This window comes from Labeo rohita, chromosome 1 (assembly GCF_022985175.1).
Source record: "Labeo rohita strain BAU-BD-2019 chromosome 1, IGBB_LRoh.1.0, whole genome shotgun sequence".
Classification (NCBI taxonomy): Eukaryota; Metazoa; Chordata; class Actinopteri; order Cypriniformes; family Cyprinidae; genus Labeo; species Labeo rohita.
In genome coordinates, this window is record NC_066869.1 from 39,629,525 (window position 1) to 39,917,882 (window position 288,358).

The 288,358-nt window shown below is 36.8% G+C and overlaps 8 protein-coding genes and 2 long non-coding RNA genes across 32 annotated transcripts; 4 read left to right on the forward strand and 6 right to left on the reverse strand.

Annotated features, from left to right (window-relative positions):
• Window positions 1-15,677: 15,677 nt before the first annotated feature.
• On the reverse strand, window positions 15,678-16,924 carry cxcl8a (chemokine (C-X-C motif) ligand 8a). Its single transcript, XM_051113498.1, has 4 exons — window positions 16,409-16,924; window positions 16,168-16,300; window positions 15,990-16,076; window positions 15,678-15,865 (listed from the first exon to the last, which is right to left on the reverse strand). Exons 1-4 carry the CDS (start codon window positions 16,470-16,472, stop codon window positions 15,853-15,855), a joined length of 297 nt encoding a protein of 98 aa, XP_050969455.1. The 5' UTR covers window positions 16,473-16,924; the 3' UTR covers window positions 15,678-15,852.
• Window positions 16,925-23,582: 6,658 nt separating this feature from the next.
• LOC127171417 (lecithin retinol acyltransferase) lies at window positions 23,583-24,480 on the reverse strand. Its single transcript, XM_051120070.1, has 2 exons — window positions 23,962-24,480; window positions 23,583-23,735 (listed from the first exon to the last, which is right to left on the reverse strand). Exons 1-2 carry the CDS (start codon window positions 24,478-24,480, stop codon window positions 23,583-23,585), a joined length of 672 nt encoding a protein of 223 aa, XP_050976027.1.
• An 18,825-nt stretch (window positions 24,481-43,305) lies between these two features.
• Window positions 43,306-86,168, forward strand: camk2d2 (calcium/calmodulin-dependent protein kinase (CaM kinase) II delta 2). Of its 12 annotated transcripts, none has more exons than XM_051117474.1 (23): window positions 43,307-43,673; window positions 45,771-45,865; window positions 60,022-60,081; window positions 60,183-60,237; window positions 63,118-63,183; window positions 63,677-63,749; window positions 64,180-64,282; window positions 66,303-66,386; window positions 67,083-67,177; window positions 67,376-67,498; window positions 67,598-67,681; window positions 68,118-68,160; window positions 69,566-69,606; window positions 72,077-72,136; window positions 77,362-77,406; window positions 77,515-77,563; window positions 77,867-77,965; window positions 79,741-79,761; window positions 81,974-82,049; window positions 82,370-82,464; window positions 82,560-82,788; window positions 83,469-83,505; window positions 84,679-86,168. In XM_051117474.1, exons 1-22 carry the CDS (start codon window positions 43,612-43,614, stop codon window positions 83,488-83,490), a joined length of 1,680 nt encoding a protein of 559 aa, XP_050973431.1. In that variant the 5' UTR covers window positions 43,307-43,611; the 3' UTR covers window positions 83,491-83,505; window positions 84,679-86,168. The 12 variants fall into 12 exon arrangements, with proteins under 12 accessions (XP_050973463.1, XP_050973471.1, XP_050973431.1 ...); XM_051117483.1 differs by having other exon boundaries at window positions 69,569-69,606; XM_051117506.1 differs by lacking the exon at window positions 72,077-72,136 and having other exon boundaries at window positions 43,306-43,673.
• A 3,072-nt stretch (window positions 86,169-89,240) lies between these two features.
• On the reverse strand, window positions 89,241-157,069 carry ank2a (ankyrin 2a, neuronal). 6 transcript variants are annotated; one of them, XM_051117420.1, is made up of 52 exons: window positions 156,588-157,069; window positions 131,100-131,201; window positions 127,401-127,499; window positions 126,683-126,781; window positions 126,465-126,563; window positions 125,114-125,299; window positions 123,958-123,981; window positions 122,873-122,971; window positions 121,353-121,451; window positions 121,002-121,100; window positions 120,645-120,842; window positions 120,462-120,560; window positions 119,275-119,373; window positions 118,331-118,429; window positions 118,027-118,224; window positions 117,844-117,942; window positions 117,654-117,752; window positions 117,365-117,562; window positions 116,831-116,929; window positions 116,622-116,720; window positions 116,215-116,313; window positions 116,036-116,134; window positions 115,854-115,926; window positions 115,717-115,770; window positions 113,570-113,693; window positions 113,426-113,477; window positions 112,994-113,097; window positions 112,686-112,721; window positions 110,602-110,826; window positions 109,954-110,052; window positions 109,421-109,575; window positions 109,014-109,225; window positions 108,323-108,515; window positions 108,140-108,236; window positions 107,834-108,062; window positions 107,631-107,756; window positions 107,408-107,530; window positions 106,900-106,932; window positions 106,755-106,776; window positions 101,889-105,457; window positions 97,850-101,786; window positions 97,094-97,171; window positions 96,753-96,884; window positions 96,496-96,636; window positions 96,190-96,391; window positions 96,028-96,100; window positions 93,504-95,750; window positions 92,708-92,797; window positions 92,114-92,197; window positions 90,861-91,025; window positions 90,550-90,723; window positions 89,241-89,734 (listed from the first exon to the last, which is right to left on the reverse strand). In XM_051117420.1, exons 1-52 carry the CDS (start codon window positions 156,708-156,710, stop codon window positions 89,606-89,608), a joined length of 15,492 nt encoding a protein of 5,163 aa, XP_050973377.1. In that variant the 5' UTR covers window positions 156,711-157,069; the 3' UTR covers window positions 89,241-89,605. The 6 variants fall into 6 exon arrangements, with proteins under 6 accessions (XP_050973377.1, XP_050973387.1, XP_050973395.1 ...); XM_051117430.1 differs by having other exon boundaries at window positions 89,242-89,734; window positions 102,093-105,457; XM_051117438.1 differs by having other exon boundaries at window positions 89,243-89,734; window positions 97,850-101,582; window positions 102,093-105,457.
• Window positions 157,070-158,869: 1,800 nt separating this feature from the next.
• Window positions 158,870-163,219, reverse strand: LOC127167382 (histone PARylation factor 1). Its single transcript, XM_051113772.1, is given in 9 exon segments — window positions 158,870-159,892; window positions 160,863-161,035; window positions 161,167-161,254; window positions 161,387-161,537; window positions 161,782-161,880; window positions 161,996-162,182; window positions 162,329-162,479; window positions 162,481-162,504; window positions 163,121-163,219. Coding segments are annotated over 9 exon segments (1,050 nt in total). The 5' UTR covers window positions 163,163-163,219; the 3' UTR covers window positions 158,870-159,757.
• An 875-nt stretch (window positions 163,220-164,094) lies between these two features.
• mgarpb (mitochondria localized glutamic acid rich protein b) lies at window positions 164,095-173,105 on the forward strand. The gene is made up of 6 exons (XM_051110867.1): window positions 164,095-164,249; window positions 167,475-167,578; window positions 167,703-167,775; window positions 168,632-168,865; window positions 171,912-172,598; window positions 172,719-173,105. Exons 1-6 carry the CDS (start codon window positions 164,177-164,179, stop codon window positions 172,760-172,762), a joined length of 1,215 nt encoding a protein of 404 aa, XP_050966824.1. The 5' UTR covers window positions 164,095-164,176; the 3' UTR covers window positions 172,763-173,105.
• Window positions 173,106-174,764: 1,659 nt separating this feature from the next.
• Window positions 174,765-196,154, forward strand: elf2b (E74-like factor 2b (ets domain transcription factor)). 7 transcript variants are annotated; one of them, XM_051105925.1, is made up of 10 exons: window positions 174,765-175,105; window positions 181,768-181,814; window positions 181,934-182,054; window positions 183,987-184,191; window positions 191,848-191,958; window positions 192,075-192,275; window positions 192,439-192,519; window positions 193,591-193,780; window positions 193,976-194,338; window positions 194,421-196,154. In XM_051105925.1, the coding sequence occupies exons 3-10, from the start codon at window positions 181,980-181,982 to the stop codon at window positions 195,082-195,084; spliced, it is 1,890 nt and encodes a 629-aa protein (XP_050961882.1). In that variant the 5' UTR covers window positions 174,765-175,105; window positions 181,768-181,814; window positions 181,934-181,979; the 3' UTR covers window positions 195,085-196,154. The 7 variants fall into 7 exon arrangements, with proteins under 7 accessions (XP_050961882.1, XP_050961891.1, XP_050961899.1 ...); XM_051105942.1 differs by lacking the exon at window positions 174,765-175,105 and adding an exon at window positions 175,121-179,082; XM_051105934.1 differs by lacking the exon at window positions 181,768-181,814.
• A 2,952-nt stretch (window positions 196,155-199,106) lies between these two features.
• On the reverse strand, window positions 199,107-211,546 carry noctb (nocturnin b). Its single transcript, XM_051111193.1, has 3 exons — window positions 211,386-211,546; window positions 202,429-202,701; window positions 199,107-201,106 (listed from the first exon to the last, which is right to left on the reverse strand). Exons 2-3 carry the CDS (start codon window positions 202,691-202,693, stop codon window positions 200,247-200,249), a joined length of 1,125 nt encoding a protein of 374 aa, XP_050967150.1. The 5' UTR covers window positions 202,694-202,701; window positions 211,386-211,546; the 3' UTR covers window positions 199,107-200,246.
• LOC127166128 (uncharacterized) lies at window positions 210,998-287,529 on the forward strand. The gene is made up of 3 exons (XR_007827859.1): window positions 210,998-211,348; window positions 285,155-285,443; window positions 285,979-287,529. It is a non-coding gene; the product is annotated as an uncharacterized LOC127166128 (long non-coding RNA).
• LOC127166133 (uncharacterized) lies at window positions 230,240-231,765 on the reverse strand. The gene is made up of 3 exons (XR_007827861.1): window positions 231,689-231,765; window positions 230,469-230,556; window positions 230,240-230,359 (listed from the first exon to the last, which is right to left on the reverse strand). It is a non-coding gene; the product is annotated as an uncharacterized LOC127166133 (long non-coding RNA).
• Window positions 287,530-288,358: the final 829 nt, after the last annotated feature.

Here is a 288,358-nt window from a genome sequence, read left to right on the forward strand (position 1 = left end):
TCCTCTGTTTACAACAGTTAAACCTTATTTGGTAAAAAGAAGTGAAGTGATAGCCAAGCCTTATATTATTTAGAAATGACTGGGGTTTTTTTGAGTCTGCAAAACAGTACTAACAATGATTCATAAGGTTCTGTGGAAATGGTTGATATATATAGAGCTGAAGTCAAAAGATTACATACACCTTGCAGAGTCTGCAAAATGTTCATTATTTTACCAAAATAAGAAGGATCATGCAAAATGCATGTTATTTTTTTTTATTTAGTACTCACTCAATAAGATATTTCACATGAAAGATGTTTACATATATTCCACAAGAGAAAATAATAGTTGATAGTTATTTATAAAAATAGCCCTGTTCAAAAGTTTACATACACTTGATTCTTAATACTGTGTTGTTACTTGAATCATCCACAGGTGTGTTTTGTTGTTTAGTGATAGTTGTTAATGAGCTCCTTGTTTGTCCTGAACAGTTAAACTGCCTGCTGTTCTTCAGAAAAATCCTTCAGGTCCCACAAATTCTTTGGTTTTTCAGCATTTTTGTGTATTGGAACCCTTTCCAACAATGACTGTATGATTTTGAGATTAATCTTTTCACACTGAGGACAACTGAGGGACTCATATGCAACTATTAAAGAAACACTCACTGATGATTCAGAAGGAAACACGATGCATTACGAGTTGGGGGGTGAAAACTTTTTGAATTTGAAGATCAGGGTAAATTTAACTTATTTTGTCTTCTGGGAAACATGTAACTATCTTCTGTATCCTCTGAAGTGCAATACTAAGTGAAAAAATATGATATTTAGGCAAAATAAGAATTCATTATGTTCAAAAGTTTACACCCCTGGCTCTTAATGCATCGTTTTTCTGTTTACTCTGTTTACAACAGTTAAACCTTATTTGATAAAAAGAAGTGAAGTGATAGCCAAGCCTTATATTATTTAGAAATGACTGGGGTTTTTTTTGAGCCAGCAAAACAGTACTAACAATGATTCATAAGGTTTTGTAGAAGTGGTTGATATATATAGAGTTGAAGTCAAAAGATTACATTCATCTTTTGCAAAATGTTCAATATTTTACCTTAAATAAGAGGGATCATGCAAAATGCATGTTATTTTTTTATTTAGTACTGACTGAATAAGATATTTTACATAATAGATGTTTACATATATTCCACAAAAAAAAAAAAATAGTAGTTGAATTTATAAAAATGAAACAGTTCAAAAGTTTACATCCTTTTAATTCTTAACCCCTTAGTGTTCCAATGTTCCACCTGTAGTGTTTGCATGTAGTCCTGTTCCAGGTTTTCTGTTCAGCATCCTAACTCTGACGTAAGCACGTAAGCAAAAATCCTGACAGTGTGCGCATATGCGTGGACATGCGACTCCCCAATTGCGCCATCCAAAGAGAACGTCATATCACCCCGGCAGTGGATGAACTGATACATGATTTAAACTGAGCTGTATGTTTCACAAAACTGGATCTGAATGCTGGATATCATCAGCTTGAACTACATCCAGACTCCAGGTACATAACGACATTTACAATTCATGCATTAGCTCAGCTGCAGAGGTTTTCCAAAACACAATTCAGCAAGTCCTTCATGGCATCCCAAATGTCAGGAACATAAGTGATGATATCATAGTCTATGGGAAAACACGAGAAGAATACAACGCCAGTCTGCAAGCTGTATTCAAAAGACTCAGCGAGAAAAACCTCACCCTCAACGAAGATGAGTGATGAGTCAGAAAAGTGTGAGCAAGAAGAAACTAGATTTCTTTGGATATGTGTTTTCAGACAAAGGAATTTCTGCAGATCTGAAAAAGATAATACCCATCAAGAAAATTTCAGCCCCACAGAATGTGTCCGAAGTACGCAGTCTGCTTGGAATGACAACATACTGTTCACATTTCATTCAGGCCTATGCAACAACCACACAGCCGCTGCGTGAACTTATTCGGAAAGATCATATTTCGAACTGAGGACCGGAACAACAAGCAGCACTGGACAAGCTGAAATCTCAACTCATCCAGAATGCTACAATGTCATACTTTGATCCAAGGAAGACATCAACACTTCTTGTTGATGTTGGTCTTGGTGTGATACTGAGTCAGCCAGGCACAGACAGTTCTGGTGACAAAGTAATTGCGTTTGCTAGTAGAGCGCTCACATCTGTAGAACAACGCTATTCACAAACAGAAAGGGAAGCTCTAGCAATAGTCTGGGCATGTGAACACTTCCACTTATACCCGTATGGCTCACACTTCACAGTCATTACGGACCACAAACCACTGGGGCTCATTTTCAACAACCCTTGAGCATCTCCACCAGCCAGGCTTGAACGCTGGAGGCTGAGATTCCAACAGTACACATTTACAGTCCAGTACAAAGCAGGGAAAGGCAATCCTGCTGATTACATGTCGAGGCATCCTGTGGACGGACACCACACAGACTGTTCAGAAAATGCAGAAAGTTACGTCAACTTCATAATTGACAACACAGTTCCAAAAGAAATGACCTTGGATGAAGTACGATGTGAAACTGGAAAAGACTCCGTCCTGCAGATAGTGATAAAAGAGCTGAGACATGAGCTCACAGTCAATGCATCGCAAGACATTGTCCTCAGGGGAAACAGACTCGTTTTACCTGGCTCTCTGTATCAAAAGGCCATCCAACTTGCACATGTGGGACACATGGGCATTGTGAAGACTAAACAGTTGATAAGAGAAAAGGTATGGTTCCCTGGTATCAATGCAGAAGTGGAGAAAGCTGTGCAAGAATGTATTCCATGTCAAGCAGCCACATTCCAACATCATACAGAATCCCTTAAGATATCTGATCTTCCCGCAGAGCCATGGGTGGAAGTCTCAGTGGATTTTACTGGTCCCTTTTCGTCTGGTGACTACTTGCTGGTAGTAGTTGATGATCATTCCAGGTATCCAGAAGTGGAGATAGTCACGTCTACAGCAGCCAATGCTGTGATTCCCAAACTGGATAAGATATTCTCAACCTTTGGCATGCCCGAAATAGTCAAAACCAACAATGGCCCACCATTCAATAGTTACTGCTTTGTGGATTTCAGTGCGTATCTTGGCTTCAAACACAGAAAAGTAACTCCATACTGGCCTAAAGCGAACGGAGAAGTTGAACGGTTCATGCGAACACTCAAAAAGACAATTGTGACCACGAACGCAGAAGGCAAACCATGGAAGCAGTGTCTGTATAGTTTCCTAAGAAATTACAGAGCAACACCACATGGAACAACCCAAAAGTCACTAGCAGAATTACTATGCGGAAGAAAGATCAGTACCACACTGCCCTTAAATCCACAGGGCAGGAAAAAAAATGACCTCAGCGATACGGACCAGATTGCAAAACAACGAATGAAAAGACCTTCGAAACAGAGCGAAAGAATCCAGGATCAAAGCAGGTGATGCTGTACTCTGCCGACAACCTGTGACTGGAAAGCTGACAACGCCGTATGAGATGAAACCGTACGAAGTGATTGTTAAAAAGGCCGCTATAACTGTAAGAATAACAGGTCTTTTTATCCTATCATTCTCTCTTTTGCTGAGACTGAGTGACATCCCGGCAGCCAATCTGTGTTCGCTGATCAACGTGCAGGCAAACCTCCCGCCGACAGCGCTTAGTGCGAAGTTGAGAGTGATACCGTCGGAGCGCTGATGCGGATGCTAGCTAAACTTTTGCCGTTGCCTGTCACATATATTTCTGCATATTCCACAAGTATTGTGTGTCTGTTCAAAGTAAGTTTATTATATCTGATTTGTAACGATAGCTTGTGTGATATGCTTGACCTAGCTGTTTTATATATTTTGCTGTCTGGTGTGCTTTAATTCGTTATGGCTAATGCTAAGATTCTATCATGTCTTCAGCACAATGTTGCGCTGTATATATATCACCTTTAATCGTAGTTGCATCTATTAATGTTATCTATGTAGAGTTCATTTGTGTATTAGTGCAATTTATTCACTAAGTGCTTGTTTCTACGGTATTCTAAAAGCTGTAAACAGTTTAATGTGCATACGCCACAGAACATGTCCAGACAGAGTACGCTGATGCGATATGCCACAGATAGAGCTGTTTACCATTTAATTCAGTGTATATAGCGTAGCGAGTTTGTTTTCTTCTGTTTATTTACCTGTTCAGTTGTGTATATGCTAAATAATTATCATGTATATTTGTATTTACTTTCATTTTCTGTTTTATAGAAAAACCACACATACGAGCCCTTGTTAATCACTGAGTTGTTGTGGTGACAAATAAACGGGTTACTCCCATATTTCAAACACCTTTGACCCAGTCTCTTACCGGACACCCTGCGGCGGGTTTCAAACCTAACCAGCAATTTACATAAATGAGACTCTGCTACTAAAGCAAACTCATTTTTTCATGGTCCTTCGAGCCGGAACGAGACTTGCTGCAGGTTTATAAGATGTCAGCACACGCAGATGATGAGCCAACTGGGCGTGTCAGAAGGAAGACTGCCCTTCTCGCCTGTTATGAAGACTATGATCTTACCGGCTACATCCTGCCAACGTGGCATCCCGAACCCGTGTCACCACACACTCAGTTACCCTCCATCCTGCCAGACGACGAAGAACGGGAGGAGGGCGCAACGGCATTCAGTCTTCCGCAGATTCCGGTTGATGAGCCTCAAAGTTCAGAAGGATGGTCTGACACCGATCCAGGCAGGTCTGAGAATGCCTTGCTTAAGCAACGAAATAGGAATCTATGTTATGCAAATGAGAACATGCTTCACACTGTACAGGTGATGGAAAGGGAAAGGGCTGTATTGCAGCAGACAAATCAACAGTATGCTCAAGAGCTCTTTCAACTTAAGCAGCAGATGCAGCAGCTTCAGATTCAGGTCAGTCAACAATGACCTGTGGCACAGCCCCAACAACAACCTAGCAAACCCATTCCTGCACCACGCCATGGTAAAAACATGCAGCCAGCGGAGAGAAGTCCTAAGCCTGTGCCTGCACCACGCATGAAACGAGACAGCTTCTCCGGTCAAGAACAATCTCCAGCTTTGGCAGCAGCTCTCAGAGACAAAATTTACTCTACCTATGATCCTCCAAGTGCCCAGCTCTTCGGTCAGGGGGTCCCAAAGGAGGAAGAAAGTTACTACCATGGATGTGATCATCCTCCGTATGACCAGGAACATGCAGCTTCTACTCCTTATGATTCTGTCTGGCGCCACCAAAGGCCCTATAGTTCACAAAGACAAGTGTCTCAATTTGAACCAGAGTCAGTGTATAGAGGACCTACTCCCACCATACCCGACTTTGTACATCCAAATCCGAGAGAGTTTTCACGGTTGAAGATCGCCTTAATAATAATAATAATAATACATTTTATTTATAATGCACTTTACATTTTAGGAAAAATCTCAAAGTGCTACAAAAGAGGCGTAATAAAAACAACAATATAAGAGCTGAATTAAGAACAGCAACCAGATAATGGGTAAAACTTTTTAAAAAGGTGTGTTTTTAGTCCATTTTTAAAAACATCGGATGCTTGTGGAGCTCTCAGATGATCAGGGAGGGCATTCCATAAGCGAGGGGCAGCTGTACAAAAGGCTCTATCCCCAAATGTGCGTGTCCTAGGGGGAAGGAGCCGGTGAGTATTTGTGGAGCGGAGAGATCGTACTGAGGTCTGGGAAATAAGGAGTTCTTTAAGGTACATAGGGGCATCGCCATGGATACACTGATGCGTAAGGAGGGAAACTTTATACTCAATCCGAGCCGAAATGGGAAGCCAATGAAGAGACTGAAGAATCGGAGTGATATGCTCATATTTACGCACTCTCATTAGGATCCTAGCTGCACAATTCTGTACATGCTGGAGTTTCTGAATGCTCTTATTGGGAATCCTGATGAGAAGCGCATTGCAGTAGTCAAGTCTGGATGAGACAAAGGCATGAACGAGTTTCTCAGCATCACGTAGGGTGAGTGTGGGACGAAGTCTAGCTATGTTCCTAAGATGATGAAAGGATGTTTTGCAGAGATGCTTGATATGAGCCTCAAAAGTTAAATGCGGGTCAAATCTAATACCAAGATTGGTGACTACTGGTGATAAAGGAATATCCTGGCCAGAAAATGTAATGCAGTTTATGGTAGATGTTCTAATCCGATGAGGAGAGCCAATGAGAATGGCTTCTGTTTTTGAGCTGTTCAGCTGGAGAAAGTTGTTGTTCATCCACGCCCGTATCTCCTCCAAACAAGCAGTGAGGGTGGATAATGAAGATGACATTGGCGATGGTTGAGTATCAGTTTTCATATATAATTGTGTATCATCAGCATAGCAGTGAAAAGACATTCCCAGATGACTAATGATTTCGCTAAGAGGTAGCATGTAGATAATAAATAAAATAGGTCCCAGAACTGATCCTTGTGGAACACCGGATCCAACAGCATGTGAGCACGACCTTGAGCTTCCCATGGCCACAAATGCTGACCTGCCTGTTAGGTATGACTCAAACCAGCACAGGACATCATTTTTAAGTCCAATGGAGTGATATAGCCGGTTCAAAAGTATACCGTCGACAGTATCAAATGCAGCAGAAAGGTCCAAGAGGACAAGGAGTGATGGTGATCCAGCATCAGCTGTCATCAGCAGGTCATTTGTAACTCTCACTAATGCTGTTTCCGTGCTATGTGTAGAACGGAAGCCAGACTGAAACTTTTCAAAAATGTTGTTATGTTTAAGATGATCACGGAGGTGTCTAGCAACTACTTTTTCCAAGACTTTAGAGAGAAAAGGCAAATTAGATATGGGCCTATAGTTAGCAAAGATCTTAGGATCAAGGGAAGGTTTCTTAAGTTGTGGCCTGATTATGGCCATTTTTAAAGCAGCTGGAACATGACCAGACTGTGGTGACTGGTTTACTATCCTAGTGATGAAAGGACCAATAACAGAAACATTTGCTTTCACAAGTGCTGTAGGGAAAGGGTCTAGGGCACAGGATGTGGATTTCATCCGCTTAATAATATCCTCAACCTCAGGAAGAGTGACTTCTGGGAAGGAGCAGAACAGCCTAGAAATACCAACCTGCAGGTCAGCAGGAGGAACAGCTGAGGTGGAAGGCCCGGAGAGGGAGGAGCGAATTTTAGCAATTTTGGTTCTAAAAAAAGTCATAAAATCATTACATTGTTCTTCTGTAGCTCCTATGAATGGTGCACTTTGAGGTTTAAGCAGGTGATTTATGGTGGAGAACAACTGTTTGGAGTTTCCAGGACTATTTTGAATAATATTCGAATAGTACTGTGACTGTGCCTCTTTGATGAACTTCAAATAAACTTTTTGGTGGTCCCGGTAAGCCAACTTGTGAACAATAAGTCCAGTCATTGTATACCTCCGCTCAAGGGCACGTCCAGCTGCCTTCATTTTCCGCAGGTCACTTGTGAACCAAGGAGCTGAGCAGGAGAATGTAACTTTTCTGACTTTGGTAGGTGCACGTAGATCCTGAATCTTGCTCAATGTCTTATTGTAGAACTCCACAGATTCAGTAGCTGATAAGGCATTTCCAGATTGGAGATTTTGGAGGCTTATGGTTAAGGCATCTATGTTAATGTTCTTTAGATTTCTGAAACGTATTTCACACTTAGGCTTAATGTGAGGAGACTGACAAAACAGCTCAATGGAGATGACCTTATGATCAGATACAGCCAGATCATAAACAGATGGAGTACTTAAAAGGGCAAAGTCAGTAATGACCAGGTCGAGAGTGTTCCCCTTATCGTGTGTAGGGACATCAACATATTGTTTAAGATTTAAACAGTCCAACAACTGTAAAAATTCTGTAGCAAAAGGACAGGAAAGGTTGTTAACATGGATATTAAAATCTCCAAGTATCAGTATATTGGAAGAGGCTGCACAGAGAGTTAAAATAAGATTGTACAGTTCAGAAATAAAACATGAGTTTGTTCTGGGAGGCCGGTAAATTAGCAATACTGTCATTGCGAATGGAGGCTTACAATTAAATGCCAAACATTCAAAAGAAGACAGCTCAGGGAGGGCTAGAGGGGACAGATCCAAATGGCTGCGGTAGATAACAGCCAAGCCACCACCGCGGCCAGTTTTACGGGCTTTTTGAAGATAGCAGTAGCCAGATGGACAAGTCTCATTTAAAACAGAAAAGACATCTGGTTGAAGCCAGGTTTCTGTGAGGCACATTATATCCAAGCCTTTGTCCTGAATATGATTATGTATAAAACCAGATTTATTTGTAAGAGATTGTGTATTAAACAGTTCAACTTTAATGTTATATGAAGCAGTAGATCTCTGTACTGGCCGAAGTAGGCTGAAATCCACTCCACGTTTTCTAGCGAACTCCATGTGTGGCGCTGTAGCAGTGTCTCCAATAGTACTAGTCCAGAGAGCGTCAGTGCTCTGATGACGTGGAAGAGATACGACCGAGCGCCCAGCTGTCCAGATGGAGGGAACAGAGAAGCCTTAGAGAATACACTTCCTGTTAATGCCACAGAGAAGTTCAAATTTCAGATTCTCACAGAGCATCTCAAGCTAGAAGAAGCGTTGCTCATCGCTGATTCATACAGCTATTCCCAATACCCCTTCACAAGAACAATGACTGCCCTGGACCAGCAATACGGTCAGCCACACCAGCTTGCATTACAGCGAATCGGAGAACTTATGGACGGCCCAAATATCTGCAGCGGAGACATAAAAGCTTTCAGACTGTTCGCGCTCAAGGTTCGATCGCTTGTTGGCATGCTGGGGCAACTCGGAAAAAAGGGCACTTTTGAACTGCAGTGTGGCTCCCATGTTTCCAGGTTGTTAGGGAAACTGCCGCACAATCTCAGATCAAGTTTTCGCCGGTTTGCCCATCCACACAGTGTTCCAATTCCAACACTTCTGGATCTCGCTGAATGGTTGGAGTATGAAATCCAGGTACAGGAGGACACGTCAAGATTTGTACCCAGCCAGCGTAGAGGGCCCACTGCACATACCAGAGAGGTAATCAAAGGACACAAGCCCTTTAACAAGAATGCAAACATTCTGCTGAACACTGAAAAAGTACCTCTCAACCTGCGTACATCATCTTCTGGCACAAAAGCTGTTCCAAAACCCTACTGCCCTTATCGCGATCACACTAAGCACTCCTTAAATAACTGTTCCAATTTCAAGCAACTCACAACAGAGCAGAAGCGTAAGTGGATGAAGGAGAACAATCGGTGTTGGTGCTGCGGTAGGAGCCATCAAGCAACAGAATACAGTCTGAAAATGCGCTGCAAGCAATGTAACAATCGACATCTGCTAGTACTGCATGAGAATACAGTGAAAAGTGCTGAGAGCTCACAGACTGTGCACATTAAAGGTGCATTTACCGCACAGCAACTTAGCCTGGCTGAACATACGCATCCAGTCAGGGCTCTGAAAGAGAAATATCAGCATTTGAGGGGCCTTCCACTGCGACATCTAGAGACTGTCCGCCCTGTGCTGCTCATCGGTTCTGACTACCCCCATCTCATTACTCCAGTGGAGCCAGTCCGTCTTGGACCACCAGGGGGACCTGCCGCCATTAAGACCCGGCTAGGCTGGACATTACAGGGGCCTGTGCAGCATCTCCAGCAAGAGACCAATGAACAACACTGTTTCTTTACTTCAACATTATCTCCTGCAGAAATCCACAAACTGGAACGGGCACGTTATGCAGTTAAGCTGGATCAGCATGCTGAAGAGGACTCTGCCCACTCATGGTACATCCCACACCATATGGTCCACCACAGTGGAAAAAACAGAGTAGTTTTTAATTGCTCCTTCCACTATCAGGGCCAAAATCTGAACGATCTGTTACTCCCTGGACCAGTTCTGGGCCCGTCTCTACTTGCTGTTCTGCTCCGATTCCGGCAACACTCCACTGCAGTCAGCAGCGACATATGTGGGATGTTTCACCAGGTCCGGTTGCTCCCAGAGGACAGACCATTGCTGCGTTTTCTCTGGCGAGATCTCAAGGTACAGGAACAACCCAGTGTTTTTGAGTGGCAAGTTCTTCCCTTTCGGGACCACCTGTAGTCCCTGTTGTGCAGTGTATGCTCTTCAAAAGCATGTCTTGGATCACAGTGAACCTGGAGAAGATGTCAGACATTCTGTCATGAAGTCCTTTTATGTCGACAACTGTCTGCAAAGCTTCACCACAACAGAAGAAGCCAAAAGCTTTGTCGACAAGATCCAGACCCTACTGACAGATGGTGGTTTTGAATTGAGACAGTGGTCTAGCAACCAACCACTAACCATAAGCCACCTACCCTCAGAGTTGAAATCAGCCAGTGTTGAGCTCTGGATTTCTCACGGCAAAACGGATACCCAAGAATCTGCCCTGGGACTGATTTGGAACCACCAAACAGACACCATCACCTACAGGTATCGTCCCACAGAGAGTGCTGAGACCACCATGCGTAACATCTACAGAACACTGGCCAGTCAGTATGATCCCCTGGGCTACCTGATTCCATACACCACTAGGGCTCAGCTCATAGTCCAGCGCTTGTGGGACAAAAAGAGGGATTGGGACGACCCAAACCTTCCCCCTGATCTATTGCAAACTTGGGCAGAGTGGGAGGCAGAGTTACCATTGCTACCACACATTGCCTTCCCAAGATCTTACACCAGTCCAGCCAAAGACAACAAGTCAACGAGACATACACATCTTTTGTGATGCCTCTGAACAAGCATATGGTTCAGTTGCTTATTTGAGGACAGAAGACCAGCAAGGGGATGTGGAGGTCTCTTTCCTTACAGCCAAAAAACCCAAAAAACAGCAATCAATACCCCGCTTAGAACTCTGTGCTGCGCTAACTGGCGCTCAACTGGCCAAAGTTGTAAGTACTGAGTTAACGTTGCCCATTCATCACATCACCTTATGGACTGACTCAACCACTGTACTTACCTGGCTCAAATCTGAGTCTTGTAGATTCAAGGTCTTTGTTGGCACCCGGGTGGCAGAGATCCAAGATCTCACGGATCAGCACACATGGAGATTTGTGCCATCCTCCAGTAACCCGGCTGATGACATCACACGGGGGCGGACATTGGACGAGCTTGGTCCAGACAGCCACTGGTATCAGGGTCCATCATTCTTGAAAGACTCCCCAAGTTCGTGGCCTGAAACACCACCTCCAGTAGAGGGAAATGGAGATGAACTACGCAAGACCGGGTTAAGCACACTTGCATACTTCACAGGCAGCACCTCAGTCTCTAACCTTGGTCATTATAAAACTTTTGAAGAGTTGATAAGAGTCCACAGTTTCTCACGGGGCGGCCACTGCCAGCCTGACGGCCCGTGCTTATAAAGATGCTGAAGCCACTCTTCTACAACAATCCCAAAAGGAGTCTTTCCCTTTAGACCTTGAACAGTTAAGGGCTGGTAAACCTCTCGCTCATAACAGTCGCTTAAAAGCATTGGCACCTGAACTTGACAGTGAGACCCAGCTAATTAGAGTTGGAGGTCGCCTACGCCACAGTACCCACCTTCAGCAAGATACTGTACACCCCATTGTTCTTGATGCAAAGCACCCAATCACGCAGCTCATCATACAAAGTTATGATGCAAAACTCCACCACCCAGGGTATGAGAGAGCATTTGCAGAACTTCGCCGCAAGTACTGGATTCTCAGAGGTAGAGAAGCGGTTAAGAGGTTTCAACGAAGCTGTGTAGAGTGCCAAAAATGGAGGAGAAACCCAAAGATCCCCAAAATGGCAGACCTACCTCCACCCAGACTACGCTTATTTCGGCCTGCATTCTATTCCACAGGTATGGACTGTTTCGGCCCTTATGCTGTCAAGGTCGGTAGGAGGACTGAAAAGAAATGGGGTATCATATTTAAGTGCTTAACCACTCGAGCAGCGTACATTGATGTCCTACATAACCTTGATGTCGACTCTTTCCTCATGGCCCTCAGACGCTTTACTGCCAGGCGTGGAACCCCCTTTGAACTTATATCAGATCAGGGTACCAATTTTAAGGGAGGAGAAAGGGAACTCAGAGAAGTGTTTGCAGCTCTTGCCCCTGAACTTCAGGTACAGCTAGCCAGACAACAGGTCGAATTCCGTTTCAACCCCCCAAATGCTCCTCACTGCGGAGGTTGCTGGGAACGAGAAATCTCTCAAGCAAGCACTGACCGCCACCATTGGAGCTCAGTCAGTAACCTTCGAAGTGCTACAAACGGTGTTAGTGGAGATTGAGGGAATTCTAAATTCGAAACCCTTGGGTTATACTTCCACTGACATTGCAGACCCAGACCCCATCACTCCAAACTCTCTCTTGATGGGGCGGCCAGATTCCTCTCTACCTCCTGTGGTATACCCAGAGTCTGAGCTTATAAGCAGGCGGAGATGGCGTCACAGCCAAGTTCTTGCAGACCACTTCTGGTGACACTTCCTGAGGTTTTATCTTCCTGGCCTTCAAACCCATCAGAATTGGCAAGGCGAGACCTCCAATATTCAAATTGGCACCACAGTGATGATCGTTGACCCACAGCTGCCTCGAGCACTTTGGCCGGTGGGACAAGTGTCAGAAATCTTCCCTGGGGCCAATGGCAGAGTGAGGACGGCTAATGTTAAGGTGGGCAAAAAGACATACACACGCCCAGTAGCACGCATTATACAGTTGCCTAGCATTCCTGAGTAATGTAACACTGTGTGCCAACCTGTAGTTTGGAGGCCTTTTCATAATTGCACAGATTCTGTCCCCAGCATCTTAAAAAGGCCGCTATAACTGTAAGAATAACAAGTCTTTTGATCCTATCATTCTCTCTTTTGCTGAGACTGAGTGACATCCCGGCAGCCAATCTGTGTTCGCTGATCAACGTGCAGGCAAACCTCCCGCCCACAGCGCTTAGTGCGAAGTTGAGAGTGATACCGTCGGAGCGCTGATGCGGATGCTAGCTAAACTTTTGCCGTTGCCTGTCACATATATTTCTGCATATTCCACAAGTGTTGTCCGTCTGTTCAAAGTAAGTTTATTATATCAGATTTGTAACGATTGCTTGTGTGATATGCTTGACCTAGCTGTTTGTTATATTTTGCTGTCTGCTGTGCTTTAATTCGTTATGGCTAATGCTAAGATACTATCATGTCTTTAGTACAATGTTGCGCTGTATATATATCACCTTTAATCATAGTTGCATCTATTAATGTTATCTATGTATTTGTGTATTAGTGCAATTTATTCACTAAGTGCTTGTTTCTACGGTATTCGAAAAGCTGTAAACAGTTTAATGTGCATACGCCACAGAACATGTCCAGACAGAGTACGCTGATGCGATATGCCACAGATAGAGCTGTTTACCATTTAATTCAGTGTATATAGCGTAGCGAGTTTATTTTTTTCTATTTATTTACCTGTTCAATTGTGTATATGCTAAATATTTATCATGTATATTTGTATTTACTTTCATTTTCTGTTTTATAGAAAAACCACACATACAAACCCTTATTAATCACTGAGTTGTTGTGGTGACAAATTAACGGGTTACTCCCATATTTCAAACACTTTTGACCCAGTCTCTTACCGGACACCCTGCGGCGGGTTTCAAACCTAACCAGCAATTTACATAAATGAGACTCTGCTACTAAACTCATCTGCAAACTCATTTTTTCAGTGATCAAAGTCAAAGGGTTGATGGTGACAGCAAGTCACCCAGGAAGATGCATTACGAGAAATTCTTCATTTTTCAAAAGGCTTCCATCTCATCTCTCAGTTGAGCAGAATGAAATCTCTGATGACGAAGATGACATCAGAGCACAAACACCAGATTCAGATGTGCTCCAGGACAATGTACCACAAGGCCCACGGCACACTACCACCAATCTGAGACACTCTGAATTTTCAAATACCCCTCGATATTCCTTTCAACCAAATCATAGGGCCCCAAGATATCTGATTGAAGAAATGTGAAATGTTGTTTTTTTCGACATGCTACTACCTGTAGTTCATAAGTATTGATTTGTTTCATTGAACATTCCTGTTCTCATGTTTTGACAGTGGTAGCTTGGTGGTAGTGGTAGCAATATAAGGACCTTCCTAATTTGATTATATAGAATCTAATCTGCAACTGAAGATTCTGTGTTGCAAGTACATTCTCGTTCTCGAATAAGGCAGGGATGTAGTGATTGCCAGTAGTCCTGTTCCAGGTGTTCTGTTCAGCAACCTAACTCTGACGTAAGCACGTCGAGAGTGACAAGGTAACTAAGGCTGTGTAATTGCCACAGAGCATGTGAATGGCATAGAAAGTAAACTGCATTTTTGATAACAACTCTTCCTGTCTGTGTGATCTTTCTTTCTCCTATACCCAAGAATGCTACACCACCCGCAGAACGTTTTGCATTGAGTTAAGTTTGACAGGAACACTAAGGGGTTAATACTATGTTCCTGAATGATCAACAGCTGTGTTTTTTGTTTAGCGATAGTTGTTCATGAGCCCCTTGTTTGTCCTGAACAGTTAAACTGCTCGCTGTTCTTCAGAAAAATCCTTCAGGTCCCACACATTCTTTGGATTTTTCTGTAGAACAGTGGGCAGTTTAACTGTTCAGCATAAACAAGGGAATCATGAAGAATTATGACTAAACAAAAAACAGCTGTGGATCATTCAGGTAACAACCTAGTATTAAAGGGGTCATCGGATGCCCATTTTTCAGAAGTTGATATGATTCTTTAGGGTCTTAATGAAAAGACTCTAATATACTTTGATTAAAAATTCTCAATGGTTTTGTAAAACAACACCCTTTTTACCTTGTCAAAATGAGCTCTGCAAAAATCATCTCATTCTAAGGGGTTGTTCCTTTAAATGCAAATGAGCTCTGCTCACCCCGCCCCTCTCTTCTCTCTGTGGAATGACCATCTTGTTTACTTTAACCGCATTTAGCCGCTAAACTTCCTAACTACCACGTTAAAAGGAAAGGCAATCACAAAGATTCACAAAAAACACTTATACACACTTCTGCTGTAAGTGAAGCTGGATCATGAATGATTCGCGCGAACATAGACGGATATATGTAGATCGGGAGGCGCATTCCCTTCACAAACAAATGTAATCCACTGCATCTTCAGTGCCTCAGATGACGAGAGTAAATGACGACCACTATGTTCATTATTACATCCAGGAACACAACACCTCAATCGCTCAATCTGAGATATTCTTGTCCAACTTACATGGGGTAAGAGCTCATGTCAATCAACTATCGTGGGAGTGGCCTCTGTGGGTGTGACGGCACACCAACAGGCATCTGAGAACGTCTCGATTTGAAAAAGGGGATATTATTTTTACAGATTATTTAAAAACCACTGGATGGATTTTTGTCATTATAATAAATCCAATGACCCCTTTAAGAATCAAATGTATGTAACCTTTTGAACAGGGTCATTTTTTAAATTCAACTTTTATTTTCTCGTGGACTATATGTGAACGTCTTATATGTGAAATATCTTATTCAAATCAGTACTAAATAAAAAATAACATGCATTTTGTTTGATCCCTCTTATTTTGGTCAAATAATGAACATTTTGCAGATTCTCCAAGGTGTATGTAAACTTTTGACTTCAACTGTACCTATATGATGTTGTGAGTTTTGAGAGCCTTTTTAGCAAAAAAACGTGAAATAAGTAAATATATAAAATATAAAAAGACAATTGCTGAAAATTAGTACAAAAGCTTTTTATTTAAAACATATAATAAATAAATACGTAAATATAAATACAATACTTATGTGAACAACACTCAACATTGTACAAACTGTTTTAAACACAGCCAATCAGCATAATACTGGCCATCAGCCTATCAGGCTCAGCTTCACAGATGACCTGGACATTCATGGTGCTTTGCTGCAAAAACAAAAAGGTATTTATTTAATAACATTGTTATTTCCTTGACAAATATAATGAGACCTGATACTTCTTGTACTTTTTAGACATCTCAGACTCAGTGTGAAGATTTAATGACACTTACTTGGCAATGATTTTCTCAATGACCTTCTTAACCCAGGGTGCAGTAGGGTCCAGACAGATCTCTTTCCCAGATCCCTTCAGAGTGGCACTGTGTTAGAAACAAGTAGAACAACCAGTAAGAACCCTTTTTAAGTTTGTAATCTGTCAAGTGTTACAGCATTATTAGCGTGAAAACTCACATGATCTCTGTGTCTTTACAGTGTGGGCTTGGAGGGAAGAGCTCCACACTCTCTATGAGTTTTCCAATGCGACGGCTCTCTGTTTCAATGCAGCGACAGCGTGGATCTACACCCAGACCTCTAAGACTCATTCCTGAAAGCAAAATAATAAGTTAATATTTAATCACATACATGCATGACTTAAAAAAGTGCAGGGTTAATGATTACCAAGAAATATTACAAAATATTGCAATTCACTTACCTTCACCAATGCTCAGGAATCCAAGGAAAACAATAACAGAGACTAAAATGATTTTGCAGTGCATTCTGCCAAAGTATACCTTAGATTTACAAATGGAAACTAATAAAAACTAAAAGCAAATCAAGAGTTTGGATGCTAATGTCTGAGGCGTTCAGATCTCTTGGTGAATTCTGTCCACACTGTGGAACTCGCAGCTCTTTTAAAGCGCCCTGGGTGAGTCAGAGGAATTGCACAATTCAGTAGCTCCTTGGGAAAGTTTTCTGATGTCACGTGTATGTCACTCTAACTGTGATATTCATATGGTAAAGTAAGTGTCAGTAGGCTTAAGGAATTTTAGAAGTTGTCCACTTTGGCATGTGCATATTACTTAACATTTCAGCAACGGAAAAAGTAAAACATGATCACACACTTACAAATCTGACTGCAAGAATTTTGCAAGACATTACAATTGTGACCTCACAAGGGGGTGTGAGTTTAGGGTTGGGGTAGATGCAGACGTTAATAAAACACAATCTATTAGGTAGAACAATTCATTTCATTGTTAGTTTCTGGTCTGAGCTGTATCCCCTGTAGCCACCTGACTGAACCTATTCACCATATTTTTCCATGAGAACGGTCACGGGTTTCGGTCTCATCCAGCTATTTTTAACTGTACAAACACCTCGTTTTACTGCCTGATAGCAGAAATTCGTGTCTCATACCATAGTATTTTAACCACCTGTTATCTTAATTATTAACACAGTGGTTTGTAGTGCAAACAGTTTTACCATTTACGGCACGTTGTTTTTATCTCCTTATTTCCTTATTGCGGCTGTTGAACCGGAAGTCTCGCCCATAGGCTTACTTCCGCATTGAAGGACTTTCCAGAGGAAGTAGACGTGCACGTTTGACTAGTTGCACAATCCTACTTTCTAAAAGTAAAAAAAAAAAAAAAAAAATGTGGCATTTTGTCACGTTATAGCCTAATGCTACTTACTGGGAATAGTAGCCTACTCCTGGAAAGCTACTGTTAGATAAAAAGCTGCACTTCTGAAATTTAAATCGATATGTTGCTACTTTCAGTTACTACCCTGCACTTTGAACTTCAAACAAGACTTAGAGGTAATGTTAGAGTTGGGCAATATGGGCAAAAAAATTATCACAATAATTTTTTTCATATCAGTCGATATCGATAATTATCACAATAAATGTCAAATCTTTATTTCTTTCCAGTTTAAAGTCAGATTTTTACTCCAAAGTGAAAGTTGTAGAAGCCAGACCATTAATTTTCCTTAACAAAATAAATATCTAAACAGAAAAATTAATTTCTGCATGCTCTAATGAGTTATATTATTTTAAATCAAGAAACACGTTTGGGTTGTCTGATAATGATAATTATAATAATAATAATAATAATAATAATAATAAATATAGCTGCAAGCAGCAATTGCGGGGCCAAGCACAACAGAGGCAGAATGAGGAGCTAAGCACGGCAAGGAGCAACAGACCGACTACAACAATGAGTAACTAAAGTCATTTTAGGATAATATCAGTTGAAATGGCTGAAAAATCATAAATACAACCAATAATATTATTTAATGGCTTATCACATTTGACCAACATGTGGTGCTGTTTTCAAATTGATTTGATTTGTTCAGTGTGAAGTGACAATGACACACAAAAGGTTTGGTGTCATTATCTTAAAGCTTTACAGAGATACAGCCTCAGAGTTCTGTAGTGGCACTGTACAAAAACGGTTTTGTCTATCGACACGAAATCCATAAATTTGAGTCAGGACAGTCCAAAGATGATCTGACTCAATTATAGTAAAAATCCGATTAACGGTCTAGGAGGAGTACGAACAAGTAGGTTTTGTACATTAATCAAAATGGCGGAAAGGAAGTTTGGCCAACTATGGTATAATTGGTATGTATGTTGTCGTCATGACCCAAGGAATATTTTGAGACCAGTTTTATTACATTAGGCTAATGCAATCACAAGTTATTTGCATTTTTGAAAATTTCATTATTTTTGTTTAATGAATGGATTATTACTCTTGACAAATAGGTGGCGCTGTAACCAAAATAGTGTGGCGTTGTCAGTGTGAGGTGACAATGGCACATACGAAGTTTGGTGTAAATATCTCCAACCTTTGCAGAGATACAGCCTCAGATGCAGTTTGGCATCTGTATGGCATATTCATTGATCCGCCAAACGAAAACCGTTTTGTGTATTGACGCAAAACTCATAACTTTTTGCCAGCTTGGTCGGAGGATGATCCGAGTCAAATTTGGTGCAAATCATACGAACAGTCTAGGAGGAGTTCGAAAAAGTAGGTTTTCAACATGAATCAAAATGGCGGACAGGAAGTTCGGCCAAAATTGGCAAAATTGGTATCGGTGTTCTCAGCATGACCGAAGGAATCTATCAAAATCAGTTTTATTTCAATGGGCTAATGTACGCAAAAGTTATTAGCATTTTTCGAAATTTCGTTATAACTTTTGACCACAAGGTGGCGCTGGCCCAAAAATTTTTATGTACATTCAGGGCATGGTGCCGAACATTTTTGTAATTAATGTCGAAACGATACGCTAATCTGTTCTCAAGATACAGCATTTTAAAGCTAAATTCAAAATGGCCGACACCCAAAATGGCTGACATGGGAAAATTGGATATGGTTCGACTCGGTATGACACACCGAATCTAAAGAGACCAGTTTTGTGATTTTTGGACAAATCATTCAGACGTTATAAAGAAAAATAGCCATTTTTCGTATCTCCTGACCACTAGGGGGCACTGCACCGAAACACTGCAGTTAGCCTCAGGTCATGCTTGTTATAACACACACCAGGTTTGGTGTCAATATGCCAAACTGTTACGGAGATATAGCCTCACATTGATTTTTGCTGGCTTTTCGTAGAATTCTTTCGCGTGTTATCCGTGAACGGCTGGACGAATCGACTTGAATTCCATAACTTTTTGCCAGCGTGGTCTGAAGATGATCTGGATCAATTTTTGTGACAATCGGTGCAACGGCCTAGGACGAGTTCGAAAAAGTAGGTTTTACGAACAATTGAGAATAGCGAAAAAAACTAAACCTTACGATTTTTGAATTTTGGTGTCCATTCGACTCGGCATAAGCCAAGGAATCAGAGGAAAAAAGAATTTTTGTTGTGTGGCTTACGGTTCAAACGTTATTAGCATAAATCATTTGAAAGTTTGGACAAGTGGTGGCGCTAGAGAGTTTGAGTTAGAGACTCCAAACTTGCTATGGTTAATGTTGGGACTGTCCTCTATCAGTATGCAAAATTATACAACTTTCCCGCAAGCGGTTCTATGGGCTGCCATAGACTTGCGGCGGAAGAGGAAGAATAATAACGCCAACGGATACGATAGGTGCCACCGCACCTTCAGTGCTTGGCCCCTAATAACGCCAACGGATACAATAGGTGCCACCGCACCTTCGGTGCTTGGCCCCTAATAATAATAATAGTAGTAATATCACTTTTTTGTCTCTTAGAAATGCACATTTTATAGTAGCTTGAGGATGCAGAGGTAAATTTTTGATCATTATCAATCAGTAACATCTGTAAAAATTGTAGCAACCTCAGTTTTATATGGTTAAATTTATTCTGACCGTTTTTTTTTTAATTAAGCATTGGTCCCCCACAGTAGCAAGCATACATTTTAAATCATGATAAACACAGTTAAAACCACACATAATGTTACCTCAATACCATGGTAAAAATAGAACTACATTGTTTTATAGGTAGCCTATTTGTATAAAAAAAAGGTAGTCTAAAAACATTCAGTATAAATGCACACATGCTATAGCTTAATCACAAATACATACATACTATAATTATTATAATATACTATATATTATTATAATACTATAATTATACCATTACTCCTGTAATAAAATTCAGTGTGAATATTACACATTGCTGCCACAATACCATGGTGCAGTGAGTGTGCAGAGAGTAAATCCATGGTAAATAATGGCGATGTGGCAGCTGCACTTTTGGCACATAAAAGTTATATTGAACATTTATCGAACTCCTCATATCGTTTTATCGAGGAAAATTACATCGAGTTATCGTTATCAAATTATCACCCAGCCCTAGGTAACGTCCTTACAAGTGACAGCCCCTTCCCTTTCCTGTTGATGCTTTTAGGGATTTCTATCATGCACCTTCCAAAGGTATTCCTTCTCTTTTCTCTCACCATTTTCTTAATATTTTGTTCATGAACGCTAGTGTTGCATGCCACCAGTGTGAGTTTTTATTGTTGTTACTGAGTTCACAACGTGATGCATGGTTGCATTTTCTAAACAGTCTTGATTGTTGACTTCAAAAAGTTGGGCTCACCACCAAACTATACTTAAAGGCATACAGACTGGTGCCAAACCACAAATATCTCTCCCTTGAGAAAGAGTTTGTCCAGTGTTGCAAAATGTTTAACTTAAAAATGAAACAAATCTCATTGCGGTCTCAAAACTATTCTTTTTAAAACACAACAGTAAAGTTGCAATGTAAAAGATTATCCCAGCGTAGTCACCAAAATTAACTAGAGCTTGGCTTTAGAATCATTTGCACATTTATCATAACAGAGCTGGAATGATGCAATGCAGGGAGGTCTCAGTGGCACTGTAAACAGGGCATTATCAGTCGCCTACTGTAACAAAATATGTGTGTGAACAGTGACAGTTTATTACTAGGGGGAGACTGGGGTAAGTTGTCACACTGAACATTTGAGAAGTCAGTTTCTGTAGAAACATGTTAAAAGCATATAGTCTTACCAAAAAAAAAAAAAAAAAAAAAAAAGGTTTTACCTGTATTTCCAGGAACAATGGGAAAAATGCGGTTTAATTTACATTTACCTTCTGGGTCCATGGAGATAAGCTGTCACTTAAAAAACTTTTTTTGACAGTGATTTATTAAAGAATGTCATTGAAGCATGCTTAAGAACATTCAATAATGCATAGCATTTTTCACAGGAAGGCTATGTAAAGTTGTTAGTTATTGCTTTTTTTTTTTTTCAAATACACAGTGATTGGATAATTTACTAAGAATGATTAATATTAAATAATAATTTAAAAGCTGTCACAATTCAGGCAGGAACAGACAAACAACGACATAGTGAAACGAACAGTCTTTAATAATCCACAAGGAAACACGGGAAACACAGGGGGAATTGATGGGAGAGACCAACTAAAACGTCCAGGGGTGTGACAAAAGCACCCTTTCCTGAAAATACAGATTAGGTTAAAAATCAAACTTACTATACAGTAGATTCTCATTGCCTTAATGTTTTCCAGTCTGTTGTCTTGCTTATAGCATTTGCAAAAATAATTTTATTTTATATGCAAATTTAAATGAGAAAAACCACTATGAAAACAACATGTTAAATTTATAACTTGTAAACTCAACAGCTGTTGAGAGGACATATTTAATTAATGTATATATTGTTTTGTTTTGTTCTGTTTTTTTTTTTTTTTTTTAATTTAGGAACAAAAAGGGTTATAAGAATAATAAAATGTTCTTCACATTAAAAAAAAAGTTCTTTGGGGAACCCAAAATGGTTCTTCTTTGGTGTTTGGAAACTTTTTTAAAGATCTACTCTGCATGAGAGAGGCTCTTTATGTGTAAATTCATATCTAAACCATCCAGGCGTAAAAACATTTGAAAAATTAAACTTTTTATTATTATTATTATTATTTTTATTTTATGGAATGGAATGGAGGACCAGTAAGGTTTTGAACCACCCAAACTTAAATTCTGCTTACATTCTTGCCATAGCGGGATTAATCATTGATTAATTAAATCGATCATTCAATCCCCCCCATATAAATTAATTTTTGGAAGAAGTATGTAGTTTCAGTCATTTATTCATTCATTCATTCAGTCAGTCAGACAGACATGCTTTATTTTGATGAAAATAGTGTGATAAATCCAATAAGCTGTTTACAGCAGTAACCAGAAATGATTATACTATTTACACATAATACAACATTCATCAAATAGCTCTGTCTACATATTCTTGTCCTGGTTCTTGTTCAGCAACTTGGTATTAAATATATTTTAAATTGTACAAATTCACAATCAAGCATCATCAGAGCTTAATAATAATAGTAAAAAAAAAAAAAAAAAAAAAAAAAAGTATCAATATGGTATGTCGTAAATTACAGTCCATAGTACAATAAAACTGACCATATCAGTGATCATAAACACTTCTGCTTAATATAAATATAAGGCACCTTTAACAATACATGCAATCTGTAACTTTAAGCTACAACTATATTGGCTCTGCCAATTTTAGTTATATAGTTTAAGATGAAAAATATACAGCCTGGCTGTAAAAGTAATAAGAGTTAACAACATGTTGTCATAAATTATTTAAAGGGTTCACTGGATGCTAAGTTTACTTTTACATGTTGTTTGAACATTAATGTGTGTTGGCAGTGTATGTACAAATCTACCCTATAATGATAAAAATCCATGCAGTGGTATTTAATTCATCTGTAAAAATAATATTCCTATTTTCAAATCGAGCCATTCTCAGATGCCTGTTGTTGTGGCATCACACCAACAGAGGCCGCTCCCACGATAGTTGATTGACATGAGCGTTTTACCTCAGATCAGCTGTAACAGTCCGCTCTCTTTGTTTCGATGCCGGAGCAGGGATGTAAGTTAGACAAGAATATCTCCGATTGAGCGATTGAGGTGTTGTGTTGCTGGATGTAATAATGAACATAGTGGTCATCATTCACCCCCGACATCTGAGCCGCTGAAGATGCAGTAGATTACGTTTGTTTGTGAAAGGAATGCGTCTCCCGATCTCCATATATCCGTCTATGTTCGCGCGAATCATTCGTGATCCAGCTTCACTTACAGCAGAAGTATAAGGGTTTTTTTTTTTTATGAATCTTTGCAATCGCCTTTCCTAATAATGTGCTAGTTAGCAAGTTTAGCGGCTAAATGCAGCTAAAGTAAACAGGCTCGTCTCTCCACAGAGAGAAGAGAGGGGCGGGGTGAGCAGAGCTCATTTGCATTTAAAGCAGCCTCGATCAGAATGAGATGATTTTTGCAGAGCTCATTTTGGCAAACATAATCAGACTTTGCCTGTTAACACGTGTACTTGTCCACTTTAAAACTGAGCTTTGTTGTTTTATGTGGTGTAGTGAAAGTGTCTCTCAGCCAGCCATCCACAGAATGAAGGGGAAAAGGATTGTGGGTAAAATAGTTGAAGGTGCCAGGCCAAAGCACAGGATGTAGATCACCCCTATCCCAACAGTTAAGGCCACACTTCTCTGGTCCCAAATTATGGTTTTCAGACAGTCACAGAACTGCAAAAGAAAAGAAAGATATCTTTAACAGACTTGCCAAAATCCAATTCAGTTGATTTTTTTTTCAATAATGGCTCTTAAAGAATACATAGGCTATTAATATATAAATTCTCTGATAATTTAATAAGTAGAACATAACATACATTTTGTAATATAATATTAATAGATCAGATTTTAAATAAAATAATATTTTTGTTGTATTTTCTCACAAAAAAGGAGCACTCACCTTCGCTGTCTGCTGGCTCACAGGTGTCCCATATCTGCAATACGTCGCAAAATGTTCGCAGTTACTCCATAATAAACTGTACGGAATGTCACCGACCAGTTTCTCTGCTCTCCTTGCGACTTCTTCGCTCGCCAGTGCTTGACACTTCATTTTCATGTCCATATCATTCACCATAATCTGAGCTCCATACCTGAAATCTTCAACCGAATCGACACGTATACTCGCCTTTCTGCACATGCAGCCTAAAAGGAGTCTTTTGTTAGTGACCACTGGTTTACTGTGCTGCTTGTTGTTGGTTAATACTAGCATGATGTCAGGCATCAGGTGTGCCACCCTGTTGTTGCCCAGATAGATGCCGTAATGAATGAAGATAGTGCGGTGCACCTCCAGTAGATCTCCTCTCCTGAGCACTGGACATTTCACTACACTGTCTGGCTCCTTCTCACTTAGACTTTTAAAAATATTGAAGTTTGAGAAAAGAAAGAATTTCTCAAATAGAAATGTCAGTGAGTCCAGCATTTTTATGACTTGTGGACTTCACATACGTTGGAGGATTTATATATGGCACGTGCTTTAGGACTGAGAAGGTCTGATTGGCTGGAAGTTACATTCCCACACTAAACTACTATAATTATCAACATTTGAATACTTAATTAATACCTATCAACACTCCGGGTTTTCCCGGTTGTCTACCGTTTTTCACACCCAACTCCCGCAGGCCCGGTTTTAGAGTTGCGTGACGATTGCGTGGCCATTGCGAAAACTTTTACTGTGGTTGGTCAAACTTTATTCACTTCCTAAATTATAGTTCAAATACAGTTTTGACAAATTTATAATAATTCACTTTAATTAGTAATTACATTTGATTAGTTTTAAATAAAATACATTAAAATAATATTTTAATGCTTTCTCTAATGTGTCTTGCAAGAAGATGATTTAGGATTGTTTATTGCACCAATAGTAATTTCAAAGGATCATAGTATATGGTTGAAATCACTATTAATGATTTAAAAAAAGGAGGGATTATTTTAAAAATGCATTTTGTTTTTATTTAGTAGCCTACAGCTATTTTAAAATAAGCTATAGCACATAATAGATGTTTCCATAGAGACCAAGAGATTAAATAGTAACTGAGTTTGCACAAAAAATTAGAGTTCAAAAGATTACATGCTTGATTCTTAATTCTCAGAACTGATTCCTAATGCTGTGTCACCTGGATGATTAAAAACGGCAAACATTCACTGATGCGCAAGGCAGCATATTAAGATTTTTCTGTGGGCAGAACAGCTGCACAGTGCTTATCATAAATACAAATCATAAAAACAATCATGGATCAGCAGGTAATGAAAATCAAGCGTATATAAACTTTATATATGTGTAATATGAACTGTATGTGCCTGTTATGTGAAAAAGCTCATTCAGGCCAGTAAAAAAAAAAAAAAAAAAAAACAACATAACTAAAAAAACAATTAAGATATCTTTAAGATATCTTTTTTTCTCTTTTCTTTTTTCTCTTTTTCCCTTTTTTTCTCTTCTTTTTTGAGCTTTTAATAGCTTGTAGATTCTGAAAGGTGTATGTTGACTTGAATAAAAATATGCGGAGCGTGTGTCGCAATTCGTACATATTTTACAAGATGGCTAATTCATACAAATTTATATGAACTGGCTCGTATGAATTTGTAAATTTTTTGAAAAATCTTACATATTTTGCGAGGAGTCAAATTCGAAGAAATTTATACAAATGACCACCCCTAACCCTGCCCCTAAACCTATCACTCACAGAAAACATACAAAATCATATGAGTGAGGTCGTACGAATTCATACGAATTAGCCACCTCGTAAAACCCGTATGAATTGGTCGTGAAAAGTGTCTCTTGTGGCATCAAATTTAAAGTTGCGGGTCAGCACGCCGACTTAATTGACTTTTTTAGGAGATTCGGTTCTACACAGCAACAAAAATGGATGCTGGCGATTGAAGGCAAAGTCTTTTTTTCAGTGATTGACCTACCCAATACGTCCCCTGCATTTGGTGTTCTTGTCATTTATGTGCTTAAGATCAAGTACCAAGTGGAAGCCACTACTGTTGTTTATTCAGAGGTAAGTACATCTTGCAGTATGCTGTAATATTAAGGCAAGGCAAGGCAAGTTTATTTATATAGCACATTTCATACACAGAGGTAATTCAAAGTGCTTTACATAAAAGGAAGTAAAATAATCATAAAAACAATAATAAAAACAATCACAAAAAAGGAAGTAGATAATGATTTAAAAATGATTTAAAAATTGATTTAAAATAAGTTTAAGACATTTAAAAACAGAAAATGATTATACATAATGCAGTCAGTTCGGATGAAGCACAGTGCTCATTCAGTAAATGCACAGCTAAACAGATGAGTTTTGAGTCTAGATTTAAATATAGCTAATGTTTTAGCACATTTGATCTCTTCTGGAAGCTGGTTCCAACTGCGGGCAGCATAATAGCTAAAAGCGGATTCCCCTTGTTTTGTGTGAACCCTTGGTATTTCTAACTGACTCGATCCTAATGATCTGAGTGGTCTGTTAGGTTTATATTCAGTGAGCATATCTGCAGTGTATTTAGGTCCTAGGCCATTGAGTGATTTATAAATGAGTAAAAGTACTTTAAAATCAATTCTAAATATAACTGGAAGCCAGTGTAGGGACCTGAGGACTGGTGTGATATGCTCAGATTTTCTGGTTCTAGTCAGAATCCAGAGCTGCAGCTGTCTAGTGGTTTTCTTGGGAAGGCCAGTGAAGAGACCATTACAATAATCCACCGCCTGTGATAAAGGCGTGAACAAGTTTCTCCAAGTCTTGACTGGAAACTAAACATCTGAGTCTTGCAATGTTATTGAGATGATAGAATGCTGATTTAGTTACTGCTTTGACATGACTACTGAAACTAAGGTCTGACTCCAGAATCACACCAAGATTCTTGACTTTCAAGTAAACTAAGTAAACATTAAAGGGAAAAAGAAAAATGAAATCCATGTACATCTGGGACGGCATGAGGGTAAGTTATGAGAGAATTTGCATTTTTGAGTAAACAGTCCTTTAAAGGAATAATCCACCCAAAAATGAAAATTGTCATCATTTACTCACACTGCCGTTCCAAACCTGTATGCACTTCTTTCTTGTTTAACACAAAAAGATATTTAGAAGAATTCTGGTGACCAAACAGTTTCAGTTCCCATTGACTTTCATTGTGTTTTTTGTCCATATAATTGAAGTCAAAAGGACCTGAAACAAACACCAAAACTATAAATGTGTGTGAGGAAAAATACTAATATTTTAAACATTTCATATTATAAACCATTGTTTCTAGCCAGCTGACAAACATGGGAGAAGTGATGATGACACACATAGGACCATCACTTCTTGCACAAGTTTCACAAAGTACTTATATCATACATCACAACATGCGGACATTTATGTCAAACAAACACGAGTAGGACACTTGCCTGGAAGCATTGATTTATAATAAAAATATCTAAACACTTCACACACAAACCTATCGTTCTGCTTCAGATGACTTTTTCTTTTTTTCTTCTTCTTTTTTTTTTCTAAAAATATCTAATTGTGTTCCACAGAAGGAAGTATATTTGGGATGGCATGAGGGTGAGTAAATGTTGAGAGAATTACAATTTTTAGGTGTTGTCTTCTTCGCATGCAGTAACGATAACTGACCATTTGAGTTGAACTGAACTGCTGTACTATTCTGTTTATTCTTTGTTAGAATTTAATATCTAACTTGATTAACTGCCGAGATTCGATTTTAGTTGAGCGATGGAGCACAGAGTCAGGATCCTGGACCATTGAGACAACCACACACAGAAAAGGTGTAATTCACTCAAAGGCATTTATTAAAGGAAGACTTCAACATTTATATGGTAAATATGAAGAAGTGAAATCAAACATCACACCCTTCAGGAAACAACAGTACATCATGTCCTGTGAGTCTCTAGACTAGACTTATGTCATGTCTGCTTTTCAGGTTAGTATGAGAAGGGCACAGGAGGTCAGGATTATTACAATCTCACATTCTTCTAATGAATTCATAACAGTATTTTTGTCTTTCCACTGAAAGTACACACAACCAAATTATTCAAGTTCAAAAAGTGCATAAAGAAATGGAATTAATCCATATGATTAATCTGTAGGCTTTTATTCACATACAAACATTGATCATCTAAATATGTAGAGTACATCAAATGTGGTAAACAGAATCTCAAACATGCTTGAGAACTGATTAGGTGTCTTAAACCACTCGAATCATATGGATTATTTTTACAATGTCTTTATGCACTTTATGCTAAAAGACTGGTTGCCTGGATAGACAAGAATGAAGAGAGAATATCAATTTTCATGCGCTCCAAAAACAAACTAGAGTTTTATGGGTTTGTAACAACATAGAAAATAATGACAAAATTTTCATTTTGGCTGAACTAATGCTCTAAAAGGTTTTCACAAAGAGAATGAAATATGAATCTAATGAATTATTTTTTTATGTGAAGGTTCATTGTGAGGATCAATCCTGACACACCTCAAGTACTCTGCAAAATTCCAGATCAGCAAAAGAAGTGGGAAGATGGTGCAAAGGAGAAACTCTGGTCTGAACCCTCAAGCGCCCAAGGAGTTTGTGGATTTCAGATGGCAAAACTATTAATCCACTATGGGCTAATGCATTCTACTCAGGAGAGTTTTTGTGAATTTGTATATTTTTAGGATTGTTCTTATGATTGAATTTGTTCCTGATTTTTTCTTTTTTTTTTTTTTCTTTTTTTACATTTTTTAAAATAGCTGTAATATACAAATATTTATGTATAAATGTTACTGCAGGTTTGAGAAAAACAATGTTTGAAAAAGTTGAAAGTTCAATTTAGGAAATCCTAGACATCTGTAACGGTGAAATGAACGAGATGGAAGCAACTGCAGGTGAAACACAAAGATTTATTGAAGACAAGGTGAACACAAACTCCGTGGTGATGAGGGGATCTCTCGGCTGGGTGGCGCAGGGGCTAGATGGCTGATGGTGATGTGGTGAAAACTCCCGTGACGAAATACACATCCACACAACGATCAACGACGAGAATATACAATCCAACAGGGAGACACGACGAAAACCAACGAAACAGTCCAGCGTCCGGTGCAACTATCAGACGGGGAAGAAGACAATGAGGTGAGTATATGTAGCTGACGGGAATGAGAGACACCTGGTGCGGGGACTGATTGGCAGCTGACGCAACGAGCATGACGTAACCACAGGACACCAAATCACGAGACCTGAGAACACAGCCGATCCATGTACCGTGACAGTACCCCTTCTCCTAGGAACGTCCCCTGACGTTCCCAGCCTCCTGTACCTGTTGATTGAATTCATCAATAAGAGAGTGATCCAGAATGTCTCTGGCAGGTACCCAACTTCTCTCCTCCGGACCGTAACCTTCCCAGTCCACCAAGTACTGGAATCCGCGTCCCCTCCGCCTAGAGTCCAGAATACGGTTGACCGAATAGGTTGGTTCCCCGTCTACGAGCCGCGGCGGTGGGGGAACCGGGACAGGCGGATTAATACGAGCAAAAAACACAGGCTTGATCTTTGACACATGGAACACGGGATGAATCCTCCTGTACGCTGGAGGGAGATTAAGGCGGACTGCCACCGGACTAATGATCTTGGTGACAGAAAACGGGCCAATGAATTTGGGAGCAAGTTTATTCGAAACGGATCGGAGAGGAATGTTCTTAGTAGAAAGCCACACTTTGGAACCGACGACGTATACGGGGGCCTCGACCGGTGGCGATCGGCTTTGGCCTTGGTGCGCGCTCCCACCTGGACCAGAGTCTCGCGGGCTCTGGACCATGTGCGACGGCACCTCTGGACGAAGGCGTGAGCGGAGGGGACCGCAACTTCGGCTTCCAGACTGGGAAAAATAGGTGGCTGGTAACCTATACTACATTCAAATGGGGAAAGGCCCGTGGCCGATACTGGTAAGGAATTGTGTGCGTACTCCACCATCGACAGCTGCTGACTCCAGGAGGAAGGATTTCGAGCGACCGTACATCGTAGTGTTCTCTCCAAATCTTGGTTGGCTCTCTCAGTCTGCCCATTGCTTTGGGGATGGAACCCCGAAGAGAGACTAACAGTGGCCCCCAGAAGTCTACAAAATTCTCGCCAAAATTTGGACACAAACTGGGGCCCTCTGTCAGAGACCACGTCTGTCGGGAGGCCATGTAACCGAAAGACGTGATCAATGACCACTACCGCTGTCTCCTTGGCTGAAGGTAATTTGGGCAAGGGAATGAAATGAACCGCCTTCGAGAACCGGTCCACCACGGTCAAAACTACCGTGTTACCCTGAGAGGGTGGGAGGGCGGTAACAAAATCTAGCGCAATGTGGGACCAGGGTCTCGAAGGGATTGGCAGCGGTTGTAAGAGCCCATCTGGAGGTCTGTTAGAAGTCTTACCAATGGCACAGACTGAGCAAGCCAAAACAAAACTGCGAACATCACGAGCCATGAGTGGCCACCAAAATCTTTGCTTGACCAAATGTAAGGTGCGACTTACCCCTGGATGACATGCTACACTGGAACAATGACCCCACTGGATAACTTCGGACCGAAGACCTTCTGGCACAAACAAACGGTTAGGTGGGCAACCGGCCGGAGGCGTTACCCCATGTAAGGCTGTTTTAACCTTCGATTCGACCTCCCAACTGAGGGTAGAGACAATAAGTGTCTCGGAAAAAATACTCTCGGGAGTGGACGGGCGATCGGAGCGGTCAAAAATTCGAGATAAAGAATCGGGTTTGACATTTTTGGAACCCGGGCGGTACGAGAGAGTAAAATCAAAACGTCCGAAAAAAAGTGCCCACCTAGCCTGCCTCGAGTTCAGTCTTTTGGCGGTTCTGATGTATTCTAGGTTCTTATGATCGGTCCAAACCATAAAGGGTACCCCCGATCCCTCCAACCAGTGGCGCCACTCCTCCAGTGCTAGCTTGACTGCCAACAGCTCTCTGTTACCAATATCGTAATTAGACTCTGCTGACGACAAACGATGAGAAAAAAACGCGCAGGGATGCATCTTGTCGTCCGAGGGTGAGCGCTGGGACAGCACCGCACCTACCCCCACCTCTGACGCGTCGACCTCCACCACGAACTGACGTGACGGATCAGGGGTAACAAGGATGGGGGCCGAAACAAAGCGGCGTTTGAGGTTGGCAAACGCAGCTTCCGCTGCGTCTGACCACCTGAACGCCGTTCTGGGAGAGGTCAAGGCCGTCAGAGGCGCGGCTAGTTGGCTGTAATTGCGAATAAAACGCCGGTAAAAATTGGCGAACCCCAGAAACCTCTGTAGGGCCTTACGGGAATCTGGACTTGGCCAATCCACCACAGCCTTGATCTTCTCGGGATCCATGCGCATGCCCTCGGCCGACACAATGTACCCTAGAAAAGGAACAGACTGTGCATGAAAGTCGCATTTCTCCGCCTTGACAAAAAGCCCATTCTCTAGCAGCCTCTGAAGCACTCGTCTGACGTGTTGAACATGTTCCTGGAGAGAAGAAGAAAAAATCAATATGTCGTCCAGGTAGACATATATGAATTGGTCGACCATATCTCTCAACACATCATTAACGAGTGCCTGAAAGACCCCTGGGGAGTTGGACAAGCCGAAGGGCATGACCAAGTACTCAAAGTGCCCCCTGGGGGTATTAAAGGCGGTCTTCCATTCATCCCCCCTCCTGATGCGAACCAAATGATAAGCGTTACGTAAGTCCAATTTAGTGAAGACCGATGCTCCCTGCAACCTCTCGAAGGCTGAAGATATCAACGGCAAGGGATAGGTGTTCTTTACCGTGATATTATTCAGCCCTCGGTAATCAATACAAGGTCGCAGAGATCCATCCTTCTTCCCCACAAAAAAGAACCCCGCCCCTGCTGGAGAAGAGGAGGGTCGAATGAACCCGGCTGCTAGAGAATCAGAAATATATTTCTCCATAGCCTCTCTCTCAGGAATAGAAAGTGAGTATAACTTGCCCTTAGGCGGAGACGTACCTGGCAGTAATTCTATAGCACAGTCATAGGGACGATGAGGAGGGAGAGAAGCAGCCCGAGACTTACTGAACACTTCCTTCAGGTCGAGGTACTCCGCCGGCACGTTACACAGATCCGCCGCCTTCTCCTGCAACACAGACTCAGATACAGACGGACAGGCAGACACAAGACAAGACTCATGACACTTAACGCTCCACTCAGACACCGATCTTAGCTGCCAATCAATCCGTGGGTTGTGTTTAATGAGCCAGGGGTGTCCTAAAACAACGGGTGCGTGAGGGGAGTCCAGGATGTAGAAGGAGATGCTCTCACGGTGGTTACCAGACACCGTGAGAGTGATGGGTTCCGTGATGGTGGTGATGGTGGGAAGCGTCTGACCATTGAGTGCGTGGACTGCAATAGAACTGGTGAGGGGGAGGAGGGGAACACGATTATGACAAGCAAACGAAAAATCCATGAAGTTACCTTCAGCCCCAGAATCCAAGAGTGCAGTGCAGTGCAGGTCCAGACGTTGCCATCTAAGCCTGACCGGGAGGAGCGTGGAGGTCGATCTGGACGAGGACTTGGTAGCGGAGATCCCACCCGACAGTAGCCCCATCTTTACTGCCGGGCTGGCCCTTTTACCGGGCAGCTAAAGGCGAAATGCCCCGCCGCCCCGCAGTACAGGCAGAGGCCGTGAGATCTCCGCCTCTCCCTCTCCTCCCGCGTCAACCGAGCTCGACCCACCTGCATGGGCTCGTGATCTTGGAATAGACCGACCGCGTCGTTGCCACTGGCTCGAGCTGGAGGTCCCTCCCCAGGGGGAAGCCGAGCGGGTAAACACCGCCGCTCGGCTCGGGAGAGTCGAGCGTCTACCCGCAGTGCCAGATCGATGAGGCCGTTGAGATCTGCGGGTAGCTCCAGGGCGTAGATCTCACGTTGGACGCGGTCAGCCAGCCCATGCAGGAACATGTCCCACTGCGCCTCCTCGTTCCATCGGCACTCCGCCGCCAGGGTGCGAAACTCAATAGAAAAGTCTGAGACGGATCTCTCCCCCCTGTCTGAGATCCGTCAGTCGCCGCGCGGCCTCCCTCCCAGTGGCCGCGCGGTCAAACACCCGCTTCATCTCGGCGGCGAGCGCCAAGAACGAGGCGCAACACGGATCTTGGTTCTCCCATACCGCCGTCCCCCCACAGTGCCGCCTTCCCCGTTAACAGGGTGAGCGCGAACGCCACCTTGCTCTCCTCACTAGAGAACGTGCGCGGTTGCAACGTGAAGTGCATGGAGCATCTAGTGAGGAAAGCCCGGCAAAAGTTCGGCTCACCGCTGTACAGCTCCGGTGGGGGAAGGCGGGGCTCGGACGTCTGAGCCGCTCCGGATGGTTCAGGATGGGTGGGCGGCATGGGTGGTGGGGTTGGCGCAGTGGGGAGCTGCCAGTGTTGCATCCGCTGGGTGAGCTCGGATACCTGCGCCACAAGAGCTCGGATCGCTGTTCCCGTATCCGCCGAGCTCTTCTCCTGGGATTCCAGCCGAGAGACGCAAGAACGTAAAACCTCCTCGGCCGTGGGTGGGGTGGAGCCTGCTGCTTCCATAAGTGGTCTGATAGTTCTGTAACGGTGAAATGAACGAGATGGAAGCAACTGCAGGTGAAACACAAAGATTTATTGAAGACAAGGTGAACACAAACTCCGTGGTGATGAGGGGATCTCTCGGCTGGGTGGCGCAGGGGCTAGATGGCTGATGGTGATGTGGTGAAAACTCCCGTGACGAAATACACATCCACAAAACGATCAACGACGAGAATATACAATCCAACAGGGAGACACGACGAAAACCAACGAAACAGTCCAGCGTCCGGTGCAACTATCAGACGGGGAAGAAGACAATGAGGTGAGTATATGTAGCTGACGGGAATGAGAGACACCTGGTGCGGGGACTGATTGGCAGCTGACGCAACGAGCATGACGTAACCACAGGACACCAAATCACGAGACCTGAGAACACAGCCGATCCATGTACCGTGAGTAAGTTACTGTAATTTCTACAGGAAATGTTTTACAGTGCAGTGTTGTGAACGCGCATCCCAGAGCTAGTGCTACATGAGCTTTTGTGCTTAAAAAGTATGCTAATTTTTATTTTTCGAAAAAAAATGTCAGATCGTTTCGCTAGATAAGACCCTTCTTCCTCGGCTGGGATTGTTTTTTGAAGCTGCATTTAAACTACATTTTGGAAGTTCAAAATCGGGACACCAATAAAGTCCATTATATGGAGAAAATTCCATATAAGTCCACACATACAAATTTCAAACCATTTGTGACCTCAACCTGGCAACCTACAACCCAGTTGTAGTAGTAGATGTGGGAAAATGAATTAAGCATCTCTGATGGAAATATGAGGAGAAGACTCAGGACTCCAATTCAACAACAGCTCGATGGAAGAATTTAATTTCATGTAAATATATAGTCATAATTTACATTTTACTTAAACATTTACCCCCATTTGAATTGTTCCCAGCAAGAGAGTTTTGTGTAAAAATTTCATCCGTCAGATGCCATTCCCTCTTTTGCAGAAAACTCGATTGCTTCCGTCAAGGGTTTCAAGAAATCTTTCAGAAAGAGTTCCGTCTTATTGACTTGACAATTAATTCTGAGCTCTGTCATTAGTGTTACTAATCTCTTTCTTACAAACAGAAGTTTGGGGAGGCTGCCAGACAGGAAACTGTTGAAAAAATGGCTAACAGATGCAGGATGCTTGTGTAATGTGAATCTGTCATAAATCATCTTATCTGTTATGGAATGAGCTGCATGGGCTTGCCCACAATCAATCCATTTATTATACCCGGTCAGTTAAATAATACTGTACTGATTACACAGGATCAAATTTACAGCAGTCTTACAGAGTTCAAATCAAGTTTATAGTGTAGTCACTATCACAACCTTTCAGTTACTTTTAGTTTTATTATGTCTTACAAGAAGTAGCAGAAGTAAACACTGACTCTAATAGTAATAAAAATATTTTATTTACACGTCTTTTTAAAAGCTCTAACCTACAAATCTAATGGCTAGCCTTCACCTGGAAGAAGAGAGTCAGACACACTTTAGTGTGGCTTTGTGTATGAAACATTAATCCACGTGCTTAATAGCATTGTTTTCTCATCAACATGACAGATCTGCATTCTTAAACATGAAAAGGGGCCGTTATTTCCACCAGATCCAAATCTTAAAATGACTGTTATTAGTTTAAATCGTAAAACCCTGAAGCACTTTTTTAGGTTATGAAACAAAACAACACAGTTGAGTAATTGCTTTAGGTGTGGATGCTTTTCAAGTGACGAAATGCAGGAAGTGTGCTTCACATGTTTTCACAGATGCCATTAATGCTGCATAATCACACATTTAAATACATTTTATCGTCATTGTCTTTTCAAATGAGGTTGCGGAATCCTGGAATATTTGTTTGGGAGATCTACATATGCGGTCATATCCATTTTTAAAATGGAGAAGTGATGCTGACTCTTATTTGACTTACAAATTTCCTCGTTTTCCTTTTGATTACACAAAGGTGTGAGGTGCACGCTTGATGAAACGTGTTATTTAATAAAGATAAACCCTCTGTAAACTGCAATATTCAGGATATCAGAGAGACAAGTGGTGCCAGTGTCTGTGTGTGTTACGAAATATGAAATAGTTGTCTGCACCGCAAACAATGACTGAATGTATCAACTATTAGTAGAACTAGATTTTTGTAGTTACTTTTCTCGAGGCAGCCAATAGAGGGTTTTCACAACGCGTCATCAACTAACTTTTTGCCACACCTGCCAATGGCCGGTAACATAAGAAAATTTACCAGCAAATTTGTTATATGATATCACGTTTCCGTTTCATTCCAGCGTAACCCCAGGTATGCGTCGCCACATTCTCAGGTTATAAAGAATAAAGAAAGTAAAAAGTTTATCTTCCGAAATAAAGGAGCAATATCTTTTCAGGTTTTTAAAACATTGTCTATGGACAAGCTAGTCATCAAACTGCTCTGATCTTATCAGCCCGTTTGTATCCTATTATTTGATTCGTTTTTGTGGTTTATGACAGCTAACCAGTCACAATGATTTTGTCTTCGGAAAATATAATTTTATTCGCTTAAGTCAGAAACGTCTTACGTCTTTTAAAACTGGCTGTTACATTGCATTGTTGTAATTCGTAAAAGTTTTACCCGCCACTAACTGGCGACTGACAGTGTTACATATACTCGTAGTATTAATCAGTTGAACTACGAAAAACATTTGGAGTATAGACCACCAAAAGTTATAACAAATCAAGGGGAAGAATGCAAAAAAAAAAGGTCTAAGGAACAAAAGGCATCTGTGGCTGGCCAAACTGAACCGGGATTTCCAGAGCAAGAATCTTGACATTTATGTTTGATCTTATTTCCAGTCAGGTAGGTGACATATTAGGTTAATATCTTACTTGATACTGCTTATACATATCTTTACAACAGATTAACTTTAGTTTGAAGTGTAAAAATGTAATAGGATATTGGTGAAATAACTTTGGTAAACGCTCTAGGTGTACTTGTGTTTGCTCTCTGGAGAAAATCAAAAGTTTTCATTAACAACGTGTTTTTGTAGCACTTAAACGCTTCTGGCTGGCCATTCCGTTCACATGAGTCATAATTCACTTCCGTCTAAACACAGAATTTTGTTTTCCATGCAAGAAGATCCTCAACATGATGTAAATAAATAACAGGATTATAAGGAACGTTGTGAGATGGCGATGACCGTAAGTAAGTGACACATTTTTTGTGATTTATAAAAGAAGGACTATTTGCGCACTTTTTAGGCTCTATTCAGAATTTGAATAAAAGTTTTGTTTTTAGTGCTGCTAACGGCCAGTTCGCGAGCGACATATAAATCCCTCATCCCTTACATAAATGCAGGATTCATTTTCACGTGGGAGAACAATATAAAATAGATGTTCATTAAGCAATGAATTAAGCAATGAATTTTCGTGTCAAAATATATATTTAAATTTAATTTAATTCATTTAAATGAGGTTCCAATCTTTTATAAAGGTATGACTAGTAAATCTTGCAATTCTCTCACTGTACATAGCTTTCCTGTTGTGATAGATTAAAATACAAAACAACCCCTAATAACCCCCCTGCTGTTTGATTCTCACTCCAAGTTGAACTCAAAAGTTAGCAGCCCTGCTTTCCGAGGTGCATATATGATGGATGTATGAATCAGTTCCACTCAAGTTCAAACAGGTGTAAAGAGTGACCGCAGGTGTAGCTCGTCACATTACAACATAACCTGTTCTACTACCTGACAACCAAAATGGTGCATTCATGGTTGGAGCAAGACAGCAATGTAGGCTACATTTTCTACCAAAATAATTAAACTACCAAAAAAGGTTCTAAAATGACAAATAAAGAACATAAACCAGTGTTTTAGGGGAGTAGGCATATTCAGACACGTCCCTCATGACCCCAGTTTATTCTACCGTGACTAAAGTCTATAACGATGATGCAACGCCCTGTGTTTAGTCAGAGTAAAAGATACTTGTTTCCGGTTTCACTTCGTTTTTTAAACAAATTGTGTCCATGAAAAACACCCTCACTGAAATGGTTTTTATAGCTTGTTATTCCTGCAGGCATGCTGCCAGCAGAAAGCTGGAAATAAAAATCAGGAAGAATAAGTGTTCCTGTAAAAGCTTATCCCACTGTTTTTTTTTCCCCTCAAGATATATTCTTAAGAATATTGATTCTGCACAAGAAATACTTTATTCCAGTTAAATAATCAAAAAGTGATTATTTAAAAAACAACAACAAAAACAACAACAAAAAAACAAAACAATTTTACTGTAATGTTTATTTTAATTAATTAGTATATTCTCTCAGTTTTCTGTCTGTAAGAGCTTTATCCATCTATCTATCCATCCTTCCATCCATCTAGTTCTCCAGCTTGTCAATTACTATCCATTTCTATTACTAAATCAAACTGCTGATTTTTTATGGTTTGGAGCGGAGATAAAAAACGCTTGTAGGTATTCACATTCAAGTTTATGACATGACTCAGTGTGTAGTAACATTGATTTAATGTTGTTGAGATGTAAAATAACCAAAGGTCAGTTTACAGGCACTGACAGGTGGTAAAACTGTTTACTTTATGCTCTCCTCAAGTTCTAATGTATTTGATTTTATTATTGTTTAACAGGTGGCAACAATATATTTTACAAGACTAGCTGAAACTAACAGTCAAGGTTACAGAGCAGTGTAGCTTATCTTATCCTAGCACACACAAAACATGCAACAATAACACCAAGAAGAAAACGATCACAATGCATACTCACTTGTTTAGTTTCACCTCATAAACCCAACCAAGGGTCTTTAGAGCATGCATATACCTACAAAAACTGAAAAGAGCCTGCATCAGCACATATAAGAAGGTGGTTGTGGACTAACAACTTGCTTAACTATATATTCATGATGTATGCTTTATTGACTCTGACCTGAATTTGCATTGCAAGGCCAAAAAGTTCATAGCAGTCATCATTTACTCACTCGCATGTTGTTCCAGATCTGCAATTTGTGAATTTCCCTTTTTCTTGAGGGTGAGTATATGATGACAGAAATTTCTTTTCTTTCATCTTTTTTTTTTTTTTTTTTTTTTTTTGGTGAACTGTCCCTTGAACTCTAATTGCTTTCGCCAACACATTTCCCCAAAGAGTGAATGCCAGAAGATCAAAATGCAGTGCAATACGAAATATTCCAGGGAATAATATGAAGAAAAAAATAAAAATGTAACTGACATTTCTTAGTAAAAGAAGTTTAACACTGGCAATGGTACAAAAGTATATTTTAAAGCTTCTATAAAATAAATTTGATGCTGATCGTTTTTGTCTCCACAGTAAGGTGGTTCAGCTTTTGAAATTATGGCTTGTACAACAGTACGCTCTTGTGTTCAAAATGTAGAAGTGCACAAGAGAGTATTTCTCCGCATGTGCGCATGCGTAGAAACGCCAGCTGAAAATGTGCGTCATAACAGTGCTCTGGCAGCATATATGCGCTTTGAGGTGATGGATTCTAGTCAGTGAATTATGGAATCCGTGCATATAAACTAATAATTTTGGATTTATTTATTAGTTATTAGTTTATTTAACAGTAAAAGTATGTTACACTCTGTTGTACTGTACTGTACTCCACTGTAAAATCCGCAGAAGTAAGCCGTTTTCTGCGAATGTGCGAAACTTCCGGTTAATCAGCTGTGGTTTCATATCACAAAATGAGGCTGAAATCATACTATTTTATAGTATTATAAAGGGTATGTCGATTAGTAGTGCATTATAAATATACTTTATCCTTATAAAAATACCCAAGATTACTTAAAGAACACAGACAAACCATATATTGTAGCAATGGTATGTTTATTGTCTTCAAGTTTCCTCAGTTAATATTTCTCTATCTGCGTTTTATTCAGCTACAGTGAAAACTGGAAAAGAGATTCCTGGAGCATCATCAGTAGTATAGAGGGTTTGCACCGATGTCACATTTTGGTCAGTTACCTGGATGTGCGGCCGTTGCGGCGATCCTCAAATGTAAGCAGTACAAATTACACGGTTAATGTACCACTGAAGACGTTCTACTAATTTATGTTATCTAATCCACAGAAAAGTGTGGAAGCTGCTGAATCATTCAGAGAAGGACTTGTTATATTGGAGGTGTTATATTTTGACAAGCTAAAGTTAATTCAGGGCGCAATGCTAAGCAGTGATAGTGTTTCCTTGATTACTGCTGTACACAAAGCTGCTCTACGCTTATTAACACTGCTTTATATTGCATTATACAGATGCTAGATGAAAAGAAAACGCCATGTAAACTATTCTGTAAACAGACAGTTCCCCTCAGCGGTATAATCATATAAACTCTTATCCCCAATTCAGTATTTAGGAGTTTCTTCCTATATTTTGTGCATCGTGAACAGTGAGATTAATCTGCCTGCTTTTCTCCACTTTATGTCCGTCTTCAGTATTTCTTGCCCCTGTTGGAACATGAATGCAGGGCTGTCCATATTGTCAAGCCCTGTAATAGGTTCTAAATATCTGTACAGTCTGCCTCCTTTATCATGGACTGATGACCCGACAATTAAATTTCTTATCCAGACATAGTGAATTCCTTTCGTATTTTTGCCAAGCCCTTACACAAGTTCCGTTCGGGTGCATTGTTTACATTCAGTGCCGTCGCAATGGCCGACTTCCAGATTGATGATGTAACGTGAAAATACTCAATTACTTCTGCTATAGATGTTTGCGGAAGTCACGCCTGACTCTTAACCGGAAGGATGCTTTGCTTTTCCGGTCTCCAGTGTTTCTAATCAAATTAGCGTATATTCTGAGCTGATAATCTAATGTTAAACCTTTTAAAATGTTTTTAAAAAGCACATGGTTCCATAGCGCCATCACTTTGCAATGTCGCAATGACCTTCATTTGTCAGTGCCTCACTCTCAGAGTTTAATGAGTGTGTAGATGACACAAAGCTGCCGACGTTAGCTATATTAAAAACAGATGGGCACTATTTGAATGGGTTCCTATGGAAACCGGAACAGAAGAGCATCCAATCAGAAGTTAGAATTCGTAATGGCGGCACTCATCATTTTCTTAGGAAAAAGATCTATAGACCAATTATTTCTTGTAAACATTTGGGATGCGCGTGCATCATGGTTGCAGAAAACTCAGGAGAGATAGCCTTTACGGCTAGAGAATTACACGGATATGGTACAAAATAGTCAAATTCAAAAAGATAGATTATATTGATTAAATGTCATTTTCAAAATGTTCTCTGCATATTACAAGAGCTTGTCACCCAGCAATAAGCACTGTTGCTCTACGAAATTGATGTTAAATAGTAGGATAGTCTTACAGATCCGAAATAGGGATTACGTTTTTGTGGGCAGTTCAAGTAGCAGTCTGTGGAGCCATGGAATAAAAAAATATATTAAAAAAAGGTAAATCTGATTTTATATTTTACAATTCTGACTTTATTCTTGTAATTCCAAGAAGAGGGTCTGTATTACTTACTATTGGAGAGAGCATAACGGTCAACTTGGATCATGTGTCCCTTAATAACCAATCAGATTACAGCCTTGACATCATTGAATTTCAGTCGTGCGACACCCAGTTGCCGTTTATGGATACCATAGGTATGAATGAGAAGTGCCGTAAGCTGAATCCCACCTGTCGCAAAAAGTCAGTGACTTCTCTTATAAAACAGCATTGAACTTGATGTCATGTACTATACTATAGGTTTGCAGACCAACGGCTGTGCAGAATTGTGGCATTTCGAATATTTAGTGATTACTATAGTGAATGACGTCAAGTTGACCATTACAATATGGCGGACGCCTTACGTATAGCACCCCACAGAAACAGTCGCTAATGAGGCATCTGTATATATATATATATGGTTCTAATAAGCACATAACAACTCGTCATTCTCTCTTTTCCCCTCTGCTCAAAATAAGAGTTCATATCCCACGCTTCTGTCTTTTTCCCTCAGAACTGACAAATTCACTATTTCTGAGTTAAACTGAGTTATGAAGTCCGAATTAGGAGATATAAAAAAATCTGAATTGTGAGATATAATATATCAATGTTATGTAAAAATGGTAGTAGGTTTAAATAATATTTCATGCTGTAACTGTAGGGATAAAACAATAAGTCCCCTATGAACAGCATATGTGGATATTATGTAGACCTATAGTTGCAAATCCAATTTATGCTTTAAAAGAGTAATCATAGCAGTTTTCATCTAGGACGTCCATTTAAACATCTGAGTTTAGCTTCAAATGGTGTTTTTGATGCCAGTGTTCTATAAAAATTATTTGCATTCCGATTTTGACATCAAAAGGCACAAAAATATATATTTTACCCCATTACCTCCGCTTGTTACCAGTGTTTTTCTGCAAGCACTATGCGCATGCAAGTGTGTTTTACACACAAGATATTCGTCTTGGTGTTAGGAGCTTCCAGTATAGAAATACAAACAATTTAATTCACATTCCACATCAATAAAACAGTTATTTCATTGCATGTGTACTTGGTAATGCTCACAACGCCCTATTTTGGGTAAAAATTTGGGGAAAGATAATACTTTTCTCTAAAGAAACAGAATTCCCTGAATTATCGCCATTGATATCATTATCACAATAAATACCTTAAATTATTGTGATAAATTTTTAAGCCCATATCGCCCATCCCTAATTTTTTCCCTGCAATATATACATATACATATACATATACATACATATATTATATATATATATATATATATATATATATATATACATATATATATATATATATATATATATATATATATATATTTTTTTTTTTAATACCAATTCAACTATTGTAAATTTGTCTATTGGCAAAACCATTATTGTACTGCACAAAAAACTACTACACATTTTATTTATTTATTTATTTATTTAGGGGTTAGGGGGTACATGATACCATGGTACTGCCCTAGTGGTATAGTACCAATGATGTACAGGATTGTCAACAAAAGGATACCGCCCCTAATAGCACACATACATCAAGGAGACGTCTATTTAAAGTCTGCATTTACATCTGGAAGACATATTTTTTCTGGAAGACGAGTGTTTGCTCATCTGCAATACATCTATAGGATTTTTCTTATCAGATGTCAAATAGACGTCTGTTGGATGTCTTTAAGATGTTTATGATTTAGAATGTATGTAAAACTGACATCTCACAGATGTATGTCAGATGTCTGTATACAGCAGATGCTTTCCAGATCAAGTGATCTTTAGAAGACATCTTGCAGATGTACATGTGCTATCTGGGGTTAGAAGAAACGCTTAACAGTATTACAGCATGCTTCATTTAATTATTACTATTAGTAATAGTTCTTAATAAACTAAGAACTTTAGTTTCTCAATGTACATTTGCACAGTTTAATCACTCTTTAGCTTTTTGTGCAATTTATTATATAATGTGACAAATGGGATTTTTTTAAATGCATAAATAGGCTAATCAAAAACGCTGCGTTAAGATCAAATATGTTTACAGTTTTAGATGGTGCTGTGCATGTTGCACCCTGTAGGATGGTGAAATGTAACGTCAGTTATGCTTATATGGGTTAAGCTGTAAATTATTCAATTGACCTTAGTGTTATTGTTACAATGAAGATTTATCAAGTATGAATATGAAAACTCTACAAACGCATGATGTTTGTGAAGGCGGGGCATGGCTTTGAAAGGGAGGGGAGAAGGGGGCGAGGTGCTGTATGCAAACACGTCCAAGAGAGAGATGGCAACGTCAACGCGCATAATGATGAGCCCATGGAACCGTTGGATGTGAAAGCGCTTCTTCCTCCCGTTGGTGATCGACCCCAAGGTTTACATATCTGATCATCTGACAGTGATCGGCGCATCTCACTTGAAGAGACCAGGAACGGAAGCAGAAGCTCAGAAAGACAAAAAAAAATTCAAGTGCTCTCCTTTCGGTCTACAGGAGGGACGAGAGGAGACTGACTGCGCTTCCCCGCATCATCCTCTTCCTCGCGCTGCCGATTCCCCATCACAATGGCTCTGACCATCTGCACCAGGTTCACGGACGAATATCAGCTTTTTGAGGAGCTCGGAAAGTAAGTGCTGGATTTTCCACTGCAGAATGATTGCATGCCTGTGCATTTGTTATATAATGTGCACATCTGATGTTGCTGAACGCATAATGAAATGATGCGACTGCGACGCGTCTTGTGTTTGACAGCTCCGCTGTAATTGCAGCGAACGCTTATAATAACCTTGCCGTGAGCGCTTGATTACATAGTCTCTGTCTCAAAGCCTAGCGAGCTGCCAGCCCAAACGGCATTCTTTGACAATCACGGGCGCGTTTGGAACAGACCGCAACGTTCCAAACGTGCCCGTGATGCCCAAAATGCGGTGCAGGTTGGCAGCGCTCTAGGGTTTGTGACGCGGCCATTGTGATCATCACGTCAGATATCCGAACAGCTGGTATAATGTACATTTTAGGGGGGTGGGGCTCGGGCTTTTTACCCTGGAGACAGAAATACTCATGGCAATGCGACAACAGTGCAGACACACATTCCCGTGCCGTTAATTATCGCGTTGGGGATTCCTTGCTTTGCGTTTGACTGACTGGGGAGGGGGAGGGTGCGCAGAGGCCACATCGGTGGTCCCGATCTGCACGGGTTTCAGGAGATACCCTGGTATATTTCAGCGTGTGATAGATTTATCCCTACGTGCTGATGCGTTCAGATCTAAAATGTCCCGGATTGAGTTCGTTTTTAAGCCCTTTGTGACCTTAAATTGAAATCACTTGAATAACAGTCCGTACAAAATATGATGTTATCAAAACGTCTCTGCGCCATCTGCGCGGTGGCATCATGTATAAAGACTGGGCATCACAGCTTGGCTCCCCACTGCTTCATAGAGATGCCTACTTTTCTATTTGCACCATTTTTGATTTCATTAAATTTGCAAATGATCATCATACACTAAATGATTACTTAACCATACCCTTCCAAAATAAGGCGAAACAAAGATTTGGGGTTAATGCATTTTTGCAAATAAGTTTTAACAGCTATTTCATACAACGTTTCACTAGCCAAAAGTAAGATTGAAAGTCAGAGTGCGCTAAATAGACGCTCGCGAAGTCACTTTTATCTGAGAAGGTTGCTATAGCAACTGTACGCTATTCGAGATTCCATTAGGATCAGTATACTCTTTTTGTACTCTATACAGTATACTCTTGTTAATGAATCCTTCTATAAGATAAAATGATTCTATATAGTTTCTATAGAAAAAATGTACAAAATTAACATAATATTATATTTTTATAATTTAATTTTTTTAAATAAATTTACTCTAAACCATAAAATAGCAGTAAATACTTTTTAAAATAATTTATGTGATGTATGTTTTCAGCATATATATATATATATATATATATATATATATATATATATATATATATATATATATATATATATATATATATATATATATATTATTCTATAAATTAAATACCATTATTTAATTTTTTTCATTTTTGGCCATATATAGAAAACAAAATTAACATTATAAATATAATCCAAGTAAATGTGATGTAATTAATTAGGTGATTCTTATTTATTTATTTATTTATTAAAACTAAAAAATATGATAAATTTACAATAAACCATGAAATAACAGTAAATATGACAGTAAATACTTTTTAAAATAATAATTTATGCATGCTGTTTGTATTTTTATTCTTCCCTCTTTTTTTGACCATATATAGTTAGGTGTTTTAACCGTTACTGTACTTTCTTATTGGTTTATATATTTATTTATTTTTAATTCCTTTATTTTAAGTGAGATTTATCGGAAAATGCATCACTGTCTCATTCTGTATGAGTGAAGAACAACCACAGAAGAGGGGACATTTAAGGTGACATGTAATTAACCCCTTCATTTCCAGCGTGCACACACACAGATTTGGTGTGTGTACGCGGCCAGCGAATATGCTAAGCAATTTCAAAACACCCACACACGCTCATCAAATACACACGGACAAACAACCATGGAAAATCGTAGTTGTGTAACCTTGGAAGCGCTCAGGCTGTGCCTCCATCATGGCACAGATTCTGCTCTCCATGCCATATGCTCTATCTGTTCGGCATCAGGGCCTCGTGCCCATTTTTTCCCTCACCGTCTTCTCTTTTTTCCCTTTTCTTCAGGGGCGCCTTCTCTGTCGTGAGGCGATGCGTGAAGATATCATCCGGCCAAGAGTATGCGGCCAAAATCATCAACACAAAGAAGCTGTCAGCCAGGGGTAAGTGACTTTTATTTAGTGTGCCATGCTCCTATCAGGTGCCATGCAGGACCTGAGTACAGTTAATAGAGCATCGAGTGTAGCCAAACATGGCAACATTTGATGTAAAAACAGCATATCTGGTTAAACCCAGGATAAGAGACTGTGCATCTGGGTCTCATCTGGAGCTCTGTGCGTGTGTTCTGACGTAACGGATGCTTGCGTCTAAGCATAACTGTGAAGGAGCTGAAGGGATTATGTGTTTGAGAACCACATATCAATCTGAACACTGTATATGAATGAGTATGGATGAAGTAAGTTGAGTGTTTTGTGGTTTTGTGTGTGTAAACACAGTAATATGCGATGTGTGCTTATATATATGGTGCTTTCAATGGCTTTGGCTGGTCTTATCCCCTGTTGGAAAGTGAGCGACCCAGTTCTTTCAGATCCGTCAGTGTAATTGTTGCTGTTGGCCTGTTTGCCTGCAGGCTCTGCTGCTATAGGGCAAAACCACCGATCAGCCTCCTTCCCACCCTCAGAACAACCAATCATTTCTCTTCTCCCACAGCATCTCTCCTCCTTAGAGCCAATCATATGACTCACATTGCCTTTTTCTCAACAATTCCATCTTTTTGCTGTGAAGTTTACCTTTCGGAATGTGAATTTGGAAAGGGAAATCATGCATATTTTCTGGATCATTAGGATTGAATTACACCCCCTCCCTTCTCTGCACAGTGGGATTGAAATGGACACCTAGATTCTGGGATCAGTATCACTGCACTGGTGCATGCTGGGATACCGTTTCCAAAAATACAGCATCGGGTGGTGTGGCAGTTTATGTTGTATTCATATCTCTCTCGAGCGCGCTCATACTCGCAGAGCACTGCAGTGCTCCGCTGCACTCGATGCTGTTCCGTGTCAGAGATGGTCTTAACCTCTTTTCGTGATAAGCCCAGGAATTGCGATTTTATGAGCACACACATGTTAAAATGCCACTGCACACAGACACACACACGTACTGACACAAGACCCATCCTCGCTAGTAGGACCGTGACCTCCAGTCCTAGATTAACGCAGGGTAAAAGGTGACATTTGAGGAGGTGAAGTGATTACAGACAGGTCAAAAACTGCTTTTTTTCATTAATACGCTGTAAAAAAGTCACAGTATGTGTCTTTTTCAAATTCAGCTGCATTGTAAAAATGTTTTGTCTGGTACAGTAAAAGCAAAACACCCCTGGCAAATAGGGTAAAAATATAACTAATAGATATTATATTTCTCCAGCTGACTGATTACATTAAGTATAATCTTTTTTTCTGTTTCAAATATGCAATTGAGGCATTATCTAATTAATATGCACTAATGTGCATACATTCCAGAACAGAAATCTGAACACTGGATAAAGACAGATTCAAACGTCTTGTTTTATCATGTGTAAAATCAAGCAAATGATATACGGACAGACTAGATATAGAATATAGATAGGACTAAAACTGTGAAGTTTTTTCCACTAGTCAGAAACAACACGTTATGAAATGTAGAATAGCGCAGAAGTTTTTTTTGGCAGTAGTTATTTCTTTTCTTTTTTAAGGGTTTTTGCAGTGATGCCATAGAGGAACAATTTTGGGTTCTTTATAGAACTTTTAGTGAACAGAACCTTAAGTGCAATGGAAAGGTTCAACCTGATCTCATGACCAAAACGTACCTGTGTGATATACGCTAAATACGTGCCGCCATGTACGTTTCAGGAAGCATAACAAACGCAGCCATGGCGAAGCACGAAAGGATTTGGACAGCAGAAATGGAAGATCAGCTTGTTGATTTGTGGCAACAGCACGAGTGTTTATACAACGTGTCTTGTAAAACTGTCGTCCACAATGTTTATTCTCAAGTCTCGAGAGATTTTGAAAGATTTCCCATGTTCACAGTCAGGACTCTGGTTGAAAAGCTGTTGGTGCTATAAGAGCAAAACGGTTAAATCTAGGACTTTTTGTCCTCATGTTTGTGGTCTCTCACATTTTAAAGATGTTATGAGATTTTAAAATTATTTTAGTGTGTACCCAGCATAAGGCTGGCCAAACACTAGATAATTTTCATATCTTAACCGATTTTAAAACCATGGGAAACCACAGACATGAAGACAGTTTCAACCGATTTTTAGCCTTATAATCCTGTGAATGCACACATTAGATGATTCGACCAGACCACAAGACCACACGCTTGTTAATTGTAGAAACAATTTTACATTGACACGCGATCTCACGAAGACTCGCTAGATCAAACGTGAGATCAAATGGAGTAAAACACAATCACAAGCATGCCGTTTTAGCTTGTTTTTCAATCTCTCATCTTTCAGCTCTTTCATCGCGGGTCATATTTTTCAGAGGATTCGTACCCAAGGATTCCACAACCTAAATTGGTTCAATGCCAGCTGAGCTACCGAGCAAGCTTGTTACACCCCGAAAGCGAAACTGTAGCTGTAATCATAACTGTGTACGAAAACGATTACAAGTACTCGCTGTTTTACCACCTCTAGTGTTCATTTCTGTTGGAAACTGCAGTGATATGTACTTATGGTAGTATTTTGCATCTTGCGAAAAAGTTCCCACAGGTACGTTTTCGTCATGAGATCAGGTATGAAAGGTTCCATTTTAAAGGTTCTTTTTTGGAAACTTAGATGCCAATAAAAAGTACCTTTGTCTGAATATTGGTAGTTGTTTACTATATAGTAGGTGTAACAAACACCACAAGAGCAAAATATCTCTAAATAGTTCTAAATTAATAAGAAAAATGCTTAAAAGTAATAGAAATCTTGCATTGGAACTAAACACAATAAATTCACTTACAGTATGGTCAAAATACAATCTTTCAAAACAAGTTTAATATCATACGCCATTTTCTTCTTAGGTAAATTCATCTTGTGTGTGTGGGATTTTTGGAAAAACGACAAAGATACTGATTAATAGTGAGATTTTTTTGTTGTTTAAAAATAGAAAAACACAGAGGAGGATAAAGACTGTAAACGAGAAAACTGGAATAAGAAAAAGGCAAAAGAGAGGTCAACAAACAAGCTGAGTACAGATTGTGTATTACGTAAGGCAAATGCCATGTAGAAGAGCAGAGGCAACAAAATACAGAAAAGAACGATGAGAAGAAGAAGAAGGGATAGTGTTGGAGTTAGATGAAGAGGAGGGAGAAAAAAAGAAAGTGGAATTGCAGTAGCCTGGTGTCTGACAAAACCCACAGATGGTCGTTGTCCATGTTGACAGTGCGACTGTATGTGTTTGTGTTATATCAGATGAATGCTAAAAGAAAGAATCTGCTAGCTTATTACGATTTGGTCTTTTGGTGGTGAAGATAACTAAGAATAAACAATGTTCTTTGACCTTATCTGTCCTCATTTGTTACTTGTGAGCGTTACAGTGCTGTGCTCAGCTGTACTTCATTTTATAATCATTGCTTTGATGTACTATGGAGCTTAGTATGGGTTGATGGAGTATTTTATGTGACAAGAATGAAAACAAGGCTGTGAAGGATAGTCAGTATGTTCAGTGGTTCATATTATGTAATTTGGTGTTGAACGCCGCATTCTTAAAAAATAAAAAGCTTCTTTATTGACATCTGTGATTCTGAGAACAATGGTTCCATTCCACAAAAGGTTCTTTATAGTGGAAAAAGGTTCTTTATATTGTTAAAATGTTCATTACACTAAGAAAAAAGGGTTCTGTTAAGAATTGGTTCTTTAGAGAACCAAAATGGTTTTTCTGTGGCTTTGCTCTGAATCTGGAACCTTTAGAGCAGAGGTCACCAAACTTGATCCTGAAGGGCCGGTGTCCTGCAGAGTTTAGATCCAACTCACCTCAACACACCTGCCTGGAAGTTTCAAGTATGACTAGTAGGACCTTGATCATCTGGTTCAGGTGTGTTTGATTAGTGTTGGAGCTAAACTCTGCAGGACACCGGCCCTCCAGGACCGAGTGTGGTGACCCCTGCTTTAGAGCGTACATTGGTGAGATGGTTTGTCAGTGAATTGCTGTACGTTTTACTCAATATTTACAGTATTTCACTAAAATTTAATATTTAATTAACTTGTATTATACATTAGCTTAAGGCTAAATTACCCAGACTCCTAGATCTTGGGTTTTCAACCAGGGAGCTGGGGCCCACCAGGGTGCCTCAGTAAACAGACTAGAATTAGAAAATAAGCTAAAATCAAGATACTTTGTATATTAATTCACCCCCTCAACAACAGTATTTTTCCCTACTGTTTTCAAAATCCTGGATACGTGAGGAAGCGTAATTTTAAAAGTGTGATTTCTAGACCTGGAAGAGTCATGAAAATTAATCTAATCTTAAAACGTTTTTGTAATTTTTTATAAAGAAGTTATGTCAAGCTCCAAATTATTTTGTGTGTTAAAAATTGAGTAAATATTCATACAAATCTTATCCAGTAAATTAAGAATGGCTGAAAAAGTCATAGGGGCTAAGAATAGACAATAGTGGGAAAAAATGACATTGCAGTATTTTGCTTTTCTGCAATATATTATTAATCTGTAAAAAACAGGAATTTTCATCAGATGGCTTGAATGATTCATTATTTGGACATAATGAAACATTTGATGGGGTGATTGTGTTGTGGAGTGCACTTGCATAGAATTAAAAAAAGTGAAAAAGAATGAAAACTGTCTCTTCTTTTGAGTGTGAAGTCCTTTTTGAACTGAACGATTTAGGAAAAACCTAAACAATTTGAGTGTTCATACTTTGATTTACTTTTTACTAGAACCATTTAAAAAATCTCTTTTCACCTTTTTTTTTTTTTTTTTTTTTTTTCAGATTTCATAGGCCACATTCCCATGGTTTTGGAAAAATTCAGCATGACTGTCCAATAATAATAATAATAACTGTGATTATTATGAAATAAAAATATTAAGCAAATAAAGAATATATTATTATAAGAACGTATTAATTCTAAGAATATATTCATTTTGTAAATATAAATATAAATGCTAATATTTCCATCTTAATTTCTTCATTTTCAAACTTTTTTTGTGTGTGTGTGTTGCCACAAAAAAAAAAAAAGTGCTGCCAGTTTCAGACTGAAGCTTGGCACTTCATTTACACCAAGAGCCAAGCCATTCTAAGACACTAAATCACTGTTTCATAAACTATACGCTTGTAAATGAAGCATAGATTTATTCAATTAAATTTTATTTTAATTTATATTGTGGTGCCTTCAAATATTATTGTGGAGACGAAAAGGTTTAAAATCATGAATCTAGATATCTGTGTTGAAAAAAAGTGTCAATCAACCACTCTTTGTATGAGTGTTTTATTTTAATGAATAATGAGTGGTTTTCCAACCTGATCTATTTTAAGAGTAAGATTGTACAAATTCGTTCAATTTTTGCTAAATTGTTTGTTTTTTATGAGTTCCTCATCACATTCGTGATGCAGCTTTACCTACAGTACAAGTGAGTATCAGGGTTTTTATGCATCTTTGCAAATTACCTTTCTTAATAATGTGCTAGTTAGCAAGTTTCGTGGCTAAATGCGGCTAAAGTAAACAGACCGGCTCATCACCCCACAGAAGAGAGGGGCGGGGTGAGCAGAGCTCATTAGCATTTAAAATAACATGCAATAGAATGGCTCGCTCTGAACAGGGCTGATTTTGACAAGGTAAAAAGGGTTTTTACACTACCACTGAGAAATTTTAACCAAAGTATGTTATAGACGTCTCTTTAAGACCCTAAAGAAAAGAGCCATTTTATTCTATCCAGAATATTGAGAGCTTATTTGGCAGAACAGTCTGTTCAGTTCACATATGCCATATATATTTTTGTGTATCGCACAGTGAATTCATAGTGAATGCTTCGCATTAAGATGCTAAGTTGAACATTTCTGAATATTGTCAAGAATTCAGAGATTGTGTTAATGAAGAATTCACACAAGCTCTGTCTGAGCTGCTGTTCAAGACAGAATGTTCATTACCTCTGAATCTCCTTGACCTGTGTTGAGTCATTCACTCATGGTGTGTGAAAGAGAGAGACTACAATCACATGAGAGGCTATGGTGCTGCAAAGCTAAAAATAAACTCATTGGTTTCTCAGACAGCACTTCATACGCCGCCATACAGTACTCTCTCTTTTTCTCTCTCTCTCAAGCACACAGGGTTAAATGGAAATGGAATTCGTGAACTGAATACATATAGGAATGGATTATCAAACAAACAAAAACTGGCCAATGTATTTTCTTCCTGTAAGTCTTATATAATTTCTTTGTGGTGTTTTACATAAGCAGTTACATAAATTCTAAATCATAAACATCTTAAAGTCATTTTCTAAATGTCTGTTTAACATCTGTCAGGAAATTACTTGATGAGAATGCACCCATCAAATAGACATCTCTGCAGTGTACCTGCACTATCAGGTTCACATAGTGACAGCTGATTTGCCAAGCTTAGCGTACAGCTAGCTGATTAGCCTGTTGGTTGTGCATATTGCCAACTGATTAGCCTGTAACCTTCCATTGTGAAAAAGAATTACACTTTAGCATGCTTATAAAGTTACCTAGTACAAGTACTAATTTCGGAAATAATATGCTTTGAAAGAAAATACTTACATGGATAGTTCGCTCAAAATGTAAAATTCTGTCATTAATTTCTCACACTCATGCCATTCCAAACCTGAGAACTTTGTTCATCTTTAAGAAAAATTATGACCCTGCATAGACATCAACACAGCTACTATGTTCAAGGACCAGAATGGTAGTAAAGACATTGTTAAAATAGTCCATGTGACATCAGTGGTTCAATCATAATGTTATGAAGCTAAAACAATACTTTTTGCGCTCAAAGAGAACAAAAATAACAAATTTATTCAACAATTTATTCTCTTCCGTGTCAGTCTCCACCACCACTCCATGAGAGTACCACAACGCATACGTGTGGTGCTGCTGACACAGGAGTCGGCGTTCACACAGACTATTTTAATAATGTCCTTACTACCTTTTTGTGCCGTTTGAACATTTTAGTTGCGTTGCTGTCTCTGCAGGGTCAGGAAGCTCACTGATTTCATCAACAATATCTTAATTTGTAATAAGTTCTTATGTGTTTGGAACAAATTAATTTCAGAATTTTCATTTTTGGGTGAACTATCCCTTTAAGTGAACCGAATGTATTATAGTTTACACTTACATTAAATGTAATTTATTGAACCTAAAGGTGCTTTTCTGACCCACTTAAGTAGGACTTAAGTGCATTTTTATGTTTTATTTCATAATTACTTTTGTTGTTTTTGAAATACGATTAAGTGTACTGCTAAGAGAGTTCTAACAAGAATTAACTAAAATATACTCCAGTGTCATTTTCATTGAAACTTATTTGTCGTGTGTTTACATTTGCAATTCCACATTTGTACTTAAGTTGCAATTTAGTAAATTTAAAATGTAATTACATGTAATATCAAGTAAGACACTACAGTTAAAATTATAATGAAGTACTTGTGTTTTAGTATGTTAGTTAACACATCAAAATAAGTGTTTTACATTATTACAAATTCTTGTGTATGTTTTGTCTTCGTTTCTCCCTCTGCTTGTATGTGAAACCTAAGCCAGCTTGCCTCGTTGCCCGTATTATACCTGCAAAGACAGCATTTTCACTTTTTGAACGCAGCCTATTTCTCTGTTCACACTCTGTGCTAAACTAGTAGGTCAGTGCTCAGACTGTGTAGTATAGCACAGTGAGAAACTCAATGCCCACTTTAATAAACTAGGCCATGGAATTCTGAGGAGAGATAGCTAGGGCACTTTTAATTAGAGACACATTCTCTCAGTTCCCCGTCTCTCTCTTTTGCTCTTTGACCAGTAGTTCAGATTCGCTCATGTCTGAGGGCTGTAACTCGCTGGAGAGTCTGTGGTCTCGTTAGAGCTAAAGGGTCACTTGCCTGAGATACACTGAGGCCTATCGCCCTCCGTCCCTGAGGCTGTAAACAAAAGGAGCTAAACATCATCACAGATTGCAGAATGGTCAGAGTAATGTTTCACGCTGAACCATGTATCCATTGAGAACCGAATGTTCTGTTCTAAACTTGAAGTTGTACACACTCAGTGTGTCCTTGATTGTGTGTATGTGTGTGTGTGTGGGCACTCCTTTGTAATATTTTTGATGTTCTGACAGGTCAACAATTTAGATTGAAGTCATCTCTTAGCGAAAGTGATAGACTGATACATCAGCCAGGCCAATAAATCAGCTATTTTGAGATTATTGGCCTCGGTTGGCCAATTAACAGAAGCATTAGCTCCCCCTGATGTCTCCTTAATGTCTCTCCTAGTGTCAGTTTCGAAATCGATCATCAGTCTAGTCAATGAATAATGGATTCCTTACAAATATTTTTAGCTAGGTTTTGGAAGCCAGCCTATCACTTTCTCTATAGTGCTATTGATTTTTAATTAAAATAATGTATAAACCTCTTAATATCGATTTACCATCAGCTCTGAAGTTGATTCTTTGTGTGATTTTGTAGTTTTATTTTAGTTTTCCTTAGTATACTAGCCTAATTTCCTGTAAATATCAGCAGTGCACACAATCCTGCAGCGGTCAACACCTTGGATCGACCAATCAGAGTAGTAACCGTTACCATGGAAACAAGAACTGCACTGAAAGAGTGCAGCAGCAGACTCCCATTCCCATGAAGCATTGCAAATGATGTAATTGAATCAGTCTTTCTACAGATTCAAACAACTACACGTTTGACTGTTTTGTGATAAACTTCAGAGATCACATTTTATAATTTTAATAAATGTCTGTAAATTAATCATTTTATTTCATAGTTTACCTTCCATTTTTTATTATTTGATTGCCATTTGCAATCATGGGGTATATACCCAGATAGCACACGTACGTCTGCAAGATGTCTGTTAAAGATCACTTGATCTGGAAAGGATCTGCTGTGTATAAACATCTGGAAGACGTCTGTAAGATGTCAGTGTTACATACATTCTAAATCATTACCATCTTAAAGATGTCTAATAGACGTCTATTTGACATCTGATAGGAAACGTCCTATTGACAAATTGCAGATGAGCAAACAATCTAAAAAAAAATATTTTGCAGATGTAAATGCAGACGTCAAATAGACATCTCTGAGATATACCTGTGCTATCAGGGTAGTTAAATGCTTCTCTTCTACTTTTGTATTTTGCTCAGATTTTCAAATACTTTGAAACAAAGTTCAGTATACAGTTGTACAGCACACTGTATCCTTTGTGAGTCTTTGTATTTAATAGTTATCCAAATAATCACAAACAAAAGATTTTTGGATTAAAATATCTAAAAACCACTAGAACAGTGTTAAATATATTTGTTGACTGGAGTACTTACATTATCCCAAATGTTTCCAAGAAACTGACATTCACACTGTCAGTTTTTGGGATTGACAATCACATTTACTTATAGCCGCTCATATCTCCGTCACTGTAAGTTACCGAAACCACACATGAAACCATGCAACACACGGTTGCACTGAATGACGTGATGGAGAAGCAGTTTTCCAGTCCTGTTCCGTTCACACAGCACATGTGTTCTGGGAATGTGGTTGTGAGTCCTGAAAATTTACGGGTGTTAGTTTTGTGTATAGAATGCGGTTGCACTGTAAAAAGTTTTTACCAGTTTCAACTTAAAAATTTAAGTTTAGCAGCTGCCTTAAAATTTTAAGTTAAATCGACTTAAGTTAAATAAACTTAAAAGTACAAGTCATTTTAAACTTATTTTATTATAGTTAGTTGAAATGACTCGTATTTTTAAGTTGATTTAGCTTAAAATTTTAAGACAGCTGTTGAACTTAAGTTTTTAAGTAGAAACTGGTGAAAATTTTTACAGTGTGTCACACCCTTAAATAACCGTTCTGTGTGTGAACATAACTGTATGAAGGACTCAAATACAGGACTGACAACCATATTCTGCTGCTGTGTGAACGTGGTCTAAGTTATTTTAACTAGTGGCCCGTCCCTTGTCATTGCATCACCTGCCAATGATGTCATACACCCCCGGTTTCCAGTTTTATTTTGTAGAAAAAAATAGGCCCTGTTCCAAATGGCACACTTCATGTGCACTTATGGTCTTGCAGACTTACAATAGCCGTCACGCACGCATGTCCGTTAAGTCCATGAGACTGTAGGGTGTCCCATTTGTCATATTAGTGTTCAGAAGGATTCTTTGCGGCCACTATGCCCCCTCAATGCACACTTCTGCCAAGCCCGAAAATGCAGACTCGGAGGAAGCATGTTATGTTATGAGCATTTTTTCAGTGAAGCCGGTTCTGTAATCAGTAAATCTCCAGCAGGTGCTTTTAGATGGATCAGCATTTAGTACACACAGCCGTAGTTCGCTGAAAAGCTACGCTATATCGCATTCATTATTGCAGAATTGCAGACGATTTAATCGAGCGATTATGAAATCGTTCGTGATAATGACAGCTGTTTGTGTAGCTTCTCAGTGAACTACGCCTCTGTGTAGAAATGCTGCTACATCTGAAAGCACGTGAACATATTTTTACTCCAAACTCACTTCATAATGTCAGTCGAGTGTGCTTTTTACACAGAATAAGGCACTATAGTATTCATAGTATGAATAGTATTCTAAGCAGTGATAAAGGCATTGCGTTATTATGTACTGTATTTAAGGAAAATTATAATAAGACTCAGATAAACCATACACTGTCGTAGTCGTGTGTTTATTAGTCACGTTGAATCAGTGAAAGAAGTTAAATCTGTTTTTTCAGCTGCAGCGATCATATCTTCTACGACGTATTTAGAGTTTCTGCGCGAGAGCGCCCTCTGGCCTTCTGTACTGCTGATTACAGAACCGTGCTTCACTGAAAGATACGCATGACAATCGCAGCTTTTGATTTATCGCAATTTTGATTTATCGTGCAGCCCTACTGCTTTACCCCACATACGCATGACCCGAAAGAGCGGAAGCCATCGACTGTGCCATAATGAAGGCTCTGCTGTTTTCGAGCTGTGTGTCGAGCTCATCTCTTATTAGCAATCACTCCAAAAGCCTCATTTCGCTTCCACTGCTTTCAGCTCCACTCTGCTTCATACTACAGTGATGTTACTAAAACTTTAAGACATTAGATCATCCATTAACATGATTTCTGCCCGAGACCTGTCAGATTGCATCAGTTGTGGGGAAGAAGATGATAACTCCCATGATTCCACACTCAATCACAGCGTCATCAAACCACACCTTTGTTTCTTTGTTTGTGTTGAATATGCGACCTCTAGCGGCAAAAATTACATACTGTGCATTTAAGAGAGCCAACTACAGTGATTTACACGTTTATGTATCCCCACAAAAATACGAATGTATGCAGTTTTGCAATATATTTTGCAAATTCTGTTCATAACTTTAAATAGTGCAATGCAGTTTGCAAATGCTTGTGAATTTTGTCCAGATTCTACAGTACTTACATATACTTGCTGCACTAGAAAAAAAGAACAACAGCAACAGTATGTAAATCGATCTGAATGTGGAAGATAAAAAAGTCAGTGCATGTTTCTCTTCTGAATATAGACTCTGGTCTGAATATAGGCAGCTGGGTACAGATCGGAAGATTGTGAACGTTGTTATTTATTTATTTATCAAGCATGATTGCTATAGCCAAGTCAAAGGACTAGCCAAGTTTGGTCATTCATTTCAGAGGTTTATTGCTCTCTCTCTCTCTCTCTCTCTCTCTCTCTCTCTCTCTCTCTCTCTCTCCCGATGATCTCAAATCTCTCATTAATCTCCTGGAAAAGCAGCACAAAACATGAAGGAATACTCTGTATCTCACACACACAGCATCTCTCTCTCTCTCACACACACACACACACACACACTGCTGCAGTGCGGAAGGCTTCAGATAGCAAGTAAAAAAAAAAAAAAAAAAAAAAAGAACAGCATAGAAAAGAGGGGAGAAGGCGGGGCTATCAAATGTAGGCCTTTTCCTGCTACTGACCGGACTGCATTTTACACATACTGTATATAAAGTGCACACACTGCTCTACTACTGACAAGACTGATTCACATACAGCCCAGTGTACAGTTCTGTATAAAAAGGCAGTGTACAATTGCTAGAATCCACAAATTTGTTGACATTCAGCCCTTGGTTTATGGTTTAAAAGGATTCCATTTCCTCAAAACTGATACTACAATTAATAGCCTTGTACGAATGTACACTATATAGACATTTATACAATAAGGACCTAATTTTCCCTTGTTTTCCTTGTATTTTAGATGTTTATATAATATATTGCTCTCTCTATTTATTATATTTATGACACTAATGCAAAAATCCATAATTCTGCTCTCCTGCATTAATTGTTTCATTGCTGTTGTCCAATAATAAAAGTGTAATTTATGATGGTGGTTGTTCTTGGTCCAAAGCCAGATTAATAGCTCTAATATTGTTCAGTGTACGAATCAGCCATCTGCTTCAGTGTAGGTCTAAGCACGTCTTGGGAATTCACATACTTATCTGCGCATAATTCTTGTGCTGAAAGATTTTTGTTTAAACATGTAATGTAATGTAACTAGCAATTGTGTAATCATGATTATTATGAATTGTTAAGAACTATTTACTGATCTGCAGTCTCATTTGAATGAGGTGACAGAAGGTGGTGTTAAAGTTTGGTGCTGAACTTTTAGAGTTGTGCTGTAATTGCTTGGGTTCTGTGGGATCCAGAGGGTTCTGGTATTTGCATGCAGGGCTGGTTCCACTGCAGAGAGGAAGAGAGGCCTTTGCGTTCTGATTGGTGGAGGAGTTGCTAGACAACAGATGTCTGGCCGGTTGGTAGGTGGACTACCTGTGGAGCTGGGGGTGGGGGGAGTTTATTAGTGATAGAAAGAGAGAGATTTACGATAAACTGAAGTAAACTCATCTTATTCTAGAAAAAATGGGGAACTGAGTGATTTGAGCTAATGTGCATGCTGTCTTATCCCCCTCACCCTCTTCACAACTTAATTTATTCCCTCCATCTGAGCAAAAATGAGAGAAGGAGCTGAATGTGGCCTAAGGCTGAGCAGACATGAGCTATTCATTTACGAACTCAATTCAAATTCAAATGAATCATGTTTTCATATGATTCACCAGGCTTCATTTCACAATAAATCAGCTGCGGCTATGTGCAGAATTGCATACTAGCATGCATCTCATGCTATTTTAGCAATAATTTATGCGTAAAATACCTGAATGACATTTGCCAAAATGTGCAGTGTTCATGTATTTTCTCAGTCTTTTATTTCCAAAATAACACTTTTCATTTTCTTTTTAAAGGGAAACTTTTTTCACCCAAAAGTTAAAATTCTGCCATCATTTACTTACTCTCAAGTTGTTCCAAACCAATACGGGTCTCTTTCTTCTTCTATTTTGAAGTATGTTGCTTGAAATATGTTATTTTGAAGAACCAAACAATTGACGGTAGCCATTGATTTCAATAGTATGAAAAAAAAAAATTGATGGCTATACGTCAACAACATACTTCAAAATGTCTAATTTTGTGCTCAACAGAAGAAACAAATGACACGAGGGTGAGTAAATGATGACAGAATTTTATTTTTGGGAGAACTATTCTTTCAATTCATTATTTAATCAGACTTTTTACACAAAAATGAATTAAAAAGCAAAATAACCCTTCTGCATTGAATTTAGCATTCAACATAATGAGTCCGTTTCTTTTTTCTATGCAGTAAGGAGGATTTTTAAAACAAAATGTGCTTTATTCATTTGTTCTTCCCCATAATTGTGTCTTAATGGCTTGTTAACTGATTGTGACTGACATCTGGTGCTTCAAATTATTTTGAATCCTGAATCGTGTCACATGATTCTTTGGAGAATTGCGTTTTTTTTTCTGATTGCGAGTTAAGTTTAGCATGTTTTTTTATATCAGATTAGTACAGAAGAGAGAAGAGCGCATGTGGTTATTTATAGTTTTCTGCGGGTCAGGGTGCCATCTGCCCTGCATACAACCTCACAGGCATCAAAACACTGTCCTCTGGTGGTGATTCAAAGATCTGCAATCTCTCAGAAACACTAGACATGAAAATGGACAGTTTTATGAACAGATCTGTCTGCTGCACCTGCTCATTTTCCAGTATATCAGCTGTAGTCTAAACATATTGTTTTTCTGGAATCTGTTTCAGACCACCAGAAGCTGGAGAGAGAGGCCAGGATTTGCCGTCTCTTGAAACACCCGAATATTGGTAATGGACTCGTTTTTTTTCCAAAGACGTTTTACCAGAGATTTGTATTACCTAATGGTAACTAAAGATGAAGAAATGACAGAGAAAAATTCTCTTTGTAGTTCGACTCCATGACAGCATATCGGAGGAGGGCTTCCATTACCTAGTTTTTGATCTGTAAGTATATATATTAAATTAATCTCTTTTTCTCCACACTTTTTATTGGGCTCTCTTTCTCAGAGTCTGTGTGGTATTAGGCATCTGGTAGCATTAGACTGCCCCATTTACAAAGTGCTACTGATATTTATGTGATAGCAGGACAGTGCCCAGAGGGCTGCCTTCGGCAAACCAGTGAATCAGTGAGCCCACTTTCAGTGTTGCTTTATAGAGCTGTCTTACAGAATACTTTTTTTTTGGCTACGTTCACTCTGCAGCTGCATAATCCTGTTTTATTAAATAGTTATATTCACAAACACTTTGATAATAAACTAGCATGACAACCCCATTCTTATAATATTCCCCTTTAAGTTTTAGAATAATTACATTTTTAAAAGTTTTTTTTTTTTTTTTTTTTGTCTTTATGCTTGCTTTTTTTTAAAAAGTATGGTAAAAACAGCAATAGTGTGAAGTATTATTACAATTTAAAATAACTGTTATAGCTAAAAATTATGTTTTTAAAAATGTAGGATTTAATGCTTAATTATAATCAATTATTTTTGGGGATCAATTATTAATAATGATTCTTGTATATTAATATCAATGTTGAATCAGAATTGTTTCTTGAGTGCCAAATTAGTGTATTAAAATGATTTCTAAAGGACCATCTCACACTGAAGACTGGATTAATGATGATGAATATTTAGCTTTGCATCACAGAATTAAATTAAATTTTTAATATATTCAAATAGAAAACATTTTAAATTGTAACAGTTTTGATCAAATAAATGCAGCCTTGGTGGTTTCAAAATAATTAAAAATTATAATTATTACAAACTTTTGACCAGTATAATATATTATTGTAAACTCTCAGAAATAAAGGTACAAAACCTGTCACTGGGGCTATACCTAAAATGTTCCTATAAGGTACCAAAATGGACCCTTTAGATACAAATATGTACCTTTTGAAAAGGTACTGCCCCAGTGACAGTTTTTTTGTACCTTTATTTCTGTATTAACAGGAGAATTCAAGAGTCACACCTGTTTGTCAGTCCTAGGGACTGTGTGAATGTAGGCTTTGAAGTAGAGCAGACCAGTGGATTGTGCTGACTCCTGTCTGCATGACATCAAAAAATGTCTTCTGTCGTAAATGGCTTATGATGTAGTTTTGCTAGTAGCTGATGTGGCTGATGGCAGAAAGGCAGACAAACAGAGAGGAGAACACAAGGACAAGCAAGTGCAGAAAAACAAGAAGCGACACACAAGCTGTCATATTCAGTAACATTCAACTGTTTGTGACCCAGATTCACACAGTATGACAACTGCTTGCACTGCTATTTTTGAATACTGTCAGATTTTGTGTTGATTTTTCATACAGTGTTGATTTCTAGTTTAGGTTTTGCACAGAACTCAACAAAACAGCTCACTTTATCATTGGGCTATAGGTTCCAAAAGAACCAAACAGCAAATGTTACAAAATATAACACAACATTCACAAAATTTTGAGGAAAACAAGCATGAACTACTCATCAAAGAAAGCATTGTTGAAATCAATCATTGTAACTGAATCAGCATAACATCTCATATGTTACCCTGGACCACAAAACCGGTCATAAGAGTCAATTTTGTTTTAAATGATTTTGAGATTTTCGTTGATGTATGGGTATTTATGTATTTATTAGGATAGGACAATGTTTGATACAACTATTTGAAAATCTGGAATCTGAGGGTGCAAAAAAATGAAACATTGAGAAAATTGCCTTTAAATTTGTCCAAATGAAGTTCTTAGCAATGCATATTACTAATAACAAATTTACAAAATATCTTCATGCATCATGATCTTTACTTAATATCCTAATGATTTTTGCCATTAACAAAAAAAACAATAATTTTGACCCGTGCAATGTATTGTGTGTTTTATGCCCAAAGATACACACCACACACTGACTAAAGTTCAAAAAGTGAAAAAGCATAATAGCACCCCTTTAAGTATATCTTTGTTGAACTTCAGCACCACTTCCGCACAATTAAAGTGCATTAAGTGTAAAATTAGTTGTTCCAATTTAACAGACTTTAAGTATACCAGTTTAGTACACTAAAAGTTCAAATGCAGGATATTTTTATTAAGTACATAATATGTAAATGCATTTGTAGTATACTTAGCATTAAATAAATGTATTTTAAATACATTTTAGTATATTTATTTTTCACTAGGGGAGTCATAACACCTTGTTATGCACTGTTTTAATAGTCTTTTGTCAGACTTTAACAAAGCACACTTATTTTGTTGTGTTGACTAACATATTACAGCACATGTAGTGTGCTTTAATTATAATTTATACTGTAATTGAATTAATTATAATTTCAAATGTAACTTCCCAATTATAAATGTGTAGTTGCAAATATATTTAAATGCATGACATATAAAATAATATGCAATTAAGTGTCCGAAAACATCACACTCTGTTCACATCTAAGTATATTATTTAAAGTGTTATTTCTGATATATACTTTTTTAAAAAGCATGTTAAAGCATTCTTCTTTTTTCACAAGGGATGCTTCAATCAATGTGCTTTTTGATTGAAAAGGTCCTCCTACAGCCTCCATATTGAATGTCACCATAATGGTCTGTCTACCTTCCATCATGCTGTCTATTGTTGCTTCACTCTACAGTCTAACTATCCACCACTATCTTGCAAAAACTCCCTACTGTGGGGATTATGGTAATTGCCGTTTCTATGGTAACAGTGACTTCTCTGATTGGTGAATCTGACTTCAGGACTTTCAGGCTAAAAAAAAGCACTCCACCAGGAATTCAATGTATTTAGAAATGTAGCATGTGGCATTGCTTGAAAACCTCAGCTTTGATATTCAATAACCTTAAATGACCTTTGACCTCAGGGTTACTGGAGGCGAGCTGTTCGAAGACATTGTAGCAAGAGAGTACTACAGTGAGGCTGATGCCAGGTAAGAACATTCAGACAGACATATTGTAACAGCAGCACATTAGAACATTCATTAACGTCAGGTTTGTTCTACATAAAATGTGCTTACAGACAGTTCTTTTAGGTCACATGACTCTTACGTGGGCCTGTTTCTCTGTGTGCGAGTTATTTATACTGATGATAAATTATACACTGCTTCCCTTTACAACCTCGCCTCCTCAAGTGTAATTTTGCATGTATAAAGGAAAATGTGCATGTGTGTCTTCAGGGTTGGACAAGAAAGTGTGCAGCATGTTATTTATAGATGATTAACAACCGCATGCATTCATGAATGTGTAATTCTATGTAGGATCCTCCCCAAGTGCATTTTACTGGCATTTTAAAGTCCCTATTATCTCTATTTTCCTCTAAGTTCCCTCTTTTTTCACTGAGTATGTTGCTTGATTTTTTTTAAGTTGTGTTCCTTTGTCACGCTTCCCCTCTGTCTTACCTTTCTCTCTCTCTCTCTCTCTTAGTCACTGCATTCAGCAGATTTTGGAGAGCGTTCATCACTGCCATGTTAATGGGATCGTCCACAGGGATCTGAAGGTCAGGACACACACACACACACACGCACACTTTTGCTTCTCCAGACAGTGGTGCTCAATGTAGCACAGTCCAGTGCCAAATTTAGCACAGTCTGACGTCGCCGGATCTCGTATTGTCTAACAGAAAATAGCCTTGCTGTGTCTAAGAATCTAATATTTTATCCTTTCGTCTACTGAAATCTTCACAAAGCCTTTTAGCTAGCGAAAATCAATCCACATTTGTGCGGATACAATTCAGGCTTTGACAGATTTTGCTTTTTTGTTCTTCGGCCAAAATGTCTTTCAACCTACTGAGGAGGAATGAGTCATAGTGTGACTGCTGTTAAAAAAACTGTTATTCAATAAATAGCTGCTTTTAGAAAAGTCATTACCTAAGGGAGAATTAAGACCATTTAGTGATATGCTCGTGTGTCTGTATGCTGTTCTTAAAGCCTGAGAATTTGCTGTTGGCCAGTAAGATGAAGGGGGCGGCAGTTAAGCTTGCTGACTTTGGTTTGGCCATAGAGGTCCAGGGTGATCAGCAGGCATGGTTTGGTAAGTATGACAAATAACTTGAAAATAAATAAATACATACATACATACAATCTTTAAAGCAGTGTTTCCTGCATTCACATTCAGCAGTGGCAATACACTGCTATAAAACAAATTATATTTTACAAATTTGCAGTTTGAATTTATAGTATTATTTTATAATATAATATTATATATTTATAATATCGTGTTATTATACAACAAGATAATGGTGCATGCAGGTTAAGCATAAAGCATAATCAGTGTTGACTAATTCACAAACAAATCACTCTTAAGAGTTAAATCATTTAATAAATCTGTCAAAAGACTCTTAAACTCTAACTACTCTAATCTACTAATAAGTTATTAGTTTGAATTAATTTCAAATACTTCCTCTTTGTGTCAGGGTGTTTACTAAGAAAAGTTCAAACATTATTTTAGTACATTAAGTTAAATGAAAGTGAGAAATGTTATATTAAAATATATTAAAATAGAAAACATTTGTTTAAAATTCTAATATGAGCAAGAATAACAATATTAATGTTTTACTGTATTTTAGATCATATAAATGCAATCTTAGTTTTCAGTACAGAAGCCCTAAGAGGCCATGGATTATTATTTTTCTTTCTTGTTCTGATTATCACAACTTAATTTTATCGTTTTCTCAACTTAACAATAGTTGTTTTCTTGTTATCATGACTTAATTTTCTTGTGATCTCAACCTAACAATGGTTGCTTTCTCATTATTATGACGTAACTTTCTCGTGATCTGAACATAATAGTTTTCCTGTTATCACAACGTAACTTTCTTGTGATCTCGACATAACAATAGTTGTTTTCTTGTTATCATGACTTCACTTTCTTGTGATCTTGACACAACAATGGTTATTTTCCTGTTATTATGACTTAATTTTCTTGTGATCTTGACATAACAATGGTTATTTTCTCGTTATCATAACTAAATTTTCTTGTGATAACATAACAATGGTTGTTTTCACATTATTACGACTTAACTTTCTCGTGATCTCGACATGATGGTTGTTTTCTCGTTATTATGAATTAACTTTCTAGTGATCTCAACATAACAATAGTTGTTTTCTCGTTATCACAACTTAATTTTCTTGTGATCTTGACATAAAAGTTGTTTTCTCGTTATCACGACTAAATTTTCTTGTGTTCTCAACATAATAGTTGTTTTTTAGTTATTACAACTTAACTTTCTTGTGATCTCAACATAACAATAGTTGTTTTCTTGTTATCATGACTTAATTTTCTTGTGATCTCGACATAAAAGGTTTTTTTTAACAATGATTGTTTGTTTCTGACAGTGCAGTGGTACTGTTGCTATAGTAAAGAACGCAACTTTCTTGTGCATCTAATCAAAAGATAAACTGTGGTGTTGTGAATATTTCAGCAAAAGTTTGCTTTGCTTAATAATAAAGTCTACAATAAATAAATAAATAAATAAATAAATATAGACTAATCAATCACTTTTTTTTCCCACTGAGTATGCTATACATTTTTTTTAATAATAATAAAAATACTTTTTTTTTATTTAAAGTAGTGAAAAAGTAATGTAATTATAAAATAAATTTAATATAAAAATATAAAATAAATGAAAATAATTAAATTGTAAAAGATATTAAAATAGAAGACATTTATTTAAAATTGTAATATGAATAAGAATAACAATATTTATGTTTTACTGTATTCTTGATTATATAAATGCAATGTTAGTTTTTGTAAGAGACTTAAAAAAAAAAAAAAACTTACAGACCCCAAACTGTATGTCAGCATTTAAAAGTATTTAATTAAAACAAGTTTGCTATGAAAATAGTTCTGTTTTGTTTAGTATGTAATTAGGACCAGTCAAGGCTGCAAAAACAAAATTTTATAGGGAACACTGCTTTGTTAGTAACATATTTGCATGACTAAGCTTTTGCATGCCGACTGGGAAAAATGCACTTTTTAATATTACTAACAATAATAATTAAACACTGTAGAAACTGCTCCCTTATTTCTCTAAAGCGCTCTCTTTGTTCAGGTTTTGCTGGTACTCCAGGGTACCTGTCCCCAGAGGTCTTGAGGAAAGATCCTTATGGCAAACCGGTGGACATGTGGGCCTGCGGTAAGGGATGAATGAGTCACAAAAATATCAGCCTCGTAAGAGAGTCGGTGTGATGGATGTCACCGTTGAAGCTCATTAACCGATTATTAAATTATTGCAGCCTGAGTTTTTAAGCAGCATCGAATCTAATCAGCTAAATGGAGTGTCCCTGGTAAATTGTCTTTCTGTTTTTAGGCTTAAAACTAGTTAGTCCAATTCATTCAGTTGAATGAATGTTTCATTTTAGCCATGATGTAAAAATGATTACACGATTATTCAAATTCACAATTAGAGAGTTTTTCCACTTAAAAAAAAAATGTTGGATGGTGGTGCTTAAATATATTCATTCTGAATGGTAATTAATTATTATAAGTTAAAAGCTAATATGGTAGATGTCCAAAATACATAGTGCACATTTTTGTCTAATGGTTCCATAAAGAACCTTAAACATCTAAAGAACCTTTCTGTTTCACAAAAGGTTCTTTGTGGTGAAGGAAGGTTCTTCAGATTATAAAAAAATAAGAAATTGGTTCTTCTATGGCATCGCTGTGAAGAACCATTTAAAGCACCTTTATTTAATGTAGCACTAGGGTACCATGTTCATTTGATTCAAACATACTCCAACATACAGAGGTCTTAGCCAAATTTATGACCAGGTTAGTTGATATTCAAGTATTCCTGTATGAATGTGGCTGTAATAGGAGATATGCTTCATAGGTGTCATTCTCTACATTCTGCTGGTTGGATATCCACCTTTTTGGGATGAAGACCAGCATCGCCTCTATCAGCAGATTAAGGCTGGTGCTTATGATGTGAGTCTGAATTTCGAATGATTTTCCTGCACATTGTTCACTACAAGATTATTAAAGCTATTACAGCTACAAATGCAACATCTGATGATATTGCTAATAACTCTGATGATAAATTAATGTCATCTTCAGTTGGCTTCCAAGGTTTACAAATTCAAATGGATGATAGATTATTGTGTTGTGTTTTATGTCTGTATGTAGTTTCCTTCTCCTGAGTGGGACACAGTGACCCCTGAAGCTAAAGATCTGATAAATAAGATGTTGACTATCAATCCTTCTAAACGCATCACAGCTGCTGAAGCCCTCAAACACCCCTGGATCTGCGTATGTGTTTCAACACTAACATGCTTCTGTATACAACAAAAGAATTTCCTAATCCTAACAAATGATGTTGTAATCATTCTTGTCTTTCTCTTTCTCCAGCAACGCTCCACTGTAGCCTCCATGATGCACAGACAGGAAACCGTGGAGTGCTTGAAGAAATTCAATGCCAGAAGGAAACTCAAGGTTTGTTTTGGTCTGACTTTCCACAGACATCATGTCCATTGACCAATCTTCAACTTTCTTCAAAACTTCAGCTAACTTCAGAGTTTTACAAAATGTGCATTTACCTTCTTAGTGCTTGCAAGAGAGTTTCCCTTAAATATGTTTTTTTATTAATGCATTACTCCCTATCTTGTTATACTAATTATTATTAAAAGTAATAATGTGTTTCTTTATTTATTATTTCCAAAAACACCAAGAACTTTGTAATGCAGTAATTATTTGCATTGCCCAAAACTGACAGAATATTGTAGCAAATTAAACATCCTCCACATGCATTATACATTTGAGGGTATGCATTGCTCCTGCAGTTGCTTCTGCTTCTGTACTATTCTTTCTTTCATTTCTCTCTTGCTTGTTTTTTTCCTTTTCTTTTATTTCCAAAACTTCTTGCAACTAGGGTGCAATTTTGACCACTCTCCTGGTCACAAGAAACTTCTCAGGTATGTCTGGCTCTGCTGACCTGTATGTGTGAAAGTGTGTGTGTGTGTTTTTATCCTACAGATGTATTAAAACTCCCTTCTTTTTTATCTTCTTATATGAACATGATTCATAATGCTATTTTTTATTAATCTTGTTATTTTACAGTTAATTTGTTGTTTTAATTTTTTTGGACAAAGGCTATTTTTAACATAAGGTGGTAAAGTACGCCTTTTCAGACATTTTATTTAACATTTCTTTCCTGTTTATCATTGCTTTATCTCTTTTTGGGGGGGTCCTGTGTGTCCCGTGAGGTAAGAGTCTGATTGGACGTAAGAAGGGGATGTGTTTTTACTCTAACCAGTGAGCTGGTTTGCTTGTTTGACACACTTCCCTGTTACTCTGAGATACTAATTACCCTTGTTTGCATGGAATCAAACAGATTACATTCATAACGTCAGCTAACATTTAGTCTTGAATTTACATTTGAACTCACCTGCAGTGTTTAAACAGACAAACCTGCGAGTTTCAACTGCAAATATGCATATTCAGTAATATAATAAAAACAAGTGCTTTATGAATGTAATCACAATATAATAATTCTGAGTTACTGGGAGAGTAAATGTTTTCTGTCTTGCTCATAGAATAAGTATTTTGAATGCTTGATCATTTTCGGGTTACATTTCCATTTGGATATGTTCATTTACATTCTGGAATGTTACAATTATATATAAGGTATAATCAAGAGGTTTAGTATTTACATATGACAGCTGTTACCAAAATATAGTTGGAAACATGTTACAATAGAAAGACAGAGATTGAGCATAATAACTGTATGGTCGTCTGCACTTAATTTTTGATGAACTGTATTTCAAAGCAACTCCTTCTTTAAGGGCAAGTGTGTGCGCTTTTTTTAATTTAAAAATATATTTATATTATATATTATATTATATTTACAATGCCTATGCACAGAGCACATTAACAATTAATTCAATTATCAGGACATTTACAAAAGAAGAGTAATAATGTATATGTTAATAGGGTGATTTGTGATATTTTACGGTGAAAAAGTCACTTTTTTTTGTTCTATTTACCAACAAGGAGAATACAGATGGAGTGTGAGAAAATTGTACAGTATATAATTTTTGAACGCAAGCACACATCCTCTAAAAATAGAGTTGCTTATTTTGGTTTTAATTGTGTCTTGAGTTTAATCTTTTGGATCCCTTAGCCTTGCATTTGTGTACCAAGAGTTCCTATCCTAAACCTGAATGATTTGTTTGACTGTGAATTGTTTCTCCCGCCCGAGGTCTTGTGACACAATAAGGAGAACAATAATCCCAGAATGCCTGCTGCATGTGCCTTCATGGATTTATATTGTTATTATACATCAGTAATCATGGTTTCCTTTTATTTTTCACCCAACAGCAGCCAAAAGCTTGTTGAACAAGAAGCCAGATGGTGTGAAGGTGGGTTAAATCTGTTTCCTCTTCATCTTTTGGCAAAACTAAGATGTATGAAGAACAAAAGTACTTGGCAAAGCCTGAGAATAATCTTGCAGCAGAACATTGTGCATCCTGTAGGTTTGCATTTGTTTGTTGGATGCTTTTCCAGAAATTCTGAATTCTTTAATTGGATCAGTTTCCAATTCAATGACAATATAGTTAATATATTAGAATGCTGTGTGGCATTTTGATAAATTCCATTTCAATTCCAATTTTCAGGTTTTATTTAGGAATAGATCAAATTTTGGCAATAAAAATTGATTTGGGCCTTTCAGTCATTAATAAAATATTTAGCTTAGTTTATTCCCTGAATTTGCTGGAAATTAAATGGAATTACCCATCGTTCTCACTTTTATTTTGAATGTGTATATGAATGTGTATGCCGTTGTTTTTAATTGTACTTCTATGGGGGGAATTCACTAAAAATGATTTCTAAAGAAGCCTAATCTATGTAGAACGGAGGACGTGTTTCCCAAAATTAACAATTACTTGATTCAAATACACATGGTACAGCACTATGCCAGATAGCACAAAAGATGGTTTTTGTGCTGAAATACTATTAGTGAATTTGCCCCATCTACCTTGCCCCCAATATGTCTCCCGAGTTTCATGTCTTATTTTATTTTCTGATCTAAAATTTTACTTTATGATCAGTTTATCTAAAAAAGTTTATAAGAGTGATGTTGGTTTTGGTTTGTCACGTCACTCATTTGTCTTTTGTGTCTTTACCAGATTTTGCCAAAGAAAAATGAAAAATAATTGGGCAACTCTCACAAAACATTTTAAAAATAAGTTAAGAATGGATATAATTTTTTAAAATATACATATATATTGTTGTTAAAAAAAATAAGGATTAGTTCACTGCCAGAACATTTTCAGATAATTTACTCCTTTGTCATCCAAGATGTTAATGTCTTTCTTTTTTCAGTCGTACAGAAATTATGTTTTTTGAGGGAAACATTTTAGGATTTTTCTCAATATAGTGGTCTTCTATGGTTCCCCTAAATTTGAACTACCAAAGTGCAGTTTAAATGCAGTTTAAAAGGGCTCTAAATGATCCCACTGGAAGAATAAGTGTCTTATCGAGCGAAACAATTAGTTATTTTCCAAAAAAAAAAAATTAACCTCAAGTGCTCGTCTTGTCTAGCTCTGTGTGAACTCTGTTTTTTTCTGGTCATGACAGTTAGGGTACGTATAAAAATTCCCATCTCATTTTCTCCTCCAACTTCAAAATCATCCTACATCGCTGCAAAAGTACTGACCCAGAGTTTACAAAGTGAACATTCAAAGAAGATCAAACACCCTTTACAAAAAAAGGTAAAAAAGCGATGTAGACTATTTTGAAGTTGGAGGTGAAAATGAGATGGGGGGTTTTTAGATGTACTCTAAGTCTCATGACTGGAAAAAAAAAAGCTAGACAAGATCAGCATTTGAGGTTTAAAAGTATATAAATTGCAAGTTTTTTAGAAAATGACTGATAGTTTCGCTAGAAAAGATTCTTCGGCTGGGATTGTTTAGAGCCCTTTGAAGCTGCATTTTGTACGTTCAAATTTAGGGGCACCAAGTCCACTATACAGAGAAAAATCCTGAAAGGTTTTCCTCAAAAAACATAATTTCCTAACGACAAAATAAAGAAAAACATGAACATCTTGGATGACAAGGGGGTTTGAGTAAATTATCTGTCAATTTTTGTTCTGGAAGTAAACTGATCCTTTAGTAATGTGATCTGCCAATCACAACCCATTTTACTTTCATAATGTGACATTTTAAACAGGATATTCCACATGAAAATGGATGTTGGACTTATTTTTTAAGCATCAGAAATTGAATGGATCATGAAAAGTAAATGTCACACACAAGAATAAAAAAAAAAAGTTTGCTAAAACAAAGCTTTTGGTGATTTGGTTAACATCATCCAAATGCCAACTGGCCTAAGCGATGTCAACAGAAAAGAAAATTCAAGTTATGACATTGATTAAAGATTATGAGGACAGTTTTGTTTTACTTTAATAATAAATTATAACATGCATTAAGAAAGTAAATGGGTGCAATTTTGGTATATGGTAAAAAGTTAAAAAACTTTACAAAGCCCAAAACAAAATAATTAATCAATAAATTAATTTTTAAAAATCTCAAGGTCTTTAATTTTGCAATTTAATTATTTTTATTTTCATTTGTGGCCCAATATTTGTGCACATTTTTGTAACCACTGTGTGCGAGTTGCTCATCAGATCATCCGTCATCATCTCCCTCATGCGTATCTGTGTTTGTCAGTGTATCTGTGTATTTCCAGTTGTGAATTCCCTGTCACAACACTCCTACGTTTTTTTTTTCCCCCCCAGTCTGGTGTAATTTTGTAACCCTAGTGTGATGCAGTAGACCCCGTCAGTGTGATATTTGGTAATGTGTGATCTGCTCCTCGTCCCACTTGCAGGTTAACAACAAAACCAACCTAGCCAGCAGCCCCAAAGACACAGGCCCCGCCCCAGCACTGGTACCCACGACAACAACCCCGCCCCTTGCACGACGTCACCCCTATAAACCCTCCCCCTTTAACTAACAAGCCAGATTTGCTTACCTTTTCACCATTAAACAATAGCTCTGTTCCAAAACCTTATTATCAACTACCTACATAGGCAACTAGTTTCTAAGGCAACATCCTAAAACTATCCTAAAGAATCACAAAGCAAAACAAAAAAGCATTCTGGGATTGGTTTATCTGAAATGTATGTATATGATGCTGCCTTATGATTTTGCCTAATGTTGCTGGCTGTATTTTGGAACAGCTTTCACATTGTTTGTCTAGATTGCTCATGCTAATGCTAATAAGCTAATGCATCACTTTTATGCCTTAAACTGTGTACACTATTTTTAAGGTATATAAAACCATGCAAACTCCATATTTTCATATCTAGCAAAAATAAAAGACGACATATGCAAGGAAAACCAAGGGTTTGTAAATCTGGCACTGTTGGTGTGTCGTCTATCCAAAGTTCAGAGACCTTGCATGATTATCTCACCTCTCATGTCACCTTTATGTCACATGTGTTGTTCTTCCATTTGATCTCCTAATTCCAGGAAATTTAGGGCTGTATTCAATCAAATTGTCTTTGAAACATCAAAAGCGACTGCTGCTGCTTGATGTTTTGTAACAATGTAGTTTAATGCCATCTCAAGCACAAAAATCCATATAACGCTTGTGGTTTTGCTTGCGCAGTCATGGTGTATTGCCATTAGTCTACTAGTAGTCTACCCATTTGTATTTCCCATTTGTATAAATCTAATTCTTGTTGAATCAGATTGTCTGTCTCAATGCAGATGCATAATTGAAGTGCTTGGAGTGAATGTTTTGCAGTGCATGGCTGGTGTTAGCATTGCTTTGATAGGGTCGTACGCTTGGAGCTCTTTGCTGTGTGCGGCTTGACATTGTTTGCCTTCCATAATGACGCAGACATGCACGTAAACAAATGTCTCTCAGACTGACGACACTCTGACGCACTCGTACTGACACACATAGACTGTTTCTCTGTCACACGCACGGGCACTTGGAGGGTCATGTTTCTTAGACAAATGACAAGTGTGTGTATGTAATCTTCTCTAATCTGGTGGTCATTAGACAAGACATCATCAATTCCGCTCAGTGCCGCTCTGATTAATTACATTGAATGTGTCAGTGTGTGTGTGTGGGATCACATCATAGCAGTGATCCACAGTATGTTTGTTTTAAAAAAAAAAGAATCATATTGCAAGAGAAAACTGATCCAAAATCTATAGAATTTCTTGATTTATTTAGTAATTCCCATAAATCAAACAGCAATCAGACATATGGCAAGCAATGCATGCATTTAAAATACATATACAGTAATATAAACGTCCATGGTTTTATCTCATATATGTGACCCTGAACCACAAAACCAGTCATAAGGGTCTTTTTTTTTTTTTTTTAAATTTAGACTTATACATCACTTGAAAGCTGAATACATAAGCTTTCCATTGATGGGTGGTTTGTTAGGATAGGACAATATTTGGCTAAAATATAACCATCTGGAATCTGAGGGTGCCAAAAAATCAAAATATTGAGAAAATCGCCTTTAAAGTTGTAAAGTTAAAGTTCTTAGCAGTGCATATTACTAATCAAAAATTAAGTTTTGATATATTTACAGTAGGAAATTTACAAAACATCTTCATGGAACATGATCTTTACTTAATATCCTAATGATTTTTGGCATAAAAGATAATTTTTACCTGTTCAGTGTATTGTTGGATATTGCTACAAATATGCCTGTGCTACTTATGACTGGTTTTGTAGTCCAGGGTCACATATATGTTTTTGAAAGACGTCTATTATTCTCATCAAGGCTGCATTTATTTGATCAAAATACTGTAAAAACAGTAATATCCTTCAGATATCATTCTATATGCTGATTCGGTGCCCAGGAAACATTTCGTATTAAAGGATTAGTTCACTTCTTAATTCAGATTTCCTGATAATTTACTCACCCCCATGCCATCCAAGTTCTTCGTGTCTTTCTTTCCTCAGTCGAAAAATATTTAAGGTTTTTGAGGAAAACATTTCAGGATTTTTCTCCATATAGTGGACTTCAATGGGGATCAGTGGGTTGAAAGTCCAAATGCAGCTTCTAAGGACTTTACACAATCCCAGCCGAGGAATAAAGGTCTTATCTAGCAAAATGATCAGTCATTTTCTAACAAAAATAAAAATTTATAAACTTTTTAACCACAAATGCTCGTCTTGCACTAGTCTCAGCCTCATAAGCCCACGGAATGTTGGCTAAACTGTTGGCTAAACGTCTGATGCATATGGCACACTTAAGGAGTTTCTAAGGCATCATCGGATTGGTTAGATTTTACTGGATTTCTGGGAGACGTGTACATCGCGTTCTTTAACATTCTGCCTGAAAACAAAAATGCACCAAGCCCCCTCATGAAAGAAGAAAGTCATTGTGTCTACATGTGACAACGAGCGTCTATTAGGATCAACCAAAGGTTGGATTATCAAAAGTTTATGAAAAATTTAAAGTTCACAGCTTAGAATCTTTAAAATATGTCAGAGAGTTTTACAAACCGGTCTGTTATTTGTGGCGACATTTCCACACCCCTAATGTCATGATCGGGGCTGTGGGTCTTCCCTCAGCCTCTCGAGGTCGCTGTTCCCCTTGCACTGCACTCCCCTGATTGTTCACGTCTGTCTTGTCATTTGCACTGATTACGCTCACAGCTGTTCACACTCTGGACTATTGTATAAGAACTCTCACTTCTCACTCCTGTTCAGGTCTGCATTGTCTATTGTCTTCGTGTGTGTTTCGGTTCGGTTTGGTTTTGATCCTTGTTTCCAGTCGTGTTGTGCCGTGTTGGCCTTTTGGTTTTTGTTCATTTGTGTTTAGTTTCATTAAAATATTTCCTTTCCTGCATTTTGGACCCGGACCATTTTTCCGTACACCGAACGTGACAGAATGCAGACCTCTAAGATGGGTCCAGCGGGGAGGATTTTTTTCGGGGAGGCGAAGCTTCCCCGTTTGGCGACGGCGGACGCGCGTTTGGGGGCGGCGACCACCCGCTCTTTTCCCGACACGGCGGGAATGTCCTTTGAGGCGGCGTCGGCCGCCCGTTTCGAGCTCATCTACGCCTGTCTGGCGGGGATGGACGCCTGTAGGGCCGAGGTTGCGCAGATGCGGCCCTGCTTTCTGGCGGGGGCGGAGACGCTCTTCCTCGGGCAGGCGGCGGCGACCGCTCTCTCTGTTCCTGACGCGGCGGCGACCGCGCTCTCTGTTCCTGACGCGGCGGCGACCGCTATCTCCTGTCCGGACGCGGCGGCGACCGCGCTCTCTGCTCCTGACGCGGCGGCGACCGCTCTCTGCTCCTGACGCGGCGGCGACCGCTCTCTCTGCTCCTGACGCGGCGGCGGCCGCGCTCTCTGCTCCTGACGCGGCGGCGACCGCGCTCTCTGCTCCTGACGCGGCGGCGACCGCGCTCTCTGCTCCTGACGCGGCGGCGACCGCGCTCTCTGTTCCTGACGCGGCGGCGACCGCTATCTCCTGTCCGGACGCGGCGGCGAACGCGGCGGCGACCGCTATCTCCTGTCCGGACGCGGCGGCGACCGCGCTCTCTGCTCCTGACGCGGCGGCGACCGCGCTCTCTGCTCCTGACGCGGCGGCGACCGCGCTCTCTGCTCCGGACGCGGCGGCGACCGCTCTCTCTGCTCCTGACGCGGCGGCGGCCGCGCTCTCTGCTCCTGACGCGGCGGCGACCGCGCTCTCTGCTCCTGACGCGGCGGCGACCGCGCTCTCTGCTCCTGACGCGGCGGCGACCGCGCTCTCTGCTCCTGACGCGGCGGCGACCGCGCTCTCTGCTCCTGACGCGGCGGCGACCGCTCTCTCTGTTCCGGACGCGGCCCTCACCGTGCCTTCTGTTCCGGACGCGGCGGTGACCGCTCTCTCTGTTCCTGACGCGGCGGTGACTGCGCTGCACGGGCCTGGCCCGCCGTCCCTCCCCCTGAGTTGCCTTCCTCCGTACCTCCTCCCTCCAGACTTTGGGAACGTCTGGAAGCCGTTCCGTAGGGAGGGGGTACTGTCATGATCGGGGCTGTGGGTCTTCCCTCAGCCTCTCGAGGTCGCTGTTCCCCTTGCACTGCACTCCCCTGATTGTTCACGTCTGTCTTGTCATTTGCACTGATTACGCTCACAGCTGTTCACACTCTGGACTATTGTATAAGAACTCTCACTTCTCACTCCTGTTCAGGTCTGCATTGTCTATTGTCTTCGTGTGTGTTTCGGTTCGGTTTGGTTTTGATCCTTGTTTCCAGTCGTGTTGTGCCGTGTTGGCCTTTTGGTTTTTGTTCATTTGTGTTTAGTTTCATTAAAATATTTCCTTTCCTGCATTTTGGACCCGGACCATTTTTCCGTACACCGAACGTGACACCTAAGCCCTACAATTTCTAAGCCCTTAATTTATTTTTGACTGAAGAAAGAAAGATATGAACATCTTGGATGACATAGGGGTGAGTAAATGTATATAAATGCTGAAATATTGATACTATATTTTATATTTTTTGTATATATTTTGCATGTAATTTTTGCCATATGTCAGATTGCTGTATATGGACAGTTAGAGCTAAATGCTTTTGCTATTTCTTATGCTTTTGGGAATTGCTATTAGTATGTGTGCACATGATTGCACTTAGGTAAGGAAAATGCTTGCTAAAAATATATATTTTAAAACTATGCAAGTTCCATTTATACTTACACTTTTTGTCCTATTTTCATGAGCTGAACTGGATATAAGGAGCCATTTTAAAGAATCAGATATGACTAATATGTCAGCTTTTAAAATATTGCAGTACAAATGCACATGCATAGAGATTTCAGGTTTCCGAGGTGTATTGTATGCTAAAGCACTGGCGACATGCATGTAAAACTTTCAGCATGAATGGGAGGAAGAAGGCTGTGTGTGTTTGTGTTTTAGATGGGGATCCAGACTGCATTATCATGCAGGGCATAAGCGAGTAATGAGTCTCTGTTCTGATAGCCTTGTTTTGCTGGTTGGATTTATTTAGTTGTTTGTATTTCTATTTTTAATGCCTGAAAACAAAGTCATTTGCAGTTGCATGTTGTGTCTGGTACACAGCCATTATATGTCATTATGCTTCATAAAGCTTCTTTTTCATACACAGATAATAATCTTTCTTTCACTCCCTTTCAGGAGCCGCAAACTACCGTGATCCACAACCCAGTGGACAGAAACAAGGTAATATGACGCATTTTTGTTGAATCAAAAATAGCGACATCATAAATTAGACTTTGTCCAGTGTCCAGTCTGAAGGTGATTCATAAGTATTCTTTCCCATTTCTCCAGGAGTCTACAGAGAGTGCCAACACAACTATCGAGGACGAGGACCTTAAAGGTAAAGCTGGACATCTCTTTGCCCGCGTGTCTGCCCGTAGACGTGCCGTTTGTTGCTGTTTCCCTCCTCAATATGTCTTCCATCTGTGCTTCTCCTCAGTCATATGTACACTCTCTTGTTTATTTTCCCCACCGAAATTGTACTGCCCGTTGCTGCCATTCTCTCCTCCCCTTCATCCTTCGTTCGTTTCCCCGCTTAAGGGTGTCTGTTTCAGTATTTCTTGTCGAGTGTGCTATTTGAAATGTCTTCTTTTTCGTTTGTCCTGCTCCTGTTGTTTCTTCCTCTCATTGGTTCAATGTACAGCCAGACGTTTTGGAAACCTCAGCATTAATTCAATCTGGCAACCCGCGGGCCGCCCGCAAAACTCCGAGCCCAAGCAGGCGCCCAACTCCTCGGTGCAGAGTAAGTCCGTAATGGGCAGGAGACAAAATCACCCCGTCCTCCCCTAACGTCGTTCAATTGCTTAGATCCCCCCTTGTATGAACAAGAGGCCCCTCAACAACTCCAATCTGCCCTGTTAAGGATATTCTTTAATTTACAACTCCAAACTTCATTCCTCATCAATGCTCCAAATGTTTTAATCCATCCAGCTGCTTCTATCAGACACAAGTTTGTGTCTGCCTATTCTTCACGGACTGTGCGTTGAAGGCCAAGAAAATCACAAATCCCAAAAGTATTAGAGAATGCATCAAATTCTAATTTGGACTAAACTACTCTGGTTTTAAAGAAAAACACACAAATCCAGTCTGTGAAGGAGAGGGAGACATAGATGCGTGTAGCATGTGTTAGAAAGGCCTGATGGATTAAAAGCAAGTCTCTGAATCGATAGAGAGATGCTCAAGTAAATGGGAAATCAGGTTTTAATGTGTAAGTACCAGAACGTTCTTTCAACGTGCTCTTCACAAAAAGACACCCTCTCACCGTCTCTAACGCTCCTGATGTTGGAGAAAAGCCCTCCTTTTGCCTTTAGTGCTCTTCATTCTTGCCAGAAAACCACCTGACTGCTTTTTAGCTCTCTGTAGGTGCTTGAGGCCCTCCGGTTGCACCACTAACAAACCTCTTCTCACTGAAAAGACTGTTCAGTTGACCTTTTGCCCCTGTGTCCTAGGACTAGAGTCTGCATTATCCTGTTTTGCACCCAACATTCCTAATATGGAGAGATCCACTGCACTAGGAGCGTACTTGCTCCGGTATCCCCATCCTGCTCCATGCCTGAGAGCCTGATGTTTGCTCCTTCTGTTTAGTATCTCTCCCGGCTTCCCACCTATCCAACCTGAAAACAATCTAGATTTGTGTGTATAGAAAGAAATAGAGTCGCTTTGGATTTGTTTACGCTCAGTAATATGGAATGGACCTAAACCAGTATTGAATGGACAATACGCTGTTTTTCAACGTCAGATTCTGTTTGCACTTTATGTTGACATGACCATAAGACAAAATGCATTTTGTCTAGATTCTGTGTTTCACATGATGAAAAAGAAATCTTTCTGTGTTATTTTTAGGGCTGTCAGTAGATTCAAAATATGAATTGAATTAAATACAGTTAAATACATTCATATTGACTCAAAAATGTAAATTATTTGTGTGACAGCCCTGATTCTTTTATTTTTGTCATGGGTTTTTAAACAAAAAACATTCTGATATCTTATGAAACACAGAGGAGAATGGTGTTTCCACATATGCTAACAGCGGCATTATGCTGAATAATGAAAATGATGTTGAAAAAAGGTTGAAGGCCCCATGTTACAAAGCATGTCCATTGTAAGAGAAAACAAGCATTAGATGGAATGCTTTTCTGAAGAAAAGTGAAGTCCTCTTTTCCTCATTTGAAAGCCGCAAACCCTTTTCCATCTCATTTGTCATTCAGTGCCTTCCGGGCGAAAGACATCAGCTAGAAGACGTATCCATTCCTTTTTTTTCTTTTCATCTATTAATTTGCAGACACCATAAACTCAGTGCTGGAGAATGAGTGATTTAATGATATAATTAATATTTCACATTAAATGAACTGTTAAATATTAAAAGTACAAAGTACATTTAACGTCTTTTTGCCCGGTGGGCTGGAGTTCTTATGTCATCATCAGTAGACGTAGATACATTGCACTAGTTTTATTTGGTGCTTTCATAAGAAATTGCCTTTTTGACCAATTATGAGCCATCTTTTTGCTGTCCCTTAGCTTGCCAAGTTATCAATAAAGGTAAATTTAAACTTTAATACTTTGAATGAAAGTGTTGCCTGTGATTTTCTACCAGTAAACACTGCTCATTCTGATACTCATCGTAGAGCACTAGGAGTTCTGGAATACGCTTTCCTTTGGGTGCCCTTTGTTTATCGAGTGTCAAAGTTGCCTCTTTTTAGTAAGAGTACAGTAAACTACAGATTGTACATAGCCATTATATAGAATTCACACAACCTCTGTGGAAGCCAATTGGGGCTGGGCGATGTAACCTTTTATAAAATCAAAAAATAATTTACTCACCCTCATGTCATCCAAGATGTTCATGTCTTTAATTCTTCAAGTGACAAGAAATGAAGGTTTTTGAGGAAAACATTTGAGGATTTTTCTTCATATAGTGGACTTCAATGGGACCCAACGAGTTGAAGGTCCAAATTGCAGTTTCAATGCAGCTTCAAAGAGCTCTACACGATCCCAGCCGAGGAACAAGGGTCTTATCTAGCGAAACGATCAGTGATTTTTTTTTAAAAAACATTAAAGTTTATATACTTTTTAACCACAAATGCTCATCTTGCACTAGCTCTGTGATGCATGTCCACGACTTAAAGGGGTCATCGGATGCTAAGTTCAATTTTTCATGTTGTTTGAACATTAATGTGTGTTGGCAGTGTATGTACAAATCTACCCTATAATGATAAAAATCCATGCAGTGGTTTTTAATTAATCTGTAAAAATAATATCCCCTTTTTCAAATCGAGTCGTTCTCAGATGCCTGTCAGTGTGCCGTCACACCGACAGAGGCCGCTCCCATGATAGTTGATTGACATGAGCTCTTACCTCAGACCATCTGTCACAGTCCAGTAACTTTCCTTGTTTCCATGCCGAAGCAGGGATGTAAGTTAGACAAGAATATCTCAGATTGAGCGATTGAGGTGTTGTGTTGCTGGATGTAATAATGAACATAGTGATCGTCATTTACTCCCGACATCTGAGCCGCTGAAGATGCAGTGTGAAGAATGCACCTCCCGATCTACGAAATCTACGATCAATGAAAAGTTGCGATTTTCTAGGCCGATGTGGCTAGGAATTATACTCTGATTCCGGTGTAATAATCAAGGAACTTTGCTGCCGTACCATGGGTGCAGCAGGCGCAATGATATTACGCAGTGCCTGAAAATGACCGGCACTAAGTTTGTGTAGATGCAGAGTTGATGGCTGTGTAATATCATTGCACCTGCTGCACACCTGGTACGGCAGCAAAGTTCCTTGATTTACGCCGAAATGAGAGTATAGTTCCTAGCCATATCAGCCTAGAAAATCGCAACTTTTCATTTTTCATCCATCTTTGTACACGAACTACAGACGAGTCAAGTTTTAAATAGGAAAAATTTCTAAACTCTTTGGTCATTTTTGAGCGAGATGCTAAAGGTCTAATCGGATTCAATGATCTATGCTAAGCTACGCTAAAAGTGCTACCGCCAGACCCAGAGATCAGCTCGGATTCGAAAATGGTAGAACTCAACCGTTTAACACTAGGGGAGTTGGAAAATGAGCCTATTTTCTTTTATTAAAAAAGTGGAGTGTTCTTTCATTTCTTTATGACTTAAGAAAGATATGAACATGTTGAATGACAAGGGGTGAGTAAATTATCAGGACATTTTTATTCGAAGTGAACTAATCCTGTAAGGTTTGTTGCCAGTTTTCCACAAATTTTCACTAAACGAACACAAGAAATTTTTCTTTTATTAAAATTCATCAATATATTAATAATTTTCCTGCATCTATCATGCCATGCAGTGATGAGTGATGTCACAAAAGAATTGTTGAATCAGTTTTGAGTTGATTCATTGAAATGAATCAATCTTATCAGCTCTTTCAATATTTTGTACATTACTAAACATTATGAAATTGAAATCAGCATTTCTGTGTAGACAAATGGATTGATGAAACAATCCATATTAAAAGTGATAAGCACGATATTTATGATTAAAAGCTAATATTCAGTATACAGTATCGCCCAGTCCTGAAGCCAACTAATAGCCTACCTGCACAGACAGAAGCTATAAAGGTTCACTGTAAATTATGTCTGGTGCTTTCTAAACAAAGGTTTGCATTTTGTGGATTGCATAAGTTCAGACAAGTCTTGAAATGAGTTGGGATGTTGATTAATAATTTTGATTGTCATGCCGCGAGGGTGTCTGACTCACTCGCTAGACGTCTCTGTGTGTTTCAGCTCGAAAGCAGGAGATCATAAAGGTGACCGAACAGCTGATTGAATCCATCAACAACGGCGACTTTGAGGCTTACGCGTGAGTGAACGCACAAACCTGTCGCTATGACAACCACTGCCCCCCTTGAGAACGCTAATGCATTCCTTTATTTCCTCTTGATTACTGAGATTATATTTAATGGTCACCTTTTCACAACAGGTGCTCCATCTATATTTAGATCCAAGCCTCAGTTAATTACAGCTTTTGATCGGGAGAAGGAAATTCAGATGCGGCATCAACGACCACATATGTTCACTGACTATTGACAGTCTAAAATTGGAACACTTCTAGTGCTTTTGCACTAAAGTCTGCACACAAATTAAGACTTTTAGCTTTACGTTCTACTCTTTTTCTCACAGAAAGATTTGCGATCCTGGTCTTACTTCCTTTGAGCCAGAAGCTTTGGGAAACCTGGTGGAAGGGCACGACTTCCACAGGTTCTATTTTGAGAACGGTATCTAGATCCACATCTTTTCACACTTAAACCTTAAAGAGAATATCTTGAGGTGCAGTATTTTGATTACCATATTTGTTTGTCTTCTCCTTTAGCACTGTCCAAAGGTAATAAACCCGTACACACTATTCTGCTGAACCCTCATGTGCACCTGATCGGAGAGGATGCGGCATGTATCGCGTACATCCGTCTGACTCAGTACATGGATGGCAGTGGGATGCCACGTACCATGCAATCAGAGGAGACTCGTGTCTGGCATCGTCGAGATGGCAAGTGGCTGAACATACACTTCCATCGCTCTGGAGCCCCCAGCGTGCCCATCAAGTAAGCGTCTCTGCTGTTTAATGTATAAAATGATGTTCACAATCACAAAAAGGTCATTCTCAGAAAAGTGTGTAAAAAGGTTTGTATCATCCAGTGTTGGGGAGTAACACTGTAAAAAATAAAAAACACAATTTGTTGAGTCAGCTTAAAATAATTTGTTACCCTGCTACCTTAAAATTTTAAGTTCAGTCGACTAAAATAAGTTTATTCAACTTGAAATGTTAAGTTGTACTAAGTAACAACTTAGATATTTGTGTTTGCTAAACTTAACAGATGGGTAACCCAGCTGCTTTAAAATCTGAAGTTGATTCAACTCAAATATCTAAGTTGTCACTTAGTATAATTTAACATTTCAAGTTGAATAAACTTTTTTTTGAGTTGAACTTAAAATTTTAAGGCAGCCAGGTTACAAATTATTTTAAGTTGACTCAACCAATTGTTTTTTACAGTGTAATTTGTAATCTGCAACCTATTACATATCCAAAATAACCTTCCCAACACTGGTATCATTTCATGTGAAAAGGTTTCTGCCGAGTCTGAACTTTCAAAAAAAATAATAATTTTAAATACATGTACTTTTATTATAATAAGGATGCAGTAAATTGATCTGTAAAGACATGTATAATGTTACAAAAGATTTATATTTTAAATTAATGCTGTTCTTTTGAACTTTCTCAAAGAATCCTGAAAACAAGTGATTAAAGTTCTATAAAAATTGTAAGTATAAGTGTTTCTTGAGCACCAAATCAGCATATTAGAATAAGTTCTGAAGGATCATGTGACACTGAATGTAACGGCTGCTGAAAATTCAGTTTTGCCATCACAGAAATAAATATTTTTAAATATAATAAAATAAAAAACTATACCACCACTGGATAAAAAATAAATAAGGTAATTGTGACTTTTTATCTCAAAATTCTAACTTTTTTCTTAATATTGCGTGATACAAACTTGCACTTCTGACTTTTCTTCTCAGAATTGTGATATAAACTCTATAAAGTCTTCAAAATATGAAGTCGCAATTCTGAGAAATAAAGTCACAATTCTGACTTCATAAAACAAAATTGTGAGTTATTAAGTGAGAATTATCACAAATCTGAGAAAATATCAATCTTTTTTTTCCCCTTGGAACTGGACTTTATAACTTTATAACTGCAAGTTTATATCATGCAATTCTGAGGAAAAAAGTCAGAAGTACGAGTTTATATTTTTACAATTCCGAGAAAAAAATCAGAACTGTGAGAAAAACAAGTCAGAATCATGAGATATAAACTCGCAATTGTGAGAAAAAAAGTTAGAATTGCGAGTTTATACCCCGCAATTCTGTAAAAAAAAAAAAAAATCTGAATTGCAAGTTTGTATCTCACAATTCTGGGGAAAAAGTCAGAATTGCAATAAAAACAAGTCAGAATTACGAGATATAAACTCGCAATTGCAAGAAAAAAGTCCAAATTGCGAGTTTATATCCCACAATTCTGACTTTATCTCATAATTGTGAGTTTATATCTCACAGTTCTGATTTTATAAGTCACAATTGCGAGTTTACATCACACAGTTCTGAGAAAAAAGATCAGAATTGTGAGTTTATCTTTTTTGTCAAAAAAGCGGCATTGTTGAGCATAAGAAACTTCCTTCAATAACATTAAAAAAAAAAACAAATTTGGAATAGTAGTTTATATTTGTGGACATGCATGCAGAACCAATGACTTGAGAATATGTTATGACCTGTTGTTGCTCCTAGTGGCTTAGCTGTGCTAAATAAAGCAATGAAAAAATATCACTTGAACATTACTTCATAATTTAGTGGAATTTGCTAAATCCTTTAAATTTAATAGCATGCTTGTTTTGAAATATTATTGATGAATGTTTGTTTGTGTGTATATTTTGTAGTTAATGGAATATTAAGCTTCAATTTTCCCCAACTGAGGAGAAACCATCAGCAAAAACCCAACTGTCTGTCAGTCAAGCTGGAGGTGTGTCTCCTAAGCCACACCCGCTTCCCAACAACCACGCCCCTCTCCCCCTTCCCCCCTCGAGGGTCGTTTACATGTTGTCGCACATGGACCAGAGCGTTCAAACATTTTGCTAAAGGTCATCACCTACACCAAAACCCGTGGGCCATTCGCATATATGGACATTACTAAAAGGAGTGTATTTTTAACATTTTCTTTTCTTCGTTTCTTTTTTTAAGCTGTTTTGGTATGCATTTTAAATGTATAGATATGTAAAGAGAATCACCTTTCCCCCCAAGTCTGTACTGTATTTTTATGTCTATTTATGTGTGTGCAATATATCAAATTTTGAAAGATAAGAATGTTATTATTGAGCTTGCTATCGTTCTGGTGATGTACATATGTCGTGATCGTTCAGATAAAAAATTATAAAATAAAAACGAAAAAAAAAAGAAACTTTTAAAAATACGTACTTTAAATTCTGGCTTACAGCAAAATGAAAAATTTTAGTAAATGCTGTCAGAAAGCTTTGTTTATATTCGCTAGCTTACGATGTTTGGCTCCTTAAAGATTCTGATTTACTTTATTTGATTTAAGAGAACTGCAGAATACTAATATGGACTGTATGTTTATCTTTATGTCATAGAATATGAGAAAAAAACAGATATCAAAGAGAATGTAGCATATATGATACATCAAACATCGACAAGCATTGGGCAATGCATGGAGGACTATTTTTGAATGACCATGCTATTATTTTTTTTTTTCTTTGCTCTTGTTTACTGTATGTTGTGTAATTCATGGTTTCCTTATCAAATTGTTTATTTCTATCAATATCATAAGGATCTGATATGGTAATGATGATAGCGATTATCGTCATTACGACCCAGCATATCTAGAATTATCACCTTACCTTCAGATCTACGTAGCTTAATTTTCCTCTATTGAGTGGCTGTGAAAATATTATCCTTTGAGACTTTATATCATGGCTGTATGAGAAAAAGAACTATAAGTAGCTTACGAGAAACTACATGTATCATTTTCACACATATTTGTGCTTTTTATTTATCCTGACGTATAAGAAGAGCGAAAGCGAGCCGAGCCTGATTTACAAGCATGCACACTGCCCTTAGTGGCGACTTCGCGTCTGTGCGCCACTCAACCGGAAGATGATGTCATAGAACGTGATGTCGGAACGGAACGGTCTTCCTTGAGGAAAAACCTCACCACTACTGGACTATGCGAACGCCATGCTTTCTGTTTTCTCCAAGTTCGTTTTTCTCTTCTTAAAGACATTTCCTCTGCTGATACAGAACCTCAACGCCAATATGAGGATGTGAACTAACGTTACATAATTTGTTGCCATGGTGGCGCTAGCAAATCAACATATTTAATGAAAAATACAATAAAGGTGTGATATGTACTGTATGCAGGATGTCGTGTTTCAGATTTGTCTTCACACGCAAACATTAAACAACGGCCATAACGTGACACTTATACACTTTTATTCTCGTTCAGCCATATACACACACTGCAGCCATGGTATAGTGTTTAAATGTCTTTTTTAAAAGTCATATAGTAAACTAATACATGCCTTTATGGATAGATATTTATGTACTATATATATATGCATATTCTTATCTCCACAGACATAGAATGCGGATTCAGTAAATCAAACGTGGGCCAGTCACAGTGAAAGTAGTAGCAGTGTTCAACTTAATGACATTGCTCAGTTTAGAGGATGACTTTTAATGCTGTTCCAGAGCCAGTTTCCCAACCAAAGGGGAAAAAAACACAGCTGACCTCAGATCAGCAGCAAAAAACAACCTCTGCTAACACAGCTGTAGTTAAAAAGGAAAAGTAATTCGAATATCACATGGTACGCTCTCCATCCAAACAGTCTCCAACCGTGATTTGGTGAATACAAACGAAATGCATCAAAATAAAACATTCGTTTTAAAAAAAACACACATCCCTTATGCTCACTTCCGAAACCAGTAAGATTTTAAAAGCATTCACCATCATAAATACCTCAGAGCAAGATTCCTCGACACATACTGATATTGAGCAATATGTACAGAACAAAATGAACATAATTTGAAAATAAAAACCACACACTCCAACGCACGTACTTCAAGAAACTGATTGAAAGTTAAAAACAATCATATGTGTAACTTTGATTCCACCTTTGCTTCCTGAGTCCCTCTTGAACGCTTGCTAAAGTGAGTTTAAAACCATAAAGCGTATGTTAACGTCTTCTATTAGAACAAAAAGCTGAAGTGATGATGGCGATGACTAGAGTTGCTACAGATCACAGACACAAGAGAGAGGTGAGACAGAAAAATGACAGTCGTCTAACCATAGAAAGAGTCTGGTATTAATAAGTGACTGCTGCTAGCTAAGCATGCCTGCTAATATCCTTACAGGTGGCTAATGTGATCTACTGTCATTTTAAAAATGCATATTATATATACTCTCCATGGACAGAATACACAGACGCACGATACCCCAACAGCTGATAAAGAAGGCAAGAAGTTTTCAGACATCTCAACCGTTGAGATCAAAATAGCATGATGTGGTGATATGATGCAATGATATTCAATAGTTGTGGTAGGCAGTGCAGTACAGGTTCTGTTAGTTCAAGCTTAAATGGGACTTTTTTCTGTTTTGATAAAAACGTTTTTGGTTGTTGTGATTTGTGTGTTTGTGTTCATTATTTCATAGGTGTTACAACTGAGGGATTTAAAAAGCAAAGGAAAGGAAAGGAAAGGAAAGGAAAGGAAAGAAAGAACACCATTTGGTCACAATGAGGGACAGAAACACTTGTGGTAAACTGGGGAAAATAAGGAGAGAGAAAATATCGTCCATTGACTTAAACTGGGCAAACGTCCAGTTTGACTGGACAGGAAGACTGGAAGTGGCAGGGGTGAAGTGCACTCTGGGATTGCATGAGCATGGTGCATAGGAGTGGTTAGGAGAGCAGACAAGCTCAAAGAGAGGAGCGATGAAGATAGGGAGAGGAAAATGAAGGGGGAAACCATCGCTCGGACTTCCTCCCTCTCTTCCTCTTAGTCGTTTTGGGCACAGTAGTGGTGAATGAGGTGATGGAGGTGATGCTGTAGGTTGTCATGGGGCTCAGACCGATCGTCTATCTGCTCCATGCACACCCGCTTCTGTCCCCCAGCATCCCTCACTACTGACCTCCTGTGGGTCCTAGACTTCTGCATCCTCGTCCTGTGAGTGAAAGAAAGAAACAGGGTAATGAATGCTTTTTTGTCTTACCATAGTACCTTTTTAAAGGCATAGTTCACCCAAAAACGAAAATTCTGTGATTAATTCCAAACCCATAAGACTTTAGTTCCTGCACAGACAGCAATACAACTACCACGTTCAAGGCCTAGAAACATAGTAGGAACATCGGTAGTTGCGTTGCTGTCTATGCAAGGTCAGAAAGCTCTCGGATTTCATTGAAAATATCTTAATTTGTGTTTCAAAGATGAACGAAAGTCTTACGGGTTTGGAACGACATGAGGGTGAGTAATTAATGACAGAATTTTCCTTTTTTGGTGAACTATCCCTGTTATTGTACATTCAGAAGACTGATAGGAGAAGAAAAATATTATTAGAGAGAAATAAAATGTGAAGACATGCTTTGTTAATAAATATGCACACATCAATGCCAAATACACTGCAAAAAATGCTTTTTTTACCTTGATTTTTTGTCTTGTTTCCAGCCAAAATATCTACTATTTCTAAAATCAAGAAGGATTTTCTAGAGAAGTGAAAATTATTGTCTTGTTTTCAGAAAAAACAAGTCAAAATTAAGTTAGTTTTTGCCAAAATAATCTGCCAATGGGGTAAGCAAAATAATCTTGTTTTCTGCTTGAAATAAGATTATTTTGCTTACCCCACTGGCAGATTATTTTGCTTGTTTTAAGCAAAAACTCACTTAAATTTGATGTCTTTTTTTTTCTGAAAACAAGACAATAATTTTTGCTTGTCTAGAAAATCCTTCTTGATTTATGAATTTTTAGATATTTTGGCTGGAGTGTAGAAATTCTAAACTCCCAATACAATCTCTACAGAACATTTCTATAAACATAACATACAGTACCAAACATTTGGGTAAGATTTAACGTTGTTGGTTTAGAAATTAATATGTTTATTTAGCAAGAATGCATTTTAATTGATCAAAAGTAACAGTGAAGAATTTTACATTTTTACAAAAAACAATTTGAACTAAATTCTCTTGCTACAGACCATTTCGCTAGATGTAAACATACTGGTCCCGATACACTTCCTGTTTCTTTTTTTTTTACTTTACACAAACATTACAAAAAAATACAACCAACATAACATTTGACTGGATGAAAATGTTACATTAGCACCTTTAAGATGTATTTGTATATGTGAAATAAAAAAAATAATAAAATAACAAAAAAACAGGAAGTGCTTCTGGACCAGTTTTGTTTACATCTAGCGAAATGGTCTATATGTCAGTTTTCAAAAAATGATTACATGTTTTTAACCATTGCAGCATTGATAATAATAATAAATGTTTCTTAAGCACCAAATTAGCATATTAGATGGATTTCTGAAGGATCACATGACATTGAAGACTGAAGTAATGACTGCTAAAAATTCAACTTTGCCATCACAGTTTAAAATACATTAAAATATATAACAGTTATTTTAAACTGCAATAATATTTCACAATATTTCTATTTTTACTGTATTTTTGATCAAATAAATGTAGCCTTGGTGAGCATAACAGACTTCAAAAACATACTGAACCCACACTTTTGAACATAGTGTAGATACAGTTTTTTTTCTTTCTACTTGCCCCCCTTACACACACTTTCACATTAATTTGCACACAAACGCCATGCCTGTCTCTCAAACCTCCTGATCACTGATCCATCAGGCTGCAGAATTTTCTGCTCTAAAACTTGAGGTATCTGCACCTTCCTAAAACCTCCAAAGTAGCTTAGAGCCTGAGGGAATGAGGCACACACTCCATTAACACTAAATTAACCCTTATGAGAAAGAGAAACAAAAATGATGGAGAAACAAGCAGAGGATGCCTTACATGTTCATATCTATGTTTAAAATAGCAAAGTACCATAATATCAGTAGTCAGTAGTGTGTATTTTTGCAGTATGCTCACTGTGCACAGTATGTGAATTTTCTGTATGCATGGAGTAGCTGGATGACTTACATTTATAAAGAATAATGTATAACATGATGCATGTCTTCAGTGTGATGAAAAAGTGGATTTTTAACATTTTCATTAATTATTAATTGTTCTATTTATACACAAAACTGGATTATTTTAAAAGTAAAATAAGTATCTTTTTTAAGCATCAGACAACAATGTAATATTATATTTTACCATATAATGTACTATTATATTATATATATACATACATATTATACTATAAAACAGCAGGTATATATTCGCAATAAAAATTTACAAACAATATAGGAAATTAAATCACGTTTAATTTCGTGGCATTCAGTTATCATTCTGGAAATTAAAATAATTTGCACTTTTAGTGCCAAAAAAAAGAAAAGAAAAAGAACTGATGTCAGTCAAAAAAATAATACAATTGTATAATTGTTTATATTATAAATTATAGTAGTCAGAAAAGCTGTTAGTCACAGATTTAATTACTATCTTAGGACCAGCCATGACATTTACAGTATGTAATTTTTATCACAGGTTTCCAGTTGCATAACATAAAAACCTAATCCTTAAAAACGAATGTTGTTTAGATGTCAGAAATTACTGCTGTGATTGGCAGCTTACCTGGGTGAAGTCATCCCTGGCTGAGGGCAGGTCTGAGGCAAGAAAAGGATCCCCTTCATGTTTTTCCAGCTGTTCTCCATGTACCATTGTTGTCTGGACCACCTGTCTGACCTCTTGACCTAGAGCAGGTTCACCCTTTGAAGATGACATGCCATCTTGCTCATGGAAAGTCACCTGAAATTAAACAAAATACATTTAGCAAAACTCATTAAATGCCTATATTTTGATTGAGTGATTTTATTAAACTTAGATTAAGTTCATTTTATTTAATTAATTTCATTACATGATTAAGTAATCAAAGCATCGCACACCTCTGTCTGATGTCCTTCGCTCTTCAGTACTGTCCTTTTTGTTATTTTTGAGTATCCGTCTCCCCGTGCCACACTGACAGGCTGCTGGGGAGAGCCCTCCATCCTCACCTGCTCTGTCTCCACCCCATCAGATGACACACATCGGCGAATGACCTTCCTGGTTACCTGTGAAGGTGAGAGAGTGAGGTAAACAAGTATTTAACAAATCCATTGTTGATCAGTTGGGGACGGATGGATAGATAGATGGGCAGACGGAAGGATGGATGAACTGAAGCTCAGATGGATGGATGGATGGATGAAAGGGTGAATGGATAGATGGATAAGTGGACTGAAGTTTGGATGGATGGATGGGTGGACTGAAGCTTGGATGGATGGATGGATGGATGGATGGATGGATGGGCTGAAGCTCAGATGGTTGGATAAAAGGATAGATGGATGGATGGATGGATGGATGGATCGATGACTGAAGATGGATGGATGAATGGATGGATGGATGGATGGATAAAATGGTGAATGGATAGATGGAAAACTAGACTGAAGCTTGGATGGATGGATGGGTGGACTGAAGCTCGGATGGATGGATGGATGGATAAAAGTGTAGATTGGTATATGGATGGATGGATGGACTGAAGCTCAGATGGTTGGATAGATGGATAAAAGGGTAGATGAATGGAGGGCTGGATGGATGGATGGACTGAAGCTCAGATCGATGGATGGATAGATATGAGGTGAGATGGATGGATGAATGACAGGGTAAATGGTTGGATGGATGAAAGGGTGGATGGATGGATGGATGGAAGGATTGATGGATGGACTGAAGCTTAGATGGATGAATGGATAGAAAGGTAGATGATGGATGGATGAATGGACAAAAGGGTGAATGAATGGAAGGATTGAAAGATGGACTAAAGCTCAGATGGATGGATGGATGGAAGGACGGATGGATCAAAGGGTGAATGGATGGATGTCTTTTGGGGGACCATTAAAATAAAGATTTAGCAGATATTAAGCAGTCAGTCTATTAATGCTCTAATGACTGGTAGGTTAGTTTATTATAGTTAGTAGAATGTATAGATGTGGACTGTCAAAATAAAGTGTTTCCAAAGATGGATTAAAGGATAGATTAAATGAAGGATGGATTACAAGATGGATAAAGGATAGATGGATGGACTAAAGGGTGAATGGATAGATGGTTGGATTAAAGGGCGGATGAATGGATGCATGCATGCATACTGCAAATCTCAGATGTTTACCTTCTTAACAACCAAGTTTCCCTGTGCATCTGTGTACTGCTCTTCTGTTACCGACTGTGGAGGAACATCTGGAACATCATCACCCTGTAAAAGAAACCAGACACTTAATCAATACATGTCAACAGCTAAAGCAGTGTTCACCATAAGAGGAAACAGCTGCCCTGGCTTGGGTAAAGGTTAGGGTTAGCGTAAGAGGATTAAGAAAGAAATAATGTTGAAAATATTCATCCATTATAAAAAGGAGCACACTTCCTGTAGAAGTTGTCCATTTTATGGTGATTTAGGGTCAACAACTCTAGCACTATAATAAAGTGGAAATCATACATGTTTTCTTGGCTTAAAATGGACAACTTCTACAAACAGCTGAGGAGCAGGGAGGTTAAGTCACAGCTGAAAATGCAGGATTTTAAATCAAGTTCCGAAATAAATCATAAATGAGCTACACGAAAAACCATCACACAGCATTTTGTGAATTGGTTATTCAGTAAGCCTAGGCCAAAGTTGTACACCAAATGTACAGTATGTTAAGAACACTGCAGTAGCTTTCACATGAACCTCCAAAATGGAGCAAGCAATCTTCAGTCACAGATATACCTGAATAATTACTCTCCTTCGCACCACTCTGGTGGTCAGCACTTCCTCATCAGAGCTATCCGACAGCACACCTAATGCCTCATCAATCTCCTAACCGAGCAGTATGTATGAAAAGTCATGCAATAATATATGATTGAAATGTACATGAAATGTATAAAACATTAAAATAAATAAATTTGACATGAATGCAATGCTGCCCCCTCTGCATAGCAAAACAGCATAAGATTAAACATTATAAGAATCTGACAATCAAATATCACTAAGATCAAATGGCAATTTATTTTTATCAAAAAGAACAGAAAAACAACAGAAGGGGCAACAAAACATTGTTAAGTTGACAGAACATGCATCATTTTTAAAGAGATTATTGCTTGAAACAACTACATGGTAAGAAAGTTACTTCAAAACCAACAATCAGTTGCTTAGTTGTTAGTGTAAGCATCTATGAACAAAAAACCTTCTTAATTATTATTTTATTATATAGTTATTCCATACTTGCAAAATCCTGCATATTTAGTATATGACCTCACAGTGTCATAAATGTGGTACATGCATCAGCACTATTTGAACAAGCTGACAGCGATAATGATGGTGTTAAGCCATGAATGTGACATGAACATGTTTTTTATTTTTGCTTGAGCAAATGTTTCTCAGGTTTTAAAAACCATCTAATTAGTGAAATTGTTAATTCAAAGAAACCAAACACCATCCCTTCAGCAAACTCATTCAGCAGGAAATGGATTAGGGTAGCTCAGAGAAGGATAGGTGGAGGGGGGGTCATGCTGAGGACGCTTACCCTCCTCAGATCATCATCATCATTATCATCATCATCATTATACTCAGCCCCTCCTCGAGGAGGAAGCTCCTGAAGAGTTTGTGCAGATGATTCCAAACTTTTCTGCTGACATGAAAAGTAAACATCTTTGTCCTCTGCATCATCATTGGGTTCGTGGATGATGGGAGCATCATCGAAATCTTCACTGTCGGATGACTTGATTGACCAACGAGGGCTCTCACGGGATAGCACATATGCTGGCGGACTTCTGACATTTGGATGTTGCTGTAATTCATGAACAGTAGACCTTAAGACTTTATTACTCAGTGCCATGGCGCCTTTCCAAGGTTCATCTTCTTCTGCTTCAGAATAGTCTGAGACGGTCTGTTTGCAGTCAAAAAAAGTCTCAAGATCAGAGTCATCATGTTGCTGATAAATGCTTAGTAATTCTTTGTGTTTTGGTTTTTCAACTTTGGCAGATTTCGGCACATCTGGGACGTCCAATTCCACATTTTCACTCAGATAAATTTGAGATGTAGGTGACTCAGTTGATGTTTTTTCAACAGTTGATTGTAGTTCCCCTGTGAATGTGTCTTGGGATACATCAAGAATTAATGTTTCGGAGCTCAGTGGTTGATCAGCTAATGGCTGTTCTGGATGAACTGTTTTCTTCAGTTCCTCAAGCACTGAATTCGAGCTGAATACCAAATGTTTAGAAGAGTCAGAGAGACAACGGGCACCATGTTTTTCCTTTGATTTTAGGGATGTTGCACCAGAAATAACTGAGTCCGACAGTAACCGTCTAGAATCTTTGGAAGTTAAGGCCTTGCCACTGCCATCCTGAGCGAGTGGCAGAGTTAGTACTGCCTCCTGGGAAACAGGTTCCTTAGGTGCTGAATTCATGTTCAAAGTGAGCATCAAGGGTTCAGAGGACTCTGAGAGACACCGGTCAATAAGCTTTTCTTCTGACTTTTGGGCTGCACTAGAGATTGATTCAGAATGCAGTCGTCTTAAACCTTTGGATACCGCTGCCTCCTGTGAAACAGTTTTCTTAATCGTTGCTGATCCAAGTTCAGAAGTCGTCTCCCTGAAGTCAAAATGTTGATAAGATATGACTGTTTCTGGTGTTTGTGGACTGACGTCAGAGTTACAGAGAGATGAAGTTGCACTCCGCTGTGCAGTTTCACTTTGAATCCACATGTCTGGGTCATTCTCAGATGGGGAGAGTAGTTCTTTCTTGAAGTCATGACTGTCATCTATGAGAGGTTCAGTAGTTATATCCAGCTGTGTACGTACTTCTTCCTCCTCAGGACAATATTCATCTTCCTGATCATCACAATGATCTCCTAAGGTTTCTGGTATTTGCTCTGGAGATTCTAATAGTTGCAGATGTTGTTGGGAATCAGTTTGTTGGTCTATCCTAGGATCAGCTTCAGGCTCTGAAGGTTGCTGTAGGGTGCTGTTGGTACTACATTGTTCTTGATTTAAAATTGTGAGCTCATGATGGGTAGACGACTGCAGTGATGCAGGAGGAGAGGTTTCAACAACTTCTTCAAGTTGCTCTACTACTCTGTGGCTTTGCAATGATGGCATTGGATCCAAATCACTATGTATTTCTGAAGTAGGAAATACCTGATCTGATTCTGGAGAGTCCTTAATGAGGTCTGGAGTCACTCTTGAAACCCCTGGGTTCACTTCAACACTTTGTGAGACAGCTTCATTAGCCTCTCTTAGAAGAGAATAAGGGGAAAATAAAGGACTAATATTTTGGTCAATTGTTTGATTGCTCTCAGGAACCAAAATACCAACTTCAGATGGTTTGTCTTCATGACATGAAGAAGACTGCATGGTGTCTGAAGTTTCATCAGATTCAACGAAATGTGCCTCTAATGATTTTTCATTGCTTTCTAAATCACTTTTTTCATATACAGGTGACAGTTGATCAAGACACACAGAACTTTCATCTTGACACTTTTGTTCTTGGAGTTGAGTTTCTTCTTCTTCTTGACTCACTGGTGAGGTGTGTTGCAGTAGGTCGGGTACTGTGTGTTCAGGTTCAACTGTTGGTAAAACAACTGAATTTTCACTTGATGAAAGTCTTGCAATAGATAGCTGACTGAAATCAAAGACATTTTGAGATGCCTTTGCTGATTGTTGGTGGAATTCTGACTGACTCTTTAAAATGATTGGTGATGAAGAGAGACAAGCATTTTCATCATCTGATACGTCACACTGAGCTTGAATTTCCTCCTCAGATTCTGCAGAAACCTATCGGATAAATTATATGAGGCATGGAAAGTATGACAAGGGAAAAGAGATGACATTGATGGGATACTTACAACCAGTGTGAGACAAACAACAAACCAATAGAGCACACGCAATGATCGTGAGTTCAGTTCAGAAACATATATAATCATTTATCATTCATATAATCAGTCCCTGTGGAAGGTTTCTTGTCTGGTGTTGGTAATTGGTAAATGGTATTGAGACATTTGGGACATGACCCTTTTAATTATGTTTCAAATGCACAATGCCTTAAACTTACATCTTCATCTGCAGCTTCCTTTGTAGATTCTTTTTTGAACTCTTGAAACAGCCATGGATTGGTGAAGCTGTCCCTAGGAGACATTGATAGTGGAAAGTGAATGACTAGGAGGTGTACTAACAGAAGACTGATTAACTGAAAGTCGGTCTATTTGTCACTCACTGGTTGATCTCCAGTTCTTCCATCATATCTCCATGAATGCTCTCTGAATGGGCATTTCCCATTGTTTCAGCCCATGATGGAATGTCAAGGAGAGAGGCCACAGATAAGTCTTCTTCTGAAACAGCTGGAGGATGCCTTTGTGAAGTCTCCACTCTCCGCACCACACGAAGACTGTCACCATCTTCTTGGACCGAGGAGAGAGCTGCAAAAAACAGAACATTCTCTTTCACAGTGTAAAGACTAAGACTAAGGTTTGTTTTTAGGATCGAAATCTTGTGTAAAACAAGAATTTGCTGAATGTCCTACCTTCACTGTGGTCCAGAGTCCTTTCAATCTCTGCATATGTTCTTGAGGTTTGCTCCTGAACTGACTTGTGCATTTGAATCTCAATAAGATGGACAATGTCCATGCGATTTATTTTAGTCAGTCTTTTAATCAATGTATCTTCTGTGGAATTTGAGACATAATTAGAATCTAAAAATTAAAATGGACTTCAGGCACTTGGGTTTTTTATGCATTATATGACTTGACTTTTTTAAAGAATAAATAAGTACAAGACTTACCAGTTGCATGCTTTCCTTCTCTATCTACCCAGCGCTGTAAAAGAGCATGACTCTGCTCTTGCAGTGAATTTGGATTTTCAGCACGCACTTGCTGAATCTCATCTTCATTGAACTCCAGCTCTTTGGCCAGCTCTGAAATCAGATTAATGAACATGCTTTTAATAAAAAACATATCCACTTATAGGTTTGAATTGTGGTGACATTCTGTTTACATCTTCAAATGTGAGTGGTGCTTACTTGCCCCCAGGATGCTAGAGTTTTGTGAGAAGTTGCTAAAGTTTTGTTATGCTGTTGCTACTGTATTCTTGGTGGTTTTTAGTATTTGATATTGACATACTCACCTGTCCAACTAAAACCTAAAAGGTCAGCAATGATGGCCAGAGTCTCTTCTTTCCTATCTGCATCATCATGCCAGTCCACTGTAAACATCAGTCAGAGTATTTTTCATTAATTCTTAATGATATGCATTTCAACACAAAAACCTTCAAACATCAAATTCCTTTTCATTTGTGAGATGAACTACTTGGACTATGTGAATTATTTCTGACTTTGTATTACAAGATATTTGTGATATAACGTAAATATGTGAGTAGAGTTATTAAGTGTTAATCTTTTTGTAAATCATTTAAACCTCTGACTGTGGCAACAAAAATGTTAACTGAAGCTAGGTTGGTAAACACGGTGACTGAACATCTGTTGAAGTAATATATGCCATAACATTCTTTAAACTTCTTACACAAAAAGCGCCCTTATCATGGTTGTTTCATAATTCCTAAGAGGACACGTGCAGTAGTTAGCATGCATTGCATAGGAAACTGGATTATTAGCAACCAAATAAAGACAACCAATCTTGAGATTTCAGTTTTCATGTACACACTGATATGCAAATGAATAAAACATGACATAAAAAGTCACAAAACATGACACACAAACACAGACATACAAGAAAACATTGAGATGAGACAAAGTACAGCACAAAACACAAGACGACACAGAACAAGAAATAAAACTAAAAAAATAAATAAATAAATAAAGAGACTTGCATGGAGTAAAATCTGGAGTAGGTAATACGGGGGGCAAGTGCCAAGTAGAGGTACCTTTACTTTGGTCTGGGGTAGTGCTGTCTGAGATTCTCTGCATCTGTGTCTCCACACAATCTTCCCAGTTGGGCCTTGACTCAAAGACATCATCGCCTATGGACGGGGGTCGATTTGCTTTTGAACTACTTTCTGTCCCTAACTCAACAGAGGCACTGTCTCCTTTGGTTTCATCACACTCTGTGCTCCTCGAAGAGTCCAAATCCTGAGAGAACTCGGGAGGAAGTTCAGGTTGACTGGACACAACATACTCTAGGTCAGGAGACTGTGTTGGTGAAACAGGCATCTGGGAGGATGAAGTCTTTGGTTTGGTGTAGCTGCTGTCTATTGTAGTGTGAATTTCCACAACAGACATGGACCATTCTGAGTCACCAATATCTGCTTCAGATTTGGGCCTTTGATTCTGTTCAATGGAGTCCCCTTGTTCTAAAATTTGGTCAAAGCTGGCTGCTTTCACAGCTATTTTTGGTTTAGATGTTGTGTCCTCAATTTCAAAAACAATGTCCTTGGATGGAGTGTAGATTGAAGGTGATGTCTGGAATTGCTGTTGACTAACAGTATAAACTGAGGCACTAGAGGAAACTGTAGATGCTTGGGTGGATATGGGCATTTCGACAACAGAATGCTGTTCATCTTCCACCGAAGAGTCAGAGGATTCTGGGTCTTGTTCGGAATAAACCGTTCGTGTTACTGTATAAGTGGCTGTGTCAACATTCGGTATCAGTGTGTCTTCACAGATTCCATTATCCTCTGTGGGACTCTTTGGTTCACTTTGGATAGGAAAATCATTCCGCTCTGGATGTTCTGGTTCCAGTACACTCTTGGTACCAGTTTTACTAAAGCCATCAGACTTTGCCTCATCTTCCTCAGCAACTCTGTCTTGATGCACTAAACCATCAGTAGGCATCTCTAATGAAGCTACTGCAACAGATTCACTAGCACTGAAATCGACTTGTTCAAATTCTTCACTTGAATCTTCATTTATCGGAAAAAAGAACCTTTCTTCTTCTTCCTCCATGGTCCTTTTGGTCATGTCAATAGCACCACCTCTGGTCATCTCAAATAGTTTTCCCTCTTGGAACAGGAAAGGATTTGGTGTCCCCTCTTCGGTAGGGGTGCGTCCTGGAGTTGTGTCGGGTGTGGTTCCATGGGAACGTCTGTCTGCACACAGAGCAAGTATTTTCTGTTCCTCAGCTTCAATTTTTGCATTGAATGCCTCGTCGTCATCCACTTCAGCACTCCAGGGAACCAAGTCTCTCGGAATAGATACTGGGAATTCTTCTGGCTCCTCTTCATTGTCCTTTTGATGAATACATACATCTGGCTGGGATTCATCCTGACCTTCATTTGTAGCAGTGGTAATACCTACAATGTCGATGGAAGAAACTGGTTCAAGCACTTTTTCAGAAGTTGTGCTCTCATCAGAATCAGACTTGGAATCAACATCACCGTCAATCGCAATGCCCATTTTGCTCTCTGCTGAAGTAACAATGAGATGTTCCTCAGTTGTAGTCTCACCAAACTCTATACTATGGTACTCTGAAGGTAACTGTTCATAGTCTTCCTCCTTGTTCTTAACATGTGTTTGCATAGATGGCATGTCTATGCATGTCGGTAAATGGGTTTCTTCCTCCTCCATTTTGTCTGTGGACTCTAAAACCTCAGTGGCTTCTCCTGAGACCTTGTGAGTTGATTCCTCCAACTCAGGGCTGTCATAATCATCTTCTGACAATGAAGAATGTAAGGGTAATACTGGGGCAGATTCAGCAGGGCTCTCGGTTAATATTGTGTTAAAGTCTAGTGAACTTTCATGTGGTGACAGCACTTCTTCTTTTGGTTGTATAGAAACACAATCAAAATCAAATTTTACCTTTTTAACTTTTGCATCCTTTTCCATTTCATCAAATGTTTTGATTTTTGCAGCCATTTTAAACATCTCTTCTTCTGGAGTGAACTGCCTTTGTAAAGCATCAAAGTCATGAAGATCTCCACTTTCAAACATCTTTTCTTTTTGCTCGAGGGTCATGCGCTGCGTATCTAAGGTCTCATGGGACCCTTGGGATGACTCACTTTCTAAATAAATGTTTTGTTTAGAAACTATTCCTTTTTCCCTGGAGTCAGAAATGAAAGTCTGACTTGTTGAGAAGACCCTTTCAGTGTAACTCAGTTGACCAGATTCTTGACCAGTGGGACTGCCCTCTAAAGAGTCTTGACATGGAGACTCCTTGGTTGGGCTTGGCTCAATAGAGTCTGGTGATTTTTGGGATGATCCATCTTCTCTCGTGGGAGTAGTTTCAAGCGAGTCTTTTCTACAGAGCATTTTAGAGTCACTCATGGTTTCAGGCTGCAGAGAATCCAAACTAGAAGGTCTCTCTGGTGCATCTTCACTGTGGTGGCTATATTGTGGTATCTTCTCATGCTCAGTAATTACATCTGATTTTATCAGCGAAATACTATCTGTATAGGTTAAATCACTTTTCATATCATGAATTATTGTCTTTGAATTATCAGAGGAGGGTGACTCAGTTTTGGTGGATGGAGAGGGTGAATCCATCTTAGAATCATCACTGGATGGTGACTCAATTTTAGGAAATAAGGAAGATGATTCAATCTTAGAATCATAAGGTGATTCAGTCTTGCTTTTTATGGAAGTTACTGAACATGATTCACTCTCGTCACTCTCCACTTTTTCATGTGACGTCACCAAACTTGATTGGTGAGTTGTCTCCTGATCCCCTGGATATGTATCTTCTGTTTCTTTACTAGTCGTCCTGGTAGAAAAAACAAGGACTTCAGGACTATTTTGAGGGGTTTCAGCAAGTCCCTCATGTTTCTCACTGTCACCTGTGCTGGAGTGAGGAGTCCTTGTCCCTATGTCACTATTGCCAGGAGAGTCTGCCAATGCCTCATGTTTGTCACTATCAGGACTTTCTTCCAATGCTCCATCATGTATTTCACTTTGACACAAGGGCTCACCTTGCACCATTGCAGTAGCAAATGCTGTGATTATGTTTGATTTACTTGGATCCACTTCTGCCTGGTGTACCTGCTCCTCATCTTCCAAAGGAAGGCCATCATTATACATGAAATAATGTTTACTTGTTTCACCTGAAGTTCGCCTATAGAGCTGATATTTAGGATTGTCCTCAAGTTCTGCCTTAATATCTGCACTGAAATCCTCTGATGGTTTCCGGTCTGGGCTGATCTGAGGTTCCACAGACAATCTCCTGTTCTGGTAATCTTCATAATATGTTCTCTCAGGTGTCAACCCTGGGTCTTCGTTGCCTAACAGTTCAGAACATATCTGTTGTTGCTCAGTATCAAATCTACCTCGTTCCTGAGATGGTTTTCCATTTTGGTCATTTGATATATGTTTAGAGAGCAGGTCTTCTTCAGGCCTTTCCTCTTCAAAGTTAAAGATAATGCTGGAAGTTACAGCTTGATCACCTTTGATTTGGATAGCTGTAACTGCTCTGTCTTGTAAATGTTGGGATGTTATGCTGATTTGACTCTCATATGTTGGAGAAACCTGCATCACATCAGAACTTGTTTCAGAGGTTACAGTTGTAATTGCTCTTTCTGGGAAATGCTGGGTCAATTCTGTAATTTGGTTATCATATGTTGGAGGAACCTGCATCACATCAGAACTTGTTTCAGAGGTTACAGTTGTAATTGCTCTGTCTTGAAAATGTTGGGATGTTATGCTGATTTGACTCTCATATGTTGGAGAAACCTGCATCACATCAGAACTTGTTTCAGAGGTTACAGTTGTAATTGCTCTTTCTGGGAAATGCTGGGTTAATTCTGTAATTTGGTTATCATATGTTGGAGGAACCTGCATCACATCAGAACTTGTTTCAGAGGTTACAGTTGTAATTGCTCTGTCTTGAAAATGTTGGGATGTTATGCTGATTTGACTCTCATATGTTGGAGAAACCTGCATCCCATCAGAACTTGCTTCAGAGGTTTCAGATGTAATTACACTTTCTCGGAAATGCTGGGTTGATTCTGTAATTTGGTTATCATATATTGGAGGAACCTGCATCACATCAGAACTTGTTTCAGAGGTTACAGTTGTAATTGTTCTGTCTTGAAAATGTTGGGATGTTATGCTGATTTGACTCTCATATGTTGGAGGAACCTGCATCACATCAGAACTTGTTTCAGAGGTTACAGTTGAAATTGCTCTTTCTGGGAAATGCCGGGTTGATTCTGTAATTTGGTTATCATATGTTGGAGGAACCTGCATCACATCAGAACTTGTTTCAGAGGTTACAGTTGTAATTGCTCTTTCTGGGAAATGCTGGGTCAATTCTGTAATTTGGTTATCATATGTTGGAGGAACCTGCATCACATCAGAACTTGTTTCAGAGGTTACAGTTGTAATTGCTCTGTCTTGAAAATGTTGGGATGTTATGCTGATTTGACTCTCATATGTTGGAGAAACCTGCATCACATCAGAACTTGTTTCAGAGGTTACTGTTGTAATTGCTCTTTCTGGGAAATGCTGGGTCAATTCTGTAATTTGGTTATCATATATTGGAGGAACCTGGATCACATCAGAACTTGTTTCAGAGGTTACAGTTGTAATTGCTCTGTCTTGAAAATGTTGGGATGTTATGCTGATTTGACTCTCATATGTTGGAGAAACCTGCATCACATCAGAACTTGTTTCAGAGGTTACAGTTGTAATTGCTCTTTCTGGGAAATGCTGGGTCAATTCTGTATTTTGGTTATCATATATTGGAGGAACTTGGATCACATCAGAACTTGTTTCAGAGGTTACAGTTGTAATTGCTCTGTCTTGAAAATGTTGGGATGTTATGCTGATTTGACTCTCATATGTTGGAGAAACCTGCATCACATCAGAACTTGTTTCAGAGGTTACAGTTGTAATTGCTCTTTCTGGGAAATGCTGGGTCAATTCTGTAATTTGGTTATCATATGTTGGAGGAACTTGCATCACGTCAGAACTTGTTTCAGAGGTTAGAGTTGTAATTGCTCTGTCTTGTAAATGTTGGGATGTTATGCTGATGTGACTCTCATGTGTTGGAGAAACCTGCATCCCATCAGAACTTGCTTCAGAGGTTTCAGATGTAATTACCCTTTCTCGGAAATGCTGGGCTGATTCTGTAATTTGGTTATCATATGTTAGAGGAACCTGCATCACATCAGAACTTGTTTCAGAGGTTACAGCTGTAATTGCTCTGTCTTGTAAATATTGTGATGTTATGCTGATTTGACTCTCATATGTTGGAGAAACCTGCATCCCATCAGAACTTGTTTCAGAGGTTACAGTTGTAATTGCTCTTTCTGGGAAATGCTGGGTTGATTCTGTAATTTGGTTATCATATGTTGGAGGAACCTGCATCACATCAGAACTTGTTTCAGAGGTTACAGTTGTAATTGCTCTGTCTTGTAAATGTTGGGATGTTATGCTGATTGGACTCTCATGTGTTGGAGAAACCTGCATCACATCAGAACTTGTTTCAGAGGTTACAGTTGTAATTGCTCTTTCTGGGAAATGCTGGGTTGATTCTGTAATTTGGTTATCATATGTTGGAGGAACCTGCATCACATCAGAACTTGTTTCAGAGGTTACAGTTGTAATTGCTCTGTCTTGTAAATGTTGGGATGTTATGCTGATTGGACTCTCATATGTTGGAGGAACCTGCATCACATCAGAACTTGTTTCAGAGGTTACAGTTGTAATTGCTCTGTCTTGTAAATATTGTGATGTTATTCTGATTTGACTCTCATATGTTGGAGAAACCTGCATCACATCAGAACTTGTTTCAGAGGTTACAGTTGTAATTGCTCTTTCTGGGAAATGCTGGGTCGATTCTGTAATTTGGTTATCACATGTTGGAGGAGCCTGCATCACATCAGAACTTGTTTCAGAGGTTACAGTTGTAATTGCTCTGTCTTGTAAATGTTGGGATGTTATGCTGATTTGACTCTCATATGTTGGAGAAACCTGCATCACATCAGAACTTGATTCAGAGGTTTCAGATGTAATTATCCTTTCTCGGAAATGCTGGGTTGATTCTGTGATTTGGTTATCATATGTTGGAGGAACCTGCATCACGTCAGAACTTGTTTCAGAGGTTAGAGTTGTAATTGCTCTGTCTTGTAAATGTTGGGATGTTATGCTGATTTGACTCTCATATGTTGGAGGAACCTGCATCACATCAGAACTTGCTTCAGAGGTTTCAGATGTAATTACCCTTTCTCGGAAATGCTGGGTTGATTCAGTAATTTGGTTATCATATATTGGAGAAACCTGCATCACATCAGAACTTCCTTCAGAAGTTACAGTTTTAATGGCTCTTTCTTGTAAATGTTGGGTTGGCTCTGTAATTTGGTTATCAAATGTTAGGGGAATATGCACCACATTAGAACTTGACATTTCAGAGGCTACAGTTGTAACTGGTCTTTCTTGTAAACGCTGAGTTGTTACCATTGAGGGAACCTCATCAAAACATGCTGATTCAGAGGTTACAGTTGTAATTGCTTTATGTTCAAAAAGTCCAGACTTGCTTTTCGATGGATCCTGGCCAGTCTGAAATGCCTTCATCAGCTCTCTTACAGACATAGTTTCCTCTAGCCTTTCTGTCTGCGACTTTGGGGATCTGGGGGATTTTGGAGGAAGCTTGGCTGATTTTTCGATTTCTGATATCTGTACATATGACTTACTCTGGGACGTAGTCACTTTTTGGGATTTCCACTTTTGACTGTCCACCTCATTCTCTTCTTCGACCTTCTTCTGCAGTGCCTTAACCCTGTCCTTAATGGATCCAATTGGAGTTTCCACAACTCTAGGAGACACAGGAAGGGGTCCAAAGACAGATTCAGATCCACCAATAACCGCATCTTCATCAAGAGACTCCTCAGACTGACTCCTACTCATCCTTTCCAAGTCATCCTCTGAACTGCCACTTGCAAACTCCCGCTCTTTACGCTTTTTCCTTGCCGGCTTTTTGATTTCTGCTGGACGGTGTTTACCACGTTTCACAACAACCTCTGTAAAGGTTTCTTGGACGCTATCCACATCTTGTGAATCACTAAATGGTACAGGTGTCTCCTGCAGGCACTGTTCTAAGTCACTGCTGAGAAATGAAACCATATCTGAAATATCCCTCTTAGGAGAAGAATGGGATACAGTGTCTCTTGTGATTCGAACTTCCTGAATGAGTGCCTCTTGGATTTCAGTGCTTTTTTTGATGTTGGATTCCTCAACATCTGTCTCACTGAGAAGTACCCACTCCTCATCATCAATGGTTACAGATCTCCCAATAGCACCTTCCCTCTTTGTATCATCCATTGTTCCATCACGAAGGATCCCTTCTACCTTCTCTAAGTCCTCTTTCACTTTTTCAACAATTTCAAATGGCTCATCCACGTCCTCATCCCCAGCCTTGTCTGATCGCTCTCCAGGATCAGAGGAGCACGATCTTTCCAACTTTTCAGAGGTCAGAAGGACTGACACTTTAATCAGGTCCTGCTTCATATCAGACACCTCTGAAAGCAGATCGGGACTTGCGAGTGTGGCAGGATCATGTATGATTTGCAGCATGGAAAGCTCTGTTGACTCAGATCCATCATAATCTTCCATGTGAACAGCACAAAGAGTTTGTAAAGAACAAAGGGGGGGAATGAAGAGGACAAAAGACATTGGAAAACCAGTCAGGGCAGGAGCAATACAAACTGTCTTCAGTTCAAATGATGAGGAAACTACTTGACAGAATGAAGAACATCGCTAGATTTATCTACATTTGGATCCGAAGGATTTGGGAAGGCATGGGAGCAGTTAAGCAAAGCAAAAGAGAATTACAGAGTGAGGGCAGGAAATGGGCAGGAAATAACTTGCTTAAACATGTTATATTGATTCAAGTATCCACTCATACACTTACACAAGAGGGAAAGTATAAAGAAAAAACAAAGGATAAGAATAAGTAATACAGAAACCTGTGCACAAAGAACAAATGAGGAAAGTAATCATAACACAGAGTGGAGCTGTACCAATGACGCATCTCAAGATTGTTCTCGACATGAAGAGCTTATGTCAACACAAACACAGATAGCATTTCAAAACAATGCCTATAAGCAGCACTGAGATACAGTCAGAGGCTTTTCCCATAAAACACTTTCAAATTATTAAATGCTATGGCTTTTTAGTTATGCAGATCTTTGAGTCAAACATGGTGTTGTTTAACATAAGGGAATTTGTTATAAAACTGAAGTAAATGATAAGAAAACAATAAACACAAGTGAATCAACTCAAACAAAGAATGTGAGTGACCGGGAGAAAGAAATGTCACACAAATTATGCATATTTTCAAAAAAGATATCCTCACATTCAGGCAGACACACTCACACACATACATATACAATAATATAATATGTGTAAGTCAAGTTATTTCCATGCAAAGGAAATGATCCATGCAAAGGTGACATTTGTGGCAAGCAAATTAAGTGATTCAATTACAGGCAAAATAATATGTGCCTGGTCAGTATGAATTTTGTTTTCAGGGAGAATGGTTTATTTTCCAGTATCTCTTTTGGCATGTAACACATTTTACTTTAAATTCGTTAAACATTTTAGAAACCATCATGCCAGAAGCAAGATACCATTGTGAGAGTAGAATTGGATGTAATGTTTTATGAGAACAGCAGACCATAAAAATAAAAATGGAAGAAGGGATGTTTATCAGCCATAGCACAGCAATCGGGGATCCACAAATACAATTTCTGTTAAAATCACTTATAAATATATTTTCTATAATACTTCAGCAATGTACTAATACATTAGTAACCTAAAGTTACAAGAGTTATAAAGGTTAAAAGGAGGAGAAAAAGCAGTGTATATAAATATTTTTAAACTATTGACTTAAAAATGGCTTACATTTATCGTGTGTCTTCTCACTCTATAAAGAAATTAGATTGAAAGAGTGTTAATAGAATGGAAAATACAAACAATCCATGATCTCTTTTGCAAAGAGAACATTAAAAATAAATGTTTATTTCTAAGGTGTAAAATTGATATTTACCTCCTCATCTGCATCTTGATCAGAATCAGATTCCTTAAAAAGCAAGAGTAAATGAAGAGTTAAAAAAAATCTGTCTGGTTAAAATTTTGCGAAACTATATATATTTTTATTAAAAGGTATTAGCTTTTTGTTGTATCTGTGTGCGCGTATGTATAGTACATGTGAACCACAAAACCAGTCATAAGGCATAAATAATCTTTCCATAGATGTATGGTTTGTTAGGATAGGACAATATTTGGCCGAGATACAACTATTTAAAAATCTGGAATCTGAGAGTGCAAAAAAATCTAAATCTTGAGAAAATCGCTTTTAAAGTTGTCTAAATGAAGTTCTTCATGTTACTAATCATAAAAATAAGTTTTGATATATTAAATAAAATAAAAATCGATCATTTTGACCCATACAGTGTATTTTTGGACACTGCTACAAATATACCCGTGCTACTTAAAACCGGTTTTGTGGTCCAGGGTCACATATGTGGTTCTAATGCAATATCACAGTTTCTCACCTTTGAGTAGACAGGTAGGCAGATGTTCAGGTTGCATATTGCATTGTGGTTTAGACTGCGATATGTTCTTGGTTCTTTTGTAAAAGACAACCTGCCACATGGTTCTTGAGTGCTGTCACGAATCTGTTGAAAACAACCAGTCTGTAACTTTGCTCATCACCAAGTGACAGTTGCACAATACTTTGGCATTACAACAGCTAAACTAGTAGGTAACATAACTTACTTTGATAAAGAGAGAAAGACGGTTTTCCTTAAAGGCATAGAAGCTGAACACATGGTGCTGTCCACTTTTGGTCAGTGGGACCAAATTTCCAAAGCAGTCTGCAAAGATTGGTTTTCCCTCTAGTACCTGTAGAAATAAACACACCACCGTGTAGAACAACTTCATCTCGAATGCACTAGCAGGACTGGCTAAAGCACACTTACCTCGACATCTCGACTGCGAGCCACTTCAGTGAAGTTCTCCTGCTGCTCCAGAGTTTTATCCATCTTATCATCCGTCATACAGAAGCAGCGGAGTCGTGCTTCTATGGGGTCCAGTGTCTTGGCAAAGATGACAAACTTGGCCATGTAGGGAACACAGATGATCTCACGATACAGCTGACTGGAGAAGTTCACAGACTCCTGGATCTGACGGCAATCTATAAGCCAAAACCTGGGAGAAAAACATGTATTTAATGATTTGTCAAGGTAAAGCAGTCAACAAACATTTGTCACTGCATTTCAACTCACCTTGCTGATACATTAGTGGTAAATGAAACACACTGGTTGATGAATGTTAGCGGTGTGGATCCAGTTATGTCCTCCCATTGTGCTGGAGTTGTCCCACCTAGAAAAAGAAAGTTATTAGAACTATTCACTACACTTTCTTATAAAGGCACTTACTTACAAAGCATTTGTTTTACTCTAACATACCAGTAATGCTACAGAGCAGTCGTAGAGTGGGTGTACTGTTTGTCCCGTCACTGGTTGGGCTTTTAGGGACAGGAATAGTCATGGTGATGGGCTTGTGAAACTTGCGTCTTCTGGGCTCCAAAGTAACAATTGGGCTGAATGTAGCCTTATTACCAAGGATCTTTCTCACCAGATCCTCACCGATGGGCTGGGCCTAATAAATGATGAGATTGAGTTGTAAGTGGTAGGCTGGCATCTCAATTTTCTTCAGTATCATTCCCCCCCTGACCAATTTAAGAGTACTACATAGTTAATTAAATATTTTAGAGAAGAGCATAACTAGAAATATGTTATGGACTTCTTCCAAAAAGCCACACTTTTTAAAATGAACCCTGAAATAAGATTTTACAATGCATTAGTATTACTTTTCCAGTGTACCAATAAACTTCTTTTTACCTTTACATAAAAAGAAAACTGCTACTGCATTGATATAATGCTCAATCTCAATTGAGTCAGCTTTAATAACACAGAAGCCACTAAAAGTTGTTTGTACTATTGATCTATAGTGACAAATAAGCATAAAAATTATACAGTTTTATCCTCAACATCATTTGTGTGAAAACTGTCTAACACAAGTCAAAAGCAAAATTAAAAATGCATTCTTTAAACATTAAAAGGTCAATGATCAAGCTTGCTTTGAATAGTGGATTACCTGTAGCCCAACACGTATCCGTTTAGTCAATGCTCCCTCTGGGAACACAGCCTGGACCTGAGGAACAAGTGTGCTGCTTAACACCCCACCCTCTGGACCGATCAGATGACTGTCCTGCTTAATGCGGGACACCACTGCAAAGTATTGTGGGAAATCCCGTGTGATGATGCGGCAGATTCGCTTTTTCTCCAGCTCCTCAGGAGTGTCCAGTTCTAAGGGAAATCACAAATCCAGTTGTTCCCAATGACCAAAGTCTTTATTAACATATTACATTTATTAAAATATTACTGACTCCAAGCTTTTGAATAGTAGTGTATATGGGGTCACCTCACAGCATTAGAAACAAGACTACAGTTCTGTTGGCACACCACTGGCAATTTAAAGGTGTGTGTTCAGTACACACTCACCCTCGTCCATGCCATTGAGTATCTGATTCAGCTCCTCTTCTGTATGCTCACAATGATGTTCTCTCCAGCTCTCTCCTGTCTCGCTGCGCAGAATCACTAACTCCCTCTCTGTCCCACGCAATGCAGCAAAGTGGGGGATCTCCACTATCACAGGCCTGAAAAACAAGGGTCGTTATGTCAGCCAAATGTACGGCTTTGGACTTGCCAGAAGTGAGTGTTGTTCAGAAACAGATGTTGCATCTGTGAAAGACATAAACACAGGGAAATGTAGCATGCAGCAAGATAGAAAAAGAGACTGAACAAAACCATGGGTAATGCAATATACAACATACACAGAGCAATTACAAATACAAGAAAATAACAAATTTAAAATCAAACGATATCCAAAAGTAAGGGAGGAAAAGGTAAATCTATTTCGGAATGATAAAAACAAACTCAAAAAATTATAAAAACAGATGGAGGTGTATTTAAAAGAATTAGGGGGGATATGTGACCGGTATCCAGTGGATATTTGGCATTAGGATCTCTCCTACCCGAGGAATTTGGTGCCGGGTGGACCCAGCTGCAGAATTCTGCTGACAAGGCTTTCGCCCTCATTAAGAGGAGGAGGGGCTGTTGGGAGGTGGAGTTTACTGTTCCGATCGCAGCCATTAAAAGACGTAAAAAACAAGGCACACTGTAAACCTGATTTACTGAACTCAGATGTAGTGAGAGAAGAACATCGTTGTCATTCCTCCAAACTAGAGATGGCAAGTGTCCTAACCAGGTGAGACAAACAGTAAAAGCTCCTCCATGAGTTTTTGTCCTAACCAACATGTTGATCGGTTGCCTTCTATGTCTGCAGTGTCATTCCCAGCAGTGCTGTAATTGTCAACTAAAACTATTAAAATAACTATTAAAATCTACCTAAAATCTATTTTTATTTAATTAATTTATCAAACAGCATTCTATTGGCTGAGGTTACATTACATGATATGTTTTAGCATAGACAAACAAATTGATTGTCGCTCCTGGTTAGGACACAAGGTCAAACATGTTGACATATTGCGCCGCTTTGTCAGTCAAGACAAGACAAAATAGAGAACATACAACTGCATCATACACAAACAAAGATAGACAAAAATGTTCATGGTGATACAGCATAAAGTTTCAATTTAAGCTCCCCCTAGACACCCCCTTACCCAAGAAACTGGGCTCCGGTGGGTCCAACTTCAATGATCTTGCCTGCGAGCCCCTCTCCCTCCACCATAGGTGGCATAGAGGCCAATCGGTGTCTCTTCACCAGACGACATGTGACCCGTGTAGGTGCTGAGCACTTTCTAGGTGGCACAATAATGCGTAGTCCATTGTGACGACAGCCACGCATGGCTCCGCCACGGGCATCCACCATGAAACTGACCAGGAAGCTATTTTTATAGAACAGCAAGTGACAGTGAAACACACAACACAATGTTTAACATCTTCATTAAAACAACACAGAAATGAAATACTGCAATAAATACATTAAGTTCTTGTTTGTAAACTTACAGAAGCCCGCTTGGCTATTCAATATTATTTTTCTGTCTGTTTTCCTGAATGTATTTTATAGGCTCAGTGGGCTTCCATAAGTTTGTAAACAATTATTAATTTTGCATTTTTCGTTGGTGCCATTTGAAATTACACACTTTACCAGAAATATTTTGAGATCCAGTAGTTTCCTTCAGTGATCAACAGGATTATTCTCTATTAAACCCTGAAAGCTGATTTTATTATCAGATTGTGTTGCCATTATGTCTTGATGGCAAGACTCACGATGTACATTACCATTCCAAAGTTTGTGGTCGGTAAGATTTAGTTTTAAATATTTTAAAAATACAGTAAAATTTACCCCTCAGAAATCATTCTAATATGCTGATTTGCTGCTCAAGAAACATTTATTCTTATTATCAATGTTAAAGACAGTTCTGGTGTTCATTATTTTTGTGGAAACCATGATACATTTCTTTACAGGACTGAATGAATAGTAATTTTTGTAACATGTAACTATGACTTTTGATTATTTTAACGCATTCTTGCATAATAGAAGTAGTTAATTTAAAAGTAGGTAATGTCTTTCTTTAAAAAATCTTACTGACCTCAAACTTTTAAATGGTATAATGTTATTTTAAGTGTTGCTTTAAAGGAGAAGTTCGCTTCCAGAACAAAAATTTACAGATAATTTTCGCCTTCCCTTTGTCATCCAAGATGTTCATGTCTTTGTTTCTTCAGTCATACAGAAATTATGTTTTTGAGAAAAACATTTCATGAATTATCTCCATATAGTGGACTTCTATGGTGCCCGTGAGTTTGAACTTCCAAAATGCAGTTTAAATAGTTCGAGAGTAGTTCAAGAGAGTTAGGGTATAGGTCAAAAAACTCCAACCTCATTTTCTCCAAACTTCAAAATCATCCAAAGAAGATCAAACGCCCTTTATAAAAAAGGTAAAACAGCGATGTAGGAAGATTTTGAAGTTGGAGAAGAAAATAAGATGGCAGTTTTTCGATACACCCCTACTCTCTTAAATCAGAATGCATAGAGCACACGCAGAGCTAAACAAGACAAGCATTTGAAGTTAAAGAGTACATATCTGTAATTTTTTTGCTAGATAAGACCCCTCTTCCTCAGCTGGGATTGATTAGAGCCCTTTGAAGCTGCATTTAAACTGCATTTTGGAAGTTCAAACTCATGGGCACTATAGAAGTCCACTATATGGAGATAATTCCTAAAATGTTTTCCTCAAAAAACAAAATTTCATTATGACTGAATAAAGAAAGACATGAACATCTTGGATAACAAGGGGGTGAGTAAATTATCTGTAAATTTTTGTTCTGGAAGTTAACTTCTCCTTTAAGTTATGTATTGTTTATGAAGTTTTTGGAGAAAGTCTCCAAAATAACCTACAGATAAGTCTCTGGAGAAATTAGATAATAATGAATGATAACCATTGAACATGCTCAAGAGGTACTGGGGAAAATACCATAGGAGTTGAAAAACACAGTATGTCCAGTTTCATACCACCCATGTGAAAGATACTGAATAATACTATTCATATAATATTATTCATGGGGTTCTCTATGAATACTAAGTCATGACACTGTGTTCATCAAAACATGCTTATTAAAATTTTAATAGGCAGAAAAGGCTTATTTAAAAAGCTCAAAGCAGTCAGTTGTTATATATGCATGCAGTAATGTAATAGAAGTCGATGGAAGGAAAAAGGGCAGAAGAAGAGAAGTGAAGGATCACCTGCTGTTGTCATGGTCAAGGCATGGGGTAGATCGGCTAAAAGCAGAACAAAATACACAATCACGAACAGCAGAGAGAGAGGCCGAGTGATTTAGGGAGATGATGTGAGTGTGAGAAAGAAAGAAAGAAAGAACAATGAGAGGAAACTGAGCAGCTATCATTCATGTTCCACAATAGTGGCATCTAATGCAATGCCAGCTTTGACTAACCACACAGATCCTAGTATTATAACATGTGCGACGGAGAGAGGCGAGTGTGTGTGTTCATGTCTGTTTGAGTGTGTGTGTCTGTGTGTGAAACCTACTAACCCTGACTGCAGAAGAGTGCTAGTTAGCACCACATTATCCAAATGTTCAGCACCCCAGCTCAGTCGATACGAGTCCTTCTCATGCTCGCGAGAGAATGCAGATACCTGACAAACAACATAACCAGATTATAATATATCATTGTGACTCATGATCAAAGCCGTTGTAAATTAGAACCTGTGATTACAACAGTATTCCTATGCCACTGTGTCTGAGTGTTTCAAAATTGATGTGAATTTTGACTTAATAAGTGGGCTAAAAATATTTTTAAGAGACAACTCTTGTATAAACCCAATAAGCCCTGTGAAGCCATATTAACAGCTACAATTTTAACAATGCTCATTAGCTGTTTTACATTTAGTGTAAACCATGGTCAACAACACTGATCCAAATGTTATATATATATAAGGTATAATAAGAAAATTCATAGTTCACCTTATTAATCTGGTGGCTGGCGATCATATCCTCAATCAGCATTCCTTCACCCCTGTAAGCAAGATGACTGGGGGTCAATGCAAACATGTGAGCAAGGCAGCATTGGGCTGGTTTCACAGACAGGGCTTAGGCCTGTTTTTTTACCGGTCTAGGTTGTGGGTGTAGCTCATGCCATCCAGGTAGTGTCCAGGTAGAGAGTCATCACCAAGCTCTCTCAGGTCCTCTGCTCTCAGGTACTCCCCTCCATCACCTGTCATTGTGTCCTCACCTGTTCATACACACATTGACTGATTGACTGACACTGTCAATCTGACAGACTAATGAACTATTCGTTTATCAACTACTCGGTCAACTGCTCATTGACTTAGGGCCAGATTCACAAACAGCTTGCACCAGCGCAATCTCTCTTATTGTTGTTAAAAACCTACTTCAAGGGTTTACTGAAAAGATGCAGTGAAAAATTAGTGACAAAAAGGCGTGAACAGTTATTTTTGCATGTGCATTTGTAGGAGTTTCTCTTTCAGACGCAAAACTGATGGGAGGAGAGTATTTAAACGAATAACACAACATGAATACTAAGATTTTGCAGTAGTCAGATTACTGGTATTTGCACCATTATTTAAAGGGATATTTCACCAAAAAATGAAAATTCTGTCATTAATTACTCACTCTCTTGTCGTTCCAAACCTGAAAGACCTTTTTACATCTTCGGACAAAAATTAAGATATTTTTTTATTAAATCTGAGAGCTTTCTGACAGCAATGCAACTGACACGTTCAAGGCCCAGAAAGGTAACAAGGACATTGTTAAAATAGTCCATGTGACATCAGTGGTTCAGTCGTAATATTATAACGCTACTTTATTCAACAATTTCTTCTTTTTCGTGTCAGTCTTTACCATGCATTTAGGAGAGTAAAATGGCTGCTGTCTATGCAGTGTCAGAAAGCTTTCAGATTTCATCAAAAATGTCTTAATTTGTGTTCTGAAGATGAACAAAGGTCTTCAGGTTTGGAACGACATGAAGGTGAGTATTTAAAGAAAAAGTTCACTTCCAGAACTAAAATTTACAGATAATTTACTCACCCCCTTGTCATCCAAGATGCTTGTGTCTTTTTTTCTTCAGTCGTAAAGAAATTATGTTTCTTGAGGAAAACATTCCAGAATTTTCCTCCATATAGTGGTCTTCTATGGAGCCTGTGAGTTTAAACTTCCAAAATACAGTTTCAATGTAACTTCAAAGGATCTCAAAGGATCCCAGCTGAGGAAGAAGGGTCTTATCTAGCAAAACGATCAGTTATTTTCCAAAAAAAAAAAGCCCAATTTATATACTTTTTAACCTCGAACACTCATCTTGTCTATTCTCTGCGACGCGCATCTGAACTCTGTGTAATCCAGGTCAATACAGTTAGGGAAGGTCGAAAAACTCTTTCTTCTTCAACTTCAAAATCATCGTGCATTGCTGTTTTACCTTTTTTTGAAATGGGCATCTGATCTTCTTTGCACATTCACTTTGTAAACACAGGGTCGGTACTTCTGCAGCGAAGTAAGGCAATTTAAGAGAATAGTCAAGATAAGCGTTTGAGGTAAAAAAAAAAAAAAAAAAAATAAAAAAAATACAAGTAGATAAATTGTAATTTTTTTAGAAAATAACCGATCGTTTTGCTAGATAAGACCCTTCTTCCTAGGCTGGGATCATTAAGAGCCCTTTAAAGCTGCACTGAAACTGCATTTTGGAAGTTCAAACTCATGGGCACCATAGAAGTCCACTATATGGAGAAAAATTTGGGAATATTTCTTTACGACTGAAGAAAGAAAGACACAAACATCTTGGATGACAAGGGGGTGAGTAAATTATCTGCAAATTTTTGTTCTGGAAGTGAACTTCTTTAATGACTGAATTTTCATTTTTGGGTGAACTATCCTTTTAACACCCAAAAAAGCATGTCTCAACCCATTTTGTGCCTGTGTTGTTGTAATATATAACCTCTCATTTTCTGACCACATATAAATGCAAATCCTTTTTTAAATTCAGACCAAATAGCATTAATTCTGAACATTCATGATTTTAAATAAATTATCCCCAGATTAGCACAACTAACTGAGAACAAAGTTAGTTTTCCATAGTTTAGTTTTCTGCACACGATAATCATGCCCATTCCAGTTAGCACACAAACTGCAAACCACACGTTTAAATTGATACAGAATGAACTGAACTGACTTTTGTAAATTTAGCAAGTGTAACGTTAGTAAATGTGTCAGTTCGGTTCACTCTGTATCTATACCCTGTATACCTTCGATCTCCATAGAGACTTCTGTAAAAAGCTCCTCCTCCATCTGATGTTGGGCTATAGAGGCACAGCAGCTTTTACACAGATATATGAAATCCTGATTATGGATAATAAAAGTCAGTAACAAAACAGTATCTTACCCTCCTCATCAGACACATCCAGAACTTCTGTCATTGTCTCTGGAACATTCAGTTTGTGTTTCTCTGTCACAGTCTACAATGGTTGAATGAAAAAGGCATTCAACATATATTCTTCTCTGGATTTAGCATTCAGCATTGTATTGCATTCAGCTTTCTTAATATGTAAAGGCATAGATACATACGGTAGTCGTTGTGATTACTTCCTCAGTAACAACTTTCAGAGTGTCCACCACTGAGATGTACCCCAGACGCTTAGCAATAGAGAGTGCTGTGTTTCCGTTCTGACAGAAGAAGAGTGTGAGGTTAGAGAAGTAAGATACAGCATTAATATAACTTCTGTGAATATGAATGTGTCGCTCACCATGGTGACAGCATTCGGTTTGGCTCCATGTTGCAGCAGGACATTGATAATGTGTGTATTTCCCTGCTGGGCAGCTTGATGAAGTGGCGTGTAACCGTTCTGAAATTAATAAAAATGAAAAAAATTCAGTACAGTACAATAAACAGCTCAAAAATAACACTATAATAATCAGAATGCAATGCGAAAAAATTAAGCATGTCATACATTTGGAATCCTATAATTCTGATAGAATTTTACAAAAAAATCCACAAAATTACAGTCAGTGATATGCATCAGGAAACGCATGGTCACATAGCTCATAATTACAAAATGATTAAATTAATAGCTATTAAACTAGTTAATAAGCAATTATTAATAGGCTTATCAAGTCACATAATGAAAGGAAATGTAATATATTAAACGCTTACCTTAGTTTTTGCATTGACATTTGCGCCATTTTGCAAAAGGAAATTAACCATTTTGACATTTCCATAATGACAGGCAACAATAAGAGGGGTGTAGCCCAACTAGAAGAAACAACCAAATTTCACATTAGCTTAAGCGTAACATATCAAAAATGTTATTAAAAATAATTATACAAAACCATGGTAATATAGAAACTATGGTGCAAGCTTACTTTGGTCTGCTGGTCTATATTTGCATCGTGTTTGACCAGTATTTCAGCCGCTTGCACTCTGTCCTCCTGAGCAGTGAGGTGAAGAGGTGTAAGGCCACTCTGAAAAAAAAGGAGGAAGAAATCATACATTGGCTGTTTATTACAATACTTCTTTCTGATGGTCACTTGCTGAATTCTACAGTCCAATATTTCTTTGTTTGTAGCAAACAAATATTAGCTAAAGATTCAGCTTTGAAATCACAGGACTTTGGATCAAATAAGTGCAGGCTTGGTGAGCAGAAGAGACTTCTTATAGTTCAAAAACTTTTGACTGGTAGTATACTTGTATGTCATACCACCATTAACTGACATGAGAGTATCATTAATGTATTGAAATATTAACTTTAATTTTTAGGAGGTACTTAAGGTAAATATTTTACATCTAAAGGGTTTGGCTTACATTTGTAACAGTCATTTTGGATGTTTATTCATAAGCAATAGATAACAGTCTGATGCTGAAGATACATAATGTAGGCTTTCAAATCTACATCTTACCTTGGTGGCAGCATTGACATGTGCACCCCTCTCCAGCAGCAGGGAGGCCATCTCTGTGTGCCCCTCCTGAGATGCCAGGTGTAAAGGACTCACTCCCTGTTTGGTCAGTGCATTGGTCTCTGCTCCATACTGAAGCAGAGCAGAGGCGATCTGTGTCTGGTTCTTCTTTGCTGCGATGTGGAGAGGTGTATAGCCATTCTGCACAAAAACACAAACACAAAACCACGTTATACTTTTTTATTGTGTTACTAGATGCAGAGCCATCTTGCAATCAGTTTAAGATTTGCACCTTAGCAGTAGCGTGAGGTGAGGCTCCTTTATCCAAGAGCATCATTGCCACCTGCTGGTTATCATAGTGAGCAGCTACATGCAGTGGTGTGAGACCGTACTAGTTCAGAAAACAAAAGACAGAAAGAAATATGAAAATATGTTTACAAATGAAATTTTGATGAGTAGGTGATTAAAGCTTTCACTGTCACCTTTCCAGAATCATCAAGAACTGCTCTCCGCTGTAGGAGGAGTTTTGCCACATCCAGACTTCCATATTTAGCAGCAACATGTAGAGGAGTAAAGCCTTTCTGTTAAGGGAAAGATATTTGTTTTTAGTTAATTAAATGAATACTCAACTTAATATTTGAATTAGGGCTCATATCTAGTCCCACCTTGGTGGCGAGTGAGTGAGATGCTCCGGCCTCCAGCAGCACTGCAGCCGTTTCCATCTGACCTTCACGAGCGGAGATGTGCAGAGGTGTGTATCCATTAGTGGTGGACGCGTCAGGGTGAGCCATGTGCTGCAGTAATAACTGCACAATCTCTGTCTGACCCAGGCGAGATGCAATGTGAAGGGGTGTCTGGTCCTCCTGGAGGCAAGAGAGAAAGACGGAGAAAAATTCAGATATAGAATATGTAACACTTTAATTGTAGTCTGTGATTTCATTTTTTCAGGAAGTGTTTTTATCAACTGACTCTGGCCACTGCATCCACCAAAGCGCCGTTCCTTAGCAAACATCGCACCACCTCCATCTGTCCTGCCCTTGCAGCCATGTGCAATGCCGTCTCGCCACGCTGAGGACACACACAATCAGTACAACATAAAATGCATGGCTAGGCCTTTTTGACTTTATTTATAAGAGAGTAGAAGGACAGCACATGATATCAAAAACTGCCAGTATTAGCAACACAATATGGCACAGCATGAGGTAAAGAGGCTCTGAAAGTAGTAGTGTGAAATTTATATATAGTCTAGAATAATATAGTAATAGTTGTTTTAATAATGTGCAAGTATGTCAAAACCATACTTTGAGAGTCCACACGTGCACCATGAAATGCAGTCTACTAGAATGCAGTTAGAATGCTAGTGAAAATAGTTTCAAAACAAAGCCAGAGAACCGATGTGTCTCTGAGCAACACAAAGCAGTGTCTCATAGTATCTATGCTATTGTAATTTATGTCTGATTTAAATACATCTCAGTGCCATATCAAATGCAGCTTCTGTCACTGCTGCATTTCAAAAATGGATTAGTTGATATTGATTTCATTTGACTGGCAAGAGCTCTATGGTGTTTTATTATGCTACTTGAATTTATTGATTAAACAAGAATTTGACATAAAAGATGACCTTATTTAATAAGGTTAGACAAAAATTGCTCTCAAATCAATTTAGGGGGTCAAATAACACTCCTTATATTAAAGGTTAATTGGTGTCAGTGCTGTGAACTAAGAATATTTTGGATTCAGCTCCACTATAATGGCCTAAACCAGCCAAAACATTGACACAAAAACACAGTCAACATTTCTTCTGACCAAAAAAATCAAGAAAATCAAATTTTTTGTCAATATCACACACTCCTATTAGAAATATGTTTAAATATGGTACAAATCATGTCCACACATGATAACCGTGTACTCACAATATTACAGACATCAGGTGAGGCTCCATTCTGTAGTAGCAGGAGAACGATATTGAGGTGCCCCATAAATGCTGCAACATGGATTGGGGTTAGGCCAGACTAGGAAGAAAGAGAAGCGAGAGTAGTTATGTTTACATGCACCAATTTTCGCCAGTCGTAATTAATTCAATCTGATTTCAGATTCCGAACGTTCTGTTTATATGAGCTGTAAACATTCCTGTTTGAGCTACAGGAATAATTAAAGCTGCAAGCAGTGATGAAAGGGCCCTAGCCCACCTGGCCCTTTCTACCTCCACCTGGTGGCTTTAGGAAAACAGCAAGTATGCATTTTAAGTGCTAAATATAGGAGGAATATGTCAAAGTCATTTATATGTGCCAAACTTCCTGCTGCCAGCTGGTGGCGCTATGACTACAACAGAATATCGGCATGTAGATGTGTTCAAGCCAGAACACTTAGCACATTTGAAGTCTGGTGCAGGTTCAACATGCTATGTTTGAGTAAGTGCAAAGCATGACATATCCTGTTGCCAACAGGTGGTACAATGATTATAATGGAATATTGGCCTTTAGATGTGTTCAGGTCTCTTATCGAATGTGTGAAGTTTGGGGCAGTTTGGACATTGCATGGCTGAGTTAAAACACATTCTATTCCCATGGCAAAACATTGAACTTTGTCAGGCCGCCACGGACATGCCCTTTTATGGATCTTTACAATTTAACATCGCAAAGGCCTTTAGAGTAGACTGATCAAATATAATGTTAATGTAACTAAATCTCTATGAGGAGTTTGTTAAAGCATAAAATATGGTACTTCCTGTTGCCAGCAGGTGGTGCTATGGCTATAACTGATTATTGTCATGAGCATGCGTTCAGGATAGGACTCGAATTTTGGTGCAGATCGGACATTGTATTCCTCAATTATAACTTATAACAATTATAACTTTTTCATGGCGAAACATCAAAGTTTGTCAGGCCACCACGGACATGCCCTTCAACGAAAACTCAGTTTTTGAGCCTGTTTAAGCCCTCAAAAATGCGATTCATTTTGGAGAAGAAGAATCTGAGCACTTAGGTTCTCTGTGAAGTTTTATTATTAGGCTTGAAATAAACCCGTCAAATCAGATATTGTTATCATAAATAGTATGCAAGATTACAATAAGTATGTCACAGACTACTAAGATTCTTACCTCAGTGATAGCTTGAATTGAGGCTCCATATTTAACCAGCAGTTCCATGACTTTCACTCTGTTCTTTTTACAGGCAATATGCAGAGGAGTGAAGCCATTCTGACAGACACAATAAATACATTAGTAATGCTCATTAACACTGACACACATTCATTTGACTTCTTTTTAAAGACAAATAATTACCAGTGCTCTGGCATTAGGATTCGCTTTCTTATCCAGCAGTAATTTCGTGACTCTGTAGTGACCACAGTGGGCGGCAACATGAAGGGCGGTCAGGTAGTCCAGTGTGACATCATCCACCGGTGCCTTGTGTTGCAGCAGGTGTTTCACACACTCAACGTGATCACCTTGAGCAGACATGTGCAGTGGGGACAGGCCATTCTGTGTGTGTGTGATGAAAAAGAGAGGGAAAAAATACAGATCAGCTTTACATCAAAAGGAAATGATAATAATAATTACTGTGTTTCTATACTTACAGCATTCTTGAGTATAGGAGACTAATTAAAAAATAAAAACAAACATGGAACCACTTCCACATACCTTGGTCCGTGCTAGTATGGGTGCTCCTTTTTCAAGCAGTATTTCCACTGCAGTGTCATGTCCACTTCTAGCTGCACAGTGCAGTGGTGTTAGTCCATCCTGTTCAACAGAGGGAAAATAAATAGAGACGAATAACAAATGAAAACACACATAAATGTGCATACATAAGTTTTTCAAAATAGGATGCCTTAAACAGTCTTAATTAGCAATCGTGATGCATGGTTCACAAAAAGCTAGCTTTATCATTATTCATTTCATATTTTCAAGTACATACAGTACAATAAATGTTTCTCTGAACTGCTGTTAGCAGTACAGGCACTACTGCATTTTGACTGTACTGTTGATACTCACCCTGGTTTTGGCGTCAATCTGAGCCCCTCTGTCCAACAGCAGAGCAATCATGTTTGTATTTCCTCGTTTGGAGGCCACATGAAGAGGGGTTATGCCATTCTAAACAAAACATACATCCTTTAGGATAGATTATATTTTCATACTTGAAAAAAAAAAAAGTAACCAAATAAACCATTAGGCTAAAGCAACACACCGTCTTCTAAAACCAGAGGAAAGTAAAGAGGAACTGCAAGTGTTTGCTTAATGATTTGAGACAATTCATATATCATACCACATGATAATTCATTCACTCTAACAGAGCTTTAACTATGGATTAATTAATAAAAGAAAACATGCACATCAAAAAAATCCCTGTTGTTTACCCCAAAAATGATAAATAAAACAACTTGCAGTAGCCTAAATATCAGTCTGTTCCTCACAAAAAGCACTGATTTAGAGCAGTGATTCTCAAACAGGTGGTCGACGCCCACTAGGGGGCATTAGTAACCTTCCAAGGGGTGCAGGGAGAAATTATCCCGTAGGTAAAATGATGCGTCCTTATTCGCCAGAGAAACACAGTAAACACACTCGGTTACTTCTTAGGTGAATGTAAACAATCGAGAGACTATCGGGCATCGTTTCATTCGGTCTTAAAGGGACAGCAGCCTAATTTAGTTGCTATTGTCTGTGGCATTAATGTTAATCAAGCAACAAAAGAAAGACAGAAAATCACTCACTGCTCTTGTTTTTATAACTTTATTAGCCCTAATAAAGATTAATCTAAATTTGTTAATAGAAATAATGTCTCATTGAAAGAATGAAGAATGTGGTAAACAAGTTGTTATAAATGCATAATTAGCTTATATAACCATTGGCATTTAATTTAAAAGAAGACCATGTTCTTGTTTTTTTTTTTTATGAGAAGTGGTTTCATTTAATTTTAATATAAAGGCATGCTGCATGCCACAGCAGTTAAATCTGCGTCTATCATGATAAAACCTTAATATCAAACCTACACAATGAGTTTGGTAATTTGAGAGAAATGCTTAATAAATGCATTACACTGTAAATAAACCCATTAGATTTTAGATGACTAAATCTATTGTAGATTTCGTCAACTAAAATCTTATGATATTTAGTTGACTAAAACTAGACTAAAACTAACACAGTTCAGATGACTAAAATGTGACTGAAACTAAATGGCATTTTACTCAAAAGACTAAGACTAAATCAAAATTTGCTGTCAAAATTAAAACTGGTACACCAAATTCATAATACCCCCAACCCCCCACCCCCACCTAAAAAAAATAAAAAATAGCAATTTGTCATAATTGTTTCAGAAGAAACATCTTAGCCTTTGGGGAAGGGCTTTGATTATAGTCTTAGACATGAGGCCTTAAAGTCAAGAAATTTGAGAACCATCGATTTAGAGGACTTACTGCCAAACCCTTAAAAATGTATAGTCACTTAAATTTAAAGTATGCAATTTTTGTCCATTTAAATCCCCATTTTTTAAAGGTTTTAGCAGTATTTGATCATACCCTGGCTGTGAAGTCTACAGCAGCCCCTCTGTTGAGCAGCAGCGTGGCCACATTAACGTTACCGTAGTGAGCAGCAATATGTAGAGGAGTGAAGCCACTCTGTTAGAGGATGGAGTAGTATTGGGATAAAAGAAGGGATAGGACGAAGAAAAGAGGAAAACAGAATGAAGATAAAAGTCTGTGCTGGTCATCTAACATTAAAACGTCCATCATTTATGATCTACCATGCAGCATTCCCATGAATCATCACATTTGTGCAACTTAAAAGATAGAAAAAATGGAAAAAGCAAAACAATGTCTGGATTCTCATCTGCTACCAAAGGATCTAATCATACCATGCACTGGAGTGAAGAAAAAGTATACAACTTGGATGAAATAAGAAACGGAAAGATTAGATTTGTACATGTAATAAAATATAAGCACATTCCCAGCGTCATATCATTCTTCAGAGGGAGAGATGAGAAGTTTCTCAGTGACAATGAAAGGAAAAAAAGATGATGAACAAAATATCTGAACAAACAAATGTTATTCAGCAACTACTCACTACATTCGGCTAAAGATGAAAGTATAGATAGGAAATTGGCATTGTCTGTCTTACTCGTTCGTTTGATGGAGCCATTTTTTCTTACCTTTCCATTCTGACAGACATGGTGCAATTTAAAAAACAGAATTAACAAAAAGGTGCAGCAAAATGTGACCGAGAGACTTCTACACAGATAGTGAGAGTGACAGCATGAGTTCACATGCACAATTAGGAGTTAAAAACGTCTGTCTAGTCTGTTAGTAAAATCAGAAGTGGTGCTTAAACAACACAATGAACCCCTAATTCCTGCTCAAAACGTTCACTGAAATAAAAAAGCATAAAAACGTGTTGATGAGCTAGAAACACCCAAAAACCTTTTGAGGAAACAGGGTGCTGCTACTAAAATAAAAACAACTATGTGTCATGCACTAGGACATTTAAAAGGACAAGACTCTATTCTTCCCATGCACTGTAAAAGAAAGATTCAGTGTTAAGTAGCACATTAGGCTTTATAAGAGCTGAGACAAATGCAGGTGCAGGATTCTGCTGAGAATCTTAATACCTCTGTAGTCCTGTTGACCATCATCTGAAGGAGATGCACATGAGGAAGAAAATATGGCATTTTTTATTAATATGGCTTCTTTTGTCTTAAAAGGAGGAATTGCAAAAACAAAAATATAATTCAGTGAATAAAAAAAATCAAACTCAATAGCTCGAACCTCACTGAAAATATCTATTTAAAGGAACAATTCACTCGAAATTTTAATTTTAGAAAATTTGCTGAAAATGTACTCTCCTTCAGAGCATCATTACTCACCAACAGAATTTTGCATTACATCCCTTCCTCACAAATGTATGTACTGCAGTAAATGGGTGCCGTCAGAATGAGAGTTCAAACGAAAAACTTCTGGCTGAAATACCACTCTATAATTCATAATAATGCTTCCTCCAGTGAAAAGGATCAGAATCCATCCAATGTTTAGAACTGTTTTGGACTGTTGTAACCTGTAATAGTGTTTGATCTGTGCATATTTCTCTCATGATTCAGACAAAACTACTTTCACTAGAGAAAGTCATATTATGGATAGAGGACTGGAAGCAACGGTTAGAAGTTGACAAAAAAATTCTAATTATGAATTCATTACAAACATACAGCTTTTTGCTTCACAAGAGATTAACTGATGGACTGGTACTTGTGGATTATTGTGATGTTGACGGCACCCATTCACTGCAGAGAAGCTATGGTGAGTAGGTGATGTAATGATATAGTTCTCCAAATCAGTTGCTCAGTTCAACTCATCTACATCTTGGATGGCCTGGAGGTGAGTAAATTTTCAGCAAATATTCATTTTTGGGTGAACTATTCCTTTAAAACGAATGAATAAATAAAATCCTTCAAAATAATCTTCAACAATCCTTTAAAAATGAACTGTGGTACTATGGTACAGTCATAGTATAAAAATATGTTTAATAATATTCAAAGAATACCATGGTACAATTATAACGTACATGTACCATACGAAAAAAGAGCATTAGTATTATAATTGTTTAAACAACACACAATACGTTCATGACATCATGTCCAAAAATAGTATTATCATGGTGAACAACCTTAAAACCATGGCATAATCTATATATACGTCAAAAAAACACAGAATTACTACAGTTCCATCTTCGCAAAAGCGTGAACATTAAATCCTCACTATTTATTCTCTCACCTTAGACTGGACATCAGCATTATGGTCGTTCTGAAGCAGCAAAGCAGCAGACTTGGTGTCATCCTTGCGGGCAGCGATGTGGAGCGCCGGCAGGCGGACTTTACCTTTTGTGTCGTGTTCCAGGAGCAGAGAGACCACCTGATTATGACCCTGCTGCAGAGCAATGGCCAAAGGTGTGAAGCCATCCTACAAACACAGACAATATACAGGCAGAGATTAACAAACAGACCTAAGTATTTGTTCACAAATACCAATATGCAGGTCAAAAAGTCCAATGGTTGGAATATCTAGACTAGCTTGGACCAACAAATGAACAGCTAAGAAATCATGTAAAACCTTAAAGGAGACCTATTAGGTCCCTTTTTACAATATGTAATATAAGTCTCAGGTGTCCCCAGAATGTCTGTGAAGTTTCAGCTCAAAATACCACACAGATCATTTATTATATAATTTTGAAAATGCCTATATTGAGTGGAAGTAAAAACATGCTGTTTTCGCGCATGTCTCTTTAAATGCAAATGAGCTGCTGCTCCCCGCCCCCTTTTCTAGAACAGGGCAGTGCCTTTACAGCTGGTAGCTCAGATACTCTGCCAAAAAACATCTGCTGGTTTTAATTATCATGTCTGCTGCACTGAAATCATGCGTTTTAAACCACATTAGTTTAAACTTATGATATAGGGTTTTTTGAGCGCACATATCCAAAGCACGCGCACAGAAAGCGGCTGTCACGCGGCATGTGAGTACTAAACTAAGTTCTCTTTCATGTCTTATTGTGTTTAATCAAGCTTAGCTTGAACTTTTGCCATGGCGTAAGAACTGGTACACTGTTGTCGTTTGCGAAAACACAATGGCGGCACTTGGGTGGAAACGTGCAGATTAAGAGGTGGAAATATTATAATAAGATCCCCTTTTCACATCACAGGGGGAGCAAAATCTGACTGGATCATTTTTCCACAAGCTTGCAGAGAAAGGCTTACCAAAAAGTTTACTGGGTTGTTTTTCATGTTTTTTGGGTTGGTAGATGCAAGGGGGACCCAAATATAGCACTTAAACATGGAAAAGCCAGCTTTTCACTATATGTCATACCTTTAAACCATCTGATGCTATTGGCTGGATTTCTAACAGGAATGAATATCATTTAAAATCATTCAGGGTTTGAGATTTTGCTTCCATCCAGTTTTATACAGTCTTTATCTTGCACGTTTGAATAATGCTATCACAAAGCAAGTTATCAAAATCACAGTCTATGGAAATGTATAAACACTCTCCTCTTTTTAGACACAGGTACTTGCATGGGCATGTTTAAAAGAATGGAAACACACACACACAGACAACCCTCGCAATCACAAACCTCTGTGGCCATGCTCTGGTTTCCACCATTCTCCAGAAGATATCGCACAACCTCCAGGTGATTCTCTTGAGCAGCCATATAAAGTGGAGTGAAGCCATTCTGTAGAAACAACAGATACTATAAAACAATATGATAACATTTTATAATTAATAATATATTAAATTAAACTAAATATTAAAAAAAAAGTATATCATTATAATTTTACAGGCTTTTCTCACCTGTGATTGCGAGTTTACATCTGCTCCTCTTTTTACCAACAACTTTGCAACTTCTTTCTGCCCAGCCAAACAAGCAATGTGCAATGCTGTGTTCCCTTTCTGAAGAGGAGGAAAGGGAGACACATATTCACTGTAATTCAGATGCAAAATTTCATAGGATATTAGGACTTGAGTATATTTTTCTTACACCAAATGCAATTCAGTGACGTTTACACTGCTAGAAATAAATGGAAAAACAAACAACTGCAAGAAAACAATATGAAAAATTTCATATTTGTGACACTCTAAATGTGGGCTGTATTTTTCCATATTTTTCTTACAGCGTATGCTTAAAACAAAAACAGCTATTTGCCAAAAGGTACATGGGGACTGTATGAGACATTTGACCTGATCTGCAGAAATCTTGTCCATTATTAAACAAATGAATGAAAACCACTAAAACAATCATATTTCTGCCCAACTCATAGTCTCTAAAGCTTTGTCCTTATAGAACTCCCTGCTGTCAGTGTGATTGCTGCTCATGTGTTTATAGTTCCTGGCTTGCGTGGGTGTGTCTGTCTGGCCCTGTGTGTCAGATGACAGGAGTCACCAGAGTCCAACTGTACTCATCATACCATAGTGCTAGATGACTGGCATTCCGTCAGATTTACTCTCTCTCACGCCATTTGGCAATCACATTCCCCTCCCTCTAATTTGTAAGTGTTTATGTGTGTTTAACCTTGGTTGAAGAATCCACGGTTGCACCCCTCTCCAGAAGTTCCTCCACCAGCTCCACGTGACCCTCTTTGGCTGCTAGATGGAGCGCATTGAGTCCGTTCTATGCGCAGAGGGAGATGTGATTAATACAATTTCTTTCAGTGCAGATTTGATAGTAAGCTCTGATACAGAACAAGACAACACATTTTGTTCATGATAAATAATAGCAATATACAAGTTGCATAAAAAAACAGGCTTTTGGCAGGATAATTTGATGGGTAATTCTACATTAAAAAAAATTCTCTGAATAAAAATTTAGCTCTGACATGCATTACTAAATATGGAGAATTTTATGTACAGCCCTAGAAAAAAGACTAAATAAGGTGAATAAAAAAAAAGATTAATTACATATTGCATATTAGAATATTGCATATTAGAACATATTTATTATAGTATTTAAATTTTATTTTATTTTATTTTATTTTATACCCCAGTGATGCAAAGCTGCCACACACATATTATTTTTTCCATTCAATTATGTCGTAATAACTAGATGTTATGTTGTTTTAACAGCATGACATCTCGTTATTACAAGAAAATATGTAGTTTTAATAACAAAAAGATGCCGTTTTAACAGCATAAAATCTTATTATGACAAAATATGTTGTTTTAACGAGAAAAAGCCGTTTTAATGACATAACATCATTATTACGAGAAAATTATATTTCAGTGAAAAAAGGTCATTTTATTGGCATAACATCTCATTATTATGAGAAAATGTTATTTTAACAACATCTTGTTATTACGAGAAAATGTTGTTCTAACATAATATCCTGTTATTACAACAAAATATGTTATTTTAACGAGAAAAAGATGCAGTTTTAGTGACATAACATCTTGTCACGACAAAATATGTTTTTTTTTATGAGAAAAAGATTTCGTTTTAACAACATAACATCTCATTATTACAAGAAAATATGTTGGTTTAATGGAAAAATATTTTGGTTTTAATGACTTAACATCTAATTATGACGAATTATGTCATATTAATGAGAAAAAGGTATCGTGTTTAATGCTAAAACATCTTGTTATTATAAGAAAATACATAATTTTAACAAAACAAAAGGATCATTTTAACGATGAACACTTCTCGTTATTATGAGAAAATATGTAATTTTAATGACATATCTTATTATTATGAGAAAATGTCATTTTAACGACATAACATCTTGTTATTAAAAGAAAATATGTCATTTTAATGAGAAAAAGATGGCATTTTAATGGCAGAAAATCTCGTTTTGACAAAATTAGTTGTTTTAACAAAAAAAGATGTTTTAACGAAGAAATTTTACGAAAAAATGTCATTAATGACATGTAATTAGTGACATATCTCGTTATTATGAGAAAAGATGACGTTTTAACGACGTCTTATTACAATAAAATGTTTTAATGAGAAAAATATGTTGTTTTGACAACACAACATCTCGTTATTACGAGAAAATATGTAATTAAAATGACAGAATCTCATTATTACAACGTAACTGAGTGGAAAAAAATAACATGTATGTGGCAGCAATGCGCCACTGTATTTTGAAATGCCTGATGTAAAGAATAATTATGACAGATTTTACTATGGCTAAATTTAGCAAGAGCCTTTTTTCTATCTTAGTGCAAGTGTTGCAAATTTTAGCCATTATAAAATATGTAATTTTTATTATATCATGTAAAAAGTTGCTTATTTTATTAGCAAATGAACATGTTAAACATGGAATTTCAGTGTTTAATCCCTTTTTCCTGAGCTGTAAATAAGCACTCCCTTTATTCAAGCATCAGCACCTGTCTTCATTTACTAATGCACCTCATTTTGTGTTTGATGGGTAAACCATGACAGCTCTTGTGTAACGCAGTGTGGCTAACAGTCAGACTCGTCAGTAAAAGCAGAGAGAATTAACGAAACGCTAATCTCATTTATTTGGATAATGAAAGCTGGAGGAGTTTTCACATCCAGAGGGAGAGAGAGATTCCGATGAAAGAGTGGAAAGAAAAAACAGATAAAACATGGGCAGATTATATTGCAATATCACTCAGTGAGGATTAGAAGAGTGGATTTTAGAGAAAACACGGAATGCCTGTCCATTGTTGCACTGACGTGCTCATTACTGGCAACTCCAGATGACATCATAATGGATAATGTCATGGTAAAATCTATTATACATCAGAGCACAGGCAAATTCAGCCCATGACATAATAAGCGGGTCATAGCAACCCGATGACATTTGTCTCTGATGTCAATTCAGTTCATTTCAACTGAAAAATTTTTATAAAACTGCCCTTTCACTTACATTTAAACATTTTCTTCTACTTCACAAAATGTCACACCCAATTGCAATTTATGTAAAATAAATAAATCTTAAAAAGACAGCACAATGACATTTTTCAAGAGAAATAGTTTACAAAAAGGTTGTTTATACCAAGTATCATCAGATGTTTAATTTTAGCTGTGAGACTTAGTGAAATGTGCTTTATTATTAGGCCTACTACCATAAAAAAAACATTTTCCATGTTGGTTCCATAGCTCATTTTATTTGTTTGGTAGTATGCTGACCACAACCTTCAGTACTACATTTACATAATATTTGTATTGCTAAAACCAATACTGTAAAGATGATCGGTTGAAAATTTTGCATAATTTGCAAAATTCTCATCTTTAGACATTTTGTATGTGCCAAACCTCACAAAACATATTTTGCATGCAGTATCTCCTGTACGTTGCTAAAAAGACAATACAATATACAATCTCAGAAAATAGGTACAAAGCCGGCACTCAGGCGATACCCTAAGGTACAAAAGCTAAAAGGTACATCTTTGTAAATTGTTTACCCCTAAATGATACATATTAGTACTTTAAAAGCACATATTAGTACCTAAAGTGTACATTAGTTGACAGTTTTGTATTAAGTGTATATATGACTAGATAATGAAATGTTGCATTTGTTTTTACCTGCATGTTTGATTTTAAATAAAACCAGTTTAATATTGACTTCACACGTTTTAAGATTAAAGATCAGTTGCCGTCAATATATTCTGTGATATGCATTGTTATGCCAGGGGTAATTTGTAAGAAATGGCTGAGCACAGCAGTGGGAGGGTTTAGGCAGAAGGTACAGAAGGTCGGGAGTGTGAACAGCTGCCAGAGACATGCATGAGTAAAAAGGCTTTGATGTACTAGAAAGAACTGCCTGGCAGACGACTAGCTGATAATGCTGGCAATGCAGCTTTTGTCAGGAATCAGTATGGCTCTCTATAACATCATAACAATGCATTTTGTGCTCAGGATGGACAAAAATTGAGGAAAGCAAACTAAAAAAAGCATACAGATTTCTAATAATCAGGATTATCCTCCACTCACAAAGCACAGTCTAGGACTTTCTAAAGTGTAGAGCTAACACAGAGTTGACAGAACATGTCTCTTAAGCTGGAAAGAAGTTTATGTATACTCGCTTTCTGGAAAACCACAGACTTCAAATTCAGCATTTCTCCACAGATTTTATCGCAACAGATTAGATTAAATTCATATAAATACATAATCTAAATTGCAGTGTGCAAGAACTTCCAACTGTTGAATTAATTTGAATTACATTGCAACAAAAGTATGAAATAGTAAATTAAGGCTCAGAGGAAATCAGTGAGAAAACACTGCATTTTTCATGTAAAAAGTTACCTGGTTGCAGGTGGAAATGTCCTGTCCGCTCTTGAGGAACTCCAGCACCTTTTCAATATTACCTGCCCTGGCCGCCCTCAGGAAGCTGGTGTTACTGTCCGACTGTAAATACAACAGAACAGGAAAAACATTAGGAAATATCAGCCTATCTCTAGTGAAAAACTAGTGTAGTATTACATGTGTCTACTGAATTTCGTGCATGTATGTGAAACATAGCTCAAGGGGCACTTCGTTAAAATTTTATAGGTGGCTCTATCGAGCGATTTTGCCACACCTACTTCTGAAACCCATATCAAATGTAAAATTTCACCACTTTTGGTGTGTATGCAAAGTCTCATGAGTTTCTGAGCATGTTTAGGCCCTCAAAAATGCAATTTATTATGGAGAAGAAGAAGAATCTGAGTACTTCCAATAAATATTCCCTAAATATATTCAAATAATGGTTCTTTTAATTTGTAATATTTCACAGTATTACTGTTTTCACTGTAATTTTGACCAAATAAAAGCAGCCTGGGTGAGTATAAAAGACTTACATAAACATTAAAAATAATGTTTGAACAGTACTGTAAATATTTGCTCAGCGAGTATGTGAAGGTTATGATTTCAGTGGGTGTATCTCCTTTTATCAGAATTGTGTTTGTGACTCTGCTAAATATAGACAGCAAAACAGAGTGAAGGCAGCTGACAAGACACACACACACTTGTATATGTGGTTTATGGGGACTTTCAATAGGCACAATGGTTTTTATACTGTACAAACTGTATTTTCTAAACCTACCCCTCACAGAAAACTACTGATTTTTTTTTTTCAATTTCACAAAACACTGTTTAACATATTTTTAGGCCATTTTGCTTACACAGGAAGTGTACTCATAAACCATGTTTATGTTGTAGTATGTTATGTTATGCCATTGTAAAAACCACATATTCGCACTGAAATATTATGCACTGAAAGTCTTGCCATGTAAAGAAGAAAATTAATGGTAAGATCAAATTTCGGATTTGGCATCAATCAGCAAACATGTGTTGATCTGTTCTACTACACAGCAATTCCTTTTAAAGCCTTTGGCATAGGAGTCACAACTGTGATAACAGAGCTTGCATGTGCAATACCAACACAAAATCCTCAGTGTGCTTAATGAACACTACAGAGCAGGTAGAAAAGACAAGCACCTTACAATTACCGTTCAACAGCTGCACAAAATGTGTTAAAACATACAGATGGTATTGTAATGAAAATATTAAAACAATTCAAATGAATGAAACCTCTTATTAAGAATAAAGTCAAGCGTTTTCAATAGTGCAATCAGGCATTTAGGTATTTATTTTAATTTGGTTACATTAGAACAGACAACAGCATTAGTGCTAAGCTCTGGCAGCGGCATTTAAGACGCTAATGAACAGATCAGTATTTCACATATTTCACGTCAGTAGGTCATGTGGAGTGTGAGGCATTAATGTGTTAGGTCATCACAGACTACTGACCGAAATGTTTGAGACATGACCTCTGCCCCTTCTGAGGTTGAGAGGTCACATCTAAACACGTGTGGGATCTGAATAAGACCTAACCAATGGGAACAGACACTATACATTTGCTGATGAAGTTGCCCACACACATTCAAGCAACAAAAGTTCAAATCTGGTTTGCAACATTTTCTTACAACAAAAAAAAAAACTGTGTTAAAAAAAATCCTAGCACTGGGTAAAATATGGACAAACTCAGCGACTAGGTTGTTTTGACCCAATAGTTGGGTTAAATGTTTAACCCAACCTTCTGGGTAGTTTTATTTTTAAACTATTGTTTAAAAAATACTATATGACCCCAAAATATGTTGTAAATTAAAAATGAAGGCATAAGCAATAATCCAAAGGGGAACATTTATTAATAAGCATTTTAAAAAATGTTTATTATTTAATTATTTATTCAACTTATTAATAAATGTTTATTTATTTCACATACTAATATATGTTGATTTCCAACTTGGCTCATTTTAAGCAAGAAATAGTATTAAGCAAGAAATAGTATTTTTATGCAATATTTGAGCAAAATAAACCTACCCAGAAGGTTGGGTAAAACATTTAACCCACCCGCTGGGTCAAAACAATCCAATCGCTGGGTTTGTCCCTATTTTTATCCCAGCATTTTTTTCTGAGTGCATCCTTCTCTTGAATTCACATCAATTATTATCAATTTCATAGAAATAAAAGCTATACCACTGGTAATAAAGACTTTTACATTAGCAATCATCATGTTACCTTTCTGAAGTAAGAAGTAAACCAAAAAATCAAGTATAGAAATGAAATAAACAAGTCTTCAAATACTGAATATACAAAAATAACCCTGCTAAAACAAACAGCTTAGATCAGCTTACATTTCCAGCACGCTTTGTTGGTTAGTGCTGTTTTGGTGCTATGTTGTTCTAAACATGTAGTTTCTGTGCACAAAAGAAGATATTTTTGAAGAATAATGATATCCAAACTCTTTTGGTGCCCATTGATTTCCACTGTATGGACTAAAAAAACTGAGACACGCTCTTTAAAAGAAAGCTTTTTTATTGGCATCAGTGTTTCCATTAGGAACCTTTAACATTCCATTACATTAAAGGCTCTTTATAGAAAAATGTATAATAAAATAAATGGTTTATGTAAAGGTTCTTTGAGGAACCCAGAAAACCACAGAACCACAAGTCATACAGGTTAGGGACGACTATAACAAAATTTGCATCCCAGCATTCCAAACACAACATGTGCTGGCGTTCTCAGCAGGAAAAACACCTTAACACTCCTCTACTGAATTATATACATATTATTAAGAATGTCTTACCATGGTATCTGCCATAGAACTGTAGTAACGGTCCAGATATGGATCACTTCCAACAGTCCGCAGGCCTTTATCTGAACCACATGCCTTACACATTGCCGCATTGCCCATGGTAGAAAGTGACCCGAAGCCGTGCAAAAAACTCACTACTCAACGTCTGGACCATTCGTGAGTTTGCACATTCGCTGTGCCTTTTCCAGTGATAACCAACCACTGAACATCAAATCGCTCCCCGGGAGATTGATTCTCGCTCACATGCACTTAGCTTTATGGGTTTGCATTATCCTCAGTCTTCAGGTAGTACCCAGGAGCCCATTCAATTATCAGCTTCAGAGCATCTATCCAGCTAATGCGAAATCCCCCAAACTTTCATGTCTATCTTTCTCCTCAGGTCCCGAACATCATCTCTTATGTGCTCTCTCTGATCCCTGCCCCCTGCCTTCTGTGAGAATCTGCGTCCCGTATTGGCAGAGACCCCTTGGCTCTTGTCTCCTCTTCTTTTCCGGTCTTGTCTCTCTTCCCGCCTGGCTTCGTGACTGACAACTGCGGCCGTAAACGTGTCTCCCATTGCTATATCAGGCCGAATATCCGCCCCGTCCAGGATCCAGGGCTGGGTTATTTTTAACCCCTCCAGGCCCAGGCAGCTATGTGACAGAGCAAGGCCCTGCAAGGGGCAATCCTACTGGGGAAGAGCCAGCTGGGAAACCTGTACTTTTCCTCCTGAGGGCCAGGAATGTGCAACCACTGGGACAACTGAAGTCAAAAAGTCTTGACAGGAGGAAGAGGGTGTTATTTGCAAAAGCCCTTTTTGTTGTACTATGTAACACGTGAAGCATCGTCTAAAAAGTTCTTATCCTTGAAGAATCAAGTAAAAGCTTTTCCAAAATGGTTTAATGCCTCTGCATCCCATTCAACATCCATGAGGCGTATAACCCAGATTAAACAGCTATGGCAATCCAAATGCCTATAGTGAATCAGACCAAATGGTAGCGTGGCAGCAGTGTCTGTGGGTCATCTTTGGTCCCGAGGCAGTCTGCATTGACCAGACCATGATTCAGCATTAGGCTGACTTCCACTACAGACATATTGAACTGCCATTGACTGCCCTAATCAATGCCATGCCCCCTGTTAACTAAGCTCCTATGTGTTTTACTACAGTTAATGGGGCAATAATGACAAGTGTGTTTAAACAGTAAAGAACAGTACATAATTAGCCATTAAAAAGAAAGCATAGTGAACTCTGTTAATGCACAAATACAGCAGAGAAGGTAAAGTAACTTGAGGCCGTTATATTTATATTTTTTATTTATTTCACTGTATCACTGTAGACAACAACAACAAAAAAAAAAAAACACATTTTTTAATTCTCCCTCTAACCCAAACTGCATTTATTTAAACAAAATGTGAATATACTATTACAATTTAAATGAACTGTTTTCTACTTTAATATGTGACCCTGGTCCACAAAACCAGTCATAAGTCACATGAGTATATTTGTAGCAATAGCCAACAATACACTGTATGGGTCAAAATTATTGATTTTTCTTTTATGCCAAAAATCATTAGGATATTAAGTAAAGATGATGTTCCATTAAGATATTTTGTAAATTTCCTACTATAAATATATCAAAACTTAATTTTTGATTAATAATATGCATTGCTAAGAACTTAATTTGGACAACTTTAAAGGTGATTTTCTCAATAATTTGATTTTCTTGCACCCTCAGATTCTAGATTTTCAAATAGTTGTATCTTGGCCAAATATTGTCCTATCCTAACAAACCATACATCAATGGAAATCTTATTTTCAGCTAGAAATAAGAAAGAAACATTTATTATTATTATCAATGCTAAAAACTGTTAATCGTTGATTCAGTGAACTGTTCAAACGAACAGTTTGTTTGTTAGAAACAGAACTCTTTTAAATGCAACCTTAAAGGGATATTTCACCCAAAAATTAAAATTCTGTCCTGTGTTCAAACCCGTAAGACTTTCATTCATCTTCGAAACACAAATTAAGATATTTTTGCTGAAATCTGAGAGCTTTCTGACCCTGCATAGTCAGCAACGCAAGTACCATGTTTAAGGCCCAGAAAGGTAGTACACTCTCAGAAATACAGGTACAAAAGCTGTCAAAAGCTAATTTTTTTTTTCCTTTTAGGTACTAATATGTACACTTTAGATACTAATATGTAGCTTTAAGGTACCAATATGGACCTTTAAGGTCCAAAGGTGTACCTTTCGAAGAGGTACTCCCCAGTGACAGTTTTTGTAACTTTATTTCCTAGATTGTAAGGACATTAATAAAATAGTCCATGTGACAACAGTGGTTCAACTGTAATTTTATGAAGCTACGAGAATACTTTTTGTGCGCAAAGAAAACAAAAATAACCACTTTATTCAACATCCTACCATTGCTGTCTATGCAGGGTCAGAAAGCTCTTGGATTACATCAAAAATATCTTAATTTGTGTTCTGAAGGTGAACGAATGTCTTACGGGTTTGGAACGACATGAGGGTAAGTAATAAATGACAGAATTTTTATTTTTGGGTGAACTATCCCTTTAAAACTTTTTAAATGCATCCTTGCTATATAAAGCAATTTTGTCCCCAAAATGTAATGTATTTGTAAAATATAACAAGGCTTTTTCATTTAAAATAAGAGTAATATTTTTGAGGAATTAAATTTACAAAAACATCAAAATTGGATATTGTACTATTTACATGTAAACTATGTTATATATGAACATTTTCCACAAATTCTAATTCTATGTGGACATTCTCAGCTTCGAATGGATCTCAATTATTGCAACCTGCTCTCTAGTTTCATAGGCATTTACAAACATTGTAATGATGACACTGCCAGTCAAGTAGTTATAGGTTGCAGCAGGTCATCCAGGTCAAATAGTTTAAAACATTAAGCGAGGGACATGTTTTAGGACACATCTGTGCTGACAAACACTTTCACTCCCATTAACACTGTTGCTTTTTTTTGACCACTTCCAACCTCTCTTTAGTGGTCGTTCATTGTGTCACTTGACTTTACTGTCACTCGACTGTCAGTTTACACTAGTTGCATTACAATTGCTTCCTGATATGAATAAGCTTAAAGATTATATGTGAATGTGTACAGGGAATTTTGCTACTGAAAATACAGCATTTTAACACTGTTAAAATGACTTGAATAAAGATTTGTTAATTTTGCTGAACAAGACTGAATTACTTGTTGTTTTTTACCACAAAGACTACATATTTTTAATTAAATAAAATATTGCGATTAAATTAGCAGTTAAAAAAAACAAAAAAAAAACTAATCTTTGATCTTTAAAAAACTTTCAAAACTTGAAAGTGCTTGGATTGTAAGAATAAAACTAAAGGACACATGAGTTACATCAAAAGGTTATGTCATCACATATGTAGCCAATGAGATTTTGCACTCTAGAGACAAATCTGCATACAGGATGATCCTATTTCCTAAGCCTCTTCCAGTATCTGTGCTTTGAAACAGGTGCAGAACAGCTGACTGCAGGATTTATCCACGCAGCTCATCTGCAGCACAAAAATATTAAAATTCAACCATAAAAATTCTGCATGTAACTGGTGATAACTTTATATAAACAACTGAGAATTCAAAAAAATCTTGTTATTAATAATAAATAAATCATGAAGGCAAGTTATATAAAATAATAAAATAGATGATTTTGCATAAAAAGTCATGTATATGTTGTCTGACTTGGGCTGCTGAATTATAATATTTAAATGCATTAGTAAGAGATCATAAGAATTATGATTAATTTTTAATTTAAGTCATTTATAGGCATGACAGATGAGGCAGAGCAGGACAAAGTTTACAGAGCACCCATAATTTGACTGATATTGCTGGACTTGCATTGTAACATGCCATGTATGACATCATCATATCCTCTGACCTCCATAAACCCTCTGTGCATGTGAATGCTACTGAGATTAATTCTCATCACAGTTACTTTACATCTGCTAATACTTAACGCACAAAAATGAACAATTCACAAAGAATAACTACAGATTAAAATACAGAGAACAACACAACTGCATTAGTAGATGCTACATTTGGACATTACGAAAGAAACAGACTATTTTAAATAGTATTAGTGTTAGTGTAATAGTGTTCACACTTACTTGACTTTGCAATGATAAATGCAAAGATTTTGACATTAAATGATCGCAGAATTCTGTGACCAATAAGTCAATAGGTCAACTGTATGTGAACTGGCATGGATGGGGTAAATAATTTAAGATAAAAGTGTTATTGTTAATGGTCTTTAAGTGTTAGTACCTTGCGTTTGCGCTCTGCTCTCTCTCTGTGTCTCCTGCGTCTCTCTCTAGCTTTGGCGAGAGCCTTAATCTCCGGAGGTTGTTCAAGTTCCCGTGCCTTTTTCAGGTGTGCTGCTGCGTGTGCCATGATGACAAACCACAGCTGTCACAAAAACCACAGGTACTCCTCTATCGCTTCAGATGTGGAATCGTCCCATATAATTTATCATATTAATATACAGCAAATGTTGGAGTCCTTGTTCTGCTTTTCCCAATGGCTTCTTTGAAAAAGGTGATAATGGACGCTCTGTGCCACTGTCCTCCCACAATTCACTCTGAATAACTCCCTCCTCAGTGCAAACACTTTGTCTCTTTTTCCCCTACAGAGAGTTACTCCAGTCCATTGGTTGGCTGAAGAGAGAAAAGCCTCACTTGCTAAATCTGAATATATATCGCCATGTGTGAACTAGGGACCAGAGAGAGAGAGAGTGAGGGAGAGAGAGAGAGAGAGAGAGAGAGAGAGAGAGAGAGAGAGGAAGAGAGGAAGGACCTGCATGTCCAGATGTAGAGGCATCCAGCTCTATTCCAGCTGTAGGATTGAGTGTGTACTTCACAAATGTGTATATAAGAGTTGAAACACAATTAAAGTGTTTAAGAGAAAAAACAAGAAACTGTTAATAAAAGCTGTGACAAACAGCAAGTCTACAGGGACACCTGTGGCACATAGCGTGCTCCTCGAAGCTGGGGAGGAGTTTGGGGAAGACCACAGTGGAGGCTGTCAGGAACACTGGGAATAAATACACTGGGGCAATGGTAAACCACATATACAAATCCACCTGGAAGGGAATGGCACGCTCCAACACACAGCTACTGTAGTCATATACTTGAATTGGTGGCATAGTGTTAAAGGGGTTACTCCAGAGAGTTACTCTCCAGAGAGCAGTTCACTTTTACATGTTGTTTGAAGATTAATGTGTGAGTCAGACCTCCATGTTTTGATGCCAGAGCAAGGATGTAAGTTAGACAAGAATTGACTGATTGAGGTGTTGTGTTCTGGATGTAATAATGAACATAGTGGTCGTCATTTACTCCCAACATCTGAGCTGCTGAAGATGCAGTGGATTGCGTTTGTTTGTGAAGGGAATGCCGCTCCCGATCTACATAAATCTGTCTATGTTTATGTGAATCATTCGTGATCCAGCTTCACTTACAGCAGAAGTGAGTATAAGGGTTTTTTTTATGAATCTTTGCAATAGCCTTTCCTAATAATATGCTAGTTAGCAAGTTTAGCAGCTAAATGCTGCTACATGCAGCTAAATGCAGCTAAAGTAAACAGGCTCGTCACTCCACAGAGAGAAGAGAGGGGCGGGGCAAACAGAGCTCATTTGCATTTAAAGCAGCCTCAACCAGAATGGGATGATTTTTGCAGAGCTCATTTTGATAAGGTAAAAAGGGGGTTGTTTTACACTACCATTGAGAATTTTTAACCAAAGTATATTATAGACTTTTCATTAAGACCCTAAAGAATCATATCAACTTGTGGAAAATTGGCATCCGAAGACTCCTTTAAATGTCCGAGGCTGATAATCAGAGAACTGCTGGATCAATGCAGGTTCAAAAAAGCACTTAAACTTCTATGATGCTTTGAATTTGAAGGTGTCTACTAAACGACTACAGCAGATGCTATGGAGAAAGAAATCTATAAGGATCTCACTTAAGCTGTTGCTGACTAAGTCAGGATAGTCTCAAAATAACTACACTACTATTGTAAGTTTGTTGTCAGTCCCCCCTTGACAGTGACAGTCCCCCTCCCCTCCCCCCCGTGCCACTGACAGCTTTGCTATCACAAAAATTGTAATAAATGTAAATTTAGATAATGTTTACTCCTTTTGAAATAATGAAAGTGAGCATAAGATACTTGCTTCAAGATCTTACCTGATCTTACCAACCCCAAAATTTTGAATGGAAGTGTATATATACACAAAATCCATTTCACAAGTGCATATCTAACATTTATTCACAATATACAATTTTAAGTTTAAAGTATTATTAAAATGCACACTACATTATTAACAAATAGTGCTATTCATATATTTAAATTTCATACATTTAAAGTTCTTGAATGTATTTATTTATTGTTGAATTTATATTTGCATTTTTTTGCGTTTGTTTTGAATTTGCAAATATTTTGAGACTTTAATGACAGGTTCGCAAATACATTTTTAAAGCTACGTCTTCTTTAGCCAATCAGGTGCAGCATTTTCAACATTTGATTTTGCTACATTTACATTTCAATCTGACTTTCTCTCAAAAGGATATTCTCACCGTATTACTAAGCACTTAACTTGACTCTATGAATCAGTTTACTAAATATTTTAAATATAAGTTAGTGAGGACATGTTCAGATATTTGGTCCTTACAGTGTAGACAAACCTGTTCACACTCACACTGGTACAGTACAGTATTTTGTACTGTACAAGCTGTATTTTCTATACCCTTGCTCTAACCCTAACCCTCACAAAAACATTCTGCATTTTTATATTTTGAAAACACTTCATGTTGTGTGATTTATAAGCATGTTTCCTCATGGGGACCAAAAAAAATCCCATCAAGGTGAAAATTTGCTGGTATTGCTGGTGGGGACATTTGGTCCCAATAACAGGGAATACCAGTACACACATTATCACACCAAACGTCAACACTAGATGTATTTTTCTCAGTCAAAATACTTTTACACCACCTTTTGGATTACAAAAGTAACTACACCTCAGTCATTTAGACCAGCACACTGACACCTGGTGGTTAAACTGCATACAATAGGAGATCTACACATCCACCTCTGTGAGAGTCCTTCAGGTAAGTGCAAGACCTATAAGACAATCACTGAACACTATAAGATCTCTAAAACTGTATTTTTTCCCCCATAATTTAATTCATAGTCAGAAAATTTCAATTAATCTACACTATTCTGATTTGATTTCTAAATATTAATGTTTTAACAGGTTTTAAACTGAAAAAAAGAACAAATCTGAAATGCAAGCCGTTTCCACCTCTATTCATGGAAAGTGCCATTCTACACTTATAAATTATTTAATATAATTCAAAAAATTTTTTTTTTTTACGACAGATGGTGCTACATTACAGTAAAGTATTCTTATCCTTAACAAGCGCTGCATCTCATGTTATTTATTGATGTTGTAAAAGCAACAGACTTAACAGCAGCAGAATCTGTTCAGATGCAAAAAAAAAAAAAAATCTATAAAACACTGATCCTTTATGACAACTGATAGTCTCCAGAGTAGAGCAAGAGCTGTGTAACTAGAACAAAGACACAGACTTCAGGGCAAAGATCACAAAAAATCAGGGCAAAGATGGATCATCACTCAAGTTTCTTCAACCTAATGGAGATTAGATCCAGTCAACCAAATCACAATAAGCTATTTCAGCCTTAAATACTCAACATACAGAATCTAAAACAAACATTTTTGCCACAATGCTATAGGGAACTGTGACTGGTCACCAGGATGTTGCTATGCAGTTGTATTTGCGACCTCCTAATTATGATCTCATGATGTAGCAGATAGCGATCAGCCTGTAAGGTTGCTGTAAATATGTTAAAAACACCACACCGCAAGAGAAATGTTTGACATATGGTACATTTGAGCTTGAAAAGGTCTTGTCATGCTGACAAATGGACAAGCAGAGGACAGGATCAATAGAGTGATAAACATGAGCAGTGTATGCAGAGGCGCCAGGTCTCAGATATCCGTGTGGAGAGAGCAATGCTCCTGGGGGAATACAAGTTATCATCACCTCTACACTTACTGAACATCATTACAAAGGATGCTTATGTTTCGCTCATCACAGCTGCTAAGACTGGCAAATAGTGCTGCGTCAGGGGCCTGCACTAAAAACAATAAGAGCTTTTTTATGTGTACATAAGTAGTAATTTTGCAGCTGATTTTTACCCAAAGTAACTTAAACAATAGAGGTTCTAAAAGGAGATTTTTTGTTCCTTAAAGAAAATCAGTGAACAGCCTTTTATTTTCTTAGTGTAAAGAACTTTTTAGTAATCTGAAGAACCTTTTTACACTACAAAAAACCTTTAGTGTAATTGAAAACTTCCATGGATGTTCCTTCATGAAACCATCAATGGCAATAAAAAACACTTTATTTGTAGTGCTAACTAGCATTGTAATGACCTAGTAGAAGTCTGGATGCAACTTCGCAGCTTAATATCTTCACTAAAAGTGAATGATGTTTATGTGTGTATAGTGTGTAGATGTACTAGTCAGTGTGTATGGTCAGCTGAGTCTGCATTTTTTGACTTACATCATCTAAAACCTATTCAGTCTTGAAGCTCTTACAGTGTTTGTTATTAATCCATTAGTCAACACATTGATCTTTCATAAAAGCTCACTCACAGTCAACCCTCAATCCTGTTTCTCTGCACTGATCCATCACTCTAATGCACTAGATGTAGAAGCAGGAACGCAGCAATATTGAAATGTGGGCCGATACAACCGCCAGTAGTTATTATGGCCAATAACCAGCATAATGTCTGATATTTTAAAGAAAAAAAGGTATATTGATACTAAAACTCTAAATCAAAGCATTAAAACTTTAAAATTAGTACTGTTAATAATAAAGTAATCTGCAAGGATGGATTAAAATTAATCAAATGTGACAGTAAAAACATTTTACTGTAAATGCTGTTCTTTTGAACTTTGTATTCTTCAAAGAATACAAAAACAGTAGCACAACTGTTTTCCCAACTGTGATAATGATAATAATAATAATACATGTTTCTTGAGCAGCAAATCAACATATTAGAATTATTTCTGAAGGATCATGTGACACTGATAACTGGAGTAATGATGCTGAAAATTTAGTTTGCCATCACAGGAATAAATGACATTTTAAAATACTTTAAAACACAGCTGAGGTCAAAAGTTTACAGAAGTTGCAGAATCTGACAAATGTTATTTATTTTACCAAAATAAGAGGGATCATACAAAATGCATGTTATTTTTTATTTAGTACTGACCTGAATAAGATATTTCATATACAAAGACCTTTACATATAGTCCACAAGAGAAAATTATTGCTGACCATTTTCAAAAGTTTACATGCACTTTCCTGGTGAAAAAAAAGCAGCATATGCTGGTTAGGTATGTTTTGATGCTGGTTTTAGCTGGAACAGCATAAACCAGCAAAGGACCAGCTTAAACCAGCACCAAAACATACCTAAGCAGCATCCCAGCATCAAAACATGCCTACCAGCATATGCTGTTTTTTTTTCACCAAGATTGATTCCCTGGCTCTTAATGCATCCTGTTTATTTCTGAAGCATCAGTGAGTGTTTGAACCTTCTGTAATCATTGCGTATGAGTCCCTCAGTTGCCCTCAGAGTGAAAAGATGGATCTCAAAATCATACAGTCATTGTTGGAAAGGGTTCAGATACACAAAAATGCTGAGTTTGTGGGACATGAAGGATTTTTCTGAAGAACAGCGGACAGTTTAACTAGAACAAACAAGGGACTCAAGGGAAAAAAAACAGCTTCAGGTAACAACACAGTATTAAGAATCAAGTGCATGTAAACTTTTGCACAGGGACATTTTTCTATATTCAACTATTATTTTCTCTTGTGGACTATATGTGAATGTCTTTTATGTGAAATATCTTATTCAGGTCAGTACTAAATAAAAAATAGCATGCATTTTGTATGAACCCTATTATTTTAGCAAAATAATTGACATTTTGCAGATTCTGCAAGGTGTATGTAAACTTTTGACCTTGAACTGTCTTGCATTCTTATTTAAAAGCATTGGTGTAAACAGATACTAAATTTATAGACTCAATTAAAACTGACACACACAGCCATTTACGAACACCTGGCACAGTCTCAAACCTTAGTGAGCTACCGGCCTAGACAGCATTTTTGGCGTCATTTAGGCACAATCTCAGTGTCTGAAAAAAAAGTCTAATTTTGGCTCGAGACAGTGACTCTTACACAAATATCCTTTATGTATAACGCAATCTGACAACGCTTTGCAACAAACTCGACCCTGCCATTTTAATTCAGTAGATTCCTATCAGTAATCTACCAGGTGACAGGATCTTAATCACAATAAGGTGTGCTAAATGTGATATTTCTCACTATTTCTCTCACCACAATTCTCTTATTTCTATTTCTGTCGAGGTGATAATACATTTCTTGGATGCTACATCAACACCCTACTAGATTTGTTATGAGTCCCCTCTAGAATAGCTCCCATTTTTTACCCTATTAACTATAGCCCCTAGTAAACATGAAGGCAACCCCATTCTTTCTTTCCTTCTCTCACTCACAAGTGTAAATGTCATGCACCTGACAGTGAAACAGCCTCATCTCTTGCATACACACATGCACAGACCTGAAAATTCCCACTTTGCTTCACGTTTTTTTAGATGATCAAGACACTGGTCGGAAACCTCTCTCTGCTTTCAAATGTCACTGTAGAAATAAAGAGATCAGTGATCACAGACTCCGTTCATATCAGTAGAGACCACACCCAAACACACACTGCCAGACGCACAGAGAGAGAGAAAGAGGGCACTCACTGAGAAAGAGTGAGAGAAATTCGCATTAAAAGGCGAAAGATGAAGGCAGAAGTGTCATGACAGAAACAAGAGAGTGAGAATGACAAATGCAAATGCACTCTAGAGAACAACATCCTTGCAAAATTCACTTTGCTCAAAACAACACTATGCTCTTCGAGTATGTGTTATTTGAACATACAATATCTGTCCTACCACTAACAATTTGTCATCTTTGGTGGCAATACAAAAAAAAGTAAACTATGGCTTTGCCGTCTACACCAACTGCATACAGTATATGAACCATGCACTCACTGCTTCAGCGTCTGAATCATCCTAAAATTAACGTAGAGTGCCCGCAAGAAAAGGAAACACATTTACAGAAATCAGATAGGAATAAGTCTGGTGACTCTGAATCCAGAAGCTTCTTATTCTTAGCCCAGCTCATTTGATTCTGCATATACTCCGGAGGAAAGGAAGGACACGTGCAGTGAAAATGAATGCGACTGGAAGATATGAAACTGAATGCACTCTAATTCGATTTGAAGTTGCTAGTTTCCAGGCCTCTATCTTATTCGCTTTGCTGGTCTGGTTTCAGCTTAATCTTTTTTTTTCAAATCAGGTGGCTCTTGAATGGATTAAGCTGCAAAGTGGACCAGAATTTATGCAGAGAGGCAAAAGTTTGGACAAATGTCACTGATGTCTTGATGACGCCATGTCAGTTCAGTTCAGGGAGAATCTATAAACAGTACATTTCTTTTTAGTTGGTAAAAAATAGCCTGTTTGTAAGTATCAGGGGGAGAATTTACAGAAATTAATACTTTTATTGAGCAAGGATGCTTTAAATTGATCAAAAGTGATGATAAAGACATTTGTTACAAAAGATTTCTATTTCACATAAATGTTGTTCTTCGAACTTTCTATTCATCAAAGAAACCTGAAAAAATTCTACTCAGCTGTTTTTAGTATAATAGTAATAAGTGTTTTTTGAAAAGCAAATCAGAATATTAGAATGATTTCTGAAGGATTGTGTGACTGGAGTAATAATGTATAATTCAGCTTTGAAATCACAGAAATAAAACTACACTTTAAAATATATTTACATAGAAAGCAGTTATTTTAAATAGTAAAAATGTTTCACATTTGTACTGTTTTTGCTGTACTTTGGACCAAATAAATGAAGCAGAAGAGTCATGGCCAAAAATACCAGCACCCTTACAATTATGTCAGAAAACGCAACACTTCTCTCAGAAAATTGTTATAATTGCAAATGTTTTGGTATTCATGTGCTTATTGTTTTTGTAAGAACTGCTTTTCAAACATGGTATGCTCCTGTAATTTGTATTTAGACACACCTGTAGCAAGTAAGAGGTGTGGGCAATATAGTAATCACACTTGCAACCAGTTAAAATGGAAAAAAGTTGACTCAACCCTTGTGTTGTGTGTCACACTGAGCATGGAGAAAAAAAAGAAGTTTAAAGAGAATCTGCATTTTTAAAGAGAAAAAATTGTTGAAAAACATGGACAATCTCAAGGCTACAAGTCCATCCATCTTAATGTTCCTGTGTCCACTGTGCACAATATCATTAAGAGGTTTACAGCCCATGGCACTATAGCTAACCTCCCTGGACGTGGACGGAAGAGCAAAATTAATGACAAATTACAACAAAGGATTGTTCAAATGGTGGATAAAGAACCCCGATTAACTTCCAAACAAATTCAAGCTGATATGCAGACACAGGGTACAACAGTGTCAGCTTGCACTATCCCTCAAAAGGGACACTATGGTAGGAGACCTAGGAGGACACCACTGCTGACACAAAGGCATAAAAAGCAAGACTGGAGTTTGACAAAACTTATGTGACAAAACCACAATCATTCTGGGAGAACGTACTGTGGACGGATGAGACAAAAGCAGAGCTTTTTGGTAAAGGACATCATGGCACTGTTTACAGAAAAAGAAATGGGGCCTTCAAAGAAAAAAACACAGTCCCTACAGTCAAACATGGTGGAGGTTCAAAGATGTTTTGGGGTTGCTTTGCTGCTTCTGGCACTGGGTGCCTTGACTGTGTGAACGGTATCATGAAATCTGATGATTACCAAAGAATTTTGGTGCGCAACGTAATGGCTAGTGTCAGAAAGCTTCGTCTCCACCAGAGGTCATGTGTCTTCCAGCAGGACAATGACCTGAGACACACTTCAAAAAGCACTCAGAAATGGTTACAAACAATGTGCCGGAGAGTTCTGAAATGGTCAGCAATGAGTCCAGATCTGAATCCCATAGAACACATGTGGAGAGATCTCAAAACAGCAGTTGGGAGAAGGCATCCTTCAAATCTGAATGACCTGGAGCAGTTTGCAAAAGAAGAGTGGTCCAAAATTCAAGTAGAGAGGTGTAAGAAATTCATGGTTACAGGAAGCGATTGATTTCAGTTATTTTTTCCAAAGAGGGTGCTACCAAATATTAAGTTAAGGGTGCCAATAATTTTGTCCAGTGCATTTTTTTGGGGTTCTGTGTGGAATGGTATCAGATTTGACTGTTGTGCAAACAAAAAATAAACATGTGAGTACCAAAGCATTTCCAACTGCAACAATTTTCTGAGAGAAGGGCTGATATCTTTGGACATGACTGTGTATATATAGTGCATATATATATATATATATATATATATATATATATATATGTATATACCACAAAAATACAGATTAAAAATGGCTTTGGTATTTGCCATTTCAAAGCTGAAGGGAAACACATTTTACATTTCAATCTATCAAGTATCAAGATTTTAAATGATTGAATTTTCATAATATATGATTCATAATGTGATTTGGATGCAGAGGAAATGTTCTGCAGTCATGTGACTCGGTTACTAAAACATCAGATCTATTGTGTGGTAAAAAGAGCCACTCCCTAAAACAGCTGATAAATAATGAATCATGTGACTTCAAATTACGTGCTTTGCCAGCTTAATTCTGCAGGACAATGACAAAATAATAACTTCAGCATCACTGAATGATGTACCTGAAAGTTTTAAGAGAAATTAAAAAATTGGAGCTGAGTATTGAAGGATCGAGAAAAAGAGACTGAGAGGGAAAGAGAAAGAGGGGTAGGACGGATCAATAAAAGTATGCAGACATCAGACGGGACAGCAATTACATCAGAGCATCAGCAAGCCTCCGTAAACACACTCTACTCAATTAGCTCTCTGGGAAGGGCAGGCTATTGTGTATGCATGTGTGTGTGATAAGCCATTCTGTCTGCTCTCTCCTTATAGATGCTTTTAAGTAGCATGCAGCACAAGACATTACCTTGGCAGACACGTAATTCTCGGGACACTTTCCATTGGTTAAGATGTGTGAGGTGAGCTGAATGTGTGTTTCGCTTGATATGTGCATAGGGCATATCTATCACCTCTACTTTCAGAACAACTGACGTAAAGACTAAAGCTTCACGTCTATTCAATTATCCATCCTTCCAAGGGCTCGGAAACCATTTCAAATTTTAGCTTTTTGGAAGACAATCATTACTTCCCAAGGACCAGTTCCTTAATGCATCCACCGCATCTTTCAAATCGTTCCTAATCCATCCACCCATCTGTTTTTCACCCATCCTCAAGCTGTCATTGATCCATTTTCCACTCTTGCGGGAAGTCCTGATTGGTGTTTCATAAATATTTTAAAATATGAGATGCATTTCCATGTCCCACACTCCTACCTTCACCTTTCAGAAAATAGCCAGTCATTAAGACTTGCCAGTGCAGTCAAAGCTATTGTTTTTTTCCTTCACAAGTTATTTTTGGTCTATATTTTGCTTTTTCATTTTCTCAAAATTAGTTTTTTTCTCATGCACTGAGCCAGATATCATACATGCACAAAATTTGACAGTTTATTTCTATCCATATTCTGTAAGTTTTTACAGAGAGATTTTTGTTCATTTGTGACCCTGGACCAAACCAGTCATAACGATCAATTTTTTTAAAACTGAGATTTATTCACAAAATATTGAGAAAATAGCCTTTAAAGATGCCAAAATGAAGTTCTTAGCAATGCATATTACTAATCAAAAATTAAGTTTTGATATATTTACAATAGAAAATTTACAAAATATCTTCATGGAACATGATCTTTACTTAATATCCTAATGATTTTTGGCATAAAAGAAAAATACCCGTGCTACTTAAGACTGGTTTCGTGGTACAGGGTCACGTATATAAATTGCCTGATTTATATAACTTTTTTCCTGTATGTTGACAGTATCGTTGACAGTATTTTTTTTTTTTTTTTTAATGGAGTGATATAAGAGATAAAATATGTCATCAAAATGAATTAAGAATTCTAAATCTGGCTTTATCCAATGTTCAGATTTCTGTATTGAATTTAGTGCATATTTAATTAAGATAATGCCTCATTTGCATATTTAACAAAATAAAACACAAAACAAATACATAATGTACTGTGAATAATCAGGTGGGGAAATTATTTAGTAAATTACCATTACATCAATTCCAAATCCAAGCTTAGTTTTAAAGAAAAATATGATTTTTATATAATATTTTAATATTTTCCAGGCATTTATATCTATACACCTGGCATGTACTTCTTTCTACATTAAGATAAACAGCAGTTTTTTTTTTTTTTTTTTACAGTATTTATTCATTTACGTTAATGACGTTTAGAAATCTGTCTAGAAATTAATTTAGAAATATTATTGTTCATTTTACTTTAATGTTATTTAAAATAGATTGATGTTAATTTAGACAGCTTAGAATTTTAAAAAAACATTTGCGTGCAAAACATTTACCATTTAGATAAAAATAAATGCTATAAAAGCATTGTTTATTATTATTTTATGTTAGCCATTGTATTATCTAAAGCAACATATTGCCTTATTGTAAAGTGTTAAGTTTCCATAAAGTACAAATAGTCCTTGTACTCTAACATGAGTAATTCATTAATTAATTACAAAACACGGCTTGAAGTAGTTTTGAAGCAAGTAATATTTCATGTCATGCTACCTGTTACTAATTTATTGTCAAATGGCATATGTGAGGACTGATTTATAGCTTTAAAGGATGTGAAGCATGTAGCATTATAATCTTGTAATAGTTATGATAATATTAAAATTCATTGGTACAAAGAAGTGGAAAACTACCATACAGCATGCAGCAGTTTAGCAAACATCAACATTATAGCGTCTGTGCAAAGTTTAATATGGCATTGCAGTCATAATGTGGACAATGATGATAATGGATAATCATGGTCAATAATGATGATCATTAAAGTTTTAAGTTGTGTGTAGACAGCACTGGACAGCAAGGTTGCTATAGAAACAGTCCTCAGAGGGCAGGCCTGGCCTGGCACCCACTACCCACAATTCAACAGCATGCAGCTGTGTAATGCAATAAAAACCCTTCTGCTCCATTACAGTCTCCTTCCTGTACATCACATCATACTTCCCCCACAGGGAGAGGAGAGAGAGACTGAGTGAGTGAGTGATTGAGTGAGATATGGACAAATAGAGGACAAGAGAGAAATGATGAACAGAAACGGCGAGCCACACAAGATCTACACATTGTATAGCACCTGTCCGGATAGTTTTGGCTGTAAAATGAATCACAGCTGAAAGCTGTGGCATCAATTATTAAGTATAATACATGAGTTCACACATTAAACAGCAAGATGTTGGCAACATAGTGATGTATTAATGAGAAAACTTCAAAGACAGATTGATCATTCTACTTTCTACTACTCAAAAGACTATTAGTTACTTTGCATGAGAACTTGAGGGGGTTGCAAAATTATAAAGCATCTAGCCTCAAGCTAATGTTGTGTAAGTGAATGAATGATGGAAAGGGTGGAGTCGTCTGAATATCAGACAGGCATTAATATTCTTTAGGTAATACAAATACAAGAAATTCTAACAGAATTATTCATCTTGGATCTAAAGCTTTAAACATTAATAATTTTTTAATTAATAATTAAAATTTAACATTAATACGATAACTGCTAATATGTCATGTTATTAGATCACCCACAGTAGGTTCACAGACCATCTAATGCATATTACACACAGAAATAGCAAAACCAATTTTAAGGTTTTAGCTATTTAAGGTTTTAGCTATCTTTTCTTGTTTTTGTTAGTCTAAATAGTTTTTTAATTAGTTATTTTAGTTATTTTAGTACATCAAGCTAAAAGAAAATAAGAAACATTGCTGGAACTGCTGAAATAAAATTTGATTCAAGTTTATTTCAAATATGGTTTTATATAGTAAGTTAACTATAATCGCCCTGCACCAGGAACACTTTTGAGGAACTTCTCTAAATTTGAATCCACTCAGTTTCAAGTAAACTAGATATACATGACCCAACGCCATCTCGTGACCAATTCACACGTATTTTACAAGATGGCTAATTCTTACGAATTTATACGACCTCACTTGTACGATTTTGTATGTTTTCAGTGAGGAGTATGTTTAGGGGCGGGGTTAGAGGGTGGTCATTCGTACAAATTCCTACGAATTTGCCACTTCGTAAAATACATATGATTTTTCACAAAACATACAAATTTGTACAAATTAGCCAGTTTGTAAAATATGTACGAATTGCCATGAGATCGGGCTGCAAGTACAGAAATTACAACTATTCTAAAAAATACATCTTCCAGATGTAAATGCAGATGTCAAATAGTATTTGAACACTGTTGTGTGGCCACAGTGTGTTAAAACAACCAGCCTATAATGGTAAAAACTCACACACTCATTTTTATAATCCCAATAAATCATAAACAGTACTGGAAGCACCGGCTCATTTGCATTTAAAGGGACAAGCACAAAAATGTTCGTCTTGGGTAAAAGGTGGCAATTTTAACACGTTATAAAAATTATCTGTCAGGTATTTTGAGCTAAAACTTCATATACACACTGTGGAGACATTAGAGACATATTTTACATCTTGTAAATAATACAGCTTGTGATAAGTCATCTTTAAATCAAAGTTTGTGATGATTCACCTCATAGATGATTGGTTTGGTTCATGACTAGCAATGCTTTAACAAAATCCCTATGTTAAATATACTTTCAGAATAAAGGTGAAAAATGCAGAATCCCAGCATGAGTTTTGCACGCAGATTTTACTTATGTTCAAGTTGCTCACATGAATTCAGCTCTCTGACCAGTAGAAAGCTGCTTGTTTTGAAAGAGATTTCTCTGTGAGCTGTGCTTCATACATCAATACTCTACTGACAATGAACCTTTTACTGACATCAATGTTCGTGGAGCTACGGCAACAATACTCCTGGATTTATGATGAGGGACTACCGTGACAGAGTGAAAAAAGGTCAAATAAAAACTAGTGTACCTCAGTTCTCTTTGACAGTCCGTACTGTTCTCTTCATGCAGTCCAGATTTGTGTCTACTGACAGGTTTTCTTTCTTTACTGGGCTTCAAGACTGGGTTTGCTAGCTATTGTTTGTTTACGCTCATAGCACCTTTAGTTCCACCGTATCAATGACAGCATGCAAGCGATGAACAGTTGGATAGAAACACGTAGTCTGACATGCGCCTTGTTAATGACACAACAAGATTTTAGAGATCAAAACTGCATTATCTGACACATTCGTAAACATCAGAAAAATTGTGTAAGCTGAACCAGGCTTAAGACGAATGTTCTTAGCAGAGTAAGCTGTGAAATAGACCAGACATTATACTGACAGTCAAACGTCTATGCCAGCTAATGGCTATGCTAAGCCCATCACATTATTACCTAAGAAAAGCACTATTCTTTGAGTATATTTATGCAATGTACTTAAAAATAACATTTGCCTAGTCACACAAATAGCTTGAACAAAATTATAACAAAGCTAAAAATACCAAATGCTTTGCATTGTTCTGTACAGGATTGTTTGTCCCACTCTTCCATCCACTCACAGCTGGTTCCATACAGCTAAAGTGCAATCGAATACCACCCTCCCAACCAGCCCTGCAGGTAGAAACACAGTACCCACTCCTGAGGGGAACCAGAGTATGGCGGCAGGAATGACTAGACTGATGGTAGCCTATTTTTAGCCCTGCATCACAACCATCATAACTTAGTAAGCCTGTTGTTCTCGGACCACTCCCTTCTATACCTCCATTCATCCCGCTCTAGAAGTTAGTGTAGAGAATTTAGGAATAGATTGCTTTTAAATCGTATTAGACTATGCAGTATTACTTCCTAAACAGACTGCTGCAGTTACATCCAAACGAAGATCGCGCTGCATTTATTATACATATTAGCACAATTGCTTGACATATTCAAACGAACATTGTTTTAGCCAGGGAACAAAGACTTTAGGTGTGTCAGTAGATGGCATTCATGCAATAAGATGACGTCTGGGTGTATGCGCCTGCATTGCTTGGTCCATTACTGGAATCTAATTATCCAGAGAGACACTGACAGCACTCTCTCATATCATAACTCAGGACCCAATAGGAAACTGCATTAGTGTGTGTTTGACAGGAAATAGCGTTAGAAAACGAGTTCTGCCCAGTCTTTTAGCATACGAAAAACAGGTAACATGATATTTTTAAGATGTGCTTATTCCATATAATCTATAACACCGCCCTGTATCATATTTGCTAAATGAAATCTGATACTTCTTGTTTTCTACTACTTTTGGGGTGCTGATTTCCAGTTTTAGGGAGTAACTAGTTATATATAATGGTGTTAAGTAAAAATAAATGTAACTGTAATCTGATACAGTTACTGAGAAAAAAGTTACTTGTGAAAATGTTAACGATTACAAAGGGGGTTACATCTGAATACTATTAATATTTACTATTTCTTGTTATGATTTTAAATCTGTATTTTATCTCAGAATGATCTCAAAGTAAAACAAGGTGCTAAAGTATAATTTTGTGGTGGCTGTGCTTTAAAATTAACCTCTTCACTAAAGAGATGAAGGATTTTGTTGGCGCCAATAGCCTCGCGGTTAGTGCGACAACATACAGTGGAATTGCGCTCTTGGCGACCCGAGTTCGAATCCTGGCTTGTTGTCCTTTGCCAATCCCACTCCTCTCTCTTCACCCAATGCTTTCCTGTCTGATCTACACTGTCCTGTCCAAATAAAGGCATGAAAAAGCCCAAAAATAAATCTTCAAAAATCTTTGAAAGTTGGTTTGATTGCTTCTATTGTCCTCATTTGTAAGTTGCTTTAGATAAAAGCATCCGCTAAATGACTAAATACAAATTTTGTAAAGCATCAAATGTAATCAGTTACATTAATAAATAGTTATACTACTTATTACATTTTTAAATAGGGTAACTTGTAATCTGTAACATATTACATTTCTAGAGTAACCTTCCCAACACTGCTGATTACAAAAAATATTCCTTTCTCACAACACATGATGTGCATTTTGTAGGATATTTACTTTTGACAACCATTTGTACGGTGAAGAAATGTTGTATTATCCATTAATCTCCAGAAAAACTGTCACAAATATGTTTCCTATCATCTTTGTGCAAGATTTTTACATGCGTGAATCATTCTGAATGCATTATTATATATATCTAATCCTGATTTTAAGATTAGAATTATGGCCAGTGTCAAAAGAACATGCAAATTTATTGTTTGATGTTACATTTGTGGGTGTTTGTCTATTGTACATGCAAACAGCAACTAAACATTACAGATTTTGTGGGGAAAAAAAGTATTCAAACATGTTTTTCCAGATTTCTTTTCCTTTGCAGATTGTTAAAAGATACATTTTAAATACTTATCAACTTTTGACATTTGACTGCTTTTTCTATTTTGATAAGAGCATTAAAGCTGAAATTCACATATGTGACATAAGTAGCACAGGTATATTTGTAGCAATAGCCAACAATACATTGTATGGGTCAAATTTTTCGCTTTTTTTCTTTTATGCCAAAATCATTAGGATATTAAGTAAAGATCATGTTCCATGAATATATTTCCTATCATAAATATATCAAAACTTAATTTCTGATTTGTAATATACATTGCTAAGAACTTAATTTGGACAACTTTAAAGGCGATTTTCTCAATATTTTTATTTTTTGCAGCCTTAGATTCCAGATTTTCAAATAGTTGCATTTCGGCCAAATAATGTCCTAAACCGTAAATCAATGGAAAGCTTATTTATTCAAATTTCTTTTTTTCAAGGTTTTGTGATGCAGGGTTATATTTTGAAACATCATTCTTGTTTTGTGGAGAAAAAAAATGTACGGGATGAAAATTTTGATATTTTTCAACTCAGCATCTTCAAATTAGATAAAATTAGGCCTTTTTGCAATAAAGTAGAATTATTACTTTTTTTATTCAAGATGCAGGTCTGCCATATGTAAGCCCATTTCTGCCAAAAAAAAAAATGTTTATCTAACAATTTTGACTTGTTTAATGTTTATATCCCACAATTTTGAGTTTATTTCTCCCAATTCTGAAAAAAATTGTCTGAATTGTGGGATATGAACTCAGAATTGATACAAGAGCTATGCAAAGCACGGTCAAGGCTGAACAGTTTAATTCATACCAGCTAAATGTGAAAAAAGCACTTGGCACAGGGTGCAACCATGATGTCAGGGCGGAAACAGTGAGAAGACTGATTTGGGATACATCAGAATGGAAAGATGAAAGGCGAATTTAGACCTAGAGTTTAAATGTAGTTCAACAGACCATGAAGAAAAGCCCACCACAGGCACTAAGCCTTGACAGCTCGAAAAGTGAAATAATAAAGAAAATAGAGTGGAAAATATCTCTGGGAAAGCTCCGAGCAACAAATCACACAGGCTACACCTTTGAGTGACACAGAAGGGCATCTATGCATCCATGCAGACAAGCTAATGCCCTACATGACTCAGCCAGTCCATCACTTATTTATGGCCGGTTTTATTGATGAATTGGCTTATAAGATTGCAAATACGTGGACGGGGAAGGTGAGTGAGGCTAAGCTTGTTATTGTAGGGCTCTTAAGAGGGTGTGAGGGTAAAAACAGTTTGGATATAGTCTTTTTTATTTATTTAACAAGCTCTGCAGGGTCATCAGCTGTGATTTCAAGCGTAAAACACCACAGTTAAGAAACTGAATCTTAAGCAGTGCTACTTAGGAAACATGCCATATTGACACCTAAGGATCAAAACAATGTGCTCTAACAGTGCAGTTTGTCAGGTGTGAAACCTCACTGGCAGTCAACACACACGGTCAGTATCACGTATAGGATGGATCAAGAAGAAAAACGACTGCAATAGATACACTGGAAAAACAATATAAAAAAAACAATATAATCCTGTTAGCTCACCATTTATGATTTTGGGAAGTGTGAGAAGTATGAACTGTAAATTTTAAATGGTTAAAATGTATATTATATTCAAGACAAAACATTTTCAAGTAAAAAAAGTCACCTTATTGGCTATTACAGTGAAAATACACTAAACATCACTATTGGATATAATTTATGGATAGGCTATGACAAACTTTGGTTGTTAGTGTATTTTTACAGCAAGTTTCTGTAAATTTAGAATCATTTTAGATGGATAGATAGATAGACAGATAGATAGAAAGAAAGATAGAATGTGTCTATGTATTTACAGAGACAACGCTGCCATTATGAAATTAAACAGGCTACATTGCGATAGTCTACTGATGCTTTAGAAAGATTCGGTAACCAGGACAACGCCTCATCCTCCGCATCATGGACCACAACACCGCGAAACATGGGTGTCGCGCTCGCCCACACATACTGATCACCAGAACGCGGAATGTTTCGTTCATTTCACACACGTACACACACTGACCTGGCGGATGCGGTTCTGGTGGGGTGGAGAGCCTCCTTCGGGTGAGGTATTGTTGGAAGAGGCCATCCTCACGTCTCGGACGGAGCCGCCCCTGCTCTGACTTTCTGCCGAGCTTTTTGACATTGTGGCGTGATGATGTCCACGAAACGGTATCTGCCAGTCCCGGTACTGCGGTTGTCGAGACCCGTGTTCCGGCCTCAGATGTCAGGACTGAAGCTCCGACCCATGTTGTGGTTGTATTCGAGAGTGGGAGACTGACGAATGTCCTGTGGCGTGACGGTGCGGTGCGGGTCTCACGCACGGTGTCCTGCGGCACTCCTGCTGCTCACATGCAGATGCACCGATGCTGCAGTGCTGAAACACTGACCGAGATGGAGGGTGAATGAGGGTAATTAACGATAAGCCTGAGATAAATACACGATGGTGTAAGAGAGGCGCAATATGAGCGATGTTCTCATCGCTGTGTTGAGTAGCCCCCTCCCGTGCTCCTCTCTCTCTCCCTCACTCCCCTCCTCCATAAGCCAAACCCCCACTTACACATGACGAGGCAAAATCAAAATCGATTTAATAGTTTGTATTTTTGAACATACAGTGAACCCAATAGTAGCTGAACACTCAAGGCACACATAAAATTATGAATTTTAGAGCTGGATTTGATAAATATCGATTATGCTGTATCTGAGAGCTAACTACTCTTTTATTCCTATAGGGTATTAATGGCAGGATTTCATTGTGACAACTTACCCCAAATAGCATAGTAGTAGCAGTTTTGTTTTTTTGCTTTTTTGCCATGTAAGCATCTAAGGCTATCTACATGGCAAAAACTGAATTGCAATAAAACAAGTGTTACATAAACACAAAATAAAAATGTATCCAAAATACAGCAAAATAACTGCTTTCTATTTGAATATATTTTAAAATGTAATTTATTTTAATTTTATATTTTTATGCTTTATTCGCTCTTTTCACAAACCCTGGAACTACATGTTGTTTATAAGTGGAATGTATTCTCTTTACGTATATTAAAATACAAAAATATATGAAATTATCAGCATTATAAATGCTTTTTGTAGGCCACTGAAACCTATATTTATTATACTGACAATAAAGATTTACATTTGCAGTGTAATCACTATTATGGCAATTGGATGTATTATGATTCGGTTTAATTTTTCACACAGCAGAGGCAATTAGAAAAAGCACATAAAACTATACACTTTATTAAACATCTACTTTGGAACAGTACTGGACAATGATGAACATTATCTAAATCTATATCTAAAATAACTGCTTTCTATTTGAATATGTTTTAAAAAGTAGTTTACTCCTGTGATCAAAGCTACATTTTCAGCATCATTACTCCAGTCTTCAGTGTCACATGATCCTTCAACAATCATTCTAATATGCCGATTTGCTGTTAAAGAAACATTTTTATTATTATTATTTTAATTAAAATTGAAAACAGTTCAGTACATTTTTTTCACGATTTTTTAATGACTAGCAAGATCCAAATATCAGCATTTATCTGAAATAAAAAGCTTAACATTATACACTATACCATTCAAAAGCTTGAAATTAGTATTTTTTTTTTTTTTTGGTAAATAATTACAAAATTAATTTTATTTAGCAAGGATTCTGTAAATTGACCAAAAGTGATGATAAAGGCATGTATAATATTAAAAAAAAAAAATCTATTTTAGATAAATGCCTTCTGAACTTTCTATTCATCAAAGAAGCCTGAAAAAAATTCCATTTGAACCACGAATCAGAATATTAGAATGATTTCTGAAGGATCGTGACTGGAGAAACAATGCTAAAAATTCAGCTTTGAAAACACAAGACAAATTACATTTTAAAATATATTCAATAGAAAACAGTTATTTTAAATAGTAAAAATATTTCAAAATGTTACTATATGTTTGCTATGCTTTTTTTTTTTTTTTTTAAATCTTACTGTTCAAAACCTTTTGACTGGTAGTATATATACAGGAAAACAAATCAAATATTTAATCTTTCATAGTGTTTTATTTTGAATGGTAATTTATAGTTACTGATTTTAATTTTAGATTTTCATGCTCTATTTGCTTTTCTTTAAACTCACAAACCCTGGAACTTCACGTTGTTAGTAAGTGGAATATATTCTCTCTATGTATATTGATATACAATAATATATGAAATTATCAGCATTATAAAAGCTTTTTGTAGGCCACTGAAACCTACATTTTATTATACTGACAATAAAGATTAACATTTGCAGTATTATCACTATAATAGCAATTGGATGTATTATTATTCATTTTAATTTTTCACACAGCAGAGGCAATTAGAAAAAGCACATAAAAAATATACACTTTATTAAACATCTACTTTGGAACAGTACTGGACAACGATAACGGAAGGTTCATAGCAATGATGAACAGAGACAGTAATTGACACTGAAAACTCATTTTCTAACTTAATTCTCAGTACAGATTACTTAAGGTACAATTTTAACAAGAATCAGCCACTTTTGCTATGTATAGCAGGTTCTGCTTCACAAAAATAAAACAAACTGATCTGAAACCACAGCCAGGCGGCTGATCAGCACTCAAGACTCACTGCTCAAATAAACTGGCAAACTGAAAGACCTAACGCTGTCAAGCAACTGGGTTATGCAAAATATGTTAATGGAAATGCAGAAAGCAGAATCATAAATAATATATGTAACATAGTGAACTTTCGGCAGTTATAACTCATTTCTTTATGGTTTACTGGACTAAAAGTGCCAGTGAAAAAAAATTTGGTTTGGAAAGGCACAGCATTACTCAAAATGTTGATTCTCAGGATGAAGAATCTGAAGTGTAAAACTCAATTTGATTTCACATGTACAACTGAGGCTAAAAAAAAAGAACAACTATGTGCCCATTCAGTTTAATTACGTCAAAACCAATTTAAACCTAAAGGGAAATGCTTAAATTTATATTTTCAAAGCATCTTTTAGAAAATGAAGAGTAATTCAGGATTAAGAAACTAACCTTTCCTGGATTTTGTAGCATTTTCAATGAAGCAGCAGCACCTAACAGCATAATTTAGTGCAGTGTAATCTGTCTCTGACCCCACCCCACCCCACCACACCACACCACCATTTACAGGAAGTCATTCTGAATAGCTTATCATCCTCTCGATATACGTCACACAGCAGCGAGTTGGTCAAGGTTGTCCTGGGAACGGTTGGTGAGGTGCGCCTCCAATATCTCTCCAAACAGACCTCTCTTCAGCAGATTGTAAGCCATTGGCAGTAGCTGACGTACCACTTTATAGAAATACTACCAAAAAGGAAAAAAAATGCAATTGGTCAGTTGTCGAGGAGAACTCTATATCACAAGAAACTTGTCAGAAATGCCTATTAATGTGTCTGAAAAGAGCAAGGACACACTCTCTGGAAGATGGCCTTGGATGGAAAGCAGAAAGCTATTAAAGGTAACAGCTATGCAGGGATTAAAAAAAAATAAAAAATGTTCTGAGATTCGCTGCACACAAACACTGCATTTGCCTGCAAGGCTTAATGCACAGTCTATACTGAAAATAAAATTGAAACAAATATTAAATACTTCATTAATTAAAAATAAACAAAAAATAAAATAGCCAATATAAAGTACAGCAGATGTATACACATCTGTGTTTAGGGTTAAATACATTACCTGGACAAAATGCTTGTCAAGGAATTAATGTAAACATAGTTATACCGTAAGTAAACGTAAACAGACAGGAAGAAAATCTATTATTTCTGTGCATTATGTCTTGCAATGTAATTTTACTGCTGACCTGCTGAGACCTAAGAACTGGTTAAAAAATAAAAAATAAAAAATAATAATAATTAAAAAAAAACCAAAAAAAAAAAAACCACACACACACCATACATTTTTTACAGTTAGATATTAACAACAAATTATTTGTTCTAATTGTTTTTTTTTCTGTATTTTATTACTATCTTCTATTCCTTTTATTATGAAACTTATCTTTTGTTGTTTTTATGTAACTAACACAAATGTATTATTAATTTGCATTATTGTTTACAGTTTTAAACAGATAAATAAAACTGTTAAAGAGTGTGTTCAATAGTAAATTAGTAGTTCCTGTGCTAGAGAGTAACTTTTGGCAACCAGATACATAAGGCAAAGACAACTGCAAAAACTACTGAAAATACTTCAATATAAAGAAGTATGAATATAAATTTGTGCAAGGATCTAAGGTGGAAATTTTGTTGGAATATTGGTATGCGTGTGTTAATCTTACATGTGAGCCATAACAGAACAGATCTATTCCAAGCTCGTAGCCCATGCCGTAGTCACATTCATCATTGGCAAATTGAACAAAGGTGATCATTTCCTGGATGGGTGCAAAAGCTTTCATTCTCTCCTCATCATTTTTGGCCTCTGCAATCGCTTTGCAAATCTTCTTCAGACTTGCTACAGGTAAACAAAATGAAGAAGAAAAAAACTGTAAACTAAAGGTTTACGGTTGTGTCTCCATTACAATTTTTGTAATAATGCAATGCAACAGCAGCATCATTCAACACATTACATAAATAATTTTTTACCATCAGTTTCTGGCAATTCTCTATATCCAACATCATTCTTATCCACTGGAACCACAATTCCTGCTCCATGAAATGTCTTTGTGACCACCTACAGAAAAAAAACACAAACTGGAAATCAGCAAATCATTTTATTTACTGTTTGCTGTAAATAATACTGCATATTTTAATGAGGTATAGAGGTAGTTCTGTCAAATCATTTTACATCACGTTATAAAAATACCTTTCGCTCTCTTTGTTTCATTGCTTTAGTTTTCTGCTCCAGAGGCAAATCGAACCTCTCTGCCTCTTGCTTCAAATCTTCTTCTAACTGGTCCAAAGCAGCTTCGTTCTTCAGTTGTCCCCTCTCCTTTCTTTTCTTCTGCAAAAACAGCCTAGAGGGTGTGGTGGGAGACAGATAATAAACATTTCAAACCTTTTTGCTAATTCTTTCCTCATTTTAATTTCAATTAATTAATTTGTCACACCAAAAGACCATTTAAAATAAACTAATGAAGGCAACAAAGTTGTTAAAAATGAAGTTTAACAAAACTTAAAACTTCAACTTGAATTGGTGACCAGTCACCGCATCTATGTACATTTCAATTTATAATTGTATTATTTAATGAAGACACTCACAGAACAGCTGCAAAGATGTTGTCCCCCATCTGTGTGATGGTACAGCCCTTTTTGGCTTCATTCTCCCCAATAAACACAGGCAAAGCATCAGGCAAATCTCTGTACAGGAAGACGTGTTGCAGTTTGATATGCCAAAAGCTAATGCAATCACCCTTGCATTTTTTTTTTGTTACCCAATTACAAAAATACATGTCTTTCATGGGTAAACAGTCACCTGAAATAGCCCATGTGGTGCTGGATGTCTACGTTGCCCTGTATAATGGTCTGAAACTCTGGAGGATCATAGAAATAACGCCAGTGAAGGTGAAAGTTGGGTTGAGAGGAAGATGAGCTTTTGTGTCTTTTGGACAGGATATCGAATGGGCCAACTAGCCGAAGCCCAAGTGTTTCCTTTAATGCATCTGTAAAGCACACATGCTTAGATTAAACACCAGTGCAACAAGACATAGGCCTATTAAATTAATTTAACTATATTTATATTAATTTGAGGATGCTTATAATAGTGCAAAAAATATGTATCAATATGGAACCATCAATATAACGATACCTTGTGGACAATCAGCATTAAGACCCTTGCAAAATTCCCAAAACTGGAAAAAATCATCAGGCATGCGTAGCTTGTACATTTTTTCCACTTCGTCTCTCATTTCTCCCGTGACAGCCGTCTTCTCGTCCCTCTGGCTTTCTTTTGCTTTTTTTCACTTCCCCATTGGGTGTTTCTGTCTAAAACAGACAAAATAATACAAAAATAAGTTGCTTTGGCAGGAATAATACTTTCAGTAATAAAATAATAAAACAACAGGGAAAAAAAAGATAATCTTAAACTATAATAAAACAACCCTGTTAAAAGAAGCTTATTATAAGAAGGTGAGTTAGTTTTTTACTCATAACATTTAATGTTTTAGTCTAGAATAGAGAAACCAGTTTACTTAAGTATAGTTGAGCTAAGGAAATAGGTGTTTAAGGCAGAATAATTTTATAATGATCATAATCCAACGCATACCAATAAACTGTCACAATGAACTAACGTCAGAAGGATACATGAACCGTTCAGTACCAAATAAAATGTTCTAATTCTGACACACTTTTGGTAACTGACTGGCGTTAAAGAACACTGAAGAACATTTACAAGATAATTACTGGCATACTATTAAAGCGTTCATTATACAGACTGAATGTACAAACAAATTACCTGAAGTGTAGTGGATGCTAAAGGCATTTGAGCCACAATTATTTACAAATGAGCCGCAAATAACCTCTCAGTAAACACTCAACGTAATAGTTTAACTGAGCACTTTACGCTGGCTGGCCACAAAATGATGAAGATTATATTAAGTACCTGCGGAGAAGATTTGGGTTTTCTTTTCCCGCGCCCCGCCATGCCTGCTGATATTCCTGCAGTCTCGACGCAAAGCGCTGCAGCCAGTAGAAAAGTTCTGAACTTCCGGTAGCGATGTCAAAATAAAAGTCGTGATTTGTGATTTGTTGTTCTTTTTTAACCTACTGGTTACGTATTAAATATTAACAAAATCTAGTGAAGACGCACAAACGCAAATGTCTATCTATTTTTGTATAGACTTTTTAAATATTAGTGATTTTATTTTGATATACAAGTAGCGTTTTTATTATTTTCGTAATTTCCAACAATATTAATATGCTTATAATATGCGTGTTTACTTGCATAATGTAACTGCAATTAAAATATAAATAAATCAAATTAATAACTAATGGCAGCTAGGTAGTGAAAATGAAATGGAATTTTAAAGTTTTTGAAATAACATCATGGCAACTGAATAAAAGTTGTTAATATCTAAACAACTCATGAGATTTTTAGAATACCTTTTTTAAATGTATAATTATGTCTAACAAAAATTTCTTGCTTAATATTTACACTTAGAAGTTATCTTCGTATATAAACAAAGTTACAAATAACAACTTTTAAGTATACAATTGATGTTTTTATTTTATTTTATTATATTTATATATATAGCTGTGTAAACGAGATATTTAGCCTACTCTCTTTTTTAACTTTGATGTTTTATTAATTCAACGCCACAAGAACAAGAGGTATTACATATTCATTTCAAGTTAACATTGGCTGCCTGCCAGAGAAATAAGAAAAGAGAAAAAACAAAATAGAAAATAAATTATACATAAAAAAAAAAAAAAAAAAAAAAAAAAAAAAAAAAAATTCAATTCTTTCAGAGCATACATGTTTTCAGTGCTTATTTAGACTATTCCCGGACCACGTGTACATGATGCATTACGTGACACAGGGGGAGGTGACAGAAGGAGTTTAAAAGGATCGGTCTGTGTGAGAGACACTCTTGTGGCGACTAAATTTGTTATTTTAAGTTTTCAGTAGCCTAACTGAAATTCTGGATCCACAGCAGAGATGATGTTCTGCAGAGCGGCTTGGCAAAGACTTGCGCCTTTGGCACGCAAAACACTCACTCCTTTCAGCAATGGTAAGAAAAGATCAATTTCCAATCATTCAGGTAATATTCAATGCAATACAAAAAAGTGCATGTTCCGAAAATAAAAAGCGTATAAGCTATGAAATATGAAATGGAAACAGTGAAAATGGGAGAATTTGGACAATTACCCTTATCTAGAACACTAAGTTCTGGTGTTAGTTATGTAACAAGTGAGATATGCCTATCAAATTCATCCCAAAGTTAGCATAAAATATAGAAAATGCAACATTAAATCTGTTAAGTCTGTTTTTTCATACATCAGTAAACTAGAAAGACCTCTTTTGCCTTTGCATTTGGAAGAGACCCATGAGTGTTTTATGAAACAGAATATTCTAAAAGATTCTGTCTATTGTAGTTTCTTTTTAGAAAGTATTATTTGTACTATAGTGATTATTGTTATGATAGGTTATACAATGTTTTATATTTGTTATACAAAACATTGTATTGCAATAATAATCATATGTAAAAATATATGGAGAGTAAAAATAAAAGAGAGTAAAAATAAAAAAAATATGTAAATGTTGTAATAGGTCAAATGTTATGACATTTTTTTGAGCGTGATGAGCTTGTTTCATTTCATTTCATTTCATTTCAAAATAATTGAAATCAGCATTTTTCTGAATTTCAAGTTTGTTTTTAATGCAGAGTTTTCCATAACAGACAGCTGGGACATGTAAACCCTTTTCCTGCTCCAGTGTATTTGTGGGAAATCGCTGAGTTTGATCTGTTTAAAGTTAATTTCCTGTCAAAGGATTCACTCAATTTGAACTGCGTGCAACATTTTTTTCTTTTTTAAGTTTGCCCCTTTATTATTGTTTTGAAATCTGGAGATCCTCTGGCAAGGTTAACTTTGAGGGCGAGGGCTGATCAGTTTTTCTGCCGACTCAGCGTTGTGCATGATTGAACTGATGTATTCAGGCATTTTGAATACTACCCAGATACCCAGATATTTGAAGAGGGGAATTTGCCTTGGGTTCTGCACATTGACATGTCTGCCGTCTATGCAAGTTTTTGTGTGTGCAGCTATCACTGTTTTCAGAGAGCATGACTGTCCTGGACCCCTGCTGGTCTACCTTCACCTTAACAGTCCATTGACGCAGCCGTAAATGAGATTACATGTATAAATGAGGCACAGGCCACCTTGGTGCAGACAGTCACCTTGGAGTTGTTCTTTAAATTCATGCTTGATTCTAATGGAAACAACTATTTGAGGTCTAGATTTCTGTGATGGAGATAGTCTGTGATGAAGTGTTGCTTTAGCGAGATGGTGGGAGGGGCAGTTTAACTGTTGGACATTGTGTTCCCTTCTGCTGCTTCACTGCAGCTACACAGAGGATGTGTGTTTGCCCAAATGCATGCACAGATACAAAAGCCTAAAACATGCTTGCTGTATCAGGTTTGTCTGGTCCCGTGTAACTTTGCATGTTACTTAAAATGTCCACTCATAAAACTTGATACAACTTTATTAACAGCACAATTGTTAATTGTAGTGAAAATGACATTACAGCAACAACTGAGGAACAGTAAAAAATTTTGAAAAACAAGCAGCATTTTTATTTAAATATACATTTTTTTTTCATTCTGTTTTTAGATTATCAGTTTTAAAATTAAACCAGTAAAGACTGACATAGTCCGAAAACTAATTGTTATGAAATGGGAACAGTTTATTGAACCTTTAAATAAAATATTTTTTAAAAAAATACTTTAAAGAAGTGTTTTTGTTGAGCATTGAATTTGAAACATTAGGCTTTTCATACAAAATGTTAATTATTTTACCAAAATAACAGGGATCATACAAAATGCAAGTTTTTTTTTTTTTATTTAGCACTGACCTGAATAAGACATTTCACATAAAAGACATTTACATTTAGTCCACAAGAGCAAATAAATAGTTGAATTCATAAAAAATGACCCCATTCAAAAGTTTACAAGCACTTGAATGATCCACAGCTGTTTATTTATATTTATTTAGTGTTAGTTGTTCATGAGTCCCTTGTTTTTCCTAAACAGTTAAACCTCCTGCTGTTCTTCAGAAAAAAACCTTTAGGTCTCACTTTTTTTTTTTTTTTTTTTATTTTTGTGTATTTGAACCCTTTTGAACAATGACTGTATGATTTTGAGATCCATCTTTTCACACTGAGGACAACTGAGGGACTCATATGCAACTATTAAAGAAGGTTCAAATGCTCACTGATGCTCTAGAAGGAAAAATAATGCATTAAGAGCCAGGGGTGTAAACTTTTAAACAGAATGAAGATGTGTACAATTTTCTTATTTTGCCTAAATATCATATTTTTTTTTTCATTTAGTACTGCCCTTCTGAAGATATAGAAGATACTTGCATGTTTCCCAGAAGACAAAACAAGTTCAATTTACCCTGATCTTCAAAAAGTTTTCACCCCCCGGCTCTTAATGCATCATTTTTCCTTCTGGAGCATCAGCGAGTGCTTGAACTTTCTGTAATACTTGCATATGAGTCCTTTAGTTGTCCTCTGTGTGAAAAGATGGATCTCAAAATCATACAGTCATTGTTGGAAAGGGTTCAAATACCAAAAAAAAAAAAAAAAAAAAAAAAAACAGCAGGCAGCTTAAATGTTCTGGACAAACAAGGGACTCATGACCAACAAACACTAAAAAATGTATATATATATATATATATATAGCTGTGGATCATTCAAGTGCTTGTATATGTAAATGTTTTTATGTGAAATATCTTGTTCAGGTCAGTACTAAATAAAAATGCATTTTGTATGATCCCTCTTTTTTGGTAAAATAAATAACATTTTGCAGATTCCGCAAGGTGTATGTAAACTTTTGACCTATGATATTATGATACCTATGATGAGTATGATACTTGAGCTCATACTTGAGGAGGAAAAAGATATAAATTTTATTCAGAGACTGAGCAGAAATATGCAATTTGGTGCATTTGCTGATATTTGTGTGGTCAAAAAGTATATTAAATTCTGATAGCTTGTAATGTGAATTACTGAGATCTTTACAACAGTATAGCATCTAGATAAAATGCATATACATATCGGTTGTCACTCTATATCTTCTAATAATATGTTTTTGTATAAGATTTTCATATTTCAAAATTGGATTGATAGGAGGTAAAGGAAAACAGACTCAACTAGTAAATAATTCTACTTAAAAATACTTTGTAACTAGTTAATTTGCATGTACTAATACATGTCTCTGTTTATCTTTCAATAGCTGTATTCCCTACACGACAGATGTCCTTCGGTCTACCTGCGTCCGGCACAAACATAGCTTACGTGGTACTTGGTGGAAGCTCACTTACTGCTGCGCTTGTTTATGTATGTATTTTTATTTCTTCTTACTATTTTAGAATATTTTGAAATTGTTATTATTGTCATTTTTAACAATAACATCCATTTCCCCTTACCTAAAATCTGTTTCCTACCTTTTGTCCTCCTACAGGCTTATAAAACAATAAACTCAGACAGTGCAAGATATAATGAAAGAATTGCTCAACTTGAGGCCAGACCTAAAAGTAAGTGGCTTTCGTTTTATTTTATTCATGTGGTATAGTTGTTTTTGAAACACCTGTTTTCATTTTGGCTGTTCAAGATCACTGTTAATCTTTCAGCATCAGTAAAGCGGAAATAATTTACACAGACAGATGGGATTAGATTCCCATTCAGAGTTCTTTTATTCTTGAATTCTTTGAATTGATGAATGCCGTGAGGCAGGGTTAGTCAGGTTTTGCCGCTGTTTTGGTATGTGTATGTTACTGCAGTTCCTCAGGCCTGATCCTCTTTCTGCAGTTTCTCAGTAGACACTAAGCTAGCTACATTTAGAGCAGCTTTCACTTGTTTACTTCTCTTGTTTGCATGCTGTTAACCACCTTACTTTTTATTCTCCCATCAGGTGAGGATGGTGAGTATACATTTAGCTTCTGTCTTAGCAGCATGTCTGTTTTTGTGCATTTGAAAATGTGCTCCGTAATCAATAACAAAACCTGCTGGCTTGGTGATGGTTCTACATTGTCTTGAACAAATCAAGCATCCATGCAGGTTCTTTACAAACTAATCTGACTTATTCTGAGGTATCGGGTTCACTTTAAGCTCCCAATAAATTTCTAATGCTAACTCTAAGAGCTTAAGTTCTTTGAAGGCTAACCTGAATGAATATTTTCTGCTGCTATTTGTAAATCATCCTGTTCTCATAATCTCTCTAATGTTGTCCTATTAATGACAGATGGAATTAGCAACACTTAATGCTAACTCTCTTCATTTAGTATAGGAAGACGTTTCCTAAATCTGCTTTAACTTCTTAATCACACTTGAGCTTGGATTTTCTGATCATGTTGCCTTTTCTTGAAGTAGTGCTCATTGTATTCCATGTAGGAGCAGTGGCTGAGGTGGCCCCAGTAGCAGAAGCAGCTGCGGTTGTGGAAACCACAGCAGCTGAGGTGGTTAATGCAGAGGCTGAACAGACCTCAGAACCTGTGGATGCAACACTGGAGGTTGAGGCAGCAACCGCAATTGTAGAAGCAGTAGCAGCTGATGCTGAGGAACCTACTGCACCTGTTGTTGAGGATGTCGCTGCTGAGGCTGCTTCTCCCATTGCTGAAACAACCGGTGAGGCGTCTTCTGCTGAGGAAGCAGCCTGAATCCCCAGCAGTCTAGATATGTGATTCGTCCCATCCCATCTTGGAACGCTCCATCAAGTTGTAGAGACTCCCATTTTTGTGCTCCTTTTAACTAATTTACCGTGTCTTCTGAACAGAATCCCCAAGTGAGGAGGAGGAGAGGTTGCAGATGTCCAAAAATAAGTTTTGAAGATTTAAACAAACAAACATGTCAATTCCAAAGTTCTGTTTCATTATTCCAGTCTGTGTTATGACACCTTTTTTTTTTTTTCTTTAAATCTCTCCTCCTTCACCCCCAGTGCATGTGCCTGTTGCTGTGTACCTGCATTATAACATTTATCTCATATGTGTGCAGGGAGGCATTTTTCTTAAATAACAACATGCTAACATTTTATGGATATGACCCAGGGTTGTGCATCATTTAGAACTGAATCAAAAATACTTTTTAAATTCTAGGTCAGTTTTTAGTGTTCAGTTGAATTTGAATTATGATATCAATTTAATAAAGTTGAACTAAAATGAACTGAAAGTTTAAGCAATTTATGTAAGTGCAATAACTGTAAATTTAACTAATATCCATCAAGACAAACTTTAAAGGGGTCATGAAGTGACTTTTTTTTTTTTTTTTTTGTACTGTTCTCTGAGGTCCACTTATAATGTCATCAAGATTTTTACATCAAAAAACATCAGCATTTAAAAGTAATGGGCTATTTTCTGTCCTGTTTTGACCCCCCAGGCAGTACTTTAAGTAAATAACTAGAAAAATAACAATCAGTAAAACTAAAACAAATTAAAATAATATAATAAATACCAGTTTGCAACATCAAGCAGAATAACTGACTGTTTTGTGCAGCTAAAATAACTGGAAATGGCTAACACAGGAACCATTGCACATTAAAGTTAAAAATGAAAAACAAACAAAACAAACAAAAAGTGGATAAACATTATACCATTATATTATGGTATATAGCGCCAAATCACAACAGAAATCATATATTTACTTATTTACATGGCGGCATGTCATTTCTGTCTCTACATGGATTGGTTTTATACAACAGTTAGATAAACAAGAAGTTAATTTTAAAAGACTTACGTCTTAGACAGCATATTTCATGTTTTTTGCTCAATTTCGCCAACAAAAGTCATTCCAAACACAGCCACAGCACTGCTTTGTGTCTCTGAGCAACATGAAGGTGTTTGATTCCTGATTGAATCAACCGTTTAAATGATTCAGTTCAATCGCAATGACTCACTTAACATTGACTGGCTGCCACCTACTGGCGGTTTTAATTTCACATTTTAAAGTGGCCTTACTTTTCATTTTTAGATAATTTCAAATGTTTAAAATATCTAAACATTATTTTATGCATTTGTAACTGCAGGTTAAAGCATTCCATGTCCCTCTGAGCTGCATTAAACAGTGTGTAAATACATCTAAATGCCACTTCAGACGCAGCCTCTGTGTTTCCTCTGCATTGCAAAGATGAATTTTGCTTATACTGATTTAATTTGCTTGGTAACAGCCCAGATGTCTTATTATTGTAATTGACTGGTTAAAAGTAAGAATTTGACTCAAAAGATGCTGCACACTCATAAAGGGTAAAAACCAATTTAAACTTACTGGAAAAGAGTCGTTTCTATCACTGCTATCACTGCAAATTCAGGAGTCAGCTGTCCACGGTAGTCAAGATACCAGCACGCTCAACAAAATATTGTCTAATGATCATTATCGATAAATTCCTAGAAAATATTGAGATATCATCACTATACCCCAGGGAAGAAGAACACTACAGTGACTGTTGTTGAGGGTGGCGAATTTATTATTATTTTTTTTTCAATTCTGAATTTTGCCCAACCCTGATGCTTACAACAAAACGTGTCTTACCTAATTTTGGAGGTACCTTTGTACACATGCATTCCAAGCCACTGTGGCCTTATAAGCAACTCTTCCATCAAGGAAGATCTTTTTCCATTGTGCCTTTTTTTTTTTTTTTTTTTTTTTTTTTTTTTAAATGTGAACTATCATATGGAAACTTAATTCCAGTGTCACTTACATGTTATAATAATGACTCTGGAGACATTTCCTCTTAATCTCAATGCTGTTTTTTGAATTTAGGCTTAACCAACTGTTAATTGCAGTTTTTAAAACTGACAAAATATTTGTTTTTCTTAAATAAAGTCATTAAAATATTATTTTTAAGTCTGAATTCAGTGCCATTTTCATTGATCCCTTAACGTCACAAACTGTAAATGAAATTAAATATAACAAAAATTGTCAAAGTGTATTTACGTTATATTTTGTATTTCTGTCTATTGTGTACCTTTGTAGAATAGCTGATGATTCCTGTGTTGTTTCCAATCAGGATGCTTTGCTTAGTTTTAATCATCTGCTTTAAATGTTTCCACATTCCTGTAAATACAGATTAAACCCTGCTTCTTTATGCTGCATCCTGGTTGTTGCTCTTCAAGTCCATTTTAGTTTGCATACTGGCTTGATTATGATGATTTTAGGCATCTCTTACAGTTAATCTGAGTAAATCTCTCCAATGTGTGTTTGTTGTTTCCTCACTAATCTTAGAGGGTTATGCCACTTATGGTGGCTTAAGGAGATTTCTTTTAACATGTCAAGATATTTCCATGCAATGTCATCTGTGTGCTCATCACCAGATGGCACTCGGCTGCCCCCTACTGCTCTGTCAATCCAATTATGTAGTGTAGATAAATAACCATACATTGCAAACAAATGTCAGGGACACGATATTTGGATATAAATCTCCTTTAAATCCAAGGGCAAGGTTCTGAAATGGATGGAAAAGGAAGTTCTAATGAGCTTGACTTAGCACAGCTTTGTGAGGGAAGTTTTTCAACCCACTATGTTGGGACGTGTAATGTAATTTACTGCAATATAATCTAAATATACAGTAACACTAACTGATGTTATTGGTTTTCCAAGTGGGATAGAAAATCTCCATTGATTCTAGAATCATTGATTCTATTTACCTTTATGTTTCTGTAATAAACAAATCTTGTTGCAGTTATCCCAATGTCTGATCTCCTGAGCACTGTGAAAATCCTGGCTGGATCTACAGCGGAGATTGCAGCTGCTTCAGTTGGTGATCAGCACCTGGTGGCCGCAGTGAGGTTGGCTGAGGAAAACAATTCTGTTGAGACCCTCAATGGCCTGGAGGTTGTTGATGTTAAAGCAGAGATCTCAGCACCTGAGGAGGCTGTGGTTGAGGAGGTCGTAATAGGCAGATCGGATTTGAAAACAGAAGAAGAACTGAAGGAACTGGCTTCAGGAGTTCATGCCGTGGAAGAATTTACTATTGTGGTGGATGACCAAGTTAAGTCTGAGTCAGACAGTGCTATTGTGCATGAAGTTTATGTTGAAAGCCTTGCTTCATCAGAGAAGGTGGAGAACATTTTGGAATTGGAAGAGTCAACAAGCCCTGTGGTGATGCTGTCAGAAGATGACACCATCTCTGGAGCTGCAGAGGTGATGTCAGATACAGTTGAGACATTAGGTCAGAAGATGGAAGATGATGAGAAAGCAATGTGTCATGAGCCAACTACTACAGAAACAGAACATGCAGATCTCACATCACTGCCAGACCTGGAGGAATCATTACAGGCTACAGACGCAACAGAGACTGCAGAAGTTGTTGTGGAAACAATGCAGGATGCTGTGGAGGAAGCTAAACCTGTTGAGGTATCAGATGAAGGTATGGCATCGTATAAGTAATAGTTCACCCAAAAATGAAATGATAGTTCATTTAATTCTATTTTCTTATTGGACTTCAGTTTAAGACATTCAGTCATCATGTTTACTTCTTTTTCCACAGCGGCTGAAAGTGGAAATGTTACAATGCCCATGGCCCAAGCTTGAATGTACTACATTTGAGACACTGAAAACAAGTGTAACCAAAATAATCTGTAACATTATACACTGATGTTAACATATAGTGGTGCTGTTACAGTCATAAAAAAGGAGCTCTGAATTACTTTTTGTTTTCAGATGAATCTCAAATTTAGTGAATGACTATGGTCTCCTTCATTTTATTAATTGTAATTCATTAGGTTATTATTCAGTAACAAAAACTGATGACTTAAAATTTAAATTGACAGTGTGCTATTACACTATGTGTAAAATGTGTCTTTGCTTCGAGAATTTCATGAACTGTTTAGGAAATAGACCAACTGTTAGACCAATATGTTTTGGGAGGCAAGGGTCTGACACATAATAAATATATTTTTTAATTATTATTTTGTTGTTGTTGTTTGTTTGTTTTGGTATGGTATGATTTGTTATTATTGTGTAACTGTGTTGTAACTGTGAAACGTCTTATAAGCTAACTTACTGTAACAACTTCCCTTATAAAAATTAACAATGGTTTTAATATAAAAAAAGCGTTGTTTCTATAGTACTATAGTTAAACCATGGTAATCACAAATTAACTATGCATAAACCATAGTTTAACCCTGATATTTGTACAACTGTGTTTATACACTTTTACTATAATTAAACCATGGTTAGTTTTCGGATTTGGCTGTGATGTGAGTATTTCCAGTCCGTTTCTGTATTTTAAATATTTACATCACATGTGCAGCACAAAGTGATGAAGATGTTTTCTTAAGTTGCATGTGTGATTTTCAATTCAAAGGTAAATATAATTTAGCTGTTTTTATTTTAACATTGGTTAATGCATGAACAAACATAATAAAAGCTCAGTTCTATGCAGTTTTTTATAAACCTATGAATCAGTTATTAAAAGCAAATATCTGATCATATAATCATTAAACCACAAATCACAAAGCCATGGTTATTATGGCAATTAGAGAAACAATAAACTTCTTGTGTTGTTTCACATAATGTACACATAATAGTTTAACTGACTATAAAATCCACTCTTAAATAGTTTTCAGACCTCATTTTATTTTACATTTCCTGGTAGAATCAGAATTTCATCATATTTGAAATGAAATAAAACTACATACATAATACTTCATCTTTCTTCATAAAAAAATAATCATTGATTTTATAAACCTTTTCATAAACCTATGAACCAGTTATCGAAAGCAAATATCTGACAATACAATCATTAAACCACAAATCACAAAGCAATTTCATTGTTATTATGGCTATAGTGAAACAATAAACCTGTTGTGTTGTTTCACATAAAGTACATTACTGACTATAAAAATCCAAAATAGTTTTCAGGCCTCATTTTATTATTTTCTTTTTCTACATAAAAGTATTTGTGTTTGACGTGTTTTCATAGGAGTTACGTATCAATGTATTAAATTATATCAAACGTCAAACAGCAGAGGGCGCTACATATATGTGTATGCGTTTTCCGTTACACATGGCAAACACCTAGGATAACCAAGAAAGGCATTATTTGTGCAATAAATCAAAATATGAATATTAATATGGTTACAGAATTGTTACCAGTTATGTATGGTATCAATTCTCAGTTACTTTAACTTTTACTTTCGTTTTCCCAATCGTCTAAATGTGAATTTTTACTAGTTTACTAATGTTTCTTTTTTTAAGTGGGTTTTGGGGCTGAGCACTCTAGTTTTATTATAGCAATATAAAAATACTATATTGTCATGGAAATTATGCAGGATGAATATTATAGCAAATTGAAGCTTAACTATCTCTGAGTTTTCAAATTCAGTTGAAATTTGAATGCTAAATAATGAAAAAACCTAATTTAATTTAATATTAATATATAATAATATAAAATAATATAATATAATATGATATAATATAATATAATATAAATATTGTATACAATTGTTTATATCAAGGCAATCGCTGGTTTCTGAGGGCGTGCTGCTCTCTCTCTCTCTTTCTGTTTTTTTTTTTTTTTTTCTCTCTCTCTCTCTCTCTCGTTGTCATTCTACTACATCAAGAGTGTGACCTGGATCTACTGTCTGCAAACACAACCCCTCCATGTCCTCTCTGCGCGATCATTGTAGGGGACTGAGTTGACTTGGACTAGTGGTTAGTGTTAGCGGCCCATCAGTCAGTATAGTTCAGTGTGTCGCTTTAGACCCGTATATGTGTGTATGTAATGATCAGGTGTGTTAGCGCTTAGCCGCTAACGGCCACAGTCTGACGGACTCTCACCCACAACAGAAACCAAATTCTCAGTGTTTCTTATGCCTGTGTAACCAAACAAGCACAGAGTGTGGGTTTCATTTGGAAATTCAGCTTTTTAAGGTAAGAAATCTACTTTTATGTATTCTATACTCCGAAGAAGCATTAGCAGGGACTATGCGGTTATATTAGCTTAGCTCTGTAACGAAGCTAATGAGGGACTTCACGGTGCATTTTTTAGTTTCGCTTTAGAGTATAGAGTAAGTTCAATATGTAGACACGTGTTTTATCGTTTATATGTTTAGAAGTGTCTATATTTGATGTGTTGTGGGCTGCTCTGTGTCGTTTTTGCTGGCTGGCTAAGCTAAATGCTAACAGAGAGTTGACAACTATAAGCATTTACGATTCTTTGTCTATGTCTCCATTTTTCCTATTAACATCGAGCTGTTATGGAAGTAAAGTGGTTAAAATCAAACTAGGTTTTGCGTCTATCATATTTAGCTTTGAAATGTATGACTGGTTTGGTACTATTGCATTCATTTCAGTAATGCTTCACTGTTCACAAGGTTTATGCTCGAAAAAAGCTGTTTTTTTTTTTTTTTAAAAAGGACAGGAATACTTAAAATGATGGTTTCCCTTTTAAGGAACCGAGATAACATTGGTGTGTGGTATTTCCTTAAGTGTTTATATTGTAACGCCCACTTATTTGGAGAGAGTACAGCAGGATCAGGGCTTTGTTGTAGCCACTGGTGTAAACAGTGATTTTACACGCACTTTAATGGTAAATGTCACGATTGTATATGCTGACATGTGACTGTTACAGCGAAGAGCGCACCTTTGACAATATCCCATACACAAGGCATTACTTTAGTGTTAAAATCATGCCACAGACTTTTTTCTTAGGGGTTGATCAATTCCCTTGGCAAGGCATGTTGTTAGTCTGTTAAAGCCAGGAGTTTTTTAAACTGGGGGTCATGGACCCCCAGGGTGCTACAGAAGAATGTTGGGGGTCTATAGAAATGTTTACATAAAAGTGTAAATAAATAAATACTATAAAAATCAATAGGCTTATAAAAAAAAATGAGCAAATAAATGACAAATCAGTACAGTACTGTGATGAATAGAAAAAATAAAATTAAAATGATCAAAAATTAGATTAAAATGTAAATAATAAATAGATTAAGATAAATGAGTAAATAAATGAATAGTGATGAATAGGATTAAGGTAAAGACGCAACTGAATAAAAACTAAATACTTAATAATGTTTTAGAGATACCTTTAGTACACATTTTTCACATTATGAATAAAATTTTTATACAAAGATATTGATGCCACCTCAGAATTTTGGATGGATGTCCCTCGCACAAGGCTGATCATGTTAGTGGCATTTAAAAGATTGAAAACCACTGATTTAGACTGCTGGACGTGTAGAGAAGTGCTGAAGTCAACAACAGGGGACTTTGATCTACCTAATCAGCAGTTGCTGATTTCAACCGATAAGGTCTGTAAAAGGTGCAGGTCTTTGAATAGATTTCTTCACTCCATTAGGAATTACATCTCCAACATGTCTGCTTCCATATCACAGTATAATAATTAGTGTTCTTAAAGTAGTGAAAAGCTATTGAGGCAAAAGTACATGTATAGACAGGTCAAAGCCTGTAGATATTAATTAATATGAGGCATGTTTGTCTGTGATGGATTATGTCCCATATGCAGACATTGCAGATTGAATCCTCATGAGTAGGGTGAGTTAATGTTCATGCTTTATTTTAATTTAATTTGAATGAATGAATAATTTTTTCTGCAATCCACATCTCAGTGTTCCACGAAACTGACTTGGACTTTATCATAGGATGATGTTTAAATGCAAATAGGCACAGCATATTACAAATCATGTTGTCATGGAAGCAGCTAGAATAATAAAGTCATAAATAGTAACTAAAATTGTATTTTTCCACATGCGCTGAGAAGACCAGGATTGTGTGACAAGAAAGTAAATTGAGTAAACATTTGGATTTCATGTTGACTTAATTATAACTGAATCAAACTGGGTTTCCCTGCTTTTCCAGATGCTCCAAGATCAGTAAGGTGTGGTTCAGTGCTCTTTGGAACCAGAATTAATAAATGCAAAGCCTTTGCTCCTTTGGAGTTGTCATTGGCCTGGTTAGATTGTTTTACAGCTGTGTAACAAATTATTAAATCTACAGCAGTTCTATAATAAAGCGTGAAAGTCCAAGGGAATTTGTTGTTACTTGATTATTTAAATCACATTGAGTACTTTATTTGTGAGCTATTATTTATTATTTGTTATTTTAAATAGCATTTTATCTTGTCACGTTGACATTATAATGTTTTAATTGATCAGATGAAAAAAAGAAAATGAATCCCACTGTGATGTAAAGCAGTAAAACATTAATATAGTCCAAGGGGTGAATATGTTTAATAATTACTATAGTTTGTACACATCCCTTACCAAATGACTGCAAAGCATTCCGTGCACTGCTGTGGTGGACTGTGGGAGATAATGTGAACCATTCACTGAACATAACCTGCCGTTTTAATTTTTAGTCATCAGATAACCTGCATTTGAATGCAAGAGAATTTGTCTTTGTGAACCAATTTTGCACAAGGTCAGTCAACATTTGGTCTGTGTTTGGCTCAAATATTTGACCCCCACTGACTCATGCCGTTTCCCCTGTTTGCCATCTGCACTTTTGCGTGACTCTGACTCATTATTTATATAGAAAAAGGGACCACCTTTAGTAAAGCTATATTTGTCTTAGCTAGTTTTAGTAAACATTAAATGAAGAGTTAAATGAATAAAAATTCTGTCATCGTTGCTCACCCTTGTGCCATTCTTGAGCCGTATAATTTACACGTGGAACGGGTGAGAGGAGATATTGCTCAGAATGTTCATGCTGCACTGTTCAGATTGTTTTCAAGCTTCAAAAACACATTAAAAAAAAGTTTCTTGTCTAAATCTATATGACAGTATTGTCATAGAGTTATTCACTCTACTGCCACTCCCAAATATTATTTAGATTTGTCTATATTCACACTTCATTTGTAAAATCTGCACTAGGTTTAACATTAGTGATGTCAAAATGCCATTGGTTCCTTGCATCTCGCAACCATTCGCTATGGGGCAAGATGAGGTGAAGGTGCATGTAAGATTTGAAATTGATGGCTTTTATCTTAAACGATAACTTAAATTGAGACCTTAGATCAGTAATTTGTTACAGAATACATATCGTGGGAGAGATTAGTAAAGTTTGAAAGTCCTTTGTCACTGTATGCTTGTATTGTATAGTTAAGAGCAGCATAAACATTCTTTAAAATATCTCCTTATGTGTTCCATGAAAAAGTTGTTTTTTCGACATATATTTGGTTGGATATCCCTTTAATGCAGAAGGCAGCTATGGAACTGAACTGAATATAGTAAAAACAGAAGTGGGTTTTTGTCAGTTGGCTGACGTGTTTTGACAGAAAGCTCAGGCCAGTAGATTCTCATTGAGGGATAATTTGTTGCATCTGGAGGGCTGTTGGGTGGAGGCTGAATTTTGGCGTCCGTTGCGTGTGTGTGTATTTCTAAAGGTGGGACGTTGCATCACTGGAGAGTCTGTTGAGGACACAAAAGCAGCGTTGTGCCCTGGTCATGTGATGCCTGTTCGGAAAGCTCCGACCATGTGATCCTGCCTTACAGAATGCTGAGTCGAACTTACAAACGCTGCCTCACCCTTGAGATGTGAGCATGATAGAGAAAAGGACTGAGAAGGGAAAGCTACAGAGCCTTTAAAGAAGAAAGACATAGTGAAACAGGTGTGGACGACAAAACAGGAAACGAAAGCAGTAACGTGCAACAACTCTACGGTGCAGACTACGTGCACTTCTCTCATTCGGTCCTTGCTCACTCTTTGCCTGATGGTGCTGTGGGGAAGGTGGCTGTCTTCTGTGCAGTCAGTTTGTTGGAATGTGGACATTTTGCAAGGACAAGAAGCAATGGCTGAAGAGGACCAAGAACCTTTCCTAGGAAAGTGGAATATGTCTTGGAATGGAAGGGGAACGCTGTGGAATTCCACAGCTTCACCAGGAACAATAGGTTGGAAACAGATGAATTACTGCTTTAACTTCCTTGATGCTATCTAATAACAGCTTGTGCTGAGTTGAAATGTACCCTTCAAGTAATAGTACACTCTTGAAGCTATTCAGGCAGAAAGTGTAGATGGTTAAGTGTAGAGTTATTGTAGGCTATTCATAATTTTATATGATTTCTCTTTATTTAATGAGCTGAAAATACAAGTTGTTCTTAGCAGCAGTTGTGGAGAAAGCTCTAATGGGGAAGCTGAAAGAAACTTGTCATTTTGTGATTTGCGGATAACATGATCCAGATGCATCTGTGAGGAAGTGTGTGTCATGTTTTTGCCACACCCCTCTATGTCCCTGCGCAGACCTTGTGACTGTGTTGCTGTGGCAATTGGGCAGGGAATTTATTAGAGTGCTTGAACAATCTTAAGTGTCTGTCGCTATGGCATTCTTTATTTACTCTTTGTGACTAATGACAGGAAAAGCAAACATCTGTATTGCCATGAAGACATTTTCCAGATTTTTAGAGCTTTACACCGCATCTTGTACCAAAACTGTATGACTTTGTTCTATGAATAGGAAATATAATGAAACTGAATGTGGATTAAAGCGTTCAAACTCCAAAAATAACAAAAAAGCACCATAACAATAGCCCATGTGACTTGGAATGCGAGCGGTTGAGCCATACGTGCCATTATTTGAGTGGACGCGAATGTGAATGAGATTTAGGAGGGGTGGAGGGCATGCTTTTAAATAAAACTGGGATGGTTTTAAACCAAACTGCATGACTTTAGACTTGAGGTGCATCTCTGTTCACTATTATGTGTGTTTTTGTAGTATACTTAGTCCAAGAATTGTGCTTAAACTAATAATAATTTAAACAGATACCTTGATAATGTACCTATTTAAAGGTAACCCCAATTTTTTCGATGATGTGAAATGTTTGCACTCGTTGAGCTACTGGCGCTACCTCTTGCTATTGTTAACACAACTTGTAAAATAAAATACTGATACGATGACCACAGATACTGAAAGAGCTCACAGGTGGTGAGGCATATAAGTGTAGGCTTAAGGCCAGGTCACACCAAGCCGACTTCAAAGAACTAGCGGCGATGGTGTTGTCCCCTCCTGTCGGTAGCTTCTGGACAAAAAGCTACACTTGAACACACCGCACAGACTGCAGCCAACTGCAAACTAACGTGCACTCTGCGCCTGAGAATATATATCAGTTTTTAATAGTATATTCGTCATTCAACTTACCACTTACCATTTTGAATATCAGTTATGTTGATAACTTTCTTCATTTAAAGTGGCTCATGTTTTTATGATAATATTCCCATATTGGAATGCTTGGGCAAGATCACGTAACATTAGAACAGTCTTCTGTTTGTGCCGCCTTCATTTACTTACGCATTTTCATCACTTTTGTTTCATCACTTTTGTTTTAATTCTCCGGCACTTACTTGTTCGTGAAACTAGGCTTCCAATCAGAGTTCTCGCTTTCCCTGACAACCCCAATGGTCCCGACACCAATTCAACATGTTTAATCGGGCAAACTCCCACCGACGTGTGGAACACGCCAAACAAACTCGCCCGACGAGAGCAGACGGCCTACTTTCGGCTTGGTGTGTCCCGGCCTTTAAACCAAATGGCACACCATTAATATTATTTATTTATTTTCCCACACAGAGTCTAAACGCCCCTGAATATCAAGTGAAATCCACGCCGAGAAACTCCTGTAGTGTCTGTAGCGTCATAACAAGTGTCGAAATGTTTACATCCTGCCAGTATGGCATTTAGCATTTCTTGTCTCTGCCGTTTGAAAGCTCTTTCAGTAGCTGTGGTCTACTAAAAGCCTTAAAGGTATCAGGGCTAAAATGGAGAGAACAAAGGCATGGGTGTTTAGGAAGTTATATTCATCCACAAGCATCTTCCCATTCTTCTCTCCTTCTCTTATCGATAGCAAAGCAGTGAAGTCATCGCTTTCTATTGTTGCCCTTTAACTGAAAATTACAACCAAAAGCCGCACATTGCGTCAGTATTTTATTTCTGAGTTGTTTTGCTGCTAAAAATTGCATTTTTTTTTATTCTATTTTTTTAAATTAGATTTCATATGCATTCTGCTATTTCTCAAAGTTATTGTTTTAGTTATCTGATGTTTAAGTAATGGTTTCTGTTTGCCTTTTCTCTTTCTGGAGACCTAGAGTGATAATTTTCAGTGACTGGGATTGTCATCCCTAGTCATCTGGCATAGTTTTATGATGCTTTTTAGTAGAATGACAAGAACATTCTGCAAAACTTTGTCTTTTACTGGATAAAAGAAAGTTATACAGATTTGGAATGACATGACATTGAATAAACAATGAGCGAGTTTTCATTTTTAGTTGAACCATCCTTTTCGTTTTCAGTGTTTTGAACATGTGCATGTTTCCACTGTATTGCGTCGCTCTGTCACTTTAGCTGTCTGGAGCACGGTTGCAAAGTCACTCAATAATTTAGCTGCTAGACTGTCCCACTGACGCTTCTTGTTTCTCTCCAGTTCTTTTTTTTTTAAGAAGCTGAACTGAGTACGACTTTTAAACTGCATTTTCTGCAGCTTCAATAGCTGTCATTTAATTTCCACAAACCAAAGCATGTTGGCTGTTGCCATGGCCTCAGTGTTTCAAAGGCAGGCTTCCTGTTTTGGTGTTCTGTTCCTTAGCAAGAGCGAGTTTCCTGTTGAGCCAGACAGAGAGAGCGGGAGAGCAGGTAACTTTGGCTCTGCACATGAGGTTCTTGAATGTTTAAGATGTTGTGTCTTTGTAGTGCTATTGATCTTTTTTTTTCACTTTATGTCTTTTGTCTCTTATCCTGCTGTCCGACTGCAGTCCTGGAGTTTGCCGCAGGGGGTCAGCAGACTGTGGGGTATGAGTCATGACGTCTGTGGTGCTCGTAGACAGTGGAGGAGCAGTGGTGGAGTATGTCACAGCAGTGGACGACCATTTACCGGTAAGATTTTTACAACTACAAAAATTTTTCACTTTATATTAGGTTGCTGCTGGTCTTACACTAAAATGGTATTAGGTTATTTCCCGGATGTACTCAAATGTGGCGAGGTCCAATATGATTGGCTGACATTACACAATTTGCAAGAACCATAAACTTCATAAACGTCGTATTTTTGACTACTGATGTGAAGTTTGTTGACTTTGTAGTTTATTCTGGCAGGAACTGAATGAAGATCAGCCAATCAGATTAGAGCTTGCCAGACTCCGAAAGTGTTTACCATTTTTGTGTGCAATTTGTATCAGGCGGTCAGTGAGACGGAATGGTAACGTCTGCTGCTAAGAGTCAGAGTGCTCATATTTTGAGGCACAAACAAGTTGATGAAATGTTTGTCATTGTACCAATTCAACATTTTCCACAGAGCTATATGCGAATTTTTTTTTTTTTTTTTTTTGTTGTTTTTTTTTTAAGTCTGCATGAACCCGAAACTGTGACCAACTTCCATTCAGTATTGTACATTTCAGGATGTATTTTAAACAGAATATTGAATGAGAAAACAGATGGTCTTGATTTCAGCTCACGTTTTTGGCATCTTCTCATCATCGGAGAAGGAACGCCATTCTAGTGTGGAAGCAAATTTTCAGATTTTGACTAAAGATTATGAAGAAAAAACTTTTTTTTCTGTAAATAAAAGTGCATGGAAATTTTTTTCTCCACCTGACTATTTGTCTTTATTATATTTCTATTTAATTTTAATTAATTTGTCAGTTTTAGTAATTTTAGTACTTTAACTTATTTAAGTTAGTTGCCAAGTATTTTACATTTTTCATGTAAAATCTGTATTTCATATTATTTCAGCTTTATGTCAGTTACTAAAAATGTATTTTAAAAATAAGAACGCTGATGTGAGCAGAGTAAATGAATTTTGATAGCATGTGTTTCAAAAAAAGAAAATTGTTATTTGTTATGTTGGTCAGAACATCTTTTCCTGTAAAAGTGGGCAGTTTTTGGTCAGAAAAAGCTGCAAAGATTGTTCATGTGATGGCTTAAGTAAAAATAACTAATTACTACACTGCTGTTCAAAAGTTTTTTTTTTTTTTTTTTGAAGAAGAATAATTATCAATGTTGTAAACAGTTGTGCTGCTTAATTTTTTTTTTTTTTTTACATTTCTTTCTGACCACAAACTTTTAAATGGTAGTTTATATTGTTACAAAAGATTTCTATTTTAAATAAATGCTTTTTTTTTTTTTTTTTTTTTAATTTAAGTATAACAAAGTTCCTACAAAATATTAAGCAGCACAACTGTTGTCAAAACTGATAATAAATCAGCATATTAGAATGATTTCTGAAGGTTCATGTGACACTTAAGACTGGAGTAATGATAATTCAGCTTGCATGACAGGAATAAAATACATTTTAAAACATTCACAGAAAAAACAGTTGCTTTATATTGAAATAATATTTCACAATATTACAGATTTTTTCTGGATTTTTGATTAAAAAATGCAACCTTGATGAGCATAAGAAATGTTTTTAAAAAAACCTTGCTGATCCCAAACTTTTCAGTGGCAGAGTATATAAAGATACAGAAAAGATATCTTAGGAGTCACTTTCAGATTTTACTTAAATTTCACTTAAGATTTTTTTTTTCAGCTGGTGAACAATAAAAACACTGACAGCCAATCTGCATCATTTGCTTATAATAAACAGTGTTATCGTTCATTGGTGTGGATGCTAATATAGTTAGCATTACAGTTATGTTAGTAGTTATCCAGTGAAAGGGCCTTTAAAGTTTTCAAGTATTATCCAAATTTTATTTCAGTAAAACTTTACAGCAAGTCATGAAATTAAAATTTTTTAGAAATAATGTTTATAAAGTTTATTTTTAGATTTCAGGTTTCTTCTTGTTCATGAAACCTCTGTTCTCTGTCTAGGAGGAGGGTGTGTATGAGGTTGAGGGAGAAATAGAGGGAGAGGTGGAAGGAGAGGCGGAGTACCCTGCGGTGATCGTGGAACCGGTCCCCAGTGCACGATTGGAGCAGGGCTTCGCTGCTCAGGTGCTGGTGTACGATGATGAGACATACTTGATGCAGGGAGTTGCTGAGGAGCAGGAGGTGGAGACTGAAGTGCTGGAGACCGGTGAGAACACTGTTACAACATAACCACTATTATGTCTTTCTCAGCTGATTTTCACTCAGCCTACGAAAATACCTCCCAGGTGAAAAACAAGTGCACTTAAAGTGCTCTATTTTCATATACTACAAATTTTTCTTTAGTACTTTATAAGATAATCTTAAGAACATCTAAGTGTACTCAAATGTGCTATTTTGGGACACCATTAATCTGTTCTAAAATGAGCTTTTAAAATACTATCTATGTATTAAAAAATGTATAAAATAATTGTAGTATACTTAAACACATCTTTCATGCACTGGTTGGTTCAAGTGTACTACAAGTGGTAATTAAATACATTTTTTAATACCTAGAATGTATTTTAAAAGCATATTCATATTCGTTGTGTCACTGAGATGCTCTGAAGATTATCTTAAAGGGGTCATCAGATGCAAAGTTCACTTATATGTTGTTTGAACATTAATGTGTGTTTGCAGTGTATGTACACATCTACCCTATAATGATAAAAATCCGTGCAGTGGTTTTTAATTAATGTGTAGAAATAATATCCCCTTTTTCAAATTGAGCCATTCTCAGATGCCTGCATTTCGGTGTGGCGTCACACCGATAGAGGCCGCTCCCACGATAGTTGATTGACATGAGCGTCTTACCTCAGACTCGCCTTACAACAGTCCGACCTCCATTGTTCCGATGCTGGAGCAGGGATGTACACTGCCCTCCAAAAGTTTGGAAATGCCCTAGAAAAATGGGATTTTGGACAACATTGGCATGAATCATTTTTAATTTGTGACAGTTTTGCACTGATAAGGGACAACTCGCACTATGAAGACATAATTTATTACATAAACAGTTTATACATAGAAAAAACTTAAATTTTCGATTCATCAAAATATCCACCATTAGCGGCTATTACAGCTCTGCATAATCTGGGCCTAAATTCATTGTATTCTAAACTTACTTGGCAATCAATTGTTGAAGCTATTAAGGTGTGCTGACACAAAAATCTTTTAAAAACCTGGGCCAAGTTTAAACCAGTACCAAAGGGACTTGTCAGACTTTGACATGTGTATATATTGCCGTTATTATGTAATCAAAATGAAAATTATTATTGCTGGTCTTCAGTGATAATGTCAAGTTACTTCAATGTATTTGCCCCAAATACGGATTTAAAAATAAAATAAAATAAGGATTTATGCTGATATTGTCCAGAACCACACTTTGCCAGGGGTGTTTCCAAACTTTTGGAGGGCAATGTTAGTTAGACAAGAATATCTCAGATTGAGTGATTGCAGTGTTGTGTTGCTGGGTGTGATGATAATGAACATAGTGGTCATCATTTACTACCGACATCTGAGCTGCTGAAGATGCAGTGGATTACGTTTGTTGAATGGAATGCGCCTCCCGATCTACATATATCTGTCTATGTTCGTGCGAATCATTCGTGATCCAGCTTCACTTACAGCAGAAGTGAGTATAAAAGGGTTTTTATGAATCTTTGTGATCGCCTTTGATAATAACGAGCTAGTTAGCAAGTTTAGCGGCTAAATGCGGCTAAAGTAAGCAGGCTCGTCACTCCACAGCGAGAAGAGAGGGGCGGGGCGAGCAGAGCTCATTAACATTTAAGCAACCTCGACTAGAACAGGATGAATTTTGCAGAGCTGATTTTGGCAAGGAAAAAAGGGTGTTGTTTTACACTACCATTAATAATTTTTAACCAAAGTATATTATAGACTTTTCATTAAGGCCCTAAAGAATCATATCAACTTGTGGAAAATTGGCATCCGATGATCCCTTTAAGAAGTATTAAAATGTAATTTTTACTATATTATATGAGTGTGTGAAAATGGAGCACTTTAAGTACTTTATGGAAGTGCCCTTTTTGCCTGGGCTGGCTAGGAAATTTGGAGATAGAAGATAAAATCCCCTTTATGCTTCATCACTTCATGGACACATATACACAATCTTGAATGTATGCACACAAAACACAAACGCTCACAGTCACACTGCCTCATAGGGCTGCACAATTAAGTGGAATAAAACCACAACTGCAGTATGGCTTAGTCAATTGTAAAATTGTAAAAGCTGCGATTTAATTGAATAAACATGTGCGCTGCATGTTTTAGAGTAAAGTGCTGCACTTTGTTCATTTACATGCAAGCAGCTCATGATTCGCTGTTTTCAGTGTCCCAAAGCAGCTCAGCTCACAGAAATGCTGCTCCACACAAACTCATCTCTGCATGTGCTGTGAGTTCAAGTTACTTATAGTTTGCATCCAAAATTAGTAAAGATAATGTTTTTATTAAGTTGAAGCTTTAAAGACTCCCTGCAGTTTTCCACCAAATTAAAAGCTCTGTGGCTTAACGTTGGAAAGTAAAGAAATTACGACAGACATAAATATTAGTAATGTAGTTTTCCTGTTGTAAAATAAAATTATTAATATTATTATCTAATGTTTTGTTTTTTTGGTTATTTTGCAGTATTGCAGTAGTAATTTATTTATAGATTTATCATTTGAGTGATACTAGAATAAAAATATTTAAACATTTTTTTATTAGTAGTAGTAGTTGAAGTAGTAATGGTAGTAGTATTGTATACTCATATTAAATGGTCTTGTTTTGTCCCTAGCTGATCACATGCCTTTACAAAGGACCTGTTTTTTAGATGTATGTCAATTTTTGACATACGTTTTATTACAAACAAAGCTGTCGAGTCTGCATAATTCATTACACATCCACTTCCAGCTATTCATAACACATCTATATTGAATTCCCTATTAAAATGGCAGAGAAACTCTTGGCACACACTTTACTACAACCAGTACTCTTACTTAATGGGCTTTTGTTCACTTGAACAAAATGTTCTCTATTCCTATGATTGCATGTTAAAATATTTTGAATCCTGTGATTTCCAGTAGTTTCTGTTGGCATAAAGACTTTATGAAGCCACTCTTTGTGAACACACGACTGTGTCCAGCATTATGCATTTGTAAACTTTAATTGCCCAATCAAAATACTTTATGGGTGGACATTGATGGACTGTAAATACTACAGAGAGAGTTGACTATAGTAGTTAAACAGTGCTTTTTTTATGTCTCTGTTATGTTAGTGGTTACATACCCTGGTTATTTTGGTGCTTGCGGACTCTTTGTTATACATTGTATATAAACTGCATCCCTATGGGCTGGGATTTGTGGCCTATTTAGTGATGTATCATTTTAGAGGGTAACCACATAAGCATGATTCTGCTAAAAAATCAACCATGTGGTTCAAAGATCGCTTTCTTATTATGGTTACAGTTACCATCAGTCAAACACAGAGCTACACTTATATTTTTACAACCAATTCCTAAATTGCCAGGTTATGCAGTTACACTTACTAATTTATCAGAGATTGTCACTTTAAAGAGACAATTCACCCAAAATCATCATCATCATCATAATAAAAAGTCATTATTTGCTCACCCCATGATGCTTTCATTGTATGGAGAAAAACAATGAAAGTAAATGGTGACTGGGTTTTCCTAGCAGCTTCTTTTGTGCTCTATTAAAGAAAGAAAGTAATCTTGGTTTGGAGCAACATGAGGATGAGGGCCATGCATAAAATTGTTTCGTGTAGATTTGGTGCCAAGGCCCTGTCTTGTGATGAATCTCTACAGCCCTCTTGTGGACATTCCTTGAAGTGTTGAGCAGAATATGGTCATTCGTGACATAATACTCGGAAGTATTAAAATAATGTAAATACTTACAGGCCACTTATACTTAATACTTAAATGTCACGTGACATCATAATACAAGCGTTTCCTTCATATTAGTAGAGAAATATTACAGGTACTTTGATATCACAGTTTTAAAAATACTTAAAAGACAATATGAAAATGTTTAAGAACATTTTATGTCCCTCTAGAAAATAATAGAATACAAAACCGAATTTGAAAAATAAACACCTGCTTGCAATATTCATGTCTATTCAGAAAAGTCATTTACAGTGATTTATATATATATCGAGGATACTTTGAGATCACAGTTTAAAGTGCTTAAAAGACAAGACGTTTAAGAATATTTTATAAAGAATGTCCTACTAGAATAAAACACAAAATACGACGCCCGCAAAAAGAAATGCCATATCATACCGTTTCTGTTCAGAAGTTATTTTAAATATCTATATGTTAGATACTTTTGACAGTTGAAGTTAAAAACAAAACAGTATGAAGATGTTTACGTGAATTTTATAAAGATTATCCCTCTTGATAGTACAATTCAGAACAGTTATTTTTCAAAAACTTCGATTAATTCACTTTGTGGAGAATTTTAGATTTCCCGTGTTTTAAAATACGCATATACGTAATTTGAATTGCTGTACGTTCTAAAAAGGATTTTTAAAAGATTTTTTTGTAAATAATGTTGACGTAAATCGAACGTAACGGAGAGCGCGCGGAGGATTTCCTGTGTTTGGCGCGGAAGGATCTGTGCGCGCTGTTGAGTTTGTGGAGATTTCCTGTGGAGGCGGAGTGATATGCGAGTCGTGCGTCTCTAAACGCTTTCAATGCGAGTCAATGTGAATCTGCACCTCTGGACGAAACATGGCGACGTCGCTGCATGAGGGACCCGCTAACCAGCTCGATCTGCTTATCCGAGCAGGTAAAAACACCAAAGCGCGTGTTGAACCTCGCCAGCGTGGGTTTGTTTGGGGCGCAGCAGAGCGGTGCTTGCGCTGCAGCGCTGAGATCCGTGAAGTTGTGCTGTAAAGTAATGGAGGGCATTTCAGGAAGTGATCACCTTGGTTGGCAACCTGCATGGCGTTGCCTAATTTTCTTATCTGCTTTCTTGGAGTGCTGAAAAGTAGCGTGGAGGTGTGTGCGTGTTGTGTTATGCGTGACCAGCGTGCACAGTGTTGAGTTTGCACAGCGCTGAGGGCGTTTTAAATGTGGACTGTGTTAGAATAACGGGTTTCTCTGGAGGTGGTGCGCTGCTCTGAAACCAGGAAGTGGGAGAGATGTTGTCTTTCCTACGTCTTTGCCACGCTGTCTGGAGTCGGAAGGACACTGAGTTTTATTTTTAACTCTTAAATACAGCTTACTAAAATGTGAATTTTACGTACTCTTTTGAGTGGATTGTTTTCTTCATTAAATAGCGCCTGAGAGCTTTACGTTTAACAATAGCTTTATTTTGATGCCTCATCGTCAAAGGAAATGTGGTATATCGGAGGAAAAAATACACGCGGAGCAACTACATTATTAGTACATTTTAATTAATAATTTTTTTAAGACGTATGCCAAAAACAGTGAGTTTGACTAATAAAATACACGTTTGCTTCATGTCGCAGATGTCCCGTTATCTAAACGTGGTCGCTCTGCTTTCTGCACATTTTAGCGCTGAATGTTAAGCTCCGTGAGCAACATTTAACGCTTAATGATTTCTTTAAACGCCAATTTGTCTTTTATGACATGAAATGTGTTGCTGTAAAAGTGTCGAGTGGATATTTTACTTTTTTTCTGTGAATGTTTAGATTTTAGAGCTAATTTGATGGCGGAAGCATTGTTATTCCACTGGGCTGTCTAAATTTTGAGTGACAGCACTTTTCGTCCAATAGTATTGGCGGCCCGTTCGAAATCCTACACCTGGCCAATCATCATGTCTGTTTCTCGGGGCGTTGATCTGAGTAGAAGCCAATCAGATTCGGGGCGGGGATTGAGTGGCAGGAAGCTCGAAGAGCGTCTTCAGAAAGAACTGGAGGGAAAGCTCTGACGACTGTAAACACGGAAGTGAGGAGGGACAGCACTACTTTCTTGTGGACCGCTATTTTAGTGACAGAAAAATAGTACCGCAATATTAAGTCTTACGTACTGTTTGTTTACAATTTGCTGAGTTAATAATAATAATTAATTTATTCTTATTTGAACATCAACAATGACGTGATTGGATATTTAGCAGATGTTGTAGTGTTTTATAAATATTTACGTAAAGCTTCATTCCTTGTTTTTACCGGCGGAAAAGTTATTTTTATTTATTTCTTTTAAACTTTTTTTTTTTTTTTTAGAGAGCTTTTTATGTTGAGGGCTTGTTTGTTTTAACGTTTTCATTACTATTTTTGATTAAATAACATACTTCTGAAGAACTTTTTAAGGAATATTTAAGTCATAAATAAAAATAGTCAACAATTATCACCCTCATGTTCTTCCAAAATTTTTAGTATGGAACAACATGAGAAAATTATGTAGTTTATTTTTGCATTAAATATGCATTTAAATGTATGTCTTCAAAGACTAAAAGATAACACTTGTAGTCCAAAACATACCTCCAAACAGCAGGTGCAACTTTTTAAAACTTTTATAGCAGTTGTTTGAAAGCAGCCTCCTTATATTAACTTTGTAGTTATGTATCCATAAGCGTTTTGTTTAAATAACACTTTGATTTGTGTCCTGTCTCCAAGGGCAGTTCTGTCTCAATACAGGAAGTAAATGCCGGGTCACTCGTTCTAGAGGGCACGGTGTGTATGTGTTTATGACTGGGACTGCCTAAAGATAGCCCCCTTGTGCAGCAACAGAAACACATAGCCAAACATGGGCAGGCTCAGGTTGTAATGGGAGTTCAGTGACGGCTTGGATAGACTGGCACAGGTGCTAGTGGCTCTGGATGTTAACGTCAAAGGGAGCAGGGCTGGAGGTTCTGTCCTATATATGCATGAACTGCTTGTCTGAGATCAGCCTCTCCGCACCTGTTTCTAAATAAGCGTGTCCAAGGAAGTGACTTGTCAGTTAGCAGATGCTTTTATCTGAACTGTCTTAGAGCACGCTAATTGGGCTTTGAGTAGACTGATTGCAGGTATGACACCCCTGGCTCTATTTAGGTCCAGAGGCAGAATCTCAACAAGTGTGTAGTTCATAGCTTGCACTTTTGTGTTAATAGGTCCTTATGGGATTTACATTAAATGTTCTGTCATAACCATTAGTTCTGGTTATATTTAGTGATTCGAAACACTCATTCTCCGAATGCTCAACTTGCATTGTCTTTGTCACTCCTGTCAACTCTTTGACAGCGATTTGCAGTGACAAAGCAACTGGAAGTCATTCATTTTCAATGTTAACTTCTCTTTAACTGTCAGGTAGTATTTTAAAGCTCTGAAGTACCATATTAAAGTGTCAATCATACGGTTGATTAAGTCTCTATGCTAAGTAGATGCTACAAAAGTAACTTATTCAACCATAACGCCTTTTAAACATCAAAAAAATATAAATCTATTAGATGAAATCCATTTTCTGTGTACTTTGTTTTTGATTTTTAGCTATTGCTAAACCAGTTTTCTCATCATCTGTCCTGAAACACATTACTCATTCTGTGGGGTCTGATTGTGATTTATTTATTTTTTTTGAATATTATGATGTTGAGTAACCATGAATGCATGTTTTTCACTCACTAGCACCCTCTATTGGCAGTTTAGTGTACAGATATTGTTTAAAACATGAGTTTACCATGTGTACCAGCAATTGTTTATGTGGCATTTGTTATTTAGTTAATTTAGCAAGCATTAATTAAATTGATTAAAAGTAACAGAAATGACAACATAAATGACATTTTAAAGTGGAAAAATATTGTAATAGTTCACAATATTACTGATTTACTGTATCTTTGAATGATTAAGTTTTTTTGTGTTCTGTCTGTTGCAGTGGAAGCATCAGTTCATGGCTCTGTGCAATGCTCTGATAAAACCATTGAGGCTGCTGAAGCTCTTCTGCACATGGACTCTCCCTCCAGCTTGCGTGGAGACCGAAGCCCAGGTGAGCATTGCTGTCTCACTTTTAGTTTTCACATCACAAAACAAGACACTTTAGATAGCCACACTGTGGGGAAAACTAAGTTTTTTTGTTTTTTTTTTCTTCTTCTTGTTGTGTAGAGGTATTTGTGCCTCCATGTGTCAACACTTCAGAATTTTTGCATGCTGCCATGCGACCTGATGTGCTGACAGAGACAGTGGTGGAGGTCAGCACAGAGGATTCAGAGCCCATGGAGGTGGTTACGGTTCTTCAGGAGCCTGAGATGCTGGAGACAGAACCCACCAAAAGAAGAAAATGTGAGAACATGAACACTGTCAAAGGCAATATTCAGATTATTATTATTATTATTATTATTATTTTTTATTTTTTTTTTTGGTTAAATTGAATGTCTGTGAATATATTCTGTTAACTTTATTATTATTAGTTATTATTATATATATTTTTAGATTAAACTTTTAATTATTGTTTGTTTTATCTTTTCAGCTGGGCGGAAACCTAAACCTCATCACATTTCAAACGGTTCTCCAGACCTGGGCATCAAGAAGAAGTCTAGAGAAGGGAAAGGTATGTCTCGTACATTCAGTGTTATATGCATGATGTGCTTAATCAATGGGTGAAGAAACATCTGAGTCATGTCTTTTTTCTTTCTTTATGATGTATTGTAAATTCAATACTTTATGTAGTATACATTGTAAAAAAAAAACCCCAAAAACAAACAAAAACACTAGCTTGTTCTATTCTTTTTCTATTCTATCTGTTTTCTTTTTATCATATAATTAAAAATAAACCCTTGCTGCGTGTACTCTGTTAGGCTAACTGAGACTTGACATAGCACTTACATATCATTGCTCTTTTGTTGATTTTGATTGCTTCCGTTGTCCTTGTTTGTAAGTCACTTTGGATAAAAGCATCTGCTAAATGACTAAATGTAACTGTACTGAATTTTAGTTGATTTGTCAGTACTTTAGAAAGTAATAAACGTACTGTATGAGTATTACTGTCGTGAAAGAATTTGGGGTCAAGTTTTTTTTTTTTTTTTTTTTGAAAAATTGTTTTATTCAGAATAAATTGATCAAAAGTGACAGTAAAGATGTATATATTCTACCAAATATATTATATTTCAAATAAATGCTGCACTTTTATGCTGAAATTCTTAAAAAAAAAAAAGAGAGAAAAAAGCCCCCCCCCCAATAATTTTTACTTTTTAAGAAAATCAGAATGCGACACTAAAGACTACAGTAATGATGCTGAAAATGTAGCTTTGATCACAGGAATAAATGACATCTTAAAATGTATTTAAATAGAAAGCAGTTATTTTAAATAGTAAAACATATTTTGCAATATTAATGTTTTTGCTGTATTTTGGAGAAAAAAATGCAGGCTTGGTGAGCAGAAGAGACTTCCTTAAAAGACATAAAAATAACATAAACATTTTTTAAAAAATTCCCCTCAAAAAAAAAAAAAAAAAACTGCTTACTAAGCCTGCATTTATTTGATTCAATATACAACAACAGTTGACATGTTCTTAACAGGATTTGTGACATCCATGGTAGTATTATTCATTTTTCAGTGGCTGTTTGTTTGCAAGTATTAATCAGATTATGTTGAACTTCTGTGATATGTGTTTTCCTACAGGAAGTACATACCTGTGGGAGTTCCTGTTGGACTTGCTGCAGGATAAGAACACCTGTCCCAGATACATTAAGTGGACACAGAGGGAGAAAGGCATCTTCAAACTGGTGGACTCTAAAGCTGTGTCAAAGCTCTGGGGCAAACACAAGAACAAACCAGACATGAACTACGAAACCATGGGCAGGGCGCTCAGGTGAGGAGCTTGTGTGTGCAAACACCTTAAGATATTTTAAGATTACTTTTTGCATGGCCATATTAACCAGTTGCAATTGTTATCCATAAAAAAGGGAAAGTGATGTGACCTGTGGCCGAGTATGGTGTCCCATACTAGGAATTTCTTAACTAGAATTATCTGTTCTAACATTGTATTTATCTTTGTTTCTCTCAGGTATTACTATCAGAGAGGCATCTTGGCTAAAGTTGAAGGTCAGAGGTTGGTATATCAGTTTAAGGAAATGCCTAAAGACATTGTCGTTATCGATGACGATAAGTGCGACCCTGGCGATGACGTAATCGGAGAGAAGACCTACGAGCGTGTTCCTCCCTCATCTGACACTCTATTGGCAACTGACCTCTCCAAAACCCCTGCCATCTTGAGAGGGGGCGGTAGGACTGTGGTCCATCCAGGCTCCCCAAAAGCTAAAGCTGCGCTCACTGCAACTCCTGTTCAGCGCATTGTAACCGTCTCTGCGTCAACGGATCCATCACAGCCGTCCCATGCCACCATTATCCCAAATGCCAATGCACCCAGGTAACTACTCTTAAATTATAGTTTCTAAATAAATTCTATATATTTTTCAACATTGTCTTAAAACAAAAAATCTTGTGTCCAGGACTGTGCGGGTTGCGATGCAAGTGCCGGTCGTCATGACTAACTCCTTGGGACAGAAGATCTCCACTGTGGCCGTGCAGTCAGCGAACCCTTCGCTCCTCACTACAGCGCCTACCAACACCGGCTCAGGGGCTGGTGCGAACGCACCCAAAGTCCTAATCCAGACCATGCCAACGATGGTTCCCGCCACAGCCGAGAACGGCGACAAGATCACAGTCCAGCTCGCCAAGATAATCACCATCCCCGCTACCCAGCTCACGCAGTGCCAGCTACAGGCCAAACCGGGCACCCCAACGGGCATCAATCTGATGGGCACACCCCTCGCCGTCCGAGCCCTCACGCCCGTGTCTGTGGCGCCGGGGACGCAGGTGGTCAGGTTGGCCGTTCCGGCCCAGCAGAGTCCTGCTCAAGCGAAGACGCAGGTCCCTGTTTCAATCCAGACGCAAACTCAAATCCCAATCTCCGTTCAGACGGCATCTACTCCAGTTCAAATCCAGATTCAACAGAGCCAGCTTTCTCCAAAAGCAAAAATCGTTCAAACCTCAGAGTCCAAACCTGATAGCACTTCGGCAGAACAGCCTGAGCAGGACAATCCCACACAGGTAGCAGCAGCAGTGGTGCTGGTAGAGGAAGGTTCAAATCCACAGTCTGAAGCAGAGAGCTGAAAAGTGATGCCTTTTTGTCAGTCATGAACAATGAACTTATATTTCCCAGATACTTTTCAGTCACATTCTGGGAGTACAAACTGGAGATTTGTTGACTTGTACAGTTTCAGAGTTCAAGTGTGGTATCATTTTATATGTCAAAAAGGAAAAAAAATCAGGCAAACACCAACTCACATCATGTGGATTAAATCTGGATGTCCATCATTTCAATTATGTGGTTTAAGGGACCAATGTAAAGAACACTACAGTTTTCCGTATTATTATTATTATTATTTTTTTTTTTAAATCTAACTTTGACACTAATAACAACTAAGCAGAACACTAAGGAGTGAGTAGTTGAAGTAGTCAAGTATGTGAACTTTTGAGGGAGGATAAATTCAACTTTTTATAACTTGTATAACGAGTTTTTTTTCTTTAACATTTAAATTGCAAGGAAAAACCAGCAGTTTCTTTTGACGATCACTGTGAGCGCACGCTTCTGCCCGTGTTTCACAGGAACGTGTCGATTCTTCTCCCTCCTCCTCTACTAAGGGAAGAAATGGACTTTGTATATATGAATTATACAGTTTACTGAATTTATAAACAATGCAGCCTTAGAACAGTTTTGTTTTTGTTGTTATTCTTTTAAGTCAAGCTTATTAAGCTTTTGTGTTAAGCTCATGTTTTGTTGTTTTTTGTCCCTCACACGTTGTACCAAGCACAGTATTATTGGCAAACAAACGGCAAAACATTTTTGCATTCATGTCTCAATCTTCCAGATAAAAAAAAAACAGTAATGTTTAGGTGTAAGTAAAGCCGGATCCAAATCCTTGAACGATGCTAGTTTTTCAACACTGAAATGGATGAATTCAAAAAAGGTCAATGAGCAGCATGCATCCTCACTTCAAATACAATTGTTGCGCATTTTTCTTTTGCTTTTTATTAGTCCTTAAAGAGGGAGAACAACATGTTTGTGTTCAGAATAATCTAGTTTGTATATTCAACATTTGAAGTATATTCTATTTTGTTGTACTCTTGTTTCAAAGTGTACTCAAGTAGATTTTACTCAAATACAAAAAAATATTCCTGAATTTGAGTGGTGGTGTTTTTCATCTTTGTCAGCTGCAGAGCTGTTTGTTTGTTGCATCTTCGGTCGCTATCTCAGGATCACTGACAAATGACAGCTTTGAAAGATGGGCATTATTCTGTAAAAACATATAATAATATTTACAGAACAGAAACAGCAGGGTTGCCAGCTCTCACGCATTTGGCGTGAGGCACGCTTTCAGGCTCTGTCTCACGCTCTCACTCTGCCCATGCAAATCTCGCACCAAATTGGCAACCCCACTTGCGATTTTATACAAAGTTTCAGCTTTCAAATGTTGTAAGTTTTAATACTAAATTCAAATGATAAATACCGTTTTGGTGCACGTAATGTGGCAAAAATTGTAAAATGTAGCGCTTCTGTTAATGCTAGAGCCATTACAAAACAGAGCTGCGACTAACTTTGATCACGTTTCACGAAGCTCCAGCGTTGACAGTACATTTGAATTTGTTTAAGTGGGATAGAGACGACAGCTTCACTATACAGGTATTTGCAGCAGTTTTTGGTAAACATGACAGCATATTATGCATTGATTTGTACGTCGAAGACATTTACAGTATAATTTTATTCTGAAGAGTGATGGAGAGGCAACCTTTACGAAAATTGATTATGGTTTTACTACAAATAAAACCAAAAAAAAAAAAAAATCATGGTTACTATAGTTAAACCATGGTATCCACAAATTGACCACGGTCTTGCCATAGTTTCACCATGGTATTTGTAGAAAAACTATGGTTATACAAATGGTAAACAATGCGCTTAAAAACATGGTTACTACACTTTTACTATAACAAAACCATGGTTAAATTTCGTTTGGGTTAATATGGTTTTGTTATTGCTTATTTATAATGTGACCATACAGTTTAACTAATTTTCAGTTAAATAAATGTTCTATATTTTAGTTCAATAATATTCATTTAATATTTTTTATTTATATGTCTTATATTAAAATTAGTGTAGTATTTAAGGTTAAATAGAGAAAAGGGTTTTAAATTCCAATGCAAAGAGGCAAATTACAGTCATTTTGTGGCTGAAAAAAAAAAAATTTGTAATGCCATGGTTTACCCACTAGGTACCTGTTATGGCTCTTTACTAAATATACATGTATCTAGATTCTAGAATATTGCAGGTCATACCTGCTTACTTATTTTTAAGTTTTTCATTTGAATGAATATTTAGAAATGATTAAGCACTAAATGTGAAATTTAAAAACTTAATAACTTACATCCTTTTTAATGATACTTGTATAAGTACATACAATGAATGCAAGCAAATACTGAATTTAAACCAATGTTTAAACTGGTGCTAAAAAAGGCATTCAGCTGTATTTTCCCCCCTTATATGTACAGTATATACATAAAATAGACATGGAGATACACCCTACCCCTCCCCCCTCCAAAACCAAAAAAAAAAAAAAAATCTCACTCCAAGCTAAACTTAAAAGTTGGCAACCCTGGAAATAGGACAATGTTTGGTACTCACTAAAAAAAACAAACAAACAAACAAAAAAAAAACAAATATATATATATATATATATATATATATATATAAAAACAAATAAATAAAATTCTTAATATGCCAAGCTGAGTGAATTTAAAACAAACTAAAAAAAAAACAAACAGACAGAAGCATCAACTGCACAGTAAAAATCAGACTGCCAGAAAACCACACCACAGATGAAAGACAGCGATTTCAACGAGAGGGGGTAATAATTTGGCGGGGGCCAAAAATGGGCACAACACCTGTCTCTATAGAAATCCAAGTTAAGACGAGGTTTAAAAAGAAAGATCGACTGAATTTAAACTTTTTCAATATAAATAAATATACAAATGTGTGTAGATTTAACATTATATTATCGGCTCGGGAAAAAAAAACAACCTTAATTTAATGTAAAGAAATCTCCAGTCAGGCGAGACTTAAAAACGGTGGATTTTAACTTAAGAAAAAAATAATTGTTGGAGTACTATTAATAGGGTTGTGCACGAGTTTTCAGAAGTTTCACTGATGACTGATGTAAATAATGATCGGTCGTGATTATCACGTCTGACGCAACTTCTTGCGGAATTAAAAATTAAGCAACAACACTACAAAACGAGTTAGATAAGTAACTCATTTTTAATTTAAGCCTATAAATACGGTATAATCTGTAAATGAAAACAGTGTGTGTTTATTATCATTATGGAAATATGATTATGTCTCCCCTGGAGCATAATCATAATAGTCATTACGTCAGTGCGCTACTACAGTCTGCAACTAGACTGCATGTGATTCTCTCCGTATGCCGCCTTTAGCTGTTGTAATGTTTAAATTTGCAATTAAAAAAGGTCTGCAATTATAAGTTGCATTTCTTGGCTGTATACATGCAGTTATAAATTCAGCCACGAGGGGGAAGTGTGCTTACTAGATTTGTTTGTGATTGTTGGGTGACATAGTGAGAAACGTGACCTATCCACACTGACTACATTTCTACATCTCTTAAAACACGTCAAGACATCCTGTTTAGGCTTGACTCTGGGTTATTATAGTTGACTTAAACGAAACCCATTAAAACCATCATCATTACTTAGGAAGAAAAATGTAATAAATTTAACGTTAAATAAATTTTAAAAAGTGTAAAAGATGTATACAATAATTTAGCTGCCAAGAAGGGATTAAGTTGCATCTTCTGTCTGTAGTGGCCTTTACACATACACAGAAAAAAAAAAGAAAAAAAGAAAGCAGAAGAAGAAGAAGAAGAAAAAAAAAAAGATAATTAGCTCGTAACATTGTTTAACCCTACAGGAAGTAATAATGCATGACTATGAAATTATAAGCTGTCTGCAATTGATTATGTAGACTCTGGTGAAACTAGCTGTGAAATGGCCATTTTGAGGATGTTCCACAAAGGAAGTGATTCGTTAATAAATAAGTGAAGTGAAAAAAACATTGTGACAATGTTTTTACTAATGCAAGTGTATGCATTCTCCCAAACATACTTTATTTTCATCAAAATGAAAATACCGCAATGCAATAGTTTTATTTGTGCACGGTCATATTACCAATAAGGCAAAAAAAAAAAAAAAAAAAAAAAAAAAGGTTTCCAGCATGATTTTATTTGAGTCATATATTATGAATAAAAAAAAAAATTTTGCTTTTAACCCTACATTCTCAAAGTCGCGAACATACAAGAGCTTAAAGAAATAATATCACACAAAATTAAATATTCTGTTATCATTTACTCACTCTCATGTCTTTCCAAACTTTAATGACTTACTTTCTTCAGTGGAACACAAAAAGATATATTAAATAAATACCCCTGCACAATTAAACAACGTATGGCTGTTGCGATTAAAATTAAATATGAAAATGAATGAAGTGTCAATTCGCAGGATTACAGAAAAGAAACACAGTTTTCCATATCGATATTATTAATCATTATTACAAAATAAAGAGCAATAATCTACAATAAAGATTTTGTCATAATATTTCAGCCCTTTTATCCCTTTTTATTTTTACATGTATAACTTATAATTATAAACTGTTGTTGACAACATTTTAAAATATTGATTAAAGTAATTGTGTAAATTTAAGTATTTAACATATGTTTTTATGGTTTAATGACCTCACAAATGTAAAAAATGCAGCTGGAAGTCAATTCCAGGGGGCAAATATTGCCCCTTAATGGAAAAGTTCATTTCTGACCCTGGTATGATTATATTTCAAGTCTTTTGAAGCCATACTATAGCTTTGTGTGAGAAACAGTTGTTGATTTTCTGAAAATCATCTAATCATTGCTTTTAAAATCACTAATGCCAAACCTGATGTGACAAGTTTTCAGGCAACACTTTAAGTTTGCAGTTTGAAAATTTTATTGTGCTGTACTGTCTCTAACAATTGAAAATACATCTGCTTTTATGTTCTACGGCACAAAGAAAAACAGAGGTGAGTGAATGAAGACAGTATTTTCACTTTTACGTTCCTTCAAGAATATACAGACTGAATCGTTAATTAGTCATGAACAAAAATATGTAGAAATGCTGTGCCAACACAAGTCTCGACTTGTGATAAATGTCTTGAGAAATAACAAGCACGTTTGTAATTATTGGGAAACAAGCGTCGGATCCTTGAAGCTGAAGTCACAGACGAGGGATAGGTGATCTGAAGGGTAGTTATAGGAAGGAAGCCTATTGGGTCCAATTTGTTCAGCTGTAGGAAAGTCCAGAACCGCATTAACATCAAACGCTCGGTGCGAATACCACACGTAATCCAGCGTGTGGCAGCTCTCGCCACTGGGCCTGATCTTCCACGTTGTGTACGGAGGCTCGTTTTTCCCGTCCGTACTCAAATGCTTATACGCACTGTCCAATCCCAGATTAGATGTTGCGAATTTCCTATAGACGTCTTCTGATGGCTCTGCATTGAAATCGCCACATACAATCAGGGGAATGTCGGTATCGCTTTGTTCTTCCGTTTCGATTCTCTGTGCAACATTTCGTAGGTTTCGTAGCAGATCCGAACCCTGTGCGCTGCGAAGGACCTCCCAACCGCTCCGTGCTTTCAGATGAGTTACCGCGACACAAAACGCCCGTTCTGTTGCTCGGCAGCGTAGAGCAGCAATGATTGCCACCTGATTGGTCTTCAGCATCATGGCGGACAGTCGTAGGTGTGTTGTGTTTAGTGACTGGAAGCGTTTGTGATTGAAGAACAAAGCACAGCCGTCTGGGCCGTTGTTGTTCTCCACATCCAGACATGGAGACCACGGTTTGGGGCAGAAACTGCTCTGGTAGCCCAAACTTGCCAGGATGGGTTGAAACATGTCAAAGTAGTGATCAACTTCTTGTAGGCAAATGATGTCAGGGTTGTAGGTAAGGATCTCCTGCAGGATCAAATACTTCCTTTCAGCCCAGTTCAGAGCATCCATGGGGCACTGTACAAAACTGTCCATGCCTTCACCCAATGCTGCAACAGGACAGAGAAGTTGGAAAAAATGGTTTAAAATTAAAAGTACTGTAAATCATCCCAGCTGAAGAAATCCCAAAAGTAACGTTTTCTTTTACAAATTTTTAAAAAGTGATCTTTGGACTTTTGGGTTTTATTTTAATATCTTTGAAATATTCTTACAATTTTATTAATGTTTCTTGAATTAGCTTCAGTGCTGTTAAATTAATTAATCGCGATTAATTGCACCCAAAATTATCCCAACATTTGTGTTATACATAATATATGTGTGTATACTGTATATATTTATATGTATATATAAAAACCCACACATACACTACCTGTCAAAAGTTTTTGAACAGTAAGGTTTTTAATGTTTTTTTTTTTCTTTTTTTTCTTAAGAAGTCTCTTCTGCTCACCAAGCCTGCATTTATGGGATCCAAAATAGAGCAAAAAAAGTAGTATTGTGAAATATTTTTATTATTTAAAATAACTGCTTTCTATTTGAAAATATTTTGAAATTTAATTTATTCCTGTGGGAAACAAAATGATAGAAATCAATACTTTTATTTAGCAAGTATGCTTTAAATGGAGACATTTATAATGTTGCAAAAGATTTATATTTCAGGTAAATCCTGTTCTTCTGAACTTTCTATTCATCATCAGGAAACCTGAAAAAAATATACTCAGCTGTTTTCAACATAATAATAATAATAATACATGTTTTTTTTTGAGCAGCAAATCAGAATATTAGAATAATTTCTGAAGGATCATGTGACTGGAGTAATGATGCTAAAAATTCAACTTTGAATTCACAGGAATAAGAGAAGAGAAAGAGTTATTTTGAATAGTAAACATATTTCACAATATGACTTTTTTTTGCTGTATTTTGGATCCCATAAATGCAAGCTTGGTGAGCAGAAAAAAAAAAAAACATTAAAAATCTTAGGTAGTGTATGTGTTTTTTTGACTGGTAGTGTACATATTATATATTTAAGAAATATATTTTAAAAAAATACGTACGTGTGTGTGTGTATGATTTTTATTATATACATGTATAAATATGTATTTCATATTTCTTAAATATATACATGTATGTGTATGACTTTATATATACACAGCACACACACAAATATTATGTAAACACAAACTTTTGGATAATTTTGGATGTGATTAATCGTGATTAAGTAAATATTACTATTTTTACTGTTTGTTTGAACATATAAATGCAGTCTTGTTAGGCATTAGACTTTTTAAAAAAGTCTTACCAAACTTTTCAATAATAACATAAGTCATATACAAGTCATTCAGTGTCATTTCTTTATTAAGATGAAGATTTATACCTTGTGCCAGTACATTCCACTGCATAACTCTGATCGCCTGCCTGGCGTCTCCATGCCCAGTCTGAACGAAAGCTCTCTGGAGCTGGGCTGGCCGGTTTCTCAGAACTTCTTTACATTCCTGCAACAGCTCCGAAGGGTCCGCCGGATCTTGATCCAGATCCAGATCGTTACCTGGATTATAATTGGAGTCACACGGGGGAGGGAGAGCAGGTCTGCTGACGGTCTTAGCCAGGGCACTGTAGAGACTGCTAGTGCTGCTGCCCATGGAACATGCTGAGAGAAACAAAACAGCTGTCATGTAAGGATCTATTTTTTTTTTTTTCAAAAATCTAACTCTGTTCAAATAAAAAGATGTCTGTCACGCTCCTGCAAACAGCTGTTATTGTGAACACACCTTTACACTAAGCAGTTGTGTGGAACTAAATCAGGTTTTGACACCTGTTTCCTCTTTACATTCTGTCCTGTATCTTCTTCGAAAAGGACAAGCAAACACATGGTTAATTCATTTATACCGAGAGCAGCAAGTAGGACCGGCCAGGCATGAGTTGTATAGAACACGTCACACCCAGAGCTGAGAGGCGTTCATGCATGTAATAGCTCCATTGATCTCAAGGACTCAGTAACATACAAGTTCACAGGTGTAGACTTCTTCACTTCAAATGAATGTCCTGGTTGGCTACACCGGAGCTTTCTTTAGGTCTGTAGGTTCCTGGTAATCCATCTTGGCCTGGACAACTAAACATGCCTTGATAAACGCCTGGTTAGCTTTGAACTCAATTGCCTCTGAACTCTATAGTTCAGTGGGGGTTTTGCTGCTCACTGTTGCTAAATAAGTTAATTTAACCGTATCATAATCTTTAATGGACCTTGAATATATGCCACTGTGTGACTAAGTAAAATTAACCAAATAAAATTAGTACTAAAATAACTGTATTCAAATAATTACACAAAATAATAATTTTAATAATAAAATATACGAATGACAAATATAGTTTTAAAAATTATTTTAATTATTTTTTTAAATTATAATTTTTTATTTTTTATTATTTTAGTTATACACCTAACAATGCAAATGTAGAAATTAGATTTTAACATAGCCTTCATTACCTGCTCCATGTATAATAAAATCTTAATTTTATTAAGATACTGATATTACTACAGTCTTCATTTTATGATGTATATTACTTTGCACAACATACACTACTTGTGCTTTTTTTTTTTTTTTTTTTTTTTTTTTTTAATTTAACTGATATCTTACCGCACGGTTGAGAAAGTCAAATCTATCAAAAGGAAGAGATGAGAAAGCAATCTTTCTCTTACATATGAGATGTTAAAGGAATGTTTATTATTGCAAAATAACTCATGAAATAGTTTTCTGAATTTAAATCGAGACTTACTGACTGACATCTCAACCGTACGGTAGAGTTTTATAAAAAAAACATAAATTGAAAAAAAAAAAGGGCTTGAGGCTATTTATTAGATATCTACCAATAAGCATTTAATGTTAAATAATTTTTTCATTAGCTCCTTTTAGGGGTGAAAGTTAAAGGGTTAATACATTTATTTTGCAAGGATGTCTTAAATTGATAAAACATGAGAATAAAGATTGATAGTAAAGATATAGATAGTAAAAAACAAACAAAAAAAAAGATATAGAAAGATATAGATAGAAAAAAAAAAGTAAAAATACTGGATAAATACTGTTCTTTTTAACTATTTATTTATTAAAGAATCCTAAAAAATGAATCACAGGTTCCAAAAAATATTAAGCAGCTCAACTGTTTCCAACATTGATAATAAATCAGCGTATTACATGATTTCTGAAGGATTATATACTACTGAAGACTGTCGTAATGGCTAATGAAAATTTAGCTTTGCTACCACAGGAATAAATTATATTTAAAAGTAGTATATTAAAATTGAAAACTATTATTTGAAACTGCAATATGAACTGTATTTTTGATCATTCAAAAAAAAACAAAACATTAAAAATCTTACTGATCCCAAACTATTGATTGGAAGTGTATATGTCAAAGTACCATGGTATTGCTGTTTGATACCATCACTGCACCAATAGTACTTCTTTGTAAGAAGTTTTTAAATATAACAATATTTACTTTTTAATCAAAACATTGTCTACTTATGGCCACATATATTATATGCGGGTTCCCCTCAAGTTCTCAAAACACAATTTGAGTTAAAACCAAGTGGCACAGATGAACAGCAGAAAGCTAAACATTACAATTACTTAACCAACTAATAAAAATGACATTTATCAATAAAATTTCAGGAGTTAGCTGAATTTATCTTACCAACAATCTCCATGATTTCAGGTTTGGATTTGGAAGTCTGTAGTACAGCAATGTGTTTGTCTGTTGTAAGGTTGTGTGAGTGATGTTCAGCAGAAATGCACAACTGGCTGCTTGTGTTAAACTGCTTCTGACAGAATGAGATTACAGACTTGAGACGTCAGGAGACCATATGGACTCACACACATGCTGAGTACACAAGTCAGAAGGGTATCCCAGGGTACATAATGTGAGTTTTAATGTGCCTCACATTATACACATTTAGAACAAAAGCAAAACACGGTCTTGGCCAACAAACCACAACATTTTTCTTGCGAAAGTGTGATGAATAGCATATGGTGTAATTAGTGAATTAGAATTCAGGAAGTTGGGCAAGATTACAAAGTTAGCAGTTACGTACATTCGCATTAACCTGTAGCAACAGTCACCTAGTTTTGATGACTTGATGTCACTAAGGCAGCATGTGATCATGATATGCTTCAAAATACAACATCGATTTAATCATTTTAACATGTTTATCATTTACAATGTCCAACAAAAAGGACCATGGTTAAAAGTTTGAGGTCAGTAAGACTGTTTATTAATTTTTTTTTGTTGAAGAAATTAATAATTTTATTCAGCAAAGACACATTAATTTAACTGAAAGGTGACAGTAAAGACATTTATGTTACAAAATATATTAAAAAAAAAAAAAAAAATCAAACAAACAAATAAATAAATAAATGGAAAGTGAAGTTTTTATTCATCATAGAGTCCTAAAAATGCATCAAGGCAAAAAAAAAATTATAATAGTATTTCTCAATATTATTGGTTTTACTGTTTTTTACTTTTACTTTTTTATCAAATAAATGTAGTCTTGGTAAGCATAAGAGACTTCTTTCAAAAACAATTCAAAATCTTACTGACCCTAAACTTTTGAGTGGCATTTTGTTTATTCTGGTTCCCATGGAAAGAAAATTGTTATTTACAGGCCTGAAAAAAAGACACAAAAAGTCACAAACATTAGCCTACATAGTGAATAAATATTTTTGTAGAATGGCTGTTTTTTTTTTTTTAGGAATAACAAATAACTAGAAATGATGTAAATTTCACTAGTTGAAAGGTGCAGTATTTGCTATGGTAAATGAATATGGTACTATGCATTCAGGATATCAAATTACCATAACACTACAATTTGACACCATCACTCAACCATGGTATTTTTAAAAAGTAACGTAAGGGAGTAGCATATCTTTCAGGACTATATTGCGCTAATAAACCTCAGTGTCACTCAACACGAAGTTTGAGGTCATGCTTAAAAGTCACAGATCAAAAATAGTATCGTACACACAAACAGAATGAGGGGAAGTACAGCAACACTATTATTATAGATTAGACCAACTTGACCCTACTAAAGGGTTAACTTGGCACCGTAAGTAAGAGATCCTCCCTCTATTGGCATGCTGTCATAAATGTAGATATTGGCTTTTGTCCCACTCTAGCTTCATTCATGAGATTAATCAGAACTCCTGCAGTTAACCTCACTTCTAGTTAACCTGCTTATCTGTGCAATAAAAGAATGTTACTTGTAAGAGACGCGTAAAATTATGCAAGATAAGATATAATGACGTTCGTCTTTCTGTATGCACTTGCCACTGATTTCATAACATAACAACATAATCTGACCATGAAAATACTATGGCTGCATCTAAATATGCATACCTCCTTACTATATAGCAGATGAAAAGAGTAGTATGTCAGAACTCACAGTATTGATAAAACACTAGAGGAAAGGTACATGGATGACCTACTAATTCCGGTAAGATTCTGAAGTGAGCATCTATTCCACGAGGGCACAGGAGAGAAGCTGTGAATGGTGGTGTAGCGACAATGACAACATGATGAATGTAGTACGACTACATTACATTCATACTACACACATTCATAATATACAGACCACACTTTTTAACAGTCGCAAAGTAAGTGTAGATGGAATGTGTGAACTCAACTGGATACCAATCCAATCAAGACACACTCAAGACACACGAACTGACCAAATATCCTCAAAAGTTGTTGTAATCCAAATTAGTATGATTTATTTAAACAGTAACACATTTGTAAACACTATTATTTACGTACAACAGCAGCTGTATAAACAAATATAAAAAGTAAATTATGAGACAACTGGACAGTTTGCATATTATTTAAATCATGTATACTCTATATGTAGATGCCACATTCAAACGCTCCTTATGTGCATTCGCCACCTTGGAAAGGTCAACCTGTCTTCACTCACAGTAAAAATCAATGAGTTATCTCCATAAAGTACAGTGACAGGTATTTATTGCAAATAATGACCATAAAAAGCAGTATAAAAGTATTAAAAACAAGTCACGTTGCATTCCAAGTCCTCTGATATCTTCATGCGAACAACAAAGTAAAATCATAAGGTTTTATTCGCTGAAAATGATCTCGCTCTCACACATATCACATTCAAAATGATACTCCTGAGCTTGTTTAGCATGATGCAATCCGTCACGAGACACACAAGAGCCAATAGCATTTCACAACCAGAGCATTTCACAATCAATTGTTTCACTTCGGGAATACTTGGGATGTTAATACTTTTCAAATAAACTGTGACTGTAGTTGCATCTGCCTGGTATATCCTGTGTTTTATATTGACCAACAGTTAGGTTTAGGGGCAGGGGTTGGATTACGTGCTCATAAATGTGTAAATAGTGTAATGTAAAAACATTGTTTTGACTGTTTAAACTGAAAAAAAAAAAAAAAAAAAAAAAAAACACCACACAGCAACATATATACGATAATAGGAAAATTATTACCCAATATGTAATTTAACCATGACGATAAAATTCCCAATGTCTTTCGCGTCAGCATATTGATGCCAAAGGTTTTTTATTTAATCCAATGGAGGATGCTGCACATTGAAAAATGATGCTAAAACACTGTGCGTCAAAAAGTGATGCCAAATGTCCTGACTAAGTGTCAATATGTGACGAGTCAAGCCCTGTTCACACAAGCGACACACAGCAACAAAGCGACACAATCCCATTCATTTCAATAGAGAGCTGCCGATTTCTGGCGACGAGCTACAGCGACCATTGGCGACTGGATGGGGCCTGTCCAGCAACGCGACAAAGTTCAGAATCCCTCAACTTCATGCAAATGAAGAGCGATTTTCAGGAGTGACAGCCAATAGACGGATCGTTCTCCTGCATAAACATATGCAATGGAAAAAAGTAGGCTCTGCTTTTCATTTGTTTTTGTTTGTATGTACGGATTTAAATTAGATTTAAATTATATTTAGTCCTTTGCCTCCAAAATGTTTGTATTTAGCGGCAAGAATCCTGATTTGCTGTCAAGGCAACCAGTAGTGAGAACGCCCACTAGCAACCTTATGCTAGTGTGAACGCAGCTTTAGGAGTGAGAACATGTTGCATTTACTCAATAAGTTTTTAAACTATAGTAACTTTTTGACACTGTGTTAGCTAATGCCTTGATCTTCTTGTATTGTGTTAGTTTAGTCAGTTGTTGCTACAGATATTCATAAGTGTATATCTACATTTGCAGGTGCACAGTCAACTTGCTCAAGTGTTCACGGACCCTTTGACCACTTCAATATGGCTGACAGCTTACACATGCCCACAGAAACAGTTGCGTCCATGTAACTGTATGGCTTGAATGCCCATTTTTTCAGCTGTCAAATTATATAATAACATTGACAGCCAATAAGACTCTTTTTTAAAGCAGATTTTAAAGCAGCATAAAGACAACGTAACTTTAAAGGGGTCATTGGATGCTAAGTTCACTTTTTCATGTTGTTTGAACATTAATGTGTGTTGGTAGTGTATGTACAAATCTACCCTATAATGATAAAAATCCATGCAGTGGTTTTTAATTAATCTGTAAAAATAATATCCCCTTTTTCAAATCGAGCCGTTCTCAGATGCCTGTCGGTGTGCCGTCACACTGACAGAGGCCGCTCCCAAGATAGTTGATTGACATGAGCTCTTACCTTAGACCAGCAGTCATAGTCCAGTAACTTTCCATATTTTGATGCCAGAGCAGAGATGTAAGTTAGACAAGAATATCTCCGATTGAGCGATTGTTGTGTTGCTGGATGTAATAATGAACATAGTGGTCGTCATTTACTCCCGACATCTGAGCCGCTGAAGATGCAGTGGATTACGTTTGTTTGTGAAGGGAAAACGCCTCCTGATCTACATATATCCATCTATGTTGGCACGAATCATTCGTGATCCAGCTTTACTTACAGCATAAGTGAGTATAAGCGTTTTTTTTTATATCTTTGCGATCGCCTTTCCTTATAACGTGGTAGTTAGAAAGTTTAGCGGCTAAACGCGGCTAAATGCAGCCAATGTAAACAAGACCGTCTTTCCACAGAAAGAAGGAAGGGGCGGGGTGAGCAGAGCTCATTTGCATTTAAAGGAACAACCCCTTAGAATGAGATGATTTTTGCAGAGCTCATTTTGACAAGGTAAAAACAGTGTTGTTTTACAAAACCATTGAGAATTTTTAATCAAAGTATATTACAGACTTTTCATTAAGACCCTAAAGAATCATATCAACTTGTGGAAAACGGGCATCCGATGACCCCTTTAAGGCTTTTCAAATAAATTGTGACTATAGTTGCATCTGCCTGGTATATCCTGTATTTTATATTGACCAACGGTTAGGTTTAGAGGCAGGGGTTTGATTACGTGCTCGTAAATGTGTAAATAGTGTAATGTAAAAAAAAAAAACTGTTTTGACTGTTTAATAAAAATTGAAAAAAAAAAAAAAAAAAAAAAAAAAAACACAGCAACATATATACGATAATGGCAATATGTGACGAGTCAAGCCCTGTTCACACTACAAGCGACACACAGCAACAAAGCGACACAATCCCATTCATTTCAATAGAGAGCTGGCGATTTCTGGCGACAAGAGCGACAGCGACAAAGTTCAGAATGAAGAGCGATTTTCGGGAGCGACAGCCAGTAGACGGTAGAGCCCATGTGATCGTTCTCCTGCATAAACATATGCAATGGAAAAAATTAGGCTCTGCTTTTCATTCGTTTTTGTTTGTATGTACGGATCTAATTTATATTGAAATTATATTTAGTCTTTTGCCTCCAATATGTTTGTATTTAGCGGCAAGAATCCTGATTCGCTGTCAAGGCATCCAGTAGTGAGAACGCCCACTAGCAACCTTATCACCAGTCCCTGGCGACATACTAGTGTGAACGCAGTTTTAGGAGTGAGAACGTGTTGCATTTACTCAGTAAGGTTAAACTACGGTAACTTTTTGATACTGTGTTAGCTAATACCTTGATCTTCTTGTACCGTGTTAGTTTAGTCAGTTGCAGCTACAGATATTCATTCAAGTGTATATCTACATTTGCAGATGCACAGACCCTTTGACCATTTCAATATGGCTGACAGCTTACACATGCCCACAGAAACAGTTGCTAATGAGGCGTCCATGTAACTGTATGGCTTGAATGCCCATTTTGTCAGCTGCCAAATTATATAATAACATTGACAGCCAATAAGACTCAAACAGATTTTAAAGCAGCACAAAGACAACGTAACTTTAACAAGAATGTGTGTTTGTGTGGCTGCAATAAAATAATTGTAATAGTTATTTTAAGGGTTATCGTTCTTGAGCAAGCCTTTAGTATAACAGTTAGGCCCAACCTTCCGACCGCATATTCTTCAAAATATTTTCTTTTATGCAGAGAAAAGTTTGTCAGATTTGGAACAACATGATGAGCAAACAATGACAGAATTTTCATTTTTTGGGTTAACTTTTCCTTTACTTCTTGACTATGATGGTGGGATTTTTTTGTTATACTGATACAACAGTAGGTGGCGAAAAATGTTTTATGAACCAGTCATTGAATCATTAATACTATCGATTCCGATTATCGAATTCGTTCGGAAACGGAAACGCCATTGCCGTGTTGCCCAGTGACGCGAACAGTTTATCCTGCCTTGGCTTTGTTTGGAACTGGCAATATTGTGTCTAAAAGTGCAAGTTATCAGTATTATCTTTCTTGAACTGTTTTATAAAATCAGTATCACTGTTAGTCTTGATGTTATGAATACCTGAGCCCTCGTGCTTACGAGAAGGTCATATCTATGCTGATATTTGGAATTAACGTTACATCACGCTTACTTGGTTGATATATTGCGCAACGTTTATTGCTTATAATAAAATAATCGTACGCTTAGGACAAAATGTTCACATCGAAGCGTCACTAACTTTATCGTTAATTATTCGGAGTAGGGTCGAATTTAATCTGATGTATTGTTTCTTGAATGCTGCTATGTTTCTGTGATTGATACGTTTATCAACAAGTGAACGAACGGAGTTGAATGCATTAGAGTATCTTAAACTGAGACCATGACAAGAGCTAGTGGAGCACATGCAGCACTTAAACATGATTTGCGATACAAAAACTTCTCGTAGGTTACCATTCAAGGAGGTAGTTTGGAGAACAGTGTGAAATCAATAACGTGCGCTGCGTCGACCGATCATCGATGAAACGGAAGAAAACAAACGCAGAGAAGACATAAAGGACGACAGAGCGTATACGTTAAAGGTAAGGGTGGCTATGCGTAGCCGATCTTGTCACTCACCAGATTGGCTTCAAATACTGAATATTCCTCTTGTAGCTCGGTTATTGCGTGTATCGATGCGATCTGCCTCCTTTTGGAAACATACGTGACCTCCTCGAGCATACTGCACAAGAACAGCTGTAAACCAAAGCAAGGTCATAGGACCAATGATTCGTGATGAACGGTGTTACACCGCTATCTGCTGGATTGACGTGGTATTGCATGTAGACACATAGAGAATTCGTCCCCAAGAGGGCGCCCGCATTCAAATCTCTGCAGGGTCTTCTGTTTTCTGTCCTAAAGGAGACATGCGTACACTAGATTCTAGAATGTAATTTAAATGTTAATTTTAAGTATTAATATTCGAGATGAAAATAAATTTACTCTAGCAGTCTGTATGTATGTATGTGTGTGTATATATATATATATATGTGTGTGTGTGTGTGTGTGTATATATATATATATATATATATATATATATGTATGTATGTATGTATGTATGTATGTATATATATATATATATATATATATATATATAATTTTTTTTTTACTTTGTGTTTACATCGTGAACAGCTCTGTTTTTAATAACTTTTATTAAACTTCTTCAAAGAACAAATGTTAAACACAAACAATAAATACAAGCAGCATTAAAAAATGTTATAAAAACATTTTAAAACATAAAGTCAACTGGGGGTGGATCAATATGTATTGCAAGTTATTTAGAGAGTTTTAAGTCATGAAACAAGACTGAAATAAAATTTTCAAATCATTTTAAATCTCACAAACATTAAGACATCTGCATTTGTGTGAATTAAACACCTTTAAATAAAAAGTTATTAACTAAACTAAAATGTAACCTCTTTTTTCTGCCTAAAAAAACGCAAAATTAACAGTGTGACAATCAGAAGCAGGTATTAATTTTTTTCCACATATTCTGTCACAAAAAACTTTTAACAATAATACAATAGTAAAAAAAAGATGTTCCTGAGATCCAGTATCTTGACCGAATGCACAAACATACTATCCAAGCTCTGAGAAAAGTTGACAACACTGACTCTCCAAAATTAGACCTCTGTTTTTTTCCGCAAATCATTTTTTTTTTTTTAAACAGTTCAAAGAATATGTTTAAAAACAGTAATTGTTTTACACCATGACTTCATATTTTACAGCATTGTGTTTGTGTGTAAACTCTGAAATGTCCTAAGTTAATGATATATTTTCTTTTTGTTTTTCTGTTATATTTTGTAATGTTTTTATTACTAGGAATGTTAACTTGTGTCCCAGTTCATATCGCTGCAGACATGATTCAGCCCATAAAAATAAAAAAAATATAATTACATTTAAATTATTTAATTTAAATCTTTTTGCTGATACTTTTTATACATTAAAAAAAAAAATCTTAGTAAACCAATGTTTTAATTGTGTATTGATTAAATTGCCAGTAAAAAATCTGGCGCACTGCCATTCAAAAGTTTGGAATCAGTAAGATTTTAATGTTTTTTAAAGAATTCTCTTATGCACATCAAGGCTGCTATTACATTCAAAAATACAAACCCCCCTCCCAGAAATATTATTACAATTTAAAATAATGGTTTCCTATTTTAATGTATTTTAAAATGTAATTTATTCCTGTGATGCAAAGCTGTATTTTCATCAGCCATTACTCCAGTCTTCAGTCACATGATTCTTCAGAAATCATTCCAGTATGCTGATTTATTTACTTGTATGATCAAAACTGTTGTGCTGCTTAATATTTTTTGGAACCTGTGATATTTTTTTCAGGATTCTTCGGTGAATAAAAAGAACAGCATTTATTCAAAATAGAAATCTTTTCGAACAATATAAGTTTTTGCTATCACTTTTTTTTTTTTTTTTTTATCAATTTAACACATCCTTGATGATAAAAATATTAATTTCTCTCAAAAAAACAAACAATAAGAATTTACTGACCACAAACCTTTAATTGGTTGTTTATATTGTTACAAAAGATTTCTATTTTAAATAAATACTCCAACAGAATATGAAGCAGCACAACTGTTTTCAACATTGATAAAAAATAAGCATATTAAAATGATTTCTGAAGGATCATGTGACACTGAAGACTGGAGTAATAATGGAGAAAATTCAGCTGTGTATCACAGGAATAAACTACATTTAAAAATATATTCACACAGAAAACAATTACTATACATTGAAATAATATTTTACAATATTACTGTTTTTTTTTCTGTATTTTTAATTAAATAAATGCAGACTTAATGAGCATAAAAACGGTACGGTAGTGTATAGGTCCCTGTGGCATATTTTCCACCTTCTTAGGTATTTATGTCTTAACATGCATGTTTGTAGGATCACATTTTTATTTAAGTGCAGCAGGCCATTAAAGGAAAAAGCCTTGTTGTTGTAGTAGCGGTTTTGTAATCTATGTGAGCGTAATTGTATGGGATGTGAAATATGATCGCTATTATAATATCAAATGCCTCTGTTGCTCTTCCTAACATCTTGTGGCTTTTAGTGATGATGAAACAAAATATTGACACCTACAGTCCTGGGAGCAGGTGGTGGTAAATGCTGATAAAACCCAGTTTTAGGTTGATCTGATCTTCCTTCAACTCCCTCGGGCGTACACATGGGGCCTTATTCATGAAACACGAGCAGTGCGAATTTCTGTGTGAATCGTTCATAAATCCATTTGCTGCAAATTGTTGTGTTCAGTTCAATAGGACAGAGGAAGTACAGATATATTTTTCACAGATATCCTTTCTGCTTGTATTTCCTGAATGAGGCCCATGATTATTACATATTGCAGATCAGCAGCGATCAATACATCTCTCGGTTTCATTAGCAATAGAAAAGACCCAGATAACCAATCTGACATGTTTGGGTTTAACTTCCTTTCGGATTCAAATGTGGCTGTCATGCAGGAGGTTTAATGAAGCATATATGCAAGATGGAGCCAGATTTGTAAGAACAGTGAGGGTCATGATAAATTAAACACATTAGGCTACCTAAAGCATCATTTATTGTAGTAAGATGAGGGAATGAGAAAGATAAAAGCATGAATTAGGAAAGAAAAAGAAACTAGAAAAGAAATGCTAGTGCGTGTATGTGAACTTTTTTTTTTTTTTGTAATATTTTTGAAAGATGTCTATTATGCTCATTAAGGCTGCATTTATTTGATCGGATTTACAGTAAAAATATCATATTGTGAAATATTACTACAGTTTCAAATAACAGTTTTCTATTCTAATATATTTTAAAATGTCATTTATTCCTGTGATGGCAAAGCTGAATTTTCAGGAACCATTACTTTAGTCAGTGTCACATGATCTTTCAAAAATCATTCCAATATTCCGTTTTTTTTTTTTTTGGTGTTCAAGAAACATTTTGTGTTAGTATTAAAGGTGAAAACAGTAATAATTTTATAATAAAACACAAAAACAGTTATTATTTATGTACCTCTATACCTTAGAGTCCAACCTCCATTGTTTCGATGCCGAGCAGGGATGTAAGTTAGACAAAAATATCTCAGATTGAGCGATTGAAGTGCTGTGTTGCTGTTTGTGATAATAATGAACATAGTGGTCGTCATTTACTCCCGACATCTGAGCCACTGAAGATGCAGTGGATTACATTTGTTTGTGAATGGAATGTGACTCCTGATCTACATAAATGTCTATGTTCGCGCGAATCATTCGTGATTCAGTTTTTTTTTTATGAATCTTTGCGATCGTGTTTCCTAATAACGTGCTAGTTAGCAAGTTTAGCCGCTAAATGCGGCCAAAGTAACAGGCTTGTCAATCCACATAGAGAAGAGAGGGGCAGGGTGAGCAGAGCTCATTAACATTTAAAGCAACCTCGACCAGAACAGGATGAATTTTGCAGAGAAAGGTAAAAGGGGCGTTGTTTTACACTACCATTGAGAATTTTTAACCAAAGTATATTATAAACTTTTCATTAAGACTCTAAAAAATCATGTCAACTTGTGAAAAAATGGCCATCCAATGACCCCTTTAAAAGCATGATATAGACTTTTCCCCTGTCTTTCATGTCACAGCTCAGGATAGTTGCTAGTGAAGGGCTTTGGATTGTGAGATGAATGGGAATGCTAACAGATGACTCCAGGTTTTAAAGACTTCCTCTGTATGCACCTGTTTTTTTTCTGCTCACGTAAAAACACTTCAACACATTTTTGAGTGAATAGAGCCCTTTGAGAGCAGTACATGTTCACGCTGTTCTGAAAAGCCAAAAGGCAGATTGAAATTAAAAGGAATTTAATTGGTACCAAAAAAGGGGCTATTATACAACTTAATTCAGTCATCTTATGATCTGCTGATTGCTCGAAATTGACTTTTCCCCTTTAAAGAGCTGCCTCTCATTAAGTCTTGAGTTTAGTTTTTCATCTTTGAGGTATGCAATTTATGTGCTGTTTGGAGGTTCAGATTTTTGTCTTGTTTATGAAAGATTTCCACTTCAGTGACCCAGATCATGCTGACTCATTTTTAAAGTCAGGACAGCTCAAGGTTGTCATTATTCATGGCTAACTTGACGCTCTCAGCTGGAATTTAGTAGAAGATCATGGTAAAATTTCAAAAATGTGGTAAATCTGTTCTCTGGTTTGATCCCCCCTCAGGTCATCGCTGCCACTGGACTTAGCTCAGTGCTAAGCTAATGAGTAATGCCTGAGGCAGGTTGGTTGCTGGGGCATGACCTTTTTGCCAGCCCCTCCATTCTCTCTTCTCTTTCAAGCTCCCTCCTGTTTTGTTTCATCTGTAATCCTTTTTTATAGACACGGATGACAAGGAAATGGTCATATTTTGCTGAGGAGAGAGATGAGAGGTTGTTTTTTTAGTGATGAATGACAGCAAGACATATACAGTGTGTGAATAATACACAAATGTATTATCTCTAAGCTTTTTTTCAAGTTTCATAAGTACTGTAGTGTTTTTTGGATGTTGTAGCTGAGCGTGGGGCACAAACTTACGTGGGGTTAATTGTAGCACACGTGGTTTGAATATTTCCACACATGGTATCATAACCAAATTTACGGTTTAGTTTAGTCGTTGCCATATCAACAGTATATAGAGAAAAAGTGTGCCAAAATTAAAAAATCTTTTGAAGAAGCCATGGTTTACAGTGAATTTATAACAGCTTGGGGGCGCTGTTAGGCACAATGCAAAGCAGTTATAGATTCACTGTAAATGGCTTCACGGGGCTTATTGCTTTTATAAAACATGTTTTCTATATACGTAGTAATGTTTCACAAAATAAAACAGAGCAAATAAATTGTAATGATATTAATAAAAACAGTATTCTTCCACCAAACAATGTAGTTCCTTAGAAACAGTTGTGGTTGCAACAAAGTGGTTGCCAAGCAGCACATAAAAGTAAACAAAGGTGTGTGTTTATAGAGTAATTTACAACAGCTTTGAATGCAGTTCAACCAATCAGAATCAAGGACCGGAACTATCCGTTATATAATGGTTGCGTCCGAAAGCTCTAAAATACTGCCTTCAGAGGCAGCATTCTAATACAGGAAGGCATCAAGGCACGTCTGAATGCTAATTCAGTTTCACTTCCTGTCTCCGGAGGTACCTTCTTCTGATTGAATTTAGAAGGCAGCATAGATGTATCCTTCGCTGCTTTTGATATCCCGCAATTCTGTGCGTTCCATTCTGTGACGGTTGAGCTAAAAAAAATAAAGATGGTGTCTGAAAGTTTTGTTTGGTGGTCGGTTTGTGTGTAAACTGTAAATGTATATTTCTGACTAATTTTTTGCACTTTTGATAATATTTCTAGTGAAAAATCAGTATTATAATAATTAAATATTTATTTAGTTATCATCAAAACTTCTATTTTGTTGTAGATCATTAAACCGTTACCCTGCCTCAGCAGCCTACACTGTAAAAAACAATTTGTTGAGTCAACTTAAAATAATTTGTAACCTGGCTGCCTTAAAATTTTAAGTTCAGTCAACTCAAAAAAAAAAAGCTTATTCAACTTGAAATGTTAAATTATACTAAGTGACAACTTAGAAATTTGAGTTGAACCAACTTAAAATTTTAAGGCAGCTGGGTTACTTACCCATCTGTTAAGTTTAGCAAACACAAATATCTCAGTTGTTACTTAGTACAACTTAACATTTCAAGTTGAACCCTAACTTATTTTAGTTGACTAAACCTAAAATTTTAAGGCAGCAGGGTAACAAATTATCTTAAGCTGACTCAACAAATTGTGTTTTTTATTTTTTACAGTGTATACGATGCCTTCATCCAAAAACGCTGCCTTCAAAGTCATTGATTGATAAAGCAGACAAATCTGCTATAATTTTAATCTCCAATGTGTTATTTAGCAGTTTAGTTTAGAAAATAACAAGTTTTAAATTCCAGTTGAGCAGATGGGGAACATTGTAACACTGTTACAGTGTGCCCCCCTATTATTAAACTATGCTATTCAATGACATTAGTGATGTAATTTACACCATTTACTTTTTTGAGTTATATTTTTTTCATTAGATCAGATAACATTTTAAGCTGTCATATGGTCATGTTACAACATGCCCCTCACATGCTACAATGCACCCCACCTACGGGGCAATGTCTCATTTCACTTCCATTCTTTTGACTTAAATAACGAAACACATATATGCTGTAATTAAAACAGCGCAACATGTTTGTAATAAACATGTGAAATTAATGTGGATAAAAAATTATACTCTGAACCCCACATGGATTTACACAAACTAAGAAAGTCAAAAAGTGTTCGGTTGTGCCCCACGCTCCCCTACCGCAGTAATTCCATGTTTGGACATTACCAAAATGGTAGCTACCATTATATTCTTGGGAGTGCTACAAAATCATAGTCCGCGCTCATCATTCACTCCACATATTTTTCTGTGAAATCTATCAATTTCAACTGCCCAAAATCTGCAGACTGGCTCTGACTTTCGCCAGCTATCATCAACTCCTCCAGACAGCAAACAGGGCAAAAATAAAAAATTTGCGTAGTATATTACAGCCTTTAGTTTCAATAGTGTTTTTGGACTGGAGAGGATGTTTTGATCTCTGAAAGATCGGAGACTTCCTGTCTCCGGAGGTACCTTCTTCTGATTGAATTTAGAAGGCAGCATAGATGTATCCTTCGCTGCTTTTGATATCCCGCAATTCTGTGCGTTCCATTCTGTGACGGTTGAGCTAAAAAAAATAAAGATGGTGTCTGAAAGTTTTGTTTGGTGGTCGGTTTGTGTGTAAACTGTAAATGTATATTTCTGACTAATTTTTTGCACTTTTGATAATATTTCTAGTGAAAAATCAGTATTATAATAATTAAATATTTATTTAGTTATCATCAAAACTTCTATTTTGTTGTAGATCATTAAACCGTTACCCTGCCTCAGCAGCCTACACTGTAAAAAACAATTTGTTGAGTCAACTTAAAATAATTTGTAACCTGGCTGCCTTAAAATTTTAAGTTCAGTCAACTCAAAAAAAAAAAGCTTATTCAACTTGAAATGTTAAATTATACTAAGTGACAACTTAGAAATTTGAGTTGAACCAACTTAAAATTTTAAGGCAGCTGGGTTACTTACCCATCTGTTAAGTTTAGCAAACACAAATATCTCAGTTGTTACTTAGTACAACTTAACATTTCAAGTTGAACCCTAACTTATTTTAGTTGACTAAACCTAAAATTTTAAGGCAGCAGGGTAACAAATTATCTTAAGCTGACTCAACAAATTGTGTTTTTTATTTTTTACAGTGTATACGATGCCTTCATCCAAAAACGCTGCCTTCAAAGTCATTGATTGATAAAGCAGACAAATCTGCTATAATTTTAATCTCCAATGTGTTATTTAGCAGTTTAGTTTAGAAAATAACAAGTTTTAAATTCCAGTTGAGCAGATGGGGAACATTGTAACACTGTTACAGTGTGCCCCCCTATTATTAAACTATGCTATTCAATGACATTAGTGATGTAATTTACACCATTTACTTTTTTGAGTTATATTTTTTTCATTAGATCAGATAACATTTTAAGCTGTCATATGGTCATGTTACAACATGCCCCTCACATGCTACAATGCACCCCACCTACGGGGCAATGTCTCATTTCACTTCCATTCTTTTGACTTAAATAACGAAACACATATATGCTGTAATTAAAACAGCGCAACATGTTTGTAATAAACATGTGAAATTAATGTGGATAAAAAATTATACTCTGAACCCCACATGGATTTACACAAACTAAGAAAGTCAAAAAGTGTTCGGTTGTGCCCCACGCTCCCCTACCGCAGTAATTCCATGTTTGGACATTACCAAAATGGTAGCTACCATTATATTCTTGGGAGTGCTACAAAATCATAGTCCGCGCTCATCATTCACTCCACATATTTTTCTGTGAAATCTATCAATTTCAACTGCCCAAAATCTGCAGACTGGCTCTGACTTTCGCCAGCTATCATCAACTCCTCCAGACAGCAAACAGGGCAAAAATAAAAAATTTGCGTAGTATATTACAGCCTTTAGTTTCAATAGTGTTTTTGGACAGGAGAGGATGTTTTGATCTCTGAAAGTTACATGTAAAGTATGTTTTCACAGTACATTGAACACTTTTATCTCCTAAGATCAAGGAAATCCTGATTCTTTAAGATCTGACCACTTTTATTTAAATATTCAGTTGAAGAAAGCAGCAAAGTGAGAGACAAGAAGAGAGTAAAAACTAAGAGCCATTGATTCAAGAATCCCCGCAGCAAAGACCACAACTGGTCACCAGTAGATGTTATCATTTGCATCCTGGTGTGTTAATATCCTCTTAAATGGCTATGCTAGGTCCACCAGCACCAATCCAGCCTGAACTAGCAGGTTTTTAAGTTCTACATTCATCTCAATTACAGTTACAAAATCCACAGTCGGAGTCTATGGAGTTTTGATCTTGCCAAAAGCGTTTTTTTTTTTTTTCTCTCACTCATATCGATAATTTCCGATCATTCTGAGTGAAATCATCACTGGAAATGGATCAGGCTGTGCAGAGAGAGTGAGTTCACCCTCAGTTCGATATTTTTTTTTCTCTCCTTTTTTACTAAAAAGTATCTCTGCTCACTTTGCAGTTTCTCTCTCTGTCCTGAAGTAAAAGAAGTCGTCTTTCATCGTTGTTCCCCCTCCTTTCCAGTCTCAGCATCACTCTCTCTCCTTGTCGCTCAGACGCTTGGATGAAAGAGAGCGTGGGGGCCATCTGGTCATCCGGATTTAGCAACAGTAGATCAGGGAGGGCGGAAACGAAAGATCACAGATTACCTCCACCTCATACGCACACCCTTAGAGAGCTCTCGTAGCTCTCCATCTCTCTTTTTTTTACTCTGTCCATGCTGGTTAAGTCAAGTTCCTCTTGTCTACTGGCACTGCATTATAAGTAGTTCACTTTATCCATTGCATGCCAATCAAAAGTTTCCCTCTCTCGCATTTCTTCTTCTCTCCATATCAGCGTCGCAATTCCTCTGGGTGGAAATCAATATATGATGCTGTTGCCACTGGCAGTAACAGCTGAGCTTCTAAATAAGACTGTGAATGTGTTTGTGTGTGTGAAGGCAACTCTGTTTCGACTTCCTCGTGTCACTAGTTAAACCCTTGTCCTTCTCTCAAGGATGCAGTAATTGACTGGGGTACAAGCACGCGCACATACGCACACTACATTTCTCTTTCGCACTATTAAATGACAAGCCTTTTATTTTCAAATTCAGCCCCTCATGTTTTGGCATTTTCTTGCCCGAGGGCAGCCGCCATTCCGAACCGACGCACATACATGCGCCGACAGGCCCTCAGGCCGGATTAGAGGTTTTGATAAACTGGATGTTTAATTTGTCCGACATTTAAAAGACAAACTGAGAGGAGTGATCTAGAGCTTAACTAAGTTGTATACCGGCTGAGACATCTTTTTTTTTTGTCTCCCCTCCTCATTCTTTTCATCTGCTAAACGAGCTGATATAAGCTGCACAAAAATAAATGCGTTCAAATAAATGCTCTTTTCCATTATTGCACGTCGTGTAATTAGTTTTGCATTGTTCGGTCTTGATTCCAAAAGCTTTTGTGTGAAGCCCAAAAGCTTTTATTTCAAAATCAGTCACTGCTCGAGTTGCTTTGGAATCAGTGTGAAATGAAACCGCAGGGTGGTGAAATCTGTTGGGGATTGTTTTCTTTTTAACTTTTCATTAAAAACAGCCATCCTGTAAAGAAAAAATGCTTAGATCTTTTAGCTTCTTTTGTCAATGTATTATATTATTTAATTATTTCTCTTTTTTTGACAGAGATGCACCCGACTGGGTTCCGTAATGCGATTTCTTTCTACCTATAGAGGGCACTGCAGGCTTACAAAGAGTTTTAACCTAATCATGCCCTACCTGTGCAATCTCACTTTTTTTTTTTCTCCTCTTCCTCTCTCATTAAGTACTCTTTCTCTGTAATTTATTCAGTTCAGTAAGCCTTATTGCAGTGTCTCAGTGACCCTTATATCTTTCATCTGTCTTTTTCTCCTATACCCGGCCTCTCCTTCTCTTCAGTCTTTTCTCTGTCATTAAAACTTTACACGGTCTCTTCTGCCCCATGTCATCTCGGCTTCCACCTTCAAAGCCGTCAGCTGTGTCATTCTCTATTTTTCTGCCCCATTTTCCCTTGTTTTTTCTCTGTGTCCCCTATCTAACCCCCATGACCTCTTTCTAGCCAGCTTTTTGATGTACTCTTCTATCAGTTTGTTTTCTCTCACATGTTTTTCAGGCTGTAATGTGGCTTTTCCATTATATTGGGTGTGTCTGGTTTAGACCATTTGGATGGATAACACAAAATAAATGTAAGTGAAATGTTTTGAATGCTGTGTGTTATGTTTTCTGAAGAAAATGTAAATGCTGATTGCAGTGTAGAAGTTGTTTCCATGATGTTTTGGTGTTGAAGGTATTCCTATGTAGTTGCTAGGGCATTTCTAGGTGATCGCTTGCAGGCCCAAGTAAAAGAACCCACCCCAAGTGAAATTTTGATCCCTGGAGATGTGGTTTAGGTTTCTCCTTTAATGCAAATACTGTATGTGATGTTTACTGACTGTTCAAAAGAAATATTAGTACTGGTTGTTTATATGACGTTGAAGGCATAGTTAATCCAAAAAAGAAATCTGTCATCAGTTACTCACCCTCCAGTTGTTCCAAACCTGTATGAATTTCTGTCTTCTGGTGAACACAAAAGAAGATATTTTGAAGAATGTTGGTAACCAAACAGTTACTCATCCTCATTGACTTCCATAGGATTTTTTTTCTATACTAAATAAAATCCTTCAGGTTTGGAACAAATGGTGGGTAAATTATGACTTTTTTTTGTTTCCACAAAAATATTAAGCAACACAACTGTTTTCAACACTGATAATAATAAGAAATGAAAATTATGTTTTGCCATCACAGGAATACACTACCAGTAAAAAGTTTTTGAACAGTAAGATCTTTAATGTTTTTTTTAAAGAAACATAATAAAAATTGTTTCTTGAACAGCAGATCAGCATATTAGAATGATTTTTGAGGGATCATGTGACACTGAAGCCTGGAGTAATGATGCTGAAAATGTAGCTTTCATAACAGGAATAAATTACATTTTAAAATATATTCAAATATAAAACAGTTATATTAATGCCAAAGTAAAAATATTTCAAATTTTTACGTTTTTTGTTATATTTGGATCAAATAAATACAGGCTTGGTGAGCAGAAGAGACTTCTTTAAAAAAAAAAAAAAAAAAACATTTAAAATCTTGCTGTTCAAAAACTTTTGACTGGTAGTGTACTTTTTAAATTTTATTAAAGGGGTCATTGGATGCAAAATTCACAATTACATGTTGTTTGAACTTGTGTGTTGGCAGTGTGTGTACACAACCACTCTATAATGATAAAAATCCACCCTGTGGTTTTCACTGAGCCCCTTTAAATAATATCCCCTTTTTCAAATCAAGCCATTCTTAGCATCTTGGCTATGTGATGTCACACAAACCAAGGCTGCATCCAAGATAGTTGATTGACACGGCCGTCTTACCTTAGACCCTCCCTGGGTTGAGAAAACTGTGAACAGTCCGCCATTGTTTAGAAGCCGGAGCAGGATTAGACAAGAATGTCTCCTTAGTGATTGAAGTGTTCTGTTGCTGGGTGTAATAATGAACATAGTCATCATTTACTCCTGACATCTGAGCCCCTGAAGATGCAGAGGATTAACGTTACTTTTGTTTTTGAAGGGAATGCGTTGATCCCTGATCTGCCTAAATGCGTCTAAGTTCACGCAAATCATTCGTGATGCAGCTTCACCTACAGAAGAAGTGAGTATAAGGGTTTTATGAATCTTTGCAAATCGCCTTTCTTATTAATGTGCTAGATAGAAAGCCTCACGGCTAAATGCGGCTAAAGTAAACATTACGGCTCGTCACCGCACAGAAGAGAGGGGCGGGGTGAGCAGAGCTCATTAGCATTTAAAGGAACATGCAACAAAATGGGTTGCTCTAAACAGAGCTGATTCTGACATGGTAAAAAGGGTGTTTTTTACACTACCATTGAGAAATTATAACCAAAGTATGTTATAGACTTTTAGTTAAGACCCTAAAGAATCATATCAACTTATGGATCCAATGACCTGTTTAGGGAAGCAAATAAATTCTTATTTTTTTATTGTTGTAATAATATTTCACATTATCACTGTTTTTGCTGTATTTTTGATCCAGTAAATTCCTTTGTGTTTAAGGTTGTGTATATATAGATTTATATAATACACAAACAAAGATTAGGGCTTTAAGAGATGTATGTGCATGGTAGTAGGTTTTTCATTTGCCACTCCTTGGTTCATAATGCAGGTTTTAAAGTGATCGCATTTGAATCTTGGTTTATGAGGATACAATTGTGTATAATGACATTGTTACAACGTAAACATGGTTTATGAGGACACTTCCTGTGTCCCTGAAATTCAAAAATTGCCTGTAGTTTTCTGTAAGGGGTAGGTTTAGGTGTAGGGTTATGGAAAGGGGATAGAATATACAATTTTTTCAGTATAAAAAATCATTATGCCTATATGGAGAGTCGCTGTAAACCACATAAGCATGAGTGTGTGTCTGTTTGTTTTTTGTAGGAATGTAGATGGATATGGTGAATGTGGAGCATTTAGGCAGTACAGATTAAGATTTTCCCAGCCTGTGATTTAATCTCTGACATTTTGATGTTTGGACAGAAAGTGTTTTGAGAGCGAGAGGACAGGGCTGGCTTCTGATTGGTCATTTCTTGTGTGCCAGCATGTGTATTGCTGAGGACAGACTCTGGGTCTGATCCCAGGACTGACAGCTGGCGTGTACACATACAAGTGCTCTCTATCTCTCTCTCTCTTTCACACACACACACACACACACACACACACACGTTTTCCTCCTTCTCACTCTCTTTCTCTCTGCTCAGAGCTGGTCATTTCTGAGGTTGGCAGCTATTCACTCTGCGACAGTTCTGAAATGTTATTGCTTAGAGGTTGCTCTTTCATAACTGTCAAAGTTTGTTTCAGATGTGTCTTTTAAAATTCCTTAAGAGAAATAAAATAGAAACAAATAAGACAATTTGTCATACTGTAAAAGTTTTGAGCTATAAAATGAATGTGGATAGCATAGCTCAGATCATTTGCTCTTAGATGTATCTGATTAGAAATGCTTGAGATCTCTAACTTTTAGTATTGATTTTCAGTTTCTTATTAAATGTAGGCACAATTTGAAACTAAAGGAGATGTGTGAGATTACTTTTTTTAGAGGATGAAAATGGTATATATTCTATACTGTATTTAAACTCATTACTGTATAGGAACAGTGTTATTTGTTATTGCAAACTGAAACTATTAAAGCTATTAAAGATCATTTTCATTAATTGAAATAAAACTGAAATAAAAGTACTAAACTTTTATAAAAATACTAAAATTAAAAAAATGAAAAATATAACACGTCAAATAGTTAAAACCTGAATTATTATTGCTGAAATATTATTGCTGTCAAATCAGCAGCCCTATTTGCTATAGTAAGGCATAATCTACATTCATAAAATATCCTAATATAACACTTCATATTAATGTTTTTTTCTCACACAGTTTAAATACATCTTTATATATGAAAATAAATAGCTGCCTTATTGTTCTACAAAGTAAAGACTGTCGTGTTTGGAGGCCCCATTAAAAAGTTTGAAAAGCCTTTTAAAATATCCTTTTGACTGATAACAGCCTCTTCACACAATCTTTTATGATTAAAGATTTTCAGTGCTCAGGCATCACAGGTGTGAATTAAACAAGAGTGATCAGCAGCCAGCTACAGGTCTGTGATATGATACGCAGCCAACCGATCAAGGATCAGTCGGCTTTGTAAAAAAAAAAAAAAAAAAAAAAACACATTTGAGGCAGTAAAAACGGGTTTTGTACCAGCAGGCCAGAGTCGTATCTGTCAACGCTTTGTTGCTGTGCTGTTAGCAAACAAGAACTTCTCCTGAGAGTCTACTTGAAGAAGCATCGCTCTGCCAACAAATTAGCAAATGCCTGGGCCGCTTGGCGAGCATGTGTCTGTGTGTGTGTCTTGACAGAATTCATTTATGGAAGTGTTTTGTGACGCGGCATCTGTGCCAACATCTCAGCGAGGCTTTTGGCAGTGTAAAAATGTGTGTGAGGGAGACAGAGTGGAAGGATTTTTGCTTGGCTCTCAGAGGAATATGCTCATGGCCGTTTGTATGTTGAAGTGTGTGTGGGAACCTGTTTGCCTTTGTGTGTGTGTTTATTCTCTGTGGTGGAAGATAGAGGTGGCTGGGGTGTTGGTGGATGGTGTAGGTTGGTGTTGTTAGGTGGAGGCATACAAACAAACACACACTGACCCAACCATCTGCTTTTGAGCTCCCCAAATAAGACGAAGGCTTTTGTGTGTGTGTGCATGTGTGTTGTGCCACCACAAGCAGTTCAGTGGGAATCTGTGTCTCCAACTTCTCTGCCTTAGGCTACAGATCCTTCCCTCTCGGATTTCGCTTTTCTCTGTCACCTAAAACACCATCGTTTTCACGCTTGGTTGGGACACACACACCACACGCTCTCGCATGAGCGTTTGTCATTGTTGTTTTGTCTGTAGTAGCTGTTGCTTTTCTTTGTAATTGGTCTCTAGGTGAGATGTTATTGTTATTGATGCAGATGGTTAATTACCTTTATTTGGTTTTCGCACTATTACCCTCTTCAATGCTGCAATTCTTTGCAATCAACCTTTTTCATAATGAGTCTTTTATGGTCTTCATAGATTTTATAAATCAGGTTCTACTCTATCGTTTTTCCCCTCAAACAATAAAGTGTTGCAGGAATTATGTATTTTTGTAAGTCAACTCAGATTATAGCATCACCCAGGCTCCCTTGGCAAAAAGCCAATGGGCCTTTTTGGTAACACTTTAGTTTTGGGACCATTTCTTAACTAGCATACTGGCTGTTTATTAATATTTATAAAGCACATATTAATGCCTTATACTGCATGATGTATTTTGGATCCTTTAATCCTACCACACACCTAAACTAAACAACTACCTTACTAAATATTAATAAAAATAATAGTAATAATTAGCAATTTAGGAGGGTTTTTTTTGGCCAAAAGTCGTAGTTAAAGGATTAATTCACTTCCAGAATTAAAATTTCCTGATAATTTACTCACCCCTATGTCATCCAAAATGTTCATGTCTTTCTTTCTTAAAGAAAGGTTATTTATTAAGGTTTTTGAGGAAAACATTCCACGATTTCTCCATACAGTGGACTTCAAAAGTCCGAACTGCAATTTCACTACAGCTTCAAATGGCTATACACAATCCCAGCCAAGTAATAAGGGTATTATCTAGTCAAAAAAAAAAAAAAAGAATATACTTTTTAACCAGAAATTGTCATCTTGCACTAGCTCGACTTCACGCATTACTTAATCATGTACACGTGACGTAGGCAGAAGCACCGACCCAGTGTTTACAAAGTAAACGTGCAAAGAAAGTTCAATGCCATTTACCAAAAAAGGTTAAACAACGATGTCGGATGATTTTGAAGTTGAAGGAGAAAATTAGATGTAGTTTTTCGCCCTACCCTACCTTTTTGAATCGAAGTACACCGGCGAAGAACTAAACGCGTGTGGCTTCTCCAGTGTGATTACGCAAAGCTTGAAGATGCACATGTGCATCGCAGAACTAGTTCCAGATGAACATTTATGGTTAAAAAGTATATACATTTTAATTTTTTTTTTTTAGAAAATGGACAATTGTTTCACTACATAAGACCCTTATTCTCGGCTGGGATCATGTAGAGCCCTTTAAAGTTGCATTGAAACTTCAACCCTTCAACCCATTGGCCACCATTGAAACCCATTATATAGAAAAAAAATCCTGGAATGTTTTCCTCAGAAACCCTCAGAACGAAATAAAGACATGAACATCTTGGATAACATGGGGGTGAGTAGGAAATTTTTATTCTGGAAGTGAACTAATCCTTTAATAATAATAATTGTTCTGCAAACTAAAGTGTGACTGATTTATTTATTTATTTTTTTCCTTTGACTTGGATTAGTGCACAAAATAAGCTGTATGATTCTTACACATTTTGTTTGTAATGATGATCATGCAACTTTTTGAATTTTGAAGCCTGAATACAATCGCAGAAGTAAAAAGTTAGGCATGTGAAAGCTTAAAAAACCACGAGTGAGGTATCAACGATGCATTTTATGCCATAGAATAAAATGTAAAAAATATATTGAGCTTGTGTTAAAGGGATAGTTCACTCAAAAATGAAAATTAGCACATTATTTACTCACCCTCTAGGCATCCTAGGTGTATATGTCTTCTTCCTTTCAGACGAATGCAATATAGTTATATTGTTATATTAAAGTTATATTATAATTCATTCTGGCATTTCCAAGCTTTAGAACGGCATAGGTGTTTCTCTTCATCAATCCAAAACAAGTCCAATAAAGTGCATCCATCCATAATAAAAAGTGCCTCACACAGCTCCGGGGGTGAATAAAGGCCTCCTGTAGCGAATTGATGCATTTTTGTAAGAAAAATATCCATATTTAAAATGTAAAAATCACTTTAATCTAATTTGTGGCAACTGCTCATACATGGAAGCCACTCCGGGTGGATGACGTAGGACGTCGGCGTTGCACGTGCGCTGGTCAGAAGTGGCGAACGCAGCGTCGCGAAAGGTAGAACTGGTCATGAAATATAAGTTCAAAATGTTCAACAAATGTCTGTTTGATACAAACCAAGAAGTGACTGGTTTTTCTTTGCTAAAGTAAGGTTCCTTTGCTTCCTTTGCTCCTGTAAACAAACATTGGTTTTCACGAGACTCACAACGCAATCATCCTACGTCATCTGCGTAAGCTAGATTAAAGTGATTATAACGTTTAAGATATGGATATTTTTCTTACAAAAACGCATTGATTTGCCTTTATTCACCCACCGGAGCCGTGTAAGGCACTTTTTATTACGTGTGGATGCACTTTATTGGACTTGTTTTGGACTGATGAAGAAAAACACCCGCCCATTGCCATGACTGACCTCGGAAATGCCTGGATAATTTTTAATATAACTCCGATTGCATTCATCTGAAAGAAGGGGGTCATATACATCTAGGATGCCTGGAGGGTGAGTAAATAATGGGCTAATTTTTTTTTTTTTTTTGTGAACTGACCCTTTAATCACAGATCTTGTTTCAGACATTTAACCAAAAATGCATTCAGCTGACTTTGGGACAACTGAACTGGAAGTGCAAAAATGCACTTCATTTCCACATTGTAGAACTCATTCCTTTGGCACTCTACACCGTGTTGGTTCAGTCTACTATGTGTGACATCTTCTATAAATGTAGAAAGGCTGTTACAAAGCTAGACACAAGCACTGCATGAGTGCATGCTCACAGATCCTAACTTACATGAAAGAGAGTGTGAGAAAAACTAGATTTTTACATTTTCTTAAGAAAATGTGAGTGTTGCTTGTCTGTGCAAACCTTGTCAGCATAATTGAAAAGACATTGCAGTGCAGTTGCTAAAGTGTCCTGGGTGGTTTTTAGTTTGGCCCAAAAAGTCTGGTTCATTCCTTTGCAAATTTATTGAATATTTTCACTCACTGTATTGTCCTCCAGGTAAAAATAAAAACCTGTCTAATTATATTGAAAAGAAATGACATACCTTTCTTCAATCCATATTGTTTAATGCATCATTCGGTTGCATAGCCCAAATTAATTTTCACACACAATGAATTTTTATTCTTAGGGTAAAATGATAGTTCACCCAAAAATGATAATTCTGTCATCATTTACTTACCCTTGTGTCGCTCCAATCCTGTATGACTTTCTTTCTTCTGGGAAATATAAAAGAGGCTATTTTGAGAAATGCGACAGTGTTTTTATTTTTCATACAGTGGAAGTCGATTGTTACCAAAACTGAAAATATCTGTTTTTGAGTGTACTGTCTATTTCTTTAAGAGTTTTTCCAAATCCCTAACCCTTAGTCTGAGCAGCAGTAATTGTTATGCTTTCCTTAGACACTACAGGGACATAGACTACATGCGCTCTCTGTCAAGCATGGCATTTTCCACGCTCCTGTGAAATGGAACAAGCTGATTTCAGTCTGCAGCTGATGTAAATTTATGTGAGCAGTTGCACAGATGTGGATATACATATAGAACTGATAGACAAGTACCAGCTTGTTGGAGATTTGAGAGCACTTTTGTAAAGAGTAACAGGATGGGGAATCAAGACTAAATTAGACCTGACCAGGGTCAGAAATAAACTATTAAAGGGATAGTTCACACAAAAAAGAAATTACCCCATGATTTACTCACTCTTAAGGCATCCTAGATGTATATGACTTTCTTCTTTCAGATGAATACAACCAGAGTTATATGAAAAAATGCCCTGGCTGTTCCAAGCTTTATGATGGCAGTGAATAGGTGTTATTTTTCAATAGTCTAAAAGAAAATAAAGGTCTTCTGAAGGAATCAATGCATTTTTGTAAGAAAAATATACATTTTTAAAACTTTATAAACAGTAATGTCTAGCTTCTGCTAATTGTCATACCTGTGTTCATGACAGAGTGGCGTTCCAACAGATGATGTAGAACGTAGGCATAGAGAAGTGACAAACGCGGAAAGAGGCTTCTTTTGAACTGTTGAAAAATAACACCCATTCACTGACATTATAAAGCTAGGAAGAGCCAGGACATTTTTAAATATAACTATTCGTCAGAAAGAAGAAAGTCATACACACCTATAATACCTTAAGTAAATTATGGTGTAATTTTAATTTTTTGGATGAACTATCCCTTTAAGGGTGAATATTTGTCCCGCAGAATTGATAAGGGCATTTTTTTTTTTACTTCTAACCAAATTAAATTACACAATATGCTGTCCAAAATGATAAATACCTAAATGGAATTAATAATTCGAAATAAACTCTCTGTCTGAACAATAATGCCTGTTACCTATGAAATCAAATGAACCTCAAATATCAAAGCAGCTGTAAGTAATGCACTGGATAATTGTTTATAATTTGTACAGAAAAAACGGTAAAATGCTACAGTACAACCTTTTAATTGGTTAACTGTAAGTTACCTTAGCATATACAGTGGAAAATGTTAAATGGATTGACATTCCAATTCTACTGTAAAATTCATAGTTATTGCAAGTAAAAACTATAGATTTATGTGTAATTTATACTGAAAAACAGTAATTCTCTGTTTTGCATTTATGACCCTGGACCACAAAACCAGTCATAAGTGTCAGGTTTTTTTTTTTTTTTAAACTGATATTTATACATGATCTGAAAGTAAATAAATAAGCTTTCTATTGATGTGTGGTTTGTTAGGGTATGACAATATTTGGCCGAGATACAACTATTTGAATATCTGGCAAAAAATCTAAGTATTGAGAAAAAGTTGTCCAAATGAAGTTCTTAGCAATGCATATTACTAATCAAAAATTAAGTTTTGATATATTTAAGGTAGAAAATGTACAAAATATCTTAATGGAACATTATTTTTACTTAATATCCTCTCAATTTTTGGCATAAAAGAAAAATAGATAATTTTGCCCCATACAATGTATTTTTGGCTATTGCTACAAATATACCCGTGCTACTTAAGACTGGTTTTGTGGTCCAGGGTCACATTTGCAACTTAATAATTTGAAATTATGACTTTAAATAAATAATAAAAAAAAAAAAATTCACAATTATCCTTTTTTTTTTTTTTACTCAGGACTTCATATTGTAAAAGCTCTGCAATAACACAATAGAGGTACCTGTAGTACACTGAGGCTTCCAGTCTTCCAGGTTCAACCCGAAGGTTTTAGGGGATGAGTATACTGGCATCCTGCTGTTTTTTCAGTTGCAGCTGACCGTTTCTTGTAATTTCTCATAATTCAGTTTGCCTGTTGTAAAAAGCTTCGAATAATAGTGTCTGCTAAATTAGACAATATTAGGGTATTTGCCAACCTTTGCTGTGCTCTAATGCCATGCATGTGGAAGGCAAAAACTTACAAAGACTTTGTGTTTTGTGCTTGCGTGAAAGCAACACATCCTAGTGTGTTGGTACCTAATCCATCCTGAATCCATTCGCAATGGCGTCTTTCTTTCACTCACTCTTTCTAATCTCTCTTATCCATCTCTTAATTAGCCTCTACATCCCGACCGCTCCGACAAACACGAAGACTTGATCTCATTTCATGCTTTCTTTCTTGTTTTTCATCCCTTCTCTCCGTTTCCCGCTTTCCTCTCGAAGCCGACTCTCCAAAGTGCCGCCCATGTGGAGCGCTGCCAGCTCTGTCGGGGCTGGCTGATGGGGAACGTGGCGTAGTTCCCAAGGACAGTTTAGCCCAAGCGCGGATCATCCCGCTCACACGGTCTTAGAGCACCACAGTCACCTGGATAGAGACCAGAGAAACAGATTTGTCCCTCGCTTCCCTTTCTCTCCCGCTCGCCAGCCCTTTCACTCCTTTCGTGCACAGGCTTCCCGTGAGCCCTTCTATGTTCGAGAGAAACTGCAAGAATGCACATGGCAGGGGCTGATGGGAACTCGGACTATAGATGATGCATTTTTCTGTCAAGGTGTTTTAGCAGACACACATGATCACTCTGAGCCGAGAAACTCCAGAAGAGAAGTGAGTATTATGGCTCTGCGGATGCTTTCACACAGAAAGAGCGCTCTGCAGAGGGAGCGGTAATTAAGTGTTGGTCTGATGGCTGAGATACAGTAATGAGGTAGTGTATGGGGAATATAGAAATGAAGAGGTGTTGTCTCAAATGATCACACACACTCGGAGCGCAGACACAGAGTCGTTAACTAAGGCCCTATGAGACCACATTTGAGCCTAATGATAACATAATATCCCGCTCTCTAGCTGACTCTCTCACTCTTTTGTTCTCCGTCATATTATAATATTCTCTTTTCCACTGCTATTTTTGCGCCACCCTCCTCTCTAAAAGCCTAAAGGGCAAGGAATGTCTACAAATATACACCCGTAAGAAGAGCAAACAAGTCGCTCACAGTTATTTATCGATGACTGTGGTGTTTTTGTTTGTGTGCGTGTGATATTCTGGTCTCTGTTCTCTCGGGTGTCTGCAATTTTTGCCGCTTTCTCTGCCGCTCCTGCTCTGGTTTCACACTTCAATCACGCCAACTTCACAAAGAAAAAAATCGCCCTCCAACGCCGACCCCCTCAGCTTTGCTGCTTATGCCCTCTTGAAAATGCCTCTATTACTGCCAGAGAGAGAATTCACTTGTGTTTCCATCTTTCGAGGGATAGTTCGCACAAATATGAGTGTGTCATGTTGTCGTGTTCTCGGGCTCATGCTCCTCAAAGTCTGTAAGCACCATTAAAGTATTCTATATGACTTACATAAGATTTTTGAAGAGATATGATCGTTTTGTGTGAAGAATAGATGAATATTTAAAGGAGCAGTTCACCCAAATTCTGTTATTTATTCATGCATGCTTCCACAAGTGAAAAGAAATCTATGCATATTCCAAGATGTTGTTCATTGATAATCTTCCCCTTCATCAAATCTCTGAAATGGACCACAAATGTTTTTTTGGATAGAATTTCATGAAACATCAATGGTGCCCAGATGTAATTAATTTGACAACAATGGTGAAATGTAAGATCAGTGATTATAAGATTATAAGTAACTTAATTTTCAATAAGATTTTGAAATGGCGTTATATTTTCCTTTTTGTAACAGAAGTTTTGCTATGCTTTTCAGACCAATCTACTGTATGTTAAAGGAGAAGTTCACATCCAGAACAAAAATTTACAGATAATTTACTCACCCCTTTGTCATCCAAGATGTTCATGTCTTTCTTTCTTCAGTCGATAAGAAATTGTTACTTGAAGAAAACATTTCAGGAATGTTCTCCCATATAGTGGATTTCTATGGTGCCCCCAAGTTTGAACTTCCAAAAAGCAGTTTAAATGCAGCTTCAAATGGTCTAACGATCCTAGCCAAGGAAGAAGGGTCTTATCTAGCAAAACAATCAATCATTTTTTAAACAAATTGACAGTTTATATACTTTTTAACCTCAAATGCTTGTCTTGTCTCGTCTTTGCGATGCACATGCGTAGTCTGTGTAATCCGGTTCAATACAGTTAGGGTATCGAAAAACTCCCGTCTCGTTTTCTTCTTCAACGTCAAAATTGTTCTACATTGCTGTTTAATGTCTACAGGGCATTTGATGATCTTTGCATGTTCACTTTGTAAACACTGGGTCGGTACTTCTGCAGCGATGTAGGACGATTTTAAAGTTGGGGAAGAAAATGAGATGGGAGTTTTTCGACATATTCTAACTGTATTGACCGTATTGAACTGGGAAAAAACAGAGTTCATGCAGACTTAGACAGGATGAGCATTTGAGGTTAAAAAGTATATAAATCAAAATTTGTTTCAAAAATAACAGATCGTTTTGCATTTTGGAAGTTCAAACTTGGGGGCACCATTGAAGTCCATTCATGGAGATAATTCCTGAATGTTTTTCCTCAAAAAATATAATTTCTTATCGACAGAAGAAAGAAAGACACAAATATCTTGGATGACAAGGGGGCGAGTTCCACAAAATAAAAAAATAAAAAATAAAATAATGAGGGTGAGTAAATAATGATTATTTAGCTTTTAAAAAGCTTTTAAAAGCTTGGGGTCTAAAATATTTAATGTTTTTGTGAGAAATGTCGTATGGTCACCAAGGCTGCATTTATTTGACTAAAATTACTATAAAAACAGTAACATTTTGAAATATTATTACAATTTAAATATATATTTTTTAAAATCCACTTTTTTTCTTTGGCACAGCTGAGTTTTTAGCAGCCATTACTCCAGTCTTCAGTGTCACATGATCCCTCAGAAATCATTTTAATATGCTGATTTGGTGCTCAAATGGGGCTTCAAAATGTCTTTACTCAAAACGAAAAACAAAACTTTTGAATGGTAGTGTATAGGATGTTGACAAATATGTGGAGCCCATGTATTTGAATTAAAAATCTTAACCTTTTCCCAGGAAAAAGGGAAATACCCAGCCAGTTTCTCAACTTATCAAAGTGCCTAACGGTATAATGTACCTCCATATCTCAACGTCTTAGTCTTTCCATTTTCTCAAATGGAAATTCTACCCCTGTCCTCCAGCAGGGGTCAGATTCAAGATCAATGCTTTCCAACTCAACCCACTGCACAATTGTGTTCTGTTCCCTGCAGAACATCCAGAGGATTGAAACGTGCCTTGAACAGATATCATCTATCCTGACAGTAGAGCAAAGTAACATTAGCTACACGCAGTAACCCAGACCTCCACATGTGGCTTATATGAGTTACATTAAGCACTACATGGCATGCTAATGCAACCTTGTCCATCAGAAAGGTGAGCTCGAGCAACCGGACCGTGTTTCATTGCAGTATTGTTCACTTTAACATGCTATTCACATTCTTTATTTAACAGTCCAGGGCTTTCTCCTGACCCAGATCTCTTTAACCTTCTGGATTAACTCTTGAGATATAGTATATATGCACTATTTCTGTTTTTAAGAACTGTTCAGCATACAGTCTGACCTTATCAAAACCAACGCGTTCATCTTGGCGAGTGGGTGTGAGTGTAGAGTGTTAAGGGAGAAGTGAATAAAATGACTTACAAAAATGAGATTTTCTGTTCACCCTGAGCTTCTTTGCAATGCTGGAATGATTCAGAGAGCAGGAGGAATGAGACAGTAAGTGAGAGAGAGAGAGGAAAAAATGGAAAAAGGGGGGAATGAAAGTACTCTATCCCTGCTCTGTGGAGACCAGACTCTGTTTGGAGGTCTGTGGTTAAACCCTTTGCCTCTCTCGCTTATCAGCTTAAACTATTGACAGCCATTTTCACTGCACACACCAAATAGGATTAACAGTCTAGAGAGGAAAGAGGCGGCCGACTACACAGACGCACCAACAGTCCCTTTCTCTCCCACTGCCATAATACATCTATTCAGAAACATGAATAACGTGCCGTTATCAGAGTCCTTTTCATATCTGTCGTGGGCACATGCACACTTGAAAACTCTGGAGTCGAGAACTGCCGGCGGTTTATTTGGGACGACCAGAATGGAAGCCGGTAACGCCATCTTGTAAGCAGTCGAATGTTTGCAATCACACTTAATAGCGGACTAATCGGATGACAAAACCTGAGCAAATATCATTTATTTGAGTCAATCGTTTGGATGAATAGTCTCTTCTCTGAAATGATTGGCTGAGAGGGACTTTTAAATGGGAAGTGATGGATTCTGACAAGGCCGTGTTAGGGCAGCTTCCCTTAATAAACTCCGGGTAAACATCATGGAAATTAGTCGATAAATAATTTAAGAAAAATTCATAAGTCATTTGAATCCGGTTAACAAGGGAGCGAGATGAGCCACAGGCACAGTTTCCAACCAGAAGGAGGAGCTCTTGATTCGTGAAATGGTGCCGGGGACTGAGCGAGCGAGAGGGAGAGAGAGAAGGAAAGCAAGAGAGGCACTTCCAAGAAATGAGTGCTAAAAGCTGTTTTGAAAGAAGACACCCTCCCTTATCGGAGAGGTTTCGTATGCAGCGGCTTTAGAGAACGGTCTGGGTGTTGTTCACAGCCTTTTGCTCTGGGTGTGCATGCGGGAGGGATACAGAAGAGGGAGGAAGACAGGTCGTGAGAGAGAAAGAGGGCAAAAATGGATACATGTCTGTGGCCATTTCTCTTTGATATAAGAGTAAGAACAATTGAGTTTGTGATTTGAGAGTTTGTTTGTGTCAGAGACAAAGAGAGTCTCCTGTGCTGTGTGTGTATGTTTGTGGTTAGTGGTCAGTCGGCTATAACAAGACAATTCTTTCTCAGTGTGTGGGCAAATCATTACAGAACCCCCACGTACAGCAACTCCAGAGATAAACACCAACCAAAACCCCCAAAAACACCCACACCCACATTAGAAACATGAGGCCACCAATGAACAGCATCAAATTCCATACAAACTTTTCACCAGTTCACTGAACCACAGGAGTTCCTCAGATAGAAGTTTTTTGACTTCATTTACATTGCAAATATCTGTTTGTTTGTCTTTCTGTCGTTATTTCAGTCATTCTCTTTCGTTCTGTCTATTGTTCTATCTGTCTGTCTTTTTGTCGTTCTCTCTGTCTGTCTGTTGTTCTGTTATTCTGTCTGTCTTTTGTTTTGACATCTGTTGTTCTGTCTGTAGTTCTTTCTGTTGTTCTGTCTTTCTGTCTGTTGTTCTATATATCATTTTGTCTATGTATCCGACTGTTCTCTCTGTCATTCTGTCCGTTGTTCTGTCTTATCTATATAATTCTGTCTGACTGTTGTTCTGTCTGTCATTCTATCTCTTGTTCTATCTGTCTGTCAGATAGAATGTTGTTCTGTCTGTTGTTCTGTCTGTCTTTCATTCTCTCTGTCTGTCTGTCTGTCTTTTGTTCATCATTCTTTCAGTCTGTAGTTCTATCAGTCATTCTGTCTGTTGTTCTATGTATTTTTCTGTCTCTCTGACTTGTTCTCTGTCGATCAGACGTCTTACTGTTATTCTCTGTCATTCTATTTGTCTGTCTGTTGTTCTATCTGTCGTTCTGTCTATCTGTTCTTCTGTCGTTTTGTCTGTCTGTCTGTCTTTTGTTCTATCATTCTTTGTCTGTAGTTTGTCTGTAGTTCTCTCCATTGTCCTGTCTATCTGTTTGTTTTGTATATTGTTCTGTCAGTCTGTCTGTAGTTTTGTCATTCTGTCTGTCTGTTGTTCTGTCATTCTTTCTGTCTGTAGTTCTATCTATTGTTCTGTCTTTCTGTCTGTTCTATATATCATTCTGTCTGTCTAACTGTTGTTCTGTCATTCTGTATGTCATTCTGTCTGTTGTTCTATATGTTGTTGTCTGACTGTTCTGTCTGTCGTTCTATCTGTCTTACTGTCTGTCTGTTGTTTTATGTCGTTCTGTCTGACTGTTGTTCTGTTTTTTGTGCTATAATTCTGTCTGTTATATATCATTCTGTCTGTCTCACTGTTGTTCTCTCTATCATTCTGTCTATGTCTGTCATTCTGACTGTTGTTCTGTATGTCATTGTCTGCCCGACTGTCATTCTGTCTGTCGTTCTGTCTGTTGTTCTGTCTTTGTGATGTTCTTTTTATCTGTATTTTGTTCATCTTTCTTTGTCTGTAGTTCTATGTTATTCTGTCTGTTGTTCTACCTGTTCTGTTTTTTCTGTCTCATTCTCTGTTTGTCTGTCTGTTGTTGTATATGTTGTTTTGTCTGTCGTTCTCATTGTTGTTCTGTAATTCTGTCTGTCGTTCTGTCTAACATTCTATTTGACTGATATTCAATTTGTCATTCTATCCATCTGTTTGTCGTTCTGTCTATCTTTATATCTGTCTGTCATTTTACAAATGCTTCTGTCTGTTTGTCGTTCTATTCTGTCTGTTAATCTTGTCATTTTATTGCTCTGCCTAATGTTGAAGCTGTTGTTCTTTCGTCTGTCTATCATTCTGTTTGTCGTTTTGTCGTTTTATATGTGCTTTTGTTTGTCTGTCATTTTCGGTCATTCTGTCTGTTGTATAATGGTTCTATGTATGTCTGTTGTTCTTCTATAGGATGGATAGATTGATAGTCGATGCACACACACATACCCTTGCTTTCAATTTTAATTCAGGTGTTGTGTGTGTGTGTGTGTGTGTGTTTTCTGTCCATCCCCTCTGCTGCTCCTGTCTCATTTTAAAGGGAATTCAAACAGACCCAGTGATAAATGGACTACATATGGCAGCCATCAATCCTGTCGCTGACTACAACTCCCAGAGTGCAACGCATCACTGGTGCGAAGCAGGAGATTACATGCTCTGTAGATCCAGGCACTTAATTACAGTATTGCACTGCAGCTGACAGACAGGCCTGGACACAATGGGCTAATACCTACAAGAGCCTGCTAATAATTTACCTACCAAATTGACTACAGTTACCTGTTGGGTTCTTTCTCACAAGCTGTGACTCTGTGCAATATGCACACCTCGTATTAATTCCAACCATCAAGAGCTCCACTGTGACTTCCTGAAAACAAATTAAGACTCAGAGTACATTCAGAATGGCATGCCAGTTACTGTTATTGACAGAAAGTAGTATGCAGAATGTATGCCATGCACAGTATGCAAATGTTCTATGCATAGAATACCAATACGTTCTACATTTGCCAGAATGCATATATCCAAAGCATAGTGCTATAACTGTATGCTAAAATGTAGTGGTTTTAATTGAACTTTTAATTGAATTTCCAGTTCCAAGCAACATGAACCAAGATTTGTATGATCTCCTGTCAACAGTTAATATTTCTAATAATTGCCTAAAAATAACCATGTTCGTTTTCTTGATTAACTGAATGGCACTGAATGAATTAAACCTTAAATGTAATGACATCGTGTGACAACAATGTTTCTTTTTGGCATACATTTTTTTTTAAATTTACTATTTGGAAAAAAATAGTATACAGTATATTTATCGTACATACTATATTAAAATAGTAGACAGCCATTATCAGTGAATATTGTTATTTAGTTATGCATTATAGTCATAGCAGTATGCAGAATGTAGCTGTACTTTTTGCATTTTGCGTACTGTTTGAAATGCTATTTAAAAATATATTCTGTTGTATACACTTTATACAGCACAGTATGCAGTACGCTAGTATTCCATAAACACAGTCGTACTCAGGAGAAGAACAGAAGAAGAGAATCAAAATGGATATTGAAAACTGTCATGACAGAGGCGTGACAGTGTGTAACCTTGCCTAATGTTACAATCTGCATAGCCAGATGTTTTAACAATAGCTTCTGACCCTATTAAGCAAAGAAGAGTGTGTTTAGGAAAACTAGAGAAGACACGTTTCAGTCTGCTTTCTTCTGAGAAATGTGAACGTCTGTCTTCCTCACTGACAGAGGTTCACCAATCTGATTTGCTTGGATGAAATGACAGATGAAAAAACAAACAAACCAACACTTTCTCTCTGGAGAAGAATCAGATGTTTATGTAAGTTCAGTGGTGTCGACTCAGATACTTGAAACGGCAAACAAATAAATGTATCAGCATATCCAATTAAGCATCAATAAAACTGGGATCAACAGTTACTGCTAATAGTTTCTGTAATTACCATACTGTTAATGTCAAGTAACTCTGCACAGTTTGTCAATGTTCATGGTTATATATAAGGAATTTAATCTTTGAACTGCTTCAGTTCAGTCTAGCTTGGTGTGAAGTGCACTCTCTCTTTCTTTCTCTGTGTGAGAGTTTGTTACACCTGTAAAATTGAGCTGGATGGAATTTCTGTTCGGTAGAAAAGAAGGTCATTCTTCTCATATAACCTCCCACTGTGCCGGATATACAGAAGGTGTGTGTGGGCACATATATTAGATGTACTATCTCTCATAATATCCAGTGTTGTGTCTTGTAATTGCCATGTTGTGGATTGTCCAGGCACAGTGGTGATGATTTTCTTTAGTGTGTGTGTGTTGTCAGACCAATTATTTCATTTGCCAGATGATTTTAGACGATTTTTTTTTTTTTTTTTTTTTTATTTTTTTTTTTTTTTTTTTTTTTAACAAGCTCTGTTCCAAAACCTGAGGTGCCCTTTTGTGTACTTTCTACATAGGCATCTGTACACAAACTTTAAAATTAGTTTTATTTTTCTGTATTTTTTGTCTCTTTTGGTCTATTTTTGGTATATTATTCAAACATGATAAATTAGATACATTTACTTGAGAGAAATCATGTATAAAATAAAAAAAAATAATAATAAAAAGAAAAGAAGGAAAATATTAGTTTTAAAAGAAGGTAGGTTAATATTAAAGATTTAAATGATACTAGTATTTTGTTTAAGCATAAACCTCACTAAATTTTATCTTTTGATACAAAGCTTAACAAGGCTGTGTTTATTTGAACAAACCTACAGTAAAACAGTAATATTATGAAACACTATTAATTTATTAATATTTATAATATATAGATATTTATTAAATTATTCCTACATTTTAGACATCTATTATTTCAGGCCTCAGTGTCACATGATTCTGAAATTATTGTAATATTACATATTAGAAGTATTTCTTATTATTATCATTGTGTTATCTGCAGTTGTGCCGCTTAATATTTTAGTTTAAACTGGTAAAAAAAAATTAAGGACTCTTTGATGAATCAAAAATTCAAAAGAACAACATTTATTTTAAATATTAATGTATAATTAATTAAATGTATTTACTGTCACAAATACATAGACATATTGGATAGATTAAATAAAAATGACTATTGAAAATGACTATTGATAAAATAAAATTTATTTAATTGATATTTTCTGTCTTAGTTTTGAAGCCAACTCACCAAGCATATTTATACACTCTAAAAAATGCTGGGTTAAAAACAACCCAACTTGGGTTATTCAGCAACCCAGCTCTGGGTAAATATTGAATACTGGTTGGGTTAAATGTTTTTGCCAAACATTTACCAAACTATTGTTTAAAAATTATCATATTGCTGGTTTAAAATGGACTGGAACGTACAAAAAAACACAGAATTACTAGAGGCAACAGCAATAATCAGAAGATGAACATTTATTATTAAGCAAGAACACATGGACAAAATACAAGACCAACTGAATTTATTTGGGTGAATACAGAATACAGCAGTTTACTGAAAGATGCCGTGACTGACTCCAAAACCTGCCCATAAACAAACAGTACTGACATTAGAGAACATATTTTAATATCAAACTAAATTAAACTTAGTACAATAACCAATAAAATGCAAGGCAAAACGCGTTTCCATCCTGCAAAACAACCGCTGCTGACGCAGCTGACTGACATCTCGTACTTATGTTGCGCTGTGTAAAATAATACAATTTACAACACAGTAAAACTTTATAAACAAAATAAAATGTATACAAACTGGTCTCTCCTGACTCAAAAAGTCTGCGTTCTGACTGACTGTAATTCAGCAGCTGGGTTGCTTCATCAGAGACAGGCTTAACCCAGCAGTTGGGTAGTAAAAAATAACCCAGCGTTAAAAATGACCCAACACCTGGGTAAAAAATATTAAAAATAACCGAGAAAAATGACCCAACAAGTTGAACCCAGAATTTGGGTTAAAAAAAAAACAACAACAAACAACCCAGCATTTTTATAGTGTAGTTATTCTGTTTTTTTATCTTTAAGTACAGCCACTAATGTAGAATTAACGTTGGCTGATTATGCCAAAAAAAAAAAAAAAGAGAATCAATAAAAGATTCAATACAAGTCAGCTGAAGGTGAAATAGGCTTCACTTTCAGTTGTCATGAAGCGGTGATATACCCCAGCGCTATCAGGAGTATCTACAGTTGTAGGTTAGCACTGAAGTGGATGAATGTCTATGTGGAAATGGTTGCAATCAAAGCAACCTGAAATTCACCCGGCCCTCTGATGTGGGTATGATGGAGAAAAAGTCTAAAGAAAAGACGCGAGAAGACACTAATGTCCCAGCACTCAGCGAAAAGTAATGAATGCTGTTATAACTTTATTGCCCCAATTCTGGACTTGCTCAGAGAAGAAAAAAGAAGCAAAAATTCAATCAGTTCTGCCTGGTGAGTTCCTCTCCCACTTTGCAAGATTAAAAGATCCAATTCTCCCGGCCCAGTCCAGCTCATCATACGCATCAGTCGTGTTTTGGGCGAGACGCGTTGCGCTAAGATGCACAGGTCTGCTGGGGTTTCCAATGAGGAGAAAGCGATCCGTGTTTTCTTCCTCCGTGGGTCTGCATGCGAACGCGATTCCTGTCCTCGTAGCCAAGGACGAGGATAATTAAGCCTGGATGGCTTCTTCTCAAGCTAATGATAAAGTTGCAGCACACCAACGTTCATTTACAGAAAGGACACCATGTCTCCCTTCACACTTTTTTTTTCCTCTCACACTTTCCCCCCCCTCTTTCTCTTGCCTCTCGGTCTCAGTGTATGGTTTTCTACCCACTAGATGAAGTGTTTTTAGGTGCTAAAAATAAAGCACTCCAAAATCTACTGTCAGTCAGAGCACCCTGCAGCTTGCCAATCATGTACCCCAGCCAGTTTCTTTTCCATGGCCTTATCTATTTCTTCAGGCTAAGCTAATGTGATATGTTTTTCCTTCCTTACCACTGCAACAGTGAATGGCTTGGCCTTATATTAGTTCAGAAACCCATCGGGAGCAGTTGCTCAACGATTCCAGACTGTGTTTCTTACTTAAAGGTAGATGTGGATTTCACAATCCACTGCTGTACTTCTGCACCAGTGCGTTGTGTTTCAGCTCTAATAATGAGAAAAAAAAGTGACTGGATTTCTCAGGACCTTGTCGGATTTTATTCAGCAGCGTTAGGGACATTGTGTAAGTTATTTTGAAAAGAAATTCAGATTTTTAGGAAAACATTCCAGCATTTTTCTCAATGAATATTCGGGTTAAAGGTTCAAATTGCAGTTTCAATGCAGCTTCAAAGGGCTCTACATGATCCCAGCCAAGAAATAAGGGTCTTATGTAGCGAAACGATCAGTCATTTTCTAAAAAACAATAAACATTTATATATACAGTTATATATATTTTTTAACCATAATTGTTATCTTGCACTAGCTTGACTTCAAGCATTATGTAGCCATGGTGGAAAGGTCACATGACGTAGACGGAAATACCAATCCGGTGTTTACAAAGCGAACGTGCAAAGAAAGTCAAACGGCCGTTACAAAGAAGGTAAAACAACAATGTTGAACGATTTTGAAGTTGGAGGAAAAATGAGTTTTTGCCCTACCTACCTTTTGAACCGACATACACAGATGCTAAAGCGCGTGATCTTGAACATGATTGCATAATGCATTTTTTTTTTTTTTTAGAAAGTGACTGATCGTTTTGCTAGATAAGACCCTTATTCCTCAGCCGGGAGTGTGTGGAGTCCTTTGAAACAGCACTGAAACTGCAGTTTGGATCTTTAGCCTGATGCCTCCCATTGAAGTCCACTATATTGGAAAAATCCTGAAATGTTTTCCTCAAAAACCTTCATTTCTTTTTGACTGAAGAAAGAAAGACATGAACATCCTGGATGACAGGGGTGAGGAAATTATCAGGAAATTTTTATTCTAGAACTTATCCTTTAACGTCCTCCCAAAGTTCAGGTTTAATGAGAATCAATTTTTGGTCCTTTTTTCCACCACTGTTCAGATTTTTTTTTTTCTGTTCTACTAATTGTGCATTCTATTGAGATGAATGAAGAATATTTTTTGTTTAAGGCTTTTAGCAGTGCACTTTAGAGTTCTTGGCCGCTTACTGTACGTTGGCTCTCCTTTAATGCGCATACAAATGTTCTTACTGTTAGTTTAGTTTTAGTGCCGTTATTACACTTAGTTCAACTTCAGGTAGATTACTTTCAAAACACAGCTTTTGAATGCATCTGTCTTGCACGCAAGCTAGCTGACCTTTTTGCGAGTGGTGCTTGGCATCAGAAAATGCTGGTGGGACCGAATCCAACTTGGTATTTGAGACTGGAGCAAAGCTCAAATGTCACATCATTCCCTAGTAATCATTTTCACGCCTTTTCGTTGCCTATAAAAACTTGCGTTGTTTCAGCATCGGCCTGCGAGAGAGTGAGAATGAAATCTAGGTTGGAAAATGGGCATGCTAAAGCATTTGAACTTTTAAATTGAAGCCAGATGAAGAGATGGTGCCTGCAGTTTCGCAGAGTTAATGGGGCTCTGCTGCTTAACCTGTTGGTGGCTGTTATCTACGCTAAGATAAGTCATCTCCAAATTGCTATCTCTTCCAGACATCCCGGGCCTAGTAATCAGGGGCAATTTTGTGCATCTTCCCGCGGTTCCTTTTAAGTTCTTGAGATTGGAGCAGGAGTGCTTGAATCTTTTAGAGGTAAATGCAGAGCACTAGGCCTCAATTTGCCCAATCACCGTTGATTCTAATAGGCCCAAAGGTGCTAAAGGGTAGGATATAAGTTTTTGAGATTTTGATCACGCCACACGCATTCACACGTACACGTACTGGGTCAAGCTCTCGCCTGCGAGGCGAAGATTGAAAGATCAAATGGAGTAGTGCAGTAGAGCACAAAGTGGCCGTGTGCTTTCTGTTGCTCTTTGAGACTGGATTGATTGTTTTTGTTGTCTCACAACTAAAAGAGGAAGATCGCTGTTCTCTGCTTCCTGAAGTGCTGACCAAAACAAGCCTAATACAGCTCCTCCACAGTATACAAGCTGCCTTTAGCTTTTGTAGAATGGTGGAGAAATCAATAGAGTGAATAGAGGAACCATTTAAGAGTATTGGCTTCTTTCGGGGAGAATCTGGACTGACATAGACATCAGGAAACGTCAAGTGGACGTTGGCAGCAGATGTCAACATCGCAACGTCAATTAGTCTTAGATGGAAAGATCAATAATGTGAGTTTCCAGTTTAAATAAGAGAAAACAGTATCCATTGGGAGTTTCAGAGATTTATGCTTTTCAAACCTTGAAGGACGTTTATGTGTATGTGTGTTTGCTTTAATGTTTTTACCTTTCCAGTCACTTTCTTGATTTTCATTCCCCATCAAACTCTCTCTCTCTCTTTTTTTTTTTTTTTTACTCTTCTTTCTAGTTCTTTCCCAAATCCTGGTGAGTTGCCTTGCTAGACAGTGTTTTAAGGCATCATAGATGCACTCTCAATTTAAAGGCTGTTGCAAAAGGTAGGCATGCATATTTATGATGACTTCTAAGATTTTCCTTTGGCCAAATTCTAAGGCAGAAATGCATTCAAAATCCAAAACTTTTGGCAGTTGGTTGATTGCTGTACTTGGAACTGCAACGCAAAACATGCTTTGAAACACTATAATTTGGCTCTTGCTGATGTAAGTGACATACAGTCCGCTACAACAAATATATTTTGCAGCTTTCACTTCTTCTTTTATGAAAATTTACCATTCGAGGTTTGTATAGGATGCCAATTTTTACAGGATGCGTCCAAAGCAAGAATATCTTCAAATATGTCTTCAGGTGGAGACTGGCTTATCTTACAAACAAAGCTTAAATAATCCATAATAATTGTAAAAGGGACACAAATATGTTTAAATAAAAAAAAAAGAAAAAAAAAAACAGCTAATAAATATTTGTACATTTATAAATAAAATGGGATTAGTAAGATTTTTTAAAAATAATTTTTTGAAAGAATTAATCTTGAGTGTCAGTCCTTCAGAAATCATTCTAATATGATAATATGGTGCTCAAGTTTAAGTCTTAAAATGCTATTTTCTAATATCAGTCAAAACATTTGTGCTGCTTCATATTTTATTTATTTGTTTATTTTTGTGGAAAACATTATACTTTTTTTCCCCAAGGTTTTTTGGATGAATAGAAATGTCAGAAGAACAGCACTTTTTTTTTAAATTAAAATCTTTGAATAAAGTTTTAACAGTCTTTCAAAAATGTTTTGAAAGACAGTGTACATTTTCCCCATCCACCAGTCACACATACCCTTCATAAAGAAGTCAATCCTAAAATGCATTGCGACAAGTTAATAAAAAAAAAGTCCAGGTGAGAGAAATGTCTGTTATAAACACTCAGAGAATAGGAAAATCACAGATATCTTCAGTAACTCAGCTCTGTCTCTTAGACAGTAATAAGATGTAACAAGAAAAAAAAACCTCACTAATTTCATAAGAAAAGTTTCAGAACAGATCTTATGTGCTCAGAGAAGTCTGCAAGGTTATTTCAATAAAATTACATTTACATTTCTCAAAATATCAGATTTGTGATATTCACATTCATTTTTCAGCTTTATACTTGTAAAAATTGTCTCATTTCTGTCTGTTATTTGGAATTTTGGCATCTGAGACGAAGTTGGTAAATGAGACATAAGTGAAAACTCTATTGAAGTTGCTGCAGTCACCCCTGTTGAACAAAACAGCATATGCTGGTTAACTGGACCTTAACTGGTCATGAGCTGGTTTAAGTTGGTCATGTGCTGGTCCTAAGCTCTTCCTGAGCAGGAGCTAGTTGCTCAGGACCAGTTTAGGACCAGCTAAGGACCAGCTCAAACCAGCAGCCATGCTTCAAAACATACCTAACCAGTGTATGCTGTGTTTTTTTTCAACAGGGACATCTACTGTTGCTCTGCAAAATTTCACATGCAAAATCCAGTAATTCCAAAAGGAATCCATGCAATCAGAACCTGCTTGGTTTGAAAGTGAATTCTATGCCAGCAGTCAGTCATCATGTATCTCCGCTATTGACTTTGTGCCTTTTTTGTTCATGAAATTTTGCTGCTATTTCACTCTCCTTTAGTAGTCATTTATGAGTTTCCATTTCAGTTAGGCTGCTGTCTTAGAAAGCTGTTACCCATGTAAGGCATATAGCTAGGTTTTGGAACAGAGCTTCTCTCTGCCTTACCCAAATTTGCCCTCTCTACTTTTGTCTTGAGAGCCTCTCTCTCTCTGTCTCTTTCTGCTGCTGACTGGGTCTTACCTCCACTGGGACAACCCATCGTCATCTTTCATCTCCCTTGCATACATTAGCTCTGTTGTCATGGTGCTGACCGGTGTGTGCTTGCCGTAGGGACACACTACTGTCTCCCAGACCCTGGAGCAGGTGATCAGTGAGTGACAGGAGCCCCCCAGGACGGGACCCCCCATCCCTCACATCGGGACAGAGCGATAGAGATGAGGAGAACTGATAAACAACAGATGTTTCGACAAGGGAGAGAGAGAAGGATTGTGGGGAGACAAGAAAGAGAGGGAGATAGAGCGTGAAGGGAGAGGAAGAGGACTGGAGAGGTTTAAAATAATTAAAGAGGGTGGAAATCCCTGAAGAGACTGAAGCAGAGGTGTTCCAGCTGCTGAAGGCAAAGTGCTGCCACAGCACCATGAAACTTCACAAATGTGTAAAACAGTTGGACACTCATGGACAGAGGAACTTCAGGTCCTCATAGAGCTACTAAATCCAAAGTTGAAGTCTAAGCGTGAGCTGGAGGAGGACTTCGTTCACATTAATATCCCCAGAGGAAGAGAGGTCACAGAGGCTTTGTTAAGACAGGCAGCAGAAATCAATTTTTTGGCTTATCCCACTTAAATCTATTTCATTCTTTGTAGTCTGAACTGAGGGGTCAGGGTTTGACTAGTTAGCATGACCCTCTTAGCCCCTGCCGCTAGAAGTTGTAACTACACCATCTGGCAGTAAAGAGCATCTTTGCTCCATTGATGCCTAATATTTTGACAGAATGCATTTTTTGGGGGGTTGCACAAATGTTTCTAAAATTTTATTATATCTTATTGGAGTGTCTATTTACACTAAGTGCAAATAGCCCGCCTCGTTGGCAGAGGCTATTTACTAGAGATGTCACAATGCTCAATATAATATCGAACCGTTCGGTACGACATCCACGGTTCGATACGCGCATTTGCATTTTTGCATGTAAATAATTTCTTTGTTTTATTTCTCTCGAAATTTGCTCTGTGTGTGCCCGTGATTTCACGTGCTGAGATGAGGAAACGCTTCCCCGCTTATATTTAAAAAAGCAACACTTGCAGAGCATGTTCCCTTCTAATGAAATACAATAAGCCTTTCTAAACCTGTTGTCCAACAAAAGAGAACATTATAACTTATTTTTACTTCACAGCATCAGTCGAGCATTTGAAATAACTTCCTTTTGCGATCTGATGTGGCTTCTTATCATAAAATGAGGGAGACAATATATTCTATACTGTATGTCGATTAGCAATGGCTTACAAATATACTTAATAATTATGAAAATACCCGAGGTGGCTTAAAGAACACAAATAAACCATATATTATTGCAGACGAGTGTTTATTGTCCTTACATATCATCATTCAAAACTTTTAGAGTTATATCTTGTTTTTATTCAGTTACAGCAATAGCGATGCCTTTATCCATATTAGAGATTTCCTGGTTGGAATGTCATCAGTGTTATCTCTTTAACGCATATGTGGATTTTCTGCACGAGGACACCCTCTGGCGTCCAGTATGAATGAAACCCATCCTATTTTGCGTAAAAATCAGAAAAATAATACCTCTCTCAAAAGGGTTAGACAACATTGAAAAAGACACCCATTAAGCAGCAGCTTCAGTGGCGTAGGAAGTATAGCGCATAGCAGTCATTTTTTGACGTGATAGACCCGAGTTCGAATCCGACCTTTTGCCGAACTCGTTTTTCTCCCTTTTCACATCACATATTGCACCGGAAAGACGTTTAGTTTCAATAAAAATGAAGGAAATAATTGAAAAGAGGAGAATAAAGTACCTCGCGGATGTTTATCGGTTAGGGTTAGGGCTAGGTGTAGTGTAAATAGCTATAAAGGTTATTTACACTAAGTGCAGATCGCAATAGATGCTATTTACATTAAGTGCAAACAGTAATGGATTCTATTAACACTAAGTGAAAATAGAATTTTCTTAGCGATTTACTATTTAAACTAAGTGCAAATAGCTATAGATTCCATTTACACTGTTAAAATAGCAGGGGTTTCTTTAATTTATACTACTTATTGCAAATGGTGGCAATTATCTGCACCTCAGTACTGTAGTATGTTATATAACAGTATGCAGTAATAATGTATTAAGTGCAAATTATAATTTTAATTCAGATTATTCAGATGCCTTCTTACTGGAACATAGAATAAATAACATCTATCACTTTTTTCTATCACTATATCTTACAGTACATGTTTTACCAGTGACTATAGTGACCAATTCTTTCAGGAGGGCTCTTAAAAGTGTGAACATTTTCCCCAGAGTCTGTTGCTTGTTCTTATATAGAAATGGTCTATGTGAAGATTCTTCAGAATTCTCCTTCTGTGTTTTATTTGAGATGAAGTTGAGTAAATAATGACAGAAATTTAATTTGTAGTGGATTATTCCTTTATTTTACTTATAATGAAGTCCGGGGTGAGGCATTCTGGAGAGTTTAAAAGAAGAAATGTGCATCTCACAGTTCTTATACTCACTAAGGCTTTATTTATTTGATCAAAATTAAATTCTATCATGAGAACTCTCAGAAGATTTTAGCAATGGATATTAGAGTGTTAATGTATTTGTATTTGGTGGAATAAATCTGCTACACTGCTAAATTGCTGCTCCAAGCAAGTACAGGAACTTGCTACTACCATTACGATACGCCGATCTAATGCTGTGAGTGTTTTAAGACATGCTGCTGCTGCACAAATAGCATATATAATAATAACCCGTAGCAGATCTATACAGGTGGAGATGGGGAGGTGGAGGGTTTCAGAGGAATTCTGAAAGCGTGCTGTGAATGCTAACAAGCCATTTAAATGTAAAGCAGCAAGCTCTCTGGCTGCCTATGCAACATGAACCAATCAGCCTGTGCAAAGTAGTTTAATGCTGTGAATATCATCAGTCTCCAGTAATATTCTGAAGTATTATGAAATGACTTTTGTGTTTTAATGTATTTTAAAATGTAATTTATTCCTGTGATAAATCTGAATTTTCATATTTCCAGGTTTCAAAGTCACATTCCACATTTCAAAGTCACCTTTTATTGATTTAGTTGAACAGGAGTTAAAAGATCAGATCAACCTTTGTACGGACAAGCCATGCTATCTTACTTGTCTAATGTTAGCACACAATGTTTAATAATGTTAGTGATAATAATGTTTTACTTTTAAGAACAATGCGTATGTTACTCCAGTGCCACATAGACTTTTATTACGTATGCATTTTCTCTTTGTTTTTGTTTTACTGAGGCACAGATCAAAAGCTTAATTAGCACTGAACCCAAAACATTCTTTAAACAGTGCAGACAGCAAAATGATAAAAGACACCAATGTTCAATAAATAATTACATTCATTAATAATGATAAATAAACAATTCTTCTGCCAATACAGTCCATGCACCTACTGTAACTGTGGCTGTGTACAGTTGCCAAGTGGTGTAACTATCAAAGATCATTTGATGAAACAAACATTTGGCACGGTAAAATAGAATTATTGATGTAAAGTCACAGGTGTGTGTTCACAACAAAAGTGGCGTCAAACTTGGCTCATCCAATCAGATCAGATCCAAAAAAAAAATTTTCTGTAACTGTTTTCTTTTTTTTAAAAAAAACTACATTTTATCCTTGACCATTTCTACTGGAATAAACATTTTTAACACCACGAATACATTAGCATAGTGTTCTTGTTAGCACACTTAGTACTGGAACTAAACTCAGTTTTGTATTGTGTTTTCTGGTGATTTGTTGCCAGGAACATAAAAGAATATGTAAATACCCAGCCTACAGTGAGTGTTTGTGTGCGTATGAGCATATGACCAATTTATGAAGTTATTTTGGATTAATCAGATGAACAGCAGAACATATTCTTGCACTTAGCGGAGGCTCCAGAGACACTTGACTTATCTTAGATATGTGAGTGGGTTTCTCTATGTGTGAGTGTGTGTTTATGAGTTGTGAAGTAAGACATGCCTGAAGACACATATACATAATTCATACATATTCAGAGCTCTGGGGCTTTATTAACAAGGGTGGTGGGATTTCGCTACCACTTTTTTTTCTCCTTGCTGTTTGTCTCTTGCTCTTAGAGAGCTTAAAGACCGCGTGCATGTGGATAGTTTGGGCATGTCAGGATGCTTCAGTGTTGACCTCTTTGCTTTGCCTCTAAGCCACACAGATTCAACAGCTTTATAATTTGTGAATGCGCAAGTCATTTGGGCTTTTGTGTTTTCTTTTGGGCTTTAGTGGCAGTATAGATTGAGTTTAGAGTACATATGGCATGTCAACACAGACGTACATGCTGTACCCACCATTCTCCACAGGCACATTCATCTATTTCTGTCTCATTTCCACTCATAGCATATTCTTTCTGCTTATATAAAATGTCACACATCCACCTAACACAGCTGAGCAATCCACTTTTCACAATCTCTCTCCCACCAGAGGGTTTAGAAATTATTCCAATATGTTTGAGGAGAGAGCTGGGCACAGGGCTTAGGTATGAAATACATTGGGGTGTTTTATGCGTGTGTGAGAGAGGAAACGCTTTAGGTGTTAAGTTTGAAGTGTTAAGCTCTGGCACAAAGGCGTTGCTCTCCTGTGTCCAATTAGAGAACTGAATCGGCTCTCAATGATTCCGTTGACACATTTGAATCTGTGACAGATGAAGACGGGCGATTTGAGAAGAAGAGTGAGAATTAGCTGGTGTATTATATGCTACAGAGGACGGTTCGGTCGGCTCTCCTGAATGACTTCTCGGCGCCGCAGGTTGTTGGCTTACAAGTTGCTCCCCTTATGGAGTAATACATAGTGATACATATTGCCTTTGTCAACTTTCATCATCTCCCTTTTGTATAATTCTGTTTTACACACACATTGTGTTTTTGAATCTGAAATACTTTGTGCTTGCAAAGGGAGAACATTCTTTAAAGGGGTCATCGGATGCCCATTTTCCACAAGTTGATATGATTCTTTAGGGTCTTAATGAAAAGTCTATAATATACTTTGGTTAAAAATTCTCAATGGTTGTGTAAAACAACACCCTTTTTTACGTTGGCAAAATAAGCTCTGCAAAAATCATCTCATTCTGGTCATGGCTGCTTTAAATGCAAATGAGCTCTGCTCGCCCCGCCCCTCTCTTCTCTCTGTGGAGAGATGAGCCTGTTTACTTTAGCCACATTTAGCCACGCTTAGCCGATAAACTTGCTAACTAGCACATTATTAGGAATGGCGATCGCAAAGATTCACAAAAAAAAAAAACCTTATACTCACTTCTGCTGTAAGTGAAGCTGGATCATGAATGATTCGCGTGAACATAGACAGATAAATGTAGATCGGGAGGCGCTTTCCCTTCACAAACAAACGTAATATATTGCATCTTCAGCGGCTCAGATGTCAGGAGTAAATGACGGCCACTATATTCATTATTACATCCAGCAACACAACACCTCAATCGCTCAATCTGAAATATTCTTGTCTAACTTACATCCCTGCTCCGGCATCGATAGATCATTACAACTGATCTGAGGTAAAACGCTCATGTCAATCAACTATCGTGGGAGCGGCCTCTGTCGGTGTGACGCCACAACGACAGGCATCTAAGAATGGCTCGATTTGAAAAAGGGAATATTATTTTTACAGATTAATTAAAAACCACTGCATGAATTTGTATCATTATAGGGTAGATTTGTACATACACTGCCAACACACATTAATGTTCAAACAACATGTAAAAGTGAACTTAGCATCCGATGACCCCTTTAAAACATTTTGATGGGCAGAGAGAGAAGCTAACTTTTTAAAAATGTTTAAAAGTGTTTGAAATGAAGACTCCAGCTGTGTTAATAACTACAGTAGATGGCCTAATAAGAGCTCCTGTGACCAACAGGATACAGTGTTCTTTGTTTTTTTTCTGTTAGCTGTGCATGAGAGTCATAGCAAGTTACACTGTGCTACATTACAATGTGTAGTTTTCAGGATGTACTGTGTATGGCACTTCGATTACAGTGTTTAGTAAGGCTGTGATGATAAATCAGTGATTTCAAATCTGAGTTTTTCAGAATGCATTGTGATTCTTTGTGGAATTGATTCTGAGCTTAGTTTTTAACAGCAGATGCGGCTCTAATCTAGTTGTTAACCCCACAATCTTTAACCTTTTCAAACTTTATGAATGATTATTTTAGGTTCAAGTGTGTTTAAGGAATTGTAATCAAGTAGAGTATGGCTGTTTCTAAAGCATGCAATGCCAGCTGCTGTAGAAAAGCTTAGAATTGATTCAAGAAAGAATTGGACATAGTATTGGAGAATCACTATGTATTCAGAAAATCTCAGAATTGATGCATAAATTTCAGATGGTTAACTACTAACGGTCTTGATTTCTGACTGTGAATCAGTTTGTAGATACACTACCCTTCAAAAGTTTGGAGTCAGTAAGATTTTTTTTTTTAATATTTTTGAAAGAAGGCTGCATTTATTTAATCTAAAAAAAAAAGTTATATTGTGAAATATTGCAATTTAAAATATTATCGGTTACACTTAATTTTAAGGTGTCCTTGTTACAGTGTACTTATACATTTATTGATTAACTACGTGTACTTACTATATGGTTAGGGTTAGGATTAGGGTTACGTAGTTACTTGCATGTAATTATGCACAATTAATTGTTGTTACAATAGTAAGTACATGTAACTTGTAACAAGGACACCTTAAAATAAAGTGTTACCTAATTATTTTCCATTTTAAAATGTTTTAAAATATAATTTATTACTTTAATGGCAAAGCAAAATGTTCAGCATCGTTACTCCAGTCTTTAGTGTCAGATTAAAAAAAAAACATGCTAAAACATATTAAAAAACATTTTGTATTTGTAGAAATCTTTTGCAACTTTCTAAATTTATTTACTGTCACTTTTGATCAATTTGATTCATCCCTGCTATATAAAAGTTCATTTGTTTTAAAAAAAAAAAAATGCAAAAATGGTACTGATACTTACAAATGATTGATTAAATATTCTTGTACTCATGCAAAAATAAATAAATAAATAAATAAAATAAAAATAAATAAATGAATACATTTTAAATAAATAAATGAATAAATGAAAATGAAAAAATGAGGAAAAAAGGAAAAAAGCATTGATTATAATAAAAAAAGTATTTTTTCTAGTATTGAACTTGCAACAAGTGCTGTTTAACCAAAATCACTCTTCTTCTTAGGAGTAAAAAGGAAAAACATAAATTTATTTACTGTCACTTTTGATCAGTTTGATTCACCCCTGCCAAATAAAAGTTCATTTCTTAAAAAAAAAATAAATAAAAGATCTTAATATCCAAAAATGGTAGTGTAGATACTTACAAAAGATTGATTAAATATTCTTGCACTCACTAAAAAAAATTAAACAATAATAAAATAATTAATTATTAATTAATAAATACATTTTAAATAAATAAATAGATATATAAATGAATAAATCAAAATGGAAAAAAAAAAAAATCTGGGGAGAAAAAAAGGAAAAAATCATTGATTATAACAAAAAACTCTTGTTTAATCAAAATTACTCTTCTTCTTAGGAAAAAAAGGAAAAACATTTTAAAATTTATTTACTGTTACTTTTGATCAATTTGATTTATCCCAGCTGAATAAAAGTTCAATTATTAAAAAATAAAATCTTAATATTAAAAACCTGGTAGTGTAGATACTTACAAATGATTGATTAAATATTATTGTGCTAATTCAATAAATAAATAAATAAAAATGAAAAGAAAAAAAAAATCTGGGGAAAAAAAGCTTTGATTATTACCAAAAAAAGTATGTATTCTTGTAATACTGAACTTGTACTGTGTTCTGTTTAATCAGAATTACTCTTCTTCTTAGGAAAAAAAGGGTATTAAGCCAAAAGAAAGAAAGGGTTTTAAGCCATTAGCTTTTATTCATACAGGTCAGCTGCTCACACTGATGTTGCTTTGTTTGGACTACATTTAAAGTGTTTAAACTAGTCTGTAAGTTCATTATATTATATAATATAGTTTATTTTTATAGTTTATAATGCCTAATGCTATAAAAACACCAAAGTGTTTCCCATTTGTGCCATAATAGTTGCGCTGCTGCTGTGATATTGAGAATTCTGGGAATCCTCCTCCATTTTGCTTCATTTTCTCCTTTAACACCAACGTTCACTCACCCTCTTGCACTGTGATTCTTATTCTTGCATTTTTTCCCACTCCTGGTTCAATTGCTCCAGTTCGTCAAAGCTCTCTCTTTTTCCACCCCACTTCAACGGGTCAGCTCGCCTTCGTGCCCTTGACTGGGATGTATTGGAACATATTGCCGTGCTAAGCGTTAGCGACAGCTCTGGCTGATTTACTGTTCTGTGGGACCTCCGCTCCACCCTCTGATGCCCCCTGTGAGTAGCCCTGTTCTCGGGGAGGAGATGAGTTTGCGTGCTCTGTCTGGTTTACTGAGATCCAGGACAACTGGGGCTAGCTAGGCAGAGAACCAGGGCTCCATTCTCTCTTACACAGACAGGTCCATTGATTCTGCTGTCTGCGCTGTCTCTCTTCATAACGCAGATTACCCAGAAGCCTGACGCCTGTTCTCGCTGTCTTCCTGGACTCCTCTCGCGCTCGTTCTCTCTCTCTCGCTCGCTGTGTCACTGGCATCCTTCTACTTGGGTCTTGTTCGTTTTTGCATTCTCGTCCCGATCCATCCTTTCTCATCTTCGCTTGTCTTCTTGGTGCCTGCTTCTTTTTCAATGTCCCACAAACACTTGTCAGTTTCAACCCTCTGTCTCTATGTCTCTGTCTTTCTATCTGCCTCTTCCTGTTGTCATCCATCATGCCAGATTCTCAATCTCAGTCCTGTGCTATCCTGAATCTCACTGCGAAATCAGTAAGAGAGCGTTTATCTGCCATTCAACAGCTTGTGTTTTTGTGGATGGTGTGTACATCAGTGTTATTTTAGTATTATTCATGTTCTATTAAAGTTTTTTTTTAATATGCAGGTTTGATTTATTTCAGTTGTAGTTTTTATTTATTTACAGTTAGTAATTTTAGTGCTTCAGTTTACACTTATTTCATTTAGTTGCCTATGCAACATTTCTATTTTTTGTTTATTCTTTTCAACTAATAGAGCTTTTCTGTTTTTTTTTTTTTATTATTACATTTTTTTAAAATAGTTTACTTTTGGTTAATGATAATAACCCTGGTGTACATATGAAAAGTTTCAGCTGTAAAGCTAGAAAAAAAGGGTGAATCTCACAAAAATCGTTATGCAATATTTCTCCCCAAAGACAAAGAAATTTGACATTTTATTTTGCATAAACAAAATGAAGTGCTTTTATGAGCTTTTTCCATCATGATGTTATTTTCATAATTAAAATAATGCTGTTCTTGTAACATTTTTTTTAATTAAATTAAATTAAAATGCAATAATTTTTTGGTTGAATTTTAGGCAACCAAATCTAATGGATCCTAATTTTAACAAACAAACAAGCAAAAACATAATGATTTTCTAACTTTTTTTTCAGTAGAAATTTTGGGCAAAAACAAGATTATACATTAGAATATATATATATATATATATATATATATATATATATATATGTGTATGTATGTATGTATGTATGTGTGTGTGTGTGTATATATATATATATATATATATATATGTATGTGTGTGTGTGTATATGTGTATATGTGTGGTGTTTATGTGTGTTTGTGTATATATAATTATCATTTTTAATTTAAAAATGTTTTTAATTGTTTTACTTTTGGTTAAAGATAATTACCTTGGTGTACATATAAATGTTTTAGCTTTATGAAGCTCAAACGCATGAAAAAAATGAAGGTACAGTAGCTAGAAAAAAAAGGGTGAATCTCACAAAATGCAACAAAATGAAGCGTGTTTTTATGACCTTTTTTCATTATGATTTTATAATCATAATAAAAAAAATATAATAACAAAAATGACTTTTTAATAAAATTTAAATTAAAATTTTTGTTGTTGTTATTTTTTAGGCTGCCAAATCTAATGGACTGTACTCTTAACTGAACTGAACTGAACTTAACTTAACTTAACTTAAATCACAGGGACAGGATGTTCAATTACTTTTTCCAATAGGAATTTGGGGTGGAAACAACATTATACATTGTAAAATAATAAATAAAATATATGTATTTATATATATTTTAACTTGCTTAATTTTCATGAAAACTGTGGTACAATGCAAAACAATAATAACAGACTCAACAACTGGCTTTAATTTTTTTAAATGCACAATTCATCCAAAAAATAACATTTCTTCAAGGTAGCTGTGGTGCAGCGGTAGTGACACATATAAGTCACAGAATTCCCAGAGATGTACATTTAAGTTTTGCCTGCACCACATTCTGATCCCATTCCCACAATCTTTTCACTATTCTGTCAAATAAAGGCAAAATCCCATAAAAAACCAAGTGACATTTCCCTTTAAGGGAAGAAATGTAAGACAAACACTTGTAGATGAGCATTGACTTATTAGTATGCAATTGCAGTTGCATAGTTGTGTGTAATGGTCTGCACAGTGTTTGTGTAAATATATTTTGTCTATACGTGCGAGTGTGTTAGTGATTAAACCCACTGTAATCATTACCCCATGTCATTGTTACACAGGGTAATCACATTCTGGATCATTTGCATAATTACAGGTGTTGTGTTAAAATATGTGCCAGCAAGACAAGCAGATGTTCATTGTATCCCATAATGCTCCTCTGATGGCATTGCATAACGTAACGAGTCACATGGAGTATAATTACGAGATGGAGAGAGTAACAATTATTTCACAGTGACAAAAGGAGCAGCTAAAGCTCAGTGGCTTTTGGTAGTTCACGTATTTGGTTCTGCCTCTGAGGTTTACAGAAGTGAGATGGTTGGTTAACATTACTATTATTGAGGCATTAAAGGATTAGTTCATCCAGAAATGAAAATTCTGTCATTATTTACTTACCCTCATGTCAGCTGAAACCTGAAAACTGATTTTTTTTCTTACATGGGACATAAAAGGAGATACTGTGCATAATCAAAGCTGCTTGATACAATAGTGATTGATTGATTTGCTATAGTTCATGTATAATGTAAGTAATTTTTTAGATTAATATAAAAGTGCTAAGTGTGGTAATAACTTTAAAATGCTTGCATGTTCACTCTTTGATGGGAAGTTATTCATCATATTTAATATGAAATGTCTTTGAATGCAAGCTTGAGAGCAGAAAGAAAAATTGATTGTCTGATTAACCAGAAAAATTAAGGAATCTGGAAAGAAATAACGACAGAATGGAAATGAGAAAGTGTAGTCTCGTGTAGTCTTTTGTGACAGACTATAGAAAAGTAAGGAGCTATGGAATTGGGAGTAAAAGAGTGCATTAAGAAACCATGGAAACACAGCATGCAAGGTTTAGAGAGAGAAATTACTCTCATTCCCGTCTCTCCAATTCATTCTTCATGAAAGAAGTGGCACAGAAGGTAGTGGGAATGAGAAAAAGAGAATGAAAGCAGTAATGAGGAGGACAGAAGGAGAGGAGAACGAAAAAGACTGGGCGAGTCAGTGTAACAGTCACAGCTCTTGCTGAAGCCATTAATGTTTTTCAGCTGGTTGTTAAAGGCGTTATTGTGCTGCACTTGAGATCACTGAAGAAGGCCACCAGCAGTGTTAACCCCGCACTCCACATCTGAACCCAACATGTCTTAGCTTTAGTTGAACTGCTCTCCCTTCCAATTAAACCTCAAATCCAATGACAATCTCTGGATGGTGCATATTTTTTGAAATGTATAATATGGTTTGATTCGGCTGATACTAGTTTTGCAGTATGTACGCTCTACGTAGTACATATCTGTATTAGGGTTTGACTGATTATCGGCACCGATATTAAGCATTTTTATGGTTGTCGGTATTAGTCATTTTCAAAACTGATTTGTCTATAAAATAATTTAAAAGCATTTGAAGAAAGTTTTTTGTCAGAGTCCTTGTTATTCTTAGTTCTGAAATGAATTTTCATTTTAATTTTTAAACCAGACATTTATATCGGTAATATTGCTATACAGTTGAAGTCAAAAGTTTACATACACCTTGCAGAATCTGCAAAATGTTAATTATTTTACCAAAATAGAAGGGGTCATACAAAATACATGATATCTTTTATTTAGTACTGACCTAAATAAGATATTTCACATAAAAGATGTTTACGTATAGTCCACAAGAGAAAATACCAGTTGAATTTATAAAAATGATCCTGTTCAAAAGTTTACATACACTTGATTCTTAATACTGTGTTGATACCTGAATGATCCACAGCTGTGTTTTTTTTTTTTTTGGTTTAGTGTCCTGAACAGTTAAAACTGTCTGCTGTTTTTCAGAAAAATCCTTCAGGTTCCACAAATTTTTTTTTTTTTTTTTCTCAGAGGGACTCATATGCAGCTATTACAGAAGGTTCAAACACTCACTGATGCTTCAGAAGGAAACATGATGCTTTAAGATCTGGGGGTGAAAACTTTTTGAATGTGAAGATCAGGGTAAATTTAACTTATTTTGTCTTCTGGGAAACATGTAAGTAGCTTCTGAAGAGCAGTACTAAATTAACAAAAGTGATATTTAGGCAAAATAAGAAAAATGTACACATCTTCATTCTGTTCAAAGTTTTCACCCCCGCTTAATGCATTGTTTTTCCTTCTGGAGCATCAGTGAGCATTTGAACCTTAATAGTTGCATATGAGTCCCTCAGTTGTCCTCAGTGTGAAAACATTGATCTCAAAATCATACGGTCATTGTTGGAAAGGTTTCAAATACTGAATGCTGAAAAACCAAAAAATCCGTGGGACCTGAAGGATTTTTCTGAAAAACAACAGGCAGTTTAACTGCTCAGGACAAACAAGGGACTCATGAACAGTTATCACTAAACAAAAAACAAAACAAAACAAAACAAAAAAAACACTGTGGATCTGTGGATCATTCAGGTAACAACACAGTATTAGGAATCAAGTGTATGTAAACTTTTAAACAGGGTCATTTTATAAATTCAACTATTATTTTCTCTTGTTTACTATATGTAAACGTCTTTTATGTGAAATACCTTATTCAGGTGTGTACTGCATAAAAAAATAACATGCATTTTGTATGATCCCTCTTATTTTGGTAAAATAGTTAACATTTTGCAGATTCTTCAAGGTGTATGTGAACTTTTGACTTCAACTGTATGTATGGTTTAAACAAATGCTGACCTAAACTTTGGTTTTACCCATACGGCATTCAGGTCATTTTTAACCACGGAATATATTTTTTAAAAAGTGCATAGTGTTTAGTTCTTGAAAATGTGTCATTTTAAGAGACACACTTGACAGTGTTATCTAGTATGCGGTACATATTGTGCAGTACATACATAGTAGGCAGTACACAAGTAAGAATAGTTAGTATTGACATTGTGTACAGTCATCATGATATTAAAATTATTTATATTATAATTATTATAATATAATTATTATAATTATTTATAACTTTTATAATGACTTATATTGTTACAGCGCATTATTTTATAGACAGACATCTTGTTTTTTGGTCCTCAGTGGAACACACTTGACAATGTGGCAAGGACAAAGAATCACATGACTTTTATGCCATGATGAACAGGACCTTCATATCTATATGATGACAAAATAATTATAGGCAATGCAGCAGTTGCTCAAGTGAGAAGAATGTGAATAGCACAAATAGTTCCAGGAAAAAATATGACATTGAGAGCAACACATGAGAGACAGTGGCATGTGGTGGTCTTCTGAATTGATACAGCTTTTGTTATTTTTGATTTTTCTTTTTTTCTTTTCAGCAAGGGTGCATTAAATCGATCAAAAGTGAGAGAAAAGACAAGTTACAAAAGATTATATATATAAGTTTGTTTTATAGCAAAAGCAGATAGCTCCAACAGTTGTTTTTTTGGCAAAAGCAGATAACTCCCCATTTCATGTTTCAGTGTTAAAAAAAAACAAAAAACAGTTTAATCTTTGTAATTTCATCAGCTGATAATTTAGACGCCTGACAAACGTTGTTGTGATCATAGACTGTAAGGGGGTTTTTACACACAGTTTTCTCTCTTCATTGGAATGTGCTGCTTTAGCAAGGTTCTGTGAAGAAAAAAAAAAATCAGCTTTTATTTTCCTTGTACACCCCGAAGAACATATCACAGGTTCATCAAGTTTGTCGAAATTATCCATGCTCAGTCACTTTTAGGAAGCTTTGACGAAATTCCTCTCATCTTTTCAAAGTGACTGGCAGCCTTGTCACCTGACCTGAATACAGCGTGCTGATTTGATAAAATGGACTTATCAGCTTCTGTTCAGGAACAACAAGGGCGCTTGTTGGCTTCTTCTTCTGCAGTAAAATGTGAAATTGCGATGCCTTGAAAGTGGACAATACCTGCTTCTGATTTTGATTTTCATGATTTACTCACCCTCAAGGCATCCTAGGTGTGTATGACTTTCTTCTTTCAGAAGAAAACAATCAGAGTTATATGTTAAAAAATAAAAATATGTCCTGCTTCTTTCATCTTTATTATGGCAGTGAACAGTGGTTGAGATTTTGAAGACCAAAAAAGTAGATCCATCCATCATAAAACGTACTCTACACTGCTCAGGGGGATTTATAAAGGCTTTCTGAAGCAAAATGATGCATTTGTGTTTAAAAAAAAAAAAAAAAAAAAAAAAGGTTTAAAATCGGTTATTTCTAGCCAGCCTGATCTCACAATACGTACATATTTTATGAGGTGGCTGATTCGTACGAATTCGTACGACCTCACTTGTACAAATTTATACGATTTTAGTGAAAATGTACGGATTTTACGAGTTGCACAATACATATGAATTTGTATGAATGACCTACACCTAAGCCCCTAAACCTACCAGTCACTGAAATTGTACAAATTCGTACAACCTCACAATTTGCCACCTTGTAAAATACGTACGAATTTGTCGTGAGATAGTGTTATTCTAACTGTCGGACACACGTTCACAGGAGATGACGTAGGACGTAGGCGTAACCTAAGCTCTGGTGAGAACTGACGAACACGGAAGCGCAGAAGAGAGAGCCAAATAAAACACTGGTCATGAATTAGAAGTACAAAACGAGGATTTGTAAAGAAAAATGTAAGAGGATTTCAATATAAGCCAAGAGGAGATTGGTTTTCCTTTGCTGTAAACAAAACTTGGTTCTTGCGAGACTAGCATGTTTTCTCCAGAAATTAGGTCCTACTTTCTTGTGAAGGTGCTTACAAACATTTTGCAGAAGCTAGGGTTATTACGGTTTATAAAGTGTTATATATGGTTATTTTTCTTACACAAATGCATTGATTCACTTCATAAGGTCTTTATTAACCCCCTGGAGCCATGTGAAGCACTTTTTATGATGGATGGATGCACTTTTTTGGGCTTCAAAGACTTAGCCACCATTTACTGCCATTATAAAGAGCTAGGACATTTTTTAATGTAACTCCGATTGCATTCTTTTTGAAAGAAGAAAATCATGTACACCTGGCTCAAGGGGGAGTAAATCATGGGTTATTTATTTATTTATTTTTAACTATCCCTTAAAAATCAGCATATCAGAATGATTTCTGATTATGTGACAAAATTCATCTTTGTCATCAGGATTTTAAAAAGTATATTCAAATAGGAAAATGTATTTTAAATTGTAATAGTATTTAACAACATTACTGTTTTTATTTATTTATATTTTTAACCAAATAAATGCAGCATTGGTGAGCATAAGAGACCTTTCAAAAACTGAGGAAAAAAAGAAATATTTTGACCCTAAACGTTTGAACAGTAGTGTACTTCTGCAGAATTTATTACCACAGACTCCAGCCTGTCAATTATTAATAGCCACCTTCTTTTCAGATCATTAGTCATCAGGTCCTTCACAAACATTGCAAGTATATTGAGGGTGGCAGTTATGAAGGTGCACCTTCAAAATATTCACCTTCAAAAGACATCTCACTCAGAGATCATTTCGCCTTTTGATCATGTGAAAATCATTGACTTAAAAGTGGTGATGTCTGAGTGGGTGAGTTGTTTACTTTGTAATTATTCTGTCCATTTTCAGCAGTTTGACACATTCAGTTCGATTTGCACGTTATGCCGTTGACAGCATGATCAGCCATTTATAGCGACATGGATGAAAACTCCCTCTGAAACTTCATCTGCTGGTAAAATGATGTTTTAGAGACGTTCATTTCATCTTATCTTTAACTTATTTTTATTTTATTTTTGCATTTTTTTTTCTTTGTACTGCCTCTTTTAGAGAAAAAAAACCCTGATGTGAGAATGAATGAGTCTAATGACACAGCGCAGTGTATACTGGTTAAATGTAAGTGTATCCCTACCATCAGTCAACTGATGAGGCTGTCAGTGGTGAAATGTTTTAAAATAAATGGAGAGTTTATGATTTAGCTCTTGCACAAGCTATTAATGTTTTCATTGGGTGGTTAAAATTTTTGTGCATTTAAAGAGCAAATGTAATGGTGTGATAAACTAAATTTTGTTTCTGTTGTTGATGCTTTTCTTATTATTACTGAAGGTTAGGAATATTAAAGCTATTTTAAAAAAATAGCCAATAGACTTCATTTTATGACAGCTTGACAAAGCCAGTGACTAAGATGTAGTTAACACGGTCCATATAGTGTGTTCGGCATGTGTGTTATTTTTAATTTATTTAAAGATAGTAATGTCTGTCATTTATTGCTTATTGGCATGCATGAAAATACTTTATTGTTGGTTGATTTCCTGTAATATGACCAAGTTGTAAAGTACGCTGCTTTTGATAGGAAATACGAGCATTTATTAGTTTAGCTTTGTCAGAGCATTGAACCATATGATGGATACACACACACACACACACACTCACTTGTGTATGTGAGTGTGTCGAACAGCCATTAGTCCTCATTGATAGAGTGAACCTTTACTCTTTGCAGTGTTGTGCTATGATTGCCCTTATATGGGTGTTGACCTTGGCTGTCTCTTTCCTTTAATGGATGGATTTGTTCTTTCAGGCCATGAGGGAGCGATAATGCTCTCTCCCTCTCCCGATCTTTTACTGCACGCTGTACACACGCACACACAGACTTTCACTTTAATGCTTTCATAATGTGACATGCTCGATAGGTCAGATCCCCAGCGTCTCTTCTCTAAAAATCATGTTGGTTTGCTCAAAGACAGGGAGCAAACAGCAAAAACTCATTTACATGTTACATTATGTTTGCGAATTTTTAGTTTTGACAGGTTTTCTGCATTTTTGCAGCATTAGCATAGCCAATGTTAACATCCAAACAAACTTTGTGATCTTCATGATGATGAAGTTGTTTTAAAAAAGTTTTTTTTTTTTTAATGGTGACTCATGCTTTTGCTAAAAAATGGATAAAGTTCAGACATTTTTTTTTTCCTGCCGCCACATTGCTTTTGTGAATTTAGATTTATTTACTGGACAGGTTTTCTGTCAAAAACAGTATTAAATTGTGCATTCATGTTCAAATTTAAAAACAATACTGTATTAAAATGTACATTTGCATTTTTATTTCATTTAGCAGCTGATTTTGTCCAAGAAACTTAATGTAACTTTCTTTTATCAAAATATTTTTTCTTATTTTTCTTTAATTGGGTTATTCCTGTGTTTTGTGATTTAAGGTAGAACTTCTATACAAGGACATATCAAAGCTTAGCCACTTTATTAATTAAAGCTTGATTAGTTAAACAATATCCTTTTTTTGTGAGAAATTGCCAGCTACGTTGAAAAAGGCATACGATTTTTTTTAGCACTGTTCACGTAGAAATGGCTAGTAAATTTCACAAATATTTACAAAGAAATGGCAAGTAGCACAGAATTAATCATGGAATTTTGAAAGACTTTAGTAATTTACTATAGTATTTTTTAAAATGTATAATCAATAATAAAATCTATAATCTTTGTTTTATCTACAAATATATAAATTTTCAAAATGTAAAACCTTGTATTGAAATTATTACACAGATTCTGCCATTCATCAATTGATCTAACATGACAGAATGTGAGACAAACTGTTCAGACATCTTGTTTTTTTTTTCTTCTTTCTAATGATACTTATTGTGTATTTATGGACAGGTTTTGTTTCAAAAGCAGCATTAAATTCTTTTAGTGATGTTAAAAATTGAATGAATGAACTAATGAATGAATGAATGAATGAACGAATGAATGAACAAACAAACAAACAAATGAATAAATAAATACATAAATACATATACTACCAGTCAACAGTTTTTGAACAGTAAGATTTTTAATGTTTTTTTTAAAGAAGTCTCTTCTGCTCACCAAGCCTGTATTTATTTGATCTAAAATACAGCAAAGGCAGTACTTTTTTTTTTTTTGCTATTTAAAACAACTGCTTTCTATTTGAATATATTATAAAATGTAATTTATTCCTGATAAAGCATCATTCTAAATCATTCTAATATGCTGATCTGCTGTTCAAGAAACATTTATTTTTATTATTATTATTATTATAAATATTAAAAACAGTTGAGTACATTTTTTCAGGATTCTTTGATGAATAGAAAGATCCAAAGATCAACATTTATCTGAAATAAAAAGCTTTTGTAACATTATACACCATACCATTCAAAAGCTTGGAGTATAATTTCTTTTCTTTCTTTTTTTTTTTTTCTTTTTTTATTATTAATTTCTAATCATAGAACTTAATACTTTCTGAATACTTCTGAACTTTCTATTCATCAAAGAAACCTAAAAAAATATTTTTTAAGCAGCAAATCAGAATATTAGAATGATTTCTGAAAGATCATGTGATTGGAGTAATGATGCTAAAAATTCAACTTTGAAATCACAGGAATAAATTACATTTTAAACTATATTCAAATAGAAAAACTGTAAAAAATATTTCAAATTTTCAAAGTTTTTGCTGTACTTTGGATCAAATAAATGCAAGCTTGGTGAGCATAAGAAACTTAAAAAACAAAACAAAACAAACAACAACAACAACAAAAAAAAAAACATTAAATTAAATATTAAACATTAAAACATTAAAGTCATTATCTTGACTGGTAGTGTAAATAAATTGAGAAAAAATGAGCAGTTTAGCAGTTGTTTTTATCCAAATAGCTTATAATCCAAACAATTTATAACGTATACACTTTTTATTTTTATTGATTTATTTTTTTGCCTGCCTGTATGCCTGCCTGCCTGCAGCAAAATGCACAAAGGGTGTTTGTTATCCAGCTTACACACAAGACATGTTGCCACTGAACAGCAGCTGTGTGTTATACAATAAGTCAGGCTGTTTGAATATTGGCTTGTAATGTTGGTGTTCAGCCAATTATCAACTCATTATTTGTGTGAGACGTAATTTAAGCCATTGATAATTAACAGGGTAACAGGTGTATTAGAAAGCGTTCTAACAGCCCAACACTGCACAGATGCAAAAATAACTCAATGATTTTGTCTCGCCATAGTAGTTGTATGCCACTTCATAAGTCTTTCTCACAAACATGCTCAGAAACTTATTAATAAAAGCTAATATTGTGGCTCCATCTGCTTACATTTGAATGTGTGTACATGTGTGTGTTTGTCAGAATGAAAGTGACTGTAAGAGGAATAGAGATGTAGAACAGGTGGCTGGACATGTTGATTAGAACCACTGACAGTTAAAATGCAAATTTAGCCAGTGTAAATGAGAAACCCTTAACAGCACATCTGTGTAAGTACAAGTGTTTATACATATCAGTAACAAGTATTATAATTGCAGGAGTTGAAGCAAATTGATGTGACTTCATGAGGATTTGAAGAGACCATTTTCAATTTTAGGGTTAAGGATTTTGACAGTGTTCGGTAAACACAGGTGGTCATGAGTGGTTGGACAGTGAAGATGTGGTAAAATCACTTTACACTTTAATTATGACGTGACTTAAGATTTAATTAGTTTTATGCATCTTTCAGCATGCATTCAAACCGTAGTCAGCTTGTTTCTGAGCCAGTTGTATGCTATTCCAACCAATTTAAGCAGCTGTGTCTGTGTAATTCATTGCCTTTTTAAAATTTTTGAATTGGGTTACAACATGTTATTATATTGGCTTTTATTTTGTTATTGCACTGAATCCAATGAAAATTATTAAAATGCTAAATCAATGATTTTAATTGTAAGCAGCATGTAAACAAACTAAGTAGTAGAGTTATTTAAAATGTTGTAATTAAAAATAATAATAATAATAGTAATTAAACATAATATGACTAAGAATATGTTGCAACTGCCATGTGGAACTGATTAACATGTGCATAATGCATTTGGTTGAGGAATTGCTTGAGGAAATGCTACAAGGTGGGTCCAGAAATGTCTTTATACTTTATAATTACTGTGTGTAATTGCTGGAAGGGTTCTTGTACAACAGGGATTATCTCTGAAGACAAAATCAAAGCTTTGTTTTAGAATACATACGAGTGCATTCATCATACAGCTTTATGCTATTGCTGGAAGGTGTTTGTTCATGTACAACACTAATGGCCTCACTGTTTCAGATGGCATCTTCATCTCTTGAGGAACAGCCTGCTTTTCAGACCAAATATCACGCATGTAGGAGTTTGTTATATACACTGTTATATTCATACTCACACATGCGTACACACATGCACTATTATACGATTATTTTGTGTGGGTGTTTGGTTTAACAGTTGAAAGAGATGCTTTTGAACATTTTGCCAATTAGTGTGTAGCACTGTGTTTAGTGGTTGCATCCACAGAGGAGACATATGATACTTAGAAGGGGGGAAATCACACACACACACACACACACATTAAACTTTTAAAACTTCATATTAATTCTGAGGAATTTTAATGGAGTTGAAAAGCTCGCTCACAGTATTCAGCAGCACATCAGATTAATTTGACCGATCAGCATCGAAGATGAATGCACAGACAAGAATACGGAGGCAGATGTGACCGAGTGGTGTCACAACAATAACATGGCCCTGAATGTCAATAAGAAAAACTCATTTTCGACTCCAGTGCACCCAGACAGATTCTCCACCCTAATCATCACTAATAGGGCCACAGCGGAGACTGCGAACTGCCTGGGGTTACATGGGCTGCAGATTTGAAATTGTCCTTCCCTAGACCCTAAACACCAAAGACATTCCCATGAAGATACAACAGCACCTCCAGTTTCTGGAGTGATTTAAAAATAGCATTTAAAATTATGGTGGCAGCTCTGTCTGGTATTACTACGACAGGAAATGCAATGTTGAAGAATATCACACTTGCTGCATTATTACATTACTCCTTTTAAAATTAAATAATTACTTTTTTTATGTAAACTGACTTTTTGGAATGATTTTTCCTCCTCACCAGCAGCAAACCAGGGCTCTGTCTCTTCCAGAATGACAGCTGTATGCTTGGCTTGCAGGTGTTTTTGTAAGTAGTAAATTTAAAGTGTTTTTCAAAATCTGTGTGACTGCTTTATAAGGAAGTCAGAGGTTTTCAGTTGTACAGCTGAGGTCAAACGTTTACAGAATCTGCAAAATGTTAATTATTTTACCAAAATACGACAGGTCATACAAAATGCATGTTATTTTTTATTTAGTACTGATCTGAGTACTGTGTTGTTACCTAAATGATCCACAGCTTTTTTTTTTTTTTGTGATAGTTGTTCATGAATCCCTTGTTTGTCCTGAACAAGTTAAACTGCCCGCTGTTCTTCAGAAAAATCCCACAAAATCCCACAAGATGGATTTTGAGATCCATCTTTTCACACTGAGGACAACTTAGTGACTGAGTGACCCCAACGGGGGTTATTTATTTATTTCTTTTTAAAAATAGCTACTATTTTCTCTTGTGGACTATATGTAAACGTCTTTTATGTGAAATATCTTATTCAGGTCAGTACTAAATAAAAAATAACATGCATTTTGTATGATTCTTATTTTGGTAAAATAATTAACATTTTGCAGATTCTGCAACTTTTTGACCTCAACTGTATTTTTAAGGGAGTGCATTAAATTAATAGAATACTGACATGCATGAATTATATCAGTAAGTAACTTACCTTCTAAGTTTAACAATGGAGAAATTCAAATCTGGTCAATTCTTTTTCTCCCAGCTGTTTCCTATTTTGATAGTCCACCCAAAAATTTACTCGCCCTCATGTCATTTCAAACCAATAGGCATTTTTTTTCTCTGCTGAACAAAAAAGGCAATATTTAAATAATGTTGATTACTAAAATATTTCCCGTTGACTTCCATTGTATTTTCTGTCCTTATAGTGGAAGTCAATGGGAATCGAAACTGTTGTGTTATCAACATTCTTCAAATTATCTTCCTTTGTGTTCCATAGAAGAAAAAAAGTCATCAAGGTTTAAAAAGACATGAGGGTGAAAAGAATTTTCATTTTCATTTCATCGCTTTAATGAAATTGATGAAAAGGCCAAAAAGTGGTAGTAATTTGCCATGACAAGATGAGTACACTGCGGTCATGAAAGAATGGACCTGATCAGCAACAATGCTCAGGTAGACTGTGGTGTTTAAACAATGCTCGGTTGTTACTAAGGGGCTGAAATCGTTGATACAGGGCAGGATGGATGAATCCCTGCTTTTATGTTGTTTACACCAAATTCTGACCCTCCGGATGTTGCAGTAGAAATCGAGACTCATTAGACCAGGCAACCTTTATCCAATCTTCTATTGTCCAATTTTGGTGAGCCGAGCAAATTGTAGCCTCAGTTTCCTGTTCTAAGCAGACAAGAGAGGCACTCAGTGTGATCTTCTGCTGCTGTAGCCCATCTGCTTCATAGTTCAATGTGTTGTGTGTTCATACATGTTCGTCTGCATACCTTGGTTGTAACAAGTGGTTATTTGAGTTACTGTTGCCTTTCTATCATCTCAAACTAGTCTGGTCATTCTCCTCTGATCTCTTGCATCAACGAGGCATTTTCGCCCACAGAACTGGCATTCACTGATTCACACTAAGCTATATAAGACAATAAATTAAATATGATGCCTGAAATTTGTGTCCAAAAGGTAATTCAGCATTGCTCACCTGTACACGTGCTATTGGTTTTTGGCATTGCCATGCTTTTAAATGTGGAGTGTCTAATTGACAGCTTATATTAATGGAACAGCGCTGCTGTTCAATATTAATATGCGACAATTGTAGGTTCTGTGCATTCTGAATAGACATTGTAAAATAGAATAAAATAATGACTTTTACAGTTACATTCACAAACCTTAATGCTCTTCTAGCAGCAAAATGGTGCTTTTAATGGTCTTGCAGTCTTCGTTGTTAAGTTAAAGTGTCCTCAGACGCCTTATGCAAGCTCCAAACCATACGTTTCAGAATAAAGCTAATGAGCAATTTAAGAGCACTTGAGTAGCACAATATCCATCATCGACTTGAGCTTGTCCTTACTTCCTTTGAGAAACAGACGTCATTGTGTTGCGGTTTTATTCAGCTAGTCTTTTACCTTCATTCAGCTCCTATCAAACTCGAAATGGTCTTTGAGCCACAGGTGTGAGAGCGTAATTTTTTTGTCCTCCATTCAGCGAGGCTTCAAATCAGCTTGATTGTCCCATTTCAATGTAAGAGCTTTCCCCAGCTGACCTCAAATCAGTTTAACAATCTTTATTTCTCTCAAGTTCTAACATCTTCCCACACATGACCTCAAATCAAACTTAATGGCCTTTTATGCACTCCACGTAGCTTCTTCGAACTGACCTGAAATCAGTTTTTATAGCCTTTGTTTACTGTTCGCCTGAGCTGGAGGACAGCTATTTTGTTGAAGAGCCATCTCCATGCCATCAAAGGGCTTTTAATCATATTCAGTAAGGTATGGAAGGAGCTCTGAATTCAGTCAGTTACGACAGTGACCTACTGAAAGACTGACACGTCGAAAACGGATGCCTTTAGTCTAAACAGCCAATTTAAAAATTACTTCCTAATCAGCAGCTAATTACTATCTGCTGCAAATAGGCCAAAGCTTAAATAAAAACATTTTGATAAGTGCTTACCCAAGCGACACAGAAACATGAACAGAGACTTTAAAACAAAAACAAATCAGGGTTTTTCAAACTTGTTGGTGTCAAGGACCCCCTAAATTTGAGCTGTTTGCAATGGACCTCTTTCAGGGGATGCAATATGTTTTTATGTGTATGATGGGCGTTATTTATATACTGTTATAGTACAGTTGAGGTCAACAGTTTGCATTCCCCTTTCATAATCATTAAAAATGTTAATTATTTTACCAAAATACGAGGGATCATGCATATTATTGTATATTTAGTTCTGACGTGAATAAGATATTTCACATAAAAGATGTTTACATATAGCCCACAACAGGGACTATTAAAATAATAGCTGAATTTGTAAAAATGACCCAGTTCAAAAGTTTACATCCCCTTGATTCTTAATACTGTGTTCTTGCCTGAATCATCCACAGCTGTGTTTTTTTTTTTTTTTGCTTAGTGATAGTTGCTCATGAGTCCCTTGTTTGTCCTGAACAGTTAAACTGCCCACTGTTTTTCAGAAAAAAATCCTTCAGGTCCCACAAATTCCTTGGTTTTCCAGCAATTTTGTGTATTTGAACTCTTTCCAACAATGACTGTATGATTTTGCGATCCATCGATTCCCAGAAAAAAAAAGTTTCCTCAGTTGTTGTCTGTGTGAAAAGATGGATCTCAAAATCATACAGTCATTGTTGGAAAGGGTTCAAATACACAAAAATGTATTTCATCATTTTTATAAATTCAACTATTATTTTCTCTTGTGCATTTTGTGTGATCCCTCTTATTTTGGTAAAATAATTAACATTTTTAATAATTCTGAAAGTTTTGACCTCAACTGTATATAATGTTAGTTTTATAGTTTTAATCTTTTGAATTCTCTTTCATGTTATGCTTTAAACTTAATTTAATTGTAACTTTTTTTTGTATAATTGTGTCTTTTTTAATGTATTTTCTTTAAATATTTTTGTTTATTCAGTTTTATTTCTTTTTTTTTTTTCCCCAGCAAATTTTCTATGGACTGCTTTGCAGACTCTTGCGGTCCAATAGGGGTCACCATACCTGAGGTTAAAACCGCTGTCATAAAATAATAATTCTGTCATCATTTACATACCCTCATGTTGTTCCCAACTCAGTTGCTGTTTCATGTTGTCTTTAAATTTACAAGGTAATAGGGAATCAGTTCAGTTCCCATGGTATAGTACGTACTTGTAAAAGTGAACCATTCATTTAAGAATCACTGGATGAAAGAATCTGTCAAATGCATAAATGTAAATGTCCTATCATGTTTCCACAGACAAGGAATTTGAATAGCCCAGTCATTTGCTCGTCGCTTAAGTGAAGACACACTTGTTGCCTGAAGGGGGGTGATGGACTCATGGAGAGTTTGGGCGAAAGCCAGGAGGCAATGTAAAGCTATTCACAAGAAACCATTGAAGATAAGAGCATGCGTTTGACTTTGAGTGTTACCTAAAAGCAGAATCCCAACACCAAGAGACTGCAGCGTCACTGATAAGAAACAGAAGACCTGATTGCTGCAAACACGCCAACAAAACACTCCAACAAAAGGGCTTAAAGAGATGCACACATACATGCACGTTTACTTGTGTCTAAAGACACAGACTGTTGTTTTATGGTTCAATATTCAGTAAGGATGCATTAAATTGATCAAATATGAAATGTTTATGTGATCCTGGACCACAAAACCAGTCATAAGTAGCAGGGGTATATTTGTAACAATAGCCAACAATACATTGTATGGGTCAAAATGATAGATTTTTCTTTATGCCAAAAATATTTAGGATATTAAGTAAAGATGAAGATATTTTGAAAATTTCCTACCATAAATATATCAAAACTTAATTTTTTATTAGAAATATGTGTTGCTAAGAACTTCATTTGGACAACTTTAAAGTCGATTTTCTCAATATTTTGATTTTTTTTGCACCCTCAGATACCAGATTTTCAAATAATTGTCTCTCGGCCAAATATTGTCCTAACCTGTTCAGCTTTCAGATGATATATAAAGACCCTTATGACTGGTTTCATGGTCCAGGGTCCCATATATAATTTTGTATTCAGTATTTTGCCACAGAATTACCCAAAGTTTTAATTTTTTAGCTCTATAGTTTTGGGGGAAATTCCCCCAGCATTATGCAGTGCAAAACCTCTCTTTCTCTTTCTCACGCACATGTACACATTTGTTCGACACCTTCTATTCTTCTGTAAACCTCTTGGACAAACAACTTATTTGATTCGTACCAAGGGGTTGAAAACACGCTTGGTGCTTTCGAGGTGTCTGTATATTTTTGCTTATTCTTTTTGAGGGTTGCACAGCAGTAGGGAAACCACAGCCCAGTTGTTGTTGTTCTTTATACTGTCTGTCATTTGTTCTTTCATTCTGCTGTTTTTCGCCGAAAACGGCGGCACAGCTTGTGGCTTACACATGAGTGTCTGTGATTGCGTGGTCTGTTGCGGCACCAAACCCCTTTGATTGCTTTCTTTTCTCTAGCCAGGGGGAGGAAAGACTCTCTCCTGCTCTCCCTCCTCTGCTTTTTCTTTTCCTTTCTCATGCTGTGAGGGAACAAGAGATGACCAGGTGAGAGTTTGCTTTGTGTTCGTGTATATGTGTGTGTGACAGAGCTAATCCACCCCTTTAAATGCCACTGAGTCTGAATTATTGGGCAACATCAAAGTTGTCACAAAGTTGTTCTTTCTCATGTTGATCATCAAGCTGTTCTTGTGTGTGTTTTTAAAATATGTATTTATATTTTCGTATTTTGAAGAATGTTTTGATTCCCATTGACTTTCTTTTTTTGTCCTTATATTGAAAGTCAATAGGAACTGGAACTGTTTGGTTACCAAAACCCTTGAAAATATGACAGTCATACAGGTATGAGGTAATGTGAGGGTGATTAAATAATGACAGAATTTTTATTTGTGGGTGGGCTATCCCTTAAGGCCTGCATTTCCAGTCAGCTTGGAGCTTGTGCCCATCACCAACATGCTTTTATTGCACCCACTAGACATGCTGAGACTAGTCACAGACGCTTCAGTAAATTTTTGAGAGGAGACGTCAAATTGATAAATGGTGGAAAGCGGTGATATAGCTGTCGTCCTAGGTCACATGACAATGGCAACTTTCCAGATGTAGCATATCCAGATTGTATTCATACTACACACTTGAATACATACAGAACAAATTTTAATAACAGTTCCTCATCAAATGCAACACATATTTTGACAGTATGCGATTTTGGACAGCTTAATTCTTTAAATGTGGGCAGAGATATAAGCTTCAAGTCAACTTTTCATACCTCCAACAGATGACAAACTGGAAGTCGTTCATTTATAATGGAGAGAAGCAGTCCAATCATATGCGTATAGGGAATTGTCTGATCTGATTAAGCTTTGAGTGTGTTGAAATATTTTAACTTTATTATATATTATATAACTTTTGAAATAATGTGATCAAATCAAAACTTAGTGAGGTGAGAATTACCAATATTTTATGCACTAAAATGTTAAAGGAATATCGTTCCAAACCTGTAAGCCTTTTGTTCATCTTAAAAACACAAATTAAGTTACCCAGAGAGGTAGTAAGGACATCGGTAAAGTAGTCTAGGTGACATCTGTAGTTCGAATTTAATATAATGAAGCTGTGAGAATACTTTTTGTGTGCAAAGAAAACAAAAATAATCACTTTATTGATCAATTGCTTCTCTTTCGTGTCAGTCTTCAAGAGTACCATTGCCCACCACAAATTGCCCACCAAAAATATTCTCGTAGCTTTATAACATTAAGGCTGAACCACTTATGTCACATGGACTATTTTAACAATAACCTTACTACCTTTTTGGGCCTTGAACATGTGAGCCGCATTGCTGTCAGGGTCAGAAAGCTCAAGATTTCATCAAAAAATATCTTAATTTGTGTTCCAAATATGAACAAAGATCTTACGAGTTTGGAATGACATGAGGGTGAGTAATTCATGACAGAATTTCATTTTTGGGTCCCTTTAATCTCTGTTTCTGTAAAATGGGTGGTTTAGAAAGAAATATTTTATGAATATTACACAATTATTTCCTTTATTACCTCTAGAAATCCTATGCTTTTCCTTTAAACATATTGGTGGTCATTTGTTTTTTGTGGAATTATTCATACATCTATTATTCATGAATTTGACCATGGTGAATAAGCAGAGAGCAATGGCTGTTTCACGCCAAATTTGAAAGTTCTTTGCAACTGCCACTAGTGGGCGAAATGCAACATTTGTATGCAAATGTTAGAAATAATAGAAAAGGAAGCTTCAGTCTTGTAGTGTGCAGTTTAAAACATGCTCAAGTTAAACATCAAAATCAGAAGGCTTTGCTTGTTTTACCTTAAAGGCTGCATGAACAGAAGTTGTGAGCAACTTAAGGATTGTGACATATTTCTGAGTCAAACAAAATATTAAATGATAAAAAAAACACCGACTAGTCATTGCATGGTATAGTGTCTTGCCCAATCAGAGGGGGAACACCATTGTAAGGTTAAGAAAACAAACTTTTTTTTGTGAATTGTTCATCAGTTTTGTACATTGTAACATGACCATATGAGAGCTAAAATGTTGTCTGATTGAATTTTTCAAATAAAATAATGGCGCTTTTTAAGAATTAAAAAAATGTCTAATTTTTGAGGTTCACAATGAACACATCCCAACCTGCATGGGATGGCTATGATCGCAAAACACAGCTATACAGTATAGTTGAAAACAATGTGCGCAAATAGATGAAACACATTCAGACATTCAGAAAAACACTTCCCTCCCTCCACACACAGGTCTCATTGAACACGTGACACATAAACGAGCCAAAATGCTTTACATTTCTTGAAATAATAATTTCTCAACATTAAACATCGATTGTCAGTCTTTATTCACCTGTTTCTTGTGTTTTTTTTTTTTTTTTTAAATCCATAAAAGTAAATAGTGAAAATTACATTGCTAATGTTATAGAAAAGCATAGTTTAATAATAGCGGGGCAGATCGTAACGCACTGTTCCCCATCAGCTCGACTGGAATATAAATGTGGTTAGTGTCTTCTGATGGTTTGCCAAGCATTAATAAACTATCTAAACTGATAAATAACAGATTGGAGATTAAAATAATAGCAGATTTGTCTCATTTTGAATGAATACTAAAAACTGAGATGATAAACTTACTTCAGCCAGAAATGTACAAAAGGTATCAAAAGGCTTTTAAATTTTGGCGCACTTTTTTCAATGTATAGTGTTGCTATGGCAACTAGTAAATTTGGTTATGCTAGCGTGTGTGGAAATATTTAAACCACGCATGTTACAACTAACTAAGGTTGTGCCCCGCTCACCCCTATATGAAATATAAGATGATGTAAAGGTCTGGGGGCGGGGCCAGTGTGTTAACTGCATTAAAATATTTTAATCGCGTTATTTATTTATTTATTTATTTATTTTATAACTAATTAATTAAGTTAACACGGTAAACTGACAGCCCTAATAAAAACCAAAGTATAGGAAAGGCTTACAACTAGTAATTTGTTCTAACAAGGTAAAGGATTAATTTTGATTCCATGCAGACTTTAAACATATATCTAACAAAACGTAGAGAGTTTAAACAAAAAAACAAGAAGAAAATAAAAATACTTGCCAAGAAAATCTTAAAAATTAAATGTCCCTTTAAGCATGTTTAGACATTTAACTTACACCGAGTTAAAAAAAAAATACTGACAAAGAACTGACAAAGATTTTGGCAGTGTAACTGTCCTCCTCTTCACATCACACTGCCATGGCAGCTCTGAACTGCAGAAAAAATCTCTTGTCAGGTATAATTGAAAAGAGAGTTAAGGCTTAGCGATTGAAAAACATGCGGCCAACCCTCCCCTGCCTTACAATAACCATACCACAAATCTCCTCATGGGTTATGACAGTCATCTGGCCACTGTGCTGTAGTTGCCTGATGATAGGCTTTCTTGCTCTCGCTCTGTCTCGCCTCTCTCTGTGTTGTCCAGAGCTGGAGTGTGAAAAGAAATTGCTGCTTTAGCCTTGGGTTAGGCCCTGTGACAGGTTAACACACACACACACACACTGAGGTTCTGTTAACTCTACGCTGTCAGAACAAACACCGTCATATTTCAAAATGACCACTACCTCTCCTCTCTCCCTCTCTCTGTCGTTTTTCCTACCTCATCATCTTATGTTCTCCCCTCTCTCTCTGTCCCTCCCTCTGTCTGTCTTTCAGTTCCTTTCCAATTTGTGTGATTTAATTGGTGAGTTTAGTGGCTGGAGCAAGGTGAGGGGTTGTCTGGGAGAATTTAAGGCGGCTGGTTTCTGTCAGCCTGGTGAACTCTTTCATAGTCACTTAGCTCGCTCTCTCTCTTTCTTTTCCATTTCTCATTATCTATCTATCTACCTCTCCCATATTGTCTACCTACCTTGTTTATGGGGAACTTCAAACCGTTCTAGGAGAGATTACTAATCTGAGAAGAACATATCTCTGAGGTAAAATGTGGAACCGCAGTGGTGTTTGCTGCCATATTGACCCTCCCTGGCAAATACCTCTCCTGTTCTGTCCTCAAATGAGCCATGAAGTCATCTAGAGCTTAGATACAGTAACAGCTTTAAGCATCAGCATTTTTATTGTAATGTTGCGAGATATTTAAAGTTGCAATGTGTTTTTTTCTTTGCCACCAGTGCTACAAAAGGAATTGCAATCTGTTTGTTTGAGTGAGCTGACATAGCAATATGAGCTCAGCCAATGAGATGATTTTGGGGCGGGACTTTTGCTGAACAGTGTTTTTATATTATTTTTGCAAATTCTGTTAAGTACTATTAGTTGTGCAGAAATTACACACTACAACTACTTGTGGCACCTAATTGAATGTCAAAAATACTGTCTGTTTCCAAGCAATTTTCATCAAATGTGTCCTCATCTGAAAATTCCACCTCATAATCACACCATAAGTTAACAAAATTGACATGCTGGACTGCTAACCCATGTTGTCTGCATGTGTATTTTATATTTTTCATATTATTGTATATGTGATGTTTTACCCATTTGTTTTCTGAGGGCTTTTAAAAGTGTGAAAGTAACTGCAGTTACTGTACATTTCAGGATAGTTGCTAGTGAGGGGCTTGTGACTGTGTGTGTATATCAGCTATTGAGATGAATGGAAGCACCAACAGTTAGCTTCCTATTAAAGCAACTGTTAGACTATTTTCCTTATCTCTCAGTGCTGTAAAACACTCTCAGCCCATTCAGTCTAGAATGCATAGCCATGGGAAGAGATAGATGACCACAGAGACACTGTTTCAAGGTTCAAACTTTTTATAAACTTTTTATATATATATATTTTTTAAGTTTATTGTGGAACTATCATCTTATATATGTCTTTAATACACCAAAAATAACATGCAGTGCAAAAACCATCCAATAAGAACAAGCATTACATCATTACATATATATATATATATACATTCAGTATAGTATATAGTGAGAATCAGTGTTGGGGAAAGTTACTTTTAAAAGTAATGCATTACAATTTGGCGTTACTCCCTGAAAAAGTAACTAATTACATTACTTAGTTACTTTTTATGGAAAGTAATGCATTACGTTACTTTTGCATTACTTTTTAAATCTGGGCAGGACTTGGAGTTTTTAATATAAAACAATTCTAATGTAAAAGCCCTTTTACACCAAAAGTGAAATGAATTCACCTCAGGCTGAAAGAAAGTACATTTATGCAGGAGATCACTCTTCAGCTATAACAAAAAATGAAGCACATATGTTAGTTTATGTCAAGTAATTTTTTCTATTAGTATGGCTGAATTGCATCATCGAAGGTCAGCAGCAAAGACACTGGTTAATAAAATGGGATTAAATACATAAAGGATATTTTTTTATTTAACATATTTAATTTTTGCAGGGTTGCGTCATATTCTGAGTTTGCATTTCACTGTTTTTATTCATTTTGAGGAATACTGAATCTGTTTTTTGTGAGTGAGATGAATTAATGCATGTTTACATTTAGTCTAGAATACAGTAATATCATGTTTGCTCCCAATTTCCTGACAGGAGACTTGTCAATCAATAAATGGGGAAAAAAGTAAGTATATTTTCTTAGAAATTCAAAAGTAATGCGTTACTTTACTAGTTACTTGAAAAAAATTAATATTATTACGTAACTTGCATTACTTGTAATGCGTTACCCCCAACACTGGTGAGAATAATATCTTTTGAAAAACAACAGATGTTGTCTGGCCAGGATACTCACAGTTTTCAGTCTTACAAAGACATGTTATATAGTCATTTATGGTAGTAACTAAAAATAAGCAATGAAGAATAAAAAAAAGGGGTAATTCCTATAACTCATCCTTTAACCTTGATATTCCTGAACATATACAAGACCTTGTTTCTTACAGCAACCCAAGCTCACTGATATTTTTTTTTTTTTTAACTTTTATGACACTTTCAAAGTAAAAGTGTCTAGTGAGTAGCTCTAAAATGGCATTCCGTTTTTATCTGAAACAGATAAATGTGAATCTGACATTTCATTACATTGGTTGTTGTATTTATCGCTGCAGTTTGGAAAGGAAATATATTGCTAAAAGTTTAATGCACTACCGCATTTGAAAAAAACATAGCACCTATACTAAACACACCCTTAACCTGTTAACAAAAGCAAATGTGAGATAAAAACATATTTGCTGATGCAACCATGCAATTTCCGCTTGCTTCTGCAACTCTTTACTCTTTACCCAATTTTATTAGCATGTGCAATTCTGTACCGGGTGAGCTATCGAGCAAGTTTACTACATTAGAAAAGCCATACGGAACTGATTTTGTGATGAACATCAAAATATGAGTTTTCAAATCATGTGCTAAAAGTGTTTTGAGGTCATAATATAGTTTTGTGAAAGGAACTATGAGAAAATAAGTCTTTATTAATCAGTAATCTGCCCCTGTAGAGGAGTTTTTGCATAAACATAGGTAGAGGCACAGTTTTCCAATGAGTCCAGGATGCAATAAAGACTTCCTTTGCTCTAACAAATCTACACACAGACAGTGTTTACATGTTTTAGTTAAATCGACTTAAGAGTGGCTTACTTATAGCTGCCTCGGCTGGGATAGAGGAATATATTTTAATATCGAAAAATTACACTCTTAAGTGTGAATGTAGCCTATACATCACAAACACCTCAGTCCATCATACAAATCCTATAGCAGGCTAAGTAGTAATGTAGGAACTGTAGGTAGCTCCTGTGCTACATGCTTAATTGAATATACATGTTCATGGTCATTCATCTGAAGCATAGACACAAAGCCTATTTCATACAGTCGCTCTCTCTCCTTCCCTCTCTGATGATTTATTTGTTCTCTTCCTGTGCAGCTGCCCCAGAGATAAGTGGCTGTTTATCAAATTGCCTGTCAGAAACACTCGGCAGATTAATCCACAGCTCTTATCGCTGCGCTGAGAGAAAACTTCCCAGTGCTTTTAATTCACTGAATTGGATTACAGTATTACACAAGCACCTCTCACGACTGGAGTGCACAACTCGTTTTAATACAAAAAACCTCTCTTACACCCCGTTCAAGCTTGAAGCGAGCGATGTGATGCATCAAAACAGGAACGCTTCAGTTATAATCACGAAGCAGTATAAACTGCAAGTGTGTGAGTTTTGAGGTAACTACCAGTGGAAGTGCAGATAGTGGAGCTTATGTGATTCACTTCTTGAAACTGCAGTATACCATAGGACAGTAGGACAACCTATTATAGTGACCACACATTTCTCTTGTATTTCTTGGTTCAGAGAGTATTTTGTAAATTCGTATTGTGAATAATTCATCCGTGTACTTGTCATTATTTTAAAAAATGTTGACCTTTTGACCTGTTTAATCAAAGTGTCAGCTTGATCGTTCGGTCATACTTCACTCTGTTGCTATATGCTGGGGTTTTACAATCCCTACAATCGACTGCAAGCTTGCCTTCATTTTTTAGTAAATCACCAACACCAGGGGTGTTTCCTCCAAAATACAAAAATAAAACCAATATTACAAAATATAACATTATATACAGTTAAAGTATATTATATTAATTATATTACATTAAATTAAAGTATATTATAACATAATATACAGCTGAAGTCAAAAGTTTACTTACACCTTGCAGAAGCTGCAAAATGTTAATTATTTTACCAAAATAAGAGGGATCATACAAAATGCATGTTGTTTTTTAGTTAGCACTGACCTGAATAAGATATTTCACATAAAAGATGTTTACATGTAGTCTACAAGAGCAAATAATAGTTGAATTTAGAAAAATGACCCCGTTCAAAAGTTTACATACACTTGATTAATACTGTGCTGTTAACTTAATGATCCACAGCTGTTTTTTTTTTTTGTTTGTTTGTTTTTTGTGATAGATGTTTATGAGTCTCCTGTTTGCCCTGAACAGTTAAACTGCCCACTGTTCTTCACAAAAATCCTTCAGGTCCTACAAATTTAGTTTTCCAGCATTTGAACCCTTTCCAACAATGACTGTATGATTTTGAGATTCATCTTTTCACACTGAACTCTTATGCAACAATTACAGAAGGTTCAAATGCTCACTAACGCTCTATAAGGAAAAACAATGCATTAAGAGCCAGAGGGTGAAAACTTTTGAACATAATGAAGATGTATATTCATTTTTCTTATTTTGCCTAATTATCATATTTTTTTCATTTAGTACTGCCCTTCAGAAGCAACAGAAGATACTTACGTTTCCCAGAAGACAAAATAAGTTACATTTACCCTGATCTTCAAATTCCAAAATTTCAATTCCAAATTTCAGTCACCTCGTGTATAGAAATTAACCGGAGCATTGTAGTTTTGTTGTATCCTTTCATTCTCTTGCAGTGTAGTTGCATTGTTTTACACCTTATAGTTTTGTACTCAAAGCTTGCATTTGTCCTGATGGAATTACACTGGTTAAAATGGAAATGGGTGGTTTAAATGGAAACAGTGTGGAATGTTAAATATGAGGAAGGCTTGTCTGGGTCCAGCTCGTCTGATGGGGTGCCGTAACTGTTGCTGTTTCAATCCGTAGCTCTATATGTAAAGTAGCCCCACGGGACAGCGGGAAAGGGGGCTCGGCTCAGCCGGATGAGTGATTGAGGAGATTTAAAGGCTGCGTGGTGAACGGAAGGGAGTGAGATGGAGAGAGAGATGATAGATGTGGTAGGCGTGTGCAAAATGTCTGTAGGAGGCTCAGGTGTCAGAGTCCCGACAGCTCCCGGCGGACTGTAAACTTGTGAACTTTGCCGTCTATTTACTCACTCGCTGTCTCGTTCGCTCACTCATTGAGGTTTAAAGAGTGGGCGGGGCAGCTGTGGCATGGCGATGACTGACAGCCAAGTGCTCCTTTAGTCCATAAAGACTTATAGAGTTTTAAATTAGCCCTCTAAGCCCATGGCCAGGTCTTACCTATCTAAAATTCATCACTTCTTCTCATTTCATGCCTTTTACATTCATTTTTAACTAGGTAGACCAGTCGACCGATAAACGTGCGCAACAATTACACGCGTGTATGAGCTGGTTGTATGTTTGGTATGCAGAAATATTCATTCCAGGTTTAAGTTGGCTCTAAAATCCCGTTTTTTGGCCACCTTGGGAGTTTAAGCTATGCAGTTTTGCTAAATGAGATCCACTGTGTCCCCCAGCAGTGTACATGACCAGAGTTCTCTACACCAGCAGGCTTATGGGCATTAAAGTGCCTCAGTGACGCCAGGAATCCATTACTCTGCTATTCTGAGCATTCTACAGATTGCTCCCTGCGCGGAATAACAAGCAGCTGGGAATGGTCAGGATGCGGACGGAAGGTCCGGATGACTGACAGGAGATCAGTGGGAACAGCCCGAGAGCTCGGCCCGGGCCCGGTTAACTGACAGCAGATCAGCGCTGATAGGACAGGGGGAAAATGAGAGTGCTCTGAAACCGCTTTGCTGGGGGCCAAAAGCCTGCCACAGCCCGGGTGTATGAATGGAGCCGGGGACCGGAGGAGACAGCAGCGGAGGGAGAAACGCAGACCGGTTGGACAGAGATAAGCGTAGCTGAGAGAGGAGGCGATGAACACGTGGGGAGACAATAGTTAAGGGCAGTTAGAGGTGACGGAAGGGGGTTGATGAGGAGAAGAGAGGAGGATGTGTGTTTCTGTGGGTGTATGAATGGAGAATGATGGACTGATGAGGGATAGGAAAGGCAAAGATGAGAGGTAAGAGTCGGGATGTGGGAAAACATATTTTCACTACATATTTCAATTCTGCATCAGTGTACACACAGTTGTCCTGCTGTGAGTTCCCTACTGTGTAAATGAAGATGATGATGAAGTCATTGGTCCAGACAGAGAATGCGGGACTGCTGATTACGTGTGTGTGTGTGTGTGACTTTATTCACCTCTCACCTCTTTTATTCACCTTTTATTTTATTTTATTTTTTTAGTTCTTTCTTTTTTTTTTGCAGATTAATAAAAATACATTTTATTTGTATTTTTTCTATTTTATTTTTCATTTTAATTTTATATTTTATTTTATATTTAATTTTATTTTATATTTTAATTTTATATTTTATATTTATTGCAGATTTTTCTTGCAGATTAATTAAGAAATGTTATTTCTATTTTTCAGTTTCTTTTATTTCATTTTATTTTAGCCAAATACTACTTGCTTTATTTTAGTAACTCTCTTTTTATTGGACCAGAGAATGTGGGACTGCTAAATATGTGTGTGTGTATGTAATGAAGAGAGGCATTGATATTTTATTTTATTTTATTTCATTTTTTTTATTTCTCTTTTAATTGCTATTTTTCATTTTAATTTTGTATTTTATTTCTCCATTTATTGCAGATTTTTCTTGCAGATTAATTAAGAAGTTTTATTTCTATTTTTTTCTATTTTAGTTTAATTTAATTGTATTTAATTGTAATTAATTGTATTGTATTTTATTTTAATTCATTTAATTGAATTGGAATAATCATGGCTGACTGGAAATTTATACAATGGCATTTGTAAGTCAGTGATGAGTGACTTTCTGGCCAGGATGTGAAAAACAAAACAAACAAACAAAAAAAAAAATACTCAACGCCCCTTCAAGCAGAAGTCTCAGTTTTGTATAGTAGTAGTTGTATTTGCACTTTAATTTCTCTCTTATATCTTCAGTTATTTATGAAATGTCTCTCCCTGTCTTTCTTAAAGGGAAAGTTCACCCAAAAATGAAAATTCTGTCATTAATCATGTGAGTCGTGGTACTTTCAAGAATTACTACCTTCTGGACCTTAAACATGGTAATCACATTGCTGTCTATGCAGGGTCAGAAACCTCTCAGATTTCATCAAAAATATCCTAATTTGTGTGTAAAGATGAACAAAGGACTTACAGATTTGGAAATAACATGGGGGTGACTAATTAATGACAGAATTTTCATTTTTGGGTGAATTATCCCTTTAAATAACCACCTCTTTCACTGTGTGTCACCTCTGTTTGTTCTCATCTTCATGTCTTTGGCTATTAATTTTTTTCTTGTTTTTCTTTAGTGTTTATTTCCTTTCCATCTTCTAATTTCTCGCCTCCTCCTCCTTACTCTTCTCAGCTCCATCCTTTTGCATTTTTCCATCTTCTTCTCTCTCTGTCTCTCCCTCTCTTAATCCTGACTGTGATGTCTTGTTGTTATTTCTCACAGAGATTGGCCTGTCATAATCTATGCCGCTGAGTAATCAGTGTTGGGTTGTGTTCTGCTACAATGGCTTTCAAAAAAAGATGACCAGAAAAAATCCCATCCCAAAAAGGTGACATCATCCTCTTTGCCAAAGAAAGATGACGACCGCCGCACCTGGAATACCTGAGGTGCATAACGTGGGCCAAATGGAAGATGGAAATTGTGGAGATGTGGCAGAGAGAGCCTGGAAATTGACTTTCGACAGCATCCATCCTAATACCAAGACTGTTTACTGTCAAACTTCATCCAATAAGTATGATTTGGTAGTGAGTGAGACAGATAGACAGTGGGAAAAATGGTTTGTTCTGCCTTATGTGCTGTAATGATGTACTAGAGTAGGACAAATGGCCAGCGTTGAGCCGTTTGCTCTCTTTTTATTGTATCCATTCTCATATTTAGCCATGATTCATGGGTAATTATGAGAAAATTGATTATTTGAAGCTAATTAACCTCCATTAGAGCAGTTCTGGCTTGAATATGAAAACAAACTATCCAAGTGGACATTGCTAGGGGGACACGCTCAAAAACGCAAAACAAAACCGCTATTTTATATCGCTCAGACCTGTCCGTTCCTCTCCACCAATCACACGCCTTTAATCTGCCACCCACTACATCTGTCTGCATAAAGGGAGGGTGTGTTTGGGAGTCATTTGGTCTGATCAGTTCATTAAAGAGAGTGAGCGAGTTGCACTAATGGCCACTTGAGTGGTACCATGCAGTGGAAGATCGTCATTCGTTATTTCTCTCCTCATTCTTTTTCTTTTTCCTCTCCTTCTTCTCTTGGGTAGTCTCAGTGGGATTAATTGAAGGCGGAAAGCAAGAGGGAGCGAGAAGTGGAAAGACGTGGAAAACAGGGGAAACATGGAAAAACAATCTCTTGCGTCCTCGAGGGATGGAGTGATGTGAAGAACTTGTCTGAGGGTGTTGAACAGAGATGCTTAGAAATTCTCTTCTCCACCTGAGTGAAGAGTCAAGGTCATACACAGGCCAGGATTCATTAACATCAGCCCAAATCACAGCAGCACCCGTGAAACACAAAAACAGGTGTGTTTGAAGAAAGCATAGTGAAACTACACTATTTAAAGAGATAGCTTTTCCAAAATTCAAAATCTGTTATCATTTGCTCGCCCTAATGTTGTATAACTTACACACTGCTATTTCACAAAAGCAGACTGTGACCAAATTAATTTAACCTCCAAAAAAGACACAAAAGCACCATAAAAGTATTCCGTATGACTCATGTACTATATATACCAAGTCTTCTGAAGTCATTTAACACAGCAAAATGTTATTCACTTCTCATGTTGCCCTCTGCTGTAGGAGTCAAATCTCATTCACTTGGACTAGTTAGGAGATGCGGCAAATGTGACAGGCAAATGCAAAATGAGTCATGATTAGTGTTTTTTATTGTTAACTGAAACTAAAGCTATTAAAATCAGTTTGGTATATGTATATTAGATGAAATGCTTAAATTAAAAAGTTAGAAATGTTGCCTTAGTCTTTCTATATTTATATATTACTTGTTCCTGGAGAGCAAGAATATCTTGCAGTTAATAAATAAATTGATCTACAGGACAAAAAATTTCCTTTATTATTAAACGAAATTCATCCTTGGTGTGAAAAGTTCATACAAAAGCATTGTTTTTTAGCAAGGTTTTTCTCTCACTGGGAATTGGCCTTTGCACAGCTTGAATCATTTGCCTGGAAGATTTCTCAGAAAGATTTGAACTCCTGATAATTGCCAGAGTGTTAGATATAAAACATTTGACAAAACCTTTTTACTGTTTTTTAATATATAATATAAATTAGTTTTTACTTGTTTTTATATTATTTTATATTTTATTTTATTTTATTTTATACAGTTTCTGGTCCTCAAATCTGATTGGCTAATAAGAGTGCGATATTAGTGTCCAACAGAACTCCAATAGCTGCATCACTCCACTTGCAGTACTTCTTACAGCAAGTGTCATGGCAGACGCTCATATCCTCTAATTTAAAAAATATTACTGTTTTTGTCTCATGGAATGTAGTTTTAAGAGGTTTTCAGGTGAAAATGTACTTGTTTATAGTTCAAATATGCCGTTTGGTGATAAAGTTATCATCTATTTGAAAATTTGCGTCAATGTTTTCAGACATGTGAGTTGAGAGAAGCCTCACCTTGGCCAGATATTCTGGAATTTACTGCTGGCTCTGCTGTCTAGTGGTTAAACATTAGATATAATTTGTTTTGGGTAAATCTAATGGGCAGTCTTTGATCTCATTAATCTAATGTTTGTTCTAGAGCAAATAGTTTTGGCAAAATCTCAACATGTTTATGTAAATTCAGTGCTGTATATCAGAGCGCTGCCTGTGTACTTTTGACTGAATTGCCTTGTAACTTTTATAATGACTGTTGGTGTTGTTTATTCAATTTTATTCTTCAATAAATATTATTTTATAGAAATAATAGTAGTATAGTGTTTAGTATTGAGAAATGTTGTATAAACAATATCACATGAGTAGGCGTGAGATATGCCTGTATATGGGCACGCTGTGATTACCTACGGTCAAATCACAGCTGTGCCGTTATACAGCCATATCTTACGTCTACTCGTGTGTTATTATATTATATTATACTATATTATATGACTAAATATGCTTCACCCAACTTTCAGTTTTTCTCCACAGATGTTTGAAAAACTGAAGTGCTGAGCAGTGCAGACTGTGCAGTTGAATATGTTGCCTTCTGTTAACTCATTCTCCATGATTGTGTGAAGGTTTTCATAACAGAACAAAGAGATGATTACTCTATTGAGCGATGTGTTAATCTTAATGGGTGTTTTTTTTTTTTTTTTTTTTATTTGACTTTGAAGCACTTGTGTTGCTTTAGTTTCCCAGTTTTATTCTTGGACGGAGGCATTATTTTTTGCACAGAGCTGGCTCAGACATTCACAAACTGCAGAGTGGTGAAATCTCAGTTCATTGTCTTTGAATCAAATACGACCTCTTTGTGTAGTGCTTTTATTATGTCTTGAACTGAAATAATTGGAAGTACTAAAATGAATAAAACTGAAATTAAATAAAGCTATATAGATTTAAAAAACTAATAAAAAAGGACATGACAATTTAAGACTAAACTAAACTAAAACGACACAAAAAATATAAAAGCTATTTCAAAATATTAATACA

Coding starts and splice junctions, on each gene's coding strand:
- cxcl8a (XM_051113498.1), bottom strand. CDS start 16,472: ATGCACTGCAAAATCATTTTAGTCTCTGTTATTGTTTTCCTTGGATTC. Junction 16,301..16,408: donor ATTCCTGAGCATTGGTGAAG/GTAAGTGAATTG, acceptor TTTTGCTTTCAG/GAATGAGTCTTAGAGGTCTG. Junction 16,077..16,167: donor TGTAAAGACACAGAGATCAT/GTGAGTTTTCAC, acceptor TTTCTAACACAG/TGCCACTCTGAAGGGATCTG.
- LOC127171417 (XM_051120070.1), bottom strand. CDS start 24,480: ATGCTGGACTCACTGACATTTCTATTTGAGAAATTCTTTCTTTTCTCA. Junction 23,736..23,961: donor TGAGCCAGCAGACAGCGAAG/GTGAGTGCTCCT, acceptor TTTCTTTTGCAG/TTCTGTGACTGTCTGAAAAC.
- camk2d2 (XM_051117474.1), top strand. CDS start 43,612: ATGGCTCTGACCATCTGCACCAGGTTCACGGACGAATATCAGCTTTTT. Junction 72,137..77,361: donor CAGGCCCCGCCCCAGCACTG/GTACCCACGACA, acceptor ACTCCCTTTCAG/GAGCCGCAAACTACCGTGAT. Junction 82,050..82,369: donor GGCGACTTTGAGGCTTACGC/GTGAGTGAACGC, acceptor TTTTTCTCACAG/AAAGATTTGCGATCCTGGTC.
- ank2a (XM_051117420.1), bottom strand. CDS start 156,710: ATGTCAAAAAGCTCGGCAGAAAGTCAGAGCAGGGGCGGCTCCGTCCGA. Junction 109,226..109,420: donor ACTCAATGGCATGGACGAGG/GTGAGTGTGTAC, acceptor GATTTCCCTTAG/AACTGGACACTCCTGAGGAG. Junction 96,392..96,495: donor GACTCTGGACCACAGTGAAG/GTAGGACATTCA, acceptor TGTTTTTTGCAG/CTCTCTCCTCGGTCCAAGAA.
- mgarpb (XM_051110867.1), top strand. CDS start 164,177: ATGATGTTCTGCAGAGCGGCTTGGCAAAGACTTGCGCCTTTGGCACGC. Junction 164,250..167,474: donor ACTCACTCCTTTCAGCAATG/GTAAGAAAAGAT, acceptor ATCTTTCAATAG/CTGTATTCCCTACACGACAG. Junction 172,599..172,718: donor TGTTGAGGTATCAGATGAAG/GTATGGCATCGT, acceptor CTTTTTCCACAG/CGGCTGAAAGTGGAAATGTT.
- elf2b (XM_051105925.1), top strand. CDS start 181,980: ATGACGTCTGTGGTGCTCGTAGACAGTGGAGGAGCAGTGGTGGAGTAT. Junction 192,276..192,438: donor GAACATGAACACTGTCAAAG/GCAATATTCAGA, acceptor TTATCTTTTCAG/CTGGGCGGAAACCTAAACCT. Junction 193,781..193,975: donor ACCATGGGCAGGGCGCTCAG/GTGAGGAGCTTG, acceptor TGTTTCTCTCAG/GTATTACTATCAGAGAGGCA.
- noctb (XM_051111193.1), bottom strand. CDS start 202,693: ATGGGCAGCAGCACTAGCAGTCTCTACAGTGCCCTGGCTAAGACCGTC. Junction 201,107..202,428: donor GTGGAATGTACTGGCACAAG/GTATAAATCTTC, acceptor GTCCTGTTGCAG/CATTGGGTGAAGGCATGGAC.